This window comes from Dendropsophus ebraccatus, chromosome 4, assembly GCF_027789765.1.
Source record: "Dendropsophus ebraccatus isolate aDenEbr1 chromosome 4, aDenEbr1.pat, whole genome shotgun sequence".
In the NCBI taxonomy this organism is placed as follows: Eukaryota; Metazoa; Chordata; class Amphibia; order Anura; family Hylidae; genus Dendropsophus; species Dendropsophus ebraccatus.
The window spans coordinates 132,431,680-132,720,037 of NC_091457.1; the positions used below are offsets into that span (position 1 = coordinate 132,431,680).

The following is a 288,358-nucleotide window of genomic DNA, read 5'->3' on the forward strand; positions in this document are numbered from 1 at the left end:
GAGAAGGCGGTTGTATGGAGGATTTATGCTCTGTAGTTCCCTCCTAGAAGAAGGACGTTATCTGGCCATGTATACCCGCATGTACCTGTCTACAGACAAAAGCTGCATATTCCTTTACATCAAGACCTTTTGTACAAGGCAATTGGCATTCTTTTCAATTTACAGCCCTTCTATCTGGAATAATCTTGGCTCCATCTACAGTCACCAAGCTGATGTCTATTGTACTTTGACTGTTTGAGAAAATTGAAGCTCATCATTGTTTTCTGGCATCGAACAATTCCTAAGGAGGAGAATAGATCCCCAGTCTGTGACTTTCTTCCTCCAGAGAGATTACAGAAGTTGACACAAGTCGGGGTTCTCAGCACTCCCCAGTTGCTGTCACTTCATCTGATACCCTTGGGTCTTATGTCTACACTGGAAATAACACCCAGAGACAAGGATAGCTTTTCCTGCTCAATGGCAGCAGTCTCCCAATGAAGTGGGTAGAGAAAACCATTGATATATCAAGCAGTGGGGCGCTTGTATGAGCAACTGGCAAGGAAGCCTTAATCCCCATCAGAGATGTTGCTGGCATCCAACATATGAAGGGAATACTAGTCCACTCCAGCACACCAATCTATGGTAAGCTATCAGTATAAGATCAAAACCGCATCTAGGATGGCGCATACCGATCTTTATAGGGGCACTACTGGAGGCAGGGGCATTTTGTCTGCTGGCAATCTATGCTGCGATGTAACCCTGTCGGAGGAACGGTCTCTGGACCAGAAGCTTTCTGGTAAATCGCATGGAGGATAGACCTATTCCTATTCAAGGTTCAAATTGGAAAACCTTTTTTCCTCACTCCTAAAAAGCCCAGAGTCTTGCAGAATCTGAGACAAGGTTGGGCCTTGGTCAGCCTCATTTTCCCCTATTGACCCAAGAGGGCATGGTTCACAATGGTGAGCCCCCTGCCTAAGAATCTTCTGGGAACTCTCCCAGTCTCCCCAGCTACTGACACAGAGTAGCAGAGATTACTCCCAGCGTCCCTGCCAGGTGTGGGCAGAGTCTAAAAATCTTGCAAGTAGCAAGTCTCTGGTTTCATGATGGCCTCTTATATTATCTAAAAGCATGGCGCTAATTCCATAGGAATAATCTGGAGGCTTCTGTATACCCTCAGTTAATAACTCAAGAGGGCAGGCTTGTCCGAAGCTTGACTGCCGTCAACAAGGTGGGAATTGATATGCTGTCAAAGTGGTAACCACTCTTCTGTAGTCCAGAGCCACAACTGCCTACAGAACCTACCTGAAGGTAAAGAAGATGTTTGAAGCCTGGTGGGTGAAAGTCTCTTCCACATCTCCATTGTTACAATCCATTACTCCTGCCAACATGGGAGAGAAGGAGCTTCATCCCTTAGATGTGGGAAGGGCTTGGAGCATGTATATTGAACGGGCAAACTCCTTCAGGAAATCTAACCACTTGTTTTTATCCTTTGCAGGGAAAAACAAAGGATGCAAGTCATCCAAAGCTTCTCTGTCCAGATGGATAAGGGAAGTCATCTCCATATGCTAACAAGAAGCTGGATTACAGGTACCTGGTGCAATCAAGGCACATTCAATGAGGGCAATATCATCCACATAGGCTGAAAAAAGATCTGTACCCTTGGAACAAATATGCAGGACTGCTTCATGGTCGTCCGTCAATACCTTTTGTCAAGCACTATAGACTAGATATTCACGAGTCAACCAGTTTTTGGCTCAGCCATTCTGTCTTCTGTAATGTTATGGCCCTCCCTAGTCTGTTTTCATAGCTTGCTATATCCCCATTTGTGCTGCTGCTGAGGACGTAAGGGAAAGGATAATTTTTTACTCACCGTAAATTTTCTTTCCTGTAGTCCGAAGCAGCAGCACAGACTTCCCGCCCTGATTTAAACAAACTATTATTTATGCAGCATACCTTGATTGTTTTAATGCCTTATTAACTAAGATTTTATTATGAATTTTAAATTTTTTTCGTCGTTAGAATTAACACAAGGAGGAGGGGTCTGTATGGCCTTCTTATAGGGCTCCTAATCAATCTTTTATTAGTACCATCTGTCCTACCATTGCAGGAAGATAGGATCTTCCCCATTTGTGCTGCTGCTTCGGACTACAGGAAAGAAAATTTACGGTGAGTAAAAAATTATCCTGTGCTGTATACGGTGTGTGCAGCAGTATACAGTGATATATACCGTGCTGTATACAGTGTGTGGAGCAGTATATAGTGTTATATACTGTGTTGTATACGCTGTGTGGAGCAGTATATAGTGTTATATACAGTGTGTGGAGCAGTATATAGTGTTAAACACAGTGTGTGGAGCAGTATACAGTGATATATACCGTGTTGTATACAGTGTGTGGAGCAGTATATAGTGTTTTACACAGTGTGTGGAGCAGTATACAGTGATATATACCGTGCTGTATACAGTGTGTGGAGCAGTATATAGTGTTATATACCGTGTTGTATACGCTGTGTGGAGCAGTATACAGTGATATATACAGTGTATGGAGCAGTATACAGTGATATATACCGTGCTGTATACAGTGTGTGGAGCAGTATACAGTGATATATACCGTGCTGTATACAGTGTGTGGAGCAGTATACAGTGATATATACCGTGTGTATACAGTGTGTGGAGCAGTATACAGTGATATATACCGTGCTGTATACAGTGTGTGGAGCAGTATACAGTGATATATACCGTGCTGTATACAGTGTGTGGAGCAGTATACAGTGATATATACCGTGCTGTATACAGTGTGTGGTGCAGTATACAGTGATATATACCGTGTGTATACAGTGTGTGGAGCAGTATACAGTGATATATACCGTGCTGTATACAGTGTGTGGAGCAGTATACAGTGATATATACCGTGCTGTATACAGTGTGTGGAGCAGTATACAGTGATATATACCGTGCTGTATACAGTGTGTGGAGCAGTATACAGTGATATATACCGTGCTGTATACAGTGTGTGGAGCAGTATACAGTGATATATACCGTGATGTATACAGTGTGTGGAGCAGTATACAGTGATATATACCGTGCTGTATACAGTGTGTGGAGCAGTATACAGTGATATATACCGTGCTGTATACAGTGTGTGGAGCAGTATACAGTGATATATACCGTGCTGTATACAGTGTGTGGAGCAGTATACAGTGATATATACCGTGTGTATACAGTGTGTGGAGCAGTATACAGTGATATATACCGTGCTGTATACAGTGTGTGGAGCAGTATACAGTGATATATACCGTGCTGTATACAGTGTGTGGAGCAGTATACAGTGATATATACCGTGCTGTATACAGTGTGTGGAGCAGTATACAGTGATATATACCGTGATATATACCGTGCTGTATACAGTGTGTGGAGCAGTATACAGTGATATATACCGTGATGTATACAGTGTGTGGAGCAGTATATAGTGTTATATACTGTGTTGTATATGCTGTGTGGAGCAGTATATAGTGTTATATACAGTGTGTGGAGCAGTATATAGTGTTATACACAGTGTGTGGAGCAGTATACAGTGATATATACCGTGCTGTATACAGTGTGTGGAGCAGTATACAGTGATATATACCGTGCTGTATACAGTGTGTGGAGCAGTATACAGTGATATATACCGTGCTGTATACAGTGTGTGGAGCAGTATACAGTGATATATACCGTGCTGTATACAGTGTGTGGAGCAGTATACAGTGATATATACCGTGCTGTATACAGTGTGTGGAGCAGTATACAGTGATATATACCGTGATGTATACAGTGTGTGGAGCAGTATATAGTGTTATATACTGTGTTGTATATGCTGTGTGGAGCAGTATATAGTGTTATATACAGTGTGTGGAGCAGTATATAGTGTTATACACAGTGTGTGGAGCAGTATACAGTGATATATACCGTGCTGTATACAGTGTGTGGAGCAGTATACAGTGATATATACCGTGCTGTATACAGTGTGTGGAGCAGTATACAGTGATATATACCGTGCTGTATACAGTGTGTGGAGCAGTATACAGTGATATATACCGTGCTGTATACAGTGTGTGGAGCAGTATACAGTGATATATACCGTGCTGTATACAGTGTGTGGAGCAGTATACAGTGATATATACCGTGCTGTATACAGTGTGTGGAGCAGTATACAGTGATATATACCGTGATGTATACAGTGTGTGGAGCAGTATATAGTGTTATATACTGTGTTGTATATGCTGTGTGGAGCAGTATATAGTGTTATATACAGTGTGTGGAGCAGTATATAGTGTTATACACAGTGTGTGGAGCAGTATACAGTGATATATACCGTGTTGTATACAGTGTGTGGAGCAGTATATAGTGTTTTACACAGTGTGTGGAGCAGTATACAGTGATATATACCGTGCTGTATACAGTGTGTGGAGCAGTATACAGTGATATATACCGTGCTGTATACAGTGTGTGGAGCAGTATACAGTGATATATACCGTGCTGTATACAGTGTGTGGAGCAGTATACAGTGATATATACCGTGCTGTATACAGTGTGTGGAGCAGTATACAGTGATATATACCGTGCTGTATACAGTGTGTGGAGCAGTATACAGTGATATATACCGTGCTGTATACAGTGTGTGGAGCAGTATACAGTGATATATACCGTGCTGTATACAGTGTGTGGAGCAGTATACAGTGATATATACCGTGATGTATACAGTGTGTGGAGCAGTATATAGTGTTATATACTGTGTTGTATATTGTGTGTGGAGCAGTATATAGTGTTATATACAGTGTGTGGAGCAGTATATAGTGTTATACACAGTGTGTGGAGCAGTATACAGTGATATATACCGTGCTGTATACAGTGTGTGGAGCAGTATACAGTGATATATACCGTGCTGTATACAGTGTGTGGAGCAGTATACAGTGATATATACCGTGCTGTATACAGTGTGTGGAGCAGTATACAGTGATATATACCGTGCTGTATACAGTGTGTGGAGCAGTATACAGTGATATATACCGTGATGTATACAGTGTGTGGAGCAGTATATAGTGTTATATACTGTGTTGTATATGCTGTGTGGAGCAGTATATAGTGTTATATACAGTGTGTGGAGCAGTATATAGTGTTATACACAGTGTGTGGAGCAGTATACAGTGATATATACCGTGTTGTATACAGTGTGTGGAGCAGTATATAGTGTTTTACACAGTGTGTGGAGCAGTATACAGTGATATATACCGTGCTGTATACAGTGTGTGGAGCAGTATACAGTGATATATACCGTGTGTATACAGTGTGTGGAGCAGTATACAGTGATATATACCGTGCTGTATACAGTTTGTGGAGCAGTATACAGTGATATATACCGTGCTGTATACAGTGTGTGGAGCAGTATACAGTGATATATACCGTGCTGTATACAGTGTGTGGAGCAGTATACAGTGATATATACCGTGTGTATACAGTGTGTGGAGCAGTATACAGTGATATATACCGTGCTGTATACAGTGTGTGGAGCAGTATACAGTGATATATACCGTGTGTATACAGTGTGTGGAGCAGTATACAGTGATATATACCGTGCTGTATACAGTGTGTGGAGCAGTATACAGTGATATATACCGTGTGTATACAGTGTGTGCAGTATACAGTGATATATACCGTGCTGTATACAGTGTGTGGTGCAGTGAGCCGCTCTCGGGCTGTGTGGAGCCGTCACCAGGGGGCACACAGACAAAGCCTGTCCCCGCTCCGAGCCCCGCTCAGCCGCCGCCTCCCTCGCTCTGATCCGGGAGGAGCTCGGGGAGAGCCCACGGAAACTTTCCCGCATTTTTCCCCGCATTGTGTCCGGATCCGGAGTCCCGGGGGCGGCTCGTCCTCCCGCCTCTCCGCCGTGCACCCCCCTCCTTCCCCGGTGTCCTGTCAGTCCCTCCCTGGGAGTGTTGTTGTGAGCGGGGATCTAACATGGCGACGGTGCCTGTGTACTGCATCTGCCGCCTGCCCTACGACGTGACCCGCTTTATGATCGAGTGCGACGCCTGCAAGGACTGGTTCCACGGCAGGTAGGAGCGGGTGTAGCGGGTGTGTGTGTGCGGGCTGAGGGCGGGCACCGGAGGCCGCTGCCCGGGGTGGCGGGGATGTGGGGGCTCGTATTGTCATCTTGTCTCTATTGTGCGCTGCTGCTGGAGTTGTGCCCGGCGTACAGCGGCGCCCTGTATGTCGCGACATGGTGTCACTCCGCGCGCGATATGCGGCTCTCTGCTCGCGACACACGCCTGGCAGGGCGCCGGGGCTGGCCGAGGAGCTGCCGCTATCGCAGTCGGTGAGAAGAAGCGCCGCGGCTGCCGCCTCCTCCATCTCTTCTTCTCCTATAGAGATGCATTGTAGTGTGGCGTCTGCTCCGTGACATGTCCCCGTACACACACAGCGGCTGCTCCGCCGCTTCTATTGTTACTTGGTTTGTTACATTTGTTGTAGAGTTGTCACATCGTATCGTCTCGTCCATGTCTGCCATCACTTTATATAGCATCTCCTCCTCTATAGCCCTGACTATGGCAATGGTGGCCACCTCTATCGTGACAGTGTATGAGGTATATATATATATATATATATATATATATATATATATAATGGAGCCTGTGACCCTGCATGGTGACAATGACAGTCATGCTGTACACACAGAGGATGACAGGGCTGCGATACAACTGTATCCAAATCATATACTGTATCCGATCCATCAATGGGATTGTAATGTATATAGAGGGGTCGTACATTTACTATATACCCTCCATTGGCTTCTCGTTAACCCCTCGCCGCCCTCCCTTGTCGGTGACTATAGACAGTACAGGGGGTTGTAGAGGGACACGGCGGCTCCGTATGTCTCCGGCTGTGGTGCCAGCGCTTTGGATGGCACCATCAGGAGGCAATGCTGCCCGGCTCTGCTGTGAATGGCTTTAGTGGCAGTGAATGGGGATCAGCTGGTCTCGCTCTGGCTGCTTCATTGACAGGCAAACAATAAGGAGCTTGTGCTCCATTAACTACTTCCTGCCTCCTCCAACAAGACGAGTGGCACCGTACCCAGGCTGAGCCCAGCGGGGAGGCCAGGATGGAGGCTGGCGACAGGGGCGAGGGTGCCCAGGCCGGTATACAGGGGGCATCAGGAGCCATATGCCTGGGCATGGGAGAGAGTAAATGTTTCGGTTCTTGCAGTAGATTTATGGAGCGTGTCAGTCATGGGAGGTGCGATGGATCCCATCCAGTCAGCAGCGCGCTCACTACATGCCTGGCACAGCTCGGGTGCAATAAGAAGGTGATTCCCTAGTCAGCCCTGGGTGAGGTGGGTGACGGCGTGCCAGTACTTACTTACCTTTTACTCATTGATGCATGCTGTACGGAAGGGCTCGTTCAGACTGTGCAGGTTTTTTAGGTTTTGTTTCAAGAAAGAAAATGAAAGCATGTAATGTAGCGTCATGTGGAGGGGTGTGTGCCTGCCCATCGGGGGCTATAGTCTGGGGGGTTTGTAGGTTATTATATTGTTGGTATACAGATGGCCACAACAGGGAACAAATATAGTAATAACATTATATAGCAGAATGTATGATTAGTGGTGTTGTGGGGGGCGGTCTCCTCCATGAAGATGGCTGTATGTGTAATATATGTGATGGAACTCATGTAATCTGGAGGGGTAGCTGTATGTGAGTGTAGTCTATAGTCCCAAAACTTGGGGACTGTTATTATAATGCTGCTGTGTGTCATCTCCGTCAGGAGCCGCTACAGTGTGGTCTGTATACAGAGTGTCTATAGGATGAGGGGTCTGTATACAGAGTGTCTATAGGATGAGGGGTCTGTATACAGAGTGTCTATAGGATGAGGGGTCTGTATACAGAGTGTCTATAGGATGAGGGGTCTGTATACAGAGTGTCTATAGGATGAGGGGTCTGTATACAGAGTGTCTATAGGATGAGGGGTCTGTATACAGAGTGTCTATAGGATGAGGGGTCTGTATACAGTGTCTGTTGGATGAGTGCACTCACAATACACAGTGCTCTGTGTACAGATCAGTTTACTCACATTACATAGTGGTCTGTATACAGATGTGTACACTCACAATACATAGTGGTCTGTATACAGATGTGTACACTCACAATACATAGTGGTCTGTATACAGGTGAGTGTACTCACAATACATAGTGGTCTGTATACAGATCGGTGTACTCACAATACATAGTGGTCTGTATACAGATGAGTGTGTACTCACAATACATAGTGGTCTGTATACAGATGAGTGTGTACTCACAATACATAGTGGTCTGTATACAGATGAGTGTGTCACAATACATAGTGGTCTGTATACAGATGAGTGTGTCACAATACATAGTGGTCTGTATACAGATGAGTGTGTACTCACAATACATAGTGGTCTGTATACAGATGAGTGTGTCACAATACATAGTGGTCTGTATACAGATGAGTGTGTCACAATACATAGTGGTCTGTATACAAATGAGTGTGTCACAATACATAGTGGTCTGTATACGGTGGATGCGGTTTCACAATTCTCCTTGCAGACGTCTTCCATGGATTTTCTCGGCCGCTGTCAGTGTGGTTGTGAATCCGCAGTGTACTCCGCATGTGGATATTGCAGCAGGTTTTAATCGGATCCATATGAATTTCTTCTCGTGGGATCCAGTCTAAATCTGCTCATACACATTAGGTGGCTGTCATCTGACTGACAGCTGTCTCCGCTCATCTCCCCCAGCCGAACATCCATGTTTTCTAAATGGGGAGAGGGGGGATAAGCCGCTGCCAGAACAAAAGGATCAGGCTTGTCCAGTCCAGGTGGAGAGCTGGGACTCCTCCGCACAGATTAGATGGTCGGCTGATCCCACCAATATGTCTGATGTGTGTAGGCCTTATACTCCGTATTACAGGTGTGTGGGCCTAGTACACATTGTACGGACCAGCAGGCTGCTCTGTGATGTCATGTATTCCTTTCTAGATCAATGGACGTCTGTCATTCTAGCGCCAAAGACGGCTGCAAATAATGATCATGAACATAATCGTGTATAATAGGCGCCAGTCATTTTCCCACTGTGGGAGCATAGCCTAAATAAGAGACAGGGGAACCTGCGGCCCTCCAGCTGTTGCAAAACTACAGCTTTGGCTGTCCAGGCAGGATGGGAATTGTAGTTTTACAACAGCTGGAGGGCCGCAGGGTCCTATTATACAGATCGATTTTTAACAATTAACGACTAACGATAAACGATCGCAAACTAGATTGTTTATCGTTAACCTGAAATCGTTCACCATATTACACAGCACGATGGTCGTTAGGTTACGATTGTTACTACACTCGTTATAGCGATCGTTTATCGATCCCTTCTGATCCCAGCAAAACAATGGTCAATGTGCAATTACACTGAACGATTAGTGAAAAAATGCGGCACTTGAATGAACGAATGTGGAATTACAGAGAACGATTAGCAAACGATTAACGATAATTTTAGGTTCAGATCTAAATCAACGATCAACGACATGTGAACGATTTTTCGATCGTTGCCTGCAATTACACACAATGATTATCGTTTAATTTCAAACGATAGGCTGATTTTTCGCACGATAATCGTCCCGTGTAATAGGGCCCTTAGGGTCCGTTTACACACAAAGATTATCTGCCAAAGATTTGAGGCCAAAGCCAGAAACAGACTATAAACAGAGATCAGGTCATAAAGGAAAGCCTGAGATTTCTCCATCCATTTCTGGCTTTGGCTTCAAATCTTTGGCAGATAATCTTTCTGTGTAAATGGACCCTTACGAAGCTGTGTAGGTTATACATGGTGATCATCAGATCATTACTGATCCTGTGTATTCAGGCGGATTGCAGGGAATTTAACATTATAGATGATGTATATTTGAGCGCCAGGTAATGCTCCACAATACAATACAAATATAATCTCAATACACAATGAGGTCCTCGCAGAATGGCGACTTCCATCTGACAGCCAGAAGTAATATCAATTATAGTATATCATAATGGCCGTGTACCAGGGAATCCCTCGTAATGCCCTTCCAGCTCCTCTTAGCCAGAGTGTTAACCCTTGAACTGCTGGGAGTCGGGGGTGAAGGCTCTTTTGATGTCGCTTCTTCTCCTTACTTCTCCTCCTGTTTTCTTTGACACCAACAATTATCCCAGAGAAGCGGAGTGTTGGGTATACGGCGCTGGCGATGTGCTCATGCGTGTGTGACTTACCTTTTACTGGTGACTGCTTCCTGTGACATTGGTGATTGGCCCCATTATGTATAGTGTGTGATTATAGCGATAGGCAGATATGGTGCATTGCATGTGCAGCAGTGTGGAGGGAACAGCAGATGTCGTGTCCTGTGCTGGAGGAGGTTGACTTCAATGTCAAGGATTCTGTCTGGAAGCAGTGATGGGGGTTTTATTTACTTCGATATTTTATTCATGACATTGGGATTCGGAGGAGGAAATAGACGCATCTCACTGTACAGCACTGGGCACATTTTCAGAAATATGTTTCATGATGACATTGGCATTTCATATAGGGTATAAACAACACAACTGGATATCAGTCCTGTACAGCCATAGGCATCAGCCGTGGTCCCCGGACATTAAGGCAGTGTTCACACATTCAAAATGCAGCAATCGCTAAGCTCAGGGAGAGCAGGGAAAAATGCATTGAAGTACTTATTTTAAAGTCTCCATTGATATATTGCCCCCTATAAATTTGAATATAAAAAACGTGGTCCATTTTCACGCATTTCAGTTTTATTATGTTTCTTTTTTTAAATGATTAGACTCTAATTGGTTATGTGGACTGTTTTATGTGGACTGTTTTGTGTGGACTTTGCTTTTTTGTGTACATTGTCGGCCTGTGTGTTTGGCATTACCAGGCTTCATCGCAGATGGTTTTATTGTCATAAACAATCTGATAAAGCCTGGCATGGCCGCGGGCTTACAATTTTTTCAGATTATTTATGACAAGAAAGTCCCCATTAATGAAGCCTGGTAATGCTGAACACATGGCAAAACCGAGACAGAGAGTTTATACGCCATTTATCTTGAGTTTGTTTTTTTCATTTACAGCAAAAATGCAGAAATATTGTGGCCCAGCACTGCGATCTGTGAACACACCCCGCACAATGTTAAATTGTTGTGCCATCAGTCTGACCTGACATCATTTAAAGTGATTTTCCTGTGTTAGATATTTTTGGTTTATATAACGTAAATACCGCATATAAAACCGAAAAAGAATTTATAACGGATGCAAGACCAGTATATATAAATTTACTTTATTGTTTACATATCAGAAAGTGAAATTGTTTAAAAAAAGATACATCACAAGGGGGCTAGAGCTAATACAAATCCCCATAAAAACGGTGGATTAACAAGGTTCTTATATATAAAATATACCGTCACAGAGCAAAATACAAAATGATGAACCTATACATGTACTGGGCACTGGGCTGGTACTACATGCAATAGATAAATATAACTCACAGTGAGTATATAAAGATAAATAAATAACATCTTCCTATAATAAAACATTACCCATACGTGTCCTTAGTTCATGTATCCACCTCACCGTACACCCGACGCACGTTTCGCTTGTTGCTTTATCACCCTCGATAAAGCAACAAGCGAAACGTGCGTCGGGTGTACGGTGAGGTGGATACATGAACTAAGGACACGTATGGGTAATGTTTTATTATAGGAAGATGGTATTTATTTATCTTTATATACTCACTGTGAGTTATATTTATCTATTGCATGTAGTACCAGCCCAGTGCCCAGTACATGTATAGGTTCATCATTTTGTATTTTGCTCTGTGACGGTATATTTTATATATAAGAACCTTGTTAATCCACCGTTTTTATGGGGATTTGTATTAGCTCTAGCCCCCTTGTGATGTATCTTTTTTTAAACAATTTCACTTTCTGATATGTAAACAATAAAGTAAATTTATATATACTGGTCTTGCATCCGTTATAAATTCTTTTTCGGTTTTGTGTTGGATAGTGTTGGGTGCGCATGGACCGCACTACTTGAGCCTTGTATAGGAGTAAATACCGCATATACCTGATGTTGGGACTTCTACCTATCTCCAGGACATAAGTCCTAAAACCCCTTCCTGCTTAGAGAGTTGCCCACTGGCCTCCATAGTCAATAAGAGAATGTATAGAGAGTTGGCTGAGATTACAGATATGGCTGATTTTACGAAGGTAGATCTGACTGTGCCACGCTGTTTTGAGAACTCCCATTAACTTCTATGGGAACCATGGAAGCAGAAGAACATGGCGCTCTAAGCTGTCCACATAATCTGAGCCACCTCTCCAGTCACTTCTAAGCAGATATAATGGGTCACTGGGCAGGAGAGGGTTGGGTGACTCCTGTATTGGAGGTCGGTGTGGGATCCAGATCTAATCGTCATTGATGGTATAGTCTGCACCTATGACATAAATGTGTATAGCATTTACAATATTTGTATTCCCCACAAAATAATCATTTTGCAGCATTTGTGGACCTCTGATTTGTTACTCCTCTTGAAAATGCATTAGTAAACTGAAAATTGGATGTTTTACATCCTGATCCTAATGGTGTGACCCCCCCCCCCCCAAAACAAACAAACAAAACTCTATAATTCGTCCAGTTACTAAGGTCTGTGATCTCCATAGGATTAGGAAGATCTATTGTTTCTATTTTCAGTACAGGCTCTGCCATAAATGTCTGATCATCAGGGGTTAAACAGTTGGGATCTCCTCTGTTCTCAGTGAGATATGTCCTGTGCCCCTGATAGGGCAGCGTAGTCGTAGTCAGTACAACTACATATGTAACAAATACATGACAATGCAAATGGAGCGTTTTTCCTTAGTTTACACTCTACACAAGGACATATTAAACATATGGAAAGCTGTTAAAATATGTTTTTGTTTTCTTCATAACAATAAGCAAATAAACAAAAACAAACAAATCAACCAACCACTGAGGTGAAGTAAAAACTTAGAGCCTTAGCTGTGTCCATAGACTGTGAAGGCAGCAGTCACCCCCATATAGGTATCATATCCCAATGAAGGCCTCCCATCATGCCTGGACAGCCAAAGCTATAGCTTTTATCCAGGCATGATGGGAATTGTAGTTCTGCAACAGCTGGAGGGCCGCCAGTTTGACACCTGTTGTCTAGGCCTTCATTGGGATGTGTGGCACTACCTCACAACAGTAAATAATGAATGGGGGGGGCGCTATAAATGGGGGTCTGTGTTACATTGCTATATACTCTATACCAGGGGTGTCAAGCTCAAATACACAGTGGTCCAAAATAAAAAATTGGACAAAGTCGCGGGCCAACCATTAAAAGTGCATGTGGCATTTCTGGCACTGTCTATCCTAAAGTAATTTTCCTCACATGGTAGTTACCCATTTTATCCCTCAAGCAGTAGGTAGTCCCATAATTGTGCCCCATGTAGTAGCCCCCCCTCCCAATAGTGCCCCCACATACTAGCCAGGCCTACTATTAGAGCCCCACATAGTAGCCAGCCCTCTCGATAGTATCCCATATAGTAACCAGCCCCAATAGTGTCTTATATAGTAGCCAGCCCTCTCCAACAGTCTTATAAAGTAGCAAACCCTCCCCAATAGTGTCTTATATAGAAGCCAGTCCCTAAAATAGTCTCTTATACAGTAGCCTGCGGCCTATGAGATTATAATATGGGAGTCTGATCGGCCATCCGGACCACCCATATTATAATCTGCTGCGATGTTAGGGGGGCCTGATTTAACACAGCAATGGAAAAGTGTGGCGTGCCAAAAATAATGGCACCACGGGTCAGATTTGGCCCGCGGGCCAGAGTTTGACATGACTGCTCTATACTATGGTTTTCGCCTAGCCACAGCTGTGTAGAAGTAATAACCTCTATTGAAAAGATGGAAGGAAGTAGCTTTCTGTATCCACAGCAGTACAATGGATGTTACAGGTGACATTGTTTCCTGTATTGGCCGTATGGGCAGCGTGTACCATACACAATAGCAGCAGATTCAATAGGACAATGATTCCTGAGCATTACATGGACTTTCCAGATAGAAAAAAATATATTAGTAAATTTAGTGATGGAAGCGCCAGGTTGTCATTTCGGCATTACGCAGTGAATCACCATGTGATAGACGGCTCCACTCTGCTTTGTCGCAGTCCACACATGCATTAGGAAAATAGTTATGTTTTTCTCTGGTTATAATTGCTATTTATTATGACGCGCTTTTATTCTTTCTTTACTAGAACCCGGGGAAATCCTAATTGAAGAATTAATTTGTTTTTGCAGCTTAATAGTACGGCATTGTTATATTTGTAGTAGTGAACAGTAATACAATACTATAAAAATTCTTAAAGGGGTATCCAGCATCAGAAAAAATTGTTGCTTTCTTAGGGCCAGGTCACACGGAGTAAAAGAGGCCGAATTCCGTGACAGAATTCTCCTCCATGGAATCCCGCCAGTCTCAGGGTCATACAGGCTGTCCATGGGAGGGCTCGCGCGCCTCCGCTCTCCACACCTCTCTACTCAAAGGAAAGTTATCAATGCGCCTAGACAACTTTCACATGTCAATGCAACAGCTTCCGCTCATTGTTGCCAATGTCCATGGAACTTGCTGTAAAGAATATCTCCAAATGCATTTAAATAAGCTCTGGCAAGCTGGCTGCCCACATAATGTACAAGCAATAAAAATAGAAAATGAGAGTCAGAAAATAGAAACAGATTAGCAAGAAAAAAAAAAAAATCAGTGTCCTACTCTAATCAGTAAAACTGAAAATCTAAGCAACACATTCACTTCAACGATCATCAGGATCAATTAAATTGTGTAGTCATTTCCACCTTGCACCAATATAATGGATCTATACATCCTCGTCATGTGGGTCTCTGTCAGCATGCTTTAAGGGGGAGGGGTTACCTTTTTGAAAATATTTCTGATAAACTTAAGGAAGGTTTTATAAAGTCCCCCCCCCCTCCGATATTCAATTGTGAAATAACTTGTAGCAGCAGTAGCGCCCCCTAGCTACGTTGCTGTGTTACCATACGTGTGGCCGGGCCACCTTTGTCCATTGAGCAGCAGTGGACATTCATGTGCAACCTCAAGCTTTATTATTTTGCTCTATAAGTAGATTTTGGGCATTATTTGGTCATGTTGAGCTGTATAAGCGTCTCTGCTGTTAGGGGATCCATTATATGTGTGGATGTGTCTATTATATATGTCCATCTCTGACCTATGGCATCCCGGTTAGACAATCCCTTTCAGTTAAATAAAGACTTTCAACCCATAAATGTGATTTATATATGAAGGTTATAGGTAATACATATGGATTATTTTTGTTCCTTACCCCGGCATCCATTGTCGTCACATCACAGATAGTTGAAGCCATATGTCATGTCTTTAGGCAATGTCTTAAATTGATTTGTCACTTGGCAGATTGCTGATCCTTATAAGAGGAGCCGGCTCAGCCGTTCACATCACAGCCGTCCGACCCTCAGTATGAATTGCTGAGCTGTGTAAAATATAGAGACGTTCATTCCTGGGGTTAACACACCTGTGTTGGTGGCACACTTGTAGGGAAATGTAAGTAGGTGTTAGTACACACACAACCTACAGACCTTACCCAACATAACAAGAAAACTAAACTGACAGCTGTCTTTGTGCTACTGTATTTCAGTCTATAAGGTTTTTGTTAGCTCTGTGCTTATACTATGAATATGGCAGCTCTCTCTCCCCCTCTCACAGCAGATCAGCAACTGAATTGCATATAGTTAAAGGAGTTTTCTGCATCTTTAAAGGAGACCTGTCACCCCCCATGCCAGGGTGACAGGCTCCCGACCCCCCGTTACAGCCCCCTGAGCCGGTCGGGTCACAGAGATATCAGCTGCCGTGATCAAGGGGGTGTGTTTCCCCGAAACATGTAGGCCTACGTTTTTATCTTTTGTAACTTTTTATATGCCTCATAATAAAGACAACAAAACTTTTTTTGGACGCTGTGGATCTTCTCCTCCTTCTTACTATTATTACCGGGTGCGGCCCGCTACTACTCCACTTGCTCCTGCCTGAACGTCCACCGTCACACTACAAACCACCTATGGTGAGCTGGGTTTTTTCTTTGTTCATGAGATTTTATCAGCTCCCGAAGCCCGGCGCGCGCGCTGACAGGAGAGTCCAATGCCCATAGAGAATGACGGAGCTTCGGACTCCCCATTCATTCTCTATGAGCGTCGGACCCTCCTGTCAGCGTGCGCGCCGGGCTTCGGGGGCTGATATCTCCGTGACCCGACCGGATCCAAAAGCGGGACCCGGCAGGATCACGTGAGTATAGGGGGCTGTAACGGGGGGTCGGGAGCCTGTCACCCCGGAACGGGGGTGACAGGTCCTCTTTAATATTGATAATCTGTCTTTGATAGGTGATCAATAAGAAGTTGGTGAAGGTGTGACTTCTGGCCTGTGGGTTGATGAAGCAGGGGAGATGCTTTGTTTCCCAGGCTTGGCTTCATACCTTTTGTAGTAGCTATACCTGATACTGCAGCTTGGTTCCATTCACTTAAAGGGGTTATCCAGCGAAAATCTTTTTTTTTTTTTTTTTTTTTAATTAACTGGTTTCAGAAAGTTGTACAGATTTATAATTTACTTCTATTTAAAAATCTGAAGTCTTCTCAAACTTATCAGCTGCTGTATGTCCTGCAGGAAGTGGTGTACTCTTTTCAGTCTGACAAAGTGCTCTCTGCTGCCACCTCTGTCTGAGGCAGGAACTGTTCAGAGCGGTAGAGGATTTCTATGGGGATTTGCTACTACTCTGGACAGTTCCTGTGTCGGACAGAGGTGGCAGCAGAGAGCACTTTGTCAGACTGAAAAGAATACACCACTTCCTGCAGGACATACAGCAGGTGATAAGTTTGGGAAGACTTGAGATTTTTTAAATAGAAGTAAATTACAAATCTATATAACTTTTTGAAACTAGTTGGTTTAAAAGAAAAAGATTTTCGATGTAGTACCCCTTCAAATAAGACCGGGTTGCAGAGAGCTGCAGTACCATTAAAACACTACAGGACATACAGAGCAGTGCCTGGTAAATACTGAAGGAGACATCTTACACTGCGGGTCTCCATCAGTCAGCTGATCCTGGAGTCAGGCCTCCTTGATTTAAAACTTATGGCCTGTGTTACAGATAATCTATATAATAAAATCCTGGGAACCACCTTTCATCTATTACCCAATCTTTGTCTTTTTGTGTCTTTGGAAACTCCCTTCAGTGGATTGTATTGTTCAGACACTCGGTAAATCTGTGCAGCAGTATGCAGCTCCTATGAAAAGAACAAAAGTTAGAGTCTGGCTTGGCCGAGATCATGTGTTTACAGAGCCCAAAAGGTGACTGCTTATGACCCAGCGGACTTCTGATAGTCCAAATACTGTCTACCACCCTTTAAAGCAGGGATGGGGAACCTTCGGCCCTCCAGCTGTTGCAAAACTACAATTCCCATCATGCCTGGACAGCCAAAGCTTCGCTTTGTCTGTCCAAGCATGATGGGAATTGTAATTTTGCAGCAGCTGGAGGGCCGAAGGTTCCCCATCCCTGCTTTAAAGGCCCCCAATACGTAGTACGGAGAAGTTATCCAAACCTGCAGTTTTTGGTGGGACTGACTGACTCCTTCATGTTAATGGAGGCTTCTCGACTCCATTAGAGACGGATTAGGCATATTGAAGTTCAATGCCTGATCCTTTTTGTTGTTTCTTGAGATAAGCCACTTTCACAGATGTCTGGCAGCAGCTTTTGCCCTCTGTCCATTGGAAGGATGAGCCATTCACCCCCATGCAGTATAGGTATACAGTATGGTCACGATACATTATCGGCACAAAGGGAGATGTCCAGAATCTCTGCAGTAAAGCACGTTACCACAATACTTCCACTTATTATATAGTATAATATTACCGATGGCTGCCAGTTATTCTGTAAGAAGAGTGGATTTTGGGTGGGGCGGGGTCGGAGGTTTGAGGGGGGTGTTGACAAAATGTTTGAAATGAAAGCGAAGAGAAGAGGAATTTCTATGGCAACCTTCATCAGCCGGTGCCAAGTGCTCTGCTCTCAGTGTCGAGAAATGAGCTCTAATAGAGAGGAAAATAACTTTACTCTTCAGACCCAGGAGGATTGCTATTATCACACAGTACCATGTCCTCTTTTATTCCCTACACTCCCAACTTCTTTTTCCCCCTTTTTTATTTGCTTACTTTTTCCCACCCAGATAGCAAACAAAAAAAAAAAAAAAAGGAACCACCACAATGTGTGCAGCTCCGCGCTTAGTAAAAGGCGTTCATTACATAATGTGTAAAATCTGATGCCAGTAATTCTCTATCTAACATAGAATTTCACAGCAAGAGAGAAACAGCGTGCCTATTTAATCTGTCAATTTCCCCAAGCTTTATGTCTGAATTGTTGTCACTTTATTGGCTCCTTTCTCTGCAAAGTTATTTCATGAATGATCTACTTTAATTTGGGCAAAACACTAATTTTATTACCATAAGCTTTATTTCCGTAAGTGATCCTATTCCCTCTCATTGTAAGTTACTGGATTAGGTCAGGGATCGGCAATTACAATGCCTATCATGTCCCGACACATAGACATGACACAAAGGGGTTGTCCTGCAAACGTATTTGGTTTACTGAAAGGGAACCTGCCACCAGGGAGGGACGCGGGCACAGACCCCGCCCGACCCCCCCCCGGTGCAGCCCCGGATACTTACCCTCTCCGACGAGTCCCGTTCCTGGAGCCGGTCCCGGGATGAAGATATCAGCGCCCAAAGCCATGGCTGCTCCATTCATTCTCTATGGGCATCGGACACATCTCAGCAGTGCGAGCCAGGCTTCGGGCACTGATATCTTCGTCCTGGGACCGGCTCCAGGAACGGGACTCCTCGGAAAGGGTAAGTATCCGGGGGCTGCACCGGGGGGTCGAACTGGCTCTGTGCCCGTGACCCTGGTGACAGGTTCCCTTGAAGGTGCTTTTAGCAAAGCAGACACTTGTAGAGTGGTTGGTGACCACGCCGTCCATTTACACAGGGAGATGGGTGGCCGAGCGATTGCTTGTTCTTTGGCTGATCACTGAGCCTTTTACACTTTTGGTTGTTTAATAATAATAACCCTGTGTATAGGCACTCTACATAATTTTTCAATTAGAGTAATTTTTCTTCTTACTTTTATAAGGCTGTACATGGCTCCCTCTTCTGTTCGTTTGGTTCCCTTTTAGAAAGTTCATCTAATGGGTCCAGTGTTGGTGGTCACTCATGCTCAGTTTAATTCCTGCTTTGTACAGGATTAGAAGAAACACAGCTACTTTCTTTCATAAACAGCACCACTCCTATCCTCAGGTTGTGTGCGGTATTACAATGCATCTTCCTTTACTTCTGTGGAACTGAGTCTCATCTATACAAAAAGCGATTGGCACTACTGTATAGAGGGAGAGTGTTCATATGGGAGTTTAGCTCCATTCATTGCATTACGGGGTTTTCTCTCGAACCAAAAAGCAGGCGATGCATGTGATAAATCACAGTGTAAGAAGGCACTCACAGTTTACAACACTTTATTTCAGTTCCTCTATGCAGACCTAAAGGTTTGTGCAGTCGGCGAGGGCGCCAGTGTCAGACAGTACTGAGTATTACTCACTAGTACTCATTACGGAGTGACACTGGCGTCCTCACCGACACCACAACGTTTATGTTTTTCTGAGCCTGGATTGATGAATCAAAATGCTATTCTGCTTAAGTGTAAATTTTTATTTAACATTGTTAACATTGTCGGTAGAAGAAATCCACCATTCACCATGTCCATGTGATCAGTATACATTTGTTCCGGCATAGATGAAGGGGGGAGTGATGGAATTGTGTGCTGATGCATATCCTGAGACAACGACGGTTTCAGGTTCACACCCCTCTTCCGGTCCTGTCCTGTGTACTCTTCTTGGCTATAGATTCACGCACCACATTTTCCATCTTCCTATATTTGTTTCCGGAGTTTATACCTGGGGGCTGGGTTCACACTATGTATATTTGAGGCTGTATTTGTGAGGCTGTATAGCAACCAAAACCAGGAGTGGATTGAAAACACAGAAAGGCTCTGTTCACATAATGTTGTAATTGAGTGGATGGCCATCATTTAATGGCAAATATTTGCTGTTATTTTAAAACAACGGCTGTGGTATTGAAATAATGGCCGTTATTTACTGTTATATGGCGGCCATCCACTCAATTTCAACATTGTGTGAACAGATCCTTTCTGTGTTTTCAATCCACTCCTGGTTTTGGTTGCTATGAGGACCTGACATGAGGACCAAATACTGCCTGAAATATACATAGTGTGAACCCAGCCTTTGACTCTATTGGTCCGTGCCTTTGAAGTGGTAGTGGTATCTGTATCTGGATTTTGCCTATATATTTTAATACACTGCTGCCCATGTTTGGAAAATAATATACCTCCTATTCATACCTTTCCATGTTCCCCTGGAGACCCCTTACGACATGTTTGGGTCCTGTCTGAGACAATCCCGCCTCCACTTCCGAGACGGACTCACCTGGCCATGACAGCCCGCTCAACCAATCACTGGCCGAGATGAGCAACTCTTGTTGAGACGGGCAGCTACTTCTTGCCAGCACTTGGCACGTTGGGTGAACAGTCTGCAAGGGAATCAAAAGATTCATGTAACGTAGACATTTTTACGGATGATTCCTACTGATGACAAAGCAAATTAGCACATGGGGCGACTCCTATAACAACCCGATGTACTTAGAGTATGGCAGCCAAGGTAAGAATAGTAGCGTATAGTCTCTAATAGTAAATGGAAAAAGATCTGCAGTCATGTTACTCTTCAGTCTTCCAGCGTTCACAGGAGTGATGCAACATTTAGTTATTTGACGGGGCAATACAGACCATGTCAATAAGACACAGTGTGAAGCTTGGGAAAGATGCCAACAACTACAGTGCTAGTAAAAAAAAAGTTACAAACTTTAAAGCAGTACAATTTTTTTTATTATTAGCAGTACAATTTTTTTTATTATTATAATAAGAAACACGATGAAAGAAAATCTGTCATCACTTACTGTATATGGACTGCAGACATTTTTAGAACCATGTGTCCATGTGTAGCAGCAGTAATACAGCATACCTAGGATAAAGAAGTCTCATCATCTCCTGTATACACACTGTACTCCAGGTGTCCGCTGGGCAATCCTGCAGCAGGTAAGGCTCCTGTGATCTTCCATCTGCGACACGTCTTACACCGTTCTGTGAAAACATCTTGGTCAAGCCTGGATGGGAAGGGTTGTCCTCAAGATGGCGGGACTGTTACCTACTGAAGAAACAACCAGCAGAAACAGAGCACTTTGCTTTTGCCACAGGATATGTTAAAGGGGTAGTGCGGTGCTCAACATTTATTCACTAAATAACACACATTACAAGGTTATACAACTTTGTAATGTGTGTTATTTAAGTGAATGGCCCCCTTCCCCATGTTACCCTCACCTCCAGAAGTGTGGTGCATTATACTCACCGAATTACTGTTGACCCTGGTCGCCATCTTGGGACAAGGACGTTGTGTTCAGGAGGCCGTTCGGACCGCTCCAGCCCTCCCTCATGCCGCCCCTCCTCTGCCGCGTCATCAGAGGGACGGCTGGAGCGGTCTGGTCGGCCTCCTGAAGATGATGTCCTTGTCCCAAGATGGCGGCCAGGGTCAACAGTAATGCGGTGAGTATAATGCACCACACTTCCGGGTGTGTGTGGGGGGTGGGCGGGGGCCATTCACTTAAATAACACACATTACAAAGTTGTATAACTTTGTAATGTGTGTTATTTAAGTGAATAAATGTCGAGCAGCGCACTACCTCTTTAAAGTCTCCCCGCACAGTATGCATTATGCATTATTACTGCTATACATGGATATGTGCTGAAATGTCTCCCTAGCCCCTATATAACAGTCATCAAAACTGATGAAAGTTGCTTCTTTACAGTCCTCCTAGTGAATTGGGCACTAGACTCATAGTACCTGGCAGGAGGGGTAATAGGAAGCATACAAACAGCAAGGTTACTTGGGTCACAGTAGTCCGGGTCCCCTTTATTAGTAGTATATGGATTATTCTAGAGATATGTCAGCGTGAAATAAGACTTGTGATGGAACATATTTTTTAATTTTTTATTTACTTATTTGTTTTTAGCAACCACAAGAACTATAGCCCAATGAGTGATTTTAAAACACAAGGTTTTATCGGGATGTTTTTTGAGATGTAAATATACAAAATCCAAAATACTTAAAGGGAACATATCCTATGGCCTAAACCACTGGTGTCAAACCTGCCGCCCCCAGCTGTTTGCAAAACTACAATTCCAATCACACCTGGACAGCCAAAGCCTGTGTATGACACGCTATTGCCAACTGTGTGTTTTTGCTCCGACATCATTTTCATGTATTCTGTCCAGTAGTGTCCGTCGGTGATATATCATGCAGTGGTGCTGTATACAACAAACACAACCCTCCCTGTATACTTTTCCTGAACATTGTGGTGGGCAGAAGTATCCTGCATATACAGTAGGACATATAATTTTCTGAATATTTATCTTGGTATAGCTGCATATTGTGCTCCAGAGCTGCACTTCCTCCTGTAAGCGCCAACAAGCAAGTCAAGCCAGAATTAGTCACTCTAAAGTTATGTAGAAGAGTTTGTGGTCACCCAGTAGCAGAACACTGACACTTCCCTGCTTTCTCCTTCCTGTCTACTCTCTCCAGTCATTTAGGAAATGCAAGTTTTCTGCAAAGTCTATGTTCACACATCACAGGTTTTTTTTTTTTTTTTTTTGCCACAGTACATACAGTATATATGTCTTCCTAGATTTTTTGCGTGCATGTGAAAGTACTTACAAGAATCTGTTTCCTTGCATTGGAGTCGGAATGCTCGCAGACAAGAAAAAGCAGACATTTCTCTGTAATCCTTACAGATCCTCAATGGGTAAATGGGCCCTGATGGTTTTATTCAATTCAATGGAGACCACATAGCCTGGGAAAAAACTATATGAAGACGTGCACCTTCAAATAAAGAGAGCAGCATTTTATCAGTGCGCCCCAGGCACGGCGCTGCCATCAATTTTTAACAAACGCTGGAATATAAGCTTTAAATATTAGACGATAACCCCAGTATATTCTCTACGCAGTCACTTTTACGGAATCGAGATTCCTCTCTCTGACTTACCTTACCAGTATGAAGATGTTCTTCAGGGAGAGAAAAAAAAATCCATTAGCCGTAATGAGGGAACTTGAAATGATGAGATTTGCTGTTGTGTTTCTTTGTGATGAAGGAAATCAAATGTTCTGTTGTACGTGAAGAAGATCATTGAATAACATGGAGTTAATGGGAACATCAGACTGCTTATGTATTGTTTCATTATGCGAGATCTTTCCAGGAGACGCTGCTGGTTGGTGACGTGAAATTGCCAGAGACACCTGTGTACCGGGGGGAGAATGGGAAGGAACAAAGTCCTTAGGAAGAATATTATATGTAAGCAGGTCTAAATTGACCCTGATCGCTTATTTATGTTGAAGTTGGGATATGAACAAAAGTGATGTCGGAAAGTTTGACTTACCAACACTACCGCCCTCGGTGGGAGAGGAGTAAGCGACATGCAGTCAATTCCAGAACCATTTTTTGGAGGAAAGTGGTAGTATAACATTGGTTTACGGGTTCAGCTGTCAGTATAAGGTGTATTGGTGTATAGGTAGAGATAGGGGTTGGATATAATGAAAAATCACTGCTTGACCCCTTTGTTCTTGGAGAGACAAGCCACCGCTAGAGGAGTCTTTCCCCTCCTCTGAAAGCTCTTGTGTATGGGGAGGACAGGCGTTCAGTTATTGATTGTGCATGACCACCTTTAAAGGGAACCAATCTTAATAAAATCCCCTATGCAGGTATAAATTCCAAACTGTTTCCAGCCTTATAAGTAATCAATATCAGTGTTACTCATATGGCCTGAAAATAGACTTTGTAAATCTTGCAAGAAGCACCTTTGGCAATTGCGCCTTTTCTTAGGGTCCTATTACACGGGATGATTATCGTGCGAAAAATCATAATATTGTTCGAATTTCAACAATAATCATTCTGTGTAATTGCAGGCAACGATCGAAAAATCGTTCGTATGTCGTTGATTGTTGACTTAGATCTCTACCTAAAATTATCGTTAATTGTTCTCTGTAATTCCACATTTGTTCGCTCAAGTTCCATATTTTTTTTACCAATCGTTCAGTGTAATAGCACATTGTTCATTGTTTTGCTAGGATAAGAAGAAATAAACGTAATCTAACGACTATCGTTCTGTGTAATATGGTACGATTTCAGGTTAACGATAAACAATATAGTTTGCGATCATTTATTGTTAGTCGTAAATTGTTAAAAATCACTCTGTGTAATAGCACCCTTAGTATAGGAGCCAGTCGTGTCCCTGAGCGCCAACGTGGCCAGAGAGGTGTGATTATAGATGTTTCCCGCTAGCCATGACTACTTTGCTGCTGAGGACAATCCTAATGCCTACATAGGTATAATTTACATAGACGATTTTCTCTTGATTGCTATGGAGCCCCCATACATTTTAGACCATCAGACAGTCCTACCCTGGTTGGATGCCTTTTGACCAAAGTGTATGAACACTTTCAACGACCATCATTGACTTACATGACACAGTAGTGCCCAAGGCAACATGTTCGTGTAATGTGTTCTGAAATAAAGACGAGCCATCCCACACACTATAGTACAGCAGTGTAGACACCTCGTACCCTACAGTTTATTGTACAAGATGAGATTGGTGCAATCTTCCCACTAGCGACCATGGTGGAGAGGTGAAATCCTGGATAGCCTCACATGAAAAGCCATCTTGGCACGTTTGCTTTGTGTTCTCGGGACTCCTGATTATAACGTGTTTTCGGCCACACTTACTATTGAAATGAAATTCATTGATTGTTAGGGATTAAAACCTTTTCCAGTGTATAATACCTTGTCCTTGGGCTTTCAGTGGATTAAGCTGACAATGCATCTTAGAGGTGGGGAGGGAAATCAAACAGTTCTCTCTTTTTTTTTTTCTGATTATTTGCTAAAAGAATAGAGAGGTGTAATCTGAAAAGTGGAGTCAAAGGAGAATATATTATTTGTTTCACCGGAGATGACTGCTTTTCCTTTACTCCAGAAAAGACCTGAGGTTGTTGTACTTTAATTCTCTTCTTGAAGTCGGCTGGATTCCTTTTTGGTTTTTTGGTTCTTGGATAATCGTAGCTTCCGACTTTAAGAAGCCATGATAATCCAAGATTATGCACTAGAGCTAGATGTCGATGGCTGTTTACTGGTCCAGTCCAATGATCTGCTTAGAATCAGAAGGGGAGACAACAAGCCCTTCACATTATAGATGGAGATTCATCAACATGTGTAAAACACTCCATGTGCTGCTGGCTGGACAGGCGTGTATCTGGTTTACGTTTATTTCTAGATTCTGTATAAAGCAGCATAGGTACATTATATTAAATTGAATGCATTATATTATTTTGCATGTTACATTTACTACAGTATACATATTATTTTTTTGTGATCAATAAATTTTCTCCTTTTCTTATTGGTCACTGAGAGGAGCCAATTTCCGTTTTTCTACATCTTATTCCGCTTTGCTCTGTAGACCGGGGCAGGGTTAGCAGAGTTATCTCTTTATAGGGATTTATGGATAAATGATGACTCTTTTTTTGAGGCCTAGTTAAGCCAGGACAACAACTCTACACTGAACACCTAAACAATGCTCTAAGTGCTCCCTGGTTTCTGAATGAAGAGACTGTACTCCTTTCTTTTAGAAGTTCTAATAATGTTAGAACGTAAGCCCTTGGCGACAGGGTCCTCTATCTTTATGTACCAGGCTGTACCATCAAGTTCCGTTCTATATGTTAACCCTCATCGTTTATATAGCGCTCTGGAATCACTTTATAAAGGGCACTTTATGAATAAATAATAATTATCTCTGGACACTTTTTGCTAATTATAATTTTTTTTTTTTAAATGAAGTTATATCTGAAGCTAACAGCAGGTTAGAAGACTCTTACCTGCTGTATGTTCTTATAGCACATGGAATTCTGAGGATGAAGGTAATTTTCTTATTGTTCATACACTAAATTTTGACTTTAATCCATTTGTAAACTAGGCAGTTTGGCGAGCGGCACTGGGAGAGGTACTACTTCCGCCAGTGCACTGTCCCATCCTGCCTCTCCTTATGACTCTAGAGGTGACCCTCGGCAGTGACGCCACTTGTCACAGTGGTGAAACATTTTTGCATATTGATTAAAGTCAGGATTTAGAGAAAATGCTGCTGAGGATGAAGGTGAGAAAATTACCCCTCTTCTGCCACCAATGGCTTTGTCAGAAACTGCAGGGCTGCTTAAGCCCTGATACCGCCATAGTTACATATCGCTACCTCTGCTTCATGCAATGCTGAGCCTCCCATGATGTCTGCTTTAGTGCATGTGAGCATTAGAGCAGACATTACACTTGGGGAAACTGTGTTAGTAGAGCTTCATCCCTGGTACAGTATAACGGAGTGAGCAGGGATTCCTGTGCTGCAGCACTAGTGACACAGACAGCTTCCCCCAGTGTAATATTTATTCCGATGCTAACATGCATTACTATAGACATCACGGCAAACACAACACAGTTAAATTACCTAATAAAATTGTCATTCGTCATACAGTCTTTCTAAAGTCTTGATATAACTTTGGAGGAATGTACAGCTGACAGACACAGCAATGTAATTTTTTTTATTCACACATTCTATGCACAGATAGAAGACGTTATACATGTCAGTCTATAGGTAGCGGTCTCAGGATGTTTATGGTATAGCCATCTGTGTGTGAGCAAAATTTCTTATTTCCGGAAGTAGTTCTGAACAGGAAAACACTGGTAAGAGGTACGAGACCATGAAGATGTCAGAGAAATAATATTTGCTTGCTGGGAAGCTGATTTCCGCCATGTACGTAATGTTAGTATGAATGATTCTTTTATGCTTTTTCATTCATATTTTTGCTTGTGGTTCACCAGGACTACTTAGCATTTTCTTTAGCGCTATATTTAGCCATATGTTAGAATTTAGAATTCCGGAAGCGTTGCCTCTGGGTGTGTCCTGTCTACCTAATCACTGTGAATATGGAAGTGGAGATTAGTCTTACACGTAGGATGATCTATAGAAGATGAAAAATGTTTCAAGGTAGGGGTGTCAAACTTGTGGCTCTCCAGCTGTTGCAAAACTACAGTTCCCATCATGCCTGGACAGCCAAAGCTAAAGCTTTGGCTGTCCAGGCATGATGGGAACTGTAGTTTTGCAACAGTTGAAGGGTCTCGAGTTCTGACACCTGTGGTCTAAAGTAAACTTATTTCTAGCTACACATGTATGGGCTACAGAGGAGGAAGTATCTGGGGGCAAGATAACAGTGTTCACATAATAAATGTGACTAAATTATTATTCATGTAAGAGACTGCATCTGTGGAGGTACTGGCTATTGAGCACTCACACACCTGATTTCAGCTGCTGAGCATGCCCTTTTATCATGTCTTGCATTATGGGTTTGACCTCATTTTTAGTTGGTTTCTGTTTAACAGTAGTTTTTGTGATTTCCAGCTCTTGAAGGATATTATACAGAATGAGGAAAGAGGAGAAATTTATATGCATGGAAAGGAGTGTCTTTTTAATCATTCTAGGTTGGCTTGTACCGGACTGACCCATTTGTGAGACCAGGGACTCTGTATTTGTTTTTTTCCTATTGACCTCATCCCGATTCTTGGAAAAGTAGATATCTTCCTTGGCCTGGTAGAGTATAAGGAGAATGTATGTCCAAGGCTCATGGATTTCCATGCTTACTTTGCCTCTTTTGGTCTATGTTTTTGTTAATTGCAGTATTAAAGGGATTGTTCATGGAGGTCTATATGGCTGAGGCATGTTAAACGTAAAAAAGATGTCATACTCGCCTACCCTGATCCTCTGAAGCTTCCTGGTCCCATGTGTGACTACTGCCTCCTGCTCCCTTTGATGCTTTACTGTAAGTGATAGTGACAAGCAAGGACAAGGAGCTGCTCGAAAGGCAGTTGCATGGGATCAGGGTAGGCGAGTATGACTTTGTATGTTTACTGCGTTGCCAGAAAACTTTATGTCCCCTTGACAGCCCCTTTTTAAGGCCCTATCCAGAATTTAAAAAAACATGTTTGTAAGTTCTTAGGTTGTGTTCACTATTACAACTTGAAATATATATTTTAATGGAATTGAGCTGCAATACCACATGCAAACTGATGACAAGAGTGGCGCTGTTTGTGAAAGCAAGCAGCTGTTTTTTAATCCTGGATAACCCCTTTAAAATTGAAAGAGAGGAAGGAAGGTGATGATTTTCCAGTTGTCTTTTAATGTGTTCTCTGAATTTGTTGGGCAGGGCTCATCTGCTGAAAGTTCTTCATCCAGTTTGTATAGTTTCTTTTAAGTTCTTTGTATCTTGCTCCCAAGCGACACAGTAAATCGTACACTACTCAGAGGTGTGCTTATCCACTGCATTATTAGCAAACAAAACACTCTTGTCTTTTCCGGATCCAGACACGTCCGTCCAGAAAAACCTGTTTCTTGTATTCCACCATTGAAATTTTCTCGGCACCTTTTTTGTTAGACATGTAGGAAATTACATGTGGAATCTGTGTCAAGTTAAATAGTAGCATCGCTTACAGGGAATATTGTGACATGCAATGGTTTAATTGTTCCTTTTGTATTTCTGTAACTGATTTAATAAGCAATTGTCGAAAAATAAAGTGTCGTCTTCTAGAAGACAGACAGTCAGGTAAGCTTGTTTAGCTTTGTTTCACACACGTTGGCCCAGAGTTATCAATCTGTCGGAGACAAAAAAAAATAATCAGACAGAGCAACCAATCACAGTCCATTCTGAGAAATGAAAGCTGAGCTGTGATTGGTTGCTGTTTGTCTTAGATAAGCATAAAATTGTACTAAGAAATCAGGTAAGAAAAAAATAAACATGCTGCAGAAACATATAGCATTGCTTACTTGTCCTCCCGAGTTCTGAAACCACCAAAAATCCATTTGTTTTGGGGTCTTAAAGGACAACTCCCACAAAATTTTTTTTTTGCTCATTTAACACACATTACAAAGTTATATAACTTTGTAATGTGGTTAAATACCCGGCCTGGCCCCCTTCCCCCACTTTCGGACCCCCGACCCCCCACCCCGGAAGTTAAGGAATGTATACATTACCTATTACGATCGTCACGGTCCTCTTCTCCGGGGCGGCATCTGGTGACGACGACGTCAGAGCCGAGGGGCGGTCAGGGTCTTCTTCCTCCTCGGCGTCTTCATGCAAAGTGAATGGGGATGAAAAGGCTGCTGGTGCACATGCGCACCAGCAGCCTTTTCATTGGCTGGAGCGCATCACATGGCTTCCAGCTTGCTCAGCCCTGATTGGCTGAGCTTGCTGGAAGCCATGTGATGCGCTCCAGCCAATGAAAAGGCTGCCGGTGCGCAAGCGCACTGGCAGCCTTTTCCATCCCCTGGACCCGGAAGTTGGAGACATCGCTGGATGGCGGAAGGCGGCGACGGAGAGGCGGACGGCGGGCGAATCGAGTGGCGATCGTCACCGGAGAGATGGTGAGTATGGTGTCTGTGTGTCTGTGTTTTTTTTTTTTTTTTTGGGGTCCCGCGGGAGTTGTCCTTTAAGTTCTGTATTTCGGGTTTGTACTTCCTGGTTGAGCAGTTACTTAGCACTACAAGTCCCCGAATGCACTGCTTTCTATCAGCTCTCCATCACAGCCCTCCCACCCTGCCTGTTCTCCTCCCTCAGCACGCCTGCCAATTCCCCGCCTTAAGCTGTTGCAGAACATCTCATTTCACTGCATACTATTGCACATTAGTGAGGTTGCATCATTTAGCACAAGTTGGTATTTCCCAATAAAGATATATATGTATATGTGTGTGTGTGTGTGTATATATATATATATATATATATATATATATATATATATATAATATAATTTTTTTTATATATAATCTCAGTAGATGATAGGAGGATGCTGATGTAGGCTGGAGGGGCTATTCAGGGGGTGGGGCTAGAGCTGAGACAGATTGAGCCAAGCCTCCTGTTACATCAGAGGATGATGTGTTGTTTATGGAGAGGAGGAGCCAGGGAGCTGGAGACAATACACATTTTGTAGTTCTACTATTTTCCATTTTCTGTCAGTGGCATAGCACGCTGAGGTCTGTACTGTATAGTGATTACATTGTATTAGTAAGTTATATATCTCAGGGAGATAGTTTTATTTAAATACAATTTTCTTATAACAGATAACCCCCTTTAAGTCCGTCTGGCTGTTGGCTATTAAAAAAAAACAAAAAAAAAACTCTCTTTGCTCTCCCTCATCCTTCTCATAGCTGCTGGGAGGGAGAGGAAATTGTATGGAGCTAGCTATATATAGAGAGATGGGTGAGCATACATGGAGAGCAGCTCACATAGGCTGTAGATAGGTAGAAATGTGCACATAAAGCAGACTACAGGGGAGAGTCACATGTAGAGAGATCTGAGTACCTGAAGTAAACCCTTCCTGAACACACAGGCGTCACACCCAGCATGTATTACTGGGAAGACTTTAAAAGAGCCTGAACCTAAAAGTTGGCTACAAACTTTATATCATAAGGAATACTAAGGTCAACTTATTTAACATCTAACATATATAAAAACATTTTCCCCCCGTGTCATAGATGTTCATTGCCTATAAAGTATATCGTATTTGTTGCAAAGTCACATAGACATAATGTTTTTTTTGTTTTGCCTATTTTGTATCGGTTATCAAAGTGTAGCCTGTTTTGGGGATGGTGATTTTTTTTTTTTTTTTTTTGGCCTTGATCGTCTTCTCTAAAGAATGTTGAAAACTCTGGAAAACACTCACGAGCAAGTTGTCACACAATAACAAGGAAAAAAAAAACTATTGATGTGCATGGGGTTTTTACATGCATTATCAGATGCTGGAAAGTGGTTTGAAGGATCCCTTAAAGGGATTTTCCAAAATTCTGGTCTTATTTAACACATAAAGACGCTTGTAATATGTTTCTAAAAAAAAAAAAATAGCTTGAGGCAAATTTCCACTTATGCAAGGAGAAAAGCTTTGAGGAATCCGAAGGAGGAATCATGCAATGGGCATGGATAGTTTGTGCTGCCATATGGTGCCTCCATAGGGTATCATATTGCGGAGATATTCCTACCTAGAAGAAGTACTTCTAAAGAAAATATCTCTGTAATATCCAATGGAACATGCCATGTTAGATTCTGTAGGTTACGGCCCCATAGACTATCCCTGGTTTCTAAAGTTCTGACGTAGTGGAGATGAGACTTGAATACAGAAGTCTGTGCACAATAAAACCTTTATGAGCCAAACTCCTTCTTCATCTATATACTATACACTCAATGACGGACAAACTGATGCGGAAAGTTCAGATTTTGGCTTTTCATCCGAAATAGTCCTAGCGAGATTTCCATGTTATATATCACTACATGTCATCACATTCTGTATTTCCGCTGATTTGGCGCTTCCCCTTACAAACAGACCGTCAGAGCGCTCCCATCAGATATTGTGTTCAAGGTCTTGGAGAATTTTTTTTCTATGATATATAATTTGCCGGCCACTCTTCAATTAAATAACTTAGAAATGTGTGTCCATCGATTACTCACATCATTACACCGCCAGACCCAGTGTTGTGGTGAGAGCATAGCCGCTATATTATGATTTAGTCAATAGTTGTGTTGTGTGTTTTTTTTTTCTTTCTTTCTTGGAACTAGAATAATGTCTGTTTATTGCTTTGCACGTAGCTTTTTTTTCCTGCATAAACTCTATAGAAAATTTACATTTACGTAATAATACATTCCCTTAGGGACAATAGTTCTTTACATGGGAAGTATATGCAGCAGGTATGACAAATTACTGCATCCTCCTGACTGGAAGATGTACTCAGGTTTACGTAGAAGAAAACCGACTCATTCACACTATTAGAGAAACATTTTTTAACTCTTCCCCCCCCCCCTCTCTTTCTACTATAGAACCATGGGCACTCTTTTAAGTACTGAATTATGCAATTATTCTCCCCAGAAGCAATGCTTCCAAGGGGAATACCTCTGTAATACGGCATCTAATGGGGCATTCCATGATTTCTTCTGCTGGACGTATGTATAATTTAGTAGGGGAAGAAGTAAGCTGTTATAGCAAGAAAATACATTGCAATAGAAGAAGATAAAAAATATGGACTTTAGCAGCACCACTAGCATGCACCTAGATCCCTATGATAGTGATGAATGTGAGTCCTGGCTTTTGGTATCATGTTAGGCCTCGTTCACATCAATTGAAAAATGCGACCGGATGACATTGTGGGGGTGGGACAGTGCTCCCAGCCGACTAACAGGACGAGATTGGCGCCGAGAAGGAAGGTAAGACATATACCCTCTTCATCAGTGTCCTGGGAGCTATAGGGGACTATCAGTAGGTTAGATTTATCTAACCTGCGGATAGTTCCCCTTTAAGTAAAATCACAGTTGGAAATTTTGACTTGTGTGCTCCAGATTTATATATAATGTGTATGGCCATCTTTAGATATGGTATACTTGTTTGTTGGCAGATCCCTTGTCTCTGGTTAGTAGTGGAAGATGACTAACTAGTAGAGTTGAGCGACCTTTGAGAACGCTCTGGTCCGTCCGAACCCAGGCGTGCAACTTTTGATACCAATGGCTGCAGCCAACTTCAGCAGCCACCGGCATCAAATACAGCATGCCTGGGTTCAGACAGACCTGAGCGTTATCGAAGTTCTGTCAATTCTGTTAACTAGTTGACAGTTAATCTAATGGAAGAGCAGAGACTTTAGACAGGAAAATGCAACATGTCTGACATAATAGACTGACACCTGCCTAGTTATTAGACTAATATCTATAGTGTATGAGCATCTGGAGAAATTGGATTGTCTAAAGGCCTATTACACATCCTTATGTGCCGAGTAAGCGAACGCGAACGTCTTATCTCGCCACTCGCTCCCCCTATTCCCCGCTCGATATCTGCACAGCTGTGGGAGAGGCTGGCAGAAAGATCCTTAGATCATTTGGGTGGCCCATTGAAGTCTGTGACGGTCTTCCGCAGCCGCTCTTGTTGTCATAGAGAGACGCGCAGCAGACTGATCATGATCTTTCCTCATGTTGAAAGACTGATAAGTCAACATTGTGCATGTCGGCTGATTATTATTATTAATTTATAAAGCACCTTTGATTCCAGAGCACTTTCAACATGTGCTATTACCCTGAACGATTATCTGCCTTAAAGGGGTTGTCCGGCGCTAAAAAATTATTCACAGAATAACACACATTACAAAGTTATACAACTTTGTAATGTATGTTATGTCTGTGAATGGCCCCCTTCTCCGTGACCCACCACCCCCACCCGTGTACCCGGAAGTGTGGTGCGCTATACTCACCTGTCACGTGCCGACCACGGTCTCCGATCCTCAGCAGTGACGTCTTCTTCGGGCGGCCGGCGGATCTTCCCGAGTGCCGGCCGCCCTCTGCAGCGTCATCCGAAGCTCAGCCGCGATTGGCTGAGCATAACTGTGCTCAGCCAATCGCGGCTGAGCGGCTGATGACGCGGCCACGTCATCAGCTGCGATTGGCTGAGCACAGTTATGCTCAGCCAATCGCGGCTGAGCTTCGGATGACGCTGCAGAGGGCGGCCGGCACTCGGGAAGATCCGCCGGCCGCCCGAAGAAGACGTCACTGCTGAGGATCGGAGACCGTGGTCAGCACGTGACAGGTGAGTATAGCGCAGCACACTTCCGGGTACACGGGTGGAGGTGGTGGGACACGGGGAAGGGGGCCATTCACAGACATAACATACATTACAAAGTTGTATAACTTTGTAATGTGTGTTATTCTGTGAATAATTTTTTAGCGCCGGACAACCCCTTTAAGGCCGATAATCATTCCTTGTACTAGGGCCTTAAATGGGTGATATGATATGTTTATCTCTGGAACAAACATTAGTAAAAGGAAATACATACGGTAGCTATGTCCCTGTACTGGTGAATGTTGCACATCATACTTCCTCTAGCACTTTGACATCCAGATTCCCAGAAGCAAATGGAGATCTAGATGTCACCTGCACACCATGCCCTGTGGTGCCACTCACCGGCCATTCATATTCATGGTCACTACCTACCAAACTGCAGGCCAAGTAGTTATCCATTAGGGAATCTTAAGGGCATCTTAATGGTTAATTACAATAGGAAACTCCAGAGATTCCCTATTATATTCATGTATGCAATCACCCTCATTATATGTTCATGAGATCCACCATCACAGACTGCTCCGCAGCAGCTACGTCATCTATTCATTGTAATAACCATTCTCGATCTGAGAGATTGTCACCACCACGACCCCGCTATTAGCATCACTGAATAGGAAGATAAATCCTGCTCACCTTTAGCTGCTATCTCCCCACTTCCACAGTGCAAGCAGCTTTCTCTTCTATAATAATAATTGTTGCAGCTTATAGCTGCTGGCTACCAGATGGTATTGCTGTCTAGTATAGGGAAACAGTCATTTATATTGTTATTGGTTGGGATTGGTAAATTGCCTATTTTTTTGTTGTTTTCCTAGCATTGACATTGATTACGTATTCCCAGAATATGCTACACAGGGTGGGATCTCATGTGGGGTTTTTTATGCAATTTGTGTAGCCAAAGCTTGAATAAGAGAAGTATCGGGTTATCCTTTATACATGTCCTATGTTGTTGATCCGTTCCTGGCATTGGAAAGTTCCACAAATAGGATTACCACCTATCAAGAGACCATTCATCCCTTGATCCCCCATTCAAGCAGATGAGGTGATCAGTAGAGATAAACAAACTTTGAGCGTGTTCTTGTTTGTCCGAACCCGAGTGTGCGGCATTTGATTGCCGGTGGCTAAAGAAATTGGATGCAGCCCTAAAGCTGCCTGGAAAACATGGATACAACCATAGGCTTTATCCGTGTTTTCCTGGACTCCTTAGGGCTGCATCCAACGTCATCAGCCACTGGTAATCAAATGCAGAGTGTTCAGGTTCACTCATCTCTATTGGTCGTCAGAATACAGTAGAGATTTGGTGAAGAGGTGGTATAAATAGCCAACCCCCTCTACTTAAATAGGCACTGCCATTAAAATATACTATTGATTAGGACATACCTAAAGCGCTGCTGTCGCTATACAAATAAATATTATTATTATATTAATTTATTGGTCAGGGATCTCACTGCCAACACCCCTACTGATCAGGAGAGTGAGCCGTAAGAAGCTCGCAGTAGTGGCGACCCATCAATGCTTCTATGGAAAGTGTTGCAGCATGTAGATGGGATTTTTCGCCCGGCTGGTACAGGTTTTCCGTCTGCAGGGAAATCATGCAGCATTTCCGCTACGTGTGCATTTCCACTATAGCTGTTGGGGTTGTTTGGCACCTTTTGCTGGACGGCACACTGATGTGGCTGGTTTGGCTGCGTGTAATACTACAATACACACTGTTGTTGGAGTAGTTGCTAGCATTTCTGCGGGGGACAGACACATAAAAGGCCCTTTTAGTTCTCTGTTCAGCAGATGATGTTTCATGTAGAGACTTTTGTCATCTCTCATGTGAAGCTGCCTGTGACGTGCACCTTACCCGTTCCTTCCCGGAGCCTCACGTCGCTGACAAATCCAGATTACTTGCGATAAAACATCAATGGGGGGAGAGGCGCCCCTTATCCCCCGTCTCCTGCTCCTCGTACAGCCTGGGACTTGGTGGTCGTACACACGTATCTCTTGTCTACGTCACCGCTCTCAGGCTGTCTACAGCGCCGATCTGTCATTATTATTATTTTAGGTTTCATCTCTGTTAGCGCAATTGTGATAATGACAGAGCGCGGGATTGTTTTCACTAAGCTATTTATGTGCCACAACACTGGGATGATGCGTGGGAGATGAGTGACAGCTTCCAGCAATTGTGCCTCTCCCCGACGGCTCTCCGCACAAATAGCAAGAGCGACATGTGGGCTGTGCCAATAAACAGAGACATATGGAAGGTGTGAGCAGCAAAATGACCGCTCTCCATCATTACGGATGATGATTCACGTTGGATTTCAACGTAAAAGATCCTTGTGCAGGTGCAATCGTGAACGTTTTGTTGCTTTTCCAGCCAAGGCAGTGATGGTTGTTACAGTATCTGTATTATATCACGTCACAAATTAATACCGTATCGCTAAAGTGTACTCATCTTCAGTCTATGAGAATGTGTTAGAGAATTGTGGGAAGTAAAGTAAATGTACTATCAGGACACCAGTGGCGTGGTTCTTTTTTTGAAGCGCTGCCCGTTTCCCACACACGGCGTCGGTCTGTTCTTGAGCTCCGATTCGGAGTACTGGGAGCAAGTTTCTTGCCCCCAGTGTGGCACTCTCCTCTCTGTGACACGGCTTGGTTGATTCTAATGAAGGGAGGGGGTCTGTCACACTTGGGGCCGGCTGGCCTGCCCCCAAGGCTCCGGGATGGTGCTCTGGAATAGACTGGCGTCATGTGCGGGAACCGGGTGGCGGTTAAAAAAAAGGACTGGCATCCCTGTACCGGCAGAGATCCGGCAGAGTTAAGGTAAAAAAACACTAAAGCAATGTACCTAATGGTACATTCGCTTTAACGTGAACCTGCCACAATATAAGTGCAGTCTAATCGGTTATGGCATCATGTTATAGGGCAGGAGGAGTTTATATATAGTTTTGTTGGAAAGGTTCCAGGATAATGTCATGTAATTCTCTGTTTGTTCTGGGCTAATAGTCATGTGGGCGGGTCTTTTTAGTAATTGACAGCTCTTGCATATACAGATAGCAAGCAGACCCCTGTAGCCCTCAACGTATATTTTATTATCCTCACTATCGGCTCAGTCTGTCTCTCTATAAATGATCCAGTCTTTTCCTAGATCTCTCTACTCTGCATTTCCTCTGTTGTTCCGCCTGGAAATGTATGTATGGTATGCACAGCCTGATAGTGTGGAGACATGTCCTCCAGCAAGAAGAATCCGAACACTCACGATCAATTCATTCATATATTTCTAGAAGGAATTTAGTGTCAGGCGCCAATATTTTCCCCCAGAAGCAATGAAGGATACCTGCGTAATACAATATGAAGTGAAACGTGCCACCAGTTTTTCTCAGATTACATGTGAATTCATGAGTAAAAAAAAAAAAAAAAAAAAAAAAATCTTCTGTGTAAAATCTTCACAAATATGCACACTGTGAGCCCATAGTAATCTATGGCCGCTAATTTACAGAATATGGTCACTGTGGGCCCTAAAGCTGCAGTGGGCCCTCTGTTGCCACCAGTGGCTGTGTCGGGAACTGCAGGGCTGTACATGCCCTGGTCCCAGTACAGTTGCATATTGCTAGCGCTGCTGCATAAAGTGCTGGAAGTACTGAACTCAGTACTCAGTATGGCTAACGTTGCATGCAGCAATGCTAGTGATATGTAACTGCACTGAGACCAGGACATGTGCAGCCCTGCAGTTCCCAACACAGCCATTGGTGGCAGAAGAGAGGCCATGTAGCCCCTTACTGCTACTTAACTACATGAAAATAATAATAAAAAAAAAATTCCCAAACTACCCCTTTAAGAATCACACAGCACCTTTTCAAACCAGTGTATTGTGATCCTAGGACAGGAGTCCTTCATAGTAAGATGCTCTTTATTACCGCTATTCAGTCTGGATAAGAAACAAGGATCCTGAATAGGATCCTTGTAACAGGGTATATTGAAAATGTTTTTTTTTTCTGAGTTACCCGTATATGAGATACAACCCGTATATGAGACACATGCGAATCTCAGGCAGGATTTTCTCAGACGCATCCATGGAAATGATCTGTATGAGCCTTAGATGTATCCCTTTAAGCCATGTGAAGTAGCGCTGTACTTAGCGATTGATGTAGTGCATGGATGCGTCTGTACTCTTATTAGAATCACACTCCAAAGTGACTGTATCTTCTGCCTGGGTAAATGGAGTCTTGATGGGCATTTTCTTTACCTCACTTGTCAGATATAATTTCTTTAGCATGAAGTCTCAGAATCCTGGTGTTTATTGCCAAGTCTGATAATTGCGCTTTAATGATACCCTGTCTGCGTGTGTGAGGCTTCTGGGATGAGAGGAGCCTGGAGCCAGCGAGGAGGACTGCTCTCTGCCAGGGCCGATGTTGCATCAGATACATTGTACGAGTGCCGTAATCGCTATGGGGAGATGTAATAATAGTATATTAGATCATCGCTGCATCCTCTGATCACAGGCCTGCACAGCCAGCGCTTGCACAGGGGGAAAATGTATATGTAGAAAATGTATGTTCTATTAAATAGATAACAAATGCTTTATACTGCTGAGATTACATGTAACATATACATTTATCTTTAGCCTGACTATTAGAAGAATATTGCTTTTGCACAATCCATCTTCGAGACTGCAGCTGCAGTTTCCCGTACTAGACGTGTATCGTGACGTGTACAGATCTTGTCCATATGCTGCAGAGTTTCCTCTTCCAATGTATAGGGGTGAAGTCCATAGTCCACGTTCCCACATGCACACACTTGCGCACCTGAATCTATGCCCCCCTTGCATTCTCAAAAGCCGATAATCCCAGCAACATTGTGTGACCATAGGAGAATGTGGGCATGGTTACTTGCTTGAGGGGCAAGTGTTTGTATGAATGTGGAAGCCACTTGGTTAGAAAACAGGATGGATGCACTTACAGGGATATTATTAGAGTTCCAGGGCTTATAGGTGACCTATTGATTTTTCTTATAGAAGAAGAGGTTTTCCAGGAATAACAGTTGGCCCAATGTTTGATTTATATAGGTCATATCCCAGGGGCCTCCTGGAAATTGTGTTTTCCAATTGTAAGGCCGCATTCTCACATTGCGGTTGGTCACCAATAGCCGAGCATGTGTGGGGCTACTGGTGGCATAGGAGTTTGGTTTCGGCTATACGTGGTGACAACAGTGTGGGAATGTGGCCTTACAGCAACCATGAATTGTTGTCAAATTAGGTGTATGACAGAGATGTCCTAAGGATAGACTGTCATTATAGCATTACAGGATAACCCCCTTAAATTTAATACATAAAGGAAGCAGAGAGAGATCCCTGTATTTCAGACTCGTGTAATGATTTCCTCTACTAGTAGAGCATAGAATTGACCTTTAACCATCGGTAGCAGCAAGGGAGTCTCCACAACAATAGGGATCATCTCCGTAACCTTGATAACACCTTTGCTATGTTAACGTCTTCGTTTCTTTTCTAACGTGTCTTTTCTGCATTTTGATGATCCCTCACAGCCATGTCTTGCAGATTTTTGGTTGTTAACGATGAAAACAAAGCCAGGAATGGATTTAAAAAGAGGAGAAATCTTGGCCCCTTTATTTCCTTTATGACCGGTTTTGTATAGTCTGTTCCTGGCTTTGACTTCAACAATTGCCTTAGAAAATCTGTCTGTGTGAACACACATAAGAGCGCTATTACACAGCCGATATTCCGGATAAGCAAGTGCAGATCTGCTAGATCAGTGCTCACTTACTGATCTTGTTACACAGCTCGATAATCGTGTAACGGGGCTGTATGTGTGTGTATGTGTATATATATATATATATATATATATATATATATATATATATATATATATATATATATATATACAGATTAGCGATGTATGTGTAGCCCTTGCCTTATGTGTAAAATAATAAAGTTTCTACATACCCGTCTGCGCTCTTCGGTGTTCTTCTAGCTTCTGCCCGTTTCTAGCTTCTGCTGCTGGAGCTCCTGAGTCTGTCTCTGAAGTGACAGGCCGTCCAGCCAATCAATGGCCAAGACAGACAGGTCAGTATCTGGCTGAGCAACCTCTGAGACCGGCTCTGCGGAGAGAAACTGTGAGTGTGGACAGGTATTTATAAAGTTTAGACTTTCTTTACACAGTCATCGGCCGGCCATTACTATCACACATAGCGATGCACAGTTGGCGGATGGTGACAACAATCAGCCAATATTTGTCTCTTCGGCTTGTTGTCTTTATTACACGGATCTACAATGTGCCTGAATTGGCCTAATTGAGTGGATTATCGCTCTGTGTAGTAGGGCCCTACGTTTAGAAGACACAAGTGTAGGAGGAGGTTGTAAGAAATCTAAGCAGCTGTTTCATTGTACGAGCCGAGAAAGCAGCGATATACTGCCATCGCTTTGCAGCAATAGGAGCGGCGGCAGCAGACCGCTGCTATCTGCTATGGGCTGCCCAGTTGATCTAGCGATCACCTAGGCAGCCCCCCCTCTACTCCCCCACGCTAAAAACACCTGTGATAATACCTGATGAACGGAGTATAATTATATCACCTGTGAAATACTAAGGAAAGCCTCAAAACATGACCTGTTGTTGGGTCTTGAGGACTGGAGTTGAGAAACACTGCACTAAATGATTTCAAATTCCTGCTGGTTGCCCTTGGAAACAGACAACAATTTATCTCTACCGTCAGACATGTGTCCCCCAGCTTGGCCTATCATCCAAGTTTCCACAATGCATCGCTCTCTGGGAACATAAAACTTGCAGAATTATAAAGTTTTCGTTTTAAACAGGAAATAAACATTATGCAGTTGAATATATAGCCTCTTCTTTTGTGCCTGTAGCCAGTATTCATTATATCAGAGAATTTCTATGTATCCACTGCTATTGAGCGCTCTGACCATGTGACCTCCGGGGAAAAATAAAGGAGGCAAACTCAATAGCCAAAGTCTCAGTGTTTCCTGGCATCTCTGCCGCGTTGTTCTAGCGATCGGCAGGAGTCACAGCAGTCTTCTGTATTGTAGGCGGAGTATACAGAGAAGGTTTTATAATATTCTGTGAAGGATAATGAAATGTTCTGTCGTCTTGTAAGTCTACGTTCCCATCAGCTTTTTATGTCTGTGTCCCTGACCTGCACCGCAATGCATCCATAGGCCCTGGAAATCATTGTCTATTATTCTTTATATAGAGAGACATGGCAAAATAATGTACATACATCGATCCATGTTAAATGGGACTTTTCCACCAGGGTCCTGAATTATTGTCCTGGTCCCTTCAGTAGAGATTTCCTGATCTCCTTGGATTGTTAGCTGTAATGTAATCCTCACAGGCTGAAATCTCATTTATCTTCTATGGTGTAATTACCCTGGGCTAATAAATGCATATATATTCCATTCTGATAGTACTCATTGTTAAAGCATTTGTGCCCTCCAGTATTGTGAATTACATACTGAATTGCAGAACAGTGAAGGTGAAGCTGTAAATCAGTCCATGTTTATATGCAGGGAGGAGATGATTGTCGGAAGGGAAGCGTCACCTTTTGATGAACATCGACCAGACAGTAAAAAAATGCAACTTTGTAATAAATCATCATTGTATGTTTTAGGTTGGGTTCACACTGCGGTTTTGCGGACTGTTTAACATATCTGTTTAATTGGAAAAAAAAGAGAAACCCAAAAAACGGATGATTCTGTTTGGATGCGTTTTTTTATTGACTTCCATTATTAAAAATAAAACGCATCCATTTTTTGTAAGCATACACAAAAATGTGGTTGGCTGTATATTAACCCATAGCCGCACCATGCAGTTATAGTACGTCCTGGCAGGAGGTTAGTTTCCGCACCAGGACGTACTATAACTTCCCGGCTCCCGGTGCTCACTGTTTATGTAAACAGTGACCGGGAGCTGAAACTAAACTGTCAGCTGATAGCTGACAGTTTAGTGAAGCCGTTCCTGGACCCCCAGCAGGGGTCCAGGAAAGGCAATCACCGGCATCAGGGGATCGGTAACGATCCACTGATGCTGGTGCACAGTCAGCAGTAACCCCCGGGTCCCGGTCTCTGCTGAGGTCCGGGACCGGGGGAAGCTGGGGCAGAGATCCCTCCCTTTCCTCCTCCCCTGCCTCTGATGGACCCCCCCCCCCCCCCCCCCACGATCGGAGCCCCCCCCCCCCCCCCGCACTTGATCGGCATTCCCGCGCCCCCCCCCGCGATCGGCACCCCCGTCCGCGGTAGCCATGCCCCCACCCGCGATAGCCACGCCCCCTGGTCCCGGGACTCACCCTGAGCTCAGGGATCCAGGGACGGCCTCCTCCTGGGAAGCATGTGACCAGCGTTTGTCCAATGACGCTGGTCACATTGCTTCTCTGTACTGTGATTGACAGCTCTGTGATCAGAGCTGTCAATCACAGTGTCTGACAGTGAGGACCAGAGGCTGGATGCAGGGTCTGATCCCCCACTAGCTGAATGCTATGTGAGAAGATCAGAGCCTGCATCCACATAGTGTATACACAAAACACACACACATAATAAATACCCCCTCCCCTGTGATCTCCCAGTGATAAGGGAGATCTTAGTCAGCGTCAGTTAGAAAGCGCCGGTCAGTGTCCGTTAGTAACCGTCAGTCAGTGTCTGTTAGTAAGTGTCAGTCAGTGTGCATTAGTAAGCATCAGTCAGTGTCTGTTAGTAAGCGTCAGCCAGCAATCGTTAGTCAGTGTCCGTTAGTAAGCGTCAGTCAGTGTCCGTTAGTAATCGTTAGTCAGTGTCCGTTAGTAAGCGTCAGTCAGTGTCCTTTAGTAAGCGTCAGTCAGTGTCCGTTAGTGTCAGTCAGCGTGCATTAGTAAGCACCAGTCAGTGTCTGTTAGTAAGCGTCAGTCAGTGTCCGTTAGTAATCATCAGTCAGCATCCGTTAGTAAGTGTCAGTCAGCGTGCATTAGTAAGCGCCAGTCAGTGTCTGTTAGTAAGCATCAGTCAGCGTCCGTTAGTAACCGCCAGTGTCTGTTAGTAAGCATCAACGTCCGTTAGTGTCAGTGTCTGTTAGTGTAATTCAGCGTCCGTTAATAAACATCAGCCTTCGTTAGTGTCAGTAAACGTCGTTGCATTTACTGCTACAGTAGGAGTGCACACACAGACAGAGGTGCTCCTTCTCTTCTGAGCCGTGTTGTGCATCCGTACAATTTTTTACGTTCACAAATTGGGTATTTTCTTACTCAGGAGAAATTGCTTTACAAATTTTGGGGGGCTTTTGCTTCTCCAAGCTTTTTGGAATTTGGAAAATTTTGGGTTTCACTAACGTGTAAGTGTGAAAAATGTGATTTTTAATGTTCATGGGCCCCTTTTGCAAAAAACTGTGAAAAACTTGTGGGGTCAAAATGCCCACTGTACCCCTTGTTACGTTCCTTAAGGGGTGTAGTTTTCAAATTGGGGTCACTTGTGGGGGGTTCCCACTGTCTCAGCACTAGGGGGCTCTGTAACTGTAACATGGTCTCCTACATTTATTCCAGCCAAATCCACGCTCCAAAATCCAAAGGGTGCTCCCTCTCTTCTAAGCCATGTTGTGCGCTTGTGCAACACTTTATGTCCACAAATGGGGTATTAATAAAAAATGCAGATTCAGAGGAATAAATGTTTTATTACATTTTACTTTTTATAGCTGGTTTGGTATGAAAAAAATAGGATTGAATTGGGATCTCTGCAAAGAAAGTGGAAATTTTTACTTTCCACACTTTCTTTGAAGTTATTCCTGTGAAATGCGTAAAGGGTTAAAAAACTGTATGAATGTCAATTTGAATACTTGAAAGGGTGAAGATTTCAAAATGGGGTGAATTATGGGCGTTTTCTAGTAAACAGGCCTCTAGAATATGCTTCAAAACTGATCTGGTCCCTAAAAAAATCTGAGTTTAAATTTTCACAAAAAATTTGAAAGTTGCTACTAAACAATTACGTCTCTAAAATCCCCCAAAAAAGTTAAAGCATGTTCACCAAATGCTGCCAATATAAAGTAGACTTGTTATAGATATGAATTAATCAATAATTTATGTGGTATAACTATCTTCCTTATTGGCAGAAACTTTCAAATTTAGAGAAATGCAATAATTTTTAAATTTTTCACAACATTTTGGAGTTTTTCACAAAAAAACGCTAAAGGTATCGATCCAAATTTACCACTAACATAAAGTAGAATATGTCACGAAAAAACAATCTTGGAATCACAAGGATTGATAAAAGCATTCCAAAGTTACAGAGGCATAAAGTGACACATGTCATATTTGAAAAATTTGGCTGTGTCATAAATGCCAAAACTGGCTGTGTCCCCTAAGGGTTAAAAGTAACCATTGAAAAACGGATCCACATTTTACAATTTGGAAACCATAAACAAGTAGGCTGATAGGTCTTAGGGTATGTTTACACTGAGTAAAATCAGCAGAATTCCATGGCGGATCTCTCCTCAGTGTCCTGAAGAGTCTCTATGGGAGGGCTCGTGTGCCTCCGCGTGCGTCACTCCCTACTCTTTGCGCGGAGAGCGTTAGGAGCCCTCCCATAGAGATTCTGTGAGACACAGAGGTAGCGGAATTTCACAGATGTTACTCAGTGTGAACATACCCTTATAGTGGATTCTGTTGACTGATACTTGAAATAGTTTAATGGCCACCTAGATAAATAGCCAAATAGGATATTTATCAGTAAAACTGGGTACCCCAGTGAACATTTTATTCTTTCAAATAAACTGTTCAGAAAGTTACAGTATATAGATTACAAATGTACTTCTATTCAAAAATCTCAAGTCTTCCAGTACTTATCAGCTGCTGTATGTCTTGCAGAAAGTGCTGTATTTAGAGATGAGCGAACCTGGAGCATGCTCGAGACGATCAGAACCCGAACTTTCGGCATTTGATTAGCAGTGGCTGCTGAAGTTGGATAAAGCCCTAAGGCTATGTGGAAAACATGGATATAGTCATTGGTTGTATCCATGTTTTCCAGACAACCTTAGAGCTTTATCCAAGTTCAGCAGCCCCAGCTAATCAAATGCCGATCGTTCGGGTTCGGATCGACTCGAACCCAAACCCGGTTCGCTCATCTCTAGCTGTATTCTTTCCAGACTCACTTGGTGCTCTCTGCTGCCCCCTCTGCCCATGTGAGGAACTGTCCAAAGCTGAAGTTTTTCTATGAGGATTTGCTACTGCTCTGGACAGTTCCTGTCATGGAAAGAGATGGCAGCAGAGAGCACTGTGTCAGACTGGAAAGAATACACCAATTCCTGCAGGACTTACAGCAGCTGATAAGTACTGGAAGACCGTAGATTTTAAGTAGAAGTAAATTACAAATCTATGTAACTTTCTGACATTTTTGGAGTTGCCCTTTAAAACACCACACCATTGATAGAATTCTAATCCATTGGCAAGTGACCTGCTTGTTGATGGTTTCCAGGGTTTTTATTTTTTTATTTTTTGTATCGTCCAAAACCTATAGTTTAGAAATAGAAAAAGTGAAAACCGCAAAACAAAACCCATTATGAAGATTTATTACAATGATGTTAGGAACTACATTTGCTAATGTTACTTACTCACGGAGCCTTTCTTCAAGACTTTTTGTTGTGCTCGAGGAAGAAGTATTGATTTCCCAGGTTTATTATGAAGTCCTTATTAACACTAATTTAGTAGATCATTTAGTAATATTGATTCCACCACAAGTGCAAAAATGCAAGAGTCAGGATTTTCTCAGAAAGAACAGGGCAACGGGATTTTATTCTTAGTGTTTCATCTGTCTCCCCATATCATTTGGGTTTACAGGGTTTGTGTACTGTCCATAACACCTGAGTGCGGAAAAAGAAGGGTGTTAAAGAGGTTATTCAAGCTTAGGACAACATGGCCACTTTCTTCCAGAGACAGCACCTCCCTTGTCCTTTAGTTTGCAGCTCAGTTCCTTTGAAGTGAATAGAGCTAAACTGTAATACCACACACCACCTGGGAAAAGGGGGGTGCTGTTTTTGCAAGAAATTGCTGTTTTTTCTACGTATTCTTAATAACTAGATATGAGTGTAACTCGAGCATTCTTGTGTCCGATCATTCAGCATTTGAATACTGGTGGCTGAAGAAGTTGGATACAGCCGTAAGGCTGCCTGGAAACATGGATAGGCCACAGGCTGTATCCATGTTTTCAAGGACCCAATAGAGCTGTATCCAACTTCTTTAGCAACCGGTATTCAAATGCTGAATGATCGGACTCATAGTTGAGTTGCGCTCATCTCTATGGATAACCCCTTTGATGCTTCGGCTTTACTTGTCAATCCCCCTGTACTTTTTCTGACGCTGATCTCATTGTAATATTTAGTGGGCTCTGCCTGACATATAGGCCCATTTGGCACAGATACTATGCCATTGCAGCTTGTTTAGTAGCTGCATCATTTCCGCAATCAAAGTTTCCCATTCGGATGGGCATTTTACATAGGAGGATTATCATGTAAAATATTCCTATATTGGTTAAAAGTCCGCCATCATTGACCAGCGTTCTACTTGCCTGTCCTCCATAGAATATTTACAATGTCCTAAAATTATTTTGCTAACACGGCAGCCTCCTGAGGTAAGGCCCTATTCCACGGAACGATTATCGTTCATAAACTCGCTCCAACAACTGCTCGTTAACGACCACTAAACGATTTTTTTTTTAGCAAACTATAACATGTGGGAACGTGAACGGTATATGTAGTGTAACGATTATTTTGTGCTCGTTACATGGTTGTTTAAAACGTTCGCCGGGGTGATCATGACCGTATGACACACCTACTTTTTTTTTAAACCTTTTTACTAAAGAAAGATAAGAAGATAGAAAATTAGAAAGATTTCTAATTTTACGAACCAATTAGCAAATTATCTTTCAAAGACCAACGATTTTTTTCGACATGCTGAAAAACCATTTTGAATGGCTCACCAACGATTTTGCAGTTGTCGTTCGCTCGTTTACAGCTATTCCACTGAACGATTATCGTTAACGAGCTGTCGTTGGAGCGAGTTTATGAACGATAATTGTTCCGTGGAATAGGGCCTGTAGACCGGCATGTGCTGGTTATTAGTGGAGGAGGCTGAAGGAAAGAGAAAAAGATAAATTATCAGAAAGACCCTAAAAACCCATGATTATTGTCTTTTTTTTTTTTAGCAATTTATCTTTACAGTAACGTGAACGTTAAGTCAACGGTATCAGAGTGTTCAATAAACTTTTGACATGTCCTAGGTTCATGTCAGATGTTTTGAGGGTTGATCAGACTGTCAATTTTCGGGTCAATCCTAAACCAACAATCAGCCAATGATTGTTGTCATCGGCTGATCGTTATCTCTATTACATACGTAAGGGCCCTTACACTCTAGACATGGTGTGTATCACTTATCACCTATTGAGAACCTACACTGATATGTTGGCCCTCAGTATATCTGTCATTGATGAGAAGTGTCAGATAACGGCCACAATATACTGTCTACTCTCAAGGTCATCCCCAGGACTGGTCAGTATATCTTCATTGATTTCTTTAAATTGTACAGCACACATTTTTCATTATGTATCTGCCAAATGATACCAAGATGCTCTGAGAGTTATTACTATTCGGGATTTATGACTTGCTATGGGAAATTCAGCTCTCATTCATCAAATTAAATTCAAGGCATTTTCCCTGAAATAAAAATATGAGTTCTGTTCTGTCAGACGGTTTGCTATTGTATTCATCTCTTTTTTTTTTTTAGTTATATCTCTTCTTGCAAAATCCTCCACAAGGGATCTTACCCCAGTTATACACGGATACGGGAGGATATTAGTCAGCATCGAGGATCCTTACTAAATAATAGAGTGTTCCTAATATTATAGGAGATATAGTCTGCTCTTTAAATAGGATCTGTCAGCAGTATACTAGATGTGATGTGTTAGTTTATAATAAGGAAAGTCAGTAACTTTTGAAAAACTTTTTAACTTTGGAAGTGTAAAGGTCTTAGCCTGTGTCCCAATGAGCCTAAAGGGTTCACCCTGTGTCCGAATGAGCCTAAAGGGTTCAGCCTGTGTCCGAATGAGCCTAAAGGGTCCGGCCTGTGTCCGAATGAGCCTAAAGGGTTCGGCCTGTGTCCGAATGAGCCTAAAGGGTTCGGCCTGTGTCCCAATGAGCCTAAAGGGTTCGGCCTGTGTCCCAATGAGCCTAAAGGGTTCGGCGATTGTCTGAATGAGTAGGGTTCAGCCTGCGTCCAAATTAGTCTAAAGGGTTCGGCCTATGTCTGGATGAGTCTAAAGGGTTCGGCCTATGTCTGGATGAGTCTAAAGGGTTCGGCCTGTGTCTGTATGAGTCTAAGGGCCCTATTACACGGGATGATTATCGTGCGAAAATTTGTTAAATCGTTCGAATTTAAACGATAATCGTTCTGTGAAATTGCAGGCAACGATCGAAAAATCGTTCGCATGTCGTTGATCGTTTATTTAGATCTGAACCTAAAATTATCGTTAATCGTTCGCTGTAATTCCACGTTTGTTCGCTCAGATTCCGCTTTTTCACTAATCGTTTAGTGTAATAGCACATTGTTCATTGTTTTTCTGGGATCAGAAGGAATAAACGATCATAGGAAAGATTGTAACTAACGATTATCGTTCTGTGTAATATGGTGAACAATTTCAGGGTAATGATAAACAATCTGGTTTGCGATTGTTTATCATTAGTCGTTAATCGTTAAAAATGGCTCAGTGTAATAGGACCCTAAAGGGTTCTTCCTGTGTTTTAATTAATCTAAAGTCTTTGGGTTGTGTCAAATTAGAGTTTGACCTTTGTCTTAATGAGTTTAAAGGGTTCAGCCTGTATCTGAATGGATCTAAAACGTTGGCCTGCATCTGAGTGTGAAGGGTTTGGGGCTTTGTCTGGATGAGTCTAAAGGTTTCGCCTGTTTCTGGATGAATCTAAAGGGCTTGGCCTGTTTATGAATGAGTCTACAGGCTGCACCCACAGCGAGTCTGCTGGCCAAAAAGATTCAGTGCAACTCAGCAGGGTATGTGAGGTCACAAGAGTGGACAAGTAGCTAGTCTCACCATAACATCTATCTTCCAATTTAAGGGTATGTTCACAGTACGGAACCCAGGCGCAGGGGCGGATTAACTTTACCATAGGCCCCGGGCTGTTCACCAAGCCTGGGCCCCCCCATCCCCCTGCAACTATGGCAGCACTAGCCTGGCGTTCATAGTACAGGACAGATAATGTCATGATGTCCTGATTTGTGTAAAATTGCCATAAAAAACTGTGATTAGCCAGGAGACAGTACACCACTGAAAGTATAAGTCTTTTTGGGTGGTCATGGCCCCCCCAGGAGCTCAGGGCCCCGGGCTGCCCCCCGAAATGCCCCTATTATAATCCACTACTGCCCGGGCGGAATATTCGCCACAGATTACACTGCTCGTCCCCGCCTGTGCCGTAGACTCCATTCTGTGCACAGGCCGATTCAGCCGTCTGTGTGGAGAAAGAACCCGACTGAATCTGCCTGACCATAGAAAGGAGTTTATGGCACAGGCGGAGATGTGCACAGCCGCAAACAGGGTTGAGGTGCGGAATCCGTGGTGGATGATCCGCCCAGGTTTTATAGTGTGCACATACCCTAAGCCAATGATCACAGTGGCCCCTGCAGGAGTAATGGAGTATTACATGCTGACTATACAGATCAATTCCCAACCATGTGATAGAGGGTCAGGGCAGGTCTGCCAGAGAGGAGCAGCCGCCATGCTGTTAAACTCTCATTCACTTGCCTAGGATAGTATACAAAGCCACCAGAAAATCTGTCCTGTGTGAATCGGCCTGAACAGCTTTGGCTTTCTGTGACACGTTTGTTAGTGTTCGCAATGTGCGAACGACCAGTGTATTTCTATTCTTTATCCAGTGGACATTATTGCTGCCGCAGTATTTAGCCGCAGACCAAATTACAGAATTATATATACTGCGACAGAACGTTGTCGAGATTTGGATGGTACCACGCTACCTTTCAGCAGGGCATCATTTCCAGCCCAGCTGCCCAGTCACTTGCTCATTGAAGCAAGTATGAAATTTAGCGAAATACAAAGGCTTTGTGCCACACTGCGCTCCAGAAAATTAGCTCACAGAATTATACATAGACGGGGAGGCTGGCAGCAATTTTTTTTTTATTTTTTTGAATTACAGTAAATATTTAGAACAAGTCTCACCAGCTGCATTATATAAGATGTGTCGGATCGCCGGCCCCTGCACATTTGTTATGCACTTAGACCCAGAGAACTGGATATTTTTCTCTACCCTAAAGCGTGTTATTAAATCAACTCTTTAACACGATGGGACGGAGATTACAGCAAAAGTGTGGAAAGCAAGAGCAGCTTTAGATGAAAGGATGCAAATAGCAAGCGCCTCCGAGAACTGAAAGGGTGAAGAAATCTCAAGTAAATTTAAAGGTGTACTCCAGAGAGAAAAAAATATTGTTTCCAAATCATCAGGTGCCAAAAAGTTATAAATATTTGTAAATTTCTTCTGTTTAAAACAAAAAAAAAATCAGGCCTTTCAGTACTTATCAGCTGCTGTATGTCCTGCAGGAAGTGGTATTTTCTGTTACAATTGTTTATATTGAAATTTTTCAAAAGAAAAATACAGTGCACAAAAGTCAGGCAGTGGCAGATAAAAAAAAGTCCTTACATCATGCGTAACCATGAATACAAAGGACAAGCCAAAATCGTATACATGGTAAAATATTACTGGAACAAATAACCAAGAACAAGAACAGAGCGTCATCCTAAGGGTGTAAGTGGTGTTTTCTTTCCAATCTGGCACAGTGCTCTCTGCTGCCACCTCTGTTCAAGTCAGGAACTATCCAGAACAGTAACAAATTCCCATAAAAAATCTCTCCTGCTCTGGACAGTTCCTGTCATGGACAGAGGTGGCATCAGAGAGCACTGTTTCATACTTTAAAGAATACGGCTCTTCCTGCAGGACATGCAGCAGCTGATAAGTACTGAGAGTGCACCAAAACGACCTATGAGCATTGGGATTAAACTCCTAAAATAACATAACGGCACAGAGGATGAGGGTAAGAAACTATAGGGATATTTCAGCAGGTCAGATACTTCTAACCTGCTGATAGTTTTCCTTTAAGTTCATTCAGTTTGATCAGTTATGTCTTCCGTCTGTCCTCCATATACACAGGAACATTCAGTATGGCTGAGCGATCCTGTGTTCTCTATGGGGAGGAATAAGCCGCAGCTTCCATCACGCACAACCCGTATCTCTACCCACAGCATCTGTCGGTGGTTGTTTGGAAGAGCCCCATATATCTTACATGGAGCCATTATCTGCCTGAATCGGTCTGATTCTTGCTCCGTGTAATAAACACAATGATCAGCTGAAGAACCGATTATCGGCTGATCGTTGTCTTTCATCAGCTGCCGACCACCCATTGCTATGTATAATAGTGATGCACGGCTGACAGTTGATGACAGTGTAAATTAAATAATAAAGATGTATACTTACCCATGCTCCCCCGCTGTCTTTCTGCCTTTTCCTTTGTTGCCCATTCACCGCAGCTGCTGCTGACACTTCTGGTCCCATCTCTTCAGTGACAGGCCGCTCAGCCAATCACTCACCATGCTGTCCCATCTTGCCTATCACTGAAGAGACAGGCCAGAAGTGTCAGCAGCGGCTGCTGTAAGTGGGCTACGCAGGGAAAGGCAAGTCAAGTACGACCTGACTTAGGTTATACCCAAGCAAACTATTCATCCACAGACAGCAGTTTCGGAGTATCTGCCCCTCATCAGTGTGGAGCAGGCCGACACATTCGTTCTCTTTTCACGTTGAGTCTTCTATGAAGCAGAATTGTCTTTTCCAATCATGTGGCTCTCCTGATTTGCCGTACCAGGCTTTATTACCATTTGTAAAGCCAGAATACGGCTAAGTTTGCCCAAGGTCGTGATCTGCGGCTGTAGATGGTCTGAACAAATTGAGGTTTTACCATATAGAACATTGTTTCCTTGGAGCGAGACTCGTTCCTTTTTTGCTCTGCAACGTTGAAGACATAACTTTGTACTTTTGCAGGTATAGCATTGTGCATTGGACCTCATTGATCTCTGCATTTCTAAATGATGTCATTCACAAATGTCCTTTCCATTTCTGTGTATGCCACAAATAAAACATTCTTTCAGTAAATGAAGGCCATGCTCTGCTAGACTTAATATGAAATAGATTTTCCCTCAAGCATGAAGACATTTCTTTGACATCTATGGACTGCCTGGTTTTTGTCTAAAGCCGCTGTACACAGTAATGTAGGTTATATATTTGTAGATGAAGGTACAGTATATACATCTTAGAAATGATTTACTCTGCAGCCTTCCTATCGCTTACTACTTCCCGATGTAGAAACCACACAACATTTCGGTATTGTTCATCACCGGGGCCCTTGTTAAAGGGACGTGCAAGTCCGATCGTTCAGAATTTGAGTACTGGTGGCTAAGTTGGATGCAACCGTAGGGATTCCAGGAAAACATGTATACAGCCATAGGCTATCTATCTAGAGAGAGAGAGATAGATAGATATAGTGTGTGTGTTTTAAACTCCATGCAGCTATGTCCTAAAGATCTCAGTTTAGAAATTTTTGCTAGCCAAAAAGCTAAAAATCCTTAGGTTATATGAGCCAGTGTTACAGGGTGGTTTCAGATGTCTCTTAGCATCCCTTTACATGGGTCAATCTTGTGGCAAAGCAGTGTTCTTGGGCCGCTAATTGCGTACAATGGGCCTGTGAAAAAAGACCAGGAATGATGCATTGAATGGGCCACATGAACAATACTGCGTGCAGGAGCAGCAGTACAACACAAAACATGACGGACAAATGTTCGGCGAATGTAATGCATTTACTTTTATGTCCAGCAACAGTGCTGGGGGGCAAATAGGGACGTATTTAGAGATGTAACAGTGTTTTTAGCGTGATTGATTCCCTTAAAAATAATTTAAGATTTGTTGTTTTAGCTGTGAGTATTTAGGAGCTCCAGAACGCCCACATGACTAGATGGGTGAGTTTCACAAAGTTTCACATTGTTTACTTATATGCCTGGAAACAACGCTGGGTGGCACATAGGGATGTAGTTAGAGCTGAAACAGCGTTTTTAGCGAGATTGATTCCCTGTTTAAAATTGCTGAATTTTGGAAAATTTGGGAACAAATTAGAATTTTTTGCCAAATTGATTTGCTCCAAAAACATTGTTCTTGGACTTCCTGCTAGGAGAGAGGGAGATAAATCAGATCGGTTCCATTCCTATGCATATTAAATGTATGATTGTTTGTTCCCAGTTGTTTTTACATCTTAACTAGTGTTGAGTGGACCTGTCATACTGTTCGTGTTTGGCAACGTTCTCCGAACCCGAACGCTCGGCATTTGATTCTACATGGCTACAGAAATAAAATGCAGCCCTAGGGCTGCCAGGAAAGCATGGATACAGAATATGGTTTTTTCCATATTTTTCAGGAATGCCTGGGGTGACATCCAACTCCTGCAGCTATTTGGACTCAAATGCCGAGTGTTCGGGTTCAGAGAACATTGCCAAACCTGAACAGGTTGATAGGTCAGCTCAACACTAATCTTAACCGTTACGTTGATAATTTTGGACTCATTTTTCTTATGAAATTATGCATATAGGGGCCTCAGATACCATCAGATAGATATGTAGAATGTATAAATGTAGATATTGGTTGTTATTTGCTCTTGTTTAAGCATCTGTGTTTCTGGTGTTTCTGTCAGGTTGAGTGAGGTTGGAGAGTTCACGGCTCCGTGTTGTATAGAAGCAGGCAGGAGCGGGGGATCGGCGCTGGTTTGTTGAGCACCTGCTGGAGGAGACCCTGTGGTTTACTGGCTGTCACAGCTGTGCGGCTGGATCGGGGAGCACACGTGCAGGTTTCAGCTCTCTCTTTGTCAACTTCAAATTAGTTAAGAAGGAAAAACAAACCATTTCTGTAATTCCTTTCTGCATCGCCTGATTGCACAACAGATTTCTATGTGAACTATTAATTTCCATAGACTGCATTAGTTTGAAGCCTTTACATGCACGCTGACAAGATCTGGAAACATCATGTCACATCCTGTAGCGTCACCGTCTGACATATCATTCATTAGAGGAAGCCATCTACAATGTACACTGGATGGAATCTGGCTGCTCTACTCTCCGCGCCATTTGCAGCCAAACCCTAGGACTTATTAAAGGGGTTGTCCCAGAAAACAAACAATTACTCCACAGTTGTAATGGTGTAAAAATAAATAATGAGAAAACCAATAGAATAGGGTGGACTGGTCCCCAGCAGCTGATGTGTAGATGCTTCTGGTCCCCTGCTGGTCTCAGCTTCTTCTGGGTTTCTGTAATGTCCCAAATCCACAATAACTGGCCTCTCAGCCATTGGTGGATACAATGGTGCCACGCATCAGTCAGTATGGATGATCAGTTGGCGTTTGACTGCAGGTCCATCACTGATGACTAGAAATGATCGAACAGGGCCGAGGTTCAGGTTCGTAGAAACCCGAACCATCGGCATTTGACTCCCGCTGCCTTCCCGTTCCCTGGGGAAGGTGGAGACAGCCCGAGTACCACCTGGAAAACAGGCATACAGCCTAGGTTTTCCAGGCAGTACTCGGGCTGTCTCCGCCTTCTCCATGGAACAGGAAGGCAGCATGTATGCTCTGCCACCTCAACACTATGTCCCTTTATAGAGTGAATAGAGTGGTAAGGACATTTTCTATCATTTGGGCCAGAGGACCCCTATTCTGTGCTGTGGATCGGTGATAACTAGTTTTTAACAATTTAGTTTATTTTTCTGAAAAAGAGTAGAAACGTTGCTGCTTTCCCAGCCGAAATGTCTGTGCTATAGAAAGGGAAAAGCCCCTTTAAATCAATAGTGAATCATTGTCTGTGATCAATGATTATAGAGTGATTTTAACCCTTTATATAAAACCATAAGAGGAGCCAGAAGAGTCCTGAACAGTGTTGTGTAGATGGCTCTGCCCCGACCCTGTGTCCGTCATTTTACTGCCCAAGGAGAGGTCAGCTCTGCAGCACGTCCAGGGGCCGTCATACTCCTCTTTATGGTCTTCAGCCAGCTCAATAATAGATCAGTCTTGAGATCGGAGAAGTCGATTTTATTAACACCAGTTACATTTCACCTCTGGACACACATTCGTTCTGACATATAAATTATACTTCCATCCCGACAAGTTTTTCTTTGCAGAAGCAAATTCTTTTCTCCCAAATGTCACATATGGCAGTGAACTTCTGTCTACATCATATGTCCCCTGAGCACATCCATAATTCCTGCTCAGCCATGTCTATAGCCTGGATGCCGAGAGCCCGGCCTGCCAGGGAATTCCCTCCCATAGATCTTTTCTCTGTTCTTTTGCCATTATTTTCTTCTTTGTTGAATAGGTTGTTAAACATGCGTACGATGAGTCAGTAGTAGCGTTGTCTATGTACACAGGCGGGCTTCCAAACATATCATATATGTGTCAAAGAAGCTATAGGGTCTGATGCGGATATCCAGCCAGAGAAAATCTGCTTCATTTATGTCCATGTCAAGGAACTATTTAAATTAGAACAAATTTCCATTGACAGTGACCACAGTTTTAATGGGTTATGCAACAATAAATGCAAAATTCAATGGTCATACGATTGCATTACATACAGCTCATCTTAGGGCTGGGCGATATGAACGATATGCAAAAATATCGTCATCAATTCGGATGACGATATAGTTTTTTGGCATATCGCGATACATGCCCACGGAGCGGTAGTGAATAAGCTTCTCACTTACCGCTCCGTGGTACCGCGCTGCAGGGCCTTCCGTTCACGCATCGTCAGCGCGCTAGTTGACGATGCGTGTGACGTCAGGTCTCTCCCAGTGCATGCTGGGAAGAAGACGCGGCCCGTCTCGCCTCGCAGACTCCATCAGCCAGCCCTGCAGGAAAGGTAAGTAGCAGAGGGGTCGGGGGCGGCAGATGGCTATGGCATGGGGCTGATTATGGCCCTGGCTGGGGGGACATGATGTGGGAATGGCATGGGGCTTGGCTGGCACATAGGGAAAGCTGATGATGGCATAGGGGAGGGGGAGATGACTGGCATCGGGGCGGGGAGGGGGGATGGGGGGGGCTGATAACTGGCAAGGGGGGGGGCTGATAACTGGCATGGGGGGGCTGATAACTGGCAAGGGGGGGGCTGATAACTGGCAGGGGGGGGCTGATAACTGGCAGGGGGGGGCTGATAACTGGCAAGGGGGGGGCTGATAACTGGCAAGGGGGGGTGATAACTGGCACAAGGAAAAAGATCTGTTATACAATACACATCTTAAAAAATTCTTAAAGGGTTGTAATTTGTATACACACACAAAAAATTGATATATCGTTATATCGTGCATGCATCAAATTATATTGTGATATAAATTTTAGGCCATATCGCCCAGCCCTAGCTCATCTATAATACAACATCCTTATGTCCCCTAACAGCCTGCACTACCATCTACTGCACTAGCTGGAACTTAGATCTGGTCGCCAGTCCCTCGAAAGTAACATTTCCTTCTGTACAGTTATAGATCAACACTCACCCCCCAGAAGAGAGTTCCAATGTGTGACTGTGGCATGATGCCCAAAATGTGCAATGTTTTAGTTACTGATTCCACTATGTCAGCAACTGTTACTGTTCCCCCATGAATACCAAAGTACCCTGCTAAAGCAGGAGCAGCATTCTATTAAAGCTACAGTATCTTCTATCTACAGGATCTGATTATGGAGGGTCTGACCGCTGGGATTGTCACTGATCATGAGAATGGAGATCAGATGTCAGAGTAAATGAGTGACAGCACATGTAGTCACATCTATTCATTGTATATAGGGTTTCTGAACATTGTTAAATACAGCACATGGTAATATTCAGTTCAGCCCCATAGAAATGAGTGTAGCAGTAACTGAGCATAAGCTTCAATCCCTTGGGGGACAATAAATTTGTATTCTCAGTATATTGGATTACTAGATGATTAGCGGGGCTCTAACCACAGGGGCCCCCATTTTGTTCCCTACACTGTGGATAGCAGATAACTTACAATTTTCAGATGCCATTGTTGATATAGTCTCTGTCTTTGTAACCTTAGAGAGGATTGACTGGATGATAATGAAAAGAAAAGGCCATGTCCATTTTGTCAACCAATATATAGATTTTTTTTTTCCGACAGCTGCTATACATCCCTTTGTCTCCATGGTAACAGACAACAAACTCTGTGTAGTCTGATTTTGTTGTCATACTTCCTTCCATCTGTTACCTGTTTCTTGCTAATAAACCAAATGTATGCTAGGAAAAAATAGAGAAGTTTGAGTGCAGGATCAGACTACAGAGGGTTTGTTTGTTGTCTGTTTCCATGGAGACATATCAGTATATACAAACTGGTAGAAAATCGTGAACATAATTTACAAAGTTGTTCCATTTTTAATTTTGGATGCATTTAAGCAAAAAATAAAATTAGTTGTAAAAATGGACATAGCCTTTTAAATGGCTAGTGGTGATAGGTACTGTTTCTCTGAAATTGGGCAATTACTTTTGTTAATGTAGATGTTTGCTGTTCAGATATCCAGGACGTCTCACTTGATATGCGACATCACTATAGCGCTGTAGCTATTTATATTACTGGTATACTTTGGAGTTGTTTACCTTTACCTTTACCTTATTATTGGACTATGAATGCTGCATTTCTACGTTTCCAGCAGTTCCCTCCTTACGGATCTGGCTTTATAAACCAATGCCCATTCTGTGTATTAAGCTTTGAAGCGCTGGCTGGATGTCCAGCTTGTTATCAGCTGATTTCACAAGTGGCGTATTACTTCCAGAAGCTATGTGCTGCTTAAGGAAAGGTTTCTGGGACTGCCCATTGGAAGACTTTGAGCAGAACTAACTAGAGAAGCGGCACAGAGCGTGACAAAGGCAAATATATAGGAGAGCACAAGGAGTCAGGAGCTGGAACTGATAATGTGCCGCTAGAATAAAGGGATTTCATGACTAATGTTCATGCATCTGTCCCGGGATCCCTGTGACAGCGCTTTATAACCATCACTCTATTAGAAAATCATACACTGTTTAAGGGAACTGCATCTGCAGCCACATTACAGTCCTCTGATCCTCCATCCAGAGCAGATAGAGTCCGGACAGCTATAATAGGCCACATTAACCATTTTTGCTATTTAAGCTACTAGACAGAGAGAAACTATTATGGAAAGATGTATTTTCTGTTTTTTTTTTTTGCCCCACTTCTGGTTTTGGCAAAATATTCTGACCAAAATACAATGTGTGAACCCACTCTGAGAAGACTTCCTCTAACGTTTTATTCCCAATGACAATTTTGCATTGAAATCTGCATCCCATGCATGTTATTGAGGTTTAGGGGCCTTTAACACGAGCCGATTATTGGCCAGAAACGTTGCTAGAAATGCTCCTTCTGACTATATCAGCCCGTGTAAAAGTGAAAGCGATCATACAGGGAACGGGGATATGCCCAATCCTCAGCTGATCACATCTTTTGAACTGCCGCAAAATTTATCAGCTTCGCATCTTCCTGTGTAAACCGGAGATATGCAGCCTATAGTAAACTGAAAGCATGGATAATATGCTTATATCTTTGATGTCAGTCTCCAGATCACACAAGCAGTGCATATTACCTCCTTTACTGCTTTCCGATACTTCTGTCCTACACTCCATCGGCCGCTATATCTTCAGTCCGCTTCCTTTTCTAGAATGATTGACAGCTTGGGGAGGTGGGCGGGCTAAAGATAGAGCGACAGCTGGAAAGCTGCATGCTGGATCATAAGCAGTGCAGAAGGTAAGTAGATATATACAAATTGTGCCGTGTAAAAAGCACAGCATAGATCTCGCTGATCAGCACTCGTTTGCAAACACGGAAGTTCAAAGATGGTGACATATAAAAGGACCCTTGTCTTCCTGGCTGAGGACTTGGTTGACATATTGCTTTTTTGTGTTTTGAAAATCATTCCTTCTTATCGTATGTTATAAAAGACGTTGTACCGCACCAAGTCTCCTCCATCTTTCAGGTATCACAAGACCTCCTCCTCATACCTCCCCAATGCTTTGTTTCAGACAAGGTTTGCCGATAAGATTTCCTCCAGATGTTGCGGCGTCCGTACGTGATGCAGATGATGTATTAGCTGCGTCCGTTTGTCTGTCGAGCATCTGATCTCTCCTGCGATGCAGCGCCCGCTCTTGTAAAGGTTACACTATCAGACATGACATTGTTATTATGCAGATTCACGCCGGATACTATCTCAGCACGGTGTTAACGCTAATGTCTATTTAGTATGGAAGGAAAGCGTGGATTGTGCAGTCGCCAGGATACAGATCATAGTCTTTCTGAAGAAAACCCCTTTGTTTTCGATTTCCCTATGAATGGCAGCTTGTTGTTATTTCCATAAAAGTGCCCAAAGCTGCCAGTCTAGAGGAGATTATACATTCACTCCATGCTATTAATCTCCGCACTGTTAGAACTTAAAGTGCTATCAAAATCAAATAAAAATAAAAATGATCCAGTGTAACAATCTGAGGATTGAGGCAATTAGCTGAGTATTTTCCTCGCTGCGCTCTTGACATTGCGAGGTCCGGGCCCCTCTGCTGGCTTGTTGTGTTGTCATGTGACTCGCTCGCTTTTTAGTGAAGTTACTGAACAGCATCGGCTAAATGGAGCACATCTAGTAGGAAAAAAGTGAGCATTATTTTTGGATATTTTTTTTAATATGAACCGGTATCGGAAAGTTATAAAGATTTGTAAATTACTTCTATTTAAAAATCTCCAGTCTTCCAGTACTTATCAGCTGCCGAAAGTGGTGTATTCTTTTCAGTCTGGCACAGTGCTCTCTGTTGACACCTCTGTCCCTAACAGGAACTGTCCAGAGCAGCAGCAGATCCCCATAGAAAACCTCCACTGCTCTGGATTGTTCCTGACATGGACCGAGGTGGCAGCAGAGAGCACTGTGTCAGACTGGGGAGACTGCACCACTTCCTGCAGGACATACAGCAGCTGGTAAGTACTGGAAGACTTCAGATTTTGAAATAGAAGTAAATTACAAAGCTGTATAACTTTGTGACACCAGTTGATTAACCCGGGCAATTGTTAGATGACACTGTGGGTCATCCCTGCCATTCGGATCTGTGGTTTTGCTGACCGGCCATGTTAAGGATGCTTAAGACTAAGGGGCCTATTCCACGGAGCGATTATCGCTCCATGGAATAGAGACAACGATCAGCCGATGATCGTGTCATCGGCTGATTGTTTATTTAGCGGCAAACTTAAAATCATAGGGCACCGATAGCGCAGCGCTAGTGGAATAGCGGCGTGTGGTCGGTGTCCGATGATTTCAAAACACCATACATTACCTAGCCAGGCTGCTGTTCTTTTCCTGCGTTCCTTCTCCCCAACTCCCTCGCACAGCAGCAGCTTCGGAGCGGTCTATCTGAGCTGTCAGACCACTCAGCCAATGACTGGCCAGGACCGCCTCGGCCAGTGATTGGCTGAGCAGTCTGTCAGCTCAGACAGGCCGCTCCAAAGCTGCTGCTGAGCGCGGGACCCGGAAAGAAGGAACGCAGGAAAAGACCGGCAGCCTGGATAGGTAATGTATGGTGTTTAAACAAGGGCTGCAAGGACATCAGTAATAATGTCCCTGCAGCCTTCGCTAAACGATTATCAGGCCGTGGAATAGGCCCAGTAAACGAGCGCCGATCTAGCAGATCGGCGCTCGTTTACATTGTTGATCGGGCCCCCATCGGCCCGTGGAATAGGACCCTAAGCTATACAATGGACTGGAGAGACAACAGCTCAGATTTAAGACTCTCTGAGGAGCCAGGTAACAACCCCTTAGGGCACCATAATAGCTGACAATATTGCTTATATTCCAGTATTTGTTACATATGTAAGGAGACACAAGATAATTCAGGGACTGGTTCAATAGAGTAAAAGGAAAAAAATCTGAAACCTTTTTACATTTTTTTTCTTATTTAGTTTTTTTATAATATAAAATCAGCTGAAGGTAAATCCGTCGGAGCGGTCACCATTACGAGCCTCCTTATTACATTGTTGCGCTTCAGTGATAAAGAATTGACAGTGTGCAGCTGTATGTGGGGATTGTTATACGGGGTACAGGTGTTGCTTGGCTTTCATGGACCGTCATGGTGACAAGGTACAAAGCAATTTATAAGACCCTGTGGTATCGCTGTGTGAGGCGGTGACTTCTGCTGCGTACTGCTGGATGAGCGGCTAGAAGTAATATATTTCTATGTGGCCGTTGTGTTAGTCTTTATATAACTGGTTCCCGGGCTGGATTGCCGCCGTCACATTGCGTTTGGCAGCCATTGCCACTTGTCTTCCCTCAGCTGGATTCCAGCGGCTGCGCGGTGACGCGGTTTGGGTCCGGCTCAGCCGGTTCGAGGACTGCAGATGTGCCGTAAGTTTAGCACTTTGATGCTTTAAGAAAAAAGTATCTCTCCAAACAGATGGATCTAAATTGGATTGTCTGCAAATGAAAGGAGAAGAGTCTGCATAGACAGCGAAATCTGGGGAGAAAATCAATTCTCAGCATTTCATTACTTATCCTTCTTTACAGATAAATGCTGGATTTCCATGTGCTAAATGCATCACAAAGTATATATATATTTCTCTTTGAGGGGAAAAAAAGATGACATGTGTCTCCTGTAGTTGTGTCAATAGACACTGGTGTATGTTTATAGGTGTTTCTCTGAAAATAAAACCAGGTCTTGTAATATTTTTTTCTCTCTGAAAAAGTATGCCCCTATAGCAGGCATGGGGTACCTTCAGCACTCCAGCACTGCAAGACTACAGCTCTTATCATAATGATGGGAATTGTAGTTTTTCAACTGCTTGTGGGCACAGTATAGCAGCACTCTCTGTCCGGGGAGAGAGGGGTTACAGGTATGAAGAGATTACCTCCACAGTCCTGTCCCCTGATGCAAGCCCCAGCCTGAAGTGGATCTGCTATGATTTGGAAGGTGAGGGAGACTTCCTGCTTCATAGTACAGTGCTGTAGACCCCGCTATGCAGACCATGCCCCTCCCCCAAACGCGCTCCCACCCAGTACAGGGAGCTCCTAAACCAAGTCACAATTTTGAAAAACTGTGAGCTCTTAAACCAAAACGCTCTTAAACCAATTTACCACTGTATATGTTAGTTAGCCCTCGTACTATATGTCCCTCTGTTATTGGGCTCCTATACTTTAAGTTTCCCTGTACTTAGGCCCCCCATACTGTGTACCTCTCTCCCCCTCAGTACTTAATGCAGCCCCCCTCTTCAATATAGCCCCCCATACTGTACACATCCCTACCCCCTCTGTAGTTTTTCCCCATAGTGTATACATCCCCCCTCTGCAGGTAGTCTGAATACTTTATACTTCCCTCTCCCTCTTTAGTTGGCCTACGTGCTCTCCATCCCCCATATTCAATGTCCCCTACTGTGCCTCTTACCACTCCTGCCTCCCCTGCAGCTTGTGTTGAGCAGGTGGGGGCGGAGCATAACAAGTCTGGCACTGATTGGCTGATGCTCAACCACCCAGTGTCAGGGGTCTGGTCAGCTGACTGTAACTAGGGCTTATTTTTGGAATAGGGCATCTATTTCAACTCTCCTCTGAAAAGCCTGAAGCTAAGTCTTATTTTCGGGCGAGGTCTTATTTTTGATGATTTAGGGATTTCCTCTCAACATTGCATGGGCTGCACAATACTCAGACAGCTGCGGCTTTATATACACAATATTAGGACCTAAAAAAGCAAAAAAAAAAAAGAGAAAGGTAAAATTTTAGCCCATTACACGGGCCAGTAATTGGCCAAATGAACTTTCAGATGAACGCCTATTTCCAATAACCGGCCCATGTAGCCTTGTGATCAGCTGATGAACAAGAGCATTTTCATTCTTCAGCTTAAATATTCTTAAAAATCCTATTTTTAAGAATCTAGAATAGAAAAACATAGCTCCTTACTTCCAAAAACAGCACCACTCTTGTCCTCAGTTTGTGTGTGGTATTGACACTCTGTTCCTTTGAAGTAAATAGAGTTGAGTGGTGCTGTTTCTGTTTTTCTGTCTTCCCTTTAAGATCCAGAGAACATCGCTGCCAGCAATCAGGAACTCTTCCCTTTGGAGGACTCAAGCCATCCCTACATTATTATTATGGACTGCCCTTTTTTCAGAGCTGCTTGTAATACCTTATTTCACCTGTAGCGGTCACTGCAAAAGAAATGAACAGCTGACAGCATCTTGGTACATAGATTGTGGTAGATTAAACAATTTCTTTTGAAAAGATTTTGTTTTAAAGAAAATTTAATGGACTATGCATTTTTTTTTCCTGGTTTGCTTTTTAGGGTAAAATGGAGTTTCTGTAATGTTACCAAACAGGCGTATTAGCTCCATCAGAGAAAGTGTATGGTTCCCATGAGAACACTAATATTCATCCTTTCATATTTCCAGCAGACAAATCTGAGGTCCTAATAAAAGCCGACAACCTAATAGGAGAGCCGTGTCCCCGCGTTGGGGAGCTTTGTATATTACATCGCATCTCTTTGGAAATTTTGTTTGTAAACCTAATTTGTTTTCTAAGTGTTTGGAAAGACTAGCACTGCGATCCATAAAGCGAAATGATTTCATGGGTGAGGAGCCGAGGAAACGTAATTGAAACCGAATATAAACCAAATGTTACGAGCAGTGATTTACGAGCGCACGACAATATACACGTTGTCATAACTCAATATGTCCAAAGAACAAGTTATCCGCCAGTCTAGAACAAACAGTAGATGCCGACTCTATGTTCAAATTATTCTATATGGTTTTCAGAATGGCTAGACATGAATATGTATTCTGGAAGGAGAGCGGCACTGTAAGCTTCCCAGCATTTACTGTAATGGTCACAAGCGGGGGGCGTAACGTAAATCTGGGCCCCAATGTAATAGGGCCACCATGTGTCATGTGCCCCTTAGACTCCAGCTATGATTTATCCTTGGACATGTTATGTTGAAAGTAATATAGGGCTAAATATATGTATTGAAATAAAAATTATATATATATATAGAGAGAGAGAGAGAGAGAGAGCGCTCTCTATTATTTTCAACTTTCATAATAAAACCCTAAAATGTAATACTAATACAGATAAAAAAAATACCACCCACACAACACAAACTGTTACCATAGCCTCTCTATTCACCTGAGAATATACATATTATCTGAAAAAGTGTAAGATAAAAGAGGGAGCGGATTCCAACACTCTGAGGGAGTTAGTATAAAGAATAAAGAAATCTAATAGCTAAAAATAAAAAAACAAAAAAAAATTAAATAAATAAATAAATATATATATATATATATATATATATATATATATATATATATATATATATATATGGTACTTAAAGAAATGTTTTTTCCTTATTCAAAGCCTTTATTTAATTATATAAAGTTGAATGATAAGAAATAGGAACAGAAAGGAAATTTATGGGGGTGGGTATACATATGAATCAATCTCGGCACTACTAAGGCGTACACGACTACAATATGTATACAGTAGAATACTCTAGTACTTTCACATTATAGACAATGTTAAAGTCCATCAGATAAAGTTTTTAAAGATAAAGGATTGTCAGAAGCGTGACATCCTACAAAGACAGGGTAGAATAACAAAGAGGCTAGGCTTCCGGCACGGTCCCTGAGTAGGAAAAGATCAGCATCAGAAACATGGCGGGACACCTGACTATAGGAAGCTGTTGGTGAGGTGGTATAAGTCTTATGCTCAGGTAGGCTGCCCAAGGAAACCAGATCAGAGTTGAGGGTTCCGGTTTATTATTAATTGCCACCCCAAGTTCCTCCATGGTCTGCTAATATAAAACCTCCATAAACCACTCTGTTATTGAAGGGGGAGACGTCCACTTTCTTGGGATCACTGTACAGGGCGATAAGAGAAAAAATTTAGTAAGGGGGCCAGGTAGCACTGATAATAAGAAGAAAGCCGGGTCGTTTCATAAAGTCGTCCCTGTGATTTTCTGTATATACACAACCTTCCAGTCCATATGCCCACCAAACATGTGACATATTACCCCTCACCAATCCACATCTCCAGCAGATATCAGGCATTTCAGGATAAAGTGTATGAAGTACAGTCAGAACTCCATACCATCAGGACATTACCGTATTTTATAGTTCCTTACCTGGGCTCTGCTGGAGATGGACCACTTATGGCAAAGGAAGAACACTTTTGCCCAGTTCTCTACAGAGAAAGTATGATTAAATTTTCTCTCACCCTGTCTAAAAAGTTGTTTTACTAGATTGCTCGGGAACGATAACTATGTTATATATTAAAAAAACAAATAAATTTTTTAAGAAATCAACAGCGGTTGCAATCACAAGCAGTTTTGTAATATACGGTATTACATTTTCTATGTTTAAATCAACATTATACATATCCTGGGGGTGCTTGCATTGTATGGTCAGCTCTCCTGTCACACAGCACCAAAACCTTGGTACCTACACAGTGACATTATACTGACTGAATTGTTGTATAACAAAGAGTATTTTCTTCTGGTAAGTTGCAGAGCTGATAATATAATTAGCAGAAATTATTAATATAATTAGCATAAGTTAATTGCCCTCAGGTGATATACAACCTGCTTGATGAACAGGTGTCTTTGCCTGCATGAGTGTGTGAAGGACTGGGACCTCCTGTGTTTGGTCTCTTTTTTTTGAACAGAGAAAAGACTAAATATTGAAACAGAGGGTACATGGACCACAGTTTGGCCATATGTATAACATTGATTTAAAGGGAACCTATTACCGCCGCACCTGGGGCAAAACCCCCCGATAGAGCCTCTTGTACTTACTCCCTCCTGCAGCTCCCAATACTGGTCCCGCTGCGGAGAAATCTTCATGCGCAATATGCAAATTATAGAAATGAGTCCAATGTACGTAGGAAATCACTGCTCGGGGGGTGGGTGGTGGTGGGACAGCAGTGACGTAACAGCTATCTAACAGTGTCAGCAGTTTGGAACATGAAACGTGAATATCAGACGACAGATTCCCTTCAACAGCCTGATGCCTAATGGCAAAAAATCAGCAGCAAATATTGTGGTTAAACAAAAAAAAAGTTTGAGCTTTTAATCTAGTAAATATGTGAAATCCCTGCACTCTGGTTGTTAGGGGGTTACAAGGGCATTGTAATGTACAGATTTTAGGAATGTAAGTTGGAAGATGTAATGTAGTCAATGAACATATTTGATCAGATCTGTGTACTAGTGTGATCTGTGGCTCCTCTGACCACCTAATAGACATACATCTTTTAGATGGTGTTTCAGTAGGACTCTTGGGGTAAATGGCCCCTTGACTGGTGAAGTGATGGTTACATTGGGATGCTGGAGAGTGGAGAGGCCCCAGGGATCGGCACCTTATCGTGTGAGTTCCCTTCTTGGCTTTCTGTCATCGCTCAGGTAGTTCTGCAGAAACGTGCCGGTTTCCTTCCTCCCGGCCCATGTCGTTGATGTTCCCGCTGGTTAAATTAGTTGAATAATTGATGTATATTAGTTAACAAACTAAGAGATAAATCCCTCTCGGTGCTAAATTATACAGAATCTTTTGTTGAGAACATGTTCATCCCGGATTGTATTATACACACAGGGTTGCACATTCACATTTCTATTGTCGCATTCACTGGATATTCAGTGTCTCTGTGATACTTACGTGAACTCATGGTTTGTTGGGCCTTTGAAGTCTATTGTTTTATTGTATGGCTGCTAGAAGCTTTGTGCTGTGGTAGTATTACCAGGCAGCCGTACATACACAGTATAATGAAGTGGAGTCTTAACAAATTCTCTACTAAATGACATCCTCTTATGAATACATTGATGGAAAATAAGCTTTATTTGATAGATAGTTGGCTTAAAGGACCTGATATGCTGTGTGATGTGTATGTACGGCCTGATGGGCGGAGCATGACACATGCCATACATACACAGTGAATGCCGAATGCGTGTTCGGGGTTCATACCCCATGCACAAAAATGCTCAGCTTGGCTGGGTATACACATATTCTGAAGGAAGAAAAGCTATCATGCCTGATCCTTCTCTCCATGACAACTGGGGAGAGTCAGGAGCCCCCCCCCCATACACATTAGGTGGAACTGAGGTTTGTCATGTATAGAGATGAGCGAACCTCAAGCATTCAACTTCTTCAGCCATCAGTAATTAAGTGCCACATGTTTGGGTTTGCTCATTTCTAGTCATGTATACTGTTTAGGGCTAGCTTTACTTTTAAGGGATTGTCCAACAAAATACAAGTCATGCCCTGTGACCAGTAGATAAAAAGTGCTATGGCCTAGTGTATGGCCACATTGAAATGGAGTTTAAAGAGAAAATGTCATAATTTTTCATGCTACCTGAACTACAGGTCCTTGAGGTGACCCCTGGTGGCTTCTCCCTGGCCCACTAGACTTGATTAATAGAACTGTTCAGGTTACAGAAGGCAGGAACCACAAAAAATCATCCTGATGGTTTGTGGTTTGGGCATCACGAAAGTGATGACCGGTTCCCTTAAAATGGAGCTGCCGTTACACATGTGCCAGATTACTATTTCATGTCGATGTGCTGTACGCAGCCTTTATCTCCATTAAATGGAGCGACCTGGTGCGTGAGTAACCCACTACTTCATTCAGGCTTTTCCCTGCAGTCATGTAATAGTTGATACGTGAACTCATGGTTTGTTGGGCCTCAAAGTCTATTGCTTTATTGTGCTGTAATATTACAAAGAAGTGATACGTATACGTTATAATTAACTCTTATCCTAAGGATATGTTTTTAAATCTTCTTATTTTTTTTTTATTTTTTTTTACTTTTTGCACATGACCTTACAGAGGAAATTCACATTTATATATTTTACTATCACTAGTTGCATTTAAAGGAGTGGTATTAGATTAGAAAGATATGCCCACCATCCCCTAGGAACAGTGCCGCTGAGCCTTGTATTACAGCTCGTTTATGTGAATGCTGCAATACCAGACACAACCCCTGGATAAGAGTGGCGCTGTTTCTGGAGTATAGTAAAGGCAGTCATGTCTCTTATCCTGTGGACCAATGTAATAATAATCAAACAAGATTTCTCTATGTAAAGCTTTACAGTGTGATCAATGAGCCGATCACCATAGCAGACAGGCAATGCTACTGTAGCAGTGATATACCCGGCCTGGGGGATCGGTGTATTTCTCGGGCCGCTGTGAGTCTGCAGAACTGTGCGTGCAGCCTCGGATGAGTATGTAGAACAGGACATGATGCAAGTCACAGTCAGTACTAGATAAGCTCAGCAAAGTGTTTGCAGTGTTACTCAACATTATGTATAGCTTTACTTTAATCTGTAAAATGAAGTTCAAGAGGGGTGCGACACTTTAAGTAGCTTCAAGTGTTCTCCTCTACGGGTTATTAAAATATTAAAACATAATATATAAGCAGATCGAATGAAGTGAGAGGAGAATACAGACGCGCTTGTACAATGACACAGACCACTGGGATTTCTATGTAATTCGATACTGTGCTTTAAAGGACTCCTGTAAAGGCCCTATTTCACGGAACGATTATCAGCCGTATTTAGCGGATATCGTCCGTTACGGCTAATAATCGGCCTGTAGACTAGGAAGCAACGATCAGCAGACATCGTTCATGTCGGCTGATCGTTGAAATCATTTGTCTTTCAACATGTTGAAAGACAAACAACTTATATAGCTCTGTCGCTCCGTGCAATAGGAGTGGCGGCAGCAGCAGACCGCTGCTATATCCTATGGGCTGCCTGGATGATCAGCGATCACCCGGGCAGCCCCCTGCAGCTCCCCCCGGCCCTCCCCGGACTCACCCGCTAGCTGCTGCCGCATGGAATAGCGGTCGGCAGTGAGTGGGGAACGCTGTCAGGCCATGTAATAGGGCCTTAATACAGGTACAACATGCATATAACACTGCAAAAAAATAGTTCATTTAGTTTCCACATACATCATTTTATTGTGTTAGGTTGATGTAACCGAGCACTATTTTTTCTTTTTTCATCTGATGCTAGGTGACAGTGGAGACTTTATAGGTTTGGTATGATGCTGTATGTTTCTTGCCATCCATTTCTTGTTCTCAAATTAAAAAATGAAGCAACTTTTTATATAGAGTTTATTAAACATCAATTATATTTTTGTGTCTATAGAATCCTGTGCGTGTCCATGGTAACAGACCACAAACACACCCTGTGTAGTCTGAGCCCCTGCAGTTGTATCTCTTTCTCTTTATTCACTAGCACACGTTTGGTTATCTGTAGCAGATGGATGGTAATATAAAGGCAGATGATTGTTAATGTAATTCACTAAAGTGATAAATATGGTACATGGCTGCAGAGTTATCGGTTGTCCATTGACTTGCGGTGCATATGTTAGATGAATAGATCTGCTGCGTCGGTAATGTTAGCAGCCTGTGACCCCGCATCATCAGGGCGGAAGGTGCAAACATTGCCATAGGCCAGAAAACACAGCAGCTTTCTACCCATAAATAGACAATCTTAAAGGGCAAGATGTCTGTGTGTGTGACCTATAGAGAAAAGGCTGGCAGGAAACAGATGGCTATATGTGTGGACGCCAATACTGGCCTTACCCATCGCCTTATACCCGTTCTTTAATGCTTTTACGAAGCATTTAATTTTCCTGCCCGTTCACATTTAATGTGGAGCGAAATGTCTGATGAGTTGATGATGCTAAGCAGCTGATTCTCAAATATCAGGCACTTTAATACACAGATAATTAAAATGTATAAGAAGTTCCATGTTAGGATTGTCTGTTGTTTTTTGGTTATATAGTGCAGCATAGGCTTTTACTAAAGAATTATGTGGCATCTCTTGTGTTGGCATGCTGTGTATGGGTCATCTACCATCTTCAGTCTTCCTTCCACTATGATATAGTTCCCTTATGGTATGCCGGTCAAGCCCCGACCCCATTCACCCTGCCAGATTTACTAAGAGGTGTACGCCTCTCTGTAATTCCAGCAGGACCTGCGCCTGTCGCATGGTGGGTGCACAAAAATACACCTGCTTTGGAATAGATGTAGATTTCAGCCATAAATTACACCACACCTCCTTCCCACCTTGTGAATGGAGCCTCTTGAAGACGTATTAGTAGATGGTGGACGTGGTAATAGCGCTATTACTTCCCATAGAATAGCTTAGTCCAATATGTCATGAATTGTATCCTGACTTTTTTTTACGTACCCCATTGCTTTGTTTTGTCACACGTGAAAACCCCTCTAACAATTTCTTCAGTAGTTCTTGTATCCAAGATTCATCCATACACTAATGTGAAGTGAAGGTGGCTTCATTAGACCTCACTGTAATCGTATCTCCTGCTTGTTTCCTACAAGGATCTCATGAACTACTAAGTGACACATTCCTGATCCACTCCTTGCGTCACCTTAATGCACTGGGATGGAAAGCCATTACTTAGAAGTCATTTAACCAGTGGGAAATTGAATCAAATCTATACAATTGGATTTAAGGACAGAAAAAACTGTGGTCTTCGGATGGCTTCTCGTAAGATGGTTATAGAAGAGGGGGGATTTATAATAGAATGGAACCTTAATAAGTTTTGTTTTTCTTGCTGATTTATTTGAAGGACATTTACATTTAAAACGAGGAGTATTCCTTGTATTTGTCCATTAGTCAGTGATGGACAATCCCCAGGAGCCAGACGGAAAGGACTCCCAGTCTTTTGGGTTGTCTTCTTCTTTTGGGTTTATTGAGGGCCAACTTAAAATTAAGTGACAAAGAGCAACAATTCAGAATTGTATCTGTAAAAACTTTCTTGATTCCATCCAAAATAGGTTAAACATGGGTCATCAGTTTACAAATATGGTGGAAAAATCCATAACACCAATGCATTTCTGGTTTAACTGTCCCTAAGTTTTGAATATGTTGCCCACCCCTTCAGTTACCATATTGTGTCAGGTGTTGGGTTTCCAAAGGTGAGAGCCACTGGTAGACATAAGAGTTACAACCCAGCTGAACATCGATAAATCCCAAGTGACTAGTGTTGAGGGGACCTGGAAAACTGTTCGGGTTCGGTGGTAATCTCAAAACCTGAACTCTCAGCATTTGCTTCCCTACGGCTATATCCATTTTTCCCAGGACTCCCCAAGGCGACATCCAACTGCAGCCACGGGGAATCAAATGTCAAGCATTCAGGTTCAGAGAACATTGCCGGACCCAAACAGTTTGACAGGTCCGCTGAACACTGCAAGTGACTACTTATCAGACTTACCACAATGTGAAGATTTTTTGATTTGTTGGTTGTAGAGCTGCTATATTAATTTAGGTGTTAAGTTACTTCTGGCTTTGTTTGCTGGACTTTTTAACAAAATCTTATTTGCAAAGGTAACCTCTTCCTCAAAGGCTTTTTAAAAAAATTGCCCAGGATTAGAGACCAGTCTTCTTTTCTTAGAATAGCACCACCCCTGTCTGTAGGCCATATTGCGTATTGCAACTCATTCCTAATTAAATTGCTATGCTTGACTTCATTTATTGAAACAAGTGGTGCTGTTCCTGAAAAGAAGATATCCAGTGCTTTGAAATCTGAAAACCTCATTTTGCAGTAGTATTTTTGTGTAAGTGAAATGGATGGTTCCCGTGCCAGATATTGTAACTTGGGATCATAAAACTTCATTGTTTTGCTCTATTTTTGGATCACGGTTGTGGAGTAGGAGAATCGACTTATTGCAGCTCCTTGGCATCTTTTTATCTTAAGGAAAACAGAACTAGAAAGTTGTTTAGACTAAAACTTGAATGAGATGTTGGGACAAGATGACCTGTTTATTAACACTTACAGTGCCAAGGAGCGGTCGAGGTGGGTGGTACCGGCACTGTGGGCTCTAGAAGTAAAATGGACTTCGTGTGTGTATTTATTTTGGCTGGAAACGAGTGGGATTTGTAACCTCTCCTATTTTGTTGTTGGATAGAAACATTCGGAGCATCTTTTACTGGGCTTGTTCCGAGCCAGCTTGCTGCTTATGACTCCAACAGATGTTACTTATTTTAAATCTGATGGGATTTTCATAGACTTTAGCTCCTCTTTCCTCCCCGGAGCTTATATTTATATCAATGGTCTTTTTGCAGACTATCTTCCAAATTCAAACATATATTGGATTTAGAATCTGTTTATTTTTAGTTATTAGCAGAAGCGGAGAGCTGCAAAGATCATATTTTGTTTCGGAGGACCCAACATGTCCATGCATACCATGGGCAGCTGTTTGATTTGGATGGGAAACCTGTAATTCTCAATTTCCCGTGTGGTGGTGCTGAAGAGAAACTTAACACTTTCTGACTGATTAGAGATGATCACTGGGGTCAAGTAACTGGAAATCATCTTATTTTTTGTGAACTGAACAAAATAAGCATTTTCCAAATCAGAATACCCTTTAAGGGTAAGACAACTTATTTTGGTGTGGCAGCCAACCTCGTTTTTTTCTATTGTAGACAAATAATTGTGTGAATTAAAATTTCTTTTTCAAATGATGTTTTGTCAAAATAATTTTATACTGTGTAAGAAAATTTATAGTGATATTTTCTACTTTAGGTTTTTTGTAGTAGAAAAATATTTTTCACACTGTAGAGGGTTGTTATTGCTCAGAATGGTCAAACTGTTCTTGAATCCTCCTAGTTGAGCCTCCTATGACCGCTCCAGCAGCGTCTCAAACTTTGCTGTTGCAGTTGCAGTTTCCGTCGCTATCTCTCTCTCCCAGTTGTTACTGTGTTAGATACGGTGTCTCGTGGGAGCCGCTATGAAGTCTACAATCTGCTCTCCACTGACAAGTGCCACATCAAAAGAGAGAAAGAGGAAATATTTTCACCTTATACTTTACTTCTTGAGCTCTTTGAGGTATTTTTTTATTTTATTTTTTAAATAATTTTTTCTGCCTTGAGAGCTTTTCTAATCCAATAATATAAAGTCAAGGAACATTGCTGGATTGGCTTGGGTGATGAAAACGTATAAATTGTTTGCCAAGTGCACCGACATATAGAGCGCCATAGTTTACATTATTTGTCCTTTAAACCCCGATGCCCTTTCTATTGAGGCTTTCTTGTTCGGTACCTTTGGTAATGGGTAGATCTTATTAAAGAGGTTTTATCATCTTAAAGGGATACTCCACTTTGAACACTCGCTACTTGTTAAAAGGCCCCTGGAAAATTCATACAAATCAAAAAGTGTGGGGAAATCTAAAACTATTTATATGTCAGAGAAACATTTCAAAAGTTTTGATTAGAGATGAGCGAACCTCGAGCATGCTCGAGTCGATCCGAACCCGAACTTTCGGCATTTGATTAGCGGTGGCTGCTGAAGTTGGATAAAGCCTTAAGGCTATGTGGAAATCATGGATATAGTCATTGGCTGTATCCATGTTTTCCAGGCAACCTTAGAGCTCTATCCAAGTCCAGCAGCCCCAGCTAATCAAATGCCGAACGTTCGGGTTCGGATCGACCCGAACCCGGTTCGCTCATCTCTAGTTTTGATTGGTCGGATTCTGAGTGTTTAGACCACAACCAGTCAGGAGAACAAGCCGGGATAATTACACGCGCCATAGGTCTCATACACAGAGCAAGGAGAAGAGCGCACTGCAGTGCTGTTCTATCCCTGCTCCTACTTCTGAACCATCAGGGACTGAACACTCAGACCCTGGCTAATAAAAAAAACTTTTGACATGTCTCTCTAAAATATCAAAAGTTTTTTCTAATGACAGGTACTCTTTAAGGATTTATGACATATATTTGGGATGCAAATCCGTTCTTAGCGGCTTTGAACTGTTTGGAGGATCAGTAGCCCTGGTATTTTATTGTAGAGGTGGTTGCATGTGGCCCTTGCTGTACAGTTTTTACTCTTCTACTTGTCTAAAAATTTTTTTTAGATGTGCATGGATGTCCATACAAAACAACTTATTGTTTTGTTCTAATATTGGGCTGCTTGGCACTATGAATGTTAGAAATCTTTACCCAATTGGCGTACCGTTGCTTCTGCCACCAAAAGATCAGGTTTCTATAGGTACGTCCATGCTGGGTAAGTTTTGTGTGCAAACCCTATTCAAATTCAATAGGACTCGTAAACTGAACTCACCCGGTGTTGTTGTATTCATATTCACCTCATCTTCCATCACCAATTGGGTAGCGTTTCATAATGATAGGTATGCTTTAAGACTGTGAGTGTTTTTTTTTCTTCCTAGGTTACCTATAATACACATCTCTTTTATAATAGTGATATGTTTTATATGTACATTGTTATATGTACTATTGAACGTCAGTGCCAAGTGTTATAATGTTTCTTGTGCTAAGCGGCATATTGAATACCAATTTCAGGATAGGCATTTTAGCATAGTCATCTGTAGCCAGTAGTGTGCAAAAGACCTTTGGTCTCTCAAAACAGACGCCACCAGAAGGACATTGCAATTATGGAAGAAGCGACTAAAACAAACCCTCCAGCAAAGTGGAGAACATGGTGAGCGTCAAAAAATATCTGTTGCTTGGGGGCTGAGGGCATCTGTCACCGCAATTCCTTTAGTTTATTTGTACCAATTTAGCAGTAACAATCCCTCTGATGCAGGTTGATATGTTGGTTGTACCAGTGAGCACACGCGTTTCCAGGCCGGAGAGATGCTGACAGATGTAATTATGATGCATGTTCAATTCCAGGTAGAGGAGAAAGCTGTCACCTTGTGAACCGCATCTCCTTGTAACCGCCAGCTGCAAATATTCCATCACTCGCTGATTCCAGAGAGGTTGTGCAGGAGCTGGGCCATTAGCATAAAGCCAGGACTCACAGACTTATAGATTTTCACTCAAGCCTCAAATATGTCAATGATAATGTGATGAATAGACATTTCTGCAGGACCGGCGTGATTATTACTTTGGGTTTTGTTGTCAAGCTTATATCCATAAACTTGGCATGTAATTATATTAATACTGTAGAAATTTACTTGAGCAATCAGATCTCCTAAAAGTCCCATTTTTTATTTTTAAGTCTCTGAAACATTTCAAGAAATAAGAACAAAAAGTCACGGACCTGGCTATCATTGTTCACAATAATCTATCGCTAACTGGCAGAATTTTTCAGTGTTAAACATTTCCATAATCCCGCCCTTTCTCTGTTCCCATTTGGTCTTGCCATCCCCCCCTCTGGCATGTTTGCAAGAGGAGATGGAAATTCATTTTCATTAGTGAAGCCCCGATCATATCTGTCTGACAGCCAGATGGTAGAGATCAAATGGAAATTTAGAAAAGCACCCTTGCCATTTTTGTATTTTGCTCACTCATGACTATTCCTGCTGTGTCATCTAGTTCATCCCAGCTCTGCTGTATCCACATATTTCCTTACTGCATTTGGGTTCTATGACCTTTGATCAATCACTGTCTTGACTTTTAGATTGTAAATCTGCTATCAATCCCATGATGCATCAGCACAGCAGCTAGAGGCAGTACCATCTCATCCTACTGGGAGGATGGTGTAATAATCCTCACCTCTATATACAGTATCTCTAAATAAACTGAGAGTCTATAAGTATACAGTCAGGGAAAATGAACTGTCATTAAAGGGGAAGCCCCAAGAATAAGAAAAAAATAGACAGACAGAGGGTGGCGGTAAATAGTAAACAATGTAAACTTACCTACCCTTGTGCCTTGTAGCGTTGCTCAGGGGTACTGATAAAAGTCACCAATGACCTGAAGCTCTCCTAGCTGCAACGTCATGTACCAGGCTGAGTGATTGCCCACTCAGCCAATCAGAAACTTGGACGGGACACCGCCCCAGTCACTTACTGGCTGAGTAGGCAATCGCTCAGCTGGGCCATGACGATCCAGCCGGAAGAGACTTCTTTGTGATTTTACCCAGTTTCCAGCTGAAGGTGACAGCCAGCAGCGGCGAACAGGACCCCGGAGCGGCACAACGGGGGCATGAAGAGGGGTGAGTTTACTCGTTCATTACTGGAACAGTCCATTTAGCTTGATCATATAGGACAGTCAGGCAGATATGGTGCCCCATTGGTAGCATAGAAACGCATGTTATTTCCAGGGGGTCACCAGGAGATCACATGACCCAACTGAAGAAAAAGATTCCATGTATTGTGAGATAGAAATAAACAATAAGATGAGGTAACAGCTGAGTTATATATACTGGCTGACATGTTGCATAATGAGTAATAAAAAAATAAAAATCACAGGAGTGCGTATTTATTCCTTTTTATGCTTAGATTGGGTATTTCAAGGACAGACAAACTAAAGATTCCCATACACTGAGCTATTACTGCTGCCTCTTCCATGCACATGTACACCATGCAAAGGCTTATATTCTCTGAGAACAAAGGAAACCCATCATGCTTAATCTATCCTTGCCACAACTTCAGCCGAGCACATCCGACCCCCCTCCTTACACATACAATAGCTGTGCAATCTTACTTAAATCTGCACGTTAAGGCTTCATATACAAAAAAGAGCTTCATCACTCATTTCTAGCTTTAATATTTCTTTAAGCCAACGATGGGGAACCTCTGACCTTCCAGCTGTTGCACAACTACAATTCCCATCATTTCTGGACAGCCAAAGCTTTAGAACTGGTTGGTGAGCAACACAGTAACATAACATGACTTGCCATGGGGTTGGAGGGCACTGCCATCTGTTACTGCTGCCTGCACTTGTGGGCAGTGAGGGGGTGGCCTTACATTATACGGAGGGGGCCACTGGGCCGCTCCCCTGTGGGGCTTTATTAACTAATCTTGCTCTAACAGATGTTAGATTTCCACAGGTGACAGACAATTCTCCAGCCGTTTACAGAAGCAAAATGACAATTTCAGCTTCACCATCTTCCAACTGTGTACCATTATTTCTGCCATTTATGTCGTTTTTATGCCGGAATCAGGAAGCCCTGGGTGTACAATCCTTTACTCCCCTCTCACATAGGATCTAACTAATGACCATCCGTAAGCATGGCTGCATCTGGAGCCGCAATCTATGGGGCCTCCCGGAATAGCTCCATAATGCATACATTCATTTGTCATGTATATTAGAGTTTTTACAGTCGCCATCTGCCTCTGCTGACCCTGTTTTGATTGAATTGACAGACTATTAACTTTTGTGGGAGGGAAATCTGTGTCTCTTCACCTATGATATTAGCGCTGCGGTATGGGGAATGTATTAGTGACAGGTCTCCATTAGGAAGTATATTTATTTAGATGAAAATATGAAAAATCAGCAAGGCTGCGGATTATGCCGGGTAGGGATTAGAATATCAAGACCTAAAAACATAGGATCTTCATGTTACATAGATGTGTGATAAAACATACAGAGTAACAGATATTTCTTATCGTTTGCCTGTATTAAAGGGTGTGTATATATGTACGTATAATATATATATATATAAAATTATATATATATATATATATATATATATATATATATATATATATATATATATTTATTTTGTGTGTATGTATGTATGTATGTATGTATGTATGTATGAAAGACCTAAAGCCAACCCTCTATTAGGTATATAATAGCTTATTCCTTGTTTATGACCCTCATCTATTCACCATAGTATGTCGTCCACCTAATTCCATTTATTTAAGTGTGAACTGTGTAATTTCTAATTCCTCCTTTGGTGGCGCTGTAGGGAAATTCAACACCTGATGGTAATTTTCCACTTTAAATCACAACTCTCAGCCCTATGATAAACTTATATCATTGGATGTTCCTTTTAGCAAAAAAAATTTATCCAAAGCAAAGTTACGGGAATTTTCCAGGTTTTGAAGTGCCATGTCACAGAGAGATGCTATAAGTTTTGATTGGTTGGGGTCTAGTAGTTAATACAAACTTTGACTTTTCTCTGTGGCATGGTAACATTTTTTTTTTCAAATAATAGGGACTCTTTTTAGAATGTGATGGCCTATCTTCAAAATAGCCTATAAGGGTCCAACCCCTGGCATTTTCACTGATCAACTGATTCAAGGGGTGCAGAATGCAGGGTAGTGCTGCATTGCCCCACTCCCATGAATGCAGCGTGTTAATAATACTATGGTTAATTCAGGAATAAACATTGAAACGGTTCAGCGCTCACACAAGTGCTGCCATCCCTTCACACAAATGATCAGCAGGGGGTGCCAGGAATTGAACAATGCTTAAAGTCTAAATTACTCTTGGTGACATTTTTCCACTATCGAACCTGGCAAATCTCCATAAGTTATAGTTCCGTCAGGTTTTACTCCCCATTACATTGAAGAAGATGAAATACAATACGCAACAGAGAAAAAAGATACTTTGACATGCAAAGAAAATATAGAAATCAGTGCATGCATGTAGCAGGCCAGGTGGCACACATGCAGATGACTAAATGTGACCTTGTAGCAGGCTAGGTGGCACACATGCAGATGACTAGATGTGACCATGAAGCAGGCCAGGTGGGCATATATGTACATGACTAGATGTGACCATGAAGCAGGCCAGGTGGCACACATGTAGATGACTAGATATGACCATGTAGCAGGCCAGGTGGGCATGCATGTAGATGACTAGATGTGACCATGTAGCAGGCCAGGTGGCCACACATGTAGATGTCTAAATGTGACCATGGAGCAGGCCAGGTGGCACACATGCAGATGACTAGATGTGACCATGAAGCAGGCCAGGTGGGCATGTATGTACATGACTAGATGTGACCATGAAGCAGGCCAGGTGGCACACATGTAGATGACTAGATGTGACCATGAAGCAGGCCAGGTGGCCACACATGTAGATGTCTAAATGTGACCATGGAGCAGGCCAGGTGGCACACCTGTAGATGACTAGATATGACCATGTAGCGGGCCAGGTGGCCACACATGTAGATGACTAGATGTGACCATGGAGCAGGCCAGGTGGGCATGCATATAGATGACTAGATGTGACTATAAAGTAGGCCAGGTGAGCATGCATATAGATGACTACATGTGACCATGGAGCGGGCTAGGTAGGCACGCATGTAGCTGACTAGATGTGACCATAAAGCAGGCCAGGTGGGCATGCATATAGATGACTAGATGTGACCATGGAGCGGGCTAGGTAGGCACGCATGTAGATGACTAGATGTGACCATGGAGCAGGCCAGGTGGGCATGCATATAGATGACTAGATGTGACCATAAAGCAGGCCAGGTGGCACACATGTAGATGACTAGATGTGACTATAAAGCAGGCCAGGTGAGCATGCATATAGATGACTAGATGTGACCATGGAGCGGGCTAGGTAGGCATGCATATAGATGACTAGATGTGACTATAAAGCAGGCCAGGTGGGCGCGTATGTACATGACTAGGTGTGACCATGAGACAGGCCAGGTGGCCACGCATGTAGATGACTAGATATGACCATGGAGCGGGCTAGGTAGGCACGCATGTAGATGACTAGATGTGACCATAAAGCAGGCCAGGTGGGCATGCATATAGATGACTAGATGTGACCATGGAGCGGGCTAGGTAGGCACGCATGTAGATGACTAGATGTGACCATGTAGCAGGCCAGGTGGCCACACATGTAGATGTCTAAATGTGACCATGGAGCAGGCCAGGTGGCACACATGTAGATAACTAGATGTGACCATGGAGCAGGCCATGTGGGCATGCATATAGATGACTAGATGTGACCATAAAGCAGGCCAGGTGGGCATGCATATAGATGACTAGATGTGACCATGGAGCGGGCTAGGTAGGCACGCATGTAGATGACTAGATGTGACCATGAGGCAGGCAAGGTGGGCGCGTATGTACATGACTAGATGTGACCATGAGACAGGCCAGGTGGCCACACATGTAGATGACTAGATATGACCATGGAGCAGGCCAGGTAGCATGCATGTAGATGACTAGATGAGACCATTGCGCAGGCCAGGTGGCCATGCATGCCGCCATAACTCTTTGAATATATTGGTAAATCATGCAGCCTATAGGATTATGCAGGGGTGCTGCAGTGCGTGGAATCAATGAGAGAGAGAGCAGAATTGATATGATAGAATGAATAAATTGTATTTCGAATCAGGTTTTCGCTTGTGTATAATATCATCAGTAAGTCATGTTGTATCTGTGACTGCAGTCTAAAGGGACTTCCCTGAATAGCTCTTCACTATGACATTACATGTTTCAGGTATGTATAAGGACTGAGCCTAAAGTGCTTTTATAGCGAGGGAGTGAGTGTCCTGATTGTATTATCCAGAAACACTGAGGGTGGAATGATATTCCCCGGGGGGGACACCATTATTTACAGGAAGGCATACATTCATTGTCTCGGCCTTTGCGGTGCTCACAGTCAGGTCATTTGTACGTAATATGCCTTGGGTGACATGTATACTATGTGTTTAGAGACCCGTAGTGGTTACACATTGATGGTTATGCCAGATAAAATATTTGCAGCCAAATAGGACGCCTTTCACGCCTTTGCATTTTGCACTGTGCATTCGAGGTTGCAAAACGAGACAGAAACATTGGATATAACCATTTATCAGATGCTATTGCTTTTCATGTTGAATTATATATGATTGGATATCATTGGAAGCTCACCAAATGTAAAGATATTTTAGTTTTATTCTTTCACTATATTAAGGCCCCATGTGTAAATTGGTTAATCCAGAAGCAAAATACTTGTTTTTAGGATGCAGAGATGGTGAAGTTTTGCTCATTGAGGTATTAAAGGGTTAAGAGTAAATCTATTTGCAGAGATTACTCTACTCAGATTTTCCAGTAACGTTTTTGATAAGGTGAGAAAGTATCTTCTATGCCAGTGTTTTCATAGTGTTCTACGACTCATATGCAGAGGCCATTGGTTTAATTTATCAGTACTTAAAACTTACAGTGACAGCCACACATCGATGATAAAATTACTGCTGCCTGATTAATGTAGAAATAGTTTACTAGTCACGTGCTGGGCCATCACTTCCCAGGGCTCCTCTACTGCAGAGTGGTTTGGGCATGCAGGCCGGCATTACTAGACCGATAGCTCTTGGCTAAATGATCCCCCATGTGCATTTTGCCCTCGACTGGAAATGGTGGTTAGCTGTTGACTGTGATCATACTCTAAAACTTTCAGATGGCCAATCCAGCTAAAATCAATGGGTCTGACCACTTGGCCAACACATGTCTAGTGTATATGAGGGCCCTAAGACTAAGCAGTAAGCTGGAGAGCCACAGATTGGAGAAAACTGACCAGTTTACTGAAAGATGATAAATGTTTGCCTATATTTTCTTTTACTTACTAACCCTTTCCCGCACGAGGACGTAACTGTACATCCTCGCGCGGGTGCGGGCGTTCAGAGTGGGGCCGCGCGGTGACCCCGCTCTGAACCGCGGCGGTCGGGACCGCCGGTATAAGCCGGAGCGGTCCGATCGCCGTGCCCGCTAATACAGTAATCAGATGCAGCTGTCAAAGATGACAGCTGCATCCGATTACCGGACGCAGCGTCATTCCTGGTGTCTAGTGGCGGAGATTGCTCCCCCGGGACGTTATCCCGGAGGAGCGATCTCCGTGTGTGCTGCCGGCCGGGGACCGCTCCAAGATAGCGCCGTCCCTGGCTCGGTACTCGTTTACTTCCGGCTGCAGCCGGAAGTAAACGAGTGCCTATCTCATGGATCTCTGCAGCATATCTATGCTGCAGAGATCTCTATGAGAGATCAGTGCACTTATACTAGAAGTCCCCAGGGGGGCTTCTAGTATAAGTGTAAAAGTTAAAAAAAAAAGTATTGTTATAAGTAAAAAGCCCCTCCCCTAATAAAAGTCAGAATCACCCCCCTTTTCCCAGGTTATAAATAAAAGTAAATAAATAAACAGGTTTGCTGTTGCCGCGTGCGTAATCGCCCGAACTATTAATTAATCATATTCCTGATCTCGTACGGTAAACGGCATAAGAGCCAAAAAATCCCAAAGTGCAAAATTGCGCATTTTTGGTCGCATCAAATCCAGAAAAAATGAAATAAAAAGCGATCAAAAAGTCGTATATGCACAATCAAGGTATTGATAGAAAGTAAACATCATGGCACAAAAAATGTCACCTGACACAGCCCCATAGACCAAAGGATAAAAGTGCTATAAGCCTGGGAATGGAGCGGTTTTAAGGAACGTATATTTGTTAACAATGGTTTGAATTTTTTACAGGCCATCAGATACAATATAAGTTATACATGTTATATATCGTTTTAATCGTAACGACTTGAGGAACATGCATAACAAGTCAGTTTTACCCCAGGGCGAATGGCGTAAAAACACATTTCCCCCAAATAAAAGAAATGCGTTTTTTTTTTCAATTTCACCACACTTTGAATTTTTTTCTGGTTTCGTAGTATACTTTATGCAAAAATTCAGCCTGTCATTGCAAAGTACAATTAGTGACGCAAAAAATAAGGGCTCACGTGGGTCTCTAGGTGGAAAAATGCACGTGCTATGGCCTTTTAAGCACAAGGAGGAAAAAACGAAAACGCAAAAACGAAAATTAGCCTGGTCCCGAAGGGGTTAATATCAGATACTGTAACATGGTCATTTATTCTAATCTATTTTCTGACTGTAACTTTTTCTTTTTTTTTATTTTCTGTACATTGCTATGGGGGCCGCCATCTTGCCTGCTGTTTTTAACAACATTTAGTGACATGCTTTACACTACAGCAAGACCCATGGACATAGACGACAATAGACAGACTCTGTCCGCTTGAGATGAATGTAAAACCTTACTGAACATGCTCTGGATGCTGCTATTGTCTCCTCTCTCTACTGGCTTCAAATGTCGCTGCAGTGCTGTACAGATCACTTTACAGCAGCCTCCTCTTATCACCATAGACAAAACAGGAAGTCTCAACTTATGGTGTGTTTACACAGAGAGATTTATCTGACAGATTTTGGAAGCCAAAGCCAGGAATGGATTTAAAAAGAGGAGAAATCTCAGGTTTTCCTTTATAACCCATTCTCTTTTTATAGTCTGTTTCTGGCTTTGGCTTCAAAGATCTGTCAGATAAATCTGTCTGTGTAAACGCAGCATTAGTTTTAGCCCCATTGGTGAGAATGAAAATAGCAAGTGTAGGCCCTTATGATGGAATACTATATCATATCTCAAACATTAGAAAACTGCTAGATGTGCCTGCTGGTTCTGCTTGACTAACTTCAGTCCACACAATGTTAGCCCAGGTGCCCCTCGATATATCTTCCCTTTGAGGTTGAGATAAGAGACAGGTGGTAGTGTGTGAGGAGCCATCTCGGGGAGGATGCTGTGCTGCACCTTCGCACATTTGGTGGCTCAGGATGTCAACGTCTATTTCTTAATATTACGGCCTGTCTGAAACCGCAGTATTTTCCCGGCAGGTGAGAAAAACGTTCATCGCACATTGTTCTTCATTTCATGAAGTGTAATTTCACGCTCCACACTCTCCACAATGAGGAGAACACTGCTCAGCAATTTTAGTCTTGAATGATCTGAAAGCTTGTTCCTCACTGTTTAATGCCGGTCGGCTTGTTTAAACTTTTCTAGAAATTTCCTTTAAACTCCGCAGCTTGATATTTTATACAGAACTTGGGGGAAGAACACTAATTTTTGGAAACTTAAAAAAAAAAATTACATTAAAAGCCTAACAAATAGAGATGGGCGCAACCAGAGCATGCTCGAGTCCGAGTCAATTGGCATTTATATACCGGTGGCTGAAAAAGTTGGATGCAGCCCTAGGGAATCCAGGAAAACATGGATACAACCATAGCCATCTTACCTTACATTGTAAGATTCCCTGTAATAACACTTAAAGCAGGCTCAGCCACTACAAAAGTGCTCAGCAGTGTCTTTGATTTGAAGGTGGGCTCTGGTGTATGCAGCAGCCTCCAAGATCAGCCGATCATTTGGCATTCTTGAGAGTTGGACCCCACTGATTCAATATCCTAAAGTGAGGCATCAATATTAGAGTTCCAGAAAATCCCTTAAAGGGGTTTTAATAACACAGAGACAGACAGGCTGTTCAGGGGATTGTCCTTTGCATTGGGATGTGCTGTAGGTGAAGAGAACTTACACCTGTTCGCATGCAGTGTGCGCAGAAAAGAGAAGTTGATGCCCCTGGCCCTGTCCACCTGTCATTGACCATTTTCTCCATATGCACAGTGATAGGAAGGAATCTTTCAGTCATTGGCGGGAGGGACTCTTCTATGGTTGCATGCTTGGTGCTTCTAACTGGACGTTCTTCTAACCTACTGGCATAAGGGACAGACTTTATCCGTACCTGTGTTATGTCGTAACATAACCTACATAACCTACAAGCTTACGTAATGTTTGATAAAAAGTTATTGGTAATTCCTCACACTTTTTAAGATCTGTTTTTGCACTGATTTTAAACGAACGGCCATTATGTAGGAATGTGTCCTGGTCATGTGGTCATTGCCAATCCTTGCACATTGCCCACATGGGGTGTTTTGGCCACATGCTATGACCGCAATGTGGGAACATGGCCTTACATTATTGCTACTGTATGCTGATGAAACCATATGGTGGCCAGTGGCCTTATGACTTTACCAACCCACATGTGGGTTTGGTTTTATCCAAATGTTTTTACAAATACAAGTGCAGAAATGTCTTAAAGGGCCACTGCCGTGTTCTGATCTTGTTTATTAATTCCCCCCTTCCTTTGTCTGTAAGTATCAGGTCCTATCTACTCTATGGCCTATGATATATATTGGTGCCGAAAAGACCTGCTACTTCACAAATCATCTTCCTTTTTCTGCCAGATATATGTAGGTGAAACAGATAACATGATGGCCGTTGTACCCTTTAAAATGTGCAGAACATTGTATAAATAACATTTATTGTGTTTTTGACACTTTTACACGTGTAAGGACTGTTATGTAGTCTCTAGTAAAGGAAGTGTGGTTAAGGGGTTTCCTGACTTAAAGTGTACCTATCATGAAGACAAACTTTTTGACATGTTTTTGAGACTGAGTTTTGTTTGGTGGGGTCTGGGTGTCAAGACCCCTACCAGTGTGGTAAAGTGTGGAGCTAAATGCTTCTCTCCCTTTCTCGTTGTTCAACAGGCCTCTATTAAAATATGTTCTAGTGATTGATGGCGTCTGAACTCCCCGACCCAGACTGATCAAAACTTTTGACATTTCTTTGGCATGCCAAATGTTTTCTTTTTTTTTAAGTGACAGTACCTCTTTGTTAAAAAAAAAACAAAAAAAAAAACACAAAAAGCAGCTTGGGGACAGGAAGAAACAAACAAATGATTATACTCACCCCTCTTCTGCTCATTTGGCATCCATAGTGAAAGTGCTTCTTTAGTGACATAACTGTACACTGTATGCGGGATGCACCAACTAATAAATACTGTCCTCAGTGTTATGTGCTGTACTACTGGTGGAAGACCACTGGGTCAGTTGCACCAGATCAGTGGGGGTAAGTACTTATTTATTGCTCCTCCTCCTTTTTTCTTTCTTTTTTTTTTTTTTATACCCCGGGAAATAAATGCATATGGGAAAAAATAGACACATGCTTTTCTGTCTATATGAATACCTGCAGCCCACCTGAGTTGTTCAGAGCAGATTGGCAGAAATGGTATTTCTGCCTAGTGCTGCTAATTTGACCCAAAGAGGGATCGCCCCGTCCATCGGAATAACCTAAATGTTAATGGCAGGAGATGGTACGATAACTGCTGTCCGAAAGTTGTTATCAGCGACCCTATAAGTGCCCTCCAATAGCCCAGGGGTATCGTCTGATGAGAGTTATGTTGTCTGAGAGTGAGAAAATGTTTATCTCTCTGGCTGCCTGTGGCGACGTGATAAATGACTCCTTATGCGTTCCCAGTGTGGCTGTGTTTGGCGATCATCTTTGTTCTTTGTCCACAGAAGCAAGATGTATAGATTTACAGATATCCCTTGCCGGCAGTAATTACAAATCCCATGCATCGCCATCATGTTACACCGGCTCCTTTATTATTTGGTGTCATTAATAAGTGACAGGCCGGATGTTCTCTACCGGGATGTGGAGAGACCAATCTTATCAGAACCACGATTCCTGTTGTCTTTAATTTAATGAAATTGGTATGTGGCTTATTTAAAACCGTTATGCAAAATTTTCTGAAAGGTTGTAGAATATTTCACTTTTATTACAACTTACTATATGCATGATTGTTTGTTTGTTTTTTTCAGTAGAATGTACCACCTTAAGGGGGTATTCCCATTTGAAGTGTGCAGATAGTTGGTAGCCTGACTGCCTGGAATAAGTATGTGCCCTGTGCGCCATTAATTCTCTCTGGGGCTTCTGAATATTGCAGAGCTCAGTACTTTCCCGTTTTTGAAAGCCCCTTTAGAGAATGAATGGAGCAGTAGGCCATGCATACACCATGAACTTCTTTCATTTCGGGGTGCATTTTGTCTTTGTTCTTGGGTTTGAGACCTCCACCCCCCACCAATCTGCACGTTTTACCTTATCCTATTTGTTTTTATTTTACAAGGATTTAAGAAGGAAATACCCCTTTAAGGTATCCATATCCAGCTTGTGAGAAATTTTACCTTAAATGTTGGCTGGTCAATCATCTAATGTGTATGGTCACCTTAGGGCCCTATTACACGGAGCTGTAATCGTCCGATTATCGCTCAGTGTAATAAAGACAAAGATCAGCTGATGAAACGATCATTGGCTGATTGTCGCTTTAAGCCCAAACCTGAAATCATTGGCCACTGACCGCGCATCTATATGTGTAAAAGCGATGTGCAGCCAGCAGCTGACGATTCTGCAAATAGTAGACATTACCTATCCACGCTCCAGGGCTCCTCCTATGGTCTGCTTCTTCCCGGTTCCTGCGCGTTGCAGCTTCAGATCGGCCTGTCTGAGCTGACAGACCCCACAGCCAATCACTGGCCTGGACCGCCACCACCAGTGAGTGGATGAGCTGTCTGTCAGCTTAGACAGGCTTCTCTGAAGCTGCAACGCGTGGGAACCGGGAGGAAGCAGACCATAGGAGGAGCCCTGGAGTGTGGATCGGTAATGTCTACTGTTTAAGCCAGGGCTGCAAGGACATCTGAAACAATGTCTGTGCAGCCCTTGCTAAACAATTATCGGGCAGTGTAATAAGCCCAGTAAACAAGTTTACAGTATTCATCGGGCCCTCATAGGACCCTAAGTCTCCTCCAGTAGTCAGTGGAGAGAAGCATTAAAAGGAACCAATCCCGCCCCTCTGTGACGAGTGCAAGGTATTACGCTGGTAATCATGGCCAGAGAGGTGTGATTAGGATGCAAGTACATACCCTAGAACAGTGCTTCTCAAACCATGAGGTGGGCCTCACCAGTGAGGCGCCCCCTAGTTGTTGGTGAGGCCCAGCCGGGGAGCCAGTTTTCACAAAAGTAACTATGACTGCACAGTCCTTTTACTATTTGCCAAAATCTCCATTTTAGCAACATTATTAATTTATTTTGTACTTACTATCTAGAGCATGGAAGATGGGTGAAAGGAAGCCCTAGCATTAATTTCAGCTTTTAAATGGACTTTTAACATAGATGGTGAGGCCCAGGCACCCTCTGGGTCAGTCTGGTGAGGCCCAGGCATTGCCTTGGTCTGTTGGGTGAGGCTCCAGTAGAAAAAGTTTGAGAAGCACTGCCCTAGACAGTGATTAGTTAGGCCGGATTGACCCCCCCAATGCCTAGTTTGCACGAATTTACCTACCACTTGGAAGAATATAAAAGTATCCACCAATGGTGACAACTCTTAATTTACTATATAAATCTGGAAGTCACTCAGGATCTGTAGAAAGCTGGATGCAGATAATTGCATTATGATAGTGATGTCTTATACCTTAGAACTATACTTTACCACAGTCACTGCTATGTAAACCTGCGCTATGCTGAGAGGGCTGTACTATCACTGAGAGCCATCGTCTTGTTTTACTAGGTGTAATGTATAGGTATATAGAGTGCACTGCAATTTACAATCCAGAGAAGGATCGTCGCTTTGAACGAGGCGATGACTTCATTTTCCGATTTGCGTTCTGAACACAGTTTATATTCGCGAGTATATATAGTGGCGGGAACCTGCTGTCTAATGGTTACCGCGTTGCATATTTCATAGACGTTTTTGCAGGGATTATAATTTAGCAATTTCTCCGGCAATGTGTATTAAACATTTACTCCAGTCTCTCAATTAAAAAAATGAATCACAGTAAAAGAAAAATTTCTGCGGCCTTCGCCGTGTGTAAATCCAACCCCGCCGACAGTTATGAGATTTCTGGGAGATATTTAATGCTAAAGACTTTGCTGAGCGAGTACCGTCTGAGCAGGGCTCAGGTTAAGTTCAGCTCCGAGAGGTCCGTGTGCGGAGGATGGCATCTATACACCATTTATCTGTCCTGTGGAACTCTATGCTTCATCATTGTAGATGTGTTGTGGGCTGGAGGACTGCAACCTTTACATTTCATGATGCCAAAACCTCCTTTCTCCTCAGTCTTCTCTGAATTTCCAGTTTCTCTGATCAGGGGTAGCAAAATTTCACATGGGGAATGTTCTTCGTTCCTGTGTAATTGTGTAAGGTTAAGGCACATCGGTGAGCAGTTCTGTGTGAAACAAGGGGAATCTAGATCACTTATGTGTACATCATAAAGTCAGATGAGCCGAGACCATTACGATTCCAGCAAGACGTGGCTGTATGTAAGGAGTCTTTGTATGGACTTACATTTTTATCTATAGAATAGTTCTTCATCACGTCCTGTAGATTCCTATACAGACATCTGGTGACCACGTGGACATTGTTCTTTAACAATGTCCTGTCTCTAGTTAAGGTCTTCAGGCATCTCAAAAATAAAATAATTGTTGGTCATATTGTCTCAAAAATATCCCTAAAATTGTGTCCTTTTGGCATTTATCATGCCCGTGTGTACAATTGTTGAGGTAATCGTCCAACACTTGAAGAGTATGGTCAGTAAGGGTCCTTAAACAAGGGCAGATAGCTGCCTGATATGAGTACTAATATCGGTATGAGTACTAATGATGACGAGTGGCATTCATCGCCATTAGTCTACCCAGATTGTGTTGTGGATAAATCATAAAAATTTGGTTTGTCGCTGAAATTTCTTTTGTCCTTTTTTTTTTTTTAAAGCAACCCCCGGCCCCTCATTCCTCCTCTGACTCTCCCTCTTTCCAGTCCTTGCCTGATCCTCCCCTGCATCAACCTTCACCAACCAGTCAGACTTGTCCGCCCTCCCCATGAGCTGTGAAAACTTAAAAAAAGGGCTAAAAATTATCAGAAAAGCGTTAAAAAAAACCTTATCAGAAAAGCCTAAAAAAAACTTGTATCCACTTCTTCCTTCCTTTATAGATCCTCGTGGGTGGGGTCTTCTTTAATCTGTCATTTTATTTAGTTTATATTTATTGTATCTTTTCCTAATACAATAATAATGATAATAATAATTACTAGCATATTATGGCGAGAGTTCTGTATTTAAATTATTTGCTACCATAATTTATTGCTTATTTGGTAGTAAACCTTCATTGATCCTGTATGCCCGTGCCTGGTAAGTGTCTAACCTCCCCATGGGATGAGGCATCAGTCGGCCCACGTATTCACAACCTAATGCCCCAGTTTACCATAAATAGCACTTCCAATAGCAAATCCACTGCCGTGTTTACAACCACACAGTAACCATTTAAAGCCTATCATAAAATGTGACACAGCTCTTATAATTTACATCATTAAACTTACAACCAGCCAGAGCCGCAGAATCCCTCTGCGTTTCCCTGTTCCGATTCACATTGATTCATTTTCATTAATAAAATATGGTATTAATATTTCATTCCAGGCCATAGAAAGGCTCATTATTAAGAGTTACAAAGTGCGATTAAATTGAAGCTTGAGAATCCCTTCACACCAAGGGCCGTCTCCTCCATCAGTATATAAATGACATTGTCAATGAATGTGAGTTTTCCTCTCTCTTTTTTTGCAGTAATTAGACTTCTGGCTGTATTGATTTATAGTGCAAACATGTCCAGTGCACGATACATCATGATGGATTACACTGTGGACCTTGCAGGGCATGGCTGACTACTAGGTAAAGATTCTGTATCTCTGTGAGAAGTCTATACCTGTAAGACAGGCAAATCCTAAAGGTACAGCAGGAGGCCACCCTGTTTGAAGGTGACTTTGGAGCAGATAGCTAACACATGGAGGGGGGTGTATCCTGAAACTTTCCTTGTGGCTTTCGCTGCCATCTTATCGAACATGTCAGCAGATAGAGTGAAGACAGTACCAAGTTCCTATAGGTATAGGTTCAGCATCTGTAGATTGGATAAGTAGAGCTCCCCATGCCAAAATAAGGAAAGAGTCCCTTAAAGGGGTTATCAAGCACTACAAAAACATGGCCACTTTCTTCCAGAGACAGCACCACTCTTGTCTCCAGTTCAGGTGTGGTTTGCAGTTAAAGTGACTCTGTACCCACAATCTGCCCACCTCATATCGCTTGTACCTTCTGCTTTCAATCCAAGATCTGTCCTAGGGTCCGTTTGGCAGGTGATGCAGTTATTCTCCTAAAATACAACTTTTAAACTTGCAGTCTTATGCCAAACGGCCGTAGCCTACAGTGTGTGTGCATTAGGCTGGGACAACCTCCTCCCTGCCCTCTTCATCATTAGGAATGCCCCAGGCAGATTGTCTCCTATTCATCAGCTGTGAGAACACTGCACATGGGCTGCATCGTTAAGGCACCTGTGCAGTGTTAGCTGTAGAGGAATAGGAAAGATCCTGCCGGTGGCATTCCTAATGATGAAGAGGGTGGGGAGGAGGGACGGAGGGGTGGTGCAAAGTTAGGGCATAGACACTCTAGGCCACAGCCGTTGGGCACAGGGCTGCAAGTTTAAAAGTTGTTTTTTAGGACAATAACTGCATCACCTGCCGAACGGACCCCAGGACAGATCTTGGATTAAAAGAAGCTATCCGAAGGTACAAGTGGTTGGGGTGAGGAGGGGGGGGGGAGATTGTGGGTACAGAGTTGCTTTAAGTTCCACTCTTATCTGGTTGCTAGGCAGTTGAATGTTTTTTCTTTCTTTTATGGTCATTCTTAAAGGGTACCTGTCATTATGGGCTGCCACACATAACTCATGCCTATGCATCCTGGCTTAGTAGTGTTCTGTGCCTGGCAAGTTCTGTGTGCAAGCCCTATTCTAAATAATAGGGCCCATCCATGGAACCTGGCGAGCATCTGGAATTTGCTTCAGATTCCAGTCCCCAGCTTGAACTGCATCGCTCCAAGTTAGACTGTGAAAGGCAAGTGGCAGTGCACAGTGACAGGTACCATTTACGTTCCACTGCTAGGACAACCTAAGATGACATTGGTTCCAGTGATCGCTTTACAGAGAGATCGTCCTGCCAAGCCTTGCCTGGTATTTGAATTTTATTCCTGTACTTTCTTTTGTTTCATGTGATACTGTTCCTGATTTTACCCCGATCAGACCTCGGCCGTGTTCCTAAGAATTGCCTCTGCTTCTTCCCTTGGATACTTTATCTGGTACCAGTTTCTTCTTCTCCTGGTTCTGACCCTTGGATCCATTTCCTGGCTATTCTTCAAGTGATTACTAGAGATGAGTGAACTTGTCCAGGCAATGGGATTCAATTGATGATTGGATTTGTGCGAACCCGAACTTTTAACCCAAAGTTCGTCAATCATGGAAATTTGCGTCTGATTATAATGAAGTTATAAGGCTGTATGGACAATTTAACTATCGTTTATGCTGTATGGCCACATGTTTAATGGAGCCTTGTAAAGACAAATGAGCACCTATGCATTGGTCCACGTGAAAGAGCCCTTAGGTTTTGCACCACAGTCATCAGCAAACAGATTGCAGGTTAGAAAATCTATAGTCCACAAATTAGGTTAACCACTATCTCTTCCGATTCCCCTGTAAACATCCACGCTCTCAATGAGCCATCTTTGATAGCCAGACTCAAAATTAGTTCTAGTATCTAGTTGTATGTTCTGTACTAGGACAGGGACACTAAGAACTATAAAATGACACCTCTACAACGAACTAGCCGACACTCATGTATATGTAACTTACTTTGATTAGAAATATGGTAATACCTTGCGTTTCTTTGAAAGGAAGTTGACGTTGATTAAAATGTTAGATAAAACGTAATGGAGCTTTGCTAATGTCATTCATAGATTTTCTGGATTTATGGTCATCAAGAGGAAAGGAGTTTTCTATCTTAAGCTGACTTTGATTTATCGGCTTGTATTTTTCGATCGCACCTGAACCTACATTTATACTTTTTTTGTTATTGTTGTGGGGCACTGAAATATTACACAGCACTGTATAAGAAATAACCGGTTTATTCACTTATCAGCGTGCGTCTCTGTGTGCCAAGGCTATAGAAACAGGTATGACAACTAAATGGACATAGACAGTCCAGGTGAACCAAGGGATTTTTGTAAGGAAGGTCTAACCAAGTTTTTTAAGGAAGGTTTGAGTTAAAAGAGTCTGTGGAGCCTCATTTAAGAGTCTACAAACACTTTACTAGCCTGATATCCTACCAGAGAAGGACCTAGCCAAGGGGTGGCTCCTGTAAGCAGACCACCCAAACCACCATATTAAGTCGCCCCTTGAGTTAATATCCAACTCAAGTCCAAAGGTATCCATACATTGACAGCTGTTTTGGTGTGTGGCCCCTGATCAATGTGGAGTAGGATTCTCTTTAGGTGGGAGCAATGCCTAGTAGACCATCATGGTAAAGCAATCACTGATCTCAGGGAGACCAGCTGAAGAAGACACTGTAGGCTGCTAGTTGAAGCGCTCAATACAAACATGGAATCTTAGCCAATCTGAATATCATGCTTCTTAAAAACTTTTATGGAATTTTGTACCGGTGACAAAAATCTACAACAAATTTTTCCATTGCATGTCAGTGGCTTGCGAATTGCCAAATTTGATGCATATTCTAGCATAATACCTATGCCAATTTTTCTTTCTTTTTAATGGTGCATTGTTTCTTTAAGGGGCTTATGTAGCATAAATAAGTAATGGCAGTCAGTGGGGAATGAACATTAAGCGATCTGTTGCTAGGCAAGGATATTCCACAGCAAACACCGATAGGACTGCAGTGCATCATATTCGGCACCGTTGCAATACCAGGAGAAGACAGACAGTTCTGCTGTGTAGAATGTATTACATAGGATGGAAATAATCTTCAATGTGGAACGTATCAGTTACCAGAGCACAGTACTGTAATCTCTAGCAAACCAAACACATCTCCGAGTAATGAACAGTGGATCAGGCGAGCGTGCGGTAGAAATAAACGCTGTATGCGCTGGTGCGGAGCCGCTCTTATCTTCTCATAGTAGGTTACAGCACTTAGTTTGGGCCATGTGACATTGTGGTCATCTGGAGCTGGGAATATGACTCATCACAACGTTCCAGTTCTTATTCTTAGCATAGACAGAGTGATGAAACGGCTGCAGACAGTCTTTGTCCCATTTCTAGATGTCTGGAGACGTCCTCCATTGACTGTATACACTATCACATAACATACAAGTCTGCTTTTAGGTGCTTAATGCTCAGCATTGGGACCAGTCAGACGTTAAAGCCCGATAAGAACCTGATCTGACCATTATAATGGGGGCATGTGGGAAGATGAACGCTGTAAGCTTATTTTTCCATTTCCTTCACATGGTCTGTATCGTGCATTTCATTATATTTCAGTTTTATTTTTTGCGGTCATCCAAATATGTGCAAAGCAATAAATTATATGACCAGTGTACAATATATTGGAGTACATGTAAATACAAAAACTTTCTACCACTACTAGATGTCAGGTAATAGGCTTTTTAAGAGACTCTTCTAGTAGAAAAGGATTGTGAAGAGCAGGCAACCATTTGAACACCATCGCAACCCCAAAACATACATTGACGTAACACTAAGAGGGTCATTCCTGCAAAGCAACGTAAATGTCTATGACATCATATATATCAGCCAATACCCTACTATAATGGTCAGGATTAGAGATAACTGTGAATCTACCCACTTAACCCTTTAAATACTGCCAAGAGGAATGGGCCTCCCCGAAAATTTGTTACCACTGTGATTGTAGTGATCTGCAGTGTATAGGAAGCTTGTAAGTGATACCATGTGGTGAACCCCAAAAAATTAGTGTGGTGAGTAGGACTATCCACATAGTTTTGGCCACATTTAGGGTACTATTACACCAAGCAATTTTCCGACGACTAACGATAAACGATCTAAACGACCGCTAAGGCAAACAACCCGAAATCGTTCGCCCAAGTACACGAAACGATGATCGTTATTTATGATCGTTCTTGCGGTCGTTTAGTCGTCGCTATTGCGTATGTTTCAGCTGTGAATTCTTATTCCACCGAACGATGAGCGAACGGTCAAACGATAAAAATAGGTCCGGATCCTATTAAACAATCAACGATTTCTCGTTGGTCGTTTAATCGTTGCCTGCTATTACACAAAATGATTATCGTTCAAATCCGAACGAATTAACGATTTTTCGAACGATAATCGTTCCCTGTAATACCACCTTTAGACACGCCTTTTAAGTATCAGACATGTGAATAACTCATCTCAAGAAAATTTTATTGAGAAAGATTTTATTTGGCGCTGAATCCTGGTAGAGTCCATATGGTCTGTGCCTATTTAGCTTAGCACTGTCACTTTAAGAAGATGCAAAGTGACAAAAGATGCTTTTTTGGCTGCTTTCCTGACAACTGCAGGTTCCTTACTGCTCCTTTTAGTTGTTTTGCCCCCGACCTGGCCGGCTGTTCATCGAGTATATACATATTTATCTACGTTTTTAGCTATAAAGCAGTGTTTTTCCGATTTGTAGATTGTAGGCAGATGGAGGGCACCAGCAGGGAGTGTGCGGCTCTGCCTCTCATGTTCATGCTCCTCTGCTCTCCTTACTGATGACTCTCAGGATCCGGGCACTTCACTGCCAGAGTCTTGTAGAGAGAATACTGTGAGCAGTGTCGTGCACCAATATGGTTTACATGTTTTGTCGAATAATAATAATAGTATGTACATTTATAGGGGGATTCAAATACTCGCAAATACCTCCACAATTTAGCTGCCTTTGAACGGACACCAGACCCGGCTGGGGGCTATGCTAGGTTTGTACCTCTCCATGTAGACCAATATATAGTTGGCTGCTATACTGCAGGAGCCCTGGGTGCCAACATGCCAACAATACCTCTACTCTAAGGGGGTGGAGGGCAGAGTATGACTGTATTGAATAGCGTACCCAGATTGTTCTCCCTGCCACTCAAAAAGATATTGAATATTGCTTTTTTCTATTGGACACAGAAGCCTTTTTTGTAGGAAAAGGTAAAAAGAACTAGTATGGCATGAACTAGGCCAACTTTGGCACCGGCAGACCTGGGCAGATCCAACAGGTCTTCAGGGACTAGGTTAACATGTGACCTATGGTTGTCAAGCCAAGGGTAGAATAGACACAGGACAAATTGTCTTCTTTACTAGGGCCAAGATATGCCTCAGGCCAAGTCTCCAAAGTTCACCAAAGAGTGACCCTACCTGTCATGTGTAGAAGTCTTTTTTTTTTTTTTTTGTAACCCTATATGCCGCATGGTATAGGAAGGCAGGGTCCTCCACATTTAGTTCTTATCACCCTTCCATACCTTTGTGTAGGGTGTCATGCACTTGAAGACAGTATCTGCACCTGTATCTAAGCCTCCAGGCTCACGGTACTTGAGACCCTTCCCTTTGCGTGAATCCATATTGCGGATCTAAGTTGCAGTCCTGATTTTACTCTGCTGTTTCCGGTCGTCGCTCTGCTTATTATTGTGCGCACTAAATCTTATTTATTGGACAAGTAATTACACTGAATTTGTATGCAAAATAAAGACAAATAAAACATATCCCAAAGCTCTAATATTTCTTAAGCGAGGCGCCTGTTTTTGGGATAATTTATGCTTATTTAGAGAATGGTCCAATTTTGTCTACACTGCGAGAAAAAGGAATAAAATAGATGCAGTTTAAGCAATTTTAGGAAATTTTAATCCTCATCTTCTTGCCTCTTTGGGACACCGTATTGAGATACCATGCACAATACCATAATTGTATATTGCAGGCTACCCTTATCTAGGACAATGGGAAAAAACAACAAAAAATACAAGGTGGATAAGAAAGCTGTAGCTCCGTCACCTGTCAGACCCCATTAACTTTTACTAGGATCCATTGGGATGTCCATTATTTGATGGGATGAATACCACTAAAGGCCATAGTATTTTCAGCAGAAAACAGTACAGAGCCTCCAACACAGAGGTGAATATATATGTAATATATGTAATAAGGACCTATTAGACAGGCTGCATACTGATCTCTGTGATCTGTATCAGATCATGGCCCCGTACACACGCGTGAACGGGGCCATTAAAATATCTTAATCCTATGTCCTGTCTGCAATTGCGTGCAGAACTACGGATGCATAAGTAGGGCCTAAGGCCACATTCACATATCTGTAAGCTCTTTGTAAATTGTGGACTGAACTTTACAGGACTTCCTGCCTCATAAATTATTAAGATAAAGTGAGCTCAGGAACAATTAAAACACTACATTTTGGAACTGACACAACCAGAGTAAGTTCAGCAGTGTACTGTTCAAGCCTTTTCTAGAGCTCATTGTCCCATGATGAATTATGATGCAGGGAGCCCCGTAAGAGTTGAAGTGTCAGTCCATGATATACATCCAGCTTATGGACCATATATCATGGATGTGTGAATGAAGCCTAAGAGATTTTCAAGAGAAAAATATATTTTTGTTATATACCTCCCTGTGCACTAAAAATAGAAAATTCTGCATACTCACCTCCCCTGCTCCCTTGCCGCTGTCAAGTCTCCCAGTTTCTACAGCAGTCCTTTTTTCTCTTTCTGATGACATTTCATGCCTGTTCAACCAATCCGTGGACTGACAGTTCCTGCCGGCAAAAAAGTTATGTATATGGGAGGACCGAGAGCTGTCTGCTACTCTGTTTTTATGGAGGATTTAAAAAAAATATTGAGCACCGATTACTGTTAAGGTTTATTAAAAATGAATTAGCACAGAATGTTGCCCCTAAACGTGTCACAATGATTAAACAGAATCTGTCTTTTGGGTCTGGTTAAACATTAAGTACAATTTTTTTAAAAGTTTTAGTAAGCTTTCCTTTAAGGGTTCCATACGCTCCTTACTCTCGCAATGTGAGCTGTAAATAAAGCAGCAGAATTAGCTGATAATGTAACTCTTGCAACAGAGCATCGGCCTGGGAATTGAGACACATAACTGCACCGCGTATAGCTGACTGTCCTTTTTATTTATCTGTATTTACATTGCCTTTGTGCTATGAGATAGGCCGCGTGTGCGCACATGAAACATCCCATCCTGCAGCGCTGCACGCTACTCGCCAACAAACAGTCCCAGCAGGTTTTTACACACAACATCCCCCGTAACATTGTTTTGTCGTGTGATTTATTCCGAGTGTTTTATTTCCTACTGTTTTCTCGCTATTATTATTTGATCAGTTTTTTTTTTTCTTCATAAGTCTTCAGAAGATAAGTGCACATTACTCCTTAAACAGAAGGTATCAGCCGAGAATCTTATGGCATGTTAATGGGGTTTGGGAAATGCAGCGCGCTTCCCCGCCACTCGTTTTTATGGGACTGTTCTCCTTCTAGTAAGGTTATTATATTGAGATTCCTAGAAAGATCCATGGAAACGCAACTAATGTAGTCACCTAATGAGAGGAGACAGATGTAGAAAGTCATTCGAGAGATCATATTAGATGAGGACTTCCAGATTGCAGGCATGAATTTAGCATTTCTTCACTGATTATTAAGGGCCTTTTACACGGGGCGATGATCACCCAAATGATTGTTCGTAGGGAACATTCATTCTCAGTCATTGCCCAATGTAAACATGCCCAGCCATTAGGCAACAAATGATAAAAAGCTTGTTTGACATTGATCACTTTTTATGCGGGAATAAAAATCATTTGTTGGCGGCACATCCTCTCGTATTAACAGGAAATCTGCTGCTGACAATAATGTAGAATGGTCTGAGCCAACAATCACGTGAACTGTCAATGGACCGCTAAGATGGACATAAACGAGCGACCCCATACACAAAAGAGAAAATATTTCAAGGAAATCGGCTGAGGACAGAAGGATCAGGCATGTTAATTTTTATTACCTGATCGTTTTGTTTTCTGAGAGATAAGCCACCACCGGAGGTGCTAAGGCTAAGGACTTATTCACACATTCCATAAAGTTGTCCGTGATCAAGGACAATATTACAGCCCATTGCTTTGTATTGAGCTATTTACACATTAAAGTGACACTGTCACCCCCTATTTGCATTTTGACTACTCTCCACAGGTGTAAAGGGTAAATGTTACAGCTTTCGTTACTTATTTTATATCACACCTCATGGTGCTTGTTCTGGTAAAAAGTCGTTTTGATCACCTGTGGATTGGTATATGTGGGCGGCCATTGGTGTGGGACAATCTAGGGGGGTGGGGCCTAGAACTAGTGGTGCTAGGGGCGGAGCGATGTGGCACAAAGGCCGTAAGGTCCCGCCCACATATACCAATCCACAGGTGATCAAAACGACTTTTTACCAGAACAAGCACCATGAGGTGTGATATAAAATAAGTAATGAAAGCTGTAACATTTACCCTTTACGTTAATAAAAACCAGGACAAAAGATTCTTTTAGAAAATTTCTTGTTTGTAAATATTTTCCTTTTGCAATATAACTTTTCCACACAAGAATAAACAGAGAAAAATATCACCACAGTGCTCAAAGGTTGGAGGATCCGATGTTCACGCCATAGCGCTGGTTGACTCCATTCCTTAACTGAAGACTCTCACTCTCCACAGGACACAAGATGACGACAGCACGTCTTGCTACGTTTCGGGGGTCCGCCCCCTTTCTCAAGCATAACGAAAGTGCACCATCCACCATATTTATAGCAATTGCTAGATTAAGTATTAAATCACTATGAAAACAATAAATATATAAAAGTTATGGATCTATAACAATAATGGTATCTACATCTAATAGTTCTATATATATTTAAGAAATTTTACTGTAGTATAACCCATATATATTATATACGTCATCCTAGTCGGATAATGAAAAATGCCACTCCAACTCTACAAAAAGACTGAAAAATTACAGATTTCATTCAACCCTTTTGGGTATAGACTTTCTAATTGATGTATCCAGAATGTCTCCTTTTGTAACAACCTTCTTTTAATATCACTGCCACTGGCTCCATTCACTTCCTCTAGAATTTGGTCACAAGGTTTGTGACCTGAGGTGGCTGGTACTAGAGGAAGTGAATGGAGCCAGTGGCAGTGATATTAAAAGAAGGTTGTTACAAAAGGAGACATTCTGGATACATCAATTAGAAAGTCTATACCCAAAAGGGTTGAATGAAATCTGTAATTTTTCAGTCTTTTTGTAGAGTTGGAGTGGCATTTTTCATTATCTGACTAGGATGACGTATATAATATATATGGGTTATACTACAGTAAAATTTCTTAAATATATATAGAACTATTAGATGTAGATACCATTATTGTTATAGATCCATAACTTTTATATATTTATTGTTTTCATAGTGATTTAATACTTAATCTAGCAATTGCTATAAATATGGTGGATGGTGCACTTTCGTTATGCTTGAGAAAGGGGGCGGACCCCCGAAACGTAGCAAGACGTGCTGTCGTCATCTTGTGTACTGTGGAGAGTGAGAGTCTTCAGTTAAGGAATGGAGTCAACCAGCGCTATGGCGTGAACATCGGATCCTCCAACCTTTGAGCACTGTGGTGATATTTTTCTCTGTTTATTCTTGTGTGGAAAAGTTATATTGCAAAAGGAAAATATTTACAAACAAGAAATTTTCTAAAAGAATCTTTTGTCCTGGTTTTTATTAACCTTATGCTATACAGACCCAAGCTAGCGACTGGGTACAGGACTATTCACACACAGTGCGATTAGGCACCAAGATTTTTATAATTTTGAATGGACATTTACCCTTTACACCTGTGGAGAGCAGTCAAAATGCAAATAGGGGTTGTCAGTTTAAGTATTTTTTCATAGATCCGCAATCTGTTCTGTGAAAAAATAGGACATGTCATAATTTGGATGAGATGACGGCACAGATTCCCTCTTAAAAAAAATCTGTTTTTCATTGAAAAAATCTGTGAAAAGATCCATGAAAAACAAGAAATGGATGCAAAACGGATGTTTTTTTTTTTTTTTTTTTTTTTAACATATCACGGAGGTAGATAGTGGACTTTATCCATGGACCTTGAAAATCACTGAACATATAAATAAGGCCTAAGACTAAGCGTTCATGTGTATTGGCCATTAAGTATCAGATGTGTATGGCTACTTAAAGTGTAATTTTGCAAAAAAGAAAAAGGCAGTTCACATATCCAAAATGTAGCAAAAATAATCAAAAATTTTTATTAGTCAGAGTCTGAGTGTTCTGACTCTGAACGATCAGTAGAAAGTGCAGAGAGCAGTGTGCTCCTCTACGCCCTCTGTGTCCTTAGGATCTGGTGGTCCTGCAGACCGGTCGAGGTCATGTGACAAAAGAGAAAGTATGGAGTTTGATTGGGGTCTGACTCCAACTGGTCATTTTTATTATTTTTTTTAATAGTATAAGGTACACTTTTGTCCTTAGTTTTGACATTTTTGTCTGGATGAGACCGTGATTGGTGAAGCATAAAAGACATCTTTGGTTATAGAAATCGGCCACGCGTGAATCCGCCCAAAAGGGGTTCAACCTGGTTTCTTGTGAACACAGGATTTCAGTGAAATATGGCACTGGCGCAGAGCTATAGGAATATGGAAAGAGTGGATGACCATCGGAGAGGACTGTATAGTGGATTGTCTCCCTGCATCTGTTACAGTATAGGAGACCAAGATAACTCGGGAACAGCTGAATACAGTATAAAAAGCCTTCACAGTTCAGTTGCTATTTTGGGTGTAATTGTTAATGCCGAGTCCTGTTCTGTATAATCAGCAGCGTCGTCCCTATAACCATGTACCAGGGGCATTTCTTATTCTGTGGCTTAGCTGGTGTTTCTTACAAATTACTTACAGAAATTATCGTCAGGCACATTTATGCAATGGCAGGAATAGCAGCGGTGTACCATTGCCGATCATCCCTGTTTATAGTTAATACATAGGGCTGGAATTGACATGATGTCTCTTTTCTTCCATCTGGATAGAGGTCAGTTCTGCTATGAGGATTAGCGCTGTATGGTATAGAGAAAGACAGCTGCTCACATTTTGTTTTCTATTGAAGGCGCAGTGGGGGTCCGCAGTAAGTGGGCCGACTAGGTGTTAGTGGCAGATCAATGCTCAATATCTTTTGTATGTATTGAGTATTCATCAGATCTCTCACAGTCAGATGTGTCTCTGGTAAGCTATTGATTCGGAGGATGACTGTACATTTCCAGCTTGTCTGGTACTTTGCGTTATGTTCATTCATTGATGACTTGGTGGTCGGCTCGGTAATCACATCACAAGATAAGGAAGATCTTCTGTACGTTTGTGATGTTGACCCTGGTGAACTTGAGAAAGAGGGAGGTTGAGGTAGAGCGTAAAGTCGGCATCTCGAGGCGCGGAGTTGATTAGACAAGTGATACTGAAGCCTTATTGCCTCTGACAATTTGCCAGCTCTCATCTCAGCTCCCATCTCTTCTCTAGCACACTTCTAGAGTCTCTGCTTCCTGATTTGTAAGAATTTTTTTTTCTCACATCCTAATTTAATCACGAGGAACACAAACGAACTCTTAGCTGGACTTGAAGTTGGGTAGAAGTTTCTTGCCTTTAGTGGCAATGGCTCTTTATTATGGAGTCTTATGGGTTTTTAGGCCTCAGACAGAGATTTGAGTCCACAGACTCCGCCATTGAAAAATGTTTTCCTGGCAACACTTGATTGGTGGCCAGTCCACGGGATAGGGCATCATTCACTGTAGGCCGTCAATCTGTTTTGAATGGAAACCGCTTTAAAGTAGTACTCCAGAGTAAAAAGCAGAGTTAGATGTGAGCTTTGTGTTGTCAGGAGTCTACAGTGTGGTTGTTTTGTAGTTTATTCTCTTTAAACTTTTCTGCAGTCCATGTGAACATCCCCAGCCGGCTGCCCTTTGTGTGCTTTCCTCCCAATCTACAGCCCTGTGTGAGCTGCCCTCCATGTATGCTCTCCCAACACTCCACACTCTTGTTTGCTGTATGTAACACTCTCTCTGCTGCTGTGTCTAACACTCAGAACAGGAAGGGGAAAAGTAAAAATTCCACAAGAAACAGACTATTTAGAAGTTGCCAAATTTTTTTATTTAACGGGGTACTCCGGCCCGCAGGTATTTTTCAGCTATGGCTGGGGATGGGGTGGTTCGGTGGCCGTAGCATAGTCCCGCCTTGGCCGCTGAATGGCTGAACTTCCTTGAGACGTCACATCTCATGCGGCAGCTCACACCAGGATGCGGCCGCGGGATGGGTGTACCGGGCAGCACGCTCCGGGACCTGGCGCTGGATCGGGGTAGGTAAGTGACCTCCACCGTCCATAACCACCCCATCCCCGGCCATAGCTGAAAAATACCTCCGGCCCGGAGTACCCCTTTAAGAACAGTTTTCTTAGCTCAGAAACCTCTTTTAACGTAACCCTACCATCCCAAGGTCTCCATTGGTGGTGCATAGTAGAAGCCTTAGGAACAGAATGGTTGAGGCTCCCCGGTGTGAGTGAATCATAGGATAAGTAGTTACATGACAGATCAGTGGCTTGGTCGGCATTTCAGGGCGGTGGGTTCAGTATCAATTTCTATAAACATTCTGTATAATCTCAATGATCTATTGGCAGGTTCATTGTCTTCCCATTCATCTCAATGTGATTATGTTTGTGCTTTTCAAAGGTAAAATTAGATCATAAGCCTTGTGGGCACAGGGACAAATGATGACACATGAAGGCTGACGGCATTGTGTAATATATGAGTGCAATAACACAATAGCATATTTGTAAGGATGCCAAGGAAAGGCCGACATCTCATTGATCCTTGATACCTTGAGCAAGTAATGTTTCTCTGGTTTATTATCAGCACAGAGGGGAATGAGACCTTTGCTGTCTTGCTGGTGATCTTCGGTGTAATATTGCAGTAATCCCGTACCCTTCCTCTACTTCCATTATGTAATATATGAAAGAAGAATTAGGGAATATTGTAAGAGGCCGGGGGTTCTCTGAGAAGCCGATCAGTTTAATACATATTCCTATGTGTTGTGCCTTGTGTTTCCATATATTTAATGATGATACAAATCTTCTATATATGGTTCTTGGAAAACCTGATTATTTTTGCATGCCTCCCAGCGTTGTGTTACGGCGTCTATTTAGTCCTCATTGTGAGTTCATTTACTGCGCTGATCTCTGATTAACACACTCCTGGAAGCACCGTGGGAAAAGACGCACAACGTGCCCAGGTTCTCTAAGAAGAGGGGAAATTACCTGTACCATGTCTGCAGCTAATCTGTATGGTACAGGCAGCAGCCGGAAGCATCTCAGAACACATGCCTGCGTAGGCAGCCCTGCAGATCAATGGCCGTCCGTGTAATACATGAATGACACACGTCAATAAGGACGAGAAGCCTTCTAATCGTTTACTATGACATCTATATACTTCTATAAGTATTCTCACTAACACCGATATCGCCATAATTGCAACATTTAAGTCTTTTACCCTGGAACTCCATTTTGGGTACAAAAGTTGTGCCCCCTTTTGCGTTATTGTTACACCACAATCAGGACATGGGCAGACGATTATCATATTGAGACAAGCCAAAGTGTCGGTCATATTGAGGTCCACTAAATCTGGCCTCTGTTGTCAAATCTCGTTAGAAGAGAATAATAATTGTCATCTATGATGATAAATGTATGACCCTGCTGAGAACCCCAACGATCACTAGAACTGGGGCGATGAGATATTGTTCTGCTCAATAGGTAGCAGACTGACTGAGATAGCCAAGCACCACCATCTCCGACAGTCCATTAGTAGGCACGTGTGACTGCCCCTCCATTCAGAATGGGGGATTCAGGACCTCTTGTGTTCAGCGGGGGTCTACCTGTGAATTAGCTCTTAAGGGTTCACACAAAATACTGTTAGGCTACGTTCATATGTAGCAAAAGTGGCGGAACATGTTCATTCTTCAGCGCCGAGAGAGGAGGCGCGCAAGCCTCCTGTAGACTGTCATTATGACAGGGAGCCTGGCGGCATTGCCGCTGAATTCCGCCACTTTTGCCACACGTGAATGTAGCTTTATACTGAAAGTAGATGGTGAAGGCCTCTCGGTTAACTTACATTCACCATGCAGTGAAGTAGAGATAGACATGAGCTTTGGAGAATAATGATGACCCAAGTCAGAAGATAACCTTATACCTTCTTATTTTACAGCTGTGTTGGTGTGGAGGAAGATGAAGCTCCTGATATTGACATCTACCACTGTCCAAATTGTGAAAAGACCCACGGGAAGTCTACTTGTAAGTACTCATCACTTCTTTTGTCTGTCCACATTGCAAAAAATCTTTGTACTTAATAACATGTCATTTAGAATATGGACAGGAGAGGTAACAGTACATGCATGGTCACCGCATACGGATAGAAATTTCCTTACCTTGGCTTAACCCGTTCCCGCATCAGGGCGTAACTGTACGTCCTGATGCGGGAGAGGGCGTTCAGTGGGGGGGTCGCGAGGCGACCCTGCTCTGAACCGCCGCGATCCTGGGTGCCATGTGTAGCCCAGGACCGCGGCTATTATACTTTTATGTGCAGCTGTCAAAACTGACAACTGCATTTAAAAGTATTACTGGCCCCCTTTCCCTGGTGTCTAGTGGGGGATCTCCCACCCGCGGAGATGCCTTCTGCTTACTGAGCCGGGACTCAGCGTCGCTCCGACACTGATCTTGGCTCGGCATTTGATTCCTTTTTGTCTGCTGCAGACCAGAGTAATACAGCAATGATCTGATCGATCATTGCTGTATAAAGTATACCGCAGTGATCTCTATGGGAGAGAAAAGTTAAAAGTTAATGTACACAGTGAAAAAAAAAGTGTTTTTTTTTTTTTATAAAAAATCCTCTCCCCTAATAAAAGTCTGAATCACCGCCCTTTTCCCATTTTATAAATAAAAATAAATAAATAAACATATTTGGTATTGACGCGTGTGTACTCACCCAAACTATTAAATTATCACGTTCCTGATCTCACATGGCAAATGGCGTAAGCACAAAAACCCGCCAAAGTGCAAAATTGCGCATTTTTGTCACATCAAATCCAGAAAAATTGTAATAAAAATTGATCAAAAAGTCGCTTATACGCTAGTAAGGTACCAATAGAAAGAACACATCATGGTGCAAAAAAATGACACCTCACACAGCCCAATAGACCTGAGCATAAAAGTGCTATAAGCATGGTAATAGAGAAATTTTAAGGAACATTAATTTTTTCAAAAAAGGTTTTAGTTTTTTAAAAGCCATCAATAAATAAAAAAGCAATAAAATAAAAGTTACACAAGTTACATATCATTGTAATCGTAACAATTTGAGGAACATGCATAACAAGTCAGTTTTACACTAGGGCAAACGGTGTAAATGAAAACTCCCCCAAATTTTTTTTCAATTTCATCACACATTTAATTTTTTGCTGGTTTTGCAGCATACTTTATGCAAAAAATAAGCCGGCCATTGCAAAGTACAATTAGTGGTGCAAAAAATAAGGGCTCATGTGGGTCTGTAGGTGAAAAAATGCAAGCGCTATGGCCTTTTAAACATAATGAGGAAAAAACGAAAGTGCAAAAATGAAAAATTTGCCCGATCCTGAACAGGGCTGTGGAGTCTGAGTCGGAACTAGTTTTGGCAGGAGTCGGAGTTGGGAAAAAAGTACGGACTCCGACTCCAGCTTTTAAAAAAAATCTTAGAACAATTTAAAATTGACTTTTGATATGAATGTTATAGGTTTTGCTCATTAATATATATTATGAGCAACATTCTAACAGGACACTGGCCCTATTAAATGAGGGTGGTCAGGGAGATGTTGTCGGTCACTATTTGGCAGCTTGTTTCTGAGCTGGAAGAGTCCATTGTGTGGGGGAGATCTGTGCTGTTCTCTTCCATAGGCTCCATTCTATTCAGGCAGATTTCGCCATCCGCCCAAAAAAGAATTGACAAGTCAATACTTTGGGTGGACGACGGAATCCGCCAGACCATTGAATGGAGGCTATGGTACGGTCAGATGTTCAAACGGGAGCGTGCACGGAATCCACCGGAGCTTATCCGTACGCTTTCCGTAGTGTACAAGGGCCCTTAGAGGAAGCTGGGAGCAGATATGAGCTGTCCTGATCAGGTGGTCATACACCTTCATTGATTATTTTGTCTGCACTCCCCAAATGCACAGTAGTGTGAACAGCACATCAGGTTTGTAGTCTGTAACTTTGTAGGCACATGGACCTGCATAAAAACAGTAAGACAGAAAACAGTAGACTATTTTTAAACAAGATTGGTGGAAAAGATTCTTCTTTCCACTGCACTAAGGTAATAAAAATAAATTGTTCTGTACTACTAAGTAAATTTTGGTAAATTTTGCAATGCGTACTAAATAGAATAATCTCTGGATTATTTTGTGGCTTTGCATTCAGACCCTGGGTTGTCATGTCTGGCAGAATCTGAATACTTTGTCCTCCCGATATGTGGTGGAGCTGTTGCCGCACTCGACCAACCCTTGTAGTTTTTATTATGTGCAAGGTCGATGGCAGCGGTGGAGAGCCTCTCAATAACAATACCGTGTCTCTTCAGTAGATCGTATGTATCCTTTACAGTGCTCAGATTGCTTTCTTTGCTTTCTCCTCCCTTTTATATTTGGAATGAAAATCCAACAAGTTCTCCTATAGTCCAAGGACACCGTCTGCCTCTCCTGTAGACAAGATCTTAATATACTTGCGTTCAATTGATATTCTGTTCACTTGTGTCATCCAGCTGATTACAGGCTGGGTCAACGGAAATTAGTGAATGACAAGCAAGAGATGATTCATGTTATCTTACAGCCATATCTCCGTCTAGAAGGTCTCATGGGCTCATGTAGAATCATACAACTCACTTTAAGGGCACGTTCACACGTACCGGATCCGCAGCAGATTTCATCCAAATAACTGAACACAGCATCAAATCTGCACCATTAAATCTGCTGCGGATCTGCTGCAGATCTGCTGCGGATCCTGTATGTGTGAACGCACCCTAAAGGTTTTCATGAATTTGACAGTGTGGTGGGTCAACTTCTCATCTTCAGGTCTGTCCCCACCAATCCTGTTAATAACAGTCTTTGTACTTGAGAGAGAGTCTTACACTTGCTTCCTCAGTCTCAACCCTGTCACATGGCTGACCTTAAATTCCTTAAAGGGAGACCATTAGCTAAAAAAGTAAAATTGCTTACGTTGTTACATAGCTATATAAGCAGTGAGGCTATCCGTACATACATTTTAGTTGTCCGAGGCTGCTATCACCTAAACATATGCTTTTTATTACCACTCTAAAGTGTCATAGAGGCGTGTCCAGGGTACTGAAGTATCCTTGCCACGCCTCTATGACAGTTCAGAGCTGCAATAAAAATTATTTTTTATTTAGTGAGTGCAGCTTCGGATATCTACAATAATCCAGTATGGATAGTCTCACTACTCACATAGTAGCTACGTAGACGGTTTGGGGCAAATTTTCTATCTGACAGGTTCCCATTAAAGGCTGTTCACATTTCCGCTTCACTCTGTATGCATTGAGATTCCATAAAAAAACATTATAACTTAGATGTTCAACAGATGTAGAACAGACGTGACCCACTTGAGTATGTTTGGTCTGTTTTAGGCCGGTATATATTTTATTCTCAGGACACTAAAGCATGGTAGGTTACATGATAGGCAACGTCACAGAATACTGCAGTATAAGTTGGAATACATCTTTAAGGGTATCCCAAAGCGTGTCTTTGACATACAGCCGAAACGTGATTTGCACAGCCCCCCCATGACCCTGTTGATCAGCTGATCGCCTCTACTCTAGCTTCCAGAATCCCCAGGGATCAGCAGTTACTGTTGGGTGCAGCTTGGTTTGGTGTAGTACTTAGCTATAAGCCATTTTCAGTCTACTATAGTTTTTTTTTTCCTGGAACCTAAATGATAATTTTATCTTGAAGAACAGGTGACAAGCTGCCAGAGAAGCTCAGATAAAAATAATGAGCCATAGGCACGATGCACAATAGCCATATTTAACATTGCAATGGCTTGATATTAAGCTATTGCTTTGTCGCCTATTTTTTCGCTGCTTTTCTTTGTCATACTCTGTTTTGTCTGATGTTATTGTCTGAAACCCCCCGAATCACCTCTACTTGAAATGCATTGTTGGTTTCCATTGTGTTTCTCGCGTGTCGCTTTCTCCTTATGCATTTTTTGATCTGTTAATCTTTATGGTATTCTTGCTTTTCTGTTTGATCTATTGCTCCCTCTGTTTTCTTGCATTATCATGTTGCACAGAGGCCTGTTTCTAATGTGTTCTTTTATAGAACCTTTGTAAATAATGAGGATATTATAGTATATATCCTATCTTAAAGCCCTTGGCAAATCTTTGACTGAGGATTTAACCCATTTACTGCACATCAGAACACCATTAGTACAAGCAGGTCATATGAGAACAAGGCATTCAAGTAGAGAAATTCAAGCGGCACTCACAATAAATGATTCAACTTTATTGTCTCACAGACACATGGCAGGTCGCTGAGGAGCGCTCCCTCCCAGGCCATGACTGTTTCGCCCCCTCCTTGGCTTTCTGAAGGCCTTGAGAAAGGGGTAGGGTGCAATACGGTTGTGAGGTGGGAATGGTGTGCTTCTTGGACTTCTGCCATGAATTTGTGAGACAATAAAGTTGTATCTTTTATGGTGAGTGCCACTGGAATTTCTCGACTTGAATATATTGATGGACTATGTGTAGCTGAACACCACCAGAGGTGCTGAATTTCGGACATTACACCTGACAATTGTTTTGCTGAGCCTTGGGCAAGTAGTGCCGGGGATCTTGTGAACAATTTCATATGAGGACAAGAATTTTCCACTTTCGATGTAATATCTCTAGTATGGATTCTCATTGAGGAGATCCAACTGGTTAGGAGATCTTACAGGCAGGGCCGGGACAAAGAGTAGGCAGGGGTAGGCGATGGCCTAGGGCGCAAAACTACAGGGGGCGCAGTCTGGATGGGTAATTAATTTTCTTACCCATCCATCCTGTCCCCCACTCGCCCGCCAGCCCACCCTGCACTGTAACCAGGGCCGCAGTGACAGGAGTGCTGTAGGGGCCAGGTGACTCACAGAGAGGGGACGGTGCTGCTGGCTGTATACTGCATTGCTTAGTGAGAAGAACAGACTTTTACAGAGCTGTCCTTCTCACTAGGATGCAGTCTGGGGTCGTGCTCCCTCCCCTGTCAGCAGTCTGTAGGTCTCTCCGGCTCTCACCTCATGGCTTCAGTCTCCTGTCTGTGCAGGACAGGAGGGGGAGGGGCGGGAGAGCATAGTGCCGGTGAGGAGGACGACAGAGGAGCTGCAGGTGCTGGGAAGATAGAAGGAGATCCCTCATGAAATGTAAGTGCCTGCATGGGAATGTGTGTGTGAGAGTGAGTGAGTGAGTGTATGTGTGTGTATCCCTCCCAGTACTTGCTGGCAGTTGTAGTGTTGTCACAGGTTAGCTGTCAGCCTGTGACAACACTACAACTCCCAGCATGTACTGACAGCTTGCCTGTGACAACACTACAACTCCCAGCATGTACTGACAGCTAGCCTGTGACAACACTACAACTCCCAGCATGTACTGACAGCTAGCCTGTGACAACACTACAACTCCCAGCATGTACTGACAGCTAGCCTGTGACAACACTACAACTCCCAGCATGTACTGACTCCCAGGATCCCAGTGCATGCTGGGATTTGTAGTGTTGCCACAGGTTTGTAGTGTTGCCACAGGTTGCCAGTACATGCTGGGAGTTGTAGTGATGTCATAGGCTGTCAGTGCATGCAAGGAGTTGTAGTGTTGTCACAGGTTAGCTGTCAGCCTGTGACAACACTGCAACTCCCTGCATGTACTGACACAACACTCATCCATACCGGTACTACTACACCCCTTATCTGTACCTCCACTACTACACCCCTTATCTATACCTGAACTACTACACCCCTTATCCACAATACCTCCACTACTAAACCCTACCTAAATGGAGGCACAAAGAAGATCTCCTAAACTGTATGGGGGCACATATTTGGCAAACCAATTTATATGGGGTGCGTTGAGGGCTTGTCTACTACATGGGGGCACAGGGGGAGCACTGGCACAGTGGGAAGCAATACAGTTGCTGTCTCAAACCTTCCCCGCTGCTGTGTGATCCCGTGTCTTGCTAAAAAACATTTTTATCCCAGGGAGGTGGGTCTGTGACGATGTCTGTGCACGCCCTGCTCTCTGGCCACTGCTGTATCTTCAAGCTGCCACGTCCTCCAGAATAAGTGACAGCTGGAGGAGTGGAGACGACCTGAAGATGCAGCAGCCATAGAGCAGGGCGTGCACAGACATTGTCACAGACCCACCTCCCTGACACTCTCAACCTGTGATAAAAATGTTTTTTAGCAAGGCACCGGATCCCACTGCAGTGGTGAAGGCATGTACAGTATGTGTTGCAGTAAAATGATAGAATCAGTCGTTTGTTTTTCAACATGCTTGAAAGACAAACGACGCAACGATCAGCCGACATGAACGATGTCGGCTGATCGTTGCCTACTATTCCACAGGACGATTATCAGCCGAATATGGCCCGACAATCGTTCCTTGGAATAGGGCCTTTAGGGAAACTGACCGCCGATTCTGATAACGCTGGGTTCGGGGGGGGGGGGGGGGGGGGGCGCAATTTGCCTTCTCTGCCTAGGGCACCAAAACTCCTTGTCCCGGGCCTGCTTACAGGCAAGGCTCCATGGGGAAAAAAACTATGCAAACTAGCGATCCTCCAGAAGGCGTAAACTCTCTCTCTGGTGCCAATGATAGGTAGCTCACCTTCACCTATAAGTCAATATGCAGAAATGCAGAGATCTGTTTCGGGCTCTTGTCCTTCTTCAGTACAGAGCAGGGTAGCAATACCTGGCATGATATAAAAAATGCACAAGTATGCAATGGCATCAATACAAGTAAATTGGGAGTGACCTTGCCTGGGTGAATTGATGGCTCAGGAGAGAAGTCATGAAGAGCTAATAGCAGAGTCTGTATAGAGGTTGTTTGAGGGAGATCTCTCGCGTTCATTCACATCCTGGCGCTTTATCATCTAGCTGTTGTCTTCAGTCATGTAACTGCAGAAGTGTAATTTCCTGGAGGAGGATGAGGTCATCTGCTCATGGGCCAATTCCAGCTTATCCATCCTAGTTACCATTGTGTTTGGGTCCTCCTTTACTTTAGCGCCCTCGTCTTGCAGGTGAGCTGAATTTTGGAGGAAAAGGCAACAAACTCCAATTTACCTATGAATGATAGCAACATTTTTTAGATGCTCAACAAACAAACCCAAATCCGACAAGATAGTTTTTCCTAAAACTGGGGGAAGGGGGATCGGGGCTCCATCCTTATGAAGGGGTAAAGTAATTAACATTTAGAAGGGGACTACATATTTATATCAGCATACAAGTCATATACATTATATACAGCGACCCACTACGTCCTACTACTGTATCACAGTGGCAGCACTCCTCATAGACTGCATTGGAGAGGTAGGACTCGTACCAGTCAAGCGTTTGTTGAGAATAGCCCCTCCATGCATTTTCACATGGCTTTTAAAGCGATTATGGAAATAAAAAAACAATCTCTAAATGTCATTTCATGGGTGGACTTCATTCTGTCCCTGCTATGTGGCGGTAATCTCGGCTACTTTGGGCAGCACGGATTGGTGGTCAGACCATTTTGCACAGTTGTTGCTCGCGGTATGATTTTTATCTCTTGGTGAAATAACATTTTGCACTAAAGAGAAGCTGTTTCCTGAGGCAAGAAGTCAAGCAGCCCGGCTGGTTACATGAGTTATTTCACAGCCGGCCCTTTGTTATATACCACATTATGTTGTCAATGTAAAACATTATGTATATGTTTGAAATAAAACCTTATGCTCCAGTAAATCTACTTCGTAAAGGAACACTACTTTGTAAATGTTCTTGGTTTATTTAAAAAAAAATGTCTAGTTAATTTGTAAACCTGTGTCTCCATGGTTACAGACTACAAAACAATTTCTGTGTGCAGTCTGATACAGCAATCTTTTTTTTTTGGGGATATTATTTTTTAAGATATGCTTCTTTCATTACTTTTCAGGCTTATTTGCCACCTCTAACTCCTCATTCAAATGTTCAAACTTAAAGGAGAAGTCCGATTAAAATTTTTATTAAAGTATTGTATTGCACCTCAAAATTTATAAAAATCCCCAATATACACTTATTACTGGAAATGATTATGAAGTGCTTTTTTCCCTGCACTTACTACTGCATCAAGGTTTCACTTCCTGGATAAAATGGTGATGTCACTTCCTGGGTAAAATGGTGATGTCACGACCCAACTCCCAGAGCTGTGCGGGCTGTGACTGCTGGAGAGGATGATGGCAGGGGGACACTGAGGGACATGGCACTGGAGGGACACTGAGCATCCCTCTGCCATCATCCTCTCCATCAACCACAGCCTGCACAGCTCTGGGAGTTGGGTCGTGACATCACCATTTTATCTTGGAAGTGAAGCCTTGGTGCAGGAAAAAAAAGCACTTTATAAGCATTTCCTGTAATATGTGTATATTGGGGATTTGTATACGTTTTGAAAGGCAATACAATACTTTAATAAAAATTTTCATCAGACTTCTCCTTTAATATATGAGGTTAAGTTAACATGTGAGGTTACATCTTCCGATGGAAGTCTGTGGAAAGAGGGAGGGATGACCACCCTTCTCCCAACCTCGCACGGCAGAATAATAGTACTTATTCTCTTTACTAAAGCTACTGTTACAGCGGCTGGTACTTGCCGCAAGCTTCACAGTAGCTGTATATTATGATTCTGGGAACCATATCGGCACAATCATGCTTATTGGTTCCCTTTAAGGGCAAGTTCGCACATAGTGGATTCTCTGCGGATTTACAAAGCCTGCTACGGAAATGCTAAGGATTAGGGATGGTCCGAAACTGCCGAGGTTCGGGTTCGTACCGCCTATGGCTATGGCGGTATCCCAGTTTTCCAGGCGGTATCCCAGTTTTCCAGGCGCTCCTCTCGCTGTATCCACCCTCTCCACGGAGCGGGCAGACAGCGGGAATCATTACCGAGACTTCGGGTTCGTATGAACCCGAACCGAACTCTGTTCGGACCATCCCTACTAAGGATATTCACCACTGTGTGTAGGGTTGAAATCTTAGAGTCTGCAGCTAAATCCATAAAATCCACATGCACATCAGGACATTTGGAGTCCAATTAGTTGTTTCTGTGTAGTAGAGAGGTGGTTGTGTTCCCACTTTCCATAGCAGACGTCTCTTCCTTGACTAATATATTGGCATTTTCCATACGTTACCTTATTACACTAAATAGTACAGTGTCTGCACTTTTTGTTAAATCACTGTGATTTGTTTGTTTTTGAGTTTCCTGCTAATATATATATATTTCCCCTTGATTCACATTTATTTCATCGAGTTTGATGGCTCCTGTTAGAGCGGGCCCAGATTGATGGGTTTCGCCTAGTAGTGTGCGTGCCCCACGACTAAATTGCTTCTTAGCTGCCTGAACAAACTGACAGTCACCAGAGTTATTAATCACTGAGAAAGCCGCTCCTGCCTGTCCAGAAGGACGGTGTCCGACTATGGCGCATAGACCAGCCACAGAGAAAATGAATGCCTGTAATATTTTGGACAGTTTGGACAGCTAGTCGCTTTGCATCAAAGAGATCGATCATCCCTGAGGTCGTAGCCCTCTAGGCATATTATATGGTTAATTCTATGTTAATAGTTAATAGAGATATGCTATATACAATCAATACATGTTACTTTTGTGTGTATGGATTAATGCGCAAGAGGGATAGACATATCCAGCACCTCTGATATACTTTATTATCTGCTATAAACTCAGGTAGTAGAAGCATGCACAGGCTTTTTATGGTGCACCATCAGTAGAGAATGTGATCTCCGCAGTGTGTTTTATGGTGCACCATCAGCAGAGAATGTGATCTCTGCAGTGTGGTTTACGGTGCACCATCAGCGGAGAATGTGATCTCCACTGTGTGTTTTATGGTGCACCATCAGCGGAGAATGTGATCTCCACTGTGTGTTTTATGGTGCACCATCAGCGGAGAATGTGATCTCCACTGTGTGTTTTATGGTGCACCATCAGCAGAGAATGTGATCTCAGCAGTGGGGTTTATGGTGCACCATCAGCAGAGAATGTGATCTCAGCAGTGGGGTTTATGGTGCACCATCAGCAGAGAATGTGATCTCTGCAGTGTGTTTTATGGTGCACCATCAGCGCAGAATGTGATCTCCACTGTGTGTTTTATGGTGCACCATCAGCAGAAAATGTGATCTCAGCAGTGTGGTTTATGGTGCACCATCAGCAGAAAATGTGATCTCAGCAGTGTGGTTTATGGTGCACCATCAGCAGAGACTGTGATCTCAGCAGTGTGGTTTATGGTGCACCATCAGCAGAGACTGTGATCTCAGCAGTGTGGTTTATGGTGCACCATCAGCAGAAAATGTGATCTCAGCAGTGTGGTTTATGGTGCACCATCAGCAGAGAATGTGATCTCAGCAGTGTGGTTTATGGTGCACCATCAGCAGAGACTGTGATCTCAGCAGTGTGGTTTATGGTGCACCATCAGCAGAGACTGTGATCTCAGCAGTGTGGTTTATGGTGCACCATCAGCAGAGAATGTGATCTTCGCAGCACGTTTTATGGTGCACCATCAGCAGAAAATGTGATCTCAGCAGTGTGGTTTATGGTGCACCATCAGCAGAGAATGTGATCTCTGCAGTGTGGTTTATGGTGCACCATCAGCAGAGAATGTGATCTCTGCAGTGCCACCACACTCAACTTAGGATAGTTAGGATAGATCTTTATTATGAGATCAGTGGAGGTTCAACTTCTGCCACCCTTACCGAAGAGCTGACTGAAGGAGCCTGACTCATTTTGTGATGGAAAGAAGAACGTATGATACGACATGGAGAGAAAGGAGCTGTTGCACATCACACCTATGGCTGACACTAATGCCAATCAGCTACATTTAAAAACCAATGCCAGGATGTTGGTAAATAATTTGATCAAACCATATTGCCCCATGTACCATGTGCCAGTCTCCTGGTTCACATGGGTCCCTACACCATCTCCACACTCTGTCGGTTAGATGGTTTGGTGCTCACCAGGGGGCAATGGCCTCTCTGATCAGCTAATGGGTGGGGTGTTGGGATGTGCCATCCCCACTTCCCCAGATTTGTTAATAAAAACTTTTCTCTGCAAACTCTGGTGCACAGCCCTTTGAGTTTATTAAATATAGAATGCTAAACTAGTGAGGTAAAACAAACAGCAAGTGAGGTGGGGAAAAAAAAGAGTAATGAAAGGGAAAACTTACATAGTAAATCTGATTGTTGTCACATTTTAGCTCTGCTGGTCTATTTTGCAGAGAAGGCTCAGTTCATTGTGGTCAGCATTACTTAAAGGGACTGTACCATCAGGCCTGGGCTGAAGCACTAGAGGCGGGCTGACCCACCCCAAGTGTTAGGAAACCTCCGCCCCTCTATGACACTGCTCTATTAGAATCAATGGAGCTGTATCATAGAGCGGCGAGGGTTTCCTCCCACTGGGGGAGGGTCGGTCCGCCTCCAGTGCTTCAGCCTGGGCCTGGTGGTACATTCACTTTAAGGCCCCATGACATGGGCCAATCTGGAGGAGCAAGCAAGCACTGACCTGTCAGATCAGCGCTCGCTTGCTCCTCATTTCGTTTGCTGCTGGCAAGTGGATAAGAACATGGGGGCAGGTATTTGCGGGAGGGGAGATATTCCAGGGAGCCCATAAGAGATAGCGTCAGTTTGCTGCCACCGCTCCTAGAACTGAGTGGCACATTTGCTCTCCAGTCGCTCTTCATGGGACCCGCTGGGTATATAGTGGAGTACAGTGCTCATGTGGTCTTTATTTCCCTGTTCTTGATATTGTGGGAGGTCCAAGCACCCAGGCCCTCTGCAGTCAGACAGTTATCAGCCATCCTGATGATAAAGAAGGGGACTTCTAAAGACCCTATTCCAAGGAACGATTATCGTCCGTATTTGACCGTTGCGGCCGATAATCGTCCCGAGGAATAGAAGGCAACGATCAGCCGACATTGTTCACATCGGCTGATCATTGCGTTGTTTGTCTTTCAAACATGTTGAAAAACAAATGACCAGGATATGATGACCAGAAATGATCGGCCTGTGGAATAGGGGCTTTAGGGTGGGACAACCACTCATAAAACAAAGATAAACTAATCTATAGGAGTAATACGAGACAGCATAATGAATTGTCCCTTGACAGTGATATTTGACAAGTTGTGGGGAATATTAGGCAGTGAACCATCTGTTCTTGAAGTTGATGTTTTGGTCAAGAATTGTGATCTGAACAACCTTAAAAAAGGGCCATTGTGATAGCTAGAAGACTAGGTCAGAGCATCTCCAAAATGAAAGGTCGGTGCGGTGTCCCTGGTGTGTAGTGTTTGGTCTTTACCAATAGTAGCCCAAGAAATGCCAACTGGTGAACCATTGACTGTGCCATGGATGCCAAAGGCATACACACCAATAGGTGTGTATGGAGAGCAAAGCCTAGCCTATATGGTGATATCCCACAGTAGAGATACTGTAACACAAGTAGCTTATTTTTCCTAAGGCAAACCATTAGTTCCCAACCCTAACCTTATGTCAAATGTATACCTGCTGCAAAACTACCCAAAGTGTATGTTTACGTGGACAAAAACCACATGTATAAAATCTGGCTCCAAGTGTATTCAGTGCATTTGTGACACAGTTCTATGCCAGAAACCGCACTAAAATGCACAAAAACATACTGAATGTACAGCCAGGGGTGAAGTCCTGTCCCGCACTCGCATACATGTACGTCTCACGGTTAGCGCAGATCTCGGCCTCTTTTGACGTCTCCTTTATATTTGACGTCTCAATAATTTTAGTGCTCACTCTAAAGTCCTGGGACTTGATTTAGGAAAAGATAATTATGTCGTATTGGATTATAATAGGTAAAATTCAGCACAAAACAGGAGATGGGCGGCCACAGACTGCATTGCTGGGCACAATAGAGGGCCGTGCAGTTTATCTTGCTGATGCCTGTAATGGCTACAGTGTCTGTGTATTTCCATCCATAAAATAAAGATCCCCTTAGCATCATTGGTTATTATATTGATTTCAGGAGATGTGGCCGCCAGAATGACAATGGATGTGTGTGTCCTTACTAAGCTTCAGGTCTTTAGCTTTTATTCTTTTAAAACTAAAGCCATCTCATCTCCCAAATTTGTTCCTCTTTGGGTATTAGATCCAGGATGTCACACTTCTGTGTATACTATACAGCCACCATGAACGTCATCATTGTACTTGTATGGACGGAGCAAAGGCGCTGGTGTTCCATTCTCTTACTGGAAAATGAATATCCTTATAAAAGGATTATGTCAGTAATGCGTTTCTGTAATATAGCAGATGTTTTGTTGACCAAGAGGGCATGGTTTAATATAGAAATAACACAGAAACTAAGGGGTATAATAGGTTGCATATATTGATCTATAAAACATTAGTTTTATACAGAAAAATGTAACCGCAATGGCAAGACACTGACCCAATACAGATATGAAAATCACTAAAAGCAGCCCCTCCAACCGCTAAAAAAATCTACATAAAAATTAATGAGGCTCTTGGTTACCATTTGCAAATAGTGTAAACTACCCCAACACGATAAGGTGGCCCCATGCTGGGATGGACCCTACACTGTACTTTAGCCTCTCTAATACGCCTATACTCTGGGCATGCAGGATCCAGCTAATAATCTAATACTGGCAATTTGTTTTATAGGCTATGTTCACATGATGTTTTTTTTCTGTCTTCTTTTTCTCAAAATGACACCCATAATTTCTCATTTTGGGCGCCCATCATTACGATGACATCTGTTGGTCTTTTTCTAGTTCAGGCTTTTTTCGGTATGGTTATTTTTTGAAGGCCCATTGAACTTAGCAGTAAGGGGGTGAAAGGACGGTGAAAAAAATTAAAATAACGAATTGTCAATAATCTGATGTCTTTTCAAAAAACATCTATCATTCAATACACTATGGGGGACATTTACTATAATTGTTCCCCTGGCATACGCCTGCTGTTTTCCCCCCTCCCCCTTGCCTGATGAGTGGGCACGGGGTGTGGCAAGGTGGAGAGGAGGTGTGGCCTCCTCCCGCACCAAATTTGCAATGATTTAAACCTGGCAGAAATTAACCGATTGAAATAATATGAGGGTACGACACCACCATTTAAAAAAATATATATATAAGCAATGTTTTAACTACTCACTGACTGTGATCATATATATTCTCAGTATTAATCATTTGAGGTTTTCATCTTTTTGACGCACAGTATAGGATATTCGTCATGGCAAAAATCGTCAAACCTTATCTGTTGTTAATATCACTAAATATAGGGAAGACATATAATAGTTTTTTTCTTTTCCTCAGTGAAAAAGAAACGAAATTGGCACAAACATGACACGGGACAGGCTACAGACGTCAAACCGGTTCAGAATGGCAGTCAAGTCTTCATTAAAGAACTCCGGAGTCGAACCTTTCCAAGGTAAACAACGGAAATGCCAATGTGTCGTCATGTTATAATGGTTCTAAGCGTTGTTAAGGCCTTGGGCAGCCTTTGGGTCATTGTAGGATTACATGTTACAATGGTGGTACAGCCATAGGACACCACCCTCCTGGTCATTGTCTAATAAGCTGTGTGTGCGCGTTTAGATAAAGAGCAGATGTTACGGGGACTAGCCCTGCCCAACATCTCAATGAGGGATCAGTCACCAGCTTTGGAACTTTGAGAAGAAATGGAAAAAGTTTAGATATTTTTCTGCCAGCTGTTTATCCTCATGATCCCTTGAAATTGTCAAGTTTAGTTGCCACCCCAATTTTTTTTTTTTTTAGCTTCCAATTATTCTCTGCAGTTGGCCCGCCTAATGGAACCTGTGACTGACTTATTTCCTTAGGTGATTGTGCTATTTTATCAGCAGGTGTTGAAAGGTTTTCTGGTCATTCATTCTTTGGTGGTCTTGTACTGTTCCAAGATTTAGCTCAGTCGTTGCCATAAAATTAGTCAAATCAATGCTGGATATGCAATAACTAAACATGACGGCGCTGAACTTTTTTTTAGTTCAATGTATATTCAGAACGTGTGGGTGATACAAATGGCTTAAGAAAGTGCACAGACTTTATGTGAATAAACAGTCCTGATTATAGACTACAGACAATAATGCTTCCAGCTCTGGGACCTAAAGCCATTGGTGCACCTGTTTCAACCCAGTATTGTTGTTAATAGTAGTACTCACTGCAGGCTATTCCTACTCTCACTAATACATGCTCTTGTGACCTTGCGGCCGCTGTACTCTTACGATTGATTACACAAAGTACTCATGTACTAAAAGAACCTCAACACAAATCAACAAATAATTTCCCTTACCATTGTAAGAAGTTGGATGCCGTCCTGGGGAGTTCTGGAAAACATGGATACAGCCTTAGGCCATAGGCTGTATCCATGTTTTCCTGGCAGCCCGAGGGCTACATGCGACTTCTGCAGCCACGGAGAATCAAATCCAGAGTGTTTGGGTTTGCAGAAGGTTGACAACATTCAAAAGCAGTTTGACAATTCTGCTCGACAGTAGCAATTACACCTCAAAACGCGTTATTGTTTTGGACCCAATGAAAGTCTCATTCTTAAGTAATTCCAACCAGTTACTATTCGGGTAGTGCCACATGTAGCGTCTTTGCTGCAGTTTTTCCACTTTGAAAGTCGGTTTAGTAGCCGCTAAGTGGATATCATATAAAACAGTATCTACATGCTGAGGATTTATTGCAGATTTTCCCCCTTGACTTCATTGTGGAAGTTAAAGTCTGGAAGGTTTCGACTATTGAAGTCATAAGGGAACATCCATAAGTAAATCAACAGTGGATTTATAGCAGCAATTCCGCACTATTTGTTGCTTTGGATTTACAGCATGGATTAAAAAAAAAATCATTTAATTAAAAATCCTAAATTGGAGATTTTCTGCAACACAACCTGTTACATTCCTCTTCATTGCAGATTTTGATTCCTTTCTTCGAAGTCTGCACTAAAGTGGTAAATTGACAGCACACATATGTATATATTTGTGCTGTGAGTATCCAGATCACACAAGCAGTGCATACTTACAATCAGTGCTGCTGTGTGATTCGGCACTATCAGCTCCCTGCTGATACAGCTGGGGCGGAATGGGAACTCAGAGTCCCGGATCACACAGCAGTCCAGAAGGTATGTATACCCTGTTTGTGTGGTGTGGAAACTGACAGCATGTGTGTATGCATATCTGTGCTGTCAGTTTCCCTGCCCCATGCTTGGCCGTGTAAAAGGACCCTTACATTCAATTGACATTTCTGGAGTGGAGCACACTGCCATGCACTCTCCCCGATTGTACAGTATATCAACATGGCAGTAGGTCTCAGAAGTGGGACCTGGAACTGACAGTAAGGATCCTTTTACATTGTGGAAAATGGGGCTGTGCAAGGACGTAAATGAGCGACAATCAGCAAGATCAGAACTTATTTGTAGTGCATTTACATGGCAAGCTTTTGCCCGACAAATAAAACAACTGTTCTTGTCACAGAAAAATGTGTTGCAATGAAGTCAATGCAAAGAATGTCCGTTGTTCACACAGTGTATTGAACAACGGCCGTTGTCTGGTACGTTGGTGAAAATAATTGACATGTCAATTATTTCCGGCCATTGTGCATTGAAATCAATGCAATTTTCAGTGCAACAACCGCCGTTGTTTGACACTCACTACAACCAAACAACGCCTGTTGTTCATGCATTGTGAATGTAGCCTAAAGGCTTTTTCAGTGGCCATACCCTTACAACAGTTTCCAAAGAAGTGTGATGGCCTGAAGACTACCCACATATGCCATCCACTACAATGCCTATATGGACATTGAACAAGCAGTCACTTGAGTGTAGCTTTTCCTGCGATTCCAAGCTGTAATATCAGAGATCAGTACTAGAGAGCACAAGTCGGGCAGAAAATACCACAGATGTGTTGCGTTCCCAGGGATTGAGGACTATCTTACTGACTCGCACTTGTTTGGCATAAGGTTGGGTAATCAGGAGCAGCATGGAGGACGTTCCGACATCACTGTGGCCGTCCTGGGAATATGTCAGCTGCTCTATGACTTAGCGTTCGCTATCACAGCGCTGAGCCAGCTCACGACTCTTGAATACACACAATAAATATAATTTAGTTAGAATTGTTGAATGAGAGCAAATGGATTGCTCTCTAGGGTTTCTCCATGATTTACATTCCGCAGTCTATTACACTAAATCCGAGGAAAAGGCGGAATATCTATGAACCACATTCATGTCTGAACCGAAATAGAAATACGTAGAATCTGTAAGATCACCAAGTGAGATGCGTGGACAGGTTATGTATATTGTGATGTCTGTGCTGTATCATGCATTATGGCTTTCAATAATACTAGAATGGATACTGATCCCACTGAAGAGTGTCTGCTCTATGTTACCAGTATTTTCTCCTTCCCTTTAATCCTAGTTAGTCTCATACAGGTTAAAAAAATAAAATGTATATGAGGAAACCTCAGTGTGTCATGAGATCATTTATGCCCTTTCCCATCCTCGCTGTTTCTGGCTGCATTTTTTTGTTGTTGTTAAATTGTTTCCTGAATTTGAAAATGAAGCCACTTTCTATGTAGTCCTCATGGGAAATTGATAAGGAGAGAGTAAGACACAGTCAGGGCCCATTTACACAGAAAGATTATCTGACAGATTATCTGCCAAAGATTTGAAGCCAAAGCCAGGAATGGATTTAAAAAGAAGAGAAATCTCAGGCTTTCCTTCATGACCTGATCTCTTTCTGGCTTTGGCTTCGAATCTTTGGCAGATAATCTGACAGATAATCTTTCTGTGTAAATGGACCCTTAGATTACCCTGGCAACAGCTTATCCCTACCAGAACAAAAGGGCCAGGCGGCAAAAATTCGGACTCCAAGATGACATGCCTCCATGAAACTAGCTCCGAGCTGACACACCTCCATGACTTTGACTCCAAGCTGACACACCTCCATGGACCCGACTCCAAGCTGACACGCCACCATGAAATCGGCTTTAACCCCTTAAGGACCGGGCCTGAAATGGCCTTAAGGACCGGAGCAAATTTTATGAATTTGACCAGTGTCACTTTATTCATTAATAACTTCGGGATGCTTTTACCTATCCGGCTGATTCTGAGATTGTTTTCTCGTGACATATTGTACTTCACATTTCTTGTAAATTGGAGTCGATACTTATAACGAATCTTTATGAAAAAACCCAAAATAGCGTGAAAAATTGTGAAAAAATGCATTTTTCCAACTTTAAAACTTTTCTGCTTATACAGAAAGTGGTTATACCACATAAATTATATATTAAATAGCATTAGCAACATGTCTACTTTATGTTGGCGGCATTTATTAAACTATATTTCATTTTTTTTAGACAATAGGAAGCTTAAAACATTAGCAGCAAATTTCCAAATTTTCTGTAAAATTTCAAAATCAGATATTTTTAGGGAACTGTTCAGGTTTAAAGTGTATTTGAGGGGACTGTGTGTTAGAAAGCCCCACGAAGCACCCCATTTCAGAAACTGCACCCCCTAAACTCTGCAAAAGCACATCCAGAAAGTGTTTTAACCCTTTAGGGGAGTCACAGAAATAAAAGCGAAGTGTGTAAGGAATTTGAAAATTTTAATTTTCTGTGCAGAGATTTTATTGTAATCCAATATTTTTCATAATTATAAACCTATTACCAGAGAAATGCACCCCAATATTGATTGCCCCGTTTCTGCAGTTTATAGAAATACCCCATATGTGGCCCTATTGCGCTATTTGACGCAACCACAAGCCTCAGATATAAGGGAGCGCCTAGTGAATTTCAATGGCTCCGTTATTTTTGGTCATTTTTGACTGTACCACTTCAGGTTGGCAGAGGCTCTGGGGTGCCAAAACCTAAAAAACACCCCTAAAGGGACACCATTTAGAAAACTACACCCCTCAAGGAATGTAACAAGGGGTGCGGTGAGCATCTGGACCCCACAGGTGCTTCACAGATTTTCCAAACAATATGGCTTGAAAAAAGACTAAAGTATTTTTTACACTAAAATGTTGTTCTAGCCTTCAATTTTTCATTTTCACAAAGGGATAAAAGGAAAAAAAAAACACAAAACATGTAGCGCAGTTTCTCCCGAGTACGGAAATACCCCACATGTGGACATAAAGTGCCAAGCGGGCGCAGGACGAGCCTCCAAAGGGAAGGAGCGCCAATTGGCTTTTGGAAGCTGGATTTCACTGGAATGGATTTCAAGGGCCATGTCGCATTTACAGAGCCCTCGTGCTGCCAAGACACTGGAAACCCCCCACAAGTGACCCCATTCTGGAAACTACACCCCTCAAGGAATCTAACAAGGGGTGCAGTGAGCATATAGACCCCCACTGGTGACGGGCACAAATGTGGAAAAATGTGACGTGAAAGTGAAAATTTTCATTTTTTCACTTTCATGGCACAAATGTGCCCGTCATCCAGGGGTCCATATCCTCACTGCACCCCTTGTTAGATTCCTTCAGGGGTGTAGTTTCCAGAATGGGGTCACTTGTGGGGGGTTTACAGTGTTTTGGCAGCACAAGGGCTCTGTAAATGCGACATGGCGTTCATCATCCATTCTAGCCAAATCCAACCTCTAAAATCCAAATGGCGCTCCTTCCCTTCAGAGGCTTGCCCTGCACCCACATGGCGCTTTATGTCCACATGTGGGGTATTTACGGATTCGGGGGAAATTGCTCTACACATTTTGTGTTTTTTTTTCTCTTTTAACCCCTTGTGAAAATGATAAATTCAAGGCTAGACCAACATTATAGTGTAAAAAATTTAATATTTCATTTTCACGCCACATTGTTCCACATTTGTGCCCGTCACCAGTGGGGTCCATATGCTGACTACACCCCTTGTTACATTCCTTGAGGGGTGTAGTTTCCATAATGGGGTCACTTGTGGGGGGTTTAACTGTCTTGGCAACACAGGGGCCTTTTGAATGCAACATGGCCCCTCGAAATCCATTCCATCCAAATCCAGCCTTCAAAAACCAAATGGCGCACCTTCCCTTTGGAGGCTTACCCTGCACCCGCATGGCGCTTTATGTCCACATGTGGGGTATTTCCGTACTCAGGGGAAATTGCTCTACACATTGTGTTTTTTTTTTAACCCCTTGTGAAAATGAAAAAATCAAGACAAGATCAATGATTTAGAGTAAAAATTTAAAAAAAATTACACTAAATGTTGGTCTAGCCTTGATTTTTTTCCATTTCCACAAGGGGTTAAAAAAAGAAAATGAACACAAAACGTGTAGGGTAGTTTCCCCTGAGTACGAAAATACCCCACATGTGGACATAATTTGCCATATGGGCACAGGGCAAGTCACCAAAAGGACAGAGCGCCATTTAGAGGCTGGAATGGGGGATGGAGGCCATGTCGCAATTACAAAGCTCCTGTGCTGCCAGAACAGTAGAAACCCCCCACAAGTGACCCAATTCTGGAAACTACACCCCATAAGGAATCTAACAAGGGGTGCAGTGAGCATATGGACCCCACTAGTGATGGGCACATGTGTAGAACATGTGCCGTGAAAATAAAAAATACAATTTTTTTCATTTTCACGTCCCAAATGTGGCCGTCACCAGGGGGCCATATACCCACTGCCCCACTTGTTAGATTCCTTATGGGGTGTAGTTTCCAGAATGGGGTCACTTGTGGGGGGTTTCTACTGTCCTGGCCGCACAGAGGCTTTGTAATTGCATCATGGCATCCTCTAATGGGAATGGCGGCCATACCTACTTAGCTGTGGAAAAGGGACAATTCTAATTTATTTGGGGGTATTAGGCCAATTATTAGTTTATAAGGTTGAAAATGACAGGTGTCCATCAAATTCAACCTGTGTTGATCCAGAGGAAGGCAAAAAACCCTCGTAAGGCAGACGACAGTAGCCTCATCACAGGGGAAAAATTCCTTCCCGACTCCATAATGGCGATCAGAATAATCCCTGGATCAACGTGACCCCTGAAATAGGAATAAGGGACAGAATTTAGATAATGTAGAACCCCAATGACGTGTGGTACGCCTTGGAGCGATCCAGTATGCAGAGGCCAGTGGGATCAGGACAGGTGTCACACTGGAAAATGGTGTCCTTCCTGATCCCCCTGTTACTCCACACTCTGCACTTCTTCTGGGGTCTCCCTTTCTCCAGTGTGGGGGACGTCACCTGGAAAATGTTGTCGTGGTGCGATACGGGGTCCCACATATCCAGAAGCGCTGGGTCCACTCCATGGCTGCTAAATATTAGGGCTCTATTACTACTTCTGATATGTTCGGATCGTGCCGCAAACTACAGTAGCTCAGGCATCGAGGGACCAGAAGAGGGGGTGCTGGTATAAAAGTTATCCCCGTACAGGTGGTGACCTTTATCCAGCAGTGGGAAGATCAGTTCCCGGACGATCTTCCCACTTGTTGGGGGGGGGGGAGTGGGCATCTGGGGGCTGGATTCGAGTGTCCCTTCCTACATACACTCTAAGGGTACGTGCACACTGCGGAATCGCGAAGGATAACCCTTTGTGCATTCCGCAGTTGGCACCCGCCGGCGGACTGATGCAGGCGCACGTCTCCGTCCGTGTCGTAGACTCCATTCTATGCACGGGCGGATTCCGCTCTGCGTCCAACGTGTTGATGGAATGACGGATGATGGAATCCGCCTGTGCATAACATGGAGTCTATGACACGGGCGGAGACGCGCCCCTGCATCAGTCCGCCGGCGGGTGCCAGCTGCGGAATGCACAAAGGGTTATCCTTCGCCATTCCGCAGTGTGCACGTACCCTAAATCTGTAAGTGTACCCTGAGGTACTCTCACAGAGTTTGTAGAATTTCACACCATACCGTGATCTCTTATTGGGACGGTACTGGCAGAAAAGACGTGTCTGGGGGGCAGCGTACGCTACGCTACTCCCAGACACGTCACTGGATGATGAGGAGGATGAGGATGAATGGAGGAACAAAGGACCCCCCATTCATCCTCACTGGCTGTTTCGGTGTCGGAGGCAATAATAACGTATGCGTCCGATACCGAAAACACCCTGGGGGCCATCTTTATATGGGGATTGGTATATAGGGTATGTAGTGGTGTAGTGTAAAACTTTATTCAATGTAGTGTGGTGTAATGTAGTGTTTTTTTACGTGTTTTTTACAGTAAGTATACAAAAAAAAACCTACGCCAAAAATGGTGTTGCTGATAAATGCCGCACTTATGTTCGGCACTTATCAGCAGACCGTGGCAGTAGAATATAGAAAAAAAACACCCTACGCCAAAAAGGAGGAGTTGCTGATTAGCAGCGCACTTTCGTGCGATGCTGATCAACACTCAGCGGCGATAGGGTGCGGAAAATAGAAAAAAAAAAAATTGGGAAAAAATTTTTTTTTTTTTACTACATTCTGAACATCCCTGTAGTGGCTGATACGTGTATTACGCTTATCAGCCGCTAGGGGGCAGCAGAGCACAAGATCCGAAAATAGACGACGCTGGAGCCGGAAAAATACGAAAAAAGACGACGCTGGAGCCGGAAAAAGCCGATCGGGACTCACGGAAGAAGCCGAAGTCCCGACAAGATGAAGAGGACGCCGGGAACCCGGAAGACGCCGATCAGGACCCCGGGACAGGTGAGTAATGTACAAATACCTGCTCTGGACCCCTCAGCTACCTAGCTGAGGGGTCCGGAGCAGGTATTTATTACTTGTGGGGACTTTGATCGCCGGGAACGGCCGGCCGGCTGGCTGGCCGTTCACGGCGATCGGGACGGTGGTACCGTGACCACCATTACTTTTTACAGTAATGGCGGTCGGTGCCGTCCTCGGACAGCACCGACCGCCATTTTTTTCCGGGTCATCGGGCCACCGATGGCCCGGAAAGGTTCCCATCGCCGCTATGGGCTTATCAGCCAATAGCGGCGATCGTCGGCATGGGGGGGGTTAACAACCCTCCATGCCGACAGGGAGAGATGGCCTGCTATGTATTATAGCGGGCTATCTCCCCCGATCGGGACCCGGCTGGCCGCGGCGCCCGTTTAAAGGGCGGACGTACCGGTACGTCATGGGTCCTTAAGTGACAGTGATCCATGACGTGCCGGTACGTCATGGGTCCTTAAGAGGTTAAGCTGACACGCCAACATGAAATCGGCTTTAAGCTGACACGCCAACATGAAATTGGCTTTAAGCTTACTTGCCTCCATGACACTCGGCTCTAAGCTGACACGCCTCCATGGACCCGACTCCAAGCTGGCACGCCTTCATGACATCGGCTCTAAGCTAAAAATAGAAAAATACTATAGCACTCCTCTTCTTAGACTTGCCAGTCTTAATAAGTAAGTATATAACAAATTAGTACGAGATGCAATAGTTACCAACCCTAGTGTCCAAATAGGGCAAAAAACAGTCCAAAGTGCAGCAAAGGTAACAGCATCTCACAAGGCGGATAAGATAAAAAAGTAGTTTATTCCAGCATGGCACCAATACTAGTATTGGTGCCATGCTGGAATAAACAACTACTTTTTTATCTTATCCGCCTTGTGAGATGCTGTTACCTTTGCTGCACTTTGATCGGCTTTAAGCTGACACGCCTCCATTACATCAGCTCTAAGCTGACACTCCTCCATTACATCAGCTCTAAGATGACACGCCTCCATTACATTGGCTTTAAGCTGACACGCCTCCATTACATCAGCTCTAAGCTGACACGCCTCCATTACATTGGCTCTAAGCTGACACGCCTCCATTACATCAGCTCTAAGCTGACACACCTCCATTACATTGGCTTTAAGCTGACACTCCTCCATTACATCAGCTCTAAGCTGACACGCCTCCATTACATTGGCTCTAAGCTGACACGCCTCCATTACATCAGCTCTAAGCTGACACGCCTCCATGACACCAGCTCAGAGGTAACACGATTCCATGACACCAGCTGTAAGCATGATATAGAACTGATATATTCCCTAAATAAAAGTAGCTCATTTTGTTACATGCCTATTTTCATGGCAGTATTTGAACCTCCAATATTCTGACCTAGCTGACTATCCTTAGGACAGGCCATCAATATCAGATTGGTTTTGGTATAACTACTGACATATTAATAGAGGTGCACAAAAATGTGCAACTTTTCTTCTTTCTTTGCGGTACTTCCGCCTCTACTGTAATGTTTCCACTGTTCTACTACTTTCTGTACCTGTTCCGGTACTCTCTATGCCCTTTCTTCTTACTCACGTGCAACTTGTGAAAAAGTCAGATGAAAGTGCATAGCACGTTCAAGTTCAGACTGCACCCAGTTTGTTGGATGGCGGCACATAGGTCTATATAGGAGCTGTACACTTTAAGTGGATCGCTATTTTTACATAAAAACTGCTTCATTCTTTATTTTAAAGGAGAACTCCATCCAAATCTAAAATCCAGGGCAAGCAGGAAGAGGTGGGGACATAATAAAAAAGGGATACTTAACTGCCCCAGTGCCCCCGTAGCGCCACCGCTCTCGTGTATCTCCCGATCCTATAAAGCCACGTCTCGACTCTGAAATGCCCACTTAACCAGTCAGTGAGGCAGGACACACCTGCTTTCACTGACTGCCTAAGAGGATAGTTCCTGCAGGGTTGTGACTGCACAGGAGATACAGGAGACTGGCAGGTGATAGTGCTGCAGCTATGGTGGCATGGGGACAGGTAGGTATACTTTCTTTTTTTTTTTGCCAGAAACCCCTTTAAAGTGACACTGTCACCCCCTTTGTGCATTTTGACATCTCTACACAGGTGTAAAGTGTAAATTTAGCATTTTTCATACCGTATTTCATATCATACGTCATGGTGCTTGTTCAAGTAAAAAGTGTCCTTTTATCAACTGCAGATTTTATTAAATGGGCGTGGCCTCGCGGCATTAGCGCCACTTAGCCCCGCCCACAACGGCACCATTGGTCCACCCCCTCGCCGGCCATTGGAACAGGCTGGCCGAAAGGTCTAGACCCCACCCCCTTTACATCGGCCAACCAATGGGCGTCAAGGGGGCGGGACCAATGGTGCGGGGCTAAGTGGTGCTAATGCCGTGAGGCCACGCCCACTTAATACAATCTGCAGGACACTTTTTACTTGAACAAACACCATGACATGACATGATATGAAATAAGGTATGAAAAATGCTAAATTTACCCTTTACACCTGTGTAGGGATGTCAGAATGCACAAAGGGGGTGACAGTGTCACTTTAAGTTACTTAGAATGTACATATAATTTAACAGAAAAAAGCTGTTTTCTTTGTTGCCATATTTTTTCTTAAGAAAACCCACCTTCAATAGTTTTGTGGAGGATCAATGAGTTTTTGGTAAATTGTAATTGTGCCGGTACATAAGAAAAGACAAAGATCGATAAGAGGCGTCTGAAAACAAATCCTGCACGGGGGAAGCTGCAGACGCCTCTCGCTTCTATCGCCTCTCATCTCCAGGAAAGTGTTTTTACACAAGGTGTGAAATCTTAAGCGGTCCTGAAAATGGTGCAGATTCACATCAACAGGTAGAAGAGACGAGATCTCATTTTACACTTGTCTATTTGATTATTTAAAAATCTTCTGTGTGACAAGTGCGATAACCAGAGCCGGCGCTCCGCTATTATCCCACTCCTCATCAGTGCTGGGGATTAGTGCAAATGGCCCTTTAAGGGAATATTTCATATTAATATATTATTGTTGAAGGGGATATGCTGCAGACTTCTAGAATAGGAGTAAGTAGAGTAATTATATACTATGTCAGTCAGACCGTATGCCTGCCAGCTCCATGTAGGATTACTAGAACGCCATTCAGAAAAGCTACGTTTGCAGTTTTTGTACCACTTTGGCCTCATTCGCATTACATTGAGGTTGTAGGTTTGGCATATACATCAGCATATCTGCAGAAAGGTTTTCCATAGTGATGAGTGAACCTGGAGCATGCTCGAGTCCATCTGAACCCAAACTTTCGGCATTTGATTAGCGGTGGCTGCTGAAGTTGGATAAAGCCCTAAGGCTATGTGGAAAACATGGATATAGTCATTGGCTGTATCCATGTTTTCCAGACAACCTTAGAGCTTTATCCAGGTTCAGCAGCCACCGCTAATCAAATGCCGAACGTTCGGGTTCGGATGGACCCGAACCCGGTTCGCTCATCTCTAGTTTTCCAACATATTCTGGGGCTTACTTGTAGTATGCCTATTGGATCCACAAGGACCTATCACTACTTGAACTTCTATCCATTAGTATTTGAGCGGTAGTTGTGGTACCTGCTCTACACAGACATCTCCTTGTATAGTGGCCATGCTCTAAGCTGCAGTAACCTAGAATGGCCACTATACAATGTACAGTGCTCAATGCCTTCTGCTTGGATCCCCACGATCACATATTGATACCTATCAATAAAGGCCATCAATAACAAAAATAATAATAATAAGTCCCATTAAACCCTTTTATTGAAAGAGAACATGGTCCGCTAGTGACTATAGTGGGTCCATTTCCTGAAGGTATTGCGCAGAAAACGAAAGCATGTTCAGGATACAGTAGGTATAAATAGCTATATATTTTTTTTAAGTGTTTATCCAGGCTTAGAAAAACATGGCCTCTTTCTTCCAGAAACAGCCGCTCTCCTGTCCCTAGTTTGGATGTGGGTGTTGCTTCTGTTTCCAGTTTGGATTTGGGTTTTGCTTCTTTTCCCAGTCTGGGTGGGGGTTTCGCAGCTCAGTTTTATTGACATGAATGAAGCTGGACTGTAATACCACACACAGCCTGAGGACAGTGGTAGCGCTGTTTCCCTAGAAAGTAGCTGTGCTTTTTCTAATCCTGGATAACCCCTTTACCATATATATATATATATATATATATATATATATATATTTATATATATATATATATATATATATAATTTTTTTTTTATTTTTATTTAGTGATCCACTAGGAAATTACCTCCCCATGGCCCAGCCTGTAATTCTGCAGTCAGTAGCGAGTGACCATCTTCTTGATGAGATTAAACCCTGATTCAACTAGTATCTTGTGTGTGTGGCCTCCATGGTGCAGCGCGGGGACTGTGAGGAGCCGCCATCTGACCACAGATGTCCTCCTGGCAGGAGGGGCTGGCAAACCTTCTGAAAGGGAAGTTGCTCGGCTCTCCTCTGCCCGCCCAACTGGAAAGGATTTATTTTTAACGTTTGGTTCAGATCCTAAACACAAATGTAGATAATAAAAGTAAGAAAGGAGAACACGACACTCATCAGGAAGACACCTGTCATCCATCACAGTCAGGAGAGTACGGGGATTGAGGGGTTAAATAAGGGATTAGTGTGGATAGAAGGAAACACCAGATTAGAGGTTTATTGATTAGTGTAACAAGAGTTAAAGGGTTCATCCAAGATTTACCTCTCAGCAACAGCGCCACACCTGTCCATGGGTCGTGTCTGGTATTGCAGCTCATCCCTCTGTAAGAGAATGAACCTTAGCTGCAGCCTGTGGAAAAACGAGACACATTTTTCTAGTCGTAGACAATATCCTTTTTGATGTTTTTAACCAAAAACAGCACCACACCTGTTTATGGGTTGTGTCTGGTATTGCAGCTTGGCTCCATTGAGGTACTGTATGTACTAGAGCAGTGACTGCACTGTGTTGGGGGCTGAGGCCTCATTGAAATGCCTGTAGTACGGCCCGTAATCGCGGATCACAGCGCGATCACAGGAGATGACCCTCAGTTGTGTGACCAAAATACCACACACAACCTGTACATGGCTGTGGATCTGTCTTTCAAAGAAGTTCAATATTTTTAAACCTCAACAACGCCTTTAAATCCATTTTTTTTTTATATTATTTTAATATCCATTTTCCTTTTAACACCTACATATCTGATACCCATTAACCCTAGATCCCCCAAATAGTCTTCAGTAATTTGCAGCCATGATAGAACCTGCTGATGTATGAAATTCTATCTTATCGTATTTGACTTTGTCCTTTATTATTATTATTATTATTATTATTTTATTGTATACTGCTGTATGACATGCATTGGTTTCTGATGGCACAATGATCAGAGTGAGGGGCCGTCTGTTTTTGCCATGACAGCGGCAATCTCCGGATATTTCAGGAAGCGCTCCCGCCTTTTATTTTGTCAGAAAACCAAATCTTCCATACTGTCTGAAATGTAAACAAACAGGGATTGAGAGGAAGGTCCCTGTATCGCCACCTGCTGGCAGATCTCAGTAATACATGCACAGTGGAGAAGACAATGTACAAGCATCAATGTATCTATGAAAGATAGAAAAGAACAATAATCTTGGGATTTAGCAGGTCATTGCTATTTAGTGGCACAATGTCAACCTAAATTCCTTCTCTACTCGCAGTATAGATTTTGTTCCATTAAAAATCAGGAGTGAAGTCTGCGGAGGTGCAGGAATATGTTGTGTACCACCAGACAGACAGTATGGGAGCCCAGGCACACCCATCTGCTCACATAGAAACGTTTGGTCCTTTGCATTATTTCTGAAGTCGGATAAAAGCCTCGACAGGAGCAGCACAAATGACCTAAATATATAAGAACTAAATGCTGTTTGTGCCAAGTCCTGTATGTCATTGCCCTACAGCATTCACCATGTATCCAGGCTGTCATATTGTTATGTTTAGGCTGTGTTCACATTATTGTATAGGTTTTGTCCTATTCAGTTTTTCTGCTTTTGCAGCTAGAGTAGATGCTATTTAATAACCTGGGCAGATTTATCTTATGAAGTTTAACCTTCCCATTAAAGTCAGTGGCGCAAATCTGCAATATACAGTGTATCCTCAGTATAGGGTCATGTGCTGTGGATGTCATAGAGACGCATAAAAAGTTTTGACCATTCAGGCTCGGGGTGAGTGCTGGATTCTGTAATAAGTCTATGGAGCCTGTGTCCTCAGCGAGGAGGGGAGGGAAGCGCTCAACTGAGCGTTTCTCCCAGCTTGTTCTATCAGTGAAGGTCTCGGCACCCAGACCCCATGTCTATATGACATTATTTTAAATGATAGGAAGAAGGCGAGAAGCATATAAAATAGACTATAAGAGAAGCATATATTTTTGCTGAGGGAAACGGAGGGGACTCCGGTGACAATTTTTTGTACAGATTTGTTATTTACTTCTGTTTGAAAATCTCAAGGCTTCCAGTACTTATCAGCTGCTGTATGTCCTACAGGAAGTGGTGTATACTTTCCAGTCTTACATGGTGCTCTCAGCTGCCACTTCTGTCTTTGACAGAAACTGTCCAGAGTAGCAAATCCCCATAGAAAACATTTCCAGCACAATTATAGTACTCCTATTTGCTAAAAGAGTAATTTTTCAAAAACTCTGAAGGTGCCAGTATACAAATCAAGTGAACCTGTGAACTTTTGTATGGGCTTCTGCCACCTCTTTCCTTACAGATACCAGGGAAAGAAGGATCATGTATATTTAATATGAACACCTGATTCTTTAAAGTGTCGCTGTCGTTATAACTGTCAAAATCTAAATCAACAGTAGATGTGGTATAAAGCAAGTTTGTAATATACATTCATTATTTTTTTTGTTGTTATCCTGCTATAAAACAAAACCGAACTTACCAGAAATCCAGGTCCAGTCTTCTGGAGGCAGATTTTTAGTCTTGTGCTGGTTGAAAACAACAGACTAAGCACAGGAATTCCGGCCAGTACAGAGAGTCATGGCTCAATGTGTCCATCAGTCACATGACTGCATATTCTCTGTGAGTGCTCAGATGGACGGGGATACACAGGACTTCCTGTTTTCTGACGGTTTCCTTCTTTCTGAGAATAAAAAAGTCCGAAAACAGGAAGTGCAGTTTATCCCAGGCCATCTGAGCGCTCATAAAGAGAAGGCAGTCATCTGACTGATGGCAGTGGCTTGACAACCAATTTTCTATTGAGAACACATGCTTGATCAGCCGCACTGAGCGTGCATGTGTACGTGGAAGTCTTGAGCGGATGAGCGTTCACTAGCAGGGTCAGCTCAGTTCATTGACACATTCAGCTCTGCTACATCGGTTGTGTGAGCCCCAGCCTTCAGCAATGATAGCACTAGCTCGGAGCTCCCTTTCATATTGTGTTGCTGTGTTTCTCATTTGAAAATTCATGAATTCTTAATAAACTCCTGTGCGCTGAATTAATAATTCTTCACAAGTGGCTGTTCCATCCGTCTCCTGTCATGTCTCATTTCTCACGTCATGTAAGCAATTTGTCTAAATAAATGTTTTCATATGAATCAATAGACGCTTAATAGACAGGTCTGATCTTTATTTATATAATCCATACATGAAATCAATAATTCACGGGCTGCCATACCCAAGTAGCCTGAGCCGCACGCTCCCTGTACTCTCTGCGTTGCCTTATAGCCTGCAGATTCCTTGTGTCTTGTGTACGGATCAGATTGGAGACGCCTGAAGACTCCAATCAGTGATCACATGCTAATGTAGCAGAGCTGGGTTTGTCTTTAGGTATGCATTATTGCCATGGTTTTACATAGGGGTAGAGGCAGACTTTGGTTTGAAGCCACTTAATGTAGTGAATGTAACATATTGCAGCTGCTTCCCGGTAGACTTCATCAGCAGAATTACAGACTTCTGTGAATTGAGTTCTCAAAAGAGCTGTTGTGACGGATGTCAGCACATTGCCACTGCTCCACGAGGAGGCCACCGTCACAGCACCTGGAAAGACGAGGCAGAAAATTTCACATTCTCCAGTTTGCTCATAATGCAGTTCTCTAATGTAACGCTTAAAGGGGAAATCCAACGAAATAATAGAACTAGAGCAACATTGGAAAATCAAGTCCTTGGGCTCTGATCAATATGGTGTCTGTTGTGCAGCAGATCTGCCAGATGTTTTTTTTTTTTTTTTTTCCTATCAGTTCTGTGTCACAGAGGCCGTGCTGAGCTGGAGCATGCACACCTTCTCACTCCCCCACCACTCCCTGCTTTGATTGATATACACAGCTAAGTGCTGGAAGCCAAGCTCTGTACATCACTCATGCAGGACAAGGAAGGGTGGGGGAGGTGTGCATGCTGCAGCTCAGCTCTGCCTCCTGGATACTTGTGCCCTTAACATGATATAAAGCTGACAGACTCCCTTTAATAATGGAGCGCATTTGGTTCATCTTCTCTCTGATTGGTCTCGCTTTATACTTTTTACATTTAAAGGGGGTATTACAAGATAACCACAGTACCTGATCGGTGAGAGTCTGACTGATAATAGGAACAGGGGCCTAGTGAATGAATGGAGCAGCAGCACACATGCTCAGCTGTCGCTCCATTCTTGGTCTACGGGACTTCCGAAGATAACTGTGCTGTACTTGCCTACATAAGATAGTCCCATAAAAATGAATGGACTTAGTGGACAAGTCCACTAGTGGGTATACTAGGGGCATTCAAAATAACAAACAAATCATACTCACCTGCCCTTATCGTCCACAACTACTCTTCTGATACTCCCCTGTGCACCCTTCTTCCTGTTAAGACATGTCATCCCCACAGGTAATGTCTGCTCAACCAATTCCTGCCTTGGACAGTGATTGGTTGAGTGTGCTGTTCCCATAGATTGTCATGTCACAGGATCAGAGGAGCATCAGGGACCAGAAGCTATCGGAGGATAAGGGCAGGTGAGTATGACTTGTTTGTTGATTTGAAAGCACCCCTACTCCTTTAGAATTCCTTTTTGTATTGCCGGAATATGCCTTTAGTGTTGGTTAATAAGATGCCCAATAAAACCTTTGTGTCTTTTGTCTTATAGTGCCGAGGATGTGGTCACCAAACTGAATGGCAGTCAGTTAACAGTGGAATATTTTGAAGACACTGGGTTTACAGAACCAATTCTGGTGCCAAAGAAGGATGGCCTGGGTCTCTCAGTACCTGCTCCCACATTCTATGTCAGTGATGTTGAAAACTATGTTGGTAAGTTGTCATGCCCAATTAAATAGTCGTCCTGTGCTATCCTATCCCCCGTTGTCGCGTTGCATTATGTTTGAAGCTAATTAATTTTACTGTCTGACAGAGTCGCAGCAATAAAGTCTGCTCAGGACTTAGAGGACTTGTCAGCTCTCCTGACGTGTCTGTTCTAGTTAACACTTATTACACGTATTGTCCTTAAGATGGAAATTCTGGAACGTTTTTTCTTATAACTCTGTATTGTGCCGTTCCTCTTCTATTCTTCTTAGACATTCATGAATCAATTTTCAGATGGGTATTACCAGCTGGGGGGCCTGTCCCTCCAAACTGTGACAGTGTCCAATCAGTGTTACCAGTTTTAGATTGTGTACAGGCACACCTCTTTGACAGTGAAAGTTGTAACACCCAGTTGTCAAATTTATAAATATGCAAGTGGAAGAACACAGGAGCAGAGAAGACAGCCATACTTGCCTAGCTAGCTACTTACCTGCCCCTCCACAGCTCCCCTTTGGTCCTCCAATCATCTGTCATCTCCCTGATTCTGAGACAAGCTCTTGGGAGCAGAACCTGCCATCTCATTGGACACAGTGGTGTCTCGTCTTGGCCAGTGATTGGCCGAGCTGGCTGGCAGAGAGAAGATCAGGGAACTGGAGGGAGGCAAATGGGAGCGAGCTAAGTATGATTTTTTTTCTATTTTACAAGGGGGCTAGTGCAACATAAATTTTTACTAGGGTCGTAATACCCCTTTAAGATATTACAGCCTCCTACAATAGCCTCCTGCACTTTACATTAAAAGATCTTCCGATTTGCTGTTGGATTGTATATTGAATCTAGATATTACTTTTCCCTTTGGCAAGAGCATGAGGTTGGCTGTGAGCATTTCTCCCTATTACATGCAGCATTATTAGAGGGTGACATTTCCCCGTTTCACCTGTCGGCTACAATGCACACACAGCTATTCCAGGCAGAGATATTTTTGACTGAATGCAGCATAATGCCCTTAATGTTACTTTCACCTTGGTTTGCAGGTCCTGAGAGGGTGGTGGATGTTACAGACGTCACAAAACAGAAGGACTGCAAGATGAAGCTCAAGGAATTTGTCGATTATTACTATAGCACTAATAGGAAAAGGGTCCTTAATGTAACCAACCTAGAGTTCTCAGACACCAGGTAAACACTGGTGGGTTTGGTCAGACCTAATATCACCATTAAATCAGCTCTATCGCCATGAAATACAGAGATATAGTCACTGTATTTTAGTAGACGCCATGAAATTTCCTGGGTGATAATTTTTATTTTTGCCAAAAGAAAATCTTATGGGAGAAATCCGGCCATCTTTTAAATCCGCAGCTGGCAATGGCAGGGGTAATTTGATAACGAGTATGCACTTACCACGTAGTGAGCGGGGTTAGCGGCACCAGAAGGTATTTTTTCCCTAAGTTGTAATGACGTTACAATTCGCCGTTCCCGGCCGATGGACTGGCTGCTCAGCCAATCAGTGACTGGAGCAGTGTCCCGCCCTGAGCGACCAGTCCATCAGCCGGGTTGTGACGTGTCAGCACTAAAGATCCTGGAGCCCGACATTGGTCCCGAGGCCAATCCTGCCGTTTACCACGGGCATAGGGAGGGGTAAGTTCCTACTCCTGATCAAATTCCCCCTTGCCCCTGCCGGCTGCCTTTTCTTTTTTTAAATGGCCGGACTTCTCCTTTAAATAAAAAACATTGTAAATCAGGTCTAATAGATAAACAGGTCTTTCGATTAATAAAGCCATGTTTCACTGATCATAAAATGATAGCAGTTAGGGTTAAAGGGTTTTTTCAGCCTTTAAGTGTTTCTGTCATTTGTAAAAAATTTTGACATGTCATAGAGACATCGGTCTGAGTCTGAGTTTTCAGGCCTGTACTGATCGGGAGAACGAGCAGGAGAGGACAGCAGCACGGTCCACTCCTGCTTTGTGTTAGAAAAAAGTCAGGATAATAACGTAAGTTTATGGAGCCCGACTTTTTTTCTTGTACAGAGTTAATGCAATGGGCAGCCTGGACGATCTAAGGATCATTCAGGTGGCCCCTCCCGCCGCTCCTGCTTGCTGTCTGTGTGTGCAATAGCACAGGCAGCGAGCAGAGAACGAGGGGCAAGCAAGCGCTGACCCGATCGGTCCTATTATAAAATCAAAACCGCTAGACATGAAGTTCAGCTCTGCTACATCTGCTCAGCTGTGCAGGAAAGTTAAATAGGCTTGTCCTATCTGAACAGTATCTTTCTTAAAAGACTTTCTTTGCAGTGTCCCACTACTTAAGCTAATAGAGAGGTGTCCTGAGCTGCGGTCCCCTTGCTAGGGCATATGCTTAAAGGCTGGCTATGCACATATGACAACTGTCTATCTTGATTCCCTAATAACTTGCACTGAATATTCTTATTTGGAAAAGGGAAAGTAACTGCTGTCATACTCCTCTTATACAGTGGCTTATATCACCAAGAACAAAAGGATCGGGCCATTGTTTTGGCCATCAGGTATACAAAGTGTATGGGGAGGCTTAAAGGGGTTGTTCAGGATTAGAAAATTATAGCATTTTTCTTCTAAAAACAGTGCCACTCATGTTCCCAAGTTGTGTGTGGTATTAAAACTTGTCTCTATTCATCTCTATGGAACTGAGCTGCCATACCACAAACAAACTGAGGACAAGAGTGGCACTGTTTTTGGGAGGAATTCTGGATAACCCCTTTAAGGTATATGGGAAGCAGTGACCATACCATTTTAGACTCTAGTTGGTCATCTGCAACAAGTATGATTTCAGCTCGGACTCCTTTAGTGTAATTTCTATAGTCCTAGGAACAGAGGTGCAGTGATTTGTTTAAAGGGACGTTTCACCCAAAAATATCTTCTGAAATGTCTCAGAATATATAAATGGTAGAATTATAGGGCTTGTAGAATCTTCTTGTGTAACTTTTTATAACAGTATGCATCATATGTATATATAGGAAGATCCAGATTTCTTTCTTTGTTCTCTGCAGAATGTCCAGCTTTGTGGAGTCCCCAGAAATTGTGAAGAAGCTCTCGTGGGTGGACAACCATTGGCCCGATGATGCTCTCCTAGCGAAACCAAAAGTGACCAAGTATTGTTTGATATGTGTGAAAGACAGCTACACCGACTTCCACATAGACTCGGGGGGCGCCTCAGCCTGGTACCACGTGCTTAAAGTAAGTCACCGTGTTCCTGAAGTCTTGAGTCTTTATCCTCTAATTTCACTTGTCTGTTCTTTTTACAATATCAAGTCCTGCACATCATCGCTCTGTAATAACAATGTAAATGTATGCAGATTTACAATACTCACCATACTCTTCTTGTTTTTATTATTTTTTTTTTTTTGTAATTTCAAGTAGTTTGAATAAATTTCCATATAGTACGGAATGTTTGTCGTGGACGAAATATCTAACAATACTGAATAGTCTCCTGGGTATAAAATCTGCGTGTTTTGCCACATAGCCGAGTGGGGAGTATTGCGGCAGCCATATAGAAACAGATATATAATAATCGATCAGACAGGGTTTTTTTTTTTTTTACAACTTGGCAGCAATAGACCATTCACGGTCTGATATTCATTTGTATGTTTTTTTTTTCCCTGTTTTGTTCTTTTTACGTTTTTTTTTTTTTTTTTTGGGAGGAAATGTTCTTTAAATTTTGGCCATATGAGTTCCATATGGACAGCCTCCTACCTAAAGCTGAAAGCTATCTATCAGCTTTTGAAAGCCCAGGTGATCAACTACTACTGCCTAGAGGTGGCCACTACATGTGAAATCACATGGTGGAATACATAGTTACGCTGAGCCCCCCAAAGTGTCAGCCACTCTTTACAGCTTCTCTCTATTCTATTGGACTAGAGTCCCATGTCTATGGATAGATGTGCTCTTAGCGGGCGAGCCATAGGATAGAGAAATGGTAAATCATTCCATGTAAAAATGACTAGAACTTGGGGATAACATAAGATAAGGAGTGTGCCGTGTCGTAGGAGGCAGTGACCTGTCTTATAGGATTGTTATGGATTAAAGAGACACGTGATACCATGTTTTTTTTTTTTTTTTTTTCTTTCCAGGGGGAAAAAATATTTTATCTGATCAGACCGACTTCAGCCAATATCTCCCTATACGAGCGCTGGCGATCAGCTGCCAATCACTACGAGATGTTCTTTGCAGATCAAGTAGACAAATGTTACAAGTGCACAGTTAAACAAGGGCAGAGTCTGTTCATTCCATCAGGTGAGACAGAGCCAGACGTATTCACAATGATCTCTGTATCCACAATGAAGTGAATTTCACACTTTGCAATAATTTTCCCTTACATATTACTATTAAGGGGAGTAAAGTACAGATAGTGAGCCAAATAGTAAAGCCCCTGTATCTTGCCATAACAAAATGATATTAGCACAGTTAGAACCTAAAACAATTAAAAATAAAACTGAACACAGGTAATTTTAAGGGGGTTATATAGGATTAGAAGAAAAGCACAATCATTTTTGCATAAACAACGCCACTCCTGTCCTCAGATTGTGTGTGGTTTTAAAATTGAGCTCCCTTCACTTTAATGGAACTGAACTGCAAAACTACACCCAACCTGAGGACAAGAGTGGTGTGTGTTTTTTTTGCAGGAAAGAAGCCATGTTTTTCTAAGCCTGGATAACCCCTGATAACCCACTTATCACCTATTTATACAAGACAATGTGTGACTGATAGCAGTAAGTTAAATGGCCGCACAAAAGATCTAATCAGCCACGAATTGGGTGGCTGGTTTTCTTATATGAGCCGATTAAAGGAGACATCTGGTGAAATGCAAAAGTTGAATGCCGGCTGGCAGTGAGGGTAACATAATGAAGACTGTATACTTACCGGTCTCTGTGCCCAGGCAGCATTATGTCACCGGGCTTTTGGACCCCAATGGATGCCGTTTTTCTCCAAGCTTTATGTCACAACCCGGCAGGGCAGGGTGTCCTTCCCCGGTCACTGACTCTCTGAGCGTGGCATCCATCAGGCTGGTCATGACAGTCCTTAAGGGATACTAGGAGCATGCTAGCGGTGGTCCTGGAGTGGGACGCGGCACTGCCTGGGCACGGGGACCAGTAAGTATGCGTTCTTTATTATGTTTCCCCCTCCCCCAGCCCGAACTGATTTTATTTATTTTTCCCGCCAGACTTTGCCTTTAAGAATAGTCATTTGCCATGCCTGCACCACATTCCTGCCGCACTAGACCACAATATGTCTATACCCATTTGTAATATGGTTTAGGCTTACATTACAGCAGCTCTATAGCCAAATCATATAGATATCTCTGCCCTAAAATCTTCCAGGTCACTTCTTGTGAAAATTAGAATTAAATGAATATGAATATGTCCATATATGCGGCTAAGCATAAGTGTAGATCCATCCTGAGGCGTATGAGGCTCCAAATGCACATATTTACAGAGATGTACAGTGACACATGCAGTCAGTATGGCTCAGTATTACAAGTCCCTCCCGATATTCTCACATTTCTAGGGAGAATGGGAGCGCCATTGCGTATAATGGTTAATGCAGTGTATGCCGACCAGATAGAAACACAGTAATGGGGTATTATTACTTGCTAATAATCTCAATGGTTTCTCTCGTAGGGTGGATCTACGCAACATTGACCCCCGTGGACTGTTTAGCATTTTCTGGTCACTTCCTTCACAGTCTGAGCGTGGAAATGCAGATGAGGTATAATTCAGTTCTGTATATAACCCCACTTGTACAGTATTTTTAGTATCCTCTGCTCCCTGAATTTTTCTATTTGCAACTATACTACTAGTCCTCCATAGTCCTTTGCTCTGTTTTATTTTTATTATGGAGCAAAGCAAAGCGTTTATCTGTCAGCTGATCACTGTCTTTCATATACAGGATGATATTGGGGACTTTGGCCTATAACTGTACCACCCTTAGCTTGGCCTTACACGTTACATTACTGAACACTTGTGGCTCCAAAAATATTTAGCATTGTCAGCTTCCACTGCCTGATCCTCCTTACTGACCTCTAACTCCCCCCCAGTGGCAGGACACCTTTAACTGGATACACATCAGATAGCCATTTGGTCCCACAGGTTTCAGTGGGTTCTTTAAGCATTAAAAGGGTCTTTCCACCATGGTCAACTATCCCAGAAGTTTGCAGTAATGTCTAACCATGTAGTGGTTTTCTACAAGGCATTGCTTAGAAAACTTCACTGCTTAACCCTATAGCTCCACTGTGCTAATAGCCAAAGGACCAAAGGACAGCCTGGTTACAGGTGATAAATTATGCCTGACAGAAACAACTTATGTCAGGTAGCAGGACCATAGCGACCAGCCTAATAACCAGTTTTAATATTTGTGACTTTAGTATTGTGATGTCCGTTTTGTTATTACCTGTCCTACAGGGCATATGAGGTAGAAAAGAGACTGAAGATTGTCAGCTTAACCCAGTTTCCCAATTATGAGACAGCTTGTTGGTATGTGGGCAGACACCTACTGGAGAATTTTAAAGGTATGTGAAATAATGGGATGATTTCCGACAAATTCCTCTTTGCTCCTTGTACCTAACTGTGTTATTAAAGGGGTACTCCAGTGTTGTAAAACCTTTGCTATCTTTACCTCACCGCACCCCCCCCCCCCAGCCAATCGCTAACTGAGATGGGACTGTGCATGGCCACTGATTGGCTGAGCAGGCTGTCACTGCTCAGACGAGTTTGTCTCAGGAGTGGCAGTGGCTGCGGTCAGTAGGGGACCTGGAGACCCTGCCGGGGGACACTTGGGGGAGTACGGTGAGGTAAGCATGGCTTCTTATTTTTATATAATAGCAGCACTGTATCAAAAGTTTTATCACACCCTTTAAAGGACCCCTTTAAAAGTTATAACATTATGCCATGTATTATTTTATGTTCTTTTGCCAAGTGTTTACAACCATTGGCTGTCTTCCTGGGACAAGCCCTGGCTTCAGCTTGAAGCTTGTTCACACACTGGACTGAAGTCCTTTATTTCTATAGTCTGTCTGTGAATATATGGAAGTGGCGTAGTTGTCTGTGAATATCGTAGTGACGTAGTTGGAAACAGAACGAAGGGTCATCACCAGGAGAGCATTCTGGATGTGACAGACTAGAGGACAAGAAAGCTGTCTAGTCAGGAACTATGCAAAGGGTCAAGACAAGACAGGGCCAGTATCCAGGAACAAGGCTTGGACCAGATCAGGAGTCAGGGAATGAGCACTGGTACCGAGCGTGCAGAGTATCACAGTGCTTCTTCACTATATTGGTTAAATATGCTGATCTCCACAGGAACATAGCATTTCAGCATGGTCACCCACTGTCTACAGTTGCTAGGGAATATCTAGAACTTGAACATATTATTAAGTAGGAAGTGTGTAGGAACCCTGTAAGGAATAATTACGATGGTAAGCCTTATTTTTCTGGGATATGTTCATTTTCCTATGGCATAGTTGCTGTCTGCTCCTTTCTAGTGCCCACTATAATTTTAATTTAATAAGAAGTACTTACATTAATCTTTGTTACTGTTTCCTCCCTCAAGTGCTGCCTCTCCAGCAAGGTGGCCACACGTGCTGCACAAAAGAGCAGTGTTTGTGGCCGCTGTGGCTAGGCTGCGCCGGGCATACACATACAGTACCTGTACTACAGCGATATAACAAAGAATAGAAGAAAACGCAGAAAGAAATTAAGAAATGATGCTGAAAATAAAGGGTTCAGACAATATATGTGACAGCTTTTTCTTTTTCAGCAAAATTTTTAGTACTTTATCATATTTTTAACAGATATGCTTAACAGCAAGCCTCATGGACATAGGCAAAATAGACTGGAGCCGTCCTATTGACATAAATTGGAAATGTGTCTGGGCATGCTCTGTGACTTTTGCAGAGGTCATTTTACAGGGAGGGGAGGCTGAGCTGTGAACAGTATCTATTGTCTTATTGATCTATTGGTCAAGGTCTTAAAGGGGTAGTGCGGCGCTAAGCAATTATTCACAAAATAACACACATTACAAAGTTATACAACTTTGTAATGTATGTTATGTATGTGAATGGCCCCCTTCCCCGTGTCCCCCCCCCCCCACGCTAAACCCGGAAGTGTGGTGCATTATACGCACCTGATTCATGTCGACCCCGGCCGCCATCTTGTGACAATGATGTAATCTTCGGTAGGCCGGCCGAACCGCTGCAGCCGTCCCTCATGCCGTCCCCCCTCTGCCACGTCATCAGCTGCTCAGCCGCGATTGGCTGAGCATAACTAAGCTCAGCCAATCGCGGCTGAGCAGCTGATGACGCGGCAGAGGGGGGCCGGCATGAAGGAGGGCTGGTGCGGTCCTGGGCCGGCCTCCCGAAGACGACGTCATTGTCCCCAAGATGGCGGCCGGGGTCGACACGAATCAGGTATGTATAGCGCACCACACTTCCGGGGGTGGGGGGGGGGACACGGGGAAGGGGGCCATTCACTAACATAACATACATTACAAAGTTGTATAACTTTGTAATGTGTGTTATTTAGTGAATAATTTTTTAACGCAGCACTACCCCTTTAAAGGGAAACTTTCAGCAGGTTAGGAGCATCTAACCTGCTGATATGTCGCTATTGCACGTGGGGCGCTGAAGATACAGGTACATTTCTTACCTTCATCCTTTGTACCGTTTCCGTGATGTTAGCTAATAGAGTATAATTAGGCATTTTGGTGGACTGAGGATGGGACTACACCCTTCATATCAGTAAAGCAGGTTGGCTGGCCAGATCGGTGCACTGGGGCTTTAGTCCCACCCCCAGTGCACCAAAACGCATAATTATGGATTTAACTACTAATATCACAGAAACAGCGATCACGGTGAAGTAAAGAAACTTACCCTTATCCTCAGCATCCTGTGTTCTATAGGGACATACCAGCAAGTTAGATTCTTCAAACCTGCTGATAGTTTCCCTTTAAGGGTACGTTCACACTTACCGGATCCGCAGCTAATTTTCTGCTGCGGATCCGCAGCAGATTTCATTTAAATAACTGAACACAGCATCAAATCTGCACCATCAAATCTGTTGCGGATCTGCTGCGGATCCTGTAGGTGTGAACGTACCCTGAGGGTTACATTTACATCTGTTAAACTCCCCCTTTACCATAGTGCTTGTGACTAAATATTAAAACAGGAATTCCTGTTTTATTGAGTCACAACTGGTATTACAATGATTTTTGGTAGTGCAGCTGAGAAGCATCATGTGATATTGAAAAAAAGTTGTATGCACCCCCCCCCCCCCCAATATTATCACTGTGTCTTTTAATCATTTCCAGACTAATGATGTGAACGTGTCTCTGTCCCTCTAACTATATGTGTTGCCTTCCTCCAGCATTACATAAGTCGGGGAAGCAGCCAGCACCTCATCTTGTCCAAGGGGCCAAAATTCTGAATGGAGCTTTTAGATCATGGACGAAAAAACATGTAAGTTAGACATTATGGTTTTTCCATGTTAAGACTAATGGCCCTATTCCACCAACAGATCTGACGACAGATTATCTGCCAAAGATTTGAAGCCAAACCCAGGAACAGACTATAATCAGAGAAGAGGTCCTAAAGGAAAGACTGAGATTTCTCCTCTTTTCAAATCCACTCCTGGGTTTATCTTCAAATCTTTGGCAGATACTCTGTCGTCAGATCTGTTGGTGGAATAGGGCCTTTAGTGGCATATTGCTAAGAACTGACATCACTTCCTAAGCGGTACGGGTCTGACGTCCAGTGTTGGCACCTCTACTGATCCTTAGATTTAGAATACATCCTTGCCTCCCGCAGAGCCAATGCTGGCCACCCATTTGGTAAGGAACTGCAACTTGAAGATGAAGCCAAAGGATCTCTTTGAGGCCTCTTTGTTTTTGAGATCAATAGAGGTCTCAGAGGTCGGGCCCCACCAGTCATAATATAGTTCATAAGATATTTTTGTTTAATAGTGCACCATCCTGACACATAAAATGCCCGCTCAGTTGGCGGCAGTGGTGACCCACCACAGCCAGTAATTGGTTAGCAGTCCTTTCCTATGTGTTGGGATGAAGAAAAAGAAGCGTTGACAGAGGGGACTGGCAGGATACTTTTTATGTGGATACCATAAATATAAAGTATACCCTCTGGAATACCCCTTTAAGCCAGGTGGTATCTCGTGTCCACACTCGGTAACATATTGATGTTTTCTCTTTAAGGCTCTATTAGAACATGAAGATGAACTTCCAGAACATTTCAAACCCTCACAGCTTATCAAGGACCTCGCCAAAGAAATACGGTTAACAGAGGTTTGTGTTTGAGAGTCCTTTGACTGAAAAGCATATTAAGAGAGTGCAAACCTTATGCTGATTTATCGGTTTGTGCATCTACAACAGCCATAATAGTTACTGGTGATTATATAGGTTGGGATGTTGTGAAAATAATTCTATGCAATGAACGGAATTGTTTTTGCAGCATGAGTATGGATTCTTGCAAGTAGAATTCTAATGAATTGGACAGTCCGAGAAAGTCCTGAAACTAACCTGCCACCTGTGAATGCAGCTTCATTACACAGACAGATTATCGTGCAAATGAATGTTGCCAAGAACGCTCATTGCCAATTGTTAAAGGGCCAGCGCTCAGCCAATGACCGCTCATATGCTCGCTCGTCAGCCCCTCTAAAAGGCCTTTAAGAAAGAAAATTGCAGTCTTGTTTAAAGGGTTTTTAAGAAACCAGAAGATTTTGATGCCTGCTGTTTAATTTTTAGACCCTTTGTAACAACTAATAGATGTATAGGGAGATTTATCAAACATGGTGTAAAGTAAAACTGGCTCAGTTGCCCCTAGCAACCAATCAGATTCCACCTTTCATTCCTCACAGACTCTTTGGAAAATGAAAGGTGGAATCTGATTGGTTGCTAGGGGCAACTGAGCCAGTTTCACTTTACAGCATGTTTGATAAATCTCCCCCATAGTGTCAAGGCACTGGGAGTCCTCAGTCTACATATAAAATTTACCTTTTTTTGGGTTGTATTCACATGTGATACATCAGTTTTATCCATGTTTGACTGGCACATTCACCAATACACATCCTGCAAATATAGCCCCATTCAGTGGTAGGAAATAGGTACTATTTACCGAATGGGTTATTTTCTATTATTTCAGTCTATCTGTTCTGTAGAGGAATTAATATAGAAAGGGTTTTGGAAAATTACATAACTTTTCGTAAAATGCGTACATTTTCTTTCCTGAAACCCCTTGAAGGGTTTGTCTCAGCAGATTTAAAGTTTTCAGGTACCCTCTCTCACTGGTGCTCGACTACCAGGGAGCATGCTGACACAGCAGTATACTTTTCCCCTCACTTTATGGGGTGGGCTAGTGGACTGTTAAATTAGGGCTTGGACTACATTACGACGTGCGCACATGCGGCTGCAATGCTCCCTGGAAGTTAAGGGCTGGGAAAACCCCTTTAAGGCTAATCAAACAATGAAGATAGCTTGCTGGTTTTGGCTGTGCTTGTATCCATACGCTTCTAGTCCTGCAGATCTCCTGGGAGAACAAAGGAAGTTTTGATCTTTGTTTCCCCCAAAATGATTGGAACCAAAATTGTATTTAATATATACAGTCAGGTTTGAATGTGAAGGAATAACCACTTTTTTCTCTGCTTAGAACGCATCAAAAGTCAACAAAACTGACATCAGTGCCAACACAATTCCAGAAGGGAACAATATTTTAGAGAAAATTGAGAAAGAAGAACCTCCCTCACCTGTGCCAGACACCCCTCCACCTGTGGAAAAAGTGCAGAAAAAAAAGACTCCTAAGAGCGAAAAGTTACCCAAGCCTCCAAAACCGCCTAAACCTCCCAAAGAGATAAAACCTCCAAAAGGTGCCAAACTGCCCAAACCTCCCAAAACCCCCAAACCTCCAAAACCACCTAAAAATAAAGAGGGAGGGAAAAAGAAGACAAAGAAGGTCAAAGATTCACCTTCCTCAGTACCCGACTCCCCTGACCTCGATGTTCTTGAGGCTCACACAAAGGACGCTCTGATTAAAGTTGACACACCAAAGAAAGGAGTGGTGAGTATACCTGGTTTTTGTGTATTGTAAGGTGATGTCCGTAGAGGATAAACTAGAACATTTAGCATTTTATATGATGTGTATATATATATATATGGGAATTATTATTGTGTGCCGTGTGTAATTTCTTATGCGTAGCAGACTGGGGAGAGTTGTTTTTTTGCTTTCCATTCTGTGCCTCTATTTTCTGCATTTCATTTTTCAAGGGGCTGTGGAGCATTTGTTTCATATTTAAGTGATCAGGCTCAGCTACAAAAATAAAGTCCATACTCTTTGCCCTGATCCCCCACTGCTGTTCCAATGGTGCCCCATTCCCACCTCAGCCAATGACTGGCTTAGCAGACACTTTCTTGTGGCAAGTCGGAGACCATGAAGTGCTGATGCTGGGGGGATTGGAAACCATTGGAATAGAAGTGGGGGATTGGGTTGGTGAATATCCAGTTGACAAATGACATTTTGCACTTTCAGTTTTCTTTTATGGCTGTTTTTCTCTCCTAGACTCCTAAAGACGAAATAAGTGTCCAGAACAAAGAGGAAACAACGAAACCGAACAACGAGATTGAAAAGTTTGAAATCAGAGAGCAGAATAAAATCAAAACTGAAGCAAAGTGGAAATACAAGGTAAACTTTTATTAGTGAGCCTGGGGGATGTCTGCCAAAATGTAAGGCATGACAGTGGGACACAGCAGGTATTACTGCATTAGGCTATGTTCCTACAATGTAAAGATAAGGGCAATTAATGTTTGTTGTTGCAAAATAATGTCCGTTATTAATGATCATTCTTAATAACGGCTGTTTTTTTGTACCAACAGATGTTATTTGCCCTTATTTTTACATTGTGGGAACATAGCCTTAAACAATATGGAAACTTTGAATGCATTTATCTTTATTCTTGGTTTGTACTTATGTAACAAAAAGTTTGCCCAGTTTCTTTTCTACAGCCTTTTCATTATACATATAACACTTCTGTCTTATTCACAGCGAAGTTGGTTATAAGCTGCCCTGACAAAGAGGCTGTAGAAGAGAAACTAAACTTTTGTCCCAAAGTGATACTAAAAATATATTCAAAGGTGTCCATAGCCTTAAGGTTTCCCAGCTGCCACACAAGACATATCCTGTTAGGGCCCTTTTACACAGAACAGTCATCAAGCAATCAAGTGTCCCTAGGAGTACTTTTGTTTATTTCCACTAGTTTTCATATCTCCTAATGCTGTAAATACATGACAGTAGGAGGGCTTGAGGATTTTCCGCTGCAGTTTGCTAACTCACCATTTATAATCAGGGTCAGGATAGTAATCTGTGATCACTGCGATTATCAGTGCCCAGGTATTGGGCTATAGGATGGTTTAACCTTAAAGGAGAAGTCCAGCCAAAACAAAAAAATACATTGCAGACTGGGAGCGAAGAACAAAATAAATAATCAATACTTCCCGTCCCTGTGCTCTGCAGCGCAACATGACCACTCCTCAACCCCCACAGGCCTCCTGTAGCTCCTGCTCCTGCCACGCCACCACCCAGCTGAGGAATGCCCATTCAGCCAGTGTGTGACCCTTTTCTATTGGTTTGTGACAACTCCGCAAACCAGGAGAAACCGGAGCCTGGCGGCAGTCAGGGGGCTTTCGTTTTGGCTGGACTTATTGGAATTGGGAACGCTTGACTTTGCTAAATTCTAAGAAACCAATAGAGAACTGATGTCATTAGTTGCCTGGTGACACCTTGTCGCTTGTAAATTGACACCAATTGCCCCAGTCCTTGCCGCTGTTTATTGAAGACATCACTTTAGCATCATCATCTTTTCTATTTATAAGACATTTTGCTTACATGGTTTCACAAGTAGAAAATATTTTCCTTTTCTTAGACTACACCCAACGTTTAAAAGTTTAACAAGTTGGTGTCAGAAGCATCCTATGCCTTAACAATAAATTCAGCCCCATAATTTTACTTCGCAGCAATGTTGTATCTGATATGTGGTAAATTACATATAATTATCACTTGTGGGAACTGTTCTCTTTTGTGCTATCATAGCAAAGAGATCTACAGGAACTGAAAGGAAGCAAAGAAATAAAGCCTGCTTATTAGTCACTGGAAAAATCTTACTCAATAATGCCTCCTTTATAAAGATACTTGGCGCTCCGGCTGTTCAGGATTATTATCAAATATATTAGATTTTTTTCTTTATTTTGTGAGAAAGCATATAACCTTTTTTTACTTGTTAAATTGCAAGATTCTATAAGAAGACATTTTAATAAACCTAAAAGAAAGTATAGGAAAAATTTATTAAGACCAGCACTTCATACGCCGGCCTTAAACATCATTTCTGCAACCTTTGCACAAATGAATAGTAAAAACAAATGTAAGAAACTTTGTAATATATCTTATCAGAGAGAAGTACTTTTTTCTCCTCTTATCAAGCTTCTTCCTTGTCTCTCAGACAGAGAGACTGCAAAGAAACTACACAAGAGCTGACTGTAAGTATTAGATTTCATCCCAGGCCTTGATTCACAGCTTAGACTGTTTACTGCTGCTGTATAATGTCATACATGCTGCTGCTGCTGCATCTTAGGGTGGGCTATAAATAGGTGGAAGTGTGTGCAGTATCTGGGAGCTATTATAGAAGCAACGCTCCAACCACTAGGACTGGGACTGGGGGAAACTGTCCGGCCGCTTCTCCATAGCTCCTGCATCCAATAGGACCCAGGCCTTAGACTTAAATTACACTGAACAAAGTAACAAAATAAACTGTAGTCACCTGTGATGTCTGTGTCCACCCCATTGCCTTTATTTACTTCTCTGCAAGGATGATGAGCCTGGGCACCTTGCCGCCAATCACTACTGCTGAGACCGGTGATTGGTTGTAGCATGTCCGAGGATGTCATCAGGGCGATACTTAAATCAAATCAAGCGAAATAAATGAAGGCTGGATGCTGCAAGGATAAATAAAATGAGTATACTCTATTTTGTTATCACTACACTTGAGCCGAACGTTAGTTTTTTTTTGTTTTGTTTTGTTATTTAGTCTGAAAAATTTAGTCCTGCATGTATTGTACACCACTTTCTTGGGTAAGTCAGGTAAGATATTGTGAGGTCTCCTAGGACTGTATCCAGGAAACCTTAGGGTGTCCTACCTGACTTTCTCAAGCAATTGGGGCACATTTAAAGCGGAACTACTTCATTTAAGACTAAATTAATCAACAGCCGAGCTGTCAGATTTGATTTTGGGCGAGATAGCTTTAGTATTGCTCAAATCTATTTATCACCCTAACAGAATGTACTTTTATATTTTATGTTTCTAATATAATGGGTCTCTGAAGTATAAGCGACTCCAGTTTTGACAAACCTAGCCTGGCCATTAACTGTAATGTCAGCCACTTACCTGGATGCATGCCATACAGTACAACTAGAGATGAGCAAACTTTTCAAAAGTTCAGTTTGGCTGGTTCACCGAACTGTGAATCAATGTTCAGGTTCATCTGAACAGAACCTTAAACAGCACTAAAACAGCTAAACAATTGCAGGTGTTTTAGCTGTTTTAGTGTGATTCAGCAAGTATTCTCACAAATACTTACCTGTCCGCCCTCCCCTGGTGTCGTCCTCCTGTGTCCCCCCCCCCCCCACCCGCCCAACCAATCACTGATTGAGACGGGACAGCGTTTCAGCCAATCAGTGAACATGGCGCTGTCCCGTCTGTCAGTCAGTGATCGGCCAAGCGGGGGTCTCACCCTGTCCTGTCAGTGATTGGAGGTGGCTGGAAATACTGGAGACCCATAGGAGGACACTGAGGGAGCGTGGACAAGTGAGCATACCCCCTTTTTTTGTGTGTATTAAATTGTGCATCTGCCATCTTTATGAACTTATTGTTTTTGAATGTCTGTTTGCAAAGTTCAGGTTCGCTGGTCTCTAATTACTACACCTGAATCACATCTATTAACGTTAGTTAGTTAGTTAGTTAGTTAAAGCGTAACTGTCATTTCAGGGTCATTTTTTTTAAAACATTAAATATCAGTAGTACAAGCGATTTTAAGAAACTTTGTAATAGGTTTTATAAACAAAAAGAGTTTCCTTCTGGACTGAAAAAGCAATCTCCCAGCCTCCCCCCTCACATCAGATGAAGCAGGATTTCTGTGTCCATTATGTGGCTATGGAAAGGGGAGGGGCAAAGAGCAGTCCTGCACAGCACAACACCCTGCAATCTTCTCTAAGCAAGTTCCTAGATAAGCACTGACCTTTCTGACCCCAGAATCCTGAGTTTTAGGTGCCCAGACAGTCTACAAACAGCTGACCTTCATGTCACCTCTTCCTGCTCCCTCATCTCCCTCAGCCCCTCCCCCCTTCATAGGCTTACAATGGAGAGAGCAGAACCCGTCTTCACTGGCTTCTCTGTAATGAAGACGTGTTTGCCTGATAATGCACAGATAAGAAGTCGGGGGAGAGGCTGGGAAATTGCTTCTTGAGTACAGAAGGAGGCTTTTTTGGCTGATAAAAACCTATTACAGAGTTTCTTAAAATCGCTTATACTACTGATTTCTGCAATAAAAAAAAAATACGACAGTTACGCTTTAAGTAAAGACTGGGTCAGCTCACCATGTGCAGGGTAACGTAGTAGAGTGAATGGTTTCCCAATGTAGAACTGGAGCACGTGTTAAAGGCTGGGCTACACCTCCAGCTGGGCAATCATAGGAAGAGGAAATCCACAGCTCCAAATAAAGTTCAAAAATGTATTGGGTGTCCATAAAATGCATACAAAAAGTTAAAATACACGCCAACGCGTTTCGGGAAGGTCTCCCTTAATCATGGCCAAATGTTTAAGGGAGACCTTCCCGAAACGCGTCGTGTATTTTTACTTTTTGTATGCATTTTATGGACACCCAATAAATTTTTGAACTTTATTTGGAGCTGTGGATTTCCTCTTCCTATGAGTGTTAGTAGTTCCCTTAGGGTCCATTTACATAGAAAGATTATCTGACAGATTATCTCCCAAAGATTTTAAGCCAAAACCAGGAATGGATTTGAAAACAGGAGAAATCTAAGGGCCCTATTCCACAGTAACGATGCTGGATCTCTCCGCACTACAGTAATGAGCTGAAAAAATGGAGAACATTGTTATATCTACAGGAAACTCTATTCCCGACCGTATTCTTTGCATATCATCAAATGCACCATCTTCCCATAGACGGGGAGCCAAACAGCCAGCCGCAAAGATTTGCAAAAACAGAATGTGAAATGCCATTTTTTTTTATCTTTCCTAAATGACTCCTCTTGTTCTCAGATGCGTTCTTGTGCAATGTTCTTGTGCTGAAATAAAAATGAGATCATTAACGTAATGTACATCCTGACAAGTGTATATATTCATTGTGAAAACGCTTAACACTTGGCAGATTGAGATAAACTTTGTAATATTGTCTTCCCTACATTACGTATGTTTAGAATACATTGCCTATGCGCAAAATGAAGCCAAATTGATTGTGATTAACAAATACCCCGCAAAGGTGGGTAGTTATCGGGAAACACGCCGAGAGACTGATTAACCCATTTACTTCCTTACGTTGCAGAACAGCAAGCCGGATTCCTTACTAAAAATGGAAGAGGAGCATAAAATACAAAAAAGCCCATTTTCTTCTATTAAGGATAGCAAATTCAAGTTCTCCTTCTCTGGCAAGAAACTATTCAGGTATGTGACATTCTAAAACGCATAAGAAAGTAATGCTCATTTAGTTTTCATATTCCCATCAGGCACCTGTAAATCTGTTGGGTTGTCAGATCGCTTAGCACTATTGATATTCTACAAGCTATTAGATTTTCATTGATGAATCCTGCCAATTGCAGTGTTGTTCATTGACTATCTGATTACTATGGAGCTTGGCATATAGTCCCCTGACACTGCCAAAACAAGGATCCAACTAGTTGGGTCTTAACCTGTCTGATCCTTTGTTTCCTCTGGAGATAAGCAGCGTCAGTCGTGATATGTATTTACGCCTATTTAAGTCTATGGGCTCCTTGTGAATTTTAGCTCAGCGATCTTTGAATAGACATCTCAAACGTCCCAACTTCTTCCTTTTCTATGATGTTTCAGCTTCTCAGGTTAAAATGGTGAGATAGCTGTGCCTACTGTATGCGTGACCATCTCTACATAGATGTGATTGAAAATGGTTGTCTCACCACACAAATTAGTGGATGTGGCATCCCTGATCTTCAGATATCAGGCTGTCCTCTCCTGTGAATTATCCACTTATATGTTTTGCAGTAGAAAACCCCATTTGATAAGGTTAACTACAATGCAATATACAGTAAGTGCATCCTGTTCTGGATTTCTCAAAAGTTCATCCAGATTACCCAGCAAATGTCTATAATCATTGGACCAGTGTTGCTTATTACATTTGGGGTGCAGATGTGATGGTCCACACCATGTATCAAACTCACGGCCCTCCTGCTGTTGCAAAGCTACAATTTCCATCAAGCCTGGACATCCTGGCTTTGGCTCTCCAGGTAGGATAGGAATTGTAGTGTGGAACAGCTGGAGTGCTGGTCTAGATGATGGTCTGGGTATCTGTGTAGGGCATCACTGGATTATTGGTAGATATCATTTACCATTCGTTGCAGGGACTCAGCTTAATACCCTTTACATTTTTATATAGGCCTTTACTTTTGCTCGGGATGATATTATTGTCTACAAGATTAAGCAGCCTCCAGGTTGTACTACTTTCACTCTCTGTAATCCTTACTAGCTGCACATATAAGTGAGGTGGATGGGTGACGGTGACCCCCATAAGCTCACATATCCCAGTTCTGTCGGAATGGCGGTCTTACTACCCTTTAGTGGGGCTTGCACTTGCACTGGAATGTCTGGTTGGTGTGAATTGGTCTCTTGTACTTTAGTAACACTTTGTTATTTTTCACAGTCATAAGGGCATCAAGCCCCAGAACAGTCCTAGCATCTTCGGATCCTTGCAGAATTTTAAAGAAGACAAAAACAAACCAATCCGGGATGAGTATGAATACGTCTCTGACGACGGGGAGCTAAAAATCGACGAGTTTCCAATCAGGAGAAAGAAAATGACAACAAAGAGGGACTTATCATGTAAGATGTCATGCCGATACGTAGATCATGGCCCAGGCATTATACGTTTTCTTAATTCTGGTTCCACCAGGGGCCTGGGCTGAGCCTGAAGCCTTAAGGGGGGCAGCATACAATAATGTCTGAGAAAGACACTCCATGTATCCCAAAACATTACCTGTGTGCAAGTTATCACTATACATACAGTATATAGGATAACTAGCTGATTTATGAGGGTCTCACCGCTGGGTCCCCCACCAATCACCAGAACAAAGTTCAATTGTGTCCCAAGTGAATGGAGTGGCTTCATGCTAGCTTGGCCACCTCATCATCCACGCAGAACAGTACTCAGTGATGTTTTAGGTCCCTTAGAATGAGTTTAGTGGTGACGGAGCATGCTGCCTCATTCAATCAGGGCACAGCTGACCTCTGTTCTTGTGACCGGTAGGGGTCCCATTTTGAGACCCTCACCCATCAGCTAGTTATCCTCCATAATAATTTATTATTATTGGGAATGACCACTTGTCCTATTCTTAATTGATCATGTAAAAAATGTTGAATACTGGTGTGCCATACCAAAGCAGGGAAACAAGCTATATGTATCATCAGTGTGGGTATATATCTGTCATGGCCTTAAAAGCAAAATACAGGTGCTGACTGCATGCCCCTCTGTCCTTGTGTATAAATTGACCACACTTTTGCTATATTCTTCACTTCAGCCATGCAGGATATCCACAGGTCTAGTGTTATGGACTGAACACGGTCACCACTAGACCACATTAAAATCACAAGCTTGTACCACAAGCATAGGCTATTTTCAGATGTGATTCACAGGCCTGGAACATCGACCTCTAGTGGCAGAACTGTGAATTGATTCCCTTTACTCTTGTTAGATACTGAATTGGCTAAGGTGGTATTGTAATGGAAAATATTACGAAAATATATATGGTTTACTAGGGAGCCTGTAAATGTATAAATAATGTAAAGAATCCCACCTGTAACAACCTTTGACTTGCTGCAACTCATTCCGTGTCTTCTCTTTTTCCTATTCTATGTGTTCTATTGTAATGAAGTGTGCCTTTAGATTGACTCTAGGACTAAGTTGTGATTCTGTGTCTAGTTTTATCAGATACAAAGGAAACGCCTCCACTTGTGCCAGCCAAGAAGCCCAAAGTCCTGGAAAAGAAGTATAAGGTATGACTCTTGGCGTTCGTGTATTAGCCACATCTTAAGTGAATATGCCTGCAGGTCATTTATTTGCAGGCTTTTGCCCTGCGGTCGTGGTTAATGCTATTCATGGAGTGACTAGGAGAATGGACTTCTGAAGGAAAGAACAAAATAGACATCTTAGCCATAAAGTGTTTGTGGGGGTTGACTGAGCATAGCTGGACTGAATACTAGAAAGCATTAGCCCCTTAATTCTTGAGTCATAGCCTATTCCATTGTCCTGGGGAGGCCCATAGTATTATTACTGTGAATATAGCCATAGAGCAACAGATCCAGAATAAATATCACATTTCTGGTACCCCCACAACCACTAGAAGCTGAACCCCTACCCCCAAGATCACTAGAAGCTGCCCTCCTACCCCATGAATCCTAGATGCTGCCCTCCTACCCCCATGATTCCTAGATGCTGCCCTCCTACCCCCCATGATTCCTAGAAGCTGCCCTCCTACCCCCCATGATTCCTAGAAGCTGCCCTCTTACCCCCATGATACCTAGAAGCTGCCCTCCTACCCCCCATGATTCCTAGATGCTGCCCTCCTACCCCCATGATTCCTAGATGCTGCCCTCCTACCCCCCATAATTCCTAGAAACTGCCCTCCTATCCCCCATGATTCCTAGAAGCGTCCCTCCTACCCCTCATGATCCCTAGAAGCTGCCCTCCTACCCCTCATGATCCCTAGAAGCTGCCCTCCTACCCCTCATGATCCCTAGAAGCTGCCCTCCTACCTCCATGATAACTTGAAACTGCCCTCCTACCCCCCATGATTCTTAGAAGCTGCCCTCCTACCCACCATGATCACTAGATGCTGCTCTCCTACCCCCATTGATCACTAGATGCTGCCCCCCTACCCACCATGATCACTAGGAAAGCTGGAGGAGACGTGCAGGGTCACATGCAGCGTGGCTGGTAAGTATACACTGCTGCATGTGATCCTTAAATTGACAGCACAGATATATACATATCTGTGCTGTCTGTCTCCTTGGCTGCATGGAAGATACAAGGAAAGTTTGTCATGCTGTGTAAAGGCATTGCGAACGAGCGCTGATCTCCATGATCGGCGCTCATTTGCAACCCCCGCAGCTGACAAATCGCCACATCTAAAAGGACCCTTAGTGTGGTATACTCTATTGATTGTTATTTATCTCCTACCTTCCATGGATGGGGGTTACATGCTACATGTGAGAGAACTCTTTTAATATACCTGCAAAAAATCATTATTGGTCCGTATGGTCTTGCCAGTCCCTATATTATCATTTACAGGGGGAGGGAACAGGTACAATGACATGAGTACATATGCATATATAACATCTGTTGATATTAGAGTGTAGAATGCGTATATAATATATATAGATATAAGAAAGTAGAGTGATTATACACTCACCGGCCACTTTATTAGGTACACCATGCTAGTAACGGGTTGGACCCCCTTTTGCCTTCAGAACTGCCTCAATTCTTCGTGGCATAGATACAACAAGGTGCTGGAAGCATTCATCAGAGATTTTGGTCCATATTGACATGATGGCATCACACAGTTGCCGCAGATTTGTCGGCTGCACATCCATGATGCCAATCTCCCGTTCCACCACATCCCAAAGATGCTCTATTGGATTGAGATCTGGTGACTGTGGAGGCCATTTGAGTACAGTGAACTCATTTTCATGTTCAAGAAACCAGTCTGAGATGATTCTAGCTTTATGACATGGCGCATTATCCTGCTGAAAGTAGCCATCAGATGTTGGGTACATTGTGGTTATAAAGGGATGGACATGGTCAGCAACAATACTCAGGTAGGCTGTGGCGTTGCAACGATGCTCAATTGGTACCAAGGGGCCCAAAGAGTGCCAAGAAAATATTCCCCACACCATGACACCACCACCACCAGCCTGAACCGTTGATACAAGGCAGGATGGATCCATGCTTTCATGTTGTTGACGCCAAATTCTGACCCTAGCATCCGAATGTCGCAGCAGAAATCGAGACTCATCAGACCAGGCAACGTTTTTTCAATCTTCTACTGTCCAATTTCGATGAGCTTGTGCAAATTGTAGCCTCAGTTTCCTGTTCTTAGCTGAAAGGAGTGGCACCCGGTGTGGTCTTCTGCTGCTGTAGCCCATCTGCCTCAAAGTTGGATGTACTGTGCGTTCAGAGATGCTCTTCTGCCTACCTTGGTTGTAACGGTTGGCTACTTGAGTCACTGTTGCCTTTCTATCAGCTCGAACCAGTCTGCCCATTCTCCTCTGACATCAACATGGCATTTCCGCCCACAGAACTGCCGCTCACTGGATGTTTTTTCTTTTTCGGACCATTCTCTGTAAACCCTAGAGATGGTTGTGCGTAAAAATCCCAGTAGATCAGCAGTTTCTGAAATACTCAGACCAGCCCTTCTGGCACCAACAACCATGCCACGTTCAAAGGCCCTCAAATCACCTTTCTTCCCCATACTGATGCTCGGTTTGAACTGCAGGAGATTGTCTTGACCATGTCTACATGCCTAAATGCACTGAGTTGCCGCCATGTAATTGGCTGATTATAAATTAAGTGGTAACATGCAGTTGGACAGGTGTACCTAATAAAGTGGCCGGTGAGTGTATAATATCTATAGTTATGACAGTAGAATGCATATATAATATCTATAGACACAGGAGAGTAGTATGTATATATAATATAGACACAGGAGAGTAGTATGCATATATAATATCTATAGATAGGGCTGGGCGGTATACCGCAAAAATACCGATACCGTCTCTGGCGTCGTTTAACCGTCCTCAACTTGGCCAGGACGGTATCTGCGGTATTTTTGTATTTTTATCTCCTGGTCTGAGCTGTCCGACCTGTCGGAGCGCCTCCTCCCCGCTCCAGTCCCGGCTTGTCAGTACCTTCCCCCTGTCAGAGCGTCCCCCAACACACACACGTGCGGCCCGGCGTGAGCGCTGCACGTTATGTGCAGGGACACCGGTATCAGAGCGGGAGGTGGAGGAGGAGCAGCAGTGGTGAGAGTGTCTTGAGTGCCCCATCCTCCTGCACCCGGCCCGTACAAGCGCCCCCCCCCGCCCATTACCAATGCGCCTGCACCCGTCCCAGTATCCCCTCCTGGATCAGTACCGTACGAACGCCCCCGCCCCAGTCCCGTCCGAGCCCCCCCCCCCCCCCCCCCCCCGCATCAGTCCCGTACGAGCGATCTCACACCACACACACATGACCGGGAAGCGCTGCACCTGTTGTCCTGTGTGTGCAGGGAGGACACGGGCAGGATATGGTGGAGCAGCATTTGGGAGGCTGCCGTACTGTAGTTCCATCAGCATCATTAACAGTACAGTGCTGCAGCTTAGGAGGAATGAATGGGCTGCAGCACACAGCAATGTCTCCTATAAGTTATGTGTGTGGCATCCTGCCTGCTGCAGCCCATTCATTCCTCCAAAGCTGCAGCACTGTACTTCCCATACCCTCATCCCTATGTGCCCCTTATATAGTAATAAAGCCCTAATCGTCCCCCCTATAGTCATACACCCCTATCCACCATCTATCCCTATGTGCCCCCTATATAGTCATACACCCCTATCCACCCCTATGTGCCCCCTATATAGTCATACACCCTTATCCACCCCTATGTGCCCCCTATATAGTCATACACCCCTATCCACCCCTATGTGCCCCCTATATAGTCATACACCCCTATCCACCATCCATCCCTATGTGCCCCCTATATAGTCATACACCTCTATCAGCCCCCGTATAGTCATACACCCCTATCCGCCCCCCGTATAGTCATACACCCCCCGCCCCCCGTATAGCAATACACCCCTATCAGCCCCCCCGTATAGTCATACACCCCTATCCGCCCATATAGACATACACTGCTATCAGCCCCCCGTATAGACACACACTGCTATCAGCCCCCCGTATAGTCATACACCCCTATCCGCCCCCGTATAGTAATACACCCCTATCAGCCCCCGTTTAGTCATATACTGCTATCAGCCCCCCCCTGTATAGACTTACACTGCTATCAGCCCCCCGTATAGACATACACTGCTATCAGCCCCCCTGTAGTCATACACCCCTGTCCGTCCTCCCTGTATAGTCATACACTATCAGCCACCCTGTAGTCATACACCCCTGTCCGTCCTCCCTGTATAGTCATACACTATCAGCCCCCCTGTAGTCATACACCCCTGTCCGTCCTCCCTGTATAGTCATACACTATCAGCCCCCCTGTAGTCATACACCCCTATCCGTCCTCCCTGTATAGTCATACACCCCTGTCCGTCCTCCCTGTATACACTATCAGCCCCCCTGTAGTCATACACCCATCCGTCCCCCCTGTATAGTCATACACTGCTATCAGCCCCCGTATACACATACACCCCTATCTGCCCCCCGTATATCATACACCCGTCCGTCCCCCCTGTATAGTCATACACTGCTATCATCCCCCCTGTAGTCATACACCCCTCTGTATATCATACACCCCTGTCCGTGCCCCCTGTATAGTTATACACTATCAGCCCCCCATATAGACATACACTGCTATCAGCCCCCCTGTATAGTAATACACCCCATATCTGCCCCTCCCTTTACAGTCATACACCCCTTTCCCTATGTAACCCCCTGTAGATACACGTCCAGGTCTCTGCTGAGACCCCCTAATAATGACGACATTACTTTTATTTTTTTTACTTTTTTTAATCAAAATATTGCTCGTTTGGCATAGCAAGTGGGTGTGGTTTGCAAAAAAGGGGCGTGTCATAATTATCGTTCAATTATCGTGACCGCAGCTACAACCGCGATAAACCGCGATATTGATTTAGGCCACTATCGCCCAGCCCTATCTATAGACACAGGAGAGTAGTATGTATATATAATATCTATAGACACAGGAGATTAGTATGCATATATAACATAGACACAGGAGATTAGTATGCATATATAATATAGACACCGGAGAGTAGTATGCATATATAATATCTGTAGACACAGGAGAGTAGTATGCATATATAATATAGACACAGGAGAGTAGTATGCATATATAACATAGACACAGGAGAGTAGTATGCATATATAATATAGGCACAGGAGAGTAGTATGCATATATAATATCTATAGACACAGGAGAGTAGTATGCATATATAATATAGACACAGGAGAGTAGTATGCATATATAATATCTGTAGACACAGGAGAGTAGTATGCATATATAATATCTGTAGACACAGGAGAGTAGTATGCATATATAATATAGACACAGGAGAGTAGTATGCATATATAATAAAGACACAGGAGAGTAGTATGCATATATAATATCTGTAGACACAGGAGAGTAGTATGCATATATAATATCTGTAGACACAGGAGAGTAGTATGCATATATAATATAGACACAGGAGAGTAGTATGCATATATAATAAAGACACAGGAGAGTAGTATGCATTTATAATATAGACACAGGAGAGTAGTATGTGTATATATAATATCTATAGACACAGGAGATTAGTATGCATATATAATATAGACACAGGAGAGTAGTATGCATATATAATATCTGTAGATATAAGAGAGAGTAGAATGCATATATAATCCCTATAGATACAAGAGAGAGTAGAATGCACATATAATATCTATACACAGGAGAGAAGAATGCATATATAATATTTACAGATATAAAACGGTAGAATGCATATTGTATATAATATCTATAGATATGAAAGTAGAATGCATGCAGTAGCGGATTATAACAGGTCCGTTTTGGGCGGTAGCCCGGGGCCCTGAGCTCCTGGGGGGCCCATGGCCACCCAAAAAGGCTTTTACTTTCAGTAGAGTATTGTCTCCTGGCTACAGTTCTGCCATGATTTGCTGCTTTTTTACCGCAATTTTGCACAAATCAGGGCATTGTGACATTATCTATCCTGTACTTTAAACACTACGCTACTGCTGCCATTGTTACAGTCGGGTGGGGGGCCCAGGCTTGGTGAACAGCCCAGGGCCTATGGTTAAGTTAATCCGCCCCTGAATGCATGTATAATATCTATAGATATGAGAGTAGAATGCATATATAATATCTATAGGTATTAGGGAGTAGAATGCATACAGTATATAATATCTATAGATATGAGAGTAGAATGCATGAATAATATCTATAGATATGAGAGAGTAGAATGCATGTATAATATCTATAGATATGAGTGTAGAATGCATATATAATATCTATAGATGTGATAAAGTGAATATATAATTCCTATATACACAAGAGTAGAATGCATATATAATCTCTCTAGATACAAGAGAGAGTAGAGTGATATACAGGCCTAGGTGTTTCGTGTCTTTGATCTATATATGCGGTACATGGTAACATGCCCTGTGCTGCTGCTGAAGTCATGAAATATTCGACATAATAAAGCAATCTACAAGACAGCTTAGAGTATTCTTTGAACCTGATGCAGAAACGGTGTAGGAAGCTAGATGATGATCTGGATACGAGACGGATTCCTGGAAGCAGACGGTAATCTATAACACTGTCTTTCACAATATAGAGCGACGACTCCTCCGACGAGGGATCTCTTCACATTGACACAGAAGCCAAACCTGCCCGAAATTCCAAGGTGAAGAAGGACAGCGCAAGTTCTGGAGGCATTCTGGACCTGTTGCAAGCAAGTAAAGAAGTTGGCGGCCTGGATTATAATTCAAATAGGTGAGTGAAGCAGACGGAAACTTGTAGAATGTGTTCCTTCCCAGGATTTATCAGGACAGCTTCCTGACAGTCTTGTGTGTGTACCAGTGATAATGCCTGCAGCCCCGTGCTTGTATCCAGGCTGTAATAACCCAGACAGTTCTACCGGAGCGATTCACAATCGGTGTCACAATGTTTTAAAGTGACAAGGAAATAAGTTTTAACGCTTCTTGTAAGATTTCTAGTACACCCAGGGCAAGTGTCTGCTGTGCTCAGCTGTCCCGCTGGACGGATACTGGATGGTCTGGCTGGTAAAAGCAGACAAGGTGTTTTCTATCTAAATAGTTATAAGCATTTGTGTGGAAACTGTAGCGTAAAGAGATCTAGACGTGTGTATCACCAACCCGACATCAGAGGTAGGGCCATAGATCCTTCTGCGTAATGGAAGGATCTATCATGCCAAGGCGTCTTACTGATATTATCCTAATAGGCATGGATGGGAAACACAACCCACGCACGCCAGGTATTACACCTGAGAAGCTAGAACTGCCAGCCACCCAAAAAAATCTCCTATAACAAGTAGACATAGGTGAGAGCAGCTTAAAGGTGACACCGTCTGCTTAAAGGGGTTATTCTGGTTCTTAGTAAATCTCTTCATAAAGGGGTTATCCAGGATACAGCGCCACTCTTGTCAGGTTGTGTGTGGTATTGCAGCTCGGTTTCCTTTATATTAACAGAGCCATCTTGTAATACCACAGACAACCCGAAAATGAGTGTGGCACTGTTCTTGGAACAAAGCCGCTATTTTCTCATATCTTGGATATCTCCTTTAAACAAAAAAAAGTTATACAATTTACTTACCTTTTTTTTTTTTTTTTTTTTTTTAAATAAGCAATTAATGTCCATAAATATACATGCCCAGCGATGATGCCTAGGGCTAAAGTCCGTTCTGAGTTGTCGCATATGAGGTGGACGTGAGAAACAGTTTATCAATAAATGCGCCTCTTAGTAAATCCGACGGCGTGCAGATTTTCTTTAAGTCTGTGAGTCGAGGAATCGCACATCTAGTAGTCTCACCGTGACTGCAGACGCCAGGAGTCTTAAATGAAATTGCCAATTGATTTTCCTATGGCTACATCTTAATAAAGCACATTTGTGCCGAAAGAGTAAAGCTTATACTCTATGCACTCATAAATATTCATGCCTCTTATCTGCAACAGCTGCAGTTTGTTCTGCAGAGCTGCACTTCTGTCCATTAGATGGCACTGGTCAGTGGGCCGCCTTTGTATAGACGCTTCTCTGCTTTTTCTCATCTCTTAACCCTGTCCCCTCTGCTTGTGTCTGTTGATCTTGTTTGTGAAGCACCTGTACTCGATCCTCTTACGTTCTGTATCTACTTTGGTTATTGCACAAGTGGGAAAACCACCCACCTCATACTTTTCCATTCATTTCAATGTCAAAACGATGTATAAAAATAGCATTTTAGTTCTGCTCCCTGAGATCTACATCTACAGGAAATTGTCCACAAATGACTGGAGATAGCAGTTGAATAAACCCATTAGGGATGTCCAGCATTGGGCTGTGATAACATATATTAATATGCATTGAGGTTTCAGCTGTAGGTAATGTCTTTCATTACACAGATTAAGATGCAGACAGTATTGAATGTGATGGCTTTCCCGCACATAGATGTGAATTTCCATCTTGATTCAGTAATGGGCAGTGCCGCAATGATCTGGCCCGTTCCTCTATGTGCTGCTTAATAGCGCAGAGCTCTAGATAGAGCCGGCAGCCGCTCTTCCTGCAGGTTTGATGGTCTATTTCACCTACAATTACCTCTGGGAAGGAGTAAGAGGAGATCACACACAGGAACAAGCTGCAGACTTTCTTGGCAGGTTTTGCGAGCGATGTGTCGGTTCCTTCCTGTTCTATCAATAGGTTAAATAAGGACATCGCATTGAGACGCGAACACTCCCGTATGGCTTGTGGCATGGCAGTGGGTAGCATTTGTGACGATCCATTAGTTGGGACCCCTTTCTTTCCTAGGTCCATTGAGCAGATGCTTTTAACTATGAGACTTCCATATGTCTAAACTGTGTTGTTGGCGCCTCTATTCACATCGTTCACATAATGCAGTATTTCAGTCAGAGCAAAGAACGCATCTACACAAATCCAAGAGAAAGGGGTAGTTCTCTGCGGGTACAGGTACCGGCTCATAGACTCCCACCGATGCTATTTTCCCAAATAGTCTATGTGATGCTGAGGAAGAGGACAAGGCTGGCGGACATAGTTAGATCTCATAGCTAAAAGCTTAAAGGGGTTCTATAGTCAGTGGTTTAGCTTTAGGTGTCCAAGCATGATGGGAATTGTAGTTTTATAACTGGAGGGTCTGAGGTTGACACCTGTGGTCTAAATGTTGTACTGATGCAAACCTTAAGAGCAGGGTCACACATAGTGGAAATGTTGCAGATTTTGTACCTTTCCTATATCCAGCTGGCCTTCCAGGATATAGAGACAGGCTTTTATTTTTTGGTACAATGAGTCACAGGCTTTTCTTGAAAAACTGTAAGCTGGAATGCCTCCTCTCTCTCCCCTCCCTGCTTGATTGACACTTGGAAGCTTGGAGCTTGGGAAAGCCTCTTTGACTCTTACTATATAAAAAAAATTGTCTACATTCTCGAAGCACAGACAGATATATGGTAGGTGCCATGTATCTCTGACCTAACAGCTATCTAACAGTGTCAGCAGTTTGGAACATGAAATGCAGCTGACAGATTCTCTTTAACATCCACATATGTTTGGCCATATAACATAGTTCCCCATAAATGGAGTCTATGGAGTCCTGTGGGTACACCCATTGATGTGCATCCAGCATTGTGCGTCCATAGTTCCCATCCAGGATGACTCAGGATTGCTGGACATATGTGCACGAGCCCTAAAGCTGGATTCCCATGGAGCACTTTGGTCAGTATTTGTAGCCAAAAGTAGAAGAGGAACACAGAGAAGAACTATAATCGAAAGATTTGTACTGGCTGAGAATACTGACTAAAATACAGCCACAGGGGCCATTCATACATTCCGTAATTACGGTCCGTGCACGGACGCTGTACAACGGACCAGAATTTAGAACTCCCGGGATCAGACCGTAGTTACTTTGCATGTGAATGTCCCCATAGTGGGACCCATAATAATGTGTCCAGTGCTATAGAGCCAAGCTCTATTTTATCAAGGTTTTCTGACACTTCTGCTACTGTGAAAAGAATTGGACAACATCTGATCTAGCGCATGCTTTGTTGGTGTAGCGTCCATTGCTTAGAATGACCCCCCCCCCTGTACATCATTGTGTGTATGTATCTCTTGTGTGAATGGGTGTGCATGAATAATTTTAGGGCAGAGGAGAGAAGCTACTAAAGATTTTGATTTCATTGTGAGGGTGGGTGTTACTTTTCTACCATATTATTTAAGGTGCATCCTGATATTGTGATGGTCCGTTCTGTGTTTTGGATGGAGTACCGGTATGACGTAGATTCATGGTCAGTAAGGCAGTAACATAATATAAAGCTCCACAGGGCCAGATTTTTCCAATAGGCACAGGAGGCTCGTGGAGGAGAAGTCATACAATGCAAGAAAGAGGGGACTGTCACGGTATTTGTTGTGCTGTGTTGTAACCAAACTTTATATTTGCTCCACAGTCAGCCGCCCGCTTCCCCAAGCACACAAGAAGCAATACAGGGCATGTTGTCGATGGCTAACTTGCCTTCTGACTCCTGTCTACAGACGTCGTGGAATTCAAACCAATCTAAAAATAACTCCATATCAGCCCAAAACTCTAAGAAATCAGGCAACAACAAGTGTACGAGCAAGCGAGTCAGCAAGAAGGCCACAAAGAACAACATCACAGTGGACGACTATGAGGAGGAGCAGGACAACCTGGGGGCGTGCTTTAAAGACTCCGACTTTGGTAAGACACCTCAGATGAACACATACACCCTACATTTGATGCTATTAACAAGCCGAATAAAGCAGGTTTGGAGGACAATATGTTATGTAACACATATGGAAGGAGTTGTCTCATTAAAGGGGTTATCCAGGATTAGAAAAAGCACAGCTCTTTCTTGCAAAAATGCCGCCAACCTTAATCTCAGGTTGTGCCTGGTACTGCAGTTTTGCTTAATCCACTTCATTTCAACTAAAGCCCCTATTACCCGGGGCGCGATGCAGAGGAGCAAATGAGCGCTGTCAGCACTCGCTTGCTCTTCGTTCCGCACTTGCTGCCGGTGCTATTACACATGTCGGCAGCGAGCGGGTGAGGGCAAGGGGGGCACACGGGGAGCAAAGGGGGGGGGCTGTCCGGGTGATCGCTAGATCGTCTGGGCAGCCAGTAGAGGATAGCAGTGGTGGTCTGCTTCCGCTGCTACTTTTCCGCGGAGCAACGGCGGCAGATCGTTGCTGTCTTAGTCATTTGTCTTTTAATATGTTACAATACAACGATCAGCCGACATAGTTCATGTCGGCTGATCGTTGATGATTATCAGCTGACTGAAGACAGGAGAGGTGCTGCCTTGTTTTTCTAAGCCTGAACAACCCCTTTAAGACAAGCTGGGTCTCCTTCAATAGCCTTTGGTGATCTGCTGTTATCACTGGAGTCTTCATAGCTAGCCAGGTATCTAAATGTAGTGTAACATTGCAGTCATTCAGTTAAATGGCCATCAGCGTAACAAAGACTTTTGCAATGGAAGATTTACTGCTCTGACTCATAGAAGGGGTCCCAAGTGGTAGACCCTCCCCTCTTCTGCAATGTCCAACAGCTTTAAGGACATATAGAAAGACATTGTCTTTATCAGACGATCCCTTTACGTGTATATGGCTTAGGGTATGTCCAGACTCACCTCTATTTTTATTGCCATTATTATACATACAGTATAGAGAACAAGAGTTATGGTGCCTCGAAGTTGGCCCCATATACAACTATGCGCCAGGTACAGTGTATACAGCTGAATTACAAAACCTTCAGATGTCGCCAAACACCTTGAGACGTCTCGCTGCAATGTGGCACGCTCCCTGAAATCTGTGACACTTGGCAAGTAGTGTGTGATACAAGGAAAGGTGGTGAGAAGCCGCAGGCGCTTTCTAAATGTGATCATAACGTCTCAGGATCTGAAAATGAGACAGAATTATTCTGAAAGTTATAATCAATGGCTGCCGCAAATGTGACTAGAAAAGACAAAGTGAATATAAATGTCAGCATAAAAGAAATATTAGACCAAGACCAAATAGGCGCTGTACCTATCTTTCAGACATTAGGTTACGTTTTTATGTAGCAGATTAGTTGCGTAGGTAAAATAACAATTCTGGGGAATAATTCTTTGAGCATTCTATTGTACTTGTCCTCTGTTATTCATCCTGGAAACATTTAAATAAATAGACTATGGGGTGTTACCATTCCCTTTAACAGTAGGATGTAAGTTTTACACAGTCAGCATTGAGTGGGAAGTATTCATCTGTTAAGGCCCTACTACACAAAACAATTTGGCCGATAATTGTCTCGTGTAATAGAAGACAATGATCAGCCGACATGAACGATGTTGGCTGATTGTTGTCTCTCGTTTGTCTTTTATCATGGTGAAAGACAAAAGACTAACATAGCAGCGATTTTCTGCCGTCACTCCATGGAATAGGAGCAGCAGCAAAAGACCACCACTATCTTCTATGGGCTGCCCGGACGATGTACCGATCACCCGGGCAGCCCCCCCCCCCCCCCCCCCCCCCCCCCCCCCCAACTCTTACTTGCTAGCTGCTGACACATGTAATAGCGCCAGCAGTGAGCGGGGAGGAGCAAGGAGGAGGAGAACGAGGAGCAAGCGAGCGCTGACAGTGCTTGCTTGCTCCTCTCCATTGCCCTGTCTAATAGAGGCTTTAGAGTACACCCCATTGACAAGGGTAATGGTAACACCCAGCTGTCATTTTATTCATACATTTTCAGGAGGAATAATAGAAGAATGGCGATACAAGTATTTTCTAAAAAAGACGTTTTGGAGAAGTCAATCATGCTCTTTAATGAGGACCTTATGTACATGTTTAAGTAAATTCTTGTGTTCACCATGAAATAACAATTCTTATAGCTTTGTCATATGCTGTTCCTCTGTTATACATATTAGAAACGTATGCCTAAATAGCCAACTGGGTGTCATTAGTCGGGGGAGTGTCCCTACACTGTCTGTCAGCTCTTATTGGATAGGCTTAAAGTGATACTGTCACCTCCTAACTCTATGTGCAGTTCTGTGCAGTGGACAGTGTCACCTAGGTGACAAGCCCCGCCTAGGTGACACTCTCCACTGATAAAATTAAGCAATTAAACTAAGCAGAGCAGAAATAAAAGAACAAATTAGTTTTATATGTGCAGCATCTAAACTTGTGGATGGTGAAGAGAACTGCACATGGAGTAAGGGGGTATCACTATAATAGTATCACTTTAAAAAGTATATGGAGACTCCTTCAACTGGTAGCACCCAGTTGGCTATTTACTCACACATTTCTAGGAAGAATAACACCGGAACACCACATCACAGAGCTATAAGAAATGATGCTCCCGAATTGTTATTTCCTGGGGAGGGCCACAGGTCCTCTTTAACATCCAAAAAAGTTTATTGATTTTTGTAACAAGGATACAAAATGTAAATGTAGAGGCAGAATAGCCAGCACTTCAACATCCTGAACAGTGGAACGGTTTAACGAAATGCCATAAGGAAAGCAAACAATGGTGGAAAAACCTCTACGGAGCAGATCCGCTCAGAGAAGACAACACAATCATACGGGTACTAACTGCATCTTCCTCTTTTATGCAGAGAATACAAGACCAAGACAAACAAACATAAAGGGGAGGCCAGGACTGGGAGGGGATACAGGGGATCGGTCTCTGGTCTTGGTCAGAGGATGTTTGAGTTCCTCTTTGAAATGAATGACTACAATGAAAACAAGGTGTTACCATTCCACTTACCGATTGGGGTGTATTCCTACATAGTCACAACTGTCCATTCAGCGCTGACAGAGTGAGACATCTTGTTGAGGGGAATGAAAATGCCCAGTTGTCTATTTATTTTATGAGAGGTGTCAGACAGTCAGGAGCCCTATTAATGACAAGATAAAAGATCTTGGCGTTGGCATGCATAGAAGACTTTATACACATGACCATTGAGATTTACTGAAAACCACCTGCACTTGCCTACTTCCCTTTACATTTTTTTGACTAGTATAGTGTTTCATAAACATGGCTGCCAAAGTTTGGACGACAGGTGAATGTTTAGGCTTCATGCACAGGTTCCAAGACTGCTGAATTGGTTGTTCTTTTCCTTGTATTGACATGCAGAAAAGTAATATAATTTGAGTTGCTTAATGTTGTGAACTCAATTTCTTTCTCAAGGCAAATGAATATGTAGGAGACGGCTGATTCCGGGCTCACATTAGGCAATAGCTCTCCTTTAATTTAAAGCTCCATTTGCGGTTGAAATCAGAAACAGCCGGTGGTCTGAAGTAAATAGATTTCGGGTTCGCCTCCAGTGGTGAGCGCGGGCCAGGAAAAGAAATTTGGTTTCCAGACTTCAGTGCAGCGTCTTTTGTGAGCAACAATTGTTCGCACTTAGATTGCAAATAAATATTATAAAATGTTTGCAGCGGATAATCCATTTCCTGGGCTCCTGCCTATACCTTGTAATGGCTTTCTGTATGCGAATGATAAACGTGTTCCGCACGGTATGAATAGACTACACTGCTCTATGTCCATACGAGGAGAAGGAAACAAGCACGTAAACGCCAAGGGGATAGTAATTTATACTGCACATACCGAGGGAAATTGAGAGAAGACCCCTCATCCCAGTACTTGTTTTCTGTCTCTAGTAGTCACAATCTTCGCTACAGATGACCTGTCTTCACTCCTGTTATCCAGGCTTAAAAAAACGTGGCTGCTTTCTTCCACTCTTGTCTCTAGTTTGCATGTGGTTTTGCATTTTGGTTCTATTGAAGTGTATGGAGTATTGCAGCACCACACACAACCTGAGAACAGAGGTGGTGCTGTTTTGACAAGTATCTGTGCTTCTTCTATTCTTGAATAATGCCTTGAAAAAATAATTTTTAACCCATTTACTGATAAATCTGTGTTGTTGTTACTCCTCCTGGAAATGAATACTTTGACATATGGGTGTTACCATTGCTTCTGTCAGGTGTGCATATGCCTACCCAATCTGGCACTATCCAGTCTGTGTTGGCAGCTTCACATTGTAAGGGAGTACAGATTGCCAACAGGGGGGGAATAGGAACACCCAATTGTTAGTTTAGTCATATATTTCCAGGAAGAATAGTAGAGGAACAGCACAGAAGAGAACTGGAATACAATGCTTTAGCAGATTTTTTACAGCTGTCCAGTGGTCTGTTCCTCTGTATGTTACTATTGGGCAATGCCAGACTGGATAGGGACAACCGTATTGATGGGGAAGGGAAACACCTAGTTGTCAATTACTTCATACATTTCCTAGAAGAAAAACCGAGGAACAGAAAGCTATTCCATAGGGATTTCACATGTTTAGTTAAACAGGCAGGTCAGGAAAGCTAACTAGATACCCACTTTATACTTAGTATTACATAGTCATCTATATGTATGTCTGGTTCCTTTCTCATATCTTTTGTGTTTTTTTAAGAAGTAGTCCTGTGCGGATGTACCAAGTTAGAGAAGTGGCGTTGTGCAGGTGGTCTAAGGATTAAAGGGGTTATCCAGTGCTACAAAAACATGGCCACTTTTCCCCCTCTCTCGTCTCCAGTTCAGATGTGGTTTGCAATTAAGCTCCATTTACTTCAATTAAACGAAGTTCCAAACACCACCCAAACTGGAGACAAGAGAGGGGGGAAAAAGTGGCCGTGTTTTTGTAGAGCTGGATAACCCCTTTAAGAGTAGTTGTAATGATCTCCTATACAGAATAAGATATATAGGGCTGTCTAGCTGACCCCAAACAATGCAGTGCATGGAGAATAAGATTATATTACTGCTCAGCACATCTCCCATACATTGTACTGTTTGGATAGTTTTGATCCCCCCCAAATAGTCTATAATAAAAGGGCAGAGCTTGGTGATTATCAACACAGGCTGGTTTGTAGGTTTAGGCAAGTTGGACCCAGTAGCCATTTTCAATGGAATACATTGCGTGTACGGGACACACAACATATATGGGATTATGCTCCCCTTACTGTATTCAATACATTACATGATTATAAGAAAGTTAGCGGTTACCTAGGAGCCATGTGACCATAAAAGCATAAAGGGTTATCACTAGGATAAACCATCACTTTATGACCAGTCTGGGTCTGACCTAATGGATTTTGAGAATGAAGAAAAGAAAGTGCAGCTTGAAGGGGATATCCAATGAAAAACATTGGGGGAGATTCATCGAACTGGTATAAAGTAGAATTGTCTCAGTTGCCCCTAGAAACCAATAAGATTCCGCCTTTCATTTTCCAAAGAGTCTTTGGGGTAAGAAAAGTGGAATCTGATTGGTTGCTAGGGGCAACTGAGCCAGTTCTACTTTACACCAGTTTGATAAATCTCCCCCAATGTGTCTATTTTAACAGTATATTTTGTCCGTAGCGAATGACTAACAAAAGTTTCTGTCATAAGATATCTTCTATTGATGTGAATGGTAGCACCCCCTGCTGCTCCTTGTCCTGCTTATTTTTGCGTCCACCTTCTGCAGTCTCCAGTTCTATCACTGGCTTTCTCATACACTTCTTTCCATTACTTTTATGGATGTAAAAAGAGAGGAAAATAGATCTACACTGAAATTCATAGAAATATATCTGGCTGATATAAAGCGATGGAGGATGGATCTATGTGTATTACGGTTTTCTCTCTGTGCGTACAATATACAAGGTTATAGGAGTGCGTGAAGGAAGTATATCTGAAGCAGAAATAATTAATAAGGAGTATAAATTGGTGGAGAACCCATTGCTGACTGGACAACTAAATCAGCCCTGTGAGACCTTCATGGGGAATCTAGTGGTCGTACCCCCACTGGTAACAGAGGGATGGCATCTCCTAGCAGTTAGGTGGCATCTCTGCCCCTCTTTGGAAGAGACTTGGAGCATTATCTGACTTTAATGAATAAAAGGCATTATTTGTTATGAAGAATGAGGCTCTATGACAGAAGAGGTGCGTATGTCCGTCTTCCCTAGGGCATAACCGTTCTGGACACCCGGTGATTTTATTAACTAGGAGCAGGACCTGGGGGTGGTCATTGAAGACTGTGGACAAGGGACATCAAAACTCTCCTCTTCCCAAGTTGTGACCTTAGCACTATATGCACCAATCCTAGTTATGACTATTACCTTCTATAGATGGTTTCACCATTTCCAGCTTCTGTTTCATTGTTTCTCTAAAGGTTTGTGTCATCATTGTTTCGGGTTCACTTCACTTCTGCATTTTCTTTATAACATAACCAAGGACACACAGCCGATTCCATCACATGGCAAAAACACTGGTGGACCCCATTGACTTATAATGGAGTCTACCAACAAGGTGTCTGCCCCCTTTGCCAGAAAATATGGTGGAATCTTCGGGCAGTGCAAATGTGAACAGCTCCTTAGACCACTCATTATTATTTTTTATTTTTTTTGCATATAGTTAGATCATAGTCCAATTGTTCACTTTGTTTCACCTGTCCTCTGTGATATTGTGGTGTGTTGTATACCTAACGTAAGGTAGCTATATACACTTACACTCAGTAGAGATGAGTGAGACTCCAGCATACTTGAGTCCGGTCGTTCAGCATTTGATTACCAGTGGCTGGAGAAGTTGAATGGCACCCTAGGTAGTGTCATAAAACATGGACACAGCTTACCTTTTCCAGGACTCACTAGGGTTGCATCCGACTTCTTCAGCCACCAGTAATCAAATGCCGAATGACCGGAACATGCCTAGTTGAACATTTAGTGATAGCCGTACATATATGCCAGCTGTGCTCAACACCCACTCGCCATATTATGAGCATTTACCCACCATGTTTGAAGTGTATAACATATGTCCATCACCATTTATTGTTTTTTTGTTAACTTAGTAGATGATAAGAATTTATCAGACTGTTATGCTCTCTAGTAATATAGGCTCCCTCTAAACATTGGTTTTCTGATTTGAGTAAATGAAGCTTATTCATTGTGTAATGGAAAGATAGACAGTTTTCTAATATCATTTGTGCATCGATTTGTCACAGTTTTGTAGGTTTTGAATGGGAACCTTCACTGGATGAAAATCTGTCCTGGTCATGGATAAACATATAAGTACAGGGCCACAATCCAGTCTCATGTAACAGCCATGATTCTATGTGGTTATCACATGACTAGGACACGTCTCCATCTTCTGGAAGTAGGTTCCCGCTGGCGGAAAGCTGTGAAGGTCTGATCTGTACAAAATATATTAGAAAATGTGAGAACTTTTATTTATACAATTAAGTTTTCTTTCCTAAAATCTGATTACTTAAAGGGGTTTTCAGAGTTATTAGCTGTGATCATCTAATTTAAAGGGAATCTGTGACATTGAATGTGCACCCCGATCTGCCAGTCTCATGTTATAGATTGTGAGCAGCTGAGCAGATGGATATATAATATTTTAATAGGAAAAGATTAAGTGTAACTTGTATTTTACTTATTTAAATCCCTGCTGATTTTAAAGAGTCACTGTCCTTTTTTTTTTTTTTTTTTTTTTTTTTTTTTTTTTGCAGAAATCAATAGTCCCGGCGATTTTAAGAAACTTTGTAGTTGGGTTTATTAGCCAAATATGCCATTATCTGCATTTAAAAAGCCTTTTCCCAGGTCCCCCCTCCCTCCTCTTTTCCATTCACTGCAAAAAATCAGGAAATTGTGACTTGTTGCATCAGACACAACCCAGTGTGGACTATAGAGAGGGGAGGGGGAGGAGGGAGTTAGCTGAAAGCAGATAACAGAGGATTACAGGCACAGAGCTGGGTGACAGCTGTAGTCAGAGCTCAGAGAGGTCAGTGGTGACTGTCAGAGGAGATAAAGGTTGAGGTATTTGTAGATTAACTCTTTGTTGTCCTGTTTTGGTCTTTTATTTATTTAGCTCTCTCCATAGGAGAACAATGAAGACGGGGGAGAGCTTCAAACTGCTTTTTCATGATAAAAATTCATTTTTCGGCTAATAAACCCAATTACAAAGTTTCTTAAAATCGCCTGTACTATTGATTTCTGCAAAAAATTCACGACAGTGACTCTTTAAGCTTAGGTCTCCAGTGGGCGGTGTCAGGTAATGATTGTCGTACATATGAGTTTACACTCAAAGATATTGTAGCTCTCAGTCACTAAGGAGGATTGCACACTGGGATCATAGGGCCATACTACACTGGATGTGTATTGTCTGAACAGGCCAATACTGTCCTGTGCAATGTGGCCAGTGATCAGCTGACCCATTAAAAAAAACATCTATTCCCTGTGTAATAGGGGATTTGGGGCTGACGGCTAATGGCAGCAAAGGGCTGCATGAGCAATACAGCAATCACTGCTTCTGCCCTTCCTGCACGAGCTGTGTAATAGGCTGTGTACGATCAGTGCTCATTTATACAGCGGTTTGGGCTATGTAGTAGGGCCCTTCAGCCCAAAGTAAGAAGGGACTTAAATGAACAAAAAACAAGTTATATAGTTTTGTATGATTTAGTATAACTTTTTTTTTTTTATTATTAATTTCTGTCCTCATTCTGGGCTTAACAGTTGAGTGGACAGTCCTACTGAAAGACAGGGTCTCTTTACTCAAGCTTACATTAAAGTTATTGCCTGAGAGGGCCCACTAGATTTCTAAGCTAAAAATGAGCAGGGATATAAAAAAATGAAAAAAAAAAACGGAACCACTAAATCTTTTCCTGTATAAGGCTATGTTCACACAAAGTATATTTTCGTAAAATCACGGCTGTTGTTGCACATTGCAACAACGGCCGTGATTATTAGGAAAATATACGTTACCTTGCCATCAATGGGATCCCGGACTGAATGTATACACATAGTATATGCTCCGGCTGGGATCTCTAGGGGCACCGCAAACTACTGACATGAAAACCCTGTCAGTGCACACTATGGAGCGAGCGGCTCCAGTCGTGCACTCCATAGTGTGCTGTGGGGAGTTCTGATGCGGGCGCGCACGGATGTGCCTGCATCAGAACTGTGCGGTGCTTAAGATCATCCGGCTGATACTGCAGTACCGGCCGGGATGATCTATTCAGAGACTGGCTGTTCAGTGACCCGGACGGGTCACGGAACAACCGGTCTCTTAGGTTGTGTGAACATAGCCTAAGGGGGCATTCTTGTGCATAGAACATGTGAATTCCCTGAAAATCTAGTTTTACTGATTTAAATGCCTCTTGATTCTGCGCTTAGGAGTCCAGTGGGCGGTCCAATCAGCCTTCTATGCATGATTGTGTGCACATTTATTGACCAAGACCATGCACTAGACTCCTAAGCCTAGAATGAGAAGGGAATATGGGTCAAATGGGTGGTCCCAGTTAGTGATTGACAGGTTATATTTGAGTTCAGAGCCATTCATGAAAGGCTATCAGTCATTGCCTGAGACCACCCATCAGACTCCTAAGCGAACAATGAGCAGGGGTTTAAATGAATTAAGATACAAGCTATACAAAATCTGTTTTTCTGTAACAATAAAGCTTTCATTTGTTTAAATCTTTTGTCTTTCTGGCTTCGGAGTCCTGTGGGTGGTTATTAATCGAGACCACCCACTTAATTTCTAAACCTAGAATGAAAAAAAGAAAAAATAGAGTAGAACATGAGAAGGTCTATTGACTATCTGCTCAGCTCGTTCTGATCTATAACTTGCCGCCTGCAGTTTTGACAGTATCTTGAATGGGACCAGTTCCCTTGAAAGTCCTGAAATAATGGCGCCACTTCCTCTCTGTAAGTCTGCTGGCCCAGAACTTTCTGACAATACCACTATGGTATCCTGCAGTTGTTTTATGACGTCACTATGGAGGACGCATCTTCATATAGGATTATTACCAAGCAGACCAGCACTGTGGGAGCTATGCATCATCAGTGACTGAATACTGAGAATTGGACTCATATAATATCTCGGAAAACACCTTTGGAAAATAATATTAAATTGCACAAATAACGACCCCCTAATATAATGATAACGCAATCACCCTCTGTAGTTTAAACTCTTTCCCTGCAGACCTGGCAGCAGAGACTGCTGTTGATGGCAGCCCATAGTGTTTTGGCGGACTGCTGACGTGGTCTAATAACAGTCTGCTTGCTGACACGTCTGCAGTATAAATATGGGACTATTGAAATTCTTTATAGCCATGCAGTGTTATAATTGGATGGCCCCCGCAGCTACGGGGAGTGTTTTTTGATGACCACACCATATTAGTAAATTGCTATTTGCGCGGTTCCCTAATATATTTTTGATAGCGGCTGCAAAATTGGAGCGTCTCTTTAAGTAGATAAGCGCAGTATATTTCCCAGTTGATTTTCTGTCTAAATTCAGCCTGTGTCCTTAGAACACCGAGGATAAATTGCTGCTCACCATTTGTATTGGAGATTGTGCAGTACGCTCCAGTAACACTCCTCTCTGTTTGTGTAGTTTACCCATCTCTCGAGTCAGACGAAGATAATCCTGTGTTCAAATCCCGTTCACGGAAGAGAAAATGTTCTGATGATGCTCCATATAGCCCCACAGGTGAGCATGCATCTCTGTAATCCACCTGCTGTATAGACCCCCCACCACTATGTCTTTGTATAAAAGCACAGCAGTGTTTTTTCAGTTTACCCAAGACACCAAAACCCAACTGAGATGAATTGGACTCAGTGGAACATGATTTTATTCCAACTAAAAAACAATAAAAATTATAAATGTGTCCCCTTATAGGTTTTTTTGTTTTTTTTAAATAAACACTTTATATTTTTGTCTTTTTTTTTTCTTGTCAAAGCACCCATACCATCAAAATCATCACATAATTCATTGGTGCATTGTATTCTGTAATACTATACATTAGCAATCTCATCACAATTATATAAACAGATGGAGATCATAGTAGTAACTGAAAAAATGCTGCTGGAGGTGGGGACGAGGCAATGAATTTACTTAATATTTATAGTAGATGTACAGAAGAGTAAAAAGACTGCTTTCTATACATGCTTTTGTTTCTTTAAGTGTACCTGTCAATTTAAAAAACTTTTGACATGGTAAAAGCTTTGATTGGTCCGGGTCGGAGTACTTAGACCCCTACCGATCAGGAGAAAGAGTGGGGAGAGGACCACAGCTGCAGCGCACCTGAGTTTAAAAAATTCCACTCTAAGTTTAAAAAAAAAAAAGTCGGGCTCCGTAGGAGCCCATTATAAGTCTGACTTTTTAAAATTGGCAACTGAGAATGATTGTGCTTCACGTCTTCTCCCCGCTCTATCTCCCGATCGGTACAGGTCTGAGTACTTAGACCCAGTCTGATCAAAACTTTTGACATGTCTCTATGACATCTTAAAAGTTTTTTATAACGACAGGTACACTTTAAAGGGGAACTCTTGCCAAAAATTTGGCTTCAAGTGGTGGCAGAGAGAAGCATAATAAAGAAGCTCTACTTACCTGTTCCTGTGCCTCCACAACGCTGTGTCACAGACTCCCAGACCCCTGAGAGAGCTCATTTTCCCATAGGTTGTCGTCACTACCTGGGGGAAAGTATCCGACCCAGCTGATGGATTGCCCATTCAGCAAGTCAATCTGACTGGCCAAATGGGCAATCCATCAGCCGGGCTTTGACTTGGCTGGAGATGAAGCTCCTGAGCTGTAAGGCAGCGCTGCATAGAGCTACTTTATTATGTATGTTTTAAATGTATATGTTGGCCAGAGTTCTCCTTTAATATATCCTAATGTACTCTGTTACAGTTGAGACTCCTCTTTTGACCCTAATCTAACAAACAGTATTTAAAAAAGTTATTTATTTATTAAATTTTTTACAAATGTGATCTTAAATGGAAATTTTGTGGGAAAAATATTTTTACATATAGATAAGTGCTGAAAAAGTTGGATGCATGAACTTCATTTCATCAACAGAAGTAAAACCCATCTGTAAGCTTTAGACAAGATTTGAAAATTGATCTCTAAATGGGTTATCCGCGTTTTGGAAAAGCACAGCTACTTTCTTGCAACAACGGCACCACCCCCTGTCTTAAGGTTGTATGTAGAATTACAATTCAGCTCAATTCAGTTGATTGTAACTGAGGTGCAAAGCCCACACCCAAACTGGGGTTAGGAGAGGCGCTGTTTCTGGCTCAAAAAGCAGCCATGTTTTTCCAAGCCTGGATAACCCCTATAAAATGGATCTGTCAGCAGCTAAATCCCATGACAGCAGGAGCAGTGTGGGTGGTGGTGGGGGTATATACACACTTGATTATTGTTCTGTACATGATATTACTGGCAGTACATGAAGTTTTACATTTGACTGGAAAACCTCTTCAATTCTTTTTCCGGTCCCCTATTACATTTAGCGGTTCCAATAATAAGACAATTTTAGGACATCGCTAGTTATCAAGTTCCGTCAAAGTTTAGTCTAGATAAAACTGATCCCTGGCTTAAAATGCTCTTTGTTGGATGAACTTCAGTGCAAACTTTGTCCAGGCTTATAGAATTATGGCTGCTTTATTCCAGATACAGCACCACCCCTGTCCTCAGTGTGACTGTGGGGTTTTACAGCTCAGCTCCATTGAAGTGCATGGAGGTACATTGTAATACAAAACAAAACCTGAGGACTGGGGTTGTGCTGTTTTTCAGAGGGAAAAAAAAACTTTCCCTCTTGTAATTCTGTGTGTATCTCACAGGTAGACTTGCTGGCGACTCTTGGAATTTCTATATTAAAATGCATGAAGGCTGTTTTTAATTCTGCATTCTGTATGCATTTTGCTGTCCCATTTATCTTTTTACTTTGGTATTTCGACTGAAAAAAAGCATAGACTATACAGAATAATATATTCCTCCAGTAGTATTCAATGCAATAATAAAACAAATAAAAAGCACAAAGAGCAGCAACTGGAGATATGGAAATATGTTTTGTATCTTTTTATAACATTATTATAATTATATATATATATATATATATATATATATATATATATATATATATATATATATATATATATTTTCCCTTTTCTTTAATATCTCTTGTATGCTAGAGACTATAAAAAAAACTATCTGTCTTCTATCTATCTATCTATCTGTCTCTAGACTAAATAAAACTGGGACCACATCCCTGATCCTTTTTTTTTAATAAAAAAGAAAGGATTCCAGGAGAGACCAGAAATATACATTCTTGAATATTTGCATTTCTGGGGTCCGTTACTTCTTAAAGTAATATCATCACCCCCATTGGATAAGGTTACATTTAATGTTAAGCAAACCGGTCAAACTGTTCAGGTTTAGCAACGTTGCCCGAAACCTGAATGCTTAAAGCAGCTATTACACGGGGCGATTCAGAGGAGCAAACGAGCGACGACCTCTCGGGTCACTTACTCCTCACTTACTCCTCATTCCCCACTCATAACCAGCGCTATTATACTCATCTACAGGGAGCTGCGGGTAGTCTGGTGTGTGTGTGTTGGTGTTTGGGCTGCCCGGGTGATCGCTAGATCGTCCGGGCATCCCATAGAGGATAGCATAAGTCTGCTGCCACTGCTCCTATTTCACGGAGCGACGGCAGCAGATCGCTGCTATCCTGATCTTTCTGTTTTCAACATATTGAAAGGCAACGATCAGCCGACATGTGCATGTCGGCTGATCGTTGTTTTCTATTAGGCAACGTTCAAACGTAGCAAAAGTGGCGGAACTGTCGTAATGAAAGTCTATGGGAGGCTTGCGCGCCTCCTCTCTCGGTGCTGAAGAATGAACATGTTCATTCTTCAGCGCCGAGAGAGGAGCTGTGCGAGCCTCCCGTAGACTGTCATTATGACAGGGAGGCTGGCGGGCATGTTTGCTACGTGTGAACATAGCCTTACACAAGACGATTATTGGCTGATAATGGTTTTGTGTAATAGGGCCTTAACATTTCATTGCCCGTGCCTGCAGAAGTTGGATTCCGCCCTAGGGCTACCAGGAAAACATGAATACAGGCAAAGGCTATGTTCACACAATATACAAATAACGGCTGTTGTTTGACATGGCTGTTGTTGGCAGTGACAAACAACGGCCGTTGTTTTATAAATTCATCCAGCTGATACTGCATTATCTTCTGGATGAACATTACTTTGAAATCATTTTAATGTGGCCGCCATATGGGTGTGAGAATCAATTAAGCAAATTAAGCAATAGTGAATCCGGCTGGCCGGGCGCCCGAATCTGCGCTGGGCGTACCAGGTGTAGATTTGCGTCATGATTTGCGCCTGCGAGCAACCGTAAATCATGATAAATAAAGCGCTGGAGGAGACCACGCCTCCTCCCCGCCTTATCACGCCCCCTGCAAGCTCCACTAGCCGCGCCCCCCCCCCCCCCCCCAAAATCGGGCGACCCGGGTGTACGGGAGGCGTACGGCAGGGAGAAGGGGCGAATCTGTACCTTCTACCTGGCATACGCCTCTGGCGTACACTTCATACATCCCCCCCCCATGTGTGGGACAGGTCAATTATTTGTGCAGCCATATTGAACAACGTCCGTTGTTTTAATTGATTTCAATGATGTTCATTTTTTGCTCTGACAAGTAAAACCGTTGTTTTAATTGGCACCAACGGCCATTCTTATCAGAAAAATACATAGTGTGTACATAGCCAAAGGCTGTTTCCATGTGTTCCTGGCATCCCCAGGGCGGCAACCAACTTCTGCACCGTGGGTAATCTAATGGCAAGTGTTTGAGTTTAGAGAGCACTGCCGAACCCGAACATTTTGACAGGTCCGCTCAACACTAATGATGATCTCTGCAATGGGAGGCACAGCGGCTGCTGCACATTACAAACATACCTTTATTAGCGATGTCTCTTTTCATGTCTAAAAATTCTTTTAATAGTCGGTGGACAATGTCACAGAGGCACCTGTTCCAAGGGGGTTGACAATATGGCTTTAAGGAAGGAAAGTCACAATTGCTCATTCTCTCAGTTAATAAAAAAGAATCCATCTGGCAATACCATGGCATCTTCCCCTCCTTCATCCTTATTTCCAGGGATACATCCAGTTTTATTGCTCTTCTTAGCTTGTATTACCTAGCTCAGGAGACGCATTGTCTCTCATACATATTTCTTATTTATTTGTAGGTGTATTATCCCACAGTAAACAGCTTTATCCCGCAGGTAGCCACCACTAATAATTTAGCACTATGGCCTATGTAAAGATCCTCATATAAATATCATATATAGGCAAGAGTACAGTCATACTGGATGGTTTGGATAATATAGTTTTCATTTATTAGGGTATACATAAAAGAATGAAATGAAAGTTAAAAATAAAATAGAAAACATCTAGACATAGCAGATGCTGTGATAAGTATGGACCAATGCATCTCTTAAAGGTAGTATGTTAAAAAAAAAGACCTTTGTTTGATTGAACCTTTTGCTAAACATTTTTTTAAAAGAATTTTTGGTGTTCATTTTTTTTTGTAATTTTCCATTGTACTATTTATATTAAGAAAAGAAAGTTCTAAAAGATTCCTGAAATCTTGCCGATTTCCTTTTGGCCACTGAGCCTTGCTGACACTTGCTGTACTATAATGAAAACTTATTAGCAGTCTCCTTACTATGATCACAGACAAGACTCCAGTAAAAGATGACACCAGTGTATAGATAGGGCAGGATTGTGCCATTCACAATAGGTGAATTCACTTCCCTATGTATAGTATACAGAGAGCCACTGAGTACATATAATGGTATTGTACTGTAAGGTACATATAATCTATAAGGCATGGTAGCCAGAGGGGGTTATGGTATTGCAACTATAAAACCTATTTGGTAGTTTACCAATAAAAAAATATTCTTTCAAATCAACTGGTGCCAGAGATTTGTAAGTTACTTCTATTAAAAAAAAAATCATAAAAGTACTTATCAGCTGCTGTACATCCTGCAGGAAGTAGTATTATTCCAGTCTGGAAAGCAGGAGACATTTTCTATAGGGATTTGCTACTGCTCTGGACAGTTCCTGACATGGACAGAGGTGGCAGTAGAGAGCACTGTGTCAGACTGGAGAGAATACACCACTCCCTGCAGATAAGTACTATAAGATGAGATTTTTTTAATTGAAGTAAATTACAAATCTCTGGCACCAGTTGATTTTAAAGATTTTTTTTTTGTAAACTTCATCTTTAAAATGTTAAAATAATGCCAACAACATCAATACCAGTAAAGGATGGTCCACTACTGAAGAAAACAGGGGGACCTACAAATCCGGAGCAAATACTATATATGGCAGATAGTGGCAATAATAATATATCATTCCAAGATGTCTCGGGGTATGATTCATATCCGTCCTATATAAACAGGGTAAAACAAATAAAACTGCTTAACTGCAAGAGAGGTACACCTGTAGTTAGTGTAAAGTACGAAATCCAGACGTGGCCCCCACCCCCATGTCTGCAAACTTGGTACAGTTATTTCTATGGGGAGAAAACCAGACATGGCGACACATCCATTTTTTTTAATTAGGCTGGGTTCACACTACGTTTTTGCAACCCATTTTTTTTTTATTTTTTTCAAAAAACGGATTCATGTGTGTGCATCCGTTTTGATCAGTTTTTCCATTGAATTCCATGATAAAAAAATACTGATCAAAATGGATCAAAATAAGGTTGACTACTTTTTTGTGTACGTTAAAAAAACCTATCCGTTTTGTTCAGTTTTTTTAAATAATGGAATTCAATGGAAAAACGGATGCTCACACATACGTCCGTTTTTTTTCCCCATCCGTTTTTCATCCATTTTTTGCAAAAAAAAAAAACTGATGAAAAAATGCATTGCAAAAACGTAGTGTGAACCCAGCCTTCGGGGGACACACAAATTGGGAACCTTGAAGCTGTGTGCCGGATTCAAATTGTAACAAGCTCCTAATGTTATGGGTACATGGTGCTAAGAAGCAGATGGATCAGTGATAAGTGTATGGATGTGCGGCCATGTCTGTGTTTCTCCCTATAGAATCACGTACTACAGGTATTACCTCTCTTGCACCTTAGCAGTTTTATTTGCACGTTTTACCTTGTAGTCATGTACATAAGGATGGCGGATATAAATGTTACCCTGAGATATCTATTATATCTATTATTGTCATTTTCGGCCATTTATAGTATTTGCTCCAGATTCATCAGTCGTGCACCACTATCCTGCTGATATTGATGATGATGTCGGCATTATTTTACCATTTTAATCAATAAAAGTATAATTTTTGAATATAATGTGTCAGTGGTTTGGGGTGTTTTGAGAGGTTTTGCAGGTTAGTTTACAGTCGAGAATTGACCAGAATCTCTTGTACATTACATCACATGCAGTACTGTGTTACTTACAGCTCTTTTGAAAGTGAAATTCATGCATCCAATTTTTTTTATAGCTCAAACGTGATATTTTGCACCTTCTGATGCTACTAAGTTATTCATTGCTAAGATCACATAGAGAAACATTAAAAATTATAAAAGATTTTTAGGGGAGATACACTTAGACTAAATTATTAGAAATAAATAAGCACTCCAGGCAAAGTATCAACCCTTTGTTATGCCCCACCTCCTCAGGTCCTGCACTCAGCTTAAAGGGGTTATCAAGAGAATTATTATTATTTTTTTTTTCAAATCAACTGGTTTCAGAAAGTTATATAGATTTGTAATTTACTTCAGTTTAAAAATCTAAAGTCTTCCCATACTTATCAGCTGCTGTATGTCCTGCAGGAAGTAGTATATTCTTTCCAGTCTGATACAGTTGCTCTCTGCTGTCACCTCTATCCGAGGCAGGAACTGTACAGGACAGTGGCAAATCCTCATTGAAAACCTCCCTTACTCTAGACAGTTCCTGTTTCGGACAGAGGCGGCAGCAAAGAGCACTGCGTCAGACTGGAAAGAATACACCACTTCCTGTAGGACGTACAGCAGCTGATTAGTATAGGAAGACTTAAAATTTTAAATAGAAGTAAATTACAAATCTATATAACTTTCTGAAACCAGTTGAAAGAAAAAAAAAAAAATTTGACGGAGTAGCCCTTTAACACAATGTATCCATTTTGCCTAAAGTGTTCATTTAGGGTCCATTTACACAGAAAGATTATCTGACAGATTATCTGCCAAAAATTTGAAGCCAAAGCCTGGAACAGATTAGAAACAGAGAACAGGTCAGAAAGGAAAGCCTGAGATTTCTCATCTTTTCAAATCTATTCCTGGCTTTGGCTTTAAATCTTTGGCAGATAATCTGTCAGATAATCTTTCTGTGTAAATGGACCCTTAGGCTATGTCCACACAACATATTTTTTAATGACAAGAACAGCCGTTGTTTGACATTAAAACAATGGCTATTCTTGTCATAAAAAATGTGTTGCATTTAAGTCAATTTAAACAGCGGCCGTTGTTCACACAGTGAATGACAACCGTTTTTCATTACAGCCATGGAAATAATAGATTTTTAGTGCATTAATATCAATGCAATTTTCGCTGCCATAATGTGAACATAGCCTTACACGGTAAAACATGAAATTAGTGTACAAATCAGAAGGTAGGACAGTGAAAGGGCTTTAATAACTGGGGCTGCTATTGCTTACTCCCTTCTGGCTCCTGACGAAAACAAAAGGGTCAGACAGTGAAAATCCATCACGCCTGACCCGTCCGTCCGTGAAAAGTCGGGAGGCACTTAAGGTGCCCCTACACTTTATAAAAAAGTTGGCCTTATCTGTCGGGTGGGTTTGGCCAACTTTTCTATAAAGTGTAGGGGCACCTTAAGTTAAAGCATTTGACAGATTCACTTTTAGATATCTGTACACTGACCTACTGTATGAATGGTGAACTAGTTGTTGGTGCAGTTGCAGCCAATAAACAACCACTCAATGTGTATTGTGTGTCTTATATGTGAGCCATCTTAGTCGGAGGGGAGCTCACTTTTTTTTTTGGAGGGCCTTTGGACCAGTTGCAGCCATTGTGGTGACTTGATATTGTCTCTCTAACAATGAAAACAGAAAAACAGAATTAGAAAAACTAAAGAGAAAATGACTCTCAAAATCAGCACTACAAAAATAGGTTTTTTTTTCCCTACAAAATAAACCATTTATAACTAGGGTCTGACTTTTATCCTCCTAGATGGTCTTGTGAATTGAATGACTATGTAAGGTCCACGCATGTTATCCTATTCATGCCGGTTCCTTATTAAATGTTTATTATTTAGCAAGAGTTGGCCCTTCCATACCGCGGCAAGACAGACCTATCCGGGAAGGTACGAGGGTTGCCTCTATTGAAACGGGACTTGCAGCTGCTGCAGCCAAGTTATCCCAGCAGGTGAGACAATGCCACAGTCTCTCTTACTCAGCCTGGACTTTTGTGTGATGTACTTGTAAAAATGGCTGCCGTGGTAGGGAACCCCCACAGTTTACATTCTGCTCCGAACATTATTATATTTGTAAAGCTTTTGTTATATTTCTTTTAAAGGAATGTACAGAAACATACACATTTAGTAGTTTGTGTTGCCCAAGCTTATATTTATTTCAGCAAGATTTACCGTAGATCTAACCATTTGTCAAATTCTGGATAATTTTGATTAGAGTGCTATATCTGTAATGGTGTGCTACAAGAGAAGCCCTGCCTCCATGCTGCGCCATCCTGCTCCGCAGTGAAAGCAGCAGTCCTGTCCACAATATGGCCAAGTATGGAGGAGCATGTGACCACGCTCCTCCTTCTGCGTCTGTGCCTGTTCATGACTCTAGAAGACACAAAGAGATGAGCATGGTCACATGCTCCTCCATGCTCGGCCATACTTCAAGAGTGCTGCATTCATGGCAGAGCAGGACGGGGCAGCAGGAAGGTAGGGCTTCTCCTGTAGTGAAAATGAAGTACATCAGGAGAATGTGTAGGTAAGGTAATAGCACACCATTACAGATACTTCACTTCACAAAATAAGTGATAAAGGGGCCAAGCCCTCTAGGCTATGTGAGTGGCCACTTTCTAATAAAAAATAGGTTTTATAAATAAGTAATAAAAGGGGTTTTCCCACATTTGACATCTATGACATGTCAGTCACAGCTCTCCGATCTGCAGGTCACCATTGACCATTGTCCACCAAAGCTTCCAATGACCTCTTTGCATGAAAGCACATAATTCCAGTGAATAAGGGAACCAGGACCCTGTTATTCTCAAGGTCATTGTGTATATCTCAGGGCTTCTCTGCCAAACATGGTGATGTCTGGGTATCATATATATATCATATATATCATATAAATGAGCAGTCAAATTAAGGTCTGTGGGTCATATAATGACTCCTGGCAGTGCAGACTTCCTTACTTTGTCTCCCAACCACCAAGAGCATACAGTGCATTCAATAGAGGCAGTTGATGCAATGCCCCTTGGACCCATTGGGTGGTGAGTAACTTGGCTGGACTCCCCTCTCCAGAGGAATTGCATTGTCAGCAAGCACAGGGGTAAAAAATGTATTTGGGTGTAGTGTAAATGGGAAACAAAGGCCCATAGCTATAATTGGGGGCCGCTATTCGATCAGAGCTATGGGGCTTCCTGTCTTGTACTTACTCCACAGCCAACAGATGTTGGGTTCCACACAGTTTCAGAAGCACTGGTACATATGATTGGCATGTGATATATGTCAAACCTGGGGAAACTTTTTGAATCGCTTTACTTCAATATTAAGGGATTAAACCTCAATGCTTACAAAAATTGGCAATGTCATAAATTACCTCTTACTGTGGCTTACAAACATATTTATAAACCATATTCTTTAGATTTTAATTATTTAGATTTTTGTTTTGAGTAAACTTTTTAGTAGCCGTCACAGTGGTAAAGGCACTCGCTACATATGCTTCCTATAGCCACCCAGTCATCTGCATTATTATCCTATAGTTTTGCTTATGTGTGCACCTCATTTGCTTTCCTTCCGCTTTGCTCTGTTTACTTTGACTTTTTTGCTTTTCTTTAATAAAAAAAAAAAAAATCATTTAAACCATCAAACCTGTAATTTACACACAAATCATCTGGACTGTAATGACTCAAAAAGTAATATTTACTAGGGAGACAAATTGTAGACAGGTTCTATTTCTTAAACTGTGTTATTCAAAGCGGTGTTATTTTCTGTTTGGTTTTTAAATTGGCTTGATCGGGCCCAAAAAGTTAACAAAAAAAAAGTTTCAAGAAAGCTTCCCTAAATACCCTGAAAATATTTTTGGTAGATTTAAATGACTTGAACATGCCCACATCTATTGTACATAGTAATCCTCTGTATTATGCCCCATAATTCCTTCACATAGATCAATACATGGAGCTTTCTTGTGCCGCGGTCCTGACAAACAACAGCATGGCACGATCTGCACTTGTTGCACTTGATGCTCATAAAATGTTTGCAGATAAGTACTTTTGGTTGATCAATACAGTATACACACAGAAAAAGACAACCCTAGAAAGTCTTAAAGTTAACTTTTTGTCAATATTTTACCTAATATAGGGATCATATATAGAAGGTATTTTGCAACCCATATACAGAATGGTATCAAGTATGAGAATGGGGGGAACAATTGGCTAATCTCCTTTATGTCCAGAACACTGGGTGGGACAGGGGGTCTGCACTCTTAGAGTGGGTTCACATCTAGGAATCCGTATTACGGATTCTGTTGCTCGCGGCCACACACATCTCCACCTGTGCCATAGACTCCATTCCATGGCCGGGCGGATTCCGCCGCCCGGCGAAAGAATTGACATGTCAATTTGTTCGGTTGACGGCAGCATCTGTGTGTGCGTAGAATGGAGTCTATGGCACAGGTGGAGATGCGTGCGGCCACAAGCAACAGAATCCGTAGTAAATTCTCCGCACGGATTCCTAAGTGTGAACCCATTCCAAGAGTGCAGACCCCTGGCCCCACCCAGTGTTCTGAACATGGAGGAGTTTAGCCAATTGTGAACTCACCCTTATACAGAGGTGGGGCTTGGCTGTTACAGGTAGTTTAACAATAATTCCTACAGCATGCAAGAAGTTGAGACTGCACTGGATCTGTGTAATAGGCCCCCATATTGAGCACGCTCGGGTTCATCTGAACCAGAACTCTCAGCATTTCATTACCGGTGGCTGAAGAAGTTGGATGCAGTTCCAAGGCTGCCTGAACTACAGACTTAGGCCATAGACTGTATCCATGTTTTCAAGGAGTCGATAGGGCATTCAACTTCTCTAGTCACCAATAATCAAACGCAGAGGGTCGGGGATGAACCCCAGCTTGATTGAGGTTCGCTTATCTCTACATTTAGTATAACACTGAAAAGCCATATAAAACATTGAGCCTTTTACTATATAAAAAACAAGGTACTGTAGCCATTTGTTTTATTTTTATGTATTTGAGTTCTAGGTGTTGCCATTATCGCACCATATGGCATGATAAGAAATCCTGGAACTTAGGAAGTAGAAGTACTGCTGTGAAATCCATAGCAATTGACATGATTAATGTTAGGTAGGAAAATCTATAGACAACACAGAAAAAAAAAAATATCTATCTTGAGGGGTTGTCTTTCTTTTTTATGGAGTCCAAGCACTCAGCAGATATTTTTGAATCTTTTTGCTATTTCCTGTCATTATTTTAAGTTAGAAGTTAATATTATAGGCAATGGGCCAAGATATATATATATTTTTTAATGCAATTGGTTTACATTGTATATCTTTAGTGTATTTATATTATGGGACATTTGATGTAATTTTCATAGACACAGTTAGTCATAATGCATAACAGTGTCGTTTCTTTGAGTTGTCCCATTGGTCTGTGGCTGCATTTCATTGTGTGCACTTTTGGTTATACTGGGTCACAATGGTAGCTAGGGAATTCTTTTGGCTTTCGAGTGATTTTAGAGTTAAAAGAAACAGACAATATATCGAATGTGCAGCATCTAAGCTTGTGGATGGTGCAGAGAACCGCATAGAGTATGGGGGGGGGGGAGGTGTTAGAGTATCACTTTGAGAACCAAGCCTGCTGTCGCTCTGCCTTCTTATTAGAGAAGTCTGTTCTCAGTTCAGCTGAGGTGTAAATGCGTTTTGGACGAATCCTCTGGGATGTAATCGGAGAATAAGTCAGACTATAGAAGCAGGCAAACTATTATTTTATCTTATCTCCCGATGTTTTCCCTGTTGACAGCAGAGTGAAATATCATAGTGTCAGGTTGTATCTTCTGGTGTTTGTCCATTTATCAGAACTACACAACTGGTTGTACAGAGCATGTAAAACATAAACTGGCCCTTATGTGTTTAGGGTTTGTTGACACGACATTCAGGCATTTAAGAAGGTCCCATTGATAGGTCTCCAGGTCCGAAACCAATGTTCTCCAAATCTCGCCGTGCCCTTTGATATCTGACAAAGTAAAAAGCGTTAGTTTGTGTAAAGCATAATCATAAAGTCTATTAAACAGTCCATTTAAAATAAAATATATAAAATAATCCTCCCCCCCCCCCAAAAAAAAAAAACAAAAAACAAAAACACCTAAATAAAACCTCAAATTCAGACACCTACACATTTACCCCATACAGGTAAATAGGCAGACGCTTTCTAGCATCACCTTCTGTGGATGTTTCTTTTCTAAATCTCTGCTACCTGATAGATTGGCTCCATATTATAAAGCAGCCTCATGATAACAATTTGCTTCCTTAAAGGAGGAAAAAAAAGTCAAGAAGAAAAAGAATACAAAAAAGAAGCTTTCACCTAACAACACAAATAAACTTTGTCAGGAAAGCAGTTCTCCTGAAGCTACAAAGCTGGAATCTCTGGACACTAGTCTAACAGACCACGAGTACACAGCCGGTGTCAGCACGTTTGGTGTAGCCCAAGTAAACCGAGGGTCTCAGCCTATGGCCCCCGGGGTGTTCCTCACACAAAGGAGACCGTCTGTGTCTTCCCAAAATAACTCAGCTGCCAAAGGTAAACCTACATGTGGAGTGTATGCTGGACTTACCTAAGCAATGTGTCCGTAATATGACGGTTATGGGCTTGGCGTGGAATGCTACATGTGCATAGCTCTACTCCAGGTCTCAGTGGTTGCTAGTATACCAGATTGTTTTGTAATCCAGGACCATAGTATTAAGAATGGAGATGAACAAACTTTGAGCATGTTTAGGTTTGTCGGTATTCGATTACCGGTGGCTGAAGAAGTTGGAGAGTTTAGTTTTGGGTGAACTGAACGTGCTCAGAGTTCGCTCAACTATAATTTAAAAAAAACTGGTTTATTATCATCTTTTAAGACCTAGGGATTGGCAGATCAGAAATACAATATATTTTTTTTCTGTCTCATATACAGCACGTAGTTATTCCGCATTCTTCTATATTTCCCCACAACTGAAGGGGCATTACCCTTTAAAAGGGCTGTAAGAGGCAACAAGAAGCAAAATCAAGGAGGGTCACTAGGACTACAGACTACAGACTGTCTCGTCTGCTACTAAAGTAATGGCTTACTCTAAATACCGTATACTATTCTGTAACCATTGGCTTACCTGAGATCGTAGCATTATTTTATCATCATCTTGCCATCATTTTTTGATGACCACTAGTCCAGAGCTTTTTTCCTGTGTAGAAAGGAGGCCAGTCTATGTGGCTGACCTCCCTTGAATTACAGGATGACATCGACCTCTTTGATCAATCCTCAGACCCACATCATGCTCTTGAATCCTTCCCCACAAATTTCCACCCTCCCTGTTCCTCTGTATGTTCCTTCATGCATAGTGTGTGCTGACGCTATAACTGCTGTCTTATCTATAAAGCCAGGAAAGCAGTAATATAGTAGGTGAGTCTACCTACCCACCCCCTTGGCTGCATCTTAGGATTGCAGCAGGTCTCGCAATTGATGGTGGTCTGATGACACATAAAAAGTTACTACATATGACAGGAACGCTTAAAGGATATGCCCTTTAAGATTTTTTAAATTTAGAATTCACCCTTAAAGGCGCATTTGTCACCTAACATCTTTATTAACCTTTGGTCTAAGTCCATTACGTCAGTTTAATATCTTTTTTTTCTAAAATGTATTCATTTTCTAAATATTCTTTTAGTTGATTGATAATCTTTTATTTAAGAAACCTAATAAAATGAATAAATAATAATAATAATAATATACTATAAATGCCGTCCTAGAAGTGTAAGGTCCAGCTATGAAGTATGCAGCCGCTTCCAGGAATCCCAGAGAAAACCCTTGAACCGGACCACGATGCCGCAGTGGATCAGATGCCTGATTACAGGCGGCTCTCACAACGCCTCTTATTTTAAATGTCAACATTGAATACTTTGATTAGAGTATCTTAAGGCATTGACACTTGTAATGAAGTCAGACGTACACGTAGAAAATGACAGCAATTCCACTTGACATAACCCAGTAATGTAGTAACCCAGCCTTTGATTCCACTGCAGCCTCTAACATTCCTCCGTGGAGCCCTGCCTGACTAAATAAGCAGCTAAGCGTTAGTTCCACTTCAGTTACTGAAGGAGATCGCAGCCAAGACACGAGCGGGATACGCAGCAGAGTATGGGTGGACAGAATAAATAAACACTTCATACATAATATATATATATGCATACGTATAGATTTAACTCTTAGGTGAGTGGCATTACAAGTGAAATACACAGTCTAACCGAGTAATAAAAGGATTTTTAGGTGTGAGATTCTGATGGAGGAAAGCTTGGTCTGACTACACTGCAACATACGGTTTTGCCAATATTGCACCAAATAGTGTCATAGTCGGGGTCTAGCTATAGGGTCCCTACAATTTTTCTACTTGTAGTGAGGAGAAGTGTAAAAAAAACACTAATATAGATTATGGTTTGCAGCTGTCAGAGTATTCTAGGTGTTCTTGTGAGCCGTAGGTGGTGATCTCTTTCTATACCAACCAGTGGGACCGCTATGTTATGTTACACCGCCAAAGTACTGTACATCAAAAATTATTTATGGTATATATAAATTATTGTAAATAGAGGTGACCATGACTCCAGCATACTGGAGTCGGATCGTTCAGCATTTGAATATCGGTGGCTGGCAAAGTTGAATGCAGCCGTCTGGAGTCCAGGAAAACGTAGATACAGCCTATGTATTTTCCAGGACTCCCTAGAGCTGCATCTAACTCCGTCAGCCACCGATATTCAAATGCCGAGTGATCCGACTCCAGTATGCTCAAGTCACAGTCATCTCTAATGGTAAATAAATGTTTTTAGGAATATAATTGTGAATTATAGTGTATTTTTATGTTATATGTAAAAAAAATGTTTTCTGAGGTCCGTTCTTCATGCATGGCCTAGCAACTGGATCGATTAGTGCCAAATTTGTCACATGGGTAAATCAGGCATTTCTGGAATGTTCTAATGTTCTCAAAATATTTGCACAAAAATGTCCGCTCCTCCGACAGGTTCCGAGGCTTTGGAGCCTGTTACCATGACAACAGTGATACGAGATAGTAATGACGTACCTGATAGTGGCTGTTCTTTGCTTTTAAACAGTTATTTTAGGAGGAACGCAAGGTCTATATCAGTAACCACGATGTATATGTGGACATACCACCACTGTCAATACATTAGATTTCTGGGCATAACAACCCATCAATTTTTCTTTGCTCACCATAAATGGGACTGTACCTATATTGGATCGGAGCACACTCATATACTAAAACCCTCTCAGAAACCTTGTACTTGGACAAAAGACTCTTGCAGTTTAGCGTATTGGCTAGTAGTGATTTTCCTGCAGGTTTCTGTGGGGAAGAAGAGAAGGTATGTACTCTCTTCATTATATTCCTGAAGGAAAGGAAGCATTTTGTTTGGAAAGGGCCACAAAGCCATGACTTACCTCAGAGATGGCAGAGCTCAGCTTAGCGGAGCTCCTGAGGTGTCTACATGTTGTGGAGGAACCATTTTGTTCTCACAGTACATCCTTATGGGCTCTTTGTGTGGGACATAATTGGTGATGTCTCATTCTTATGTCCACCCTTCTCATATTCGGAGCATCTGGTGTGGTACTTTCCAGGCACCAATAATTTATTTTTCTTCTCAGGAAATAAATGTATAAGGTATATTCAGTATATTCTCCTCTTATTCTCTAGAATACATTTTTTTTTTTAATTTAACAAATAGTTGAATGAAATAGACCCGTGTGAAGCCAGGTAAATTTGTTAGTATAGACTATAAATGGCACGCTAAACCAGATCCTTCCAGAATACTGCTGTCTGAATGCAGTCTAACATTGAGAGGCTGGTTATTCGTTTGATGATTACTAAATGCAAGCAGCAGTCCTATAGCTCCATTCACACTGCTATTGGAGGCTCCATTTAGACCCTTTGTTGTTAGTTCCATCAGGTTTGAGGGGAAGAAAGGCACATTATACTGCGCTATCCTTACGTTCAAAACAGACACCAGGACGGAACCCCAAGTCAGTGTGGTTCGGTGGGCACAAGTTCTTTCCTGATGTTTTGCAAGTCAGGGACGTGGTTTCTGCTATAATGAAAAGCTTAATGGTAGAGCCTTAGAAATAGCACTTTTTTGTTTTGATTTTTTTTTTTTTTTTAGCATAAATGTATATGGTCACATAAATGGTGGCTCCAGCAGTCAGACCTCTGAATAGAGCAGTGGTCCAGCAAGTGCGTTTCTACCCCATTCAAAGTACTAGACTGAAAAGGATAGCTGAGCGCTGTGTACAGCTATTTCTATGCAATACAAATTTACCCCAGGCGGCATATAGGAGGATATCTATCTATATCTAAACTGGTGTACAGAAGAGCTGCAGGCAGCTCTACTTTGCTTGTACCCTAGTTTTGGTACATGTGCCATATGTACATGTTCACTTGCTGCCATTCTGACACTGCTACCATATCAAACTTGTAATCCATATAAAGATTGTTTCCTTCTTCTGATTTGGTTTTGCATTATCATTGCAGGTAAACGTACAAAAAAAGGCATGGCAACAGCTAAACAGAGGCTTGGGAAGATCCTGAAAATCCATCGGAACGGGAAGCTTCTCCTTTAGTGTTTGTAAACAGACAGACTTTTACTTTCTCCTCGCGGCTCATGGACTTGTGAGCTGACACTAAACCTTGAACTCTCGAAAAGGACTGCAGTGGCGCTCTGCAAAATGTGCTAGGAGGAACCCACCCCGCTCTACCTTCTACCTTCCTGCCACCACTTTAGTAATTCTTTTTAACTTCCAGCAGTCGACATGTACAGAATACTGCTAATATTTTTTAATAATAATAATATTGTCCTTTCTCAAATTGCTGAGAGTGACTAGTTTGCAGGAAAGAAGAAAATGAAAAAAAAAAATTATATATATATAGGATCATTCCAGTCTTAGGAAAAAAAAACGCTTAAAACCTGGTCAGTAAACGAAACACATAAGCATTGCTTGGTTTATTTATCTTGCAACCATGTTACGGACATACAGCACACAAGATGGCGGCTGCATCTGGTCAGGAACTTTTCACTCATAGACGCCAGTCATCCCAAGCTTAGTGTCACGTGCTTTCTATCATTAGTAATTGTCATCCTTGGTCCATTATTGTCCAGGTCTATAGTTTGTGTGACTCAGAGACTGTATTTTTGGCCACAAAGGCACCATCTAACAAAGCGTCATACATCTGCCATACATTGTCTTTTTTTTTATTTTTGTTCTTTAGACACACTTATATATCCAAGGGGAAACCATAAAGACCTGCACTCGATTGGGTGCCCAAGCCTATTGGTGAAACTTGTCTACTCGCACATCCATACAGAACTGTACAGACTGTATGTGTAGAGCAAGTCCATGTGCAATTATGGGCATGTATATAAACCACGTCCGTATATATGTTCAAAGCAGTCATGGTCCCCAAAATTTTATTGAGGTCCACAGTTGCCAGTAGAGTCTTTATAACTAAAGAAAGAAGCTTTATCTTTGGCTTTAGGTTGATATATATGACGTAATCCCAAACAAAAAAAGGGCAAACAACTTTTTTTATTGACCAGATTACCTTTTCCAAGAGCATGAAGTATTCAGACATCAAAGACAGGTGCTAGGTGTCAGCAACTAAGGAGGTTTATGGACATATTAATATCTGAAATAAAGGTCAAGAACGAGACCTCTAAAACACCTTAGAGACGAACAAATGGGATTGTTTCGGAGATATTTATAATTTATATAGCCAAACTACTATTAGTTCCTACCTTGAGATGCACCTGGGAGACTGTTCTTACTTAGATAGCTATGGATGAATACATAGAATTTAGACCTACATTAGAAACATTAAACGGTCATTAACCTTTCAACAAACTTTTCAGGATAAGCTGTCAAGCATGTGTACATGAGGAGCAGCATTATTTCTGGCCATTATATAACTTCTGCAAGTTGTAATTGTCAGCCTAGTAGAGACTAGTTGCTACAATGTTTCCTGTGCACTGCAGATACACACACAAGGGGACCTTGCCCCTTTTATAGCTTTGTAGCACATCCTCAGAAGCAGCAGTAGCATGGAGAACATGGAAAACAGACCTCTATGGATAGTTGTAACCTGATCCCTCAGTGAACCTGTTACAGATTTTTTAAGAGTGAACGGTGAGTTTCAGAGGGCAAGTAGGAAAGGAGCCTGATATGTGGAGAAGTAGTACATTTCTTAGTTTTGCTTGCACTATGGATTTTTGTAAGGGTTGTTGAAAGGTTAGTGGTCATATAAGTAGAACCCCTGTAACTCCATTTTGGGAAAATACCCTTTTTTGACACTACTTATTAATGTGTAATAGTTGTTCTTGAAGATGTATTAGTTTTTATCTGGCAGATTTCGGGATCTGGTCCCTACATTAGGAAACCTTAGTTACATGATCCCAATTGTTACTCCCTGCTTATGTATCACTTGCTGCCTAATTTTGTTTTGAAGCCATATGTTTTTTTTTGTTTGTTTTTTTTAAATTTGGGCTTACTTATAGTGCTGGAATATGAATGCACATTAAAGGAACACTCCAAAGGAAACTAATTCAGTCTTACGCCTAGTCCAGAGCCAGTAGGGTCAGTGAATGTCACAGAGGGTTTTTTTTGAATGCTCCACACCCTCAGGCCTTGCACTAAGGATATCACTTTTACCTGGACTGTTCCTTTAAGGAATTCCAATTAGACAAATGACAAGAGTTATTATTGCACTTACTATATAATAATCTGCCCATACAGTGAAATGAATTGCTAAACATTTGGTTGGACTACGAGATGCCAATCCTATTATAAGGTGAAGATGATAATGTAGGAGTTACATTGGAGAGTCATCGTTTGCCCTTATCTCTATATTATGACAGGTTGTTGTCATCTATTTATTGTATTTTACACAGCAGAATTAACCTAGTACAGTAAGATTGGCATATTGAATAGAAGCTCTTTTCCACTCTTGTCTTAGCCGTGACCATTGGATATGTCATCGTGGAGATTGCTGTGTTTTGTGGTAAACCACAACTCTGTGCCAGAATGGGTTCCCAGTCCTTCTGCATAGTGACCATAAGGCAACATTTTCTATTGCTGTGAACACCATGAAGATGATCAGATATTATCCTTTACATTATTGGCCAATTAAGTCTGACTTTCAGCTTTTCGTCAGCTCTGTTAGGTTTAATTTGCTTTTGCCAGTGTTAATTTTGGTATATTATACATCTCCTGGCTATTATGACATGCATGATCTATTGGTCTGGTATATGTGTAATTGGGAACTTACCATTGCCCAACATTGAAGATTGTTGGAGTTCTCATGCTTCCTTTGGCTGTGAGCACCATCTGCACATTGTGGGGGAGATTTATCAATTAAACAACCAATCAGATTCCACCTTTCATTCCTCACAGATTCTTTGGAAAATGAAAGGTGGAATCTGATTGGTTGCTAGGGGCAACTGAGCCAGTTTCACTTTACACCATGTTTGATCAATCTCCCCCACAGTGTTTTTTTGTGCTCTTTCCCATCCTCTGTATAAATACCCCACAGGTATTTCAGGTTGATCCTGCACCACTCAGAGAATTTCTCCTTTTGGAGTTAATTTTCCTATTGCTTTAATGCATGTAAAATAAAAAAGGAATCTGCAAATCATCTTAATAAAAACTATTTAGCCATTCTGTTTCTACAGCTCCTGTGCAAACATGTCTCCATTGTTACAGACTACAAACCATCTCTCTGTAGTCTGATCCAGTTATACTTCCATCTGTGCTCAATTGTAAGCAATACCCATTCGGCGAGCAGGAACAGATGAAAGAATGTGACTACTGGATCAGTTTATTTGTAGTCTGTTACCATGGAGACACATCAGTCTGTACAGGAGGTCCTGTATACACTAAAGATTGGGGCAAAATGGACAGAGCCTTTTATAATTCTAAATATTGCATGTGACCCTATGAAGAAAACAAAATGGGGAGGTGACTATTCTGGGCTAAATCTGAATCTTCTGATTACACTTTAAAATATATTGTATAAGGATATTGGAAAAGGAATCTTCTGGAAGACATTTGTAAGACAAGCACTTAACCTAAGCCATTCCCTTTCTATGTTTTTGTTGTTCTGATACCCCATGTCGATGTGCACACAAAACTGCCTTTTTCTCATCTGCCACTTCTACAGCCATCGTTACGCTCCGCCAGATACTCAACCGGTGCTCTATCTATAACCGATAACTTACCACATACAGATGTTTTTACAAAAAGGTTGCGGCTGCACAAATCCCAGTATTTCCAGTAAACTATAGGAAGGTGTCGCGTACTGACAATGTAACTGGATTCCTATGCGTCCAGCAGGTAGTGTGTAGTGTAGGAATGACTTGTCTGCACTTTGGCACTTACAAGGAGACACCATTGTTTCTCAGGCAATCCCATCCTTTTAGTTTTTCCTTTTATTATGTGTTGGCTACAGCATAATATTTTTTCATAGAATGTAGCTTGTAAATAGCTTTTTAAATACTTTTTTGTTTTCTACAAGATCAAATACAGTATCTTTAGGATTTCCATTTTTTTCTATAGATAATTTCAGTTGCATTTATGCAGAATTTTACCAAGTATAATAAACTATTTTATTTTATATTATATTTTTGTTTGGGGGGAGCAAGAAAGGAAAAAAAAATGCCTGGAAGTTAATTTGTGCAGCCATAAAAAAAAAAGACGTCTTATAATAAAAAAAAATTAAATGTTAAAAAAAATATGTAAAATTCAAAAACAAAAAAAAAGTTATTTTGAAGACTGGCCTTCAAATGATATACCAGCTCCTTGTTTGAATTCTTGTATTATGAGAAGATGATGCAGTTATTTTAATAGCACCTTGTGAAGTGTTCTGTGTTTTGTGATGATGTAATAATTTATTAATGTTTGTAATCTTTTATACTTGTACATTTCGTATGACCTTCGTTTATATACACATTATCCGGATGTTCTGTCTATGAAAATCCAGCTACGGGAAACAATGGCGGCCTTATTAACTAAAGGAGTATCGACTTGCTACGAGCGCCCCTCCCCCCTTCTTGGGAAAGTGGTCCAGGCACGTGCATCAAATAGGGTCCCAGAGTTTTGCAGAAAGCTTCCTTTAAGATTGTGTATTGTCCTTGCTCAGCATCTATATTATAGCGTATAATCCCCCTTCATGCTGTTTTTTTATGGTTATTTTTATTTTTGCATCATGTACATTTTTAATGAAGTTTATTGTGGCTATTACAGTGTTTTATTTACAAAATTAAATCAAATGCTCTTGTATTAAGTCACTGAAATCTAAGTAAACTTAGATCAAAGTTTAAGAGAAGTAAAATATTTCAGGTTTTGTATACCAATGTGTCTGTGTTTTTTTTGTTATTACTGCCAAATATAAAAGCGCTCACAGATGTAGCAGAGGGGAATTTGTCATTTTAATTTTGTTTGTGCGGAGTGATTATTTTTGAAAGGTAATGCAAGTAAAATTACATGTACAGCAGTAGTTGTGCTAGATGAGTTCAGTCATGCCGCGTTTTTCAAAATTGTGTCTGGTCCCTTTGCAAAATGTGGTCAATGTTCGTTTAAAAAACAAATTACGATAAAAAGAAAACGGGGAAAAAACTGAACTGGGTTCATGTCTGTGTTCAATTCTGTTTTGTGTGAAGGTCCTTTTACACTGACTGATTGTCAATAGGAAGGAGCGCCAAAAATCACAGCAATCACTTGTTTATGAGCCAATGGCATCTTTTGCGCGGGCATTTAAAGTGTCACTGCAAACGGGAGTTTTGGGCTGTCTATAATGATGATGATAGGCCACACAATTAAACGTTTAATTCATATGTTAATGAGATTTGGTGCACTGGGGACAGAGCTAACACCCAGTGCACCAATCTTCTTTGCTCCCTTTCTAATAACTATTCATCCAGTGCTCTGCAGTGACCTGACTCTGGCGGTAGTTACTGCTCAGCGCCAAATCAATATTCATTAGAAGGGGTGTGTTAACTGGGGTGGATCAGTGCACTAAAGGTGATAGTCCTGCCCGTCCACAGTGCACCAAACCACATCATAAGCATATGGATTAAACTACAAACATAAAGCAAATCTGCACTGGCCACTACCCAAACCACCGGTACCATTTTTTACCCTTCATCACACCTTGTCCGGTCCTGGGGTCTGCCTTTCTCCTCCTGTTTTGGCTAAAAAGTTTTATTCCAGCGGCGGGGCCTAGATCATCCATGCCCTAGGCCTTGTAGTGCTTCTCTCTTAAGGCCTAGAGCACGAATGCTCTAGTCTAGACCCTGCTTCTTTGAGACCTCATTTCACCGCGACCCCAGAATAAAACTTTTCTTTAGCCAAAATACTGGCCCCAGGAGAGAAGCAGACCCCCAGACCGGACATGGCATGATGAAGTATAGAAAACAATATCGGTGGGTGGCAGCCAGTTCAGATGCGCTTTAACGAAAACGGCGCTAAGAATCATGGTAAGGAAATCACTTTCATCTTCGCTGCCCGGTGTTGTGATAGGGTCATAGCAGCAGGTTAGATGCTTCTTATGGACTTTAAGTTAGTTTTTATTTATTTTTCTTAGCAAGTTTTGTGGCAGTTTTTCAATAAGTCTAAGGCTATATAGCGACTCACTTGTGCTGTGCATCACGAACCGAGGTCAATCTTGGGTGGATTACTGATGATGGTCAGGTTGCAAAGTTTCTTTTGTCAGTTTTTGTTAGCTGGCAGCACAATTTGGGCAGCTCCTCACAGTAAGCTTTGGCCATGTAACCTATTGCCATGATGTAGCCCAAGCTTTACTACTTGGAGTTAAAAGTAATGAGAAATATAAAGAAAAGACTTGCTGCGATTTTTTTAATGCTAAACACCAGAATAATGGTGTAAAAAAGTCACAAATGGTAACAAAAGCCTATACAGTGGTGCCTTGGATTACGAGCATAATTTGTTCCGGGACTGTGCTTGTAATCCAAATCCACTCTTAAACCAAAGCAAATTTTCCCATAAGAAATTATAGAAATGCAGACAATTGGTTCCACACCCCAAAAATAATGATTTATTATTCTGAATAACATGTAAAACAGATGAAACAAACATTCAGAAACAGCAGAATATGTGATATTATAAGTTACTGTACAGTAATGGAGAGGATGGGAAACACAAGGGCTGACAGAGACTGCAGGGAGGAATGAGCAGGGCAGATGTGGGCACATACGTGCAGCACTCTCTGTCCGTGGAGAGAGGGGTTACAGCTATGAGGAGATTACCTCCACAGTCCTGTCCCCTGATGTAAGCCCCAGCCTGAAGTTGGTCTGCTATGATTTGGAAGGTGTGGGAGACTTCCTGGGTCAGAGTACAGGGCTGTAGACCCCACTATGCAGACCATGCCCCTCCTCCACTCACCCTCCTACCCAGTACAGGGAGCTCTTAAACCAAAGCAATGCTCTTAAACCAAGTCATAATTTTGAAAAACTGTGAGCTCTTAAACCAAGTTACTCTTCAAGCAAGGTACCACTGTATTTGATGAAGAATTGAAAACTTTGCTACTGTTTTTTGCAAAAATGTGCAGCTTTTTTATGCCAAGTGTCAACTATTGATAAATTCCTCCTATGTCTGGTGAAGTGGGGCTTTTCCCAAAAAATCCTATTGGATATAGGGACAAGCTCTGTACCGTGCTGCAGAATAACCTGATAAAAAAAAAAAATATATATATATAAATAAATATATAATATATATGTGTGTGTGTGTGACCAAACCTTCCATATACTGTACCATATACACCCTACAGTCGTCATCAGGTGGCTGTAGTACACTATAGTATATTGGGTTTGGTAAAAAAAAAAAAAAATCTTCAATGTCCACTAGATGGCAATCCAGATCTTTCTGGTTCATATATTTTACAACCATGTGTAATTTATGGCTGAACAGTAAAAAAGTCACTGAGATGTCTGACCAGTGCACGTTCTTAATAAGAACAGGAAAATGTTATCCTAAAACATTACCTGCACACAGTATCATGTGACCCCCTTCTGCACCATTGCTTTTATTGTGCAGGAAAGAATATTCATGTATCTGCACATCCAGTCTCTGCGATCTACCAAGAATCAGACCTAAAACTATTTAGCTATTTCTTAGTTATACCTGTTTCTAGGAAATCTGGATGTTAAATAATAATAACAATAATTACCATGTTCAGCTTTGTCTGGTTGGTTGGTTGTCTGACAGTACATGCTCTACTCCTGCTCTATACTCCAGACAGAAACATGGGACAAGTGCTGTGAAAACTGTAATTGCAGCCATATTGAGTATCACCCAGCTTTCCTGGAAGCAGTTGCAGCAAAAAAAATATTAAATACAATATTTAAGGTTACATTTTTAATTTTATTTTAATATTAAAGTAAATCTGTACTTTCAGAAAAATAAAAAACTGCCTGGTTTTGTTTACCCTTCAGAGTGGTAAAAAGGTAATTTTAGTGGCTTTACTTCTGTTATTGAGCCAATGAGAGACCCATATATAGTGCAAAGGATCAGAGATAACTGTTTGCCATCAGTATTCACATTTCCCCTCTGTAGACAATCACGCACAGTACTTTAAGGGGGTTATCCAGGCTTAGAAAAACATGGCCGCATTCTTCCAGAAACAGCACCACTCTTGTCGCCAGTTTGGGTGCAGTTTTGCAGCTCCGTTCTATTAACCCCTTAGGGACCAAGCCTATTTGGGCCTTAATGACCAGGCTCATTTTTCAAAATCTGACCTGTCTCACTTTATGCGCTTATAGCTCAGTGATGCGTTAATGTAAGCTAGCGATTCTGAGATTGTTTTTTCGTAACATATGGTACTTTGTTAGTGGCAAAATTTGGTCACTGTCTTGTGTTTTTTTTGTGAAAAACATCAAAATATGAAAATTTTTTAAAATTTGCACTTTAGGAACTTTGAAATTCTTTGCTTCTAAAAAAAGAAAGTCACATGACAAAAATTCGTTAGTAAATCACATTATCAATATGTCCTCTTTATTCTGGCTTCATTTCATAAACATATTTCACTTTTTTTGGGTGTTACGGGGCTTAGAAATGTATCAGCAAATTATGAAATTTTCATGAAATTTCCTAAACTGATTTTTTTTAGGAGGCTTGTATATTGTAAACCCCCATAAGTGACCCCATTTTGGAAACTAGACACCTTAAAGAATTAATCTAGGGGTATAATGAGCATTTTAACCCTACAGGGGCTGGAGGAAAGTATTCACAATTAGGCCGGAAAAAAATGGAAAATAGAAATTTTCCAATAATATATTTGTTAAGATTAAAGTATCTCATTTTCATAAGCAACATGAGAGAAATGGAACCCAAATTTTTTAACGCAGGTTCTCCTGAGTAGAACGGTACCTCATATGTGGGCGTAAACCACTGTATGGGCACACAGCGGGGCTCAGAAGGGAAGGAGCGACAATTAGAATTTCCAGTTCAGATTTTGCTGAAGAATTTTCTGAACGCCAGGTGCGTTTGCAGGTCCCTTGTAGTGTCAGCAGAATAGAACCGCCGCAAAAGTCACCCCATTTTGGAAAGTACACCCCTCAAAGAATACATCTTGGGGTGTGGTGACCATTTTTACCCCATAGGTATTAGAGGAAAGTATTCAAAAGAAGACTGTAAAAATGAAAAAATAGAATTTTTCCAATAATATGTTTGTTTAATTTGAAATTTCTTAATTTTACGAGGAACAGGGGAGAAAACTCACCCCAATATATGTAACGCAGGTTCTCCTGAGTAGAACGGTACCCCATACGTGGGCATAAACCACTGTATGGGCACACAACGGGGCTCAGAATGGAAGGAGCGCCAATTAGCATTTTCAGTGCAGATTTTGCTGAAGAAGTTTCTGAGCGCCAGGTTCGTTTGCAGAGCCCCTGTAGTGTCAGCAGAATAACCCCCCCCCCCAAAAGTCACCCCATTTAGGAAAGTACACCCCTCAAAGAATTCATCTTGGGGTGTGGTGACCATTTTGACCCCACAGGTATTGGAGGAAAGTATTCAAAAGAAGACAGTAAAAATAAAAAAAAATAGAATTTTCCCATTAATATGTTCCTTTAGTTTGAAATTTTACGAGGAACAGAGGAAAAAACACCCCAATATATGTAACGCAGGTTCTCCTGAGTAGAACAGTACCCCATATGTGGGCATAAACCACTGTATGGGCACACAGCAGGCCTGAGAAGGAAGGGAGCGCCAATTAGCATTTTCAGTGCATGATTTTTCTGAAGAAGTTTCTAAATGCCAGGTGCGTTTACAGTACCCCTGTAGTGTCAGTAGAATAGAACCCCCCCAAAACTCACCCCATTTTGGAAAGTACACCCCTCAAAGAATACATCAGGTTCTCCTGAGTAGAACGGTACCCCATACGTGGGCATAAACCACTGTATGGGCACACAGCAGGGCTCAGAAGGGAAGAAGTGTCATTTTAGTTACAGGCAATATGTGGGTGTTACAGGCATCTGGGGTGGTAATGGACAATCTCGGGATGTTTACTGGCTATCTGAGGTTGTGAAAGGGAATCTGGTGTGGTTATGGGCAGTCTGGGGTGGTTACGAGCAGTCTGTGTCAATCTGTGGGTGTTTACTGGCTATCTGGGAGTGTTCACTGGCTATCTGGGGTGGTGACGAGCAATCTGGTGGTGTTCACTGGTGATCTGGGGTGGCGACCGGCAATCTGGGGTGGCGACGGGCAATCTGGGGTGGCGACAGGCTGTCTGCGATGGATACGGGCAATCTGTGGTGGTTACGGGCTGTCTGCGATGGTTACGGGCTGTCTGGGGGGGGGGTGGTTACGGGCAATCTGGGTGGTTACAGGCAATCTGGGTGGTTACAGGCAATCTGGGGAGGTGACGGGCAATTTGGGGTGGTTACAGGTAATCTGGGGTGGTTACGGGTTATATGGAGTGGTTACAGCTAATCCGGGGCGGCTTTTGACTTTGGTGACAGGGGTAAAAAAGTGCCGGCACCATTTGGAACAAGCGATCAGCGGTATATAGTATATACCGCTGATCGCTTGTACTGGGACCACACCGGGTTGTCCCCGATCATTGCCCCATGCTCTCTACCACCTCCAGTGGTGGAAAGAATGGAGCTTTGATCATTTTTAGGAATCCATCACTGTGAACAGAGTCTGTTCACAGTGATGGCGGTGGCCATCTTGGATCAGATGGCCGCCCAGGGAGGGGAGGGTCAGTGACCAGGTCACTAGGGTTAATTCTGGGGACAGGGGGGGGACATGTTTTCATCTCCTCTCACTGTGGATTCACTGTGAGAAGAGATGAAAGCATTCAGCTGCGCTGGCAATGCCCGTTACCGGTGTCCGCCGTAATACTGGTAATAACAGCGATCGCCGGTGAGGGGACTTGCCGGGACTGACCCCACACCCTGCCCCAACCCCTCAGCTACCTCCGAAAACTGTCACCACATTGCAAGATCCATAGCGTTCTTATCTTTTGCGCGACAGAGCTGGTTTTGGGCATATTTTTTGCGGGAAGATCTGTAGTTTCTATCGATTTTTATTTTTATTGATTGAGTTTTATATGTATATGACTTTTTGATCTCTTTTTTAACGTATTTTCTAAGGGTGCCTTCACACCTACCGACTCGCAGCGTTAATAACGCTGCAAGTCGGCTAGGTCCTGGCAGATCACTGTCAGTACATACACGCAGCGGTCTGAACGACCGCTGCGTGTATGTAAATCTGCCGGCTGCTTAACCCCTTCTGATGCCGGCCGGCCGCCTCCCGCTCAGCTCTGTATACATTACCTCCTCGCTCGACGGGGTCCCGGCGTCCTGCTCTCCCGCCCGGCCAATCAGTGGCTGCGGCAGGGCAACACACTGATTGGCCGGGCGCGAGAGCAGGACGCCGGGACCCCGTCGAGCGAGGAGGTAATGTATACGGAGCTGAGCGGGAGGCGGCCGGCCGGCATCAGAAGGGGTTAAGCAGCCGGCAGATTTACATACACGCAGCGGTCGTTCAGACCGCTGCGTGTATGTACTGACAGTGATCTGCCAGGACCTAGCCGACTTGCAGCGTTATTAACGCTGCGAGTCGGTAGGTGTGAAGGCACCCTAAAGCAGATTGATAAATACTGCTATTCTGGTAATGTTTTTTTTTTTTTTTTTTTACAGCGTGTGTCGTGCGGTATAATTATTGATATAGTTTTATAGATTGGGTCGTTACGGATGTAACGATAACAAATATGTATAGGATTTGTGTTTTTGATCACTTTTATGTCAACTTTTATTGTGTATGGGGAATGTAATGCATTTTTATTATTGGGGAGGCTCTGTTGTGTTTGGTGCACACTTTTTTCACTTTTTTTTTACTTTTACACTAGTGTACATTACTGTACACTAGTGTAAAATACTTAGATCATTGATACAATACACTGCAGTACCTGATGTACTGCAATGTATTGTATCATGCCTCATGCTGACAGGCAATAGCCACGGCCACCCCTGTCAGCATGAGGCATCTCCATGGTGACCCCGGGGACCTTCATTAGGACCCCGGATCACTATGGAGACCACCAGGACACTGGACGGTGCCGCAGGACATCGCGATCGCGTAAGTGACCCGCGGCGCCGACCGGGACACACCGACACTCGTTAGATGCCGCTGTCATGGTTTGACAGCGGCATTTAACGGGTTAAACTGCCCGGAGCGGAGAATCCTCCGCTTCGGGCAGTTACAGGAGGGTGTCAGTGGTCACACTGACCGCTGATCACCCGCACTGCCGCCGCCGCCGCCGGGCAGTAATTTATTCCGATGCGCCCGCTGTTAAAAGGCGTACGCATCGGAATAAAGCCCATTAGTGGCCGCCGTGAATATGCGTGCGGCGGTCACTAAGGGGTTAAAGTGAACAGAGCTGAATTGCAATACCACACACAACCTCGAGATGGTGCAAAAAGTGTGTCTGTGCTTTGCTATGCAATGACATAATGTTATAAACATCTGGATTGAGCTTGCTGCAGTGGACTGGGGGATGACAGTACAGTACTATACATGGCATTGACATATGAGGGTGAGATGGTTGTTACTGATGCACTAAGTGTAAAAGGTGCATTATGAGCAGAAAGGAAAGACCACAGCAGTTGTATCACAGCAAGGAAGGAGTTCCTAGATAAAAGCAGTTCAGGTCTAAGCAGTGAACTGCGGAAGATAATAGGGGAAGAGAGGTTGAATTTGGGAGGAAACACTGTGTACATAGTAATAACACAAGTATTTACAAAAAGGACAGCTGCCCAGAATATTATAGTTGGTCAAAGATAAGAGAAAAGTCTTTATTTCTCTTTCAGACACAGTGTGGGCCCCTGGAGGAGGAGACCGCTTCAGGTTTTCTCCCCTACATAACACAATCTAAGCTCCGCCTCTACTTCCTGTGTTCTGTCTTAGTTGCTCTGCTGCTAGTAAAAGAATTCCCCTAATTGTGTGACGAGCAGTTTACAAGGAAGTAAGACACCTAGAAGCCAAGACTTGATAGTTTTTTTTTTTTTTTTTTTTGCCATTAACAGTAATTTTTGGTAAATGATGTAACTTTGCCAGTGTGCAACCCAACATTTTTGTATCACATGGAGGAAATTGCTTGAAATTACACTGGCCATTAAAATGCCTACCTTCCTCTCATTTATAATTGCACTATGTGAATTCTAAATTTGTGTAATATGCTTCGTGTACCAATTTTTAAGATATTTATTTGGCAACAGTGAACAAGAACACTCATGTTTACATGTAGTATCAGACCTGTTTATACCTAGCCCTGCTGCTTTTACAGTTAGGTGTAGAGAGTCTTAACTTGTATCTAGTCTAACTAATGCTCTGTGAGCTAAACAAAGTCAACTTTAGGCTGTATGCTGTATTTAGTGCACATACAATTGCCTAGACTGGCTACAGCCATACCCACTTAGCCATATGTACCGATATAATGGTTACATTGAATGAATTACCTAAATGGATTTTGTACTGATCAGAGCCAAATACAGAGCCTGAGCTTTCTCAGCAAAATTTAGAGATAAGCTTTACGGCATCTCCATCCCCATAGGAAACAATAGGGGATTCATTGATAGCTTTGTGAATTTTAGTCATGCTCTGTGACCTTTGCAGAGGTTATTGTGCAGGAAGGGAAGATGTGAACTATGACCTGTTTTAAATAGTCTGATCCTGTCATATCTATACACTGGTGTCACTTTTCACTGTAATCCTGTCTGTGATGATGAGACTGACAAAAAGTTTTCTCTAAAATGGCTTTGTGGCGACACTGAAAATGCTATATTTCAGTTTTTTTATTTATTTATTTATTTTTTAACTATAAACTGTCCCCCTGGTAGCTGTAGCCCTGATTTTGAGCTCTTTGGATGCAGGGCAAGCATTAAAGGCTGGGAGGGGGTGGAGACAGAGTAACTACAGGCTCCACCCCCAGTGGGTACTGAGAGCTGCAATTAACCCCGTAAGGCACCATAAAGTAAAGTTGTAAGCACGAAAACCTACCAAATTACAAAATTGCTGATTTGAATTAAAAGTGATCAAAAAGTCACATATATACGTATATAAGTATAAGTATATAAGTATATAAGTGTCATACCGATAAAAACTACAGCTCATGGCAAACACATAGACCAAAAATAAAAATATTATAAGAGTCAAAATAGACCAACATTTAACACATCTGCACATAACAAATTACGCTCATTTGCTATTTTTGTAAAAAAAAAAATTAAAGTAGTGAAAAAAAGAAAGAAAAGAAACTGAGGAATATGGACATGGAGAAAAGAGCTGCTGCACCTCACACCTATGGCTGACACTTATGCCTCTTGGCTACATTTAAAAAACCAACGTCAGGATGTTGGTATATAATTTGATCAAACCATATTGCCCCATGTACCACTCCCCTGGAGTCCCTACAATATATAATATAGATAACACATGTGCTAAACGGTGTAAAGACAAAGCCCACCTCCCCCCAAATTATTCTAAAGCACAGATAATTCCAGAGCCCTGTCCATATGCTGGAGGGCTAAGCTACTTAACATAAGAGAAACGGCACAGAATGATGGCATCCTGGATGGCACGCAGTATTACAGAGCTATGTGTACAAGAGGCCTAATATTTCCATTAGCGCCCTTGTCAGCGGCATCCCTTACACACCCCAACAACTGTCCCTGCTATAGGAATTCTACATTGCTGTAAAAATATCCTGAGATCACGATATCCCCGCTGAACTCTACACATTGTAAAAGCTGGCAGCCCGGTTTTGTGTAATTGGATATGTCATTTTCTGGAAAATAATCCACCTTAATTAGTTCTCCTTCTACATGAAAGCAACTGGACAATTTCTCCTGACATCCCTAATCTATTAATGCAGGTATAATAAGACCTTAATCGGATCTCTCAGCACTCTGCACCGGGTCACTTAATACATTGCTTGGACAAACATAAGATTGCACCATACATAGTAGTGTAATATCTGCCAATTACCCAAATTCTGTCGCCTTATCCCGCCGACATTGACTGCGGATCCTGACTGCCAGAAGGGATCTGTAATCTGACCTCTTCCAGTGACTGCTTAATAAAGTCATTGTGTTAATTGTGGTTCATTACATGATTAGACAGATACAGTAACCAGCTCCCGCCACCGCCGCACACCGCCCGATATCTAACAGTATTTACGTTCCCAGCCGGCAGCGAGAGGTGCCTCATGGTCGTGCAAGCTGAAAGCACTTTGCAGATTTCCAGGAGGTCTTACTTGGCACAAATTTGAGTAGATTGAATTTAACAATCATTAAGGGTTCGCTCCATTTATCTGCTGCCAGAAATCTTGGCCAAGGATCTTAGAATTTCTCCAAACCCCTTTATTTACTTACTTATTTTAGCCTCCATCAGCGCTCGCCCTCTTCTCTTGGGATTACTATTGTAATGTCTTCTAGTCAAAAAGAATTACCATTACAATGGGGGAAAAGTTATTATACTTCCCTGCATCACAAGTACAGTAAAGCTGCTTTGGCTGATTCATTCTATGGGCCTTTTGGACGGAGATCAGCTACATATGTGCGGTGATTGTATTTATCATTGTTGTAGTGATGCTGCATTACTAACCTGGTCGGTTACTGGATTTTATTGTATCATTCCCTGATCCTAATTGTTCTGCGTTGTTCGGTTCTTATGATGGCGCACCTGCTGGCTTATTGGGCTCCTCTGAAGGTCTTTCTAATTATGGATTTCCGTACTTTCCTGATAGGTGGAACGGACTGTCTCAATTTAATATAGTTACTTAAGCCCATTTGATTGCTTGTCTGATTGTGTCATCAGAAAATAACCTATTGGTTAAATTAGGTTTTTATGGTAAACATATTTCATAAGGATTTTTGGTAATTTTTGCTAGTTTTCTATTTTACTATCTATATTTTAAAATAATCCTTGTATCCTGCTGTTTTCATTCTTGCCACTAAGCCTAATAATCAGAGATGAGCAAAACTTGAGCAGGCTCGGGTCTAACCGCTCGGCATTCGGCTCATGAAGTTGAATGCAGCGCTAGGGAGTCTGACTCAAGCATGCTCATCTCTCTGACTAATAATAATGTGACACTTCCTGCTCTGTAGACAAAAATCCTCCTTAATAAAACAGATAGGATTACAATGAAAGGTGACACCCAGGGGCGTAGCTAGGATTCACGGGGCCCCCCTTCCCTATGCACAACAATACTGGGTCACTTACACACTGCAGTACATAAAGGGTTAAGCAGAAGGACACATGCTCTTACCTTCTCCCCCTGGGCCCCCCTCTTGCACGGGCCCCATAGCAACTGCCTACCCTGCCTCTCTGGTAGCTACGCCACTGATGGCACACATATATATACAGATGTAGCCAGGGTTAACATGATCACAATGACGCATTTAACTGGACACTCTATTTGACTTAACACAGCTCCCTGACACAATTGTTGCGTCAGGGATCATGTTAACCCTGGCTACATCTGTATATAAAGGGATCTGCCATTCACAATAGAATATGACAATAACATTGGTTTCCCAATGGAAATTGTCGCTAAGCATAGGTTTTATATTGAGTGGCCATTGCCTATGGAGGCACAACATTACCGGATGTTCTGAAAACGCAGGAAGCGGTGCAGAGCGTTGGCGGCCTGGAATTCGACAGCGCCAGGGGAACGGGGCAAGTAGGTATACATTATCGACATGTTCCCCACAGCCCCGGCAGCCTGGCCAAGTATTCATTTTCCCCAGACAACCTCTTTAATGAGCTCTGCACAGGTTACAGAGCATGTCTAGAAAAGTTTCTTTAAAGTTAGTTAACAGTGCAGAGCTGAAGCTCAGGTAATATGGCTGCCTTCATAATAAAATTAAATAAAAATGTATCAAATTAGAAAAAAAAGTTTCACTTCACTTTCTTCCTTGAATCAGTAAAAATAAAAGGGAGTAGTTCACAAAAAAAGTTTGTTTTTTTTTTTAAATCAACTGGTGCCAGAAAGTGCCAGAGATTTGTAATTTACTTCTATTAAAGGAATCGGAAATCGTCCAGTACTACTCAGCTGCTGTATGTCCTGCAGGAAGGGGTATTCTTTCTAGTCTGGAAACCAGGTTTTTCACAGGGGTTAGCTACTGCTCTAAACAGTTCCTGGCATGGACAGAGGTGGCAGCAGAGAGCACTGTGTCAGACTGGAAAGTATACACCACTTCCTGCAGGACATACAGCAGCTGATACGGTAATGGGAGACTTAAGATTTTTAAATAGAATTTACAAATCTCTATAATTTTCTGACATTGGTTGATATTTAGTATAATCTAAATGAAAAATACCTGTTTGTGTACCCGTTCTTTGGGCTGGTTGGGATCTCTGAACTCCTGAAATGCAGCATTTAAATATATCTCCCCATTTACAGCACTATGTAATATATGTTTTTGACGCTCTGCATATTCCTGGAATGAGACCACTCCCCTGTTCATGTAACAATTGAATAAAATATTTGTTTTAGTTTTTATAGAGTGACTTCACTAAACTTTAGACTATGGGAAAATTGGAAGGAGACGGGCTCAGAAAGTGCCAGCATTTAAATGAAAGACAGCTTTAATATCTGCAGAGTTCATAACCTCACGTCATGTTATTTTAACATTCTGTTCTGGCTCGGCTCTGACATTATAAGGTAATCAGGAGAGCGAGTACAATGAAATAGATCACCATTTCCATTTGGCAGCCCAATAATTTAACAGTTTGTTTTCAATACAAACCCTTTAATACTGTCCATTTCTGCAATCCAGTATATTCAGAGAAGAGCATGGATTTCTCATTGCTAGCTGGAGACTAGATTATATATATATATATATATATATATATATATATATATAAGCAAGCCAAACACAATTCTATATTGGTGCAAGGTGTAGAACTGATAGGACTAAGTTACACAGGGGATAATCAATACCTTTATCCTAAGAACATTCGTTCGCGATAATCATCCCATGTACAAGGCCTTACGTTTCCTAACTAGACACAGATGTAAATTACTAAATTTAAAGGCACCAACAACTAACGCCCAGCACTCCTCAATCAGCAATTGATGGGCTATCCTGAGGATAGTTCATTAATTGTACTATCCTGAAAAACCCCTTTAAGTAATCTAGTTAAAGCTCAAAACTAGAAAATTTAAAATGTACTAAGAAATAATTACGTTCAAAGATTGTCAGTCACTTTAAATGGTCGCTGTTGTTTCAACAAAGTTTGCATACTGCACATCAATAGTGCAAGTGAAGATAAAAAACAAAAGAAAGAAAGAAAAAAAATTTTTTTCAGATAAGTTACATTATAAGGCTATGTTCACACATTGTCAAAATGACGGCTGTTTTTTTATTGGACAGCCATCATTTGACAGCAATAACAACCGCTATTTGATAACAATGGCGGTTATTTATATAATAACAGCCATTGTTATATAATTACGTTCCTTCAATAAAAATGTCAATTATTTTGACTCTTTGTAACCATAGCCTTAGAATGTATCTTAGTAGAAAAAATGCTTATTTCTCCTATTATCAGGTTCTTTTGCTGCTCCCCTTCCCCTCATAAATTAATAATTCACTATAAAAACAGGGAGGCAAGACTGAGGTGAATACTAGATCTTGATACACAGCTTAGGCTGCTCAGTACTGCTCTATAATGTCACCCATGCTTCTGCTTCTTCTAATCATGTGCTGTGCAGACATAGAAAACAGCTCAAATCTATCCTGAGAGGCAAGACTGAGGTGAATACTAGGTTTTAATACACAGCTTAGACTGCTCAATACTGCTCTATAATGTCCCCCATGATTTTTCTGCTTCTGATCATGTTCTGTACAGACATAGAAGAGCAGAATCTCCTCTGTGTGTGTTTGTAGTTTATGGAAGATATAGGCTTCATCCATGAGCTAAAGGACAACTGAAAATTAGAGATGGAGCTTGCAGAGCAGAAATTAGGTGAAGATGCAATACACAAGTTATATAATGACTAGAAATAGTGCTACTTCTCATGTATTCTCACACACACGCCAGCTTGACAAAGTTACCTGAAAGGATTGGCGCCCAACAATCCTACCCACTAGTCTTAACAGTATATTTCTTATGAGCCCACCACAATCTTGCCACCCCGGCATCAGTAGATTACAAGAAGTTTGCAGAAAACAGCACAACAGTCATTAGATTGGCTTTAGAAAATCTCCCACTAAGCAGGTGAGGATACTACACAGTATGGCCTTGGTTGTGTACATTTGTGGTGGGAAAAAAATCCTTACTGTTCTGCAAACCCAGGACGTTGCAAAAATTAAGTCATTGTAATTAAATTCAGGCTCCCGGGACTTTGCTCCAGTTTGTTTTTGATCTTCAATAAACACACAGTGAGATCAATCTGAACAATTACCATCGCGAGCGTCTTTGATCTCGCAGCTTACTACGAAAATGCAGATTACAAAAAAAAAAAAATAAAGAAAACAAACCACAGTATAGTTGTGGTCAAATAGGATAAAAACCGTTACATGAAGAACAAATCAAGAGCAGGGGGAAGTGGAGTTTGCTGAAAGCAAAATGTCAGTTCAATATTGTAATAGGATGTAACTATGGAATGAAGTGACTATGATCGGCCTACAGTCAAGAATGGGCCTGACTCGGAGACATGTCTGAATTACAGTGGGGAAAAAAGTATTTGATACACTGACGATTTTGAAGGTTTTCCCACCTAAAAAGAATGGAGAGGTCTGTAATTTTTATTGTAGCTGCACTTCCACCATGAGAGACAGAATCTATTTAAAAAATCCAGAAAATCACAGTATTTGAGTTTTAAATAATTAATAGAGATGAGCGAACCTCAAGCATGCTCGAGTTCATCCGAATCCGATCGTTCGGCATTTGATTAGCGGTGGCTGCTGAAGTTGGATAAAGCCCTAAGGCTACATGGAAAACATGGATATAGTCATTGGCTGTATCCATGTTTTCCAGACAACCTTAGCGCTTTATCCAACTTCAGCAGCCCACGCTAATCAAATACCGAACGATCGGGTTCGGATGAACTCGAGCATGCTGGAGGTTCGCTCATCTCTAATAATAAATTTGCATTTCACTGCATGAAATAGGTATTTAAAAGAAAAACATAACTTAATATTTGGTACAGAAATTTTGTTTGCAGTTACAGAGGTCAGACGTTTCTTGTAGTTCTTGACCAGGTTTGCACACACTGCAGCAGGGATTGTGTCCCACTACTTCATACAGATCTTCTCTAGGTTTCAGGGCTATTGCTGGGCAACATTGAGTTTCAGCTCCCTGAAAAGATTTTCTATTGCGTTTAGGACTGGGAACTGGCTAGGCCACTCCAGGACCTTGAAATGCTTCTGCCCTGGCTGTGTGTTTTAGGTGATTGCCATGCTGGAAAACCTAGCTACGACCCATCTTCAATGCTCTTACTTAGGAAAGGAGGTTGTTGGCCCCATACATTCTCTCTTCAAAATTGTGCAGTCGTTCTCTCCCCTTTGCAGAAAAGCACCCCCAAAGTATGATGTTTCCACCCCCATGCTTCACGATTGGGACTGTGTTCTTAGGTTTGTACTCATCCTTCTTCTTCTTCTTCCTCCAAACAGGAGTGGAGTTTTATTTTGGTCTCCTCTGACCACCATAATTCCTCTGGATCATCCAGATGATCATTGACGAACTTCAAACTGGCCTGGTAATATGCGGGTGTGAGCAGGGGGACCTTGCATGCCCTGCAGGATTTTAATCCATGACAGCATAGTGTGTTACTAATGGTAATCTTTTAAGACTGTGGTTAAAGCTCTTTTCAGGTCATTGATCAGGTCCTCCCATGTAGTTTTGGGCTAATTCCTTACTGTTTTCAGAATCATCCTTACCTCCACGATTCGAGATCTTGCATTGAGCCCCAGAATGAGGACAATTAACAGTCCTCTTGTTTTTTTTGCCATTCTCTAATAATTGTACCAACAATTGTTGCCTTCTCACCAAGCTGCTTGCCTATTGTCCTGTAGCCCATCCCAGCCTTGTTCATGTCTACAATTTTGTCCCTGGTGTTCTTAGACAGATCTTTGGTCTTGGCCATGGTGAAGTTGGAGTGTGATTGATGTATGTGCACAGTGTTTTTTTTTATACAGGTAGAGAGTTCAAACAGGTGCAACTAATACAGGTGATTGCAGAATAGGAGGAGATTCTTAAAGAAAAACTAACAGGTCTGTAAGAGCCAGAATTCTGGTTGGTTGGTTGGTAATCAAATACTTATTTTATGCAATAAAATGCAAATTAATTATTTAAGAATTATAAAATGTGATTTTCTGATTTTTATTTTTAGATTCTACCTCTCTCAGTTGAAGTGTATCTACGATAAAAATTACACACCTCACCATACGTGGTAGGTGGGAAAAGTTGCAAAATCAGCAGTGTATCAAATACTTACATTCTCCCCTGTAGATCTTAGTGAAATGACTTTTCTTAGTGACCTGATATACATTCTTTGTAGTGTACATTATAAAGGAAAGACCCTAGACCCAAACGGGAATGGAGCAACCTATCTTGTGTATAACCAATGAAATCCTCATGTTCAGTCTGAACTAGGCAATATGGCAACTAAAGCCAATGTGGGCACAAGCACACCCAATGCAGCTGTGATCATCTTGTCTTCCATAACCTGTGCAGTATTCCAGATACAGTAAATAGTAGGCAGAGATGCACAGAGATGCATGAAGCATGGTGTAGGTGCAGTATGGTATCACTGACTTTCTTTATTCCATGTCATGTAGCTGGTATGGTGTGCCTCTTGCAGTTGCTTAGACCACCATTTATCACCCCATATATTATATTATAAATCTGTAGTGTGGATTTAAATGATGCTGACACAATGGAATCACGTTGCTGTCACATCTTATAGTGCTACCATGTTGTTACAGCCAATTCTACTTCCCTGTGACCCTGCTGATTCCTAAATCTTTGCAGCTCTTTGAATCATTTCATGGTAATATAATGCTTGATTCCTTAGGATATTGGAGTGTTATCCATCTAATATTACCCACTGGACTCCGAATAAATGTTCTCAGCAGTTTTTAAAATAAAAAAAAATACAAAATTACCTCAGCATTATCACAATGCATAAACCCAACCAAAGGATAATGTTAAAACGCTCCATCCTGTTCAGAATTATGATAAATAGTATCAGTGCCAGATCAGTTTGCATTAGCTCACTGCACTACATTAGGAACATGTACTGCGGAGTACCAGCAGGGGGATGTGAGGAGTGGAGTCCTGGAGATTGGGGGGGGGGGGGGGATGTAGGGGAGACAGCAGCGACGGGATGTGTCTGCTGGGCAGGGCTGTGGAGTCGGTAACCCGCAGCTCTGACTCCGACTCTGACTCCTGAATTTTATTAGGTCCGCCTCCTGCTCCTTCATAAATGGCCGGTCATATACCAGGGGAGTTATTTATCACGCTGGCTCAGCAGCTTCTCCCTAATGTCTCACATGATCCTGGGGCGACTTCTGAGGGAATGAGGAAAGATATAAAGCAGCTTCTCCTGTGTGTGCAGTGGATGCAGCCAGTCCCCAGCCTTCATGTCCTGAACTACTCACAACTAGACTAGATGGAGCAGGTGATCTTTTAGTTTCTAACTAAATATTCACCATACACACAGAAACACTGCTAACAATGCCAGATACCTGTAATATAGATGTCAGCCATAGTGATATACAGGGGGTCACACATAGTGATATAGAGAGGGGTCACACATAGTAATATAGAGACGGGTCACACATAATGATATAGAGAAGTCACACATAGTGATATAGAGAAGTCACACATAGTGATATAGTGGGGTCACTGTGGGTGTGGGGGCACACTATAGCACACACACACACACACACACACACACAGCCTGCTGCAGCCATAGCATATATACACACACACACACACACACACAGCCTGCTGCAGACATAGCATACACACACACACACACCCTGCTGCAACCATAGCACACACACACACAGCATGCTGCAGCCATAGCATACATACACACAGCCTGCTGCGGCCATAGCACACACACACACACACACACACACACAGCCTGCTGCGGCCATAGCACACACACACACACACACACACAGCCTGCTGCGGCCATAGCACATATACACACAGCCTGCTGCAGCCATAGAACACTGAAGAAAAACACCACACTGAGGAGAGAGGTTACTGCTACACTACTTATGTCTTCTCCTCCTCCTCAATATTACACAGGATATTTCCATATTACACTGCTGCTCATATACAGTCATCCAGCATCCAGGAAGAGAACAGCACAGATCTCCCACCACACAATGGACTCTTCCAGCTAAGAAACAAAACTGCCAAATAGTGACCGACAACTTTTCTCCAGTGTCCTATTAGAATGTCGCTCATAATATATATCGATGAGCAAAACTTATAAAATTCGTATCAAAACTCAATTCTAAATTTTTCTAATTTTTTTTTAAAGAGTCGGAGTCGGTACATTTTTTCTGACCCCGACTCCACGACTCCGACTCCACAGCCCTGGTGCCTAGTCCTGCCATCATCCACTCCAGCAGCCACAGCCCGCACAGCTCTGGGAGTCGTGTTGTGACATCACCATTTTATCCAGAAAGTGAAGCCTTGATGCAGTAGTAAAAGCAGTGAAAAAAGTACTTTATAAGCATTTCCCGTAATAAGTGAATATTGGTGATTTGTATACTTTTTGGGGGGCAATACAATACTAAAAAAAAAAATTTGGCTGGACTTCTCTTCTAATGGTTGACACCTAGCTTAGTCTTATATTGATAAGGACATGAGCCTGTGAGTTTTACAGGAGTCACATATCCCATTTAGGACCTTTAAGGGCTTCAGGTCAGGCCAAGAAATTTCAAAATCAGTCTACAAATTACCATAAGGACCTGCACCCACAGTGGATATTGCAGCTCAGCTTAGCTCAATAAGTATCGGTAATAATTTCTGCATAGAAACTACTGGGAGACAACCAGTTTAAGCCCCTCAGACTAGTGTTTCACCTTTAAGGGCTACAGTTGAGCATAGTCTGTATCTAGGACCTCCATATATTACCTTAATTTAATTTTGGATGCTCCCTGCTCTAGTCATTGTTTCATCTGTTGTTTCACCGGAGAGTATGCCTCCATATCCTTGGACATCTATCTGCAAGTTGTTTAGTTGTTGCTTTATTCCATCTATGCCTCTGTCTGGCTAACTGTCTGCACACTTAACACCAAGGGCACCCAACACTTCTTGTGGTCGAAAACTGCTCATTGTAGGCCCTGGGGAACTAGTACCATCCACACCAATTGGACACCCCCCTCCACTGTGCCAGTCCATGCAGCATGGCTTCCCATGTGTAAGCCTTTGTGCCCCTTCGACCATTACATCTTGTGAAACCTCTGCCCCCAGCCATCCCACGGGTTCTGTTCTACACTCTTGTTTGCCGCACTGACCAGCCTAATTTGCAGCTTCGGCCCTTTTTTTGTGTATTTTGTATACATCTTCTCATCTGCTTACTCTCATTCCTTGTCCTGGAGTATATCCATGTGATATGAATACTTGCCTCAGCTTTCACCATTGAATCTTTTATTAATAGATTGCTGACAATGATACTGACTGCTGAATTTTGTTTTGCCTCATACAGTTCTTTGAATCTAATGTAAAATACATTTACTGGCCTATATTACATTGTTTTCCTTGGCGTTCCATGCAGAACAGTTAATGAAGACATTCACCTCCATCCATAAGCTCCAGTGATTTATTATGTGTAAAGAGCCGCGATTTACATATCACTTAGACATTTTACAGTTTTCGCTTGAAGAAAACCACAGTACACGTTCTCCTGAAATCTCCTAACAAGTCCACATATTACCCTGGTACTGTGTGCATTACAGCGCATTTCCAGGTTAGGCATCAGACCATTATGTTACTGGGAAATGTCTAACCAACAGGACAGGACAATGGGATTCAATGCAAAAACTCAGCTCTATGATCAGCCAATAGTTGACCCAATTGATTATTTATTGCTATTGTTATCATTATACAAATATTTTATATTCCTGTATGGAAAATCCACATCGATTTGATCCCCTAAGTGGGGCGTACTATATAATGTGAGATACACTCTAGAATCTTACTAGTTTATATTCATGGTGTATGGATGGAGAGTGCTTAACCCTTTGAGGACCAGGCCCGAAATGACCCAGGCGACCGTGCAAATTTTGATCTTAGTGTTTTGTTTTTTTCCCTCCCACCCTTCTAAGAGCTCTAGCACTTTCAGTTTTCTATCTACAAGGCCATGTAAGTGCTTGTTTTTTTTACAGGAATAGTTGTACTTTGTAATGGCGTCTTCCATTTTCTCTTCTCATGATCTCTTGTTTTTATTAATACCATATTTGTAAAGATCGGACGTTTTGATCACTTTTAATAATTTTTTTATATATATATAATGTAACATCAAATAGGTAATCTGCGCACTTTTTTCCCTCTTTTCATCTACGCTGTTCGCCGTTTGCAATGACGCTTGTTATATTTTAATAGATCAGACAATTACGCACGCTACGGTATATTATATGTTTATTTATTTATTTTTATATGTTTTATTTATGTAATGGAAAAGGGGGGTGATTTAAACTTTTATTGGGGGAGGGGCTTTGAGGTAGTGTATTAGTGATTTTAACTTTTTTTTTACACACACTTAAAGTCAGTGGTGACATCAGAGGAGAGAGCCTGGTCATGTAGCTGTAACTTAACTCTTTGTTGTCCTGTTTTGGTGCCTCATCTCTCTCCACCCCTCCCTTCTCCATAGAGAACAATGAAAACAGGGGGGAGAGCTTCAAACTGCTTTTTCATGATAAAAATTCACTTTTCGGTTAATAAACCCAATTACAAATTTTTTTTTTAAATCGCCTGTACTATTGATTTCTGCAAGGAAAATTTTTAAAGGGGTATTCCAAGAAAAATAACTTGTCCCCTGTATTCTGTGTGTATGAGATCACGAAGAACTGAACTCCAAACCCCTGTTAATCTCCATATTGGCCCCCAGCTTCTGTGTCACAAATAGAGCTGCGGTTACGGCAACAGACCCACGGCTCTATTCATTCCTATGGAGGTGCCGGAGAGAGACTAGTACAGCGCTCTTCTGGCGTGCTTGGCTCTTACCAGCACCTCCATAGGAACGAATAACATGCTATATCTGTGCCTCTATTTATAACACAGAAGCCAGGGGCTGATACGGAGATCGCTGGGAAGTTGGTAGGTCAGACACCCCGTGATCTCTTGTCCTGTGGATAGGGGACAAGTTATTTTTTTTTTGGAATACCCCTTTAACATGAGAACAAGAGGACCATACTCTATAAACAACAATTTTGGAAATGTGTGGATATATAATCAGGATCATCACCTATGGTTGAGACTGAGAAACTTTTCACACTACTAATCTTGTCTAATTCCAACATTGCTCCTACCAGCAACCATCTCTGTTGCAAGAAATCCAGACCGTAAGATTGCAGGTTACTAGCAGTACTACCCAGTGACCAGAAGATGTAGACAGGGCCTTGCTCTAAAATGCCTGGTTAGTAAGATACATACCTCCCCTGGTTCCTGTGGATTAGTATTGACTATTGCTGTTCCCGATCTCAACTTTATTCCTGGCCTTGCTTCTGCCTCATTCCTTGGATAGTCTGCCTGGTACATGTGGTTATCAGTAGTGTTGAGCAGACATGCTGAACTGTTTGGGTTCAGCAACATTTTCCAAACCCAAACGCTTGGCATTTGACTTCTGGTGGCTGTAGAAGTTGGATGCTGCCCTAGGGAGTCCTGGAAAACATAGATACAGCAATAGGCTATATCCATGTTTTCCTGGCAACTCTAGGATTGCATCCAACTTCTCCAGCCACCAGGAGTCAAATGCCGAACGTTCGGGTTTGGAAAATGTTGCATTCAGGTTCGGAGAATGTTGCCCAACCCGAACAGTATGGCAAGTCCACTCAACACTAGTTATCAACCATACATCTTCCCTGATGCACACTGACTGCCACCCTGGTGGGTGACAATCCTTACCTATGTTCATGAACATTCTACTACTGTCTGAGCATTACCACCAACAATGTGTGACTATTCTGGGGACTGCAACTTTGGTATCTTCCAAAAAAATCCCTTAGATTTCATAGAGAAATCTGTTATCTTACCACAGGGACATCTGTAGGATTATACTACAACCTCTCATTACTATAAGCTAAAGAACAGATTTAATACTGGGGTTCTATTTTTGAGATAAGCCATCCATGTGTGATTAATGGGGGTCATTAATGGGGGACCCCCCTGGACACACTGCAAAAGCAGAACCTGGAGGCCATGATCCATAGAGCCCCTTGGATCCAACACCACTGCTATTATAGAATTGTTCAAGACTTGCTTACATGATAATACAAAAATGAGCATGTCTTCATTATTCCTTCCCATCACTGGCCACTATCAGAATCACCATTCATCAAGCCTAGGAAGTGTTTATGACTTATTTGGAGAAAGTATGATGAGTAATTTGTAAGCCATTCATCTAGACTGGAAGGTTCTTCTGAAATTTCTTCAGCCTTGAAGCCAGGCTATATATATATACACTCACCGGCCACTTTATTAGGTACACCATGCTAGTAACGGGTTGGACCCCCTTTTGCCTTCAGAACTGCCTCAATTCTTCGTGGCATAGATTCAACAAGGTGCTGGAAGCATTCCTCAGAGATTTTGGTCCATATTACCATGATGGCATCACACAGTTGCCGCAGATTTGTCGGCTGCACATTCATGATGCGAATCTCCCGTTCCACCACATCCCAAAGATGCTCTATTGGATTGAGATCTGGTGACTGTGGAGGCCATTTGAGTACAGTGAACTCATTGTCATGTTCAAGAAACCAGTCTGAGATGATTCTAGCTTTATGACATGGCGCATTATCCTGCTGAAAGTAGCCATCAGATGTTGGGTACATTGTGGTCATAAAGGGATGGACATGGTCAGCAACAATACTCAGGTAGGCTGTTGCGTTGCAACGATGCTCAATTGGTACCAAGGGGCCCAAAGAGTGCCAAGAAAATATTCCCCACACCATGACACCACCACCAGCCTGAACCATTGATACAAGGCAGGATGGATCCATGCTTTCATGCTGTTGACGCCAAATTCTGACCCTACCATCCGAATGTCGCAGCAGAAATCGAGACTCATCAGACCAGGCAACGTTTTTCCAATCTTCTACTGTCCAATTTCGATGAGCTTGTGCAAATTGTAGCCTCAGTTTCCTGTTCTTAGCTGAAAGGAGTGGCACCCGGTGTGGTCTTCTGCTGCTGTAGCCCATCTGCCTCAAAGTTGGACGTACTGTGCGTTCAGAGATGCTCTTCTGCCTACCTTGGTTGTAACGGTTGGCTATTTGAATCACTGTTGCCTTTCTATCAGCTCGAACCAGTCTGCCCATTCTCCTCTGACCTCTGGCATCAACAAGGCATTTCCGCCCACAGAACTGCCGCTCACTGGATGTTTTTTCTTTTTCGGACCATTCTCTGTAAACCCTAGAGATGGTTGTGCGTGAAAATCCCAGTAGATCAGCAGTTTCTGAAATACTCAGACCAGCCCTTCTGGCACCAACAACCATGCCACTGCAGGAGATTGTCTTGACCATGTCTACATGCCTAAATGCACTGAGTTGCCGCCATGTGATTGGCTGATTAGAAATTAAGTGGTAACGTGCAGTTGGACAGGTGTACCTAATAAAGTGGCCGGTGAGTGTATATATGTGTATATATATATATATATATAGTAACCACGCCAAACAAGTCCTCAACTTCTACATTCAAGACTCTCCATAATACAATTTCCCTCTAAACATTTCCTGTAGCATAGCCTTGATGCTCCCCGCAACAGACAGTTCCGTGTATACAGCCAGCTGGGCGTTCTTTGATCTCACTTACATGTTGTGTTGTCCTTAAATAAATATGTATTCATTTTCCGCTTGGGCTCAATATGCTGCGGCCTCCCCTGATCTACTGTTCATTTGGCGATGGCACAGTTAGTCTTTTAAAGGCTTACAATGCTTAGGCGGCTTGCCAAATATTTAAAAAGCAATTATTAAATACCGCCATACCATAAGATGATGTTACCAGCTGGTGCATTTCAACTGGAGCAGAAAACTTCCTTCTGTATAACCGAATTTCCACAGGCAGTCTACACATTTCGATATTTCCATGGCATGGACTAAGATTAATGATTTTGAACTTTGTGAGTTCCAATTAGCCAATCTGAGAATCTGAAGGTTCTGTGTTGCTGAAGGAATGTTCCACTTTGTGGAAAGTAGGAAGAAGTCAATTTACAGTCTGAATATGCGAGTATTGCATTTCAGAAATGGACGGGATCTGGAGGATGATCTATATTTTGTCTGTGACCTGGAAAAATCTAAATAATCACATCTAGAAGGAGATAAAAATGAAGCAAAAGACAAAGGTGAAAGTACATGTATGTCCATCCAGTGCAGTCTATTACCCTATTGTGTTGATACAGAAATAACTTTTTGACTCCAAATCAGAATAAATCCCTATATCTATAAGAGATGAGCAAACTTTTCAAAAGTTCGTTCCGACCGGACTTCCGGATTTTTTCAGAAGTTCGGTTCAATATCTCAAAGTCAATTTTTTTTTAAGACTTCAATATTCACCATTACAGGGTCTATGCAGGAAATTCACCATTACAGGGTCTATGCAGGAAAAAGGTCACAAATGCAGTGAAGGAGCAGCAGTAGTCATTGGAGGCCAGTGGAGGTCCAGTAATAGTCATTTGAGGCCAGTACAGGAGCAGCAGTAGTCAACATGGAGGCCAGGCATCAACAACAGTAGTCAACATGGAGGCCAGGCAGGAGCAGCAGTAGTCATATACTTTCTCACAAGGGAGATAGTATAGTACTTATATATCTGTAGAGACCTTTTTTTTGGTTTATCCTCCACAAATGCATGAGGTATATTTGTGCCTCAGGATAACACCTATGTCATATACACTCTCACAAGGGAGACAGTATAGTGCTTAAATATCTGTAGAGACCTTTTTTTAGAATTTTATTCTCCACAAATGCACAAGGTATATTTGTGCCTCAGGATAACACCTATGTCATATACACTCTCACAAGGGAGACAGTATAGTACTGTTATATCTGTAGAGCACGTTTTTCTTCTGTGCACCCTTTGCTCTCCTATGCCTAATCTATCTATCTTTCACCCTCTCTATTTTTCTCTCTCAATCAGTATATGTTTCTCCTCTCCGCTTTCCTAATAATCTTGTGGTCTTTGCTTTTTTAAATATCTTCTCAGAAGTCAGAACAGCAGAGTACAGCAGCAGCAGCATTTTATCACTGACGAGCTGTGTGCAGTAACAGACTCCTTCTTCTCTCTCTCTCTCTGTGCAGACTGCGTCGTGCGGTCCTCCACTCCTCTTAAAGCAATACCACGTCACACAGGGGGTGAGCTAGTGCAAGATCCCTGCTGATTGGATGTATTCCGGCCATCATGGGAAAGCGCTTTTCCCACCCGGAACACTTCCTGCTTTCTAAAATAGCGGCTGCCATTTTAGAAAGCAAGAAAAGAAAAACGGAGCAGACTGCCAAAAATCCGAATCCGACAGGATTCGGACTTTTGGAAAAATCCGAACCGGATCCCATACCGGCCAAACCGGTTCGCTCATCTCTAATATCTATGACTGGTGTCCCCCAGTAAAAAAAATCTGTCATCGGGCCCCTGAACTATAATGCCTAATTTATAGTACTGGTCTCCGCATATGGGAGTAGAGACTAAGCTCCTAGTGCAACCACTTAAACCCCCCTTTTAGCTATGCCCCTGTTATGCTTCTTCCTAGTGACTCAAAACCCAAATTTTGGTAGAACAGTGGTTGATCACGCATTGGCGCCATAGCCCTTTTTGAAAGCCAGGTTCAGATCTCCCGATTCAAAAGAAGATGCTGTCAGGCTTTTTGCAGATTAGTATCCTTCTTTATTCTATAGATGCGACACGTTTCAGGGGTCCACAGCCCCCTTCATCAGACATCTGACATGATCATCTATACAATAAATTCTCATGATTGGTGAGGGTCCCAGTGGTCAGACCTCCATTGATGAAAACTTTACTGCTTATATAATCGATAAGGAAGCAATTATCCAGTTAATAAGAAGGCGGAGGGAGCACCATGCAATCTTTTTTTTCATATGGAAACTTTAACAAGAATGTATTGTCTATAATATACATGACATGCACATAATACATTGATGAGATGGTGTAAAACAGAAAATGGAATATAATACATAGGTCATACTGTTCATTGTAATCCCTACGCAAAAGTGAAAAGCTCCGTGCATCACTGACTGTTAAAATAGACAAGAATAATAGACGTGCCATCCTTTCCTTTCTGTCAATGAAGGATTAAGGTTCCATTTGAGTAAGTGAAAATTCTGATAAATGACATTATCTCTGTATACAGATGTCATCTAATGACTGATCCCCTCACTATATGATCAATCAGCAACGAATGAAGAAAATTCTTCCTCTAAAGCCCGGGATTTAACTAAAGAGCCTGGGACTGAATGTAAAATGTCTGAATATAATCTCACTTTCTTGTCAGGGAAAAAAAAGTCTGTTTACATTTATAAGTAATTTTCTACTTTGTCGTATTACCTCCTAAAGTGAAAAGATTGGAAAATATTATGCGCATAGTGTGAATATCTGACACCACTTAGGCCGGCCGGAGTGCCCCATAAATAATGTAAGTCAGAGTCGCCCAGAATAGCTCCAGCTAGAACGCCCTTATAATTAGTTAAATCCAAGGTGCTCCATAAATAGTTTCTATTAGTGTCTTCATAAATAGTTTCAGCCAGAGTGCTCCTTTAATACTTCAAGCCATGTGCTCCATAAATGTTTTCAGCCATATAAAAAGGACTCTATAAACAGATCCAGAGTGCCCCTATGAATAATTCAAGTCAGAGTGCCCCATGATACTGTAGCTCTAACCAAAGGCCTTATGAATAGTGCAAGCTAAAGTGTTCCATGAATAGTTCAACACAGTATCAGAACTGGCACAGCTCTCTCCACACAACTTGACTGGAACGTAATACCTTATGTGCATAGTGTGAAAACACAATTCCTTGTTTGTGCTCCGTAGCAGCTTAAGTCCACAAATGTAGCAAATAAGAAAGATGTAATACGGCAACTCACCAACTTGGTAAAACAATGCTTTATTGGAAACCATGGCAGGGCATACAAGTGTGTTTCAAAGATAATTAGCGATGGCTGTTTCACGTGTGGAACGCTTCTTCCGCATTGAATGCCTGAAGAAGCGTTCCACATGTGAAACGGCTGTTGCTCATTATCTTTGAAATGCACGTGTATGTTCTGCCATGGTTTCCAATAAAGCATCGTTTTACTGAGTTGGTGAGTTGCCATATTTCATCTTTCTTAATTGCTAAATTTGTTCCATGAATAGTTTTAGCCAGAGTGCCCTTATAGTTCTTCAATCCAGGGTGCTCCCATGAATTTTTAGTGTTTCTTTTAGTGTTTAGTGTCCCCATAATTCTTTAAGCTGGTGCACCCCCATGAGTTCCAGAGAGTCCCCATGAATAGTTTAAGAGAAAGAACCCTGAAAAAAGTTAGATTGCTCCATGAATAGTTTAACCGAAAATGCTCCATCCATCATTATTACCAATTAATGTCGTTTTTTGTTTCTATCTTCTCTTCTAGAGGAGATCAGCGTGGGAGTGTACTATTTATCTGACAGTATAGACCAGTGACCACTGCCAATTTTTGCATTTGCTCCGAGAGTCCAGAAGGTCTTTTTTTTTCTCAGCAATTCTCTGGACAATCTGGGAGGGTTGACTAGTAGGATATATATATGTATGTATATATAATAGATGTCATGGTAGACTATACAGCAGTCACAGCTCAGTACATTTGTAGGTTAGCACATCGCTGGTCCTGTGATTTTAATCAATTTATCTTGCCATGCTATTAACATCCGGATCATGTCTTGTTCTGTGCAGTCCGCTGCCTCTGTTTAGTGTTAAATACAATGAATGTTTCATTAATGGATTACCTCATTGTTAATATTCTGACACATGCAGCGCAGCCCTGACTCCTCGTCTGCATATATGTAGGGTTCTGCTCCATGTGGCTTCCATATGATCTCCATTCTACTGTGAGACAGCTGAAAGATGCTTCCTGCACCAAACCTAATGTGCTCTGCTGGTCATAATGGTGTCATTTACGGAAAGGGAAGGAAACAAATCTGTACAAAATGCAAAAACCATGAACACTCCAAACTCATGGATACCTAAAGCCTGAGTTAGAGAACACCATAGAGAATAATGTAGACTGATATAAGTAATGTCATGGCTTGACTTGTGGAGGGTTTCTTGTCCCTCTTCGCTCATCCATTTTAAGTTGACCACCTAAGTTATTTAATGGAGGTAAACGATAAAGATAAGTTGTGTTTCCTAACCTACATTGGACATTTGGAGGGCGCCACTTAATCACCCCATAGGATAAGCAACTGGAAATGGGTAAAAATATCAAAGGCAAGTAAAACATTTTTGATTATTTAATAAGGGAGTGGTTTAGGGGTCTCTAGGAAAAGCCAACAGGATGGATTACAGGAAGTGGGAGCAGGACTTAGCTTGTGTTCTGTTCTGGAGAGATGAGAGAGAGACTGTACCTGCATCTGTGAGTGTTCAGGGGATCTACACTGTCCAATAGAGATAAGCGATCCTGCAAGGTAAATCAAGACTTCCCTCTCATCATAGCGGCAGAAGAGCACAGCTTTCCTTGCTTCGCCTCTGCTTTTTATTTCCCTTCTTGCGTATAGCATCCTGCAAAGCCAGTGCATCAATAACCCCTTCTCCCTCCATGGCATAGAAAAGAGGAGCATGTGATGTGTTGTGCTGTGGCTAGAGAACTAAGGGAGCAAGTAAATACTACTGACAAACAGCTCAGCTTTGGCCCTGTCTCAACTCCTAAAAATAGAAACAAAAAAATAGCTGGGCACCAGGAGGGGGCTAATAGGCGCTCAGTAACAGGAAGAGTACTTGAATCACCTTGTCCCCATCTAATAAAACCCATGCTGTTTTTCATTTTAATTAAACAAAAAAAGTGTATAAAAAGTATTTTTTTTTCCCTTCAATATTTTTGACTATTTCCACTGAAGGCAACCCCAATACACCTTGTTACAACATACTGCATCTGATGGCGATCACTGCTATAGACTATGATAACATAAAGTGACATTTTCCCCCTATTTTATATTGATAGAATAAACGCTATTTTCAGGGCAGCTTTGTCCAGTTTCCTATGGAAACTATGGAATCATGTTGATTCTGAGGTCATTTTTATGCTAAATTTAATGCATCATTTGTTGGGGCTGATTCTTAGGTACATCTCATAAAAAGCTGCTCGATAGCTACTAAATTCTGATTAAGGTCTGTGTTTATGTTAGAACATCTGGAATCTTTGTGGCTTCATCACAAACTCTCACTTGGCTTAATCGTTCCTTATACAGACTATTGTTAGCTATCATAACACTTCCTGACAACAATATCAGGATAATAATTTGCAGTAATAAATCGCATGACTAATAAAAACCAGGGATTTTAAAATTTTGCATTCGCCAAGGGTAGAGTAGTTGTCCGCTTAGATTTGGACTAAAAACTCAAGTTAAAAAAAAAAAGGTGCCCATGCTGAACCCCTGTCCCTCAAGACAAAAGTAAATTAAAGGGGTTGTTTGGGAGTTAGAAAGGGGTCTGTTTTTTTCAGGGACAGCGCCACTCCTATCCATAGGCTGTGTCTGGCATAGCAGCATTAAAACGGGTACTCTGAAGAAAAACATTTTTCGTTAAATAACCTGCTGTCAGAAAGTTATACAGGTTTGAAAATTACTTCTATTTAAAAAACAAAAAAATCAAAGAGCCTTCCGGTACTTATCAGCTGCTGATACAACAGTAAGTGGTGTATTATTTTCAGTCTGACACAGTGCTCTCTGCTGCCACCTCTGTCCGTGTCAGGAACTGTCCAGAGTAAAAGCACATCCCTATAGAAAACCTCTCCTGCTCTGGACAGTTCCTGTCTCAAACAGAGGTGGCAGCAGAGAGCACTGTCATACTGGATAGAATTTACCACTTCCTGCAGGGTATACAGCAACTGATAAGTACTGGAAGGCTTGAGTCATACATAGGAGTTATTTTATCCCTCTGGAGTATCCCTTTAAGGAATATTTTTTTATATGGAGAGTAATTATGGCCACACAACCTTGCAGTTTAATTAGGCTGGGTTCACACTACGTATATTTCAGTCAGTATTGTGGTCCTCATATTGCAACCAAAACCAGAAGTGGATTAAAAGACAGAAAGGCTCTGTTCATACAATGTTGAAATTGAGTGGATGGCTGCCATATAACAGTAAATAACGGCCATTATTTCAATATAACAGCCGTTGTTTTAAAATAACAGCAAATATTTGCCATTAAATGACAGCCATCCACTCAATTTCAACATTGTGTGAACAGAGCCTTTCTGTGTTTTCAATCCACTCCTGGTTTTGGTTGCAATATGAGGACCACAATACTGACTGAAATATACGTAGTGTGAACCCAGCCTAAATCAGAGGCTGCAAGTACAACACCTGAGCTTCCCCTATTAAATCCCATTGGAGAGGCCTGTGTGAAAATAACTGTTTTCCTTGTAGCTGTAGACTGGATAATAATCTGTCATACATATGTATTACATGCTCCGAAACAACTGGAAGTTCTTAAAACGACAAATGAGTTTAGGAAGAAGAGTCGTTCTCTATCCATAGAAATGGCTATAATGGCCGGTGATTCAGTGGTGTTTACAAGCCAGCAGTCAGGATAATATGTCTGTAGACAAGGAGGTCGGGGTTATGGATTGGAGGGATAACACTGATCAGTCTCTTATCTCTTCTGATAAGTGTTGTGATCCCGCCTGTCGGCAAGTGACTATTCTATGGGCAGCGCTTCCTGCCTCCACACAAACAATTGTGCTGATTCTTTCACTGCATAATAACAGTTTAGGACGGGTAGGAATGGAATTAACACAACTGAATGGATTATATCAATATTGATGATAAAAAAAATACAGAAATAATAAAAAAAGGATTATTTACATATATTTGAAAAAATAAATGGTGACAATGTGGAATTACTGACCGATTCCTGACCCTAGTGCTTCAGTACATAAGACTATTCAGAATAAATACCTGGATAAGTAAATGCCTCTATAATATGACATTGGATGGAGAATGTTTTTTCTTTTCTTTTTTTTTTTAATTCTTAAAGACCGCACATGAAATTTTTGAAATGTGTTTTTTTTTGTCCACCCCATATACGCAAAGCATAGGCAAAACTACTTTTATTATAATTTTGTCATTATTCATGACTTGTCCTATGATATGTCGTACATGTCCGGTAGAAGCAAAAGTTCATCTAGCTTGACTGGAAGAGGCTTCTCAATTCTTGCGACACAGTATGAAGAAAATGAAGGGGGGGGGGTAAAAGTTTCATTTTATTCAGAGTCCATTAAAATCCATATAGAAAATTCCATAAAAAAATACAAAGGAGTACACGATCTGATGTGCTTCTGGACAGTAGGCCCTTCATCTTCGACAGGAATGTCCCCTAGATACTAGATACAATCTCACCCCTTCCTGGCCCAATTTCTGGGGAGTCAGAAAGCCAGGTGAGTTTCACAATTTACGTAGCTCCCATTGACATTATTGGGAGTATAGTTTGTCGGAACTACATTAAAGTCAATGGTTGTTAAACAAAATACATAACTCACTTTTTACTTTCCAACCACTTCAGGTTATCATAAACAGGTTAGAGTGGACCAGGAGCCATTGTAAAGAAATCAGAGGACTATCAGGAGGGGAATTTATATAAATATAAAGGCCAAGAAGGGAGTAAATGAAAAAAAAACAACACACAACACATACTTACCTTCCTGGCTCCTGTGCTGCTGATATTATTCCGCTCTGGTCCCACTTCTAGCTTTGGGGATGAGACGTCACAGACCCACCCAGCCAACCAGTAGCCTGGAGGGGCATAATGCACAGGAACCAGGGAGGTAATAGTGTTTATATTCACCGCCTCCCCATATATCTCCAAAGTGTCCTGGCCGGACAACCCTTATTGTACACACAAGAACTATCGCTAATCAGAACTAATAAGTGATTGTCAACCCATTCAATGATGGCTCAGTGGTTAGCACTGTAGCCTTGCACTGCTGGGGTCCTGAAGTTTGTATGTTCTCTCCGTGTTTGCGTGGGTTTCCTCCGCATACTCTGGTTTCCTCTCACACCCAAAACATACGGATTGATAAATTTAGATTGTGAGTAGAGATGAGCGAACCTGGAGCATGCTCGAGTTGATCCGAACCCGGTCGTTCGGCATTTGATTAGCAGTGACTGCTGAACTTGGATAAAGCCCTAAGGCTATGTGGAAAACATGGATATAGTCATTGGCTGTATCCATGTTTTCCAGACAACCTTAGAGCTTTATCCAAGTTCAGCAGCCCCAGCTAATCAAATGCCGAAAGATCGGGTTCGGATCGACTCGAACCCAAACCCGGTTCGCCAATCTGTAATTGTGAGCTTTGATTGGGACAGGGACTATGTCAAGTGCTTCAAAATCAGTTGGCGCTATAAAAGAAAAAAAAAAAAAAAAAAAGCATCAGATACTAATGGCAGCACCATATGGAGTTACTGTACCTTCTCCTGGACCCTAATGGCCTATTTGTATATCAGAGCCTGAACCCACCATTTCTGATGTACCAGTCTAACCACTAGCCCCATATTAGAGCTCAGTACAACAGTAGTGTGCATGAGATGATGGGCTCGCATTCAGTCTGGTGAACCGGAGACCATGTTTGTTTTCATATCCCGAGGTGCATTTGTAAACTGAACCCCCACGGTCTCCTGACTGTGACGGGCACAACAGGCAGATAACATTATCATCCTCGCGCTGCCAAACATAATTATTTATTAATTATTTGTTAAAAGACTGCTCGCTTTATTTAGGCAAATAAGTGAATAAGTAAAGCCACAATTTACTTCTTACAGCAAACAGCAAGTCGGAGCACTTAATAAATCCGGGACTTGTAAACAGGGGGATGCCATTACTGAGGAGGTAATTTCTATAAGGATTAAATGTGGTGAAACTGTCAGTCCCCGGCTGATAAATAGCGTCTAATAAAAGGTTTTCTTCTTCTGTTTTTTTTACGTGTCGGCCAATCACGCGGGTGCAGAGATGACACTTGGCACCATCCCACATTAATCTTGCAGACATTACATTCATCTCTGGACTTTCTTGAGTCCATCTGATGCGGTAAAAGCCGGTTTGTTAACATTAGGTGGAAGGCTGCCATTTCTGACATAAAAATTATGCTATTTCCATTAACATCTGACATGGGTTTGTAGTTCGAAAACAGCACAATTCACAGCATTCGTGTAAACAGATTGGACTCGTCCAACGTACATTATAAGATTGTCTCCTGTTTCTCGGCTCTTAAAAAGTATAATAATTATAATTAATGATATAGCCCCGAGGTTTAACATGCTGCAGGCTGCAACTCTCCGCCAAACTCCCAACCAATGTTATTTCAAACATGAGCAAAAGCTTTTCCACCGGCTTACTGTATTTACTCAGCTTCAGAATTCATCACAGGCTTTTGTGATACAAGAAAAAAAAATCTAAATTCATACTTCTGTGTTGGATTCATATAAACATATCCCAGGGGCTGTGTTTCTTAAATGTCTGGAAATAATGATTCAGAACAATTATTTTATCTGACAATTTTGTCATATTGCTAAATGATTTAAGACTGGTGAGAACATAGCAAATAATTCCTTTTATGGATATTTCATTTAGGGCGGAAAGCGGCTTTGTTGGGCAATAAGTATTGAATTTGGTTATTTTTTTTAAAATCATATTGTAATGTTTTTGAACGTCGTTGGGACTGTATGTGTTGCAGTAGAGCATTTTTTTTTACTATTAATAATAATATTATATATTATTTATAGTATAGTATAGTGTATATAGTAAATATATATACACAAACACACACTAATTATATATATATATATATATATATATATATATACACATATATACAGTATATCATTTTATAATATAAAAAAAAAAATACTTAAAAAATATGGTGTATCTATCTACAAGAAAAAGGGTTTGTGGAGCCTCAGTCACAGGTCTTTTTTTTTTTTTTTTTTTTATACAATATATCTATATCTATATATATTTTTTTTTATTATTTATCATTCTCTCTCTCTCTCTCTCTCTCTCTATATATATAATACAATAATAATATAATAATTTTCTTTTATTGCTTATACTATATTTCACATAAATAGTACGTAGTATATACTTTATATATAAATTTCACATCCTTTGTTTTTTTCTGAGTATGCATTATTCTGTACACCCGTGTAAACATGGCTTATATTTTTAATGTACATGTAGAATGATAATTTAATAAATATTATAAAGTATTTTTACACAAAATTCACAAGTGCATATCCATTGTGTAACAAATTGTAAAAATTCAGAAACTCCTTACTTTAATTTTATGAAAAATACTCTAAGATATTTAAATCAAAATGTAAAAAAATTAAAATATATAATTGGCTTGTTTAGCCTTAATCTTTTGATAGGATAGTGCAATTTTATGATATAATACATTGTGACTCTTATACACTTGTAAAAGAAATTATTGTGCAGTCATGATATGCATTTATACATTATGATATACATGATATACCTTATGCTTTTACTTTTTGATATCCCACTCCAAATTACATCTATTTTTATTGTCGTAAAATTATTTCGAGGTGCCTTATAATGTATCTCTATTATACGCTTATGTTTTATAACAATTCACATTTTAGGCTTTATCACATTGGTTTGTGTTTAAAAAGATTTATATTATTTTAATTAAACTTTACGTTGGAATAGTTTGGAATTTTCTTACTACTAAGTTAACACTATGATTCCTTCAGGGTAATGTCATTTGGCCAGATAAATACTGGAAGATTAGCATCACTTATTAGATTACTAGATGACTAAAACTCAATGCAACAATTATATTTATTATGTGGCATCTTTGTGATCTTTTCACAAGGTTCTTTTACCCATGAAGGTAATTTTATTTCTATGTTCATTTATCTGATAATATCAAGGTAGCATTTTTTTTTTTTTTAGAAAAGTTTTTAACTGATTACCAGTTTTTATTTTTAGAAATTCATGTTTTTTTATTTATTTATAATTTTTTTCTAAATATTTGTATGTAAATGTTTACATGTTAGTTTCTAACAGCCTAACGGGACTAGTATTATACATTCGACAAACTGCTTGCTAGTCGACGTGTTTGATTACTTTATGCCATTGTCCTGCAGAGGTCTCTCTTTCCATCTGTAATGTGTAACTGCAGCTCTCAACACTTTTCACAATCTGAACAAGCTCATTCCTCCAGAGACTTCATGAAGACTAATAATAGAAATGCATTAAGTTTACATTAACACCAAATAAATACTAAAAATGGCTTCTGACTGTCTGAGCAATATTCTTCCTTCTTCTTGCTGTCACTTTGACTATTTTGATTCTTAGTAGTTTTAATAACTTCTAATGGGTGAGAACAATTTTTGAGGAGTATACAGTAAGAAGGCATTTAACACTGTAATACACTAACAGGACCCATTTGTATTCTTCCTATATGGCTGCTATGTGTAGCCAAAAAAACATATCTTGTTATACAATGAGAATAGCTAAACATACTGGTACAGCAATGTGCATCTAGCCATATAAGACCATGTTCAGACCTTATAAGAGAACGGCAGGTCTCAAAAAAGATCACTCTTGCCGGTACTGATCTTTAGCCTGCATCAGAACTGTTCACTGCACACAATGGAGCGTACGGCCGGAGCAGCCGGCTCTTTAGAAGTTTTTATAAAAAGCAGCATGCTGAGGATGTGGCGGTTTTTGTTTTTGCAAACTGTGGCATTTTTCTCCCATAGACTTCAATGGGAATGTTTTGGTAGTGTTAAAGAGACTCTGTACCCACAATCTTTTGTCTTTAAAAAAACAACTTTTAAACTTGCAGTCCTGTGCCAAACTGACGTGGCATATAAACCCTAACCCCCCCATATTTTTACAATTAATAAGCGAAAGACTACATGCAGAACAAGGCCATGTTCACACATCGTAAGAGACCGGCCGTTCTGGCTGTTCTCTGAAAAGATCATCTCGGCCGGTAATGCCGTACTGCATCCGCGTGCGCCCGCATCAGAACTCCCCACAGCACACAATAGAGCGTACGGCCAGAGCCGCTCGTTCCATAGTGTGCACTAACAGGGTTTTCAGGGCCGCAGAAAACTGACATGTCAGTTGTTTGCGGCGCCACTAGGGATCCCGGCCGGAGCGTATACTATGTGTATACGCTCAGGCCAGGATCATATACACGGCAAGGTAATGTATCTTTTCGTAATAATCACGACCGTTGTACAATGGCTGTGATTTTACGAAAAGATACGTTGTGTGAACATAGCCTAAGGAAGAATATGAAAACTGGTGCGGGTTAACTCAGTGTGATTGTTTTTCATCTGTGCTCAAAGACCTTTACCTTCTCTTCTACTATTCTATCTATTATTTACAGTATAATTTTGATTTGTCAGTTCCACTCCTGGTTTTGGTTGAAAAAAGACTGACCAAAAGACTGACGTGTGAACATAGCCTAAAAAACAATCACCTTCCTAGCTTTACAAGCTCTCAATACAAATATAAGAAGAAAATGATTGGAGCCATATGCACCACATAACAAGAACATTGTTTTTTCAAGGATAATAATATATCATGGAGATGACATAAAACTGCATTGGAATCAAAGGCTCATGGCACCTTCAACATTAAAAATCCTGAAGAAAATGTCCTGTATTTTATTTCAAGTTCCCCAAATAATCTTAGTGGGAGGGCACAGGTTTTTGCAGAGTTGTTTTGTCCAAACAGGACTAAAATCTCTCATCGAAAGTTCAAATTTCAATTTAGATTTCCTGTTCACCGGTGGCCAATTAATGGATTAGTACCTGTAGAATGACGGGACACCATTCAACGTCTGCCGATCTTCTCTCAAAACAATTACTTAATCCACAACAATACAAAGTTTCACTGCTGTGTATTAAATATATTGGATTTCACCAATAAAAGCCAGAGATATTTCATACAAAAAATATTATCCCATTGCCCTATGTAAGTGCCTACAAAATTGTTTTGTATATCTACCATACGGTATATTTTTATTCTCATGCTCTTGCCATGCAGTGAAATAGTATACAACCCTTACATGCATTTTGACACCAAAGTCAGACATAGTGTATAATGTTTATGTGTCCAAGAAGTTATCTTGCCTCCTGACTAGAGTTGATCAAACCTCGGGAAATCCTAGGTTCGATCGAACTCGAACATTCACGAACCTGCTGCATTGTATTGCTGATGCCATCCCGGCCCATGGGGAAGGAGGAGAGTGCCCGGGTACGGCCTGGAATTCCGGGATATAGGCTGAATCCTGTACCCGGGCAGTCTCCTCCTTCCCCACGGACCGGGAAGACTTCAGCAATCAAATGCGGCAGGTTCATGAATGTTCGGGTTCGATCGAACCTGGGATTTCCCGAGGTTCGACCAACTCTACTCCTGACTAGGCAAGACTAATGCTTTTCTCAAAAAAACCCCCCAAAGTTTGACTATTAGAGATAAGTGAAACTCCTGCAATTTTTTTTTTGGTTCCATTGTGTAATCAGTAGTCATATTTGACTATGGATAAATCCAGTTCAAAACTAAAGTGCCACAATTGCACTTGACAATGTGAGGTCTCCTAGGTTTCCAATTTTTTTCATCTATTCCATAAAGGGTAGGATTCCCGTAGAACCAGTGCAGTATAGGAAATGATGGACTAGGCTGGATCTGTGTGGCTGTCTAGGTCTGCCAGTTAGTAGCGGCTTCCAGAAAAAAAATTAGAAAAAACAATCTGAAACGTAGAATTGTAAAACTTTTATAAAATTTGGTAAGTTAAGTTTTGTAACAAATCTATTTGCTCATCTCTATTGACCATGGTAAAGTCCAACTTTTTTTCCCTGAAGTAGTGACTCACCCATCATTACTGTTTGCCAATAGTAAAATTTGCCTACTTTGGCATAACTTTCTTTACCTATCAATTTTTCCCTACATATTTAATGTTTAGCTTCTTAACTTATGAAGTCCCTAAGTGAGTACAGAAAGGGCTTACAAGGTTGGGCCTCATTGTACTATGCCACTCCCAGCTGCTATCATTATTGATTGTTCACTCTGGCTATTTAACCATTTAAATGCTGTTGTCAGAACTGACAGCAGCATTTAAATGGCCGGTAAAAGCGTTCCATGTTGGTCTAGTGGCAGGATCACCCTTCCCCCAAAATACACACACAACACAATGCGATGATGGGGGGGTGATCTGTCATACTTAAGGCCCTATTCCTCGGGCCGACTGTGAGGCGCTGTCAGTGCTCATTTGGCCCTCGTTCCTTGCTCGCTGCCACCGCTATTACACACAGCAGCAGCAAGCAGGTGAGTGCAGGAGAGGCCGCTGGGAGCTGAAGGGGGGGCTGCCCAGGTGATCGCTAGATTGTCCGGGCAGCCCATAGAGGATAGTGACAGTTTGCTGCCGCCATTCCTATTCCACGGTGCGATTGTAGCAGATCGCTGCTATCACAGTATTTTGTTTTTCAACATGGTTGAAAGACGAACTACTGCAACAATCAGCCTACATGAACATGTCGGCTGATCATTGCCTTCTATTCTACAGGAACATTATCGGCCGTAACGACCAATAATCGTTCCGTGGAATAGGGCCTTTACCCCCTTCGGAAGCCTAAAGCAATCGAGCACCCCAGTTTATTGCTCATAAGAGTCCCCTAAGGGGACTACAAATTGCTGTTAAAAAAATAATAATAATTGCAATCTGATTCCTGATCTTGTACGGTAAACGGCGTAAGCGCCCCCCCCCCAAAAAAAAAAAAATATACCACAGTGCAAAATTGTAGATTTTTTTGTCACATCAAATCCGTAAAAATTTGAATAAAAAGCTGCAAGCCTACACAAGTAAAGCACTGAAAAAAAGTACAGATCATGGTCAGGGACGTATTTACCACTAGGCAGCCGTGGTCCGGTGCCTAGGGCAGCACCTTGCAGGGGGGCAGCACCAGGGAGCAGGGGGACAGAAAAAACTAATTTTTTTGTTTTTATTTTTTTAGTTTCCCTCCTCCCGTTCAGACTTGTCAGTAAATCTGGTGTCTTTTCCAGGGGGGTATGGTGGTATTGGTCAGGTCTGGTATCGCCAATAGGTGCGTGAAGATGGGCGTCTTCAGGTTTAGTGCCTAGGGCAGCAGCAGCTGTTAATACAGCCCTGATCATGGTGCAAAAAATGATGCCCCATAGACCTAAGTTAAAAAAGAAGTCAAATAAAATAAATGTTAAAATAAATATAAATTGGGTATCGTTATACTCATGCTGACTGGAGAAATATAGATAACATGACAGTTTTATCACAGGGCAAACAACGTAAACGTGAAACTCGCCCAAAATAAAAATTACGTTTTTTTTTCACTGTGCAAATAATTTTATTTATGTTTTACAGCATATTGTATGGAAAAATTAAGTGTGTCATTGCCAAGTACAATTGGTGTTGCAAAAATTGCAAGAGGTATGGTCTTTTAAACACTAGGAATAAAAAACAGAAGTGCAAAAAATAAAAATTGGCTGTGTCCTGAAGGGGTTAAGGTAGGCTAATTTATTGACATATTTTACTCCATTTCTCACAAAACAGATCACTCTCATTAAAGGGGTTATATAGTCTTAGAAAAACATTGCCAGAGACAACATGACTCTTGTCTCCAGTTGAGGTGTGGTTTGCAATTAAGCTCCATTCACTTTAATGGTGCTGAGTTGCAATCCCCCCCTAAACTAGAGACAAGAGTCATGTCATAGGTTAAGTTCACACTACTGGATTTTTTGTCCATCATTGCCAACGACTGTTAGACATCCAATATTTGTAGATGACGGCCATCTATAATGATCATGATTAGCAAATATTGGACTTCTTTTTTAATACCGTCGGCAATGGCGGCTGAAAAATCCTGTAGTGTGCACTTATCCATATGTTATATTCATGTTTTTCAGGCAGCTCTAGGTCTGCATCCATCTTCTTCTGCCACTGGGAGTCAAATGCCAAGTGTTCAGGGTTTCACAACCCCAAACTTACTGTAAATCTGCTCATCTCTAGTTTTAAAGTAGTTCAACCCGTTAAAATGTATACTGTATGCAAATTTAAAGCTACTCTGTACCTACAATCTGTCCCTCCAAAGCCACTTTTACCTTCAGATAGCTGCTTTTAATCCAAGATCTGTCCTGGGGTCCGTTTGGCAGGTGATGCAATTATTGTCCTAAAAAACAACTTTTAAACTTGCAGCCCTGTGTCAAATGGCCGTGGCTTACAGTATCTGTGTCCTAACTTTGCACCATCCCTCCGTCCTTCCTCTCCACCCTCTTCATCATTAGGAATGCCCCTAGAACATTTTCTCCTGTCTAAACATTGCACAGGTGCCTTAACGATCCAGCCCATGTGCTGTGCTGACACAGGTGATGAATAGGAGAATACCTGCCTGGGGAATTCCTAATGATGAAGAGGGCGGGGAGGAGGGACAGAGAGGGTGTGCCAGCCTAATGCATACACAATCTAGGCCATGGCCGTTGGGCACAGGGCTGCCAGTTTAAAAGTTGTTTTTTAGAACAATAACTGCGTCACCTGCCGAACGGACCCCAGGACAGATCTTGGATTAAAAGCAGCTATCTGAAGGTACAAATGGTTTGTGGGGGTCAGATTGTGGGTACAGAGTTGCTTACACTCACGAGTCCTTTTTAATAGAAATTGTTTTTAGGGTAACTGGTCACAAAAAGTCCATCCACTGCCCAAAGTCCCCTGTTATTTTACTATATATCTAGCAGGCAGCAAATTTAATATAGCAACTTTAACAGTTAAAGTATGAGGTGAATATTTTCTAGCTCTTAATAGCTCAGACGAGAGAATTACACTCACACATACACTTGCACGCTAGGAGTTTTTGCATCTAGACTTCACCTTGGCATCGATGTGCACTTAGATGTATGTATAACAACCCATAATTTTTAAAAATGAAAATAAATAGTGGGGCTGTTATTATTGTAATTCTGTTGCAAAATTGAAATGGACCTTATGATAAATCTCTCAGCCCGGTGCGAGAAATGTGATGAAGTCGGGAACAGGTCAGCGTTGCCTATTTGTGTAAGTCCCTCCACATCTTCGACTAAATGGAGATTTGGCTGCGCAGCTGTGGGCAATGACTTCATAGTCTCTGCTGGTGAAGTTATTTAAATCACTTGCCAACAAAGAAATAATATGGTCGGCTGCTTGCGCAGAGAAAATAAAGATTTCAGTGCATTCACATAATGACAAAGTAATCATTTTTTGTGTTTTCTCCCAGAAATGTTCATATGTTTCGCTCTCTTGTGGTTCTTAGAAACAGAGGGGTTCATTCATCATAGTTCATTTGCAAAGGCTTTTGTTTCGTCACTAAATTAAACTAATATTATCTTATTGTGTGGTGCTAAGAATTTATTAAACACATTTTATTTGTCATTTCATGTACAAAAGGGAAAGCAGGAGATAAGTTACAATGGCATTTCATGGCTATGTCCACACAATGGGGGAGATTTATCAAACTGGTGTAAAGTAGAATTGTCTTAGTTGCCCCTAGCAACCAATCAGATTCCACCTTTAATTTTTCCAAGAATCTGTGAGGAATGAAAAGTGGAATCTGATTGGTTGCTAGGGGCAACGAAGGCAAATCTACTTTACATCAGTTTGATAAATCTTCCCCCCCCCCCCCCCAATATCTTTTTTTTTGACAGCCATCATTTTGGCGCAAAAATGTGGCACTTTTATGCAAATTACAGCCATCATTTGCATAAAACGGGTGGGTTTTGACGCCAAAATGACACCTCTACAAAAAAAAAGGCTGCGAAATGGCCAAAAAAGACGTGTGAACTTAGCCTAAATGTTATCTGGCAAGACATTTGTCATTGTTATGCCTGAAGGATATATCTGATGTTTCTTAACGTATTTTAATGCCTTCATCCACCTTCTCACCTGAAAGGATCTTCTAATTTAAAGGGGAGAACCAAATTGCTCCCACTAACATACGAGAAAAATTGCCAATGCCAACTATGTTGTTGCTTTACAGGCCCCTTCTTGGGAGCATCTCACATGTACTCTAGCCGGTTCTGGCAGCTCCACCACATTACAGGACATTCCGCTGGTTGGAGAGACCATACCCAGGATCACCTGTACCCCGTACCTCAGGGTGATACGCACAAAGACCAAGGGGCAAAAAGGTGACCACTGAATCTGTTCACCTGCTCTACTGTAAATACTTTTAGGGTATGTTCACACTGAGTAATTCAGGCGGAATTCTGCAGTGGAGCTCCCCGACGTGGAATCCCACCTGCCTCAGTGCGTCAACGGGATGGCTTGCGTTCCTCCGCTTCCCCCGCTTTCCGCTCAAAGATAATTCTTTGAGCGGGAAGCAGCAGAAGAGGAAGAGCGCGTGCCATCCCATTGACACTTTGAGGCAGGTGGGATTCTGCGGCAGGGAGCTCCACTGTGGAATTCCACCTGATTTACTCAGTGTGAACGGGCCCTTACGGTATCCCACTAGGTGCCACATCTTGGTTTCTTTTAATGACCGTTTCTCATTTCTTATCTGTATAGATGTTTGTCTCAGGCCAATTCATCTACTTCCCAACTTCTGTAGTGTTACTATCATTTAAAAAAAATGTTTTATCATTGACACATCAAAAGATTGGGTTAATGTTGGTCCACAAGCTGAGACCCGTTGTTATACCATTCAGGCTGGTGGTTAGGATGTGTCTGCAATAGAGATGAGTGAACAAGTACCGCGTGGTGCTCAAATAAAATCGATAGTCTCCTCCCCACATGTTTGGTGGCTTTACCCAATAAACATGCGGTGAAGGTGCTGGCACATCCTGCTATTGGCTGGCTGCATCAGGAGACCTGGGTGTATATAGACCCAGGTCTCCTGATGCTGAATTCACTTGCAGTCTGTTAGCTTACAGGGACGGAGCAAGTGGAGGGCTTAGTGTGCTTAGCTAGGTACTAGCGATTAGCTTTAAACACTCATCAGTCCTTTTCAGGTCTAGTAGTTTGTCAGTGTGACTGAAAAAAAAAACAACATATCCCATAGAATATACAAGGATTATATGGAATTGTGATACTGGTATACAGCCAGCAATAGTATTCCAGTAATCCCCTGGGAAACATGAATATGCAAAAGAAGAGCCTGTGGAGCCTCATTTAAGAGTCTCAAAACACAGGACTAGCCAGATATCCCCCTGGGAAGGACCCAGCCAAGGGGTAGCTCCTGTGAAATCACCATATTAAGTGGCCCTTTCAGTCAATGTAATGACAAGGGAAAAACCAAGGCCAGGTATCCATCCACATACAGCTGTTTCGGGGTGTTGCCACTCATCAGTTTGGAGCAGGATTCTGGCTAAGTGGAAGCAATGCCTAGTGGAGCCATAAGAGAAACTGTTCGCTGATCTCAGGGCCACCAGCTAAGGATAACACTGCCAGCTGCTAGTTAAAGCGCTCAATGCAGTAAAACCTTAGGTGCATTTGGTTTGGGGGTTTTGGTGGTTTCCCTACAGGAGCCACCCCTTGGCTGGGTCCTTCTCAGAGAAATATCTGGCTAGTCCTGTGTTTTGAGACTCTTAAATGAGGCTCCACGGGCTCTTCTTTTGCATAAACAGTGTGTCTGTCTTGTAGTCATAGTGGGACTTAATTGATTCTCAGATACATCCATACGGAGTCCGGATTAAAATGATTATAAAATTATGTTCATCTGGCCGATAACACAGTATTGCCGGATGAACATATAAAACAATGTCCTTCAATGTTGAGCTTAATAGTTCACGGTTTTGTTAAAAGCTGAAATCTGCAGGTTACTTTTTCTTATGGTGCTTCAAAGTTCCACATTATTTTCTGGATATTTTCTAATTTATGTTGAATTTAAATCCAGTATTCTTGTCATTTTTACCTATTATATGTGTTTTAAGGTTGAACCTGTTCCTGTGACCTCAACCTTTAGCTAATCTTGTCTGCATCTCACTTTTACTTTTTTCCCCCATAACTTTGTGGCATAATAACATGACTCTATGGCTGCAACCAGAGTTTGGTAGGTCCTTGTGAGACTCCCAAATCTCAGTTACTGGAGCAAATCTCTGGTGGCACTTATACTATGCTATATGTATATCATATCCATTACTTATGTTCTGCTATACATATTTCATATAACATATATATTAATGGTTCTCTCCATAAATTATAGAACAATAGATTAATTTAATGTAAAGATCTGAAATAGTTTAAATATAGTACTGAGTGTCATATAGGATTAAGGCATCCAGCTACTACTTCAAAAAGGGACAAAGGATATGCCATGAATGACGAACAACTAGAGACCTACCTTTGGGACCTCCACCACTGGCAAAATAAAGGTCTTACTACAGTTTAGACTATAGGGGGTGGGAGCATGTTGCAGGCAATGACCTATAGCTGCGCAATATTACAGGTGTTGCGCAAACATTGGGCAGCTAATGGGGGTGGGGGTGGTTTCACCTGCACACAATGCCCGCAGTGCCTGCAGCTTGCCCCCCTCATCCTCAACTTCAGAAGTTATCTGCACAGACAGGCAGAGGGGGGAAGTGGTCCAACAGATGATAGAAGAGAAGAGAAGGGTCAGCATGTTGTATTTCAACTGCTTAAAAAACTGCAACTATCATTCTACAATGTAGATAGGATACGCTGTCAAAATTCTGCCACTGAGCTCCCCGTTCAGGCTTGCACTGGAGACGGAATTTTTCCGGCAGCAGGATTGTATACAATTCAGTCAATGCCGCTGCTGGAAGAATTCCATCTCCGGCGCCTGAACAGGAATCATGGTAGCTTTAGCCTTTATGTTCTTGGAGAGATAAGCTATCACCAGAGCTCTCCGGCAGCACTTTACCTCTTCTCTCTTCATAAAAAACACATGAATGTTTGGCCAAGCCCATCATTCACGTATATTGGGAGATTGTAAGAGATTGCTGACAGCTAGATGGAAATTAAGCCAACAGTTATAGAAAGTGTATGGCCACTGAATGATAAGAGACACGAGACGCCACCTCTTCAGTGAGTTTCTTCAAGGATGCATTTGTTGGTTGCTCTTACCTGGGGGGATCAACATTGAGGGGACCCCCATGCTGACAAGTAAAGGACCCAGAGATAGGACCCTAATCAATTAATTGTTTATAACATATCTTGTGGATCTACCATACATGTTATTAGAGGGAAAATCTTGTTGATTATTCCTTCTCTGATGTGTTATGTTTTCCAGTTAGGTAAATCACTCCATGTTTTTTGTACTGAATGTAATATTTCACTCTATGTATTTCTGGCATCATACCTATTCAGGTGCAGGTGTTTGTATCAGAAGTGTTTTTTTTCTCAGCCGCCTTTCCTGAGCCAGCCCGCACCTTTTCAATTAGTGGCAGCACCATGAGTATAGTAAGCCGAGATTAATAGAAGCCATTACGAAATGAAACGGCTGAATTAATAAAGAAAGTCTCCAGAAACTGCACTTTCAACGCCTCCACATTAATGACTATTTCTGAATGGCTTGATTCAGAAATCATTATATTTGCGTAGATTACATTTTTTTCCAATAGTTCCCCAGTTATAATGAAAGTGTAACTGATACACTAAGTCATTTTCCCGTCAGATATCATCGAGTGCAGAATTTTGGAAATCGCCTTCTTTAGACATTTCTTCCACTGGTAAATGCGTAATTCAAAGAAATTCACAAATACTAAAACGGCCGGCCTGTAATGTATCACACTTATTAAATAGAAGCGTTGAGTTAATTAAATAACGGAGTGGGGATGCGGAAACTTCAGAAAGAATGAAAAAAAATTTCTAGCCGATGTTCTTTGCCAGCTACCACTGAATAAGATGCCTCATTTTTAGGAATTCTATTTTGGCTTAGGACAAGTATCACATATAAATTCAGAGAAACTGGTGCCAAATAGGATTTTTTTTTTTTTTTTTCATGCTCATCTAGGATAATGGAGAGTCATTGATGACATCACTGGCAGCTCTTTTACGCTTTGTGTGGCCTAATCACAAGCTAGCATTTCTTTTGTGTAGTAAGCAAAGAGCTGTCACTAAGAAACTTTATTTCTTGTGCCATAATGACATCAGCCTATGCTTAGCTCATACCATACCCGCACAAATCATTAAACTTTTATTAACAATTGTTAGGAACCGACAAGAGATTTACATAGGCTATTGTCTCTCACATAGGCTATATTCGCATAACATTTTTTTCTTTTTAGTTTATTATTTTGTAAAATTTCATCCACCACTTTAAGTTAAAAAATGACGTCAGTCCTTTCCCCTTTTTGGACGCCCGTCTAGTTTAGGTGGACGGATTGGCTTCTGGGTCTGTCTTTAATTGAAAAGTCCATTGAATTTAATAGTAAGGAAGGTAAAGCAATAGTCAAAAAAGAAAAACTGCGTGTGCACAACTAAAAAATAATGTCCATTGTTTGCAACAGACTTCTGTGAATAAATGTCAAGATCACTATTTTGACGTCTTTGCAAACAATGTCCGTAATTTAATACACTGTGTGTTTTGGGCGGCCGCAATTCCATTCACCTCAATACATTTAATTGACGTCAATCAAAATGCGGTAATAACAGACGTTGTTTTTCTCTTTTTCTTTTTACTTAGTGTGAAAATAGTTATACAAAGCAAGAAATTTCAAAGATGACACAAATAACTATAGAAAGCCATTATAACTTTAAAGGAAAAGTCCAGTGAGACCCATTTTTTTTTAGCAAGTACTGGGGAAGGGGGTGGATAAAAGAAATAACATGCTCTTACCTCCCCTGCTCCAGTGCTGGTGGCTGCATATCCCCGATCAGGTCCCCGGCCACTTCCTGGCCTGAGCGGGACCCAGGTTGTTACGTGTGAGGTCCGCTCAGCCAGGCAGTGGCCATAGTGTGGTCTCACCTGAGCTGCTGACTAGCTGAGCGGACCTCACACATCACGGCCCGGGTTCCCTATCAGACCAGGATGCAGTTGGGGACCGGAGTGGTGGTATGCGGCCACCACCGCTGTTATTTAGTTTATCTTCCCCCTCCCCAACACTTGATCTAAAAATGGGTCTGGTCAGACTTTGTATATATATACAATAACAAGAACATATACTCATCTACCAGCTCCCTGCAGCCATAAAGCTGATATTCTGATATTCATAGAGAGAGAAACAAAACCTATATCCCCTTCATCTTTACCTTCTATTTGTTGCAATGCTGAAAATTTGTTATTTAGGTACTATAGACATCTCTGAATGTTTCTAGAGAGTCTTCAGGCATTGAACGTGAGGAAGATGCCACTTTCTTTTAATATACAGTTTTTTAAACTTTATCATATTACCAAATTATATTGGGTCATGTTACAAAATTAAGAAGCTGTGTGTGTTTCCAGTCTTAAAAAGGTTTTCATGGAGTTAAATGTGGCTAAGCTGGGGTAAAAAAAAGAAAAAGTGTACTTACCTGCCCTGATCTTCTGCCACTGGTGCTCTAATAATGCCCAATTGTTCTGTGCAGCACTCTCTGGTCTCACCTATGACATCTGGAAGTATGACCCACGATTTTTCTCTAAGGATGCAGGTTCACATCATAACTCATATCAGTGGTCCAGAAAAATACTTCTTAAACTCTTGAGAAACTCTTTTTAGACTAGAGGCTTGAGTAGCAATGGTTTAAGGCACACAATTTTTCACAAATATTTTCCTTCCAACCTTGTGGGAAGCAGCATAAAATTATTTATTTGAAGTTAGGTAAAAAGAGAAACCCCTCACTTACTGGGTTAAAGTCTTGTAAATTGGACAAGTGTAGTTATGAGTCATTCTAGGCAACAACATGCAGTTTTTATAAGTTATTGCTCAGGCTATGCGAGATGTGGATCCACTTCAGTAAGTGCTCCAGAAGTGTTTCTCATTCATATAATTAAGTGCTGATCAAGGTAAAAGATGACACGGCTGATCTGTTTCACCACTTTTAAGGAGTTATATATCAAGTTTTTTTGTATACTCAGTCATTATGACAACTTACCGCACAAACTACTCTTACAAGAAGTGTAATTAATTTCTGAGACGTTGAGATAAATGCAGGATGTCAGATGGTTCCATTAAACCCTCAATTATGGATCATTTGGAACGTCCTGCTAATGTGTGCACCACACATGCTAATAGACAGCAAAATCCGGATTTCCTCTAAAGAGGTGTATGACCACTCTGCTCTCTACTGTGATGAATGGTTTTTATCTGTATATCTCATTAACATCTGAAAAGCTTATTGGGAGTTGTTAAAGAACATGCCCAAGTATAAAGATACTTGAAAGAAAAGCAACGTTAGAATGCTAATGGATAAGGATTACAAGTACTTTAAAGTTTTGTTAGGACCACCATTTATCAGTCCATAATAAATATTTAGCGTCATATTTAGTCATAGCAAGTATAGAATGCAACTTGTAAAGGGTTTTGCCACTAGGATATGCTATCACTTGTTGATTGGAGAGAGTCCACTGCCAGAACTCATAGTAATCTAGAATTGAGGCAGCGTTAAGCCAATGTTACACGGGACGATGTGGAAAGCAAGCAAGCACTGACTTCTCAGGTCAGTGCTTGCTTGCTCCTCATTCCCCCACCCACTGCCGGCGCTATTACATGCGCCAACAGCGAGTGAGGAGCAGTGGGTAAGAGCCAGGGGGAGAGAGGGCACAAGGAGCTTTGGAGGGGTTGCTCGGGCGATTGTGCGATCGTTCGTGCAGCCCATAGGGGACAGTGGCAGTCTGCTGCCGCCGCTCCTGTTCCGCTGAGCCACGGCAGCAGATTGTTGCCATTTCATTCTGTTGAGAGACAACGATCAGCCAACATGGTGCATGTCGGCTGATCGTTGTCTTCTATTACACTAAATGATTATTGGCTGTAATGGCCGATATCGGCCGAATACGGCCGATAATCGCTTCATGTAATAGGGCCAGTGGCGGACCTATCGGACCCTGGGAAAAATAAGGCCCGCCAGGCTTGGACTCTCAGCCTGCCGGTCCCCTCCAATGCCCAGTGCACCACAGTAGCCTAACCGGCTACACAAGCCCCTTTCTCTCCAAGATGGGTCCGCGCGGGGGGGGGGGGGTTAGGAGAGGGCGCAACACTGCCGATGTGAGCGAGGGCGGCAGTACACAGGGATGCCGGTGAGAGGCCCCCTGGGACCAGGCTGCAGCAACTTCCTGTGGGACCTGGCCACCCTGCAGTCGCACACCTACTGCTGACCCTGGCTGCCGGGGTACCGGGGACGTGCTGCCGCCTGCCGGGAGTGCCAGGAGTACATGGGGCGCAGGACTTGCTAGTTTGTCACCAGCCAGGCGTCAGGATTAGCAGTGAAATCCACGGCTGATCCAAAAGTTCGGGTCTCCATGGATCAGCCGTGGATTTCAACGCTAATCCTGATGCCTGGCTGGTGACAAACTAGCAAGTCCTGCCCCCCATGTCCCCCTGGCACTCCCGGCAGGCGGCAGCACGTCCTCGGTACCCCCGCAGCCAGGGTCAGCAGTAGGTGTGCGACTGCAGAGTGGCCAGGTCCCACAGGAATCTGCTGCAGTCCGGTTCCAGGCGGCCTCTCACCGGCGTCCCTGTGTACTGCCGCCCCCGCTAACTGCCAACTGCTGCCACTGACAACTACATGAGGAGACAGAGGAAGAGGTACACAGTATGGGGGGAACAACTACAGGGGTAGACAGAGAAAGAGGTATACAGTATGGGGGAAACAACTACAGGGGGAGACAGAGGGAGAGGTATACAGTATGGGGGAAACAACTACAGGGGGAGACAGAGGGAAAGGTATACAGTATGGGGGGAACAACTACAGGGGGAAACAGAGGGAGAGGTATACAGTATGGGGGGAACAACTATGGGGGGGTATACAGCATGGGGGGAACAACTACAGTGGGAGACAGAGGAAGAGGTATACAGTATGGGGGAACAACTACAGGGGGGAGAATTACAGTATGGGTGAACAACTACATGGGGAGACAGAGGAAGAGGTATACAGTAAGGGGGAAAAATTACAGGGGGAGAGGTATACAGTATAGGGGGAACAACTACAGGGGGAGAGGTATACAGTGTGGGGGGAACAACTACAGTTGGAGAGGTATACAGTATGGGGGGGACAACTAGAGGGGGAGAGGTATACAGTATGGGGGGGAAACAACCACAGGGGGAGACAGAGAAAGAGGTATACAGTATGGGGGGAACAACTACAGGGGGAGACAGAGCGAGAGGTATACAGTATGGGGGGTACAACTACAGGGGAGACAGAGGGAGAGGTTTACAATATGGGGGAAACAACTACAGGGGGAGACAGAGGGAAAGGTATACAGTATGGGGGGAACAACTACAGGGGGAAACAGAGGGAGAGGTATACAGTATGGGGGGAACAACTATGGGGGGGGTTATACAGCATGGGGGGAACAACTACAGTGGGAGACAGAGGAAGAGGTATACAGTATGGGGGAACAACTACAGGGGGGGAGAATTACAGTATGGGTGAACAACTACATGGGGAGACAGAGGAAGAGGTATACAGTATGGGGGGAAAACTACAGGGGGAGAGGTATACAGTATAGGGGGAACAACTACAGGGGGAGAGGTATACAGTATGGGGGGAACAACTACAGGGGGAGAGGTATACAGTATGGGGGGGGGAAACTACAGAGGAAAAGGTATACAGTATGGGGGGAAACAACTACAGGGGGAGAGGTATACAGTATTGGGGGAACATCTACAGGGGGAGACAGAGGAAGAGGTATACAGTATGGGAGGAACAATTACAGGGGGAGAAGTATACAGTATGGGGGGAACAACTACAGGGGGTTAGGTATACCGTATGGGGGGAACAACTAAAGGGGGAGACAGAGGAGGAGGTATACAGTATGGGGGGAACAACTACAGGGGGAGAGGTATACAGTATGGGGGGGAACAACTACAGGGGGAGAGGTATGCAGTATGGGGGGAACAACTACAGGGGGAGAGGTATACAGTATGGGGGGAACAACTACAGGGGGAGACAGAGGAAGAGGTATACAGAAGGGGGGAAAAACTACAGGGGGAGACAGAGAAAGAGTTATACAGGATGGGGGAAACAACTACAGGGGGAGACAGAGGAAGAGGTATACAGTATAGGGGGGAACAACTACAGGGGAAGAAGTATACAGTAAAGGGGGAGATGGAGGGGGAGGTATACAGTATGGGGGGAACAACTACAGAGGGAGACAGAGGAAGAGGTATACAGTATGGGGGGAACAACTACAGGGGAAGAGGTATACAGTAGGGGGAACAACTACAGTGGGAGAGTTATACAAAGGTTGGTGGGAGGCAATGGGGGGGGGGTGCACATTTTTTGCACTGGGGCCCTATGCAGTCTGTGTCCGCCTCTGAATAGGGCCTTTAGTAGTTATGCTCTGAAGCTTCCCCTTTATTGTTTCCTTCGCTCCAGGTTGCTTGCAGTGCAGGGAGCTACACCCGTACAGTGGATAGTTGGAAGATGCTGTGAAGGAGAGATTACAAAAGTACCCATATAATCTGTAAAGTATCACTGTCGTTTCACATGTCAAAAGTTTTGAACGTTCCGGGTCTGAGTGTTTAGACCCGTACCGATTGTGAGAAGTCCATGTTCAGCGCGGTACTCTGTTGGCTTTGTGTCATGTGAGTCGGGCTCATAATGCAAGTTTATGAAGCTTGACTCTTTCACTGACAGCGGTAGCAGACCGCACTGAAACGTAATCCTCTCCCCGCTCATTCTCACGATCAGTACAGGTCTGAACACATAGACCCAGATCAATAAAAAAATTTTGACATGTCACTCTGACATTACAAAAATACTTGGTCCAACAGCATCCTGTAGTGAAGATATGGTGAGGTTTATTCAAACATCATACACAGTGGCAATGTTTCAACCCCGTTGGGTCTTTTTTAAGCCTTGAGGCCTCCACAGTAATTTTAGGAGCCAAAACGCATTGTACCTGTTTTTGGAATAAAAATGTAATAGTTTTTATACCCATTTTCTTAACTAGACATAATCAGTCGCACCACCATCTGGAGGGACTCTTCCGCAAGCCTAGTCCAAGTTGGCGGCATCTTTCTCTGTGTGCTGTACACTTTGGCTTTCAGCCAAGAGTGACCGTCGGTGAGGTGCATCGATACCTGGAAGCACTTTATACAGTTGTGCCTATACCCTCGCACAACTCCAATAGGTGAGTGTTCCTGCGCACTTATCTTTTAACCACATTGTACTTGCCAACATACTATACCAGAAAGTGCCCCCCCATCTCTATTCTTCTCTAGTGCTTCAGATTCTCAAAAAGTTATGCCATAACTTTTCGTCTAGAAAATTTTGTTCTCACACACAGCTCTGTCACCGCAAACATAAAGGGTAGATCAGAAGCATCAGTATATAAAACCGCACTGCCTTTTACGTGGCAGATTAAAAGATTACAACTATCTAAACAATATTATTTTAGGCACAATACAAACAAGCACACCATTAGAGAGGATATGTAAATATGATTTCTAAGGGAATGTTTAATCTGGGCAAATAAAACGACAAATATCTGGTTAGTTCAGGAATTAAGTCGGGCTCATAACATTTCTGACATCTTCACTCTTTGCATTTTTGGGCGATTGCCTTTAGAATTGGGATTTTGTTGATTCTGAAGGTAAAGCTTCTCGTCATGAGAAGAGCACACCTCCCCAGTTCATTACCTCGGTAACTGGGAGCTTTTAGGATTAAGAGATCACTGTTGTGGTATTGACATCTTTTCTAAACACAAGGTGAACAATGCAGAGAGTAACAACATCGGTTCTCATCAGGATGACGTTGGCATGTTAAAAGTCCTGAAAATATTTTCACAGGGAAGGCTTGTTGACTCTATTACGATGACCAGATGGGAAAAGTCTAATTAAAGATCTCTTGTGAGGATGGTAAAGCTGGTTTGCACGTACACACTGGCTGCAGTATGTTGGATGTTACAGCACAAAATAATAGCGTAAAATCAACATAAATTTGCACAGGTTCTTGATTCAAAATGGCAGTATCCATTCTCAGTGGCAGGTTGCAAATACCCATAGATATACACAGGCACTCAACTGAGATATACATAGTTTTCTTTGTAAGATACTACCAAGAACATGAACCCATCACCTAGAATATGTTATGACTGCAGCGGCGACATTTGCCCCGGGCTGCTTCCATACCTGTTCCTCCTGGTCACTGCTCTCATTGGATGCTGGAGCACATGTGCTAGACCTTACCCAACCATGCTCCTGCCGTCACTCACAGCAGGCGGCATATGCATCCTTGCCTCCTAGGGCACGCGCACGCCGGCTCAGGGATATATAAAGCGGCAGTGCGCCCTTAATTTGCTTATGCAGTCAGGCACTCACTATAAATAAATATAAATCTTCACTTGATTAGGCTTCCTTGCTGGGGCCTTTACATGCTTTCCTTAGGGTGTGGTCCCGCCTTTGCCCGTGGTTCCTGCCCATGGTTTCTGCTGTCTCTGCTGCCTGTGGTTCCTGTAAAAGGTATTGGCTGTTTTATGTATATAGGCCAAATCCTATATAGAGACATATCAAAAGTTCTAAAAGTTTTGGGTCTAAGTGTTCAGACCCATAGCAATTGTGAAATTGTGCCGGAAGAAGTCCACGTTCAGTATGGTACTCTCCTGGCTTCGTGTCACGTGTTGAGTCAGGCTCATAAAGTAAGTATATGAAGCTCGATTCTTCACTGACAAAACAGGGAGCAAACCGCACTGTAGCGCGGTCCTCTACCCTCTCCTTCTCAGGATCGGTACGGGTCTGAAAACATAGACCCAGATCAATCAAAACTTTTGACATGTCGCTCTGTCATAAAGGGAAAACAATGGAGAAACCCAACAACGAGTGCACAACCCTCTTGTGTTGTGAATTTTAAACTGCAGTGTGCAGATGCTCAAACAGAGGGGATGCCATAGGTGTGTTTGGCACCATATGTGCGGCTGAGCCCCTCCTATGCCTGTAACATGAGTAAGATCAAGGAAAACAATGATCCAGCATGTAGCGAAGAAAGTAGCCTTTATTTCCAACTGCAGGTAAAAACATGTGAAACACCACAGTGCAGGGACCCCACAGATATCAGACGCGTTTCGAGCGCATGCGCACTCTTGCTCACTGATAACTCCACCCCACCACATTACTTAAATACCCTACAAAACAGGTGCATTTAACTAATGTGGGGGTGATTAAATGAACACATGATGTGCAGTCAGTGCTGCCACAAGACCTCAGCACATACATTTTACAAAATATATACAAAAAATTTTTATGATAATAATATATAAGAACAATGTACTAGAGAGATAAGAGATGGACAGAAAGATTATGGACTACATGTAAATACATCAGAAAAAGAATTATGAATACATAAGTGAATTAATAACTGTAACTATAAATACAATTCCAGTTTAAATTAAATTTAAATAATTACTAGTCAGCACTCCCATGTATCCATACTACACTTCTCGAAAAAAACCCATATGTTGTATACCATAAAAATATATATCATACCTGAACATATTTGAAGGCGAGAAAACAATAAGATGTAAAAGACACCCACTGCAAATAAAATGTGAAAAACCGCTATGTGTTGCATTATGTGTGAACAAGGGGTAAGATAAAAATTACTGAAAGTAATATATATATATGTATATGAAGAGAGCTGGGAGGGCAAAAGTGTGAAGAGACAAAATAAAGAAGTAAATAAAATAATTAATAATGAAATTATAATTCCCGACGCACATTCATGCCCTCCGGGGCACGTGTACCTAAAGTAAATTGCCAAAAGGCTTCCCGATCACGTAGATGTTTGTGCATATCTCCACCCCTTGCTGATGGCACAATTTTTTCAATGCCATAAATAATGAAAGATTTGCAGTTGGAATGGTGACAATTAATGAAATGTAATGATGCACCTGATTTATTTCTTAATAAGTTTCCAGTGATGTCATTGAGATGTTCCAGTGCAGGAACTTTTAATTTTCTGCTGGTACAACCAACATATTTTATATTGCACATGGTACACTCAATGACATACAACACATAAGTAGAATTACAATCTATATGTTGTTTAATGGAAAATTGTTTAGAATTGGAATTATAATAAAATGTACTGCAAACTTTAACAAAAGTACAAGTGCGACACGGATAAGTACCGCACTTAAAAAAGCCAAGTCTTTGAAGCCATGTCGGAGACCTCTTTTCTGATAGAACCAAATTCGGAGACAGTATGTCCCCAAGGGTCTTGGCCTTCTTGGGGACAACTGCACAACCCTGGGCCAGTAATTCAGCCAGCTTATCATCCTCCTGCAAAATATGTATATGCTTCTTTATAATGTATTTTATTCTATTAAAGAGTGGAGTATATGTAAGTGTCAATACTGGTTTACGAAAGTTTTTCTGTTTGTCTTTAGATGACTTATGTTTGGGCTGAATTAATGTTTGGCGATCTTTTATAGTGACTATATGTCGTGCTCGATCACAATGAAAATTACTATAACCTTTTGCTCTTGTAGGGTATTTAAGTAAGTAATGTGGTGGGGTGGAGTTATCAGTGAGCAAGAGTGCGCATGCGCTCAAAACGCATCTGTTCTGTGGGGTCCCTGCACTGTGGTGTTTCACATGTTTTTACCTGAAATTGGAAAATAAAGGCTACTTTCTTCGCTACGTGCTGGATCATTGTTTTCCTTGGACAGATTGGCACACACCAGCCAGGTGTGGATCCGCAGCACTGGAGAGAGCCAACAATCAGTGAGCTTCTCTTTTAACATGAGTAAGATCCCCTGATGATTTCCCTAACGGAAGATGAAATGCATTGGGACACAGCCACATTTATTTATTAGGGTTTAACTAGGGACCCTTGGAGTTAGAGTGGCAGAGTCACCCCCCACCCCCCCTATTAACCCGGGAGCTCTGTCTGGAGGGACAGAACCAATAGGGTGTAATAGCATAGTGTCAGGGACCAGCTGTCCTATTTTCCATACAGTGTTCACCCTACCCTATCTTCTGCTTGCATCGTCTATCAAAGAATTCCAGCCGCCTACTGTGGAAGTTCATTCAGGACAAGAATTAACCCTTTGGGATTTGAATGGTCCACGATCACTACGGCACACACCGACTCATCATTCACTGGTTGAGTGGTAAGAATTTTTTCCTAGTCTACTTTTTCTATTGTTGCTTGGTCTTTTTACTATTGTCTACATGTTTTAACTAGGAGATTATTAAAAGTTACATTTTAGGTCTCATTATTAGATAATCTTTTTTCAGTGAATTGTCAGAGGTCTGAAAGTCTAGAACCAGCCCCTGCTTGATATCACAGGGATGCAGTAACAATAGATCACCCAGGGAGGTATATAGCCATCAGGCAGATACTCATGACCCCCTGGTACCACCAAGAAGACCTCCAATGGAAAGCTGACTAGTATATTGGCCAGGCTCTACAACAATTAATGGTGCAGTGATACTCTATATACAGGGAACAAATACTAGGTGGCAAACATTCTAACAACCATCTGCCACTGACGCAACTGACTGACATCACCAAGATGGCGGTGCCTGATGTTACCGCACCGGGACAGGGGATTAGGTGACGTATTAGATACAGAATGCAAAGGCAGTCTGTATCTTTATAAATACACTCAGAGACACATACTGTACACTTTTATAATAGGAACACTTAAAATCAGATCATTCTGAATTCCAACATATCACAGAACCTCCAGACAATGGCTCTATTGGCCATCTTACCTCTGGTAAATTTTATTGGTATATATAAAGTTGTGTCACTGGCTCTAAGTCCTGAAATTATACCTATGGTAACGTAACCACTTCCTTTCCCCATTACTATTACATACCATTAGTTTACATAATGTAATCTCAAAGGAAACTCTCAACACTTTTTAATGTCACTTGCCTATAGTCACACAGGAGTGTCGCTCTCAGGAAAATCCTGCATATAAAGTGGCTTCCTGTTCCCTTCATGTTGGCCTTAAGCCTGGCATCCAAGGTTTCCAAGGTTTACCAATACTTTGGGTTTACGTGATATATCAATACACTTCTCTATAGAAGAGAGAAATGTCTTAGGCCCCCTTCACATATATCCGGCAGTCCGACTCAGTAGCAAAGCGCCAAAGGGAAAATTACATTTGAACTAATCCTATTCCTTTCCAAGGCATAGTCCATAATATCTGAAACTTCAGCCTGGACGATGAATCACCAGATAGGCCGGACCGGATGACACATCTTGCAGTTCCTGTCCAAAAACTGATGGCTGATAGAAAGCCTGATGACAACTTCAGTTGTGTCTGGTTTCTAATAAAACAAAGGAGCCAGACCGCTGGATATATGTGTAGGAGACCTTAGGTTCCATACACATGAGCATCATGCCAGTCATCATGGATCCTTCTCTACAGGCAAAACCATTTGGGAGTCAACATATTTTATAATACGAACAGACCAGTCCAGCCCAGGTCTCACTTATGGTGACTCATTTACTACCTTTTTGCTGAGTAACTTTAGGAAATCTGATCTTGTGAATGCTCTGTAAACCACAATGGACGACCTACAATCATGCTAAGACGGTGTTTATCATGACTTAGTTAAAAACACAAATATGTAAGCAATTGAAAAGATGTAATCTAGCGTGGAGCTGAATGTACAACATTGTATCCTCTAAAATTACTTAGCCATTTGGTTTTTATTTTATGTTAAGTAAAAAAAAAAAAAAATTGGATACGAGGGTTGAATTTTCCTTAAAAAACCTTTGTTAACACCAGGATTATGTATAATTGTAACAAAATGCTATATCCCTATAACCTGCCTCCTAGCTCTAATATCTGCCTTGACTTCTGCACATAAACATAGTTACTGTGTCCCAGGTTTCTTACATTGTACAGTAATTGGCCACAAGGCTCATTGAAATGACTGTACAAATAAAAGCTGTGAATGAGGAGCCAGTGTTGGCTGGACAGAGATTGTCAGATGAGAGCAGCAGATTGAATAAAACGTGTAGGGCGTAGGGCCATTAAACAAGAAAAAAAAATTACATCCATGAAAGAATGACTTCATTGACATTGAGAAATGTTTGAATATGACTGAGCTGTAATACCGAGCACAACCATAGAATAGGGTGGCGCTGTTTTTAGGGAAGAAAAACCAGACCTTTTATTCATTGTTTCATTTTGCGCTGCAGGTTACTACAGATTCTAAAAGTCTCATCTGGAATTTGATGGTTTGGAACCATTGCTGATCCAGTATAAAACATTTAGTCTGTGCTGGTTTAGCAAGAAATCACTGCATGGATTAGCATTTTTGCAGTCTTTCCGGAAAGTTCAATGTAAGGAAATAAAGCAGCGAGCGGTGTCATAAAAATGCTGGAAGTCAATAGCAACATATCCAAAGTGAAGTGAAGGTGCAGGAGACTGCAACCCAAAATGGGGGGTAGGAGGTGGGGGATTTTAGTGCATTATTGTATAGAATAATATAGCATGCAATCTTATATAACCCTGCATGCAATTTGCAGTTATCATCATTGTCACCATTGATTGATTTTATTTTTGCAATGTTTTGGCTGTATGAAACTGTGAGTGTATATGAGATATCATATGACCCTATAGGAACACATTAGAAGCAATACATAATGCAGAGTCAAAGTAATGGATGTAAAACACAGGAGATAACTGGGAGGGAGGAGGACGGTAAAACACTTGCTTTAAAACACTCTGTGGCCAGAATGGACCCCTTTCCCTTATGGATCCCTTGCATCTCACCAGGCTGCACTTGCTTCCTGTCCACCCAATAGGTGGCTGTATCCATGTTTTCCAGGCAGTCCTCAGGCTGCATGCACCTTCTCCAGGCAGCTGGATTCAAAAGCAGAGTGTTGGAGTTTGTTCAAACCTGAACCTTTGGCAAGTTCTCTCATCCCATGAATAGAATACTCTTGTTTTTAGAAGAAGCAGCCATCTTTTTACTACTACTATGATTACTACTAGTGAGGAGCGAACCTCAAGCACGCTTGGGTTAACCCGAGATCGATCGTGGGGCATTTTTTTTTTACCAGTGGCTGAAAAAGTCGGATGCAGCCCTTGGGAGTCCATGTTTTTGAGGCAGAAAGAAAAGAAGACTCTTATAGTCTCAAAATTCTGTGTTTTTTTTTTTTTTTGCTTTTTAAACCACTTTAAATCCAACTTTGAGGCACACACATATCAAAATCCAATCCAACGTGTTTCAAGCTGTAGCTATTCAGATATTAGTCATAGCCATAGTCAGTAACTATGACTGAGGGGCTAAAACACAGCAGCCTGAGATGCGTTGTATTGGATTGTGTGTATTTAAAGGGGTGGTATGTCCCTTTGTTTATAGATGTCTTATTATGTGTCTCTTATGTGGTGTGTGATGTAGGTGAATGTCTGGTCACCATGTACCCTTCACCCTGGTATCTGTGTGTCTGCAAATTTTAAGAGGGTTCCTGTTATGGTCAGTTAGAAATGATGAGCGAATACTGTTCTATCGAATAGATATTCGATCGAATAGTAAGGTATTCGATCGTATCGAATATTATCGAATAGTTTGCCGAATATTTGATAAATATTCAATGAGCGTTCAAATCCCCCTTCTTCCCTGTTTTTTTAGCCAATCAACATGCAGGGAGGCTGCCACAGTCCCTTGGTTTACGGAGCATCGCGAGAAACGAGAATAGCAATGATTGGATGGCATAGTCACATGACCTAATAACATATATACGTGTGTTCATCCAGTGCTACGTGCTGATACGTCATACATAAATACAAAGGGTAGTGCAAGCACTCTGCTCACTAAGTGCTTTGTGCTGCTGATATGTGCTAGACTGCTCGATCTAAAAAAAAAAAGAGTAGTGCGTGTGTTCATCCAGTGCTACGTGCTGCTACGTCATACATAAATACACAGGGTGGTACAAGCAGGCCGCTGTGCTACTATAAGACACTCTGTTTACCAAGTGCTACATTCTACATAATACAGCCGTCCAGCTTTACCTATAAAATATTCATACACCCTTTAATAACCAGGAAATTCACCTGTATAACATCGACTTGTGACTTTATTACCAGCGATTTTGGGGTGTCAGATGCTTCCCCTGCTGTCCCAGTTGCATTCCAGTGGTGTTGGCATCATTTTCTGAGGTGTCATTGTGGACTTGGTGACCTTCAAGTGGTCGAATAGATGTTTTTCAATAAACCAATACTTGTTCCCATAGACTTTAATGGTATCGAATATTCGTTCGAATATTCGAATATTGGGGAGATATTCGAACGAATATCGAATATTCGAATATTTCACTATTTGCTCATCACTATCAGTTAGTCCCTGTCTGTGTTCTCCATCGTGTTTTGTACGGTGGGGTTGAGCAAGAAGTTTCGGCAGGCAAGGCAGCACCAGCTGAGCACCTTGTTGCCATGGCAGCCATGAGCAGAAAAAAAAAAGATGGAGCTATGGCAGTTACGCAAATAAAGAGGAACCCTGGCCAACATGCAAGTTTGGCTGCACAAAGGGGCAGGAGGGAACATAATAAAGAAGCTCTTCTTAACCGTCCCTGTGCCCCCGCAGCACTGCCTTACCGCTCCCAGACTCCCACCGGCTGCCTGGATCTCCTGCTGCAGTGACGTCATGATCCGGTTGATGGATTGGCAACTCGGCCATTCAGTGACTGGGGTGGGACACCACTGCAGTCACTGACTAGCTGAGCGGACAATCCATCAGCTGGGTTGGGTACTTTTCCCTTGGTTGTGGTGACAACAGAACCCAGTGAAAAATTAGTTAAATCGGGGGTCCAGGAGCCTGTGGGGGCACAGGGACAGGTAAATAGAGATTCTTTATTATGCAACCCACAGCCCGCCTCCAGTGCTTCACCCCCCTTACCAGTGCCCGAGAACTGAACGGCGGCATACGCAGGAACCAGGCCGCAGTTACAAAAAAGGGGCCGCAGCATCGGCTTCCCCTGTGCCAGCGCCATTCTATCCATGTGCAATACTGATGGTACATTCGCTTTAACTTCATTGAAGGGGTTGTTTGGAGAGCAGAAGACATCTGAAGCCTTCTGCTCCCCGGACAACTCTATTAAACTGATCAGGAATGAATTGTATGTATATCTCATTTTGTACCATGCAATGTATGGTTCACATGTACATCTAAAACAGATGTCGCCGCTCGCACACTAAATTAAACAAAAAGTCCATTTGAAATTAAATAATTCATAGTTATTTTTTTCTGCATGAAAAGCTGCATGCTATTCTGGTTTCCTTATCTAGGATGTATTTTGGAATATCTTCAAGGAATTTTTCAGGTTTTAACTTCATTCTTTTTTCGGAGCCAGAGGGTAAGGTTCTCAGTCAAGCACATAATGCATCATTTTTTTTTTCGTGTTTTGATGTTGAGTATATATTTTCCTTCATTGACTCTAATCTTGTTAACAAAGTACATAGTTTTGAATGGACGGCTTATTTTTCCTCGTGGGATTAAATAAACCAACAAAATGTGCTGTCAAGTGCTGATAATTTATTTTGAAAGAAAATATATATAGTGTCTATAATTTCTCCAGTCATATTTCAAAGGTCAATATTATCTTACAATCATCCGTGCACCTAAGCAGGGTTTCCTTGACGTACTATAAGACAGGCCATACATAAATACATGTAGCTCTCTGAATTATGAGGGAACACTCCAGACTGACTTATTGCGTTATGCCAGAGGGGGCAGTATACCAACTGCAAGGGCAGAAGCCAGGTACCAGCTCTACAGGCCCAGCACTAGGTATAACACTGTGGATGGTTTTTATGACTGTACAGGATGGAGCAGTACATCATATATTCATTAAATGTCTCGTAATATTGTAAATGCATTGAGTTATTTGCTTTCATTAAATGGGGCTAAATCTGTATAGAAATTTAATCATTTTACTTGGATTCAGTATCTAACATCTTCATTGCTAGTACGATACACCCTACTGGCTTGTAGAGATGAGCAAGCTGAGCCTCCCGAACCCAGATTCACTGTGGCCAGTAATTGACTGAGTAGGCTGCCACCGGAGAAGATGGAACCAAACCGAAGAAGAAGGACATCGGGGGGAGCGTGGACAGGTAAGTATGTTGAACAAACTTTTGGAACCACTAAAATAGCAATTGTTACGCTGTTTACTCTGTTGCTGATTCACTGGTTGTCCTTCCTAGGCTACAGTACGTTCACACTAAGTAAAAAAAAAAGAGAAAAGGCATCCGCTTTTTCTTTTTAAAATAACGTCAGTTATTACAGCATTTTAATTGAAGTCAATGGAATGACGGCTGCCCAACACACAGTGTATTAAAAAATGGACGTTATTTGCTCTGATGGTAAAATAATGATCATGAAAATTATTTGCGGATGTCTTTTGGAAACAACGGATGTTGTTTTTTAGTTGTTCACAAACATTTTTTTTCTTTTTTTTACTGTCCTTTCACCGTCTTTACTATTAAATTCAATGGAGTTTTTAATTAAAGACACACCCAAAGGCCAAGCAGTCCACCTAAACTAGAATAATGTTCAAGTGGCCGTCATTGCAGTGACAGACGCTGATACATGCTAAACCAGTGACGTTATTTGATACTCAAAGCAACGGAACAAAACGTCATGTGAACATAGCCCCGGGGTGCCTTTTGGTGGATAATAACCACTATATTTCAGGAACACCCCACAAGATCTGCTACTTTCAAGATGTTTTGAACCAGTCCTCTAACCATTAAAGAGGTACTTTGGGCATTCATATTTTTTATATATTGTTCAGGGAAGAAAAAGAGTGCTGCACCTCACACCTATGGCTGATACTAGTACCTCTCGGCTGCATAAAAAACATCAGAATTCTGTATGTGAATTGATCAAGCCACACTGCCCCATGTACCTCGTGCAGGTATCTGATACACATGGGTCCCTACACTAAGGTACTAGTATCAGCCATAGGTGTGAGGTGCAGCACTCTTTTTCTTCCCTGAACCATATTTTGTTTCTCTCTTTTCTCCGTGTTTTGCACTCCTCCTGGTGAGACCCACATGACCGCAATTAGCAGGAGACATCTGAGTGCTCATGGTTTTAATCCCTCCTGTCTGTCCCATTCTATCTTTGATAGCTATGGTGAGTGCAATACCTTATCCAGACTTGTGCTGTTTGGGGGCAGCTTCCTCCGCCGGTGGTGCTGGCTGGGTTTTGGTGTGGCATTTTTGGGTCTGGTCCTGTGGCATGGGGGTTGCAGGGCCGTTCCATGGCCTCCCTTCCCTGACTGTGCACGCCTGCGGGGGTGGTGGTCGCTGACTGGCACAGTGTGGACTTAGTGTAGGGACCCATGTGTATCAGATACCTGCACTAGGTACATGGGGCAGTGTGGCTTGATCAATTCACATACAGAATTCTGATGTTTTTTATGCAGCCGAGAGGTGCTAGTATCAGCCATAGGTGTGAGGTGCAACACTCTTTTTCTTCCCTGAACCATATTTTGTTTCTCTCTTTTCTCCGTGTTTTGCACTCCTCCTGGTGAGACCCACATGACCGCAATTAGCAGGAGACATCTGAGTGCTCATGGTTTTAATCCCTCCTGTCTGTCCCATTCTATCTTTGATAGCTATGGTGAGTGCAATACCTTATCCAGACTTGTGCTGTTTGGGGGCAGCTTCCTCCGCCGGTGGTGCTGGCTGGGTTTTGGTGTGGCATTTTTGGGTCTGGTCCTGTGGCATGGGGGTTGCAGGGCCGTTCCATGGCCTCCCTTTCCTGACTGTGCACGCCTGCGGGGGTGGTGGTCGCTGACTGGCACAGTGTGGACTTAGTGTAGGGACCCATGTGTATCAGATACCTGCACAAGGTACATGGGGCAGTGTGGCTTGATCAATTCACATACAGAATTCTGATGTTTTTTATGCAGCCGAGAGGTACTAGTATCAGCCATAGGTGTGAGGTGCAGCACTCTTTTTCTTCCCTGAACCATTTTTTATATATTGCTTGGGTTGCTAAAAAAATAATAAACAGGTAAGCAGAAAGTGATATCTCTTTTCTATAATCTCTTGGGGAATAAAACACGATTTACCAACTCTTCAACTTTCCAAGTCCAACTCTCTGATGTGCAATGGTCGCAGACCTTGGACATGATCTACAGGACTTTTCCGTGTGTAACCAATCAGGAGGCTATGATTAAAACACTGCACAGATGTTACTACTACCCAACGTGGCTTCATAGCATATACCTGACCAGTTCGCTATTGTGTTGGAGAGGGTGTGGCAATAGAGGCACATTACCCCATACTCTTTGGTACTGTCAGAACATGACCCCTCTGTGGAATGCTGCCTTTTATGTAATTGAACTGCTCACTAAAAGTAAACTGCCATGTTCCCTAAATTTTGCGCTACTTGTAAAGGATATCCAAACTTATCACCCGAAGATAAGAACAGTCATTGTGCATCTTCTAATGGTCACTAAGCTGACTATTACCCAATACTGGAATAAAACAGTCACGCCTCATTTTAATGATGTGGTATGCTAGGTCAACTCCTCCTCCGCATCTGAGAAAATGGATGCCAACTTGACTCATACATATCCGAAATATACTGCTTAGTGATCTAGCTGGTTGAATAGTTAAAGGGGTTATCCAGTGCTACAAAAACATAGCCACTTTTGCACCACTCTTGTCTCCAGTTTGGTGGGGTTTGAAACTCAGTTCCATTAAAGTAAATGGGGCTTAATTGCAAACCACACCTGAACTGGAGACAAGAGTGGGGCAAAAGTAGCCATATTTTTTGTAGCACTGGATAACCCCTTTAATTTTACTCTCCGTGATCCACATTTGGCTTAACCATATGCTCGTAGCCGAGTCTTACTCTGACCACTTGTGAGCTTTGCAATCCTTTTTATACCACATGTCCTTTTAGGTTATTTCTTTGTGTACCATTTATCCCTCCAGCCCTACGATAAACCATTCCATTGTTTGTATCTATGTTGATATTGCTTTTTTAAGCATAATGTGTATTTTGTCTTTGTTGCCATACAATGGTGGTGTTTGTTTCTTATTGTAATACTCGGAAAACTTAATAAAAACTTTTAATTAAACTTTGAACCCCCCGGGTTCTTCCTGTGATCTCTTTGGGTCCACCATTGAACCCTCTGTTCCTACTTCCGAGATGGATTCATCCCAGCAGTGACAGCCTTCTTAACTAATCACTGATTGGCTGAGAGGGCTGTCACTGCTAAGGCTCCCAAGGAGGACCCTTGGGTAGTGTGTTAGATGAGTATGGGTTATTATTTTCTCAACAACCTCAGCAATATATAAAAAAAATCTGAATGATTTGAAATTGGTCCTTGTAAAAAATACAAAAAGTCTACTGGTTCAACTAGTTTTAATATTAGGGCTGCTCACTGTTCTATCTATCTATCTTGATGAATTGTTTCCTGCTGTTGAATCCTCCATGTCATTGGTAAATAAGATGCTTCCTATTACACGGTCACCCCAGTTACCCTCAGCCTGACATTGCAAAATTCATTATTTCTCTACCAGAAAAATAATATTTTACCAGTCACAGTTCCTAATGTGTGATTATGATCAGACAATTCTCCCAGGCACTTGTATTCCAAGCAGGAGGGAAACATTACATTTCAGCTGAGAGAGGTTATTTGGGGCAGTGAACACAAGGAAATAGGTCTTTAAGTGACCTTGCGCATGTTTTGCATTTTCTCTAATTTTCAGATTACTTTCGATTAGGTCTTTTTGGAATGGAAATGTCTTGATGTGAAATAGATACTGGCTAAATCATTACAGCCCATTCTATGTCATGTGCCACCTTTTAGGCCAATTATGGGTGACCTCTGGGTCACAAAGCTGAACACACTTTAACCTAGGGCATTTCCTCTGCATATTAATAGGCTCGTAATACGGTCGGCAGTCGCTGCCACTGGCACAGACTATGGCTTTGTTAACTCAAACCTGAGACTTGGTTCTGCAAAATTACACAATGTGTTGCTGTGCTTTGGTACTAGGATAAACTAGCGCTTAGGTCTCTCAACATCTGGTGTATAACTGAGACAAAATTCTTTCATAAATCATGTATCAGGAGGAAAAAAAAAATCCTGACATAACCATTTGTGTCAGTCTCCAACCATTCCACTTGGAACTGTATGTAGCAGCACAATGTTTTCTGGAGAAAGTTCTATTGAATTGAGTATTAGGCTGGCTTCCCAATGTGACATGTGCTGCACCTGTGGACCAGATTTGTCCTCTTTTGATCAGAACATATTTAAGCAGGAACCTCCTGGCGTGTCATGGGTCTCCGAGCATCATTACCTTTCTACGAGTGGCCAATTTCTGATCAAAAAACACACACCAAAAAAAATGTGGAAATTAATGATATATCAGATTTTCCAGTCGCAATCTAATGAAGTGTAATGTTCATGCTTATTACTGATTATTACTAGCAGCCTTTTAAAAATTTCACAAATCTGTGTAAAGGGGTTATCCAACGTTTAGAATTTATTATATATTTCTGCCTGTTGGTAAGCACAATAATGTTATACTTACCTCTCTGCGCTCCCCCAATGTCCGATAAGGTGTCGCCAGTTTTCCCTGCCAACTGCAGCTCCACTACTTCTGAAACGAACTTGTCTCAAGAGTGACAGCCCTATCAACTGATCACAGACTGAGACAGGACAGTGCCGCAGCTTGTGATTGGCAGTGTAGGTTGTCACTCCTGAGACAAGTTAATCTCGGAAGTAGCAGGTCACCGGAAAGGCCACATTGGACAACGGAGTAGCACAGAGAGGTAAGCATTACATGTTTATTATGTTTACCAGCAGCAATATATATAAAATATTTATTACACTGGATAACCCCTTTAAACTATGGTGTACCAATCAAAATATGTTTAGAAGCTGCTCAGTACCTTGGTATGTGGTTGTTATTGGTATTGCATGCTTAAAGGGAACAAAACATCTCCCTGATGGGGAGTGAGTTGGGCAGATACCTTACAGCTGCTGGACATAGCTCTCCTGCGCCATTCCCGGCAGTCTCTGGCAGACGGCAAATTCAAAATCATCTTCAATCAACCATCTCAGCACCTGGTAAATATACATGAGGACAGAGTCACAGTTGCATGTAGTCACCCTGCCCCTGCCCTCTTCCCTGCCCCTCATACTTGAGTGACAGCATAACTGCTGGGCTTTGCATTAAGTTTCTAGTGCTCAGGCTGCAAATAAAGCATAAATGGCTGGGCAAAGGGTGGATGCCGCTGCAGCTCCACCCTCATGCCTACTTATCGAGCACCAAGACAGAGGACTAAAGATGAAGATTTAGGATTTGCACAGTGTAGGAGCTGTAAGGTACAGGGCCAACTCACTCTCCCTTAAGAAGGTTATTGGTTCCCATTTAAAAAGCTAATCTGTTATACAAAAGTCTTTGGTACAAAGTAAATATACTTAGTATAGTTTCCCCTATAATCCCTCACAACTATGTGATGCTTATAACTCATTGCTTATATTTATGACTTTGCTGGCCGCACATGCTCTGTTGAAGGATTGTCTCATCAAAACAACCCAGCCCAAATACAAAGTATGTAACAGCATCCAGGGTGGTATAGATAAAAAATAAAGCACATTTATTCCGTTATGGCATCACAAATACAAGCAATGTTTCAACCCAAAGGTGTTTCAAGCTCATCTCAAGATTAAAAAAGCTTATAAGCAAAAAATACCTTTTGGGTTGAAAATTCTCTTGGGTTGAAACACACTTTATTTTTCACCTGTACCACCTTAGATGCTGTTACCTACTTTTTGTTTTGGATAAATGTGGTTCTATCTGGATAATAGGACTGGTAACTTTGTTTCATCCACTTATTTTTAATAATAATAATAATAATAATAATAATAATAATAATAATAATAATATTTATTTGTATAGCGCCAACAGATTCTGCAGCGCTTATTTAAATATATAAATACATTACAGGTTATATTACAATACCAAATTAGTGACCTGCTCTCAAGAGCTTACAGGCTAGGATGACTGGGGGTAACACGAGAGAAAACAAGTGCTTTATTTGTCAATGTTCCAGTCATTGTACATGGAATCTCTAAGTGCCTATAGGTGACTGGGCAAGCCAGTTACAAGCCATTTTCTGAGTTTAGATAACAAGGACAGTGTAACTAGCACCGAAGAAGTTATAGAAAGGATGGAGAGGGGATAGCAAAGGGAGACGAGATTACGAAATGTTATAAGCACGCCTAAAGAGATGGGTCTTCAGGGCACGCATAAAACTGGGGATGTTGGAAATAAGTCTGAGGTCTTTGGGAAGGGAGTTTCAGAGAACTGGTGCAGCACGAGAGAAGTCTTGGAGGCGGGAATGCGAAGTTCTGATTAAAGAAGAGGTTAGTGTAAGGTCATTAGCAGAACGCAGAGCACGGGAAGGATGGTAGGTGGAGATGAGGGAGGAGATGTACGGAGGGGCAGAGTTGTGGAGAGCTTTATGGGTGAGGGTGAGGAGTTTGATCTGTGTTCTATATTTAATGGGTAACCAGTGCAGTGACTGGCACAGAAGGGAGACGTCGGTATAGCGGCTGGAGAGAAAGATTAGCCTGGCTGCTGCGTTCAGGATAGACTGGAGAGGGGAGAGCTTAGTGAAAGGAAGACCGATTAGTAGGGAGTTACAGTAGTCAAGACGGGAATGGATCAGGACGACAGTCAGAGTCTGAGCAGTGTCAGCGGTGAGAAATGGACGGATTCTGGAGATGTTTTTGAGATGAAGATTACAGGAGCATGTAAGAGCTTGGATATAGGGAGTGAAGGATAGATCGGAGTCTAGCATAACCCCCAGACATCGAGCTTGATGCACAGGAGTGATGCTAGTACCACAGACTGAGAGGGAGTTGTCGGGTTTAGGTTTGTTAGAGGGAGGAAATACAAGAAGTTCAGTTTTAGAGAGATTAAGTTTGAGGAACAGAGAGGTCATAGTGTTAGAGAGAGCAGATAGGCAGTCACTTGTATTTTGCAGGAAGGCAGGGGAGATGTCACGGGAGGAGGTATATAACTGGGTGTCATCAGCATAAAGATGGTATTGCAGGCCAAACCTGCTGATGGTCTGTCCGATGGGGGCTGTATAGAGGGAGAAGAGGAGGGGACCCAGGACTGATCCCTGGGGAACCCCAACAGAGAGAGGTAGGGGAGAGGAAGTAGAGCCAGAGAAGGATATGCTGAAGGAGCGGTCGGAGAGGTAGGAAGAGAACCAAGAGAGAACAGAGTCCTTAAGACCAAGAGAGCTGAGCATGGAGAGGAGAAGCTGGTGATCCACAGTGTCAAACACTGCTGAGAGATCCAAGAAAATCAGCAAGGAGTAGTTTCCTTGTGACTTGGCCTTCAGCAGATCGTTTGACACCTTGGTGAGAGCAGTTTCGGTGGAGTGAAGGGGTCGGAAGCCGGACTGTAGAGGGTCAAGAAAAGAGTTATCAGAGAGATAGCGAGTAAGGCGAGTAAAAAGACAAGACGTTCCAGGAGCTTAGAGATGAAGGGGAGATTGGAGACAGGTCGATAGTTGGCTGCGCAGGATGGGTCACAGGATTTTTATACTAAGTGTAAACACGGCTCTAGGCCGGTTCAAGAAATGCTTTGGATTTCTTTGATTTCTTAAACAACCCCTAATGATGAGGGAATCACTTCGGGTTTGGCCTCAGAAACTGGTGATGATCAGTTCTTTGTCATAGCTCTCCATTTTTGCTAATTCAGGGAGGTCCATTAAGGGAAAGAGAGAGGAAAATAGAGAAAGCACTTGTTTCAGGATACAAGCCCTTGTGGACTTATTCATATCCAAAAGGATATCTCAAACCAATATGATTAAAGTGAATCTATATGCAAAAATTAAAACTTTAGTTCTCTTGCAGTCCCTTCTTCCTTTATCAGTGGATGCTGTGTTTTTATTCCAAGACATCTGATGTGCTCATGATTTCTTGTTTTAAAAAAGAAATTAGGTATGGCTGCCAATTTTAGCTGATACGGACCAATACTTCTGTCCCAGAATCAGAGATTTCTTATTAAAATTTAATCTATTTTCCACAACTTTCTTGCTTCTGGTTTGCATGCAGAAGCAGATTATAATAGGTCAGTTTCGGTCGGTAGCTCGAGGCCCTAAGCTACGGGGGGAGGGGCATGGCCACCCAAAAAGACTTTCCATGGAGACACTGTACAGCTCTTGGACATCGCATGCAGCCATGTGGGTCCTACTGGAATAATTTAGTACTCCATTGTGCCCATTAAAAAGAACAATGATATGATACATGATCCTGCCAAGTCCGCCACTTTGGGTGATAGAAGTGGGTGCCAAGCAGGTCCACACATCTGAGGGTCTTCTAAGGGACAACCCTTTTAAATCTTGGATGCACTGTTCATTGGAAATGATTATATAAATCGACATTTAATAGCTATAAATCGTGAAGCCTGATTGTTTTGTATAGATATGGAGTACAGGGTGTATTGTGTAATAATCTGCATATTGAACAGTCTTAATCCTCAAAATACTTTAGAAGTACAAGATGTTAATTGCATCTCTCCGACTTCCCATACACCCAGCACTGGTGAGCCAGAAGTATTAATTTGATGACTATTGGCCGAACACTTAACTAGCTGAAGAAAATATTATTCCTCAGTTCTAAGAAAAGAAGTAATTATCATGACTCCCCTTTCTTTTGTATTTGTTTTATAAAAGTGGATCCAGCTGTATTGACTGCTATTTTCTGCTAATGTGAGCATTTAAGCCAAGTAACCAGTTCATCAAGAGAGGGCTGCAGAGAGCGAAATGAAATCCGAGCTTGGATTATTGTTACTAAACTTTAATTCTCCGATAAATCTGCAGAGGCAACAATCAGGGTAATATAATAAAATAGATCACATTTTCTAGATTACCGTGTGCTGCGTTTTGTCTCATTAATTGATACTACCATTGATTTTATACCTACCATATGTTATCCATCAGCAGGTAGCTTTCAAAAGCCCTTTATTGTGCAAATAAGCAACAGTAGAACGACTTCAAGGTATTTGAAAAATTAATAATACAAAATGGGGTCAAAAAGACGTTTCCTTTATTATGGGTCATTTATTGAGGGGATTTAAAGTTGAGGATAGATCTGTATTCATTCCAATCAAACTATATAGTAAAAATAGAAAGCAGCCTAGAGTAGTCTGATATATATATATATATATATATATATATATATATATATATATAATGGTGAAGGGTCCCCTGCACAGTACTCCATACAATAGACAATCTTAAAAGCCTAAAGACTAAAGGTCTTTTTACACAGGCTGATGGTGGCTCCATCAATAGTGTAAACAAACGCCAATCTGCTAGATTGGCGCTCAATTACTGGGCCTATTACAAAGCCCGATAATGGTTTAACAGTGTTGGGTTTAGCAGTGTTGAGCGAGCATGCTCTGTTGAACATAGTGCTTGATTGAGCATCGGGGGGCTTGATCAAGCTCAAAACTGGACTGAGCACCTTGTGGTGCTCGGGTAAAGGTGGGCATACACCTTCAGTAACTGATGGCAGAACAGTGTTCGCTGTCAGTTATATCTCCCGCCCGCCACAGTAACATATTGCTCTTTTTTGTTCTAACTTGTCTGTCCCTTGAAGGGATGTGTAAACGTAAAGTTCAAAAATTAAAACAAACAACTGCAATAGGTTTCTGCAAGACAAATTAAAACTCTGGCAGTATGGCGGCAATCGCAGGCATACCTTCGGAGTTCTAATGTGTCTTGCAGAACCCTATTGCATTTTTCTGTTCTAGTGTTTGTTTATTTCATTTACACTAGAGATGAGCGAACCTGGAGCATGCTCGAGTCCACCCGAACCCGAACTTTCGGCATTTGATTAGCGGTGGCTGCTGAAGTTGGATAAAGCCCTAATGCTATGTGGAAAACATGGATATAGTCTTTGGCTGTATCCATGTTTTCCAGACAACCTTAGAGCTTTATCCAACTTCAGCAACCCCCACTAATCAAATGCCGAAAGTTCGGGTTCGGATGGACTCGAACCCGAACCCGGTTTGCTCATCTCTAGTTTACACATACCTTCAAGGGACAAAATGTTTAAAAATTAGAACAAAAAATGCAATTGGTTTTGCGCATTATATTCTCTTGTACATAGTGAGTCTGTGTTTTCTATTTTCTTTACCAGGTGGAATTGTTGTCGAGAAAAGAAAACAGTGATGATCACTCAGATTGAATTCCACTTTAGGGTCTGTTCACACGTATAGACTCGCTGCGTATTTATCGCTGTGAGTTTCTCGCACATGAATCCACAGCGATACTGATTGCTATCAAGTCAATGTATGTGTATTCTTGCTGCGTCTTTGGTGCGATTTTTACATGCGAGTTTTGATTTTCACATGATTTTCACAGGCAAGTTGAACACCACAAAAAACACAGCTACTTTCATGCGAGTTTGATGCGAGTTCTGTGCGAGTTTTACGCAGCGAGTCTGTACGTGTGAACAGACCCTTAAACTCTTCAAATGGCTTTGATTTTCCATCTGAAAAAAAGTTAATTATTTTATTGATACTTTATTTTATAAAGGCCATTCTCGATTTTATCAAAATTACCCTCAAATTGGCATAAAACCAGTGCTCTTTGTGACCTTGCAAATCCCTTTAATTTTCTTCCAAACCTTATCCTATAACTTCACCGATGTGAGATGTCCCAGAGGATAAAATTTTTCTTTTCCTGCTTCAAATAGTACAAAACTTGAGTTAAAATTTTAATCCTCTTTCTTGTACAGATTTCCCTAATTTTGATATTTCTGTCATTTCTTATCTGTAGGAGCTTAATAGCGTAGAAATAGAGTTTGAAATTTGGTTCGGCCATTCCCCCCTTCTTCTGTTCAGGAGTAAAGTAATTGTATCTTAACCCGGTCCTTTTACCTCCCCATATTAGTCTACATAAAGTCTGTTCATTTTTTTTTTTATATATTAGGCTAGATTTACCCCGATTAATATTAAGCCCTGACAGACTGCCAAACTAATAAGTTTATCAATTATCCTAGGGACACCCCATCTGGATCCCGGACAAACACCATCGTTTGCATAAATGGTGTTTTTTTCTTTTCTTGAACTCTTCCCGACCTGAATCCCCTCGTACTACAATCTCGTTTGATCAACTCTGAGAGGGATGCCATATAGAGGGTAAAAAGTAAGGGGACAAGGGGCACCCTGGATGGGTGCCTCTAGTTAAAGAAATTTTTTTAGATAAATTCCCACTGATTAGCAGACGAGTTCATGGAGCAGCGTATAACATCTGGATTTGTTTAATAACCTCTTGGCCTATATTGCATGATTCGAAAATCTCTCAAATTTACCACCACTCCACCATATCGAAAGCTTTTCAGCATCTATACACAGTATAGAGTGGGGGTCTTCCCCCTTAACATGCGTATTACAGAATACCCATTCAAGACAATTCTATAGTATTGTAAAACAGGTTGATTCAGGTCTACGAAGGGAGAATGCCACATTTTTCTTTCTGCTAGAAAAAGACTTAATATTTAAGTTTACGTTTGCCACATTTTTGTTTGCTGCACCAATAGCCCTTTAAAGTCACATGATCCTTTTCATTGGAGGACAGCGAGCTGCGGATAAAGGTGGGTCCATAGTTATTGTGGACACCCATGCCGATGTTTCTGAGATCAAACGAGAGCTAGCTGATTCCTCCACTTACGAGATGCTAAAGGGTAATCCTATATCGAACATAACAGCTAGAATAACTGTTGTTTTGACCAAGCATGTGAATGAGGGGGTTATAGATGGCAAGATGGTAAATTTTTTACAGAAAGAGAATCCAATTACCCCAGCTATATATGTTCTGCAGAAGGTCCATAAAACACTAGTAAATCCACCAGGTAGGCCAATCGTGTCATCGGTGGACTCTGTTTTAAGCCCCTTGTCTATAGTGTTAGAAAAGGCTCTCACTCCACTCATAAGACAGACACCTATTTTTTTATTAGATACTTCTCACATCCTCACTAAGATTAGGGCTTTGACCACTCTGACTTCTGAAACTTGGCTACTTACAATTGACGTGGTAAGCCTCTATACTTCAATTACACATACCAAAGGAATTGCGATTACACAATAGAACAACAACAAAAAAATTCTGGATTTATTGGAGATTGTACTCTAAGAGAGTCATTTTGTGTTCCAGGGACAATATTACTTACAAAAGCAGGGATCGGCGATCGGTGGTAACGTGCCCCCTCCCCCATACGCAAATGCCTATATAGCATTGTTTGAAGAAAATTTTGTGTATCATCATAAGTTATTTAAGCACATAAAAGTATGAAAACATTTTATTAATGACATATTTTGGGTATGGGAGGGGCCACGTTGCACCCTCGATGCATTCCTGGAACATATTAATTCCATTTGGAGTGAACTGAAGTTCACTATGATATGTGATCGATATTCAGTAGATTTCCTGGATACTAGAGTAATGAAGAACATAGAAGGTATCCTGGTTACTGATCTATTCTGTAAAAAAAATGATAGGAATAGTTTGCTGCATTTTACTAGTGCACATCCATTGAGTACCAAGAAAGCAATACCTAAATCTCAATTACAGCGAGTGGATCATATCGTAAGTGATAGATTTAGAAACCGTGGTTACCCAGAAAATATTTTGAGAAAAGCCTGAGAGGAACAGGGCCAACAGGGAAATAGAAGGAAAAAGGAGAAGAGAATAGCATTTATGAGACAGTACCATCGTTGACATATAAAATTGACAGGACCATAAAAAAATTATTATGTTTTAAAAAGAGCGTACCCCGAGATTATAGAATTTAGAAACCCTCCAATTATTTGTAATAAAATAAAACACCTAATTTGTATAATTCATTAGTAAGGGCAGAATGCAAATGTGATGTATGTGTCACTCGACAGCAGACATTGAGCACTCCTAGGAAGGGGACTTTTCCCTGCCTACAGTGCTCACATTGTAACAATGTTTCTTGAGGACATCAGGTATTCCATCTCCAAATGGGCAGACCATTTAACATTAAGGGTTACTATACCTGTGGTACGTAAAATGTGGTTTATTGCATCAAGTGCCCGTGTGGGATGTTATATATCGGAGAGACTACCCAAGCAATAAGGGATAGAATTAGTAAACATAAATCATACATTGCAAAAACTTACCAATCCTTCACCATTTTGATCAGAAACAACACTCTATTTCACAGCTCAAATTTCACGTATTAGAGCAGTTAACAATGCCAAAGAGAGGTACTGATATAAAAAAAAAAAAAAAAATTTGAAAAACAGGAAGCATTTTGTATTCATACTCTCCAAATGCTTCACCCAAAGGGTTTTAATCGTGAGTATGAATTGGGCTGTTTAATCTAACACTGATAAGGTTCTGTCTTCTTTTTATGGTATTTTAGTCTATACAATCGCGATAATTTGATGATTCCGGATGGAGATCGTGAAGAATTGGGCTAGGTTACCCCTTCCTTTTTGTATGATTTTTCTTTATAAAATTCTTTTCACAAAAATTATTTTCTTTGTTTCTTTCTTTCTTAATATTTTTTTCTTTATACAGTACTGTATTTTTTTCTCAAAAATTTTTTTCTTAATGAATTATCATTCTTTTTTTTTTTCATGAATTTTTCTCTTATGGATTTTTTTTCCTTAATGAATATTTTCCCTTAACCCCTTGCCTCCGCAGCCTGTTTTGGCCTTAATGACCAAGCTCATTTTTCAAAATCTGACCTGTCTCACTTTATGCGCTTATAGCTCAGTGATGCTTTAACGTATGCTAGCGATTCTGAGATTGTTTTTTTGTCACATATGGCACTTTATATTAGTGGCAAAATTTGGTCACTACTTTGTGTGTTTTTTGTAAAAAAAAATCAAAATATCATGAAAAATTTGAAAATTTTGCATTTTATGAACTTCTGAAATTCTCTGCTTCTAAAAAAGGAAGTCACAGCACATAAATTAGTTACTAAATCACATTACCAATATGTCCTCTTTATTCTGGCATAATTTGGGAAACATATTTTACTTTTTTAGGCTGTTATGGGGCTTAGAAATTTATTAGCAAATTATCACATTTTGTGAAAGTTTCCAAAACTGATTTTTTTTTAGGGACCAGTTCTTTTTTTAAGTTGATTTAGGAGGCTTGTATGCTGTAAAACCCCATAAGTGACCCCATTTTGGAAACTAGACACCTTAAAGAATTAATCTAGGGGTATAATGAGCATTTTAACCCTACAGGGGCTGGAGGAAAGTATTCACAATTAGGCCTTAAAGAAATCGAAAATTTTAATTTTCCAATAATATATATGTTTAGATTAAAGTTTCTCCTTTCCAAAAGGAACATGAGAGAATCTGCACCCCACAATTTGTAACACAGGTTCTCTTGAGTACAACGGTACCCCATATGTGGGCGTAAACCACTGTATGGGCACACAGCGGGGCTCAGAAGGGAAGGAGTGCCAATTAGCATTTTCAGTGCAGATTTTGCTGAAGAAGTTTCTGAGCGCCAGGTGCGTTTGCAGCGCCCCTGTAGTGCCCGTAGAAGAGAAACCCCCCAAAAGTCACCCCATTTTGGAAAGTACACCCCTCAAAGAATTCATCTTGGGGTGTGGTGACCATTTTGACCCCACAGGTATTAGAGGAAAGTATTTAAAATTAGACAGTAAAAATGAAAAACTCGAATTTTTCCAATAATATGTTCGTTTAGTTTTAATTTCTCAATTTCACAAGGAACATGAGAGAATCCGCACCCCAAAATTTGTAACGCAGGTTCTCCTGAGTACAACGGTACCCCATATGGGGGCATAAACCACTGTATGGGCACACAGGAGGGCTCAGAAGGAAGGGAGCGCCAATTAGCATTTTCAGTTCAGATTTTGCTGAAGAAGTTTCTGAGCCCCAGGTGCGTTTGCAGTGTCCCTGTAGTGTCCGCAGAAGAGAACCCCCCCATAAGTCACCCCATTTTGGAAAGTGCACCCCTCAAAGAATTCATCTTGGGGTGTGTTGACCATTTTGACCCCACAGGTATTAGAGGAAAGTATTAAAAATAAGACAGTAAAATTGAAAAACTTGAATTTTTCCAATAATATGTTTGTTTAGTTTGAAATTTCTCAATTTCACCAGGAACAGGAGAGAAGCTGCATGCCCAAATCTGTAACGCAGGTTCCCCTGAGTAGAACGGTACCCCATATGTGGGCATAAACCACTGTATGGGCACCCAGCCGGGCTCAGAATGGAAGGAGCGCCAATTAGCATTTTCAGTGCAGATTTTTCCGAAGAAGTTTCTGAGCGCCAGGTGCGTTTGCAGAGCCCCTGTAGTGTCAGCAGAAGAGAACCCCCCCAAAAGTCACCCCATTTAGGAAAGTACACCGTTCAAAGAATTCATCTTGGGGTGCAGTGTGAGGTTTGACCCCACAGGTATTAGAGGAAAGTATTCAAAATAAGACAGTAAAAATGAAAAACTCGAATTTTTCCAATATATGTTCGTTTAGTTTAAAATTTCTCAATTTCACGAGGAATGGGAGAAAAAATGTACCCCAAAATCTGTAACGCAGGTTCTCTTGAGTACAACGGTACCCCATATGTGGGCATAAACCACTGTATGGGCACACAGCAGGGCTCAGAAGGAAGGGAGCGCTAATTTGCTGGAGCAAAACCGCAGCTAGTAATTGTTATTAGAATAGCGCAGTTACTAAAATACAAAAAAAAAATAAGATTACAGGAAATGTGGGGTGGTTACGGATAATCTGCGGTTTGTTACGGGCAACCTGCGGTGGTTACGGGCAACGAGGGGTGGTAACGGGCAACGTGGGGTGGTTACGGATAAACTGAAGTGCTTATAGGTAATCTGGGATGGGAACCTGTAACGTGCGGTGGTCGGGGGCAATGTGCGGTGGTCGGGGGCAATGTGTGGTGGTCGGGGGCAACGTGTGGTGGTCGGGGGCAACGTGCGGTGGTCGGGGGCAACGTGCGGTGGTCGGGGGCAACGTGCGGTGGTCGGAGGCAACGTGTGGTGGTCGGGGGCAACGTGTGGTGGTGCTTATAGGTAATCAGGGGTGGGTACATGTAATTTTGGGTGGTTACGGCAATCTGGAGGGGTCACTGGCAACGTGTGTGAGTTAGAGGCAACGTGCAGTGGTTAGAGGCAACATGCGGTGGTTACGTGCAATATGCGGGGTTACGGGCAATCGGGGCTGATTACGGACCATCTGGAGGGGCTCACTGGCAATTTGGGGTGGTTACAGGCAACGTGCGGTGGTTATGGGCAACGTGCGGTGGTTACGGGCAACATGCGGTGGTTATAGGCAACATGCGGTGGTTATAGGCAATGTCCGGTGGTTATAGGCAACGTGCGGTGGTTATAGGCAACGTGCGGTGGTTAGTGGCAACGTGCGGTGGTTATGGGCAACGTGCGGTGGTTAGTGGCAACGTGCGGTGGTTAGTGGCAACGTGCGGTGGTTATGGGCAACGTGCGGTGGTTAGTGGCAACGTGCGGTGGTTAGTGGCAACGTGCGGTGGTTAGTGGCAACGTGCGGTGGTTAGTGGCAACGTGCGGTGGTTATGGGCAACGTGCGGTGGTTAGTGGCAACGTGCGGTGGTTAGTGGCAACGTGCGGTGGTTATGGGCAACGTGCGGTGGTTATGGGCAATGTGCGGTGGTTATGGGCAACGTGCGGTGGTTATAGGCAACGTGCGGTGATTACGGGCAATCTGGGGTGGATACGGGCAATCTGGGGCGGATATGGGCAACCTGCGGTGGTTACGGGTAATTTGGGGGGGCTAGGGGTAATCTGGGAGTAAACTGCAATTATTACTATAATAAAAAGTGTGTGTTTTATTTTTTTGTATGTTTGAAACTTTTTGTACTTTATACATTAATTTTCACGGTATTACTATGATTACTGTGATATTTTCTATCACAGTAATCATAGTTCAGTGACAGAGACCAAATTGGTCTCTGTCACTTTAAATTTTCAGAGCTAACTGCTTCTGGAGCGCATGCGCACTTCAGAATCAGCCTGGACGTCGAGGAGGATGGAGCTCCGTGGATCAGGTAACGTATGTGGGGAAGGGGGGGTGACTGGGGGACGGGGGTGACTGGGGGGGTGGGGGGCGACTTGGGGGGGGGCACGGTGACACTTTTTATCCCCTGTCACCAATGATTTATGGTGACAGGGGATAAAAAGTGCCGGCAGCACTGGGAACAGGCGATCGGCGGTATATATATACCGCCGATCGCCTGCTCCGGGACCACACGGGGGGTTCCCCGATCACTGCCCCATGCTCTCCGCTACCTCCGGTGGCGGAGAGCATGGGGCTTTGATCACTTATTCATTTCCATCCCTGCGAACAAACATCGTTTGTTCGCAGGGATGGGGGCGGCCATCTTGGATCTGATGGCCGCCCGGGTAGGGTGATCGGGGGGCTGATCTGGGGTCTGAGGGGACATTTTTCATCTCCCCCCACCGTGGATTCACGGTGGGGGGAGATGAAAGCTATCGGCGGCGCCGGTAATGCCCGGTACCGGCGGATCGCCGCTAAAGAGGTAGTAGCGGCGATCCGCCGGTATCGGAGGACGAGGGGAGGGGGCCGGGGGACACACTGTTAGTGGCGGTGGGGGGAGGCAGCGTTCTGCAGCCTCTCCCCGCCGCCCGATCGGCGGGGGACACTGAATCTCCCCATAGACGCTGCGGTCGCATTGACCGCGGCGTTTATGGGGTTAACTGCCCGGGGGGGAGCGCGGCTCCCCTCCGGGCAGTGGCAGCAGGAGGAGGCTGTGTGACACAGCCTCCTCCTGCTGCCCGATCTCACCCAGGGACAGAGGGGGGAGGCAGGGAAAGCAGGGACGTCATGATGCATTCTGCCACTGCTTTTCATGACGTCCCTGGACGTCATATTGGGGGAAGGGGTTAATGAATTTTTAATATGGTTTGTAAAGGTTCCTTTTTTCCCTACCTCTATTTTTCATATGTATTTAAACTATGTGCATGTATTCATTTCTGTCTCTAGATGTCTATTAGAAAAACTGATTTGTATTCTTTGTATTTAGTATATATATTGTATTTATTTTGTGATTTTTGTAATTTTGTATTGGTTTTATTAGTGACTATTCACATCTATGAATAAGATACTGCAGCGTTTTGCAAAGAGATTAGGACTGAAACAGTTAATTGTTCGTGAGGATCCCGGTGTGGAGATTATGTCATAAAGGCACACCCTGGCCGCTAGCCATCATGAACCTTTTTTGTAATTTAAGTTAGATAGTTTGTATGGTGTACTAGGCAGTTGATAAAGGCAATTATGCTGAAACACGTTCTGTTAGGTTGATTGTTCACACTTGTACGATAATGAATATTGAATAAAGATTAAAGATTGAAGAATATATCATCGATGAGTGCCGGGTTTTTCAACTGAATCCTTTTCAGTGTGCTGACTGGCTGAGATGGATCATGTGATTGCACTCTGTTAATACATAGAACTTTGAGAAGAGGCACTTTCTAGTGGGTACAAGTGTTGTCAGTTAGAAATCTTTGCAAAACTCGTCACATATGGTACTTTATATTAGTGGCAAAATTTGGTCACTACTTTGTGTGTTTTTTGTGAAAAACATCAAAATATCATGAAAAATTGAAAAAAATTAGCATTTTATGAACTTTGAAATTCTCTGCTTCTAAAAAAAGAAAGTCGTATCACATAAATTAGTTACTAAGTCACATAACCGATATGTCCTCTTTATTCTGGCTTCATTTCATAAACATATTTTACTTTTTTAGGGTGTTACGGGGCTTAGAAATTTATCAGCAAATTACCACATTTTCGTGAAAGTTTCCAAAACTGATTTTTTTAGGAACCAGTTCTTATTTTAAGTTGATTTAGGAGGTTTGTATACTGGAAACGCCCATAAGTGACCCCATTTTGGAAACTAGACACCGTAAAGAATTAATCTAGGGGTATAATGAGCATTTTACCCTACAGGGGCTGGAGGAAAATATTCACCATTAGGCCGTAAAAAAAAGAAAAATTAAAATTTTTCAATAATATATACGTTTAGATTAAAGTTTCTCATTTTTAAAAGGAACATGAGAGAAAAAGCACCCCAAAATTTGTAACTCAGGTTCTCTTGAGTACTACGGTACCCCATATGTGGGCGTAAACCACTGTATGGGCACACAGCGGGGCTCAGAAGGAAGGGAGCGCCAATTAGCTTTTCCATTGCAGAATTTGCTGAAGAAGTTTCCGAGCGCCAGGTGCATTTGAAGAGCCCCTGTAGTGTCAGCAGAGAGAAAAAACCCCATAAGTCACCCCATTTTGGAAAGTACACCCCTCAAAGAATTCATCTTGGGGTAGGATGAGCATTTTGACCCCACAGGTGTTAGAGGAAAGTATTCAAAATTAGACAGTAAAAATGAAAAACTCTAATTTTTTCCAATAATATGTTCGTTTAGTTTGAAATTTCTCAATTTCACGAGGAACAAGAGAAAAAAAGTACCCCAAAATTTGTAACGCAGGTTCTACTGAGTAAAAAGGTACCTCAAATGTGGGCATAAACCACTGCATGAGCACACAGCCGGGCTCAGAATGGAAGGAGCGCCAATTAGCTTTTTCAATGCAGATTTTGCTGAAGAAGTTTCTGAGCGCCAGGTGTGTTTGCAGAGCCCCTGTATTGCCAGCGGAGTAAAATCTCGCCATAAGTCACCCCATTTTGGAAAGTGCACCCCTCAAAGAATTCATCTTGGTGTGTGGTGAGCATTTTGACCCCACAGGTATTAGAGGAAAGTATTCAAAAGTAGACAGTAAAAATGAAAAACTCGAATTTTTCCAATAATATGTTCCTTTAGTTTGAAATTTCTCAATTTCACGAGGAACAGGAGAGAAAATTCACCCCAAAATCTGTAACGCAGGTTCTCCTGAGTAGAACGGTACCCCATATGTGGGCATAAACCACTGTATGGGCACACAGCCGGGCTCAGAAGGAAAGGAGCGCCAATTAGCATTTTCCCTGCAGATTTTTCTGAAGAAGTTTCTGAGCGCCAGGTGCGTTTGCAGAGCCCCTGTAGTGTCTACAGAATAAAACGCCCCCAAAAGTCACCCCATTTCGGAAAGTAAACCCCTCAAAGATTTCATCTTGGGGTAGGATGAGCATTTTGGCCCCACAGGTATTAGAAGAAAGTATTCAAAATTGGCCAGTAAAAATGAAAAACTTGAATTTTTCCAATAATATGTTGGTTTAGTTTGAAATTTCTAAATTTCTCAAGGAACAGGAGAAAAAATGTACTTCAAAATCTGTAACGCAGGTTCTCCTGAGTACAACGGTACCCCATATGTGGGCATAAACCACTGTATGGGCACACAGCAGGGCTCAGAAGGGAAGGAGCGCCAATTTGCTCGAGCAAAACCGCAGCTAGTAAAAGTTATTAGAATAGTGCAGTTACTAAAATAAAATAAAAAAATTAGATTACAGGTAATGTGGGGTGGTTACGGACAGTCTGGGGTGGTTCCGAGTAATCTAGAGGTGGTTACGGGCAGTCTGAGGTGGTTACAGGCAGTCTGAGGTGGTTACGGGTAATCTGGGCTGGGTACGGGTAATCTGGGGTGGATACGGTCAACATGGGGTGGTCACAGGCAACCTGGGGTGGTTAGAGGCAACCTGGGGTGGTTACGGGCAACGTGGGGTGGATACGGACAACCTGCTGTGGTTACAGACAATCTGTTATGGTTACAGGCAACCTGCTGTGGTTAGAGGCAACGTGGGGTGGTTACGGACAATCTGGGGTGGTTATGGACAATCTGGGGTGGTTACGGACAATCTGGGGTGGTTACAGGCAACCTGGGGTGGTTACAGGCAACCTGGGGTGGTTACGGGCAACCTGGGGTGGTTACGGGCAACCTGGGGTGGTTACGGGCAACGTGGGGTGAATACGGACAACCTGCTGTGGTTACAGACAATCTAGGGTGGTTACAGGCAACCTGCTGTGGTTACGGGCAAGGTGGGGTGGTTACAGACAATCTGGGTTGGTTACGGACAATCTGGGGTGGTTAAAGACAATCTGGGGTGGTTACAGACAATCTGGGGTGGTTACAGACAATCTGGGGTGGTTACAGGCAACCTGCTGTGGTTACGGATAAACTGAAGTGCTAATAGGTAACCTGAGGTGGGTACCTGTAATCTGGCGTGATTACGGGCAATCTGGAGGGGGTCACTGGCAATTTGGGGTGGTTAGAGGCAAGGTGCGGTGGTCAGAGGCAAGGTGCGGTGGTCAGAGGCAAGGTGCGGTGGTCAGATGCAAGGTGCGGTGGTCAGTGGCAACATGCGGTGGTCAGAGGCAAGGTTCGGTGGTCAGAGGCGACGTGCGGTGGTCAGAGGCAACCTGCGGTGGTTGCGTGCAATCTGGGGGGTTACATGTAATCTGGCATGATTACAGGCAACCTGGGGTGGTTATGCGCAACCTGCGGTGGTTACGGGCAACCTGGGGGGGTTACAGACAATCTAGAATTGTTACGGATAGACTGAAGGGCTTATAGGTAATCTGGGGTGGGTACATGTAATTTGAGGTGGTTACAGGCAATCTGGGGTGATTACGGACAATCTGGAGGGGGTCACTGGCAACGTGCGGTGGTTACGGGCAACGTGCGGTGGTTACGGGCAACGTGCGGTGGTTACGGGCAACGTGCGGTGGTTACGGGTAATTTGGGGGGTTACGTGCAATCTGACGTGATTACGGACAACCTGGGGTGGTTATGGGCAACGTGCGGTGGTTACGGCAACCTGCGGTGGTTACGGGTAATCTGGGGGGATTAGGGGTAATTTGGGAGTAAACTGCAATTATTACTATAATAAAAAGTGTGTTTTTTATTTTTTTGTATGTTTGTTACTTTTTGTACTTTATACATTCATTTTCACTGTATTACTATGATTACTGTGATATTTTCTATCACAGTAATCATAGTTCAGTGACAGAGACCAAATTGGTCTCTGTCACTTTAAATTTTCAGAGCTGGCTGGTTGTAGAGTGCATGCGCACTTCATAACCAGCCAGGACACCGAAGAGGAAGGAGCTCCAGGATCAGGTAATGTATAAGGGATAGGGGGGGTGACTGGGGGACGGGGGGTGACAGGGGGGGGTGTGGGGCGACTTGGAGGGCGACACACTGACACTTTTTATCCCCTGTCACCAATGATTTATGGTGACAGGGGATAAAAAGTGCCTGGAGCACATGGCACAAGCGATCAGCGGTATATAGTATATACCGCTGATCGCTTGTACCGGGACCCCACAGGGGGGGTCCCGATGACTGCCCCATGCTCTCCGCTACCTCCGGTGGCGGAGAGCATGGGGCTTTCATTCATTTTTCTTTTTTGATCACTGTGAACAGACATTAGTCTCTTCACAGTGATGGCGGCGGCCATCTTGGATCCGATGGCCGCCGCGGGAGGGGGGGTTAGTGACTGGGGCACTAGGGGGGCTGATCTGGGGTCTGATTTTACTTATTTCATCTCTCCCCACCGTGGGTTCACGGTTGGGGGAGATGAAATACAGTGGCGTGACGGCCGTTTCGGCGGTCACTAAGGGGTTAATGGGGGTCAGCTGCGGGATCGCAGCTGATCCTCATTATCTCCGGTGCTGTACTCAGATGAGAGCGGGATCGCTGTCCCTGCAGCGATCCCGCTCTCATCACAAAGTCCCTGTCAGTCAGGAACGTATATGTACATTCCTACTGCACGAGGCATGTGCAATAGCAATGTATATATACAGATTGCTGACGTGAAGGGGTTAATGTCCCCAGAGTGTCTTCCTTCAGTAGTGGTACCCCCACAGTTAGCCCACAATGATCTCCTTTCCCTGTACGATCACTACAGACTAGGGGCAAAAGCAGAACAGAAAACATTGCTGGAACAAGGTAAGTAAACCACCGGACCACCAGATATTGACACCCAAGTGTCTCCTTAACCCTTAACCACCAGGTAAAAACTTTGTTTTCTACCCTAGACCAACAAGGAAGGGGGCAAAAATCAAGACCACAAGAAAAGTCCAAATTAGCATGAAAGAAAAAAAATTTTTTGAATTATTTTATATTGTCTAAACTAGGTATGCCCTATAGTCTGGTAGATTTCATAGTCTGAAAAAGATGTTAATAAGACTGCAAATTAATATATTTTATTGAGTAATAACCTTGTAATGGAGAATTATCCACTTCAAAGAATTCATTTGGGAACACTATGTGCTGCGTTGGAAATCTCCAAAAAGAGTTGGTTATGAAAACCGTAAATTTCTAAATTGGATAGGTGCTTGGCTTTTTATTTTATTGGCGGTTATTAAAATAATATATAATATTTTTTAAACACCCTTGCCAGGGCACATAATTGTGGAATAAAGAATGTACTTTACATCTCAACATGTTCCACTATGTAGTGGAAAGTCCTATCGGGTATTTCCTTATACATCACTGTAATAGCTGCAGTTATTTGGGGGAAATATCAGAAGTCGTCTTTGTAAAGACAGTACATTGACCTGTATTTATATTAGGATGGGGGTGTAATCTTTTTGGTCACATTTATGGTCAAACTTCCATTAAAAACTACCAGAATCTAAATTTTACAGAATATTTGAGGTTTGGGGGAATGTCTAACTTCCAATAAAAGCAGCAGGGCTTCCTGTAACAAAACATTTCACAGTTTTATATATTTTTTAAATAATCTTTCAAACCGAGAAACTACTAGTAAAAATCTCATAATAATTGTCGCACCTCATATTGTTGCGTATAGATTCTTTCAAGTGTATAAATGGTTTGCAATGATCTTGCTAAAAATACTGAATATTATCCTTTTCTTCTGTGGCTAAGTGGTATACGTGTGGGGCAGGACCTGGATAGACAGGTGGGAGCAATTTAGTTCCATAACCTTATCCCTACTGTTGCTCCCTGCCCCCAGATAGACTAGATAGACTATATTAGGTCTTCTGCGGTATAAAGGGATTGTAGGAAAGCTGTGAGAGCATATGCAGCAGGTAGACCAAACAAATCTAACCGTAGCATCTTAACATTTACTCAACTTGAAAGATAACAACACAAGCTTTTCCACATACAGTACAAATTTTAGTAGAACAATACAATGTAAAAAGCAGGTACCATATAATCTGGTTAGAGCACTGATACACATTCAATATAAAGGGTCCCAAACATCTTGGTTTGCCTTTGCTTAGCCACAAGGGAGGAGTTAGAGGTCCCAATAGGCAATCCTCCTCTAAAAGGACCCAGACTCCTTCACCAATTGACTCTCTGCAGAATAGTTGCTTGTAGTTCCACAACTTTTCTACTTTTTGGCTATGTTCACACGTTTTATAGGTCACAGAACGGCCGATGTCAGAAAAGATAATCCTGGCTGGATCATGCAGTAGCGGCTGGACGTTCTTTAGCGCTGCTGAATTCAGATGCACCCACATCCGAATTCCCGCTGCTCACAATGGAGCATGTGGCCAGAGCCGCACACTCCATTGTGTGAACTGATAGAATTTTTAAACTAAACGAATAGCGGTTAGTTTTTCGCGGTGCTGCTAGGGATCCCAGCGAGAGTGTATACACTCCAGCCGGCATTACTCAAAAGGCAGTACTACGTAAGTACAATAGAAATCATGGCATTGTTACAATGGCCTTCATTATTATGGAACTTACGTAGTGTGAACATAGCCTTTATCTGCATGGTGTAGACTGACAATTGTCATCTTTTCAACCAGTCTTACTTGACTAGACCCAACCAGAAACTTCTAAGGTCCTGAAGTGTCACAAAGCACTTGTATCCACAGACTACTCTATGCTGTCTAGTAATGTTGAGCGGACTTAAGGAAACTGTCTGGGTTTGTCAACTTTTCCAAGCCTGACTGCTCGTCATTTGATTTCTGGCATCTGGATAAGTTGGATGCTGCCTTAGGGCTGCCAGGAAAACATGGATACACCTATAAGCTGTATTCATGCTTTCCAGGATTCCCTGGGAAAGTCCAAGAACAGGATCAAAAGAGGGAGCATTAATACTTAGGTGATAGTGTTGGCAGTAAATGTCCAACAACTTCGGAAATATTAGGAAACCATGCAGTGGAACACTGCATCACCATGCATCCAGAGGACCAGGTGTTTTGAATAACAAAGGAAAACTGGTGGCCTCAGATGCTTAAACTGTGGCCCTTTGCCTCTGTTACAGCATGTGCCATAACCTGGAGTTGCTAGGTGGTGCTAGCAGTGGGCTAGGTGTGGTGGTACCAAAAAGGCACTTGTCATGGTGGCCTGGA

The 288,358-nt window shown here is 42.3% G+C and overlaps 1 protein-coding gene across 10 annotated transcripts; it reads left to right on the forward strand.

The window, feature by feature from the left end:
• The first annotated feature begins 5,792 nt into the window (after positions 1 to 5,792).
• PHF2 (PHD finger protein 2) lies at positions 5,793 to 196,608 on the forward strand. 10 transcript variants are annotated; one of them, XM_069967058.1, is made up of 22 exons: positions 5,793 to 6,072; positions 104,504 to 104,589; positions 118,854 to 118,968; positions 136,290 to 136,450; positions 137,473 to 137,614; positions 139,458 to 139,644; positions 140,538 to 140,700; positions 142,086 to 142,173; positions 142,866 to 142,972; positions 145,821 to 145,912; positions 146,662 to 146,751; positions 148,112 to 148,519; positions 149,018 to 149,140; positions 154,069 to 154,187; positions 155,416 to 155,594; positions 156,691 to 156,764; positions 163,326 to 163,483; positions 167,155 to 167,423; positions 178,101 to 178,196; positions 186,827 to 186,936; positions 191,285 to 191,549; positions 195,536 to 196,608. In XM_069967058.1, exons 1-22 carry the CDS (start codon positions 5,975 to 5,977, stop codon positions 195,622 to 195,624), a joined length of 3,219 nt encoding a protein of 1,072 aa, XP_069823159.1. In that variant the 5' UTR covers positions 5,793 to 5,974; the 3' UTR covers positions 195,625 to 196,608. The 10 variants fall into 10 exon arrangements, 8 of the variants coding, with proteins under 8 accessions (XP_069823159.1, XP_069823160.1, XP_069823161.1 ...); XM_069967059.1 differs by lacking the exon at positions 178,101 to 178,196; XM_069967060.1 differs by lacking the exons at positions 186,827 to 186,936; positions 191,285 to 191,549.
• The last annotated feature ends 91,750 nt before the right edge of the window (positions 196,609 to 288,358 follow it).

Coding starts and splice junctions, on each gene's coding strand:
- PHF2 (XM_069967058.1), top strand. CDS start 5,975: ATGGCGACGGTGCCTGTGTACTGCATCTGCCGCCTGCCCTACGACGTG. Junction 142,174..142,865: donor AGCGTGGAAATGCAGATGAG/GTATAATTCAGT, acceptor CCTGTCCTACAG/GGCATATGAGGTAGAAAAGA. Junction 148,520..149,017: donor ACACACCAAAGAAAGGAGTG/GTGAGTATACCT, acceptor TTTCTCTCCTAG/ACTCCTAAAGACGAAATAAG.